The sequence below is a fragment of the Pseudorasbora parva genome, chromosome 15 (genome assembly GCF_024679245.1).
Source record: "Pseudorasbora parva isolate DD20220531a chromosome 15, ASM2467924v1, whole genome shotgun sequence".
In the NCBI taxonomy this organism is placed as follows: domain Eukaryota; kingdom Metazoa; phylum Chordata; class Actinopteri; order Cypriniformes; family Gobionidae; genus Pseudorasbora; species Pseudorasbora parva.
Window position 1 is genome coordinate 20,943,183 of NC_090186.1, and position 288,358 is coordinate 21,231,540.

Sequence of the window (288,358 nt, forward strand, 5' to 3'; positions counted from 1 at the left end):
TCACAACAGTATACAAACAATAACATAATATATAATAATATCAATTAGAAGCAACCAAGAATAAAAGACAAGAGATGTCCGTTCTTGCGTGTGTTTCAGATTAAACTTGCATGAGAACGTCATGAAAGCTTGAAGCGTCTCATGCATGCGCTGGTAACAGCTGATCGGTTATGAAACGATTACTAAAATTATAACAGCATTTCTTGCTGTACTACTTTTTCTTTTAATAAATAATAATAAAAAATGTCAAAAGATGTTGGATTCATCCTAACATCCATGATCCATCAATGGAAATGAAAATGAAGAAGAGGAACAAGAAAAGAAAAGAAAGAGAAAGGGACAGAACGTGTCTCTTTCTATCATTTGAAAAGAAAAGGTTTTTAAAAACAAAAAACAAATACGTGTTATAAATCTGTTTTGAATTAAATTGTTTTTCAAATAAATATTTATGAGTGTAGTAAAGTTCGTTGTGTTAGGAAGACAGGGGTCGGTTTTGACTGGGACTCGCTCTCTTTATTCAGTCTTTTCAAAACAAATAATAAACACACGTGTGTGTGTGATAACTCAGTTTCTCCACGATATGGATCGCTCCTTCTCAATCAGTCTCTCAGTTTCTCTACTGTGCACGCGAAGTCCCAGTCCAACTCTCTCTCCAATGTTTTTGACACTTTGAAGCTGCTTTGACACAATCGTGATTGTAAAAGCGCTATATAAATAAAGTTGATTGATTGATGGGGTGGGGGGTGGGGGGGTTGCTGGCCCAAAAAAGGTTGAGAACCACTGACTTAGGAGGTTGAGATTTGTTTGAGCACTAAAAAAAGTCCATGAGAGGTTGTGGAGATGTCAAGGCACTACTGACCCACTCTATTTTTTCTCTGTAGTGTTTTGTAGCTCCAATACGAAGAGTACTGTTTTCCTAGTCTTACAGTTTGTGAGGAAATTTAGTATCCATTTCGACACAATCGAATACTGACTTTTCCAGCTGACTATACTAAGAATTAGTAAAAAAAATCTTGCAATTCCTCTAAGCCACTGTAGCAATGTGTGAGAATTGAACCTAAATGTAAGTTGTTATTGACTAAAAAACTAAAAAACACTGCAGCTCTCAAATTACTCCAGAAAACGGAACATCACTGTTTGTCACAGTATGAAGGATGATGATTTATGACAGAATATCTTTCTAATTGTGTCCATTCTAATTAATTTTACTGACACACAATTGTGTACACTGTAAAAAGTGCTACACCCTCAAAGTAGGGTTTATATATTTAAAATAGTTATAATCTAGTTTATTTTATTTGTTTTATACTAAAGAGAATCAAAATACTTCCTCTTTACTTAAAATGTATCAGTTTTTATATAGGCCTAACACAATATTTTAAGTAAAGCCATTGCAATTTATTTGGGTAGTTATTTGTATGTGATTGTTGTGTACAAGAAATGTTATAAAAGTGAGTTGACATACACAATTTATTTGAGCTGCGCTGTCAAGGTGGCAGGTGTGTTCATCAAACGTAAATATTTTAAATTTTATAAGTTGGCATTAACCATTTTTCACTGGCGCGAGGGGACTTGCCCAGGCATATGCAGTATCTTCCTTGGCACTTCAACTGATCATTCGATGCAGCGGATCTGAAGTTCAGGAACTGATTAACACGGTAAGTTGAACAAATTTAGCCAAATGACTGGTAATGTAAAATCACGTGAAATCGCTTACTCCAGGGAGCTGAGGTTAGGTTTGCAAATTGTACTGTATAGCTAGCTGTCCTGCACACATGGCAAGCTAAGATAGCTGCACAGTGCGGTCGAGGGCAGACAACAGTTAACGTTAATAAACTTAATATGAAATGAGTAAGTGCTGTGAGTAAGTGTTTTATATCATCGTCTGTTATCATCGTCATTGTAACAACATTCAGGAGGGACGTGTTTAAAAATGCAGATAGGTAGGTAATAATTCATTGCACAAATGCCCTCAGTTATATTTTTATATTGCACAAATTCAATTTCGGGATCATATGCGATCGAAATAGTAGCAATTTCAAGACAATAGTTCAATAGCAAATAAGAGAAAGTAAAGTGCAGGACTCTGGAATCAGTGATTATGTTAGTATAATTTTGCATTACTAATTCAGATGCAAAGTTCAGTTTTTATAGATGTATGCTTAGACTGTCTGTTTTTAGAGATTTCATCCACTTTTTAATGCTGTATAGTCGATTATTGACAGATTTGTGGTTGAAAAACCCTACAACTTCTAATCCATAAATAAGTTGCATTTAATACATTTTTAACCTTATTCTAACATGCATTTCCTGGTCTTTAGATACCCAAGTGCTTTTGTTACATGGGGTCTTCAAGCTTCACGTCCAGGTAAGAAACACTTCAAAATAGATACACGGCTATAACTCATTACACGGCTAAAGAATAAAGTGCAGTATGCAACAACAGTATCTTTTTCGTGCTGTGCCACATTCAGTGGAATTTCACATTGCTCAATTTTGGTAAATATAGTTGTGAAGATGGGGCACATAAGGCAACAAACCTCACTAAAGATTACATTTCATTCTTGCTTTTTTTCATACTTAAAAATAACTATATAGTAAATATTTTTATTTACTGCTTGACACTAATTTGTATCCAAAACTCTCATGTTGTTTAAATCACAGACAAAAACATCACTTTTGGTGTGTAACTAAGATGGTTTTCTTCTCTTTACAGATCTGTTGAGAGTTCCTGAGAATCAGTTGCATATCACTCTTTAGACATAAAAGGTCCACTAAAACATGTTTAAGAAAGCATTTGAGGTGAGAAATAGCCAATGTACTATTGGAAGCTACTATTAGATGTATAGTAGGACCTTTTTAATCTATCATCAGGCTGTGAATTTAGATCAGATTTTACGTTTTGACAGGAACCATCTGCCTCTGTGGAGAAAAGGAGAGAAGTGGTCCTGAGATGCCTGAATGAGTACATGGGGGAGAGACAGGAAGACTTCATCAGTGTCCACCACGTATGTTTTAGCACTTTGAGATTTTGTTTAATATAAAGTGCATTATAAATAAAATGTATTATTATTATTATTATTATTATTATTATTATTATTATTATTATTATTATTATTATTATTATTATTATGTATTGGGCTGGATCATTTGAACCAGGAAAAGACAACACTCATGCTACAGTAGATCATGATAGTTTAGTACCCATACTCAATGGCATTGTCATGGTAGACTTCACTCTGGTCACATGCTCTAGTCACAGTATCCATCTAGTATCCACCACTTTTATAAAAAAAAATTCAATTTTGACTTTGTGTCTTATCTGTCTTCTACCTGTCTGCGATATGCATCTAATTTACAGTTTGTCTGACCAAAATCTTTATCTTTTTTTTGTCTCCACCAATAGAGTCGTGATGAAACTGAGGTGCATATTGAGCTTGGCAGTTTTAGCCCACAGAAAATGTACATGTGCCATCAACCCGACACTGGATTGTCATAGAAGGAGAGCCCGAGGTCAGAGGTGTGCCAAACCTGTCGAAAGCATGCTGCCTCCTGTTGGACTTACCTATGCCCTTGACCTTAAGTATCCCTAAAAACTGATGTATACATTTGAGATATATCAGAGGCTCTTTGTGGGACTGATACTTAATGTGGACTTTGGACTGTGTTCTGTGTAGCGACTCAGGGGAATCAAACACACAATCGCCAGTTACATTTAACAAATATGTTTTGAAAGTTGTGCTTGGTGGCAGACCTTCCCCCAACACAACAGAGAAAGATTCTTCGTTACCCTGGAAACCATCTGATAAGATGTTTTATGGCCCAAAAGAATTTGGCCACAGAAAAGTGCAGGAAGAGTGTCTTATTCACAAAGAGTTTACGGCACGAAGCTTGTAACAAACCCGCTTTTACCTCAAATTATAGACAAACCATCTATAAATGAACATGCACCCCCAGGACATTATATGTAAACACATAACTGTCTTGTAATATGTTTATTCTGTATGGTATTTTGCATCTTTTTGTCTTTGTCTTAACAAAGTACTAGTTCAGATAACCTCATATATGTCATGTCTCCTATCAAATTAATGCTCACTTCACGACTTACACTTCCATGTATATCACTTATTCAGAAAATGCAGTGTGTGTTTGTTGCATTAATTATAGTATGAAGACTCAGAGACCCACTGAGTCGAGCTTTGAAACAAAGGGCCATAAAATCTTCTGAGGAATTTCCCGCCTGGAAATCCCAACAATCTCATTGGTTAAGTCTAACCCTGGAGGGTGGGACTACGCCCAGACCATAAAAGGAGGACCTCGGATGCCCTCCCGCTCTCTTACCCTCGCTCTTCTTCTGAAAGTCTCTTCCGAAATGCTCTCGTCTTCTCTCCCTGGCTGAACCACCAGGTCCCCCCCCAAGCAGGGAGGGGCTCCAGACACAGAGCCATGTGCTGTGTGGGACCAGAAACCGAGGCCCACCACACTATGGGGCCAACAGGCCTCAGCTCTACCAAAATTCTTCTCTTCTACAATCCGATCTTCAACAATCCTGTTCTCCTCGCTTCCCTACTGAGTCATCAACTTACTAGCCACAAGGGCATTCTTCAGAAGGAGAACACGAAGCGCCGCTAGAGAAAAGCTGCTTCCCTCCCGACCTCGGAAAAAAACCACCGGATACGCAGAAATAAACGCACACAAGCGAGAAGCCAAAACGAAACCAAAAAGAATGCAAGTATTCTTATTCTTATAAATTCAAACTGCTGTAAAGAGGGTGTGTTATTTTCCCGTTGGGACAAGTTAACTCCGTGAAGGTCGTATTTGCTGCTTCTTACCCCCCCCCCCCACTCTCTTTGTCTCTCTCTCTCTCTCTCTCTCTCTCTCTCTCTCTCTCATCTCTCTCTCTCTCTCTTTTATCTCTCTCTAATTTCAGTCTATTCATTATTCTCTTTTATGTATTCTTTCGTTAATATCTATACTTCTACTCTCTTGATGCATATTTAGTATGTACTTTCTGTGTGAATTGTAGTGTTATTTTTAGTCTGTGTTTATTAAACCTCCCAAAAGACATTTAATGAGTTGAATCTGTTATTCTGCCACATACACAAAGTCAATGAAACTTGCAATCTAACGTTACCTAACTGCTTATGCTACTATGTTAGTAAAGTAAACTGTATGACCATTTGAAATATTGAACTTGTCCTGATCAGTAAAGTTAATGTTTCTTATGCGCTCGTAAAGCAGTAATCCCTTATTGAGAATTGATTTGAAAAGTCTATAACTAATTTGCAGGACAATCTTAGTAGGATAATTTCAAGCAATTCCGTAAAGGGTTACTTGTATTTAATTAAACAATTTTCCCTATCGGAAAATTTTAATACGTAATGAACAACTGGCAAATTATATTCATAAATTCATGAATATGGAATATTAAATCCCTTTTGAGTTAATTATTCCCCGAGACATTAAACTCATAAGTCATTGTTGTTACATCTGTTTTCTCGTTACCTCATGAGGTATATACTCAACAGCGTATATAATCTTATGGCTTACATTTACCTTTATCTAAACATTGCAGATTGGGCAGTTTGGATATTTTACTTTACTCTTCAGAACAGGTTAAAAATACACGTATACAGTGTTTGTTTTATATTATTGTGTACACGTGCAGCCACATTTATTGGCTGTTTTGTAGTCACTGTTAAAAGTGACACTGGTTTACATTAAATAAATATTATTGTCTTCAGTCTATCTTCCCATCTTTTTTTCTTCACTTGACTGTGTAATTGTTATTAAAAAAGTAATTAAAAAAGTCTGATTATGTAAAGTTAATCACTGTAGTGCTTAGAATATAGACATTTAGATGTATTTCTTGAGATTATAGCTAGGGCTCAATTAAAATGTTTATTCACTTGTGATTAAGTTAATTTTACTAAGAAAATACATTTTATAAAACCTAATTAAAATGAGTACAGGTTACTTGTAACAACCCACAAATAAGTTACCTGTACCAAGAAAAGTAGGTTTATCCAACTGATTAATACTAGTATTATTATTTAACTCAACTTGATTTTGTTGCGTTTGTATTAAGTAATATTACAGTGTTTATTTTACTTAAAAAATGCTGCAAGTTGACTCAAAACATCCAATGCAGCCACTTGCCTCACTTTTTATGAGTTATATATAGGTAGTACTTTTTACAGTGTATGCAAGGTGACTGGTTTTCTTCTTTCTGTGGTTTATCTATTTTTTAAGTACTGCATTTATTCCAACTCAGACAGGATGATACTGATACTGATGAGTGGATCATTTCAATCAAATGTTGTTCTGCTAATCAATTAAAGGTCCCGTTCTTCGCATGTTTTCGAAGCTTTGATTATGTTTACAGTGTGCAATATAACATTTCATGTTTCGCGTGTAAAAAAAACAGTATTTTTCACACAATTTACTTATCTGTACACTGCTGTAAGTCCCTCCTTCAGAAATACGTAACGAGTTCTGATTGGGCCAGCGCTTCCCGTGTTGTGATTGGACAGCAGCTTAGCGCACTTTGCCCGGAAAAGTCCCGCCTCTTACCATAATGGGGAGATGCAATCGCTGAATGCGCGCTCTTCTCCATGTCGGAGAGCAACAAGACCACGCCCCCTATTTTGCATGCTCTTGTGGGCGGAGGGTTAGTCAACAAACTGTTCTAGTGACGCCATTCCTGAAGGAAGTGCAAGGGTGTAGTCCAAAAGCAGCCATTCGCTGTCGGCTTTGAAAGGGAACTTCTTTTAAATAAAATATCTCGCTTGGCATTGAACTTTGAGCTTTATAATTTTACAGGTATTATTTATGCTCTAACCGCAACATTACAAACTATCTAAAGTTTGAAAGAAGGAATCGCGAAGAACGGGACCTTTAATGCATCTCAGTATAGCTTTTTATATCCATTTTAGAGCAATTTCATAGTGCTTAAAGAAATCTTGGAGTCGATTCGTAAGTATGTGAAAAGCAGCCTCTACATAATAGCTTTAGATCAACTCATCAGCATTGCCAGACACATCACTTTTAGCATTCCCAGTAAGGACCTTAAGTCATCCAATTTCCTTTGGAGAAAACAGCTTACAGGTATCAGGTGGAAACATCTTTAGAAGCCTGTCAAAATAAGCCTTGCGGCATGTCACTTCAGAGACAGCACAATGGTAAAGCGAGAGAGTGAAAGATGAGACAGTATTGCTCTTCAGAAGCATACAAGAGGTCAAAAGAAGATATGAATTTCTGGAATTCCTTCATCTACTTGTACATGTGATAGACTACTTTGCTGGAAAGGCCACCATTTTCATTAAAATATTTAGCTGTATGACCTTTGTGATTAAAACCTGTTAGGATCTGATATAAATCCTTTAAGTCCGCAGAAAATGTAACGCCTCTCGCAATACAAAAATGCTTACATCATAGTTACGCCAGTTATATTTTTCTGTAAGTTGAATACAGAAAGAAGTCTGCAGGAAGCTATATATTTTACTTTATAAAGTTCTAAATATGGCTATTTTTCTTTCCTTCTTTCCTTCCCACAGAACAGATCTGTCAACAGGTATGGTTGATGTTTAATCTGGGGTGGGGGTGGCAGTGGTTCAGTGGTTCATGCAGGTTGGCTGCAAACTGGAAGGTTTGTGGTTCAATACCTGGTTCTCCCTGACTAAGTGCAAAGGTGTCCAATGCTGCGTTCCATTCCATTATTGGATGCAAACTTCCCTAAGCACTTCCCCTCGGGGGAATCCCCGCAGCCATTTTGAAGTATGTTCCACTTCGTGAAGTGGACAAGGGAAGTTAATATGGACAGACCTTTGCTCCCTCAATTTTGACCGAGGGAGTGAGTCTTATTCACTAATGTACTAAATGTACACTTCAGGCAGTTTCATATACCACAATGCAACACGATTGTGACTTCACTGCATATCACGTTTAATTTACCCCACCACAAACAACTCAATGATATTTTAATTATTTCTTTTTTAATTATTTCTTTATTAAATCAGCATTCATTATTATTATATTATTGAAAAGTATTATTGGTGTTTGCCAAGGCAATCATCACCTTTTTCATTGTTACATCCAATCATATTTGCATTAATACTTTTAAGAATCACTTACTCTCACTCTTAATGTCTGACTGAAAAAAACAGTTGGACATTAAATGAACAACAACTAATATTGCTTACACTGAAACGTTTTTGGAGTGACATTTACTTAAAAAAAGCTAGCCCTGCGTCTCAATTCACATCCTAAATAGTATTCGAAAATAGAATTAGTATGTCCCAAATCGTAGTATGTTGAAAAGAGTATTCCAAAGATTCCCAGATGGTTTACTATTTCTGGTCCGAATGTGTAGTATGGATGGATGGGCACTCTAACGGCTGATATTGCCCACAACCCATTGCGAGTTGGACGAGGATTCGATTAGAACTACAAACGTGGATAAAAAGCGTTAAAAAACTACAAACATGATGGATGTGCGCGTTCGACTGTTAAGTAGAGAAGTTTAGATAAAGGGGTTTGAGTGAACAACTATCAATATTTAACCTGACAAATATATTTTTCAGAAATTTTCAGAACAGTAAATACATACATCAACTATATCCATTAACAGTTGCAATCACTACCTTGAAATCACTTTCAGAAAACAGACACAAAATGCAAACAAATTGTTTGTGCTGGACAAAGGCAAAAATAACACTGGCAAGTTTCTTGTGGAGAGACTGGACATTTGCAGACATTCTCAGAACAAACAGAGCTTATATAAAACTGACCAACACTTGAAATTACTGACAAAATCTAAAGAGACTGTTTGTGCTGGACAAAAGCACAAATAACAATGGCACACTCACGCTAAAAGTTTCTTGTGGAGAGACTGGACCTTTGGGGACATTTTAAGGATGTCAAGCTGAAGAAACACTTCAACAGAAGCTTTTGAAATACTTCAAACGTATATTTCAGTTTCAGTGGGTAACTTAAGTTGATGGCATACACTGTAAAACCTAACAGTGAAATTCACTAAATGAAATAAGTTCATTTTAATTAATGTTACCAAAAAAGTTAATTCAACTTAACAAATATGTGTGATGTTAACTCAAAAACGTATTATTGTAAGCAAACCTCAATCTAAATAAGTTACTAAAACTTTTTAACTGTAATGGTTTAAGTTACAGATATTTATTTAATCTAGTATTTTACATCTATGGCTAATTATATAACTAAAAGCTGATAAAATAAATAAATAAACAATAGTATATACATCAATCTACCTCATATTAAGCATACAGTCGTACATCAAGCTCTTTTAAAGTCATTACATTTAGTCATGTCAAAGTATCACCCCAGTGAGTTTCCGAGGCAACAAAAACGCCATTTCCCTCCTTCAGTCATAGCAGAACGGACGGCTTACGCTACAGTCAAGAAAAACAACAGGTAAGTGTTGCAAACTTATTTATTCATATTTCGCTCATGTTTGAACGTGCTCCGTGTTATTCTCGTACCTCTTTTATGTTTATCCGAAGATTAACAAGCTCAGTAATATTGTGTGTAAAGTTAGCCAGCAAACAATCTAACATTAGGAGCCAACGCGCTATTGCACCAGTGTTATCAACGGTAATGTAAACGTTTGGAGTTAAATATGTTGTTTTACACTGCAGTTTATCAGCGGGGAATTAAAAAATATATGTTTGTGCTTTCTCACAGTCGGACAGATAAACGCTGGCTTTTGAGACAGTTTGCCATCTTTCCATCACGCCACTAACATTAACTACGTTAAAGCAAAAGGTAACGTTAATGCAAACTCACGCATTCCTTATATTACAACCGTTTTAAATGTATTGTTAATCGAATTCGAGTTTCCTCTATCATATGTGATGCTAGTTAATTTGACTAAAGCAGCTGAAGCTCCGGGGTGAACAAAGTGACTCGAGGAGCATTTAGATCCTGTTTTGCTAATGTTAGATAACATTTTAAACTGTTATTTGTTCCTCATGACGTTTTCTCTTTTGAAACTCACACTAACACATTGTTGCCATGCTTTTAAATCTTTTCAGAGTAAAGACGAAGGTGCAATGGCAGCAACATGGCTACAAAACTATGTAAGTAAGTTAGAATTAACATTGAACAAATCAAATTTTGTAACGTTACTGTGCAAAATGCAAATGATAACATTATGAACAGTTACATAACGTTCATACAAATATAAGTTTGTTCTTCAATTTTAATTTTTGAATGAATTTTTGAAATTTTCAAACTTAATTATGACCATAAATGTCTTTTAGCACAACTTGTAAGTCTTCTGAAGCAATATGATTTTTTTTTTAAAAAATCATTCAAAAGTCTATCAATCAAAGTCATGTTGTATTGCTTCAGGAGAATACTGGTCAAGTCTTGAAAGTTGTGGTTATAGTCGGCTTTCCTAACATAAACAGAAACATTTCCTGTGTGTTATATTTTCACTGGCAGTTATCCTGAAGTTGCCTTGGGTTTGTAAAGGTGTCAGGCAATTGGCAATGCTAGATTTGCCGTGGTTGACAGAAGTCTTGTCATGAATCATAAAAAAAAGTCCATAAATGTTGCTTCATTGTGAGTTAAATTACCCTAATAATTTTATATTTTGTCTTCAAGGACAAAAATGTCATTGATGTCATTTGAACTACGTTCCTGGCAGGTCTATTACTATTTAAAAGGAAGAGTCAGCAGATGTTTTCAAGACACAAGGTAGGACACATGTCAAAACTACATTACATTTATTTATCAACATGTTAACCTTTCAGCTGCCATCAGCATAAATGCATGGTGTTGGTATTGTCTTAAATGGATAGTCCACTTGCCAATAAAAATTCAGTCATGATTCATAAATTACTAACCCTCATATTGTTCCAAACACATTAGAATTTTATTCATCTTCAGAATTATTATTTTTTTGTTTTTGAAATTCTTAAATTTTGTCTGTCCATTGAAAACGTCTCAGGTTACGTATGTAACCCTAGTTCCCTGAGGGAACGAGACGCTGCGTCGAAACGCTGTGAGAACGCCTCTGCGTTAATGCATCGTGAAGCGCCAGTAGAACCATTCCATCGGAAAAAAAATCGATCGTCGGCGTGATGACGTCATCGACCAGAAGCTATAAAACGTCCGTGAAAACAAACAGGAACTAACTTCTGATAAAGCCTGAAGTAAGTGATCACGGACACGCCGGGAGTATGGCAGAGCGACGCAGCGTCTCGTTCCCTCAGGGAACTAGGGTTACATACGTAACCTGAGACGTTCCCTTTCGGGGAACTCGAGCTGCGTTGAAACGCTGTGAGAACGCTTATACCCACATCGCCATAGGACCAAGTGTCTCGTATGTGTGAAGCTGAAGCGCACACGGTTACGAGAGTACCTGTGCCCCAACTGTAGATGCCAGGTCTAGTTCATAGAACCTGACGAAGGTTAAAGGAGACGACCATCCGGCCGCGTTACAAATATCGTGGAGGGAAGCCCCCGACAAAAGTGCTTTTGAAGTAGCCATACCCCTGGTTGAATGCGCCCGGACAGCCAGTGGAGACTGCTGCCCGGCCGCCTCATAAGCAAGTGAGATGGCCTCGACCACCCACTTGCTCATCCTCTGCTTAGATACTGGGGCCCCTTTCTTAGGGGGCCCGAAACAGACAAACAGCTGATCAGTTTTCCTCCACAGGGCAGCTCTGTGGACATAAGTATCTAACGCCCTGACAGGGCACAGCAGATTCAATCTTTCCTGGTCTGACGTCGTGAAAGGAGGAGGACAGAACGCCTGAAGAGTGATGGGGCCCCGTGGGCTCGTAGGAACCTTGGGGACATAACCCGGCCTGGGATGCAGAAATGCTTTCACCATCCCAGGCACAAACTTTAAACATGAGGGCCCTACAGACAGGGACTGAATATCTCATATTCTCTTTAGAGATGAAATAGCCAACAAAAATACCATCTTGAGGGTAAGGAACTTATCCGAAATCTCCTCCAAGGGTTCGAATGGAGGCTCGGACAAGCCCCGTAAAACAATGGCTAAGTCCCATGCTGGGACCCTCGAGTGCATCACCGGCCTCAACCTTAAAGTGCCACGGAGGAAACGTGTAATCAGAGGGTGTCTTCCCAAAGACACTCCACCGAAAGGGACGTGGAAGGCACCCAAGGCCGCCACGTACACCTTTATTGTGGAGGGGGTCAACCCTGCCGAGAACCTTGCCTGCAGAAACTCCAGCACTGTACCAACCGGGCAGTTAACTGGGTCCCACTGGCGTTCTCTGCACCATGCTGAGAAAAGTTTCCATTTCAGAGCGTACAGTTTCCTCGTGGACGGAGCTCTGGAGTGAAGGATGGTCTCTACGACCTCGGCCGAGAGACCTTCCTCTATGAGCCTAGCCCCCTCAGAGGCCAGGCCCACAGTTTCCACATCTCCGGGCGTGGGTGCAGGAATCTCCCGCCCGCCTGAGAGAGTAGATCCCTCCTGGTCGGAATCTCCATCGGAGAGCCTTCCAGGAGAGATATCAGGTCCGAGAACCATACTCGGGTCGGCCAGTACGGAGCCACTAGAAGTACCTGGGCCCCGTCCCGGCGTACCCTCTCCAGAACTCCTGGAAGCAGGACAATCGGGGGGAAGGCGTACAGAGGTAGCCTCGGCCACTCCTGTACCAGCGGGGCTGGATGGGTCAGAGAAAACCACTGCGGGCAGTGGGAATTCTCCGCCGAAGCAAATAGGTCTATTTCCGCTTTCCCATAAACCTTCCATAGGAGCTCCACCACCTCTGGGTGGAGTCTCCATTCCCCGGGCCTCGGCCCCTGTCTCGACAGGCTGTCTGCTTCCTGATTTAGGACCCCGGGGATATATACTGCCCTGATTGACAGCAATTTCCCCTGGGCCCACAGGAGGATCCGATGTGCCAATTTGTCCAAAGGACGGGACCTCAGACCCCCCTGGTGATTTATGTAGGCGACCACCGACGTGTTGTCTGTCCTGACTAACACATGGTGGCCCCTGAGGTCGGGCAGGAACTGTTTCAATGCAAGAAACACTGCGAGCATCTCTAGCCGATTTATGTGCCAGTGCCGCTGATGTTCCTGCCATAGACCCTGGGACGAGCGACCGCTCATGGTCGCCCCCCAGCCCGTGAGAGAGGCGTCTGTCGTTAGCGTTACGCGACGAACATGAGCCCCCAACACAGGACCCTGAGATAAAAACCCCGGGTTTTTCCACATGACCAGAGCACGTAGGCATCGCCGCGTGACTTTGATCGTGCGGAGCGGATTTCCCCTCGGGGAGAACCCTTTAGTTTTGAGCCACCACTGCAGTGGCCTCATGTACAGTAGGCCAAAAGGTATCACGTTGGACGCTGCTGCCATGAGACCTAACAGTTTCTGGAACTGTTTCACAGTGACGGCCCGGCCTAGCTTCTGTTCTTTGACGGCTGCCAGGACCGATGCTATGCGTGTTGGCGATAATTGCGCCCGCATAATTACCGAATCCCAGTTCACACCTAGAAAAGTGGTTCTCTGAGCCGGAGAAAGCACACTCTTCTTGGCGTTCAGCCTCAACCCCAACTTCGACATGTGGGCGAGAACAGCATCTCGATGCTGAACCGCCATCTGTTCTGTATTCGCTAGAATCAGCCAGTCGTCGATATAGTTCAGTATGCGGATGCCCTGTAGACGCAGCGGCGCCAGAGCTGCATCCACACACTTGGTGAACGTGCGGGGTGACAGTGCTAGACCGAAGGGAAGTACACGATATTGGTATGCCTCTCCCCCGAAGGCAAACCTCAGGAACTTCCTGTGATGTGGAAGGATGGAGACATGAAAATACGCATCTTTGAGGTCTATGGTGACAAACCAATCCTCCGATTTGACCTGCGCTACAATCTGTCTAAGTGTAAGCATCTTGAATTTGAGCTTGGCCACCGAGCGATTCAATAGCCGCAGATCTAATATCGGGCGTAAGCCCCCATCCTTCTTCGGCACGATGAAGTAACGGCTGTAAAAGCCAGACTCCCTGCTGGGAGGGGGAACCCTCTCTATAGCCCCTTTTTGCAGGAGTGTCTCTACTTCCTGTGCCATTACCAGAGCCTGCTCCGGGCCCACCTCTGTAGGTAGGACACCGCAGAAAGGAGGTGGCCGACTTCTGAACTGAATGGCGTACCCCTTTTCTATTATCTGCAGGACCCAATGAGATATATTTGATAGACGTTTCCACTCGTCTAGAAAATCTACTAAGGGAACCAGCCTCTCGAGGCTGGCCTCTGGTGTATTTTGAGCAACAAGCACAGTGCCCTGAAGCGGCGGACCGGCAGGGAACGACTGACTTGACTGCTCGGGGGCCCCCCGAAGGGGGTGCGGACCACCCTCGGGTGGCCCGCGGAGACCGACTGCGCCCCGGCATTGCGGCGGGGTTGGCAGCGCGGCCCCCCGAGGGTGCCGTAGGGAAGCGGGTACCGTTGGCAGGGGTAAACACCGCTTCCCTACGGGGGGAACCACCCTCAGCGTCCTGGCGCTTCTGGCGTCAGGAACGCTTCGACGAGGCCTTCTTGGCGATCAGGACTGTCCGCAGATCAGCCCTGCCCCTCGAAGGCCTCGCCTGAGAGCGCCGCCCCTCGTCCCCGCGCTGAGGGGGAGCTCGAGCGGCGACGCTCTGCTTTTGTTGTGCCCTGTGAGCGGAGCTCGTACTCGGCTTGGGCTGCCTGATGTCAGCGGCAGCCCCAGGGACCTGGACCCGGAGAGGGAGAAACTGCTTTAGCGCCGCAGCTTGCTTCTTTGACTCCTGGAACCTCTCGGTGACAGTGTGTACTGCGTCACCGAAGAGGCCACCAGGAGACAGCGGCGCGTCGAGCAGGAAGCTTTTCTCCCTCTCCTTGATTTCAGTGGGGTTGAGCCATAAATGCCTCTCCGTAGCCACCAAGGCTGCCATAGAGCGGCCAACACATCTGGCCGTCTCCTTGGTGGCCCGGAGAGCAAGATCAGCTGATGTTCTGAGCTCATTTATAATATCTCCCCCCACTTCATCACGTCCATCTAAGTCCCTGAGCAGGTCAGCCTGATAAGCCTGCATTATAGCCATAGTATGCAGGCATGCAGCAGCCTGACCTGCCGCCGAGTACGCTTTGCCCACCAGTGCCGACGTTGTTTTTAATGGTCTGGTGGGCAAAGTCGGGGCCTTCAGGGACGATGCCGAGGAAGGCGAGAGATGGCTCGCGAGCGTCTCTTCTACCTTTGGCTTCGCCCCATAACCGTAGTGCTTCAGCCCCATGATGTTGCTATAGACCGAAGTCTGAGGGCTGAACACACGGTATGATGCCGGTCTCCTCCATGACTTTGCCATCTCGGTGTGCAAATCATGGAAGAACGGCAGGCCCCGTCGCTGAGGTTCTGAAGCGCGAGCGGGCAGGAATCTTTCATCTAATTTACTAGATTTTCTTCTTCCTGCCTCAGATCTTTCTATGGGCCAGTCAATATTTAGTCTGGCCACAGCTCGCGTTAAAACCTCAACGAGCTCCTCACTCGCAGGGGACTGAAGTGGCGAATCTTCAGACGCGATGCTCTCAACGTCCACCTCCTCGGAGCTGGATAGTTGGAGCACCGGCGACTCTCTCGGGGGGGAAGAAACCGCCATGCGTGCTTCCATGCCTCGAGAAGAGCCGCTGGATGGTGCAGGTGAGGGCAGAGATAAGGCAGGGCCCGTCTCTAACCCCTCTGCAACATCCAATTGTGATCCCCACAACTGCAGCCTCCGCTCCGCCTCAGCGACAGCGGGACCAGAGCCGCGGGGAACACGAGCCGAGGCACCCTCCTCGAAGAGTGCCCGGCGGGAGCGCAGCGTTCTCAGTGGCATACGCTCACAGTGCTCACAAGCAGCCCCCTCGAGGGCTGCCTGGGCATGCTGCGCTCCCAAGCAGGCTACACAAAGAGAGTGTGTATCCCCGCTCGTGATGTAGCGTGGGCAGGGATGAACACACCTCTTAAAGCTGCTTTCACTCGCCATTTTACTCTATCTATTTTATTTTCTCTTTGTTTGTTAATATATACTGCAATATTTAACAAAAGGGTGGAAAATCTCTGGATATAGACAGACAAAAACACCAAATAGACAGACAGGTTCACACAGATCGCTTGCTGAAGGCTCAGAAGCTAGATCCTGTTTGTTTTCACGGACGTTTTATAGCTTCCGGTCGATGACGTCATCACGCCGACGATCGATCTTTTTTCCAATGGAATGGTTCTACAGGCGCTTCACGAGGCATTAACGCAGAGGCGTTCTCACAGCGTTTCGACGCAGCTCGAGTTCCCCGAAAGGGAATCTAGTCTTTATTTTCAAGCTTCAAAACGTTTAATTTAGGCTTTCATTCACATATACATTGAGCACAGCAAAAGCTTGTTTGACACATAATAAACCAATCTCAGCTCAAGCTTAAAGGAATTGTTCACCCTGATTTACTCCCCCCTCAAGTCCTCCTAGGTGTAAATGACATTCTTCTTTCAGACGAATACAATCAGAGTTATATTAATACATGTCCTGGCTCGTCCAAGCTTTATAATGGCAGTGAATGGCAGCCCAAAATTTGAAGCCCAAAAAAGTGCATCCATCCATTTTAAAAGTGCACCACACAGCTCCGGGGTAATAATAAAGGCCTTCTGAATTAAATTGAAGGGTTTGTGTAAGAAAAATATCCTCTCGTGATTCAAAACGCTTGTGCAATGCCCGACATCATCGTCGCATCATTTATGTTTTTTACGCTGCGTCCGCCGTCAACGCCGTGGCAGTTACGCTTTTTTACGCTATGTCCGACGTCATTGTTGCGCCGGAAACTAGTTATTTTCTTTATAACGCGTTAAATATGGATATTTTTCTTACACAAACCCATCGATTCACTTCGGAAATACTTTATTAACCCCCTAGAGCCATGTGGATTACTTTTATAATGAATAGATGCACTTTTTTGGCTTCAAATTTTGGGCAGCCATTTACTGCCATTATAATGCTTGGATTAACCAGGACATTAATTAATACAGCTCTGATTATATTCATCTGAAAGAAGAACGTAATTTACACCTAGGATGTCTTGCCATTATCTATTTAAAATTTGTCTTGTTTCACCTTGTCTACACCGGATGTGAGCAGCGCGACAGGACAAAAGAGCCCCCTATAATCCATTATGTTGTCTACACTGGATGCGGCGTGATGTGAGCGACAAATCTTCGACAGTAAACTGTTGCTTCTTTCTATTTATGACATACTGGCATGAAAAACAAATGTTTTGCAATGTGCGCATTATCGCTTGAATTCAATTCAATTCAATTCGTCATTCAATTCAAGGTCTAGAACATTCAGCTGATACGCCCCTGAAAATGTTTTTCCCCCAATTAAACCTTGCTGACAAAAAACTTAACTTCACAAAACTGAACGACAGGGTTTTAAATAAGCACACACCCAATTAAATCAACAATAATCCGTTCCTTATAACAACGTTATTTTTATTTATGAAAATTTAAATATGGTGTCTTCCCTGACAAGGGTTATTTTTATATTTGGTGACATAAACTAACATATTTTTTTCCAATGCATATAAAAAAAGAAGCTTGACCAGGCGCAGAAGGCAACAGTCACCATCCTTACTGTCGAGGAGGAAGAGGGAACGTTACCTTTAAACGACTGGATGCTTTGATTGTCTTTAAAGATAAGGTGGTGATGTCTGCCAAGTCTTCGGTCAGTGCAATACACCTAGAGTACATTAAAGAGCATACAGTGCTTTTGCTTTTTGAGGAAACGTACCTTTTTACATAAAAACATTTTTATTTTATATGTTTTGTTATTTAAATGTTATGACTTTTTTAAACATGTTTGTGCTGTTTTATTTGGTGAAAAAGTCTGAAAAGATCATTTTAAGTTATATTTTTGAACATACGGCATAATGTATTTATGATGTTAATGTTATATTTCAATAAATTACTTAAAAATATACCCTCCTGTTCTGTCATCATTTTGTACCAATGTTAGGTTGTGCTTAGTCTTATGTAACTTAATCACTTTGAGTTATTTGAACTTAAACCATTTGCCACAATCTGTTTCCTAAAACCATTTAAGTAACCATGTAGTTGTTAAGACTTAGTTAGATTTGTTACCTGAATTCAAACTGAATTAATAAAATTAACTTAAAATCAGAGGTGGTAAAAGTACTCAAAAGTTATACTCGAGTGAAAGTATATATACCTAAATAAAAAAATACTCCAGTAAAAGTAGAAAGTCCTCCATTCAAACATCACTTGAGTAAAAGTACAAAAGTATCAGATTTAAAACGTACTCAAGTACCGAAAGTAAAAAGTAAATATTCAAATTAACTGTAAATATCAATAATTAAGCAGATAAAATCTTTTGGGACTGATAGGCAATGCTTTAATGGAACAAATGATAAGATTAGATACTGCAATTAAGAATTTGTTAGATTTGCAATTAATAAGAGACAATGAAGCAACTTAACGCAGTATAGGGGTTAAACTTAAAATAGACATGTTCCATAACATTAGCTCCATAAAACAGATGAGGAGCAAGATACTATTAACTAATTCAAAATTAATTCAAAAGCCATAACCACAATGACATATTACGCAACAATTAGTTAATAGTCATGTGCCTCAACAAGCAAAGTCATACTATAATTTTGCCAATTGTTATGATTAATGATGAATTAAACAGACAACTGAGAGTCGGAATGCATGGCTTTGAATACATGAATTTACATTATTAGTTCATGTAATATGTTATTAGGGAATTAATGATGTCATATTTAATTAATTGCAATTCATATATTACTTAATCTATTAATCATAGAGAATGTTCATTAGTTGCTGATGCAGTAATCATTAATAAATGGTTTAGTTCTTCATTAGTAATACATTAACTCATAATTATCTGTGCATTAGTTAGGCATGAATTATAATAGTGCACCTGTATTGTAAAATGTTACTGATGTTTTCATAGTAAATTGTGTGCCGCAAAATAAAAAAGTTGGGGAAACACTGAGCTAACATTAGTGTGGCAAACCTGACTTGTCAGCTTTTCCAAGTCTATACCCGACTGGATCATCCATGAATGACCAGACCGGTTTGGAAATCAAGTGTAATAAATACTTCATACTTGGAGCGGGCATGGGGAAATGTATTGGAGTAAAAAGTAAACTTTGCCTTTAATATTGTAGTGGAGTAAGAGTAAAAGTAGATGCAAATAAAATATACTCAAGTAAAGTACAGATCCCTGAAAAAAATACTTAAGTAAAGTATCAAAGTATTTTTACTTGATTACTTACCACCCCTGCTTAAAATCTTTAAGTTCAGTTTACTCTTAATAATTGTACAACACAACACTAAAATATAAGTTTTAACACTAAAACAACACTAAAATATAAGTTAATTTAACTCAATGTATATGTTTTCAGTACTCATACTTAATGGTTTTAAAACTTAATTGGTTTAAAGCAATCGGTTTCCTCAAATTGTTTGAGTTACCGTAACTTGTTGGGTTTTACAGTATAGATGACACCCATGAGCAGGAGGCAAGCGTTTGTCACACGTTTACAGTCCTCCAGAACTTCTGTCCCCTCTATGATTACTGACACGTTCACGGGATCTTGGTTTTCCTGTGCCACACTGGGATGGATGACGATGATCTTCATTGTGTGATTACTGCAGTCCTCTTTCAATATGCTCTTTAAGTAGGTGAGCCAACAGGGGTACACAAGGTTTCCCCAGGTTTGATCACCCCAAATTTAAGACCTTTTTAAGACAACTTTAATGAAAATTAAGACCTACATCGAACCCATTATGCAGTCATAAAACACCAGATCAAATCCCAATAATGACTATTACTAACACATGTTTTAATTAAAAATACATTTAGATTTTTTACTAAAAAAACTCATTCAACAATAAACTGCAAAGTGATATTTTTGGTAAATATCAAACATTCATAACAATAAACAGATGTTAATCGATATAGAATGTGTAACTTACTCACTGTGTTGGGACAGTTATAGGTTAAAGTTTGACAAAAGCAAAATTTTGTTTTTTATGGCGAGTCACCTTGCAGTTTGAATGATGTCCTATGAACAAAATGACGAGTATATTTTTATGTTTTCACTTTTAGATTGCGCCCACGCCTGCGCCCGCCTCTGCCTCTCTCAACACACACACACACGCACACTCCAGCATTGCAAACTTACTTGACATTGCAGCCTGCTTATAGCCTGTCTCTATATGATATCTATGATTATAGCCACGGAGCTTCAGAGCTAAGGTGAAGCTACAGATTAGGTGTCTCTAAAGAACCCGCGTATCTAACAGTAGTTCCGCATAATTAATTTGCACGCGAGTTTTATTTATTTTTATACTGTGTATTCTCTGTGTGTATTCATGCCCCTACCGTGTCGGTTCAATACGAATAAATGTACCGTTCCACCCCTAATAACTATACAATGAAATTTAAGACCTTTGATAAAAAAAAAATAAGACTTGGACAACCAAATGTAAGACTTTTTAAGGCTTTAATTTAGGAACATGACATTTAAGACTTTTTTAAGATTTTTAAGCCCCAGCGGCTACCCTGGTACAAAGTTTGTTTCGCTTAAAACTTAACTTCATGGTTCCATATTCACTTCTTCCCGTCTCCATCAACAAGTCTGCCAACCGTCGAGATGTCGACCATGTCTGAGAAAGACCGCTCAAACGTGGGGAGGGGCTTTGACATCATGCTCCAAATGCAGAGAAGGTTGTCGGATTCACGGATGTCACTCCATTACAATTTATTGGAAATATCAACTAATTAAGGCAATGAACTGGTTTAGTGAATATTACTTGGATCTAATGATTCAATTTACATACAAAACGTCTCGGTTACGTCTTTAACCTTAGTTTCCAGAATTGGGAACGAGACGCTGCGTCTCCGCTCTGGGAACGCCTCTGCGTGATTGCGTTGTGAAGCACGTATGTCATCAGTCTAATAGACAGACGGAACGTCATAGGCGGGTGACGTCACTGACCCGGAAACTATAAAGCCCACCGGCAAACACACACCTTTAGCTTCTGTAAAAGACTGAAACAAGGCGCTTGCTGGCATACGGGGAGTATGGCCAGGTGACGCAGCGTCTCGTTCCCAATTCTGGGAACTAAGGTTACAGACGTAACCGAGACATTCCTGTTCATAGGGAACTCCCGCTGCGTCACCGCTCTGGGAACAAGAATACCCACGTGCCCATAGGAGCCGAATGCCCGTCTGTGTATGTTAAGAGGCGAGCACCCGAGCCCCCAGAGTAGCATTAATGTCCAGTTGATAGAACCAGACGAAAGTGTGCGGTGAGGACCAGCCTGCCACAGCGCAGACATCCTGCAGGGAGGCCTCTGCCAACAGTGCCTGAGAGGCGGCCATACTCCTAGTGGAGTGGGACCGCACAGCTAAAGGAGACGGCCGTCCGGCCGCCACATACGCAAGTGAGATAGCCTCGACCACCCACTTGCTCATCCTCTGCTTTGACACCAGGCCCCCCCTCGAGGGTGGCCCGTAACAGACGAACAGTTGTTCAGATTTTCTCCACAGTGCAGCTCTGTGGACATTAGCGTTGAGTGCACGATCGGGACAAAGCAGATTCAATTTTTCCTGGTCTGACATCACAAAAGGAGGAGGACGGAATGCCTGAAGCACCAAAGGTTTCACCGGATTGGTGGGAACCTTAGGAATATAGCCGGGCCTCGGGTACAGAAAGGCCTTGGCCATACCCGGAGCAAATTACAAGCACGAGGGTGCCACAGAGAGGGCTTGCAAATCTCCTATTCTTTTTTTTTAAGAAAGAAATAGCCAGCAAGAAAACAGTTTTTAGAGTGAGAAACTTCTCCGATAATTCCTTGAGCGGCTCAAAGGGCTTGAAGGACAATAAATAGGTCCCAGCCCGGCACCCTGGTGCGTGTCACAGACCTCAACCTCAGAGTTCCACGAAGGAAACGAGTTACTAAAGGGTGTCACCCCAAAGAAACACCACCCCAAGAAGTATGGTAGGCAGCTATGGCCGTCACATACACCTTTAATGTGGAGGGGGCTAACCCAGCGGAGAATCTGTCCTGCCGGAATTCCAGCACTGCGCTCGCAGGGCAGTTAACTGGATCCCACAGGCAAGCTCTACACCACAACGTGAAGAGCCTCTAATCTACTGAATTAATTCTGAGTCCACTCGAGTCCCATTCAAAATATTCATGATTATTACTCTATATTAATATTTCTTTAAATTGATGTTTGACACGTCCAGTGATGTGGGGTTTTCTTGAGCACATCTGTGCATAAATAATGCAAAGGTAGCAGGACTCAGGAAGATGTGGAGTGAGCCTCTAGCTCTTTACTATGTGTGGAAATGTCTGCTACATCATCTGTTATTCAGTTTGCATTTAAGAGCCACAAAGGCTGTTCCACAAAGGCCGATTTGGTGACTCTACAGACAGACAAAATGATTGCACAATGTTTTGCTGTCTGCACTGTTCCACACATCTTTAAAGCTACACTATGTAACTTTTTTAGTTTATTCTTAGCTAAAATCACTTAGTTCTTTCAAAAATATATGTGCTCATTAAGGTATATTTACTTTTTTCAAGTAACAATGTATTCTTGTAATTTTATAATATACCATTGAAAATACATACGGGTGAGGGTTCGGATGGCGGTCGCCATTTTGCTCCTACATCTTGAAAGTACATTTGCCAAAGAGGGACATACCCGTAAATTCAATCTTCGCTTTTCGCGTTTTTACACTCGATGGCATTGTGTCGTATGTGAAGAGGAGGATTGCTTGAGGCTGCTATATGATGATGGAGGATCACTCTTAAGCCCCTTTCACACTGCACGTCGGACCCGCAATATTCCCGGAACATTGCCGGGTCGCCTTCTGTGTGAAAGCAACCACGTCCCGGAATTGATTACCGGGTCAGGGACCTAGTAACATTGCGGGATATGTATCAGAGTCGCCAAGGAAGCGGAAAAGAGAATTAAGACGGCAACGCAACAGGCAAATCAACAAGACAAAATTAAATATTGGAGTGGCCTTTCCAAGATGGAAAGAGCTCATGAGGAGCAACGATTTTAAAAAGAACGCCGACGTTGCCTGCTTTCTTCTCGACAGGTAACATTAATTCAGCCTATTTGTGTATATTGGAAGTTTTATTGTTGCTTGGCTAATTATATCATGGTGTGCTGTGCATAACACTAGAACGACGTCTAGGATAGTTTTCCTCACGTCAATGATGAAAAAGTATTGTTGACCTTATAACATAAATCCGTGTTCTATGATGGATAACATGAGAGTAATATTTTAATTGCATTATAATTTGTTTGCCTTATGCTAGTGATGTCGTACAATATACAGAATAATGATAGCACTGATAAAAGTTACTTTACTAAGATTAGCTTGCATTCGTCTCGGAACCTGATAGCTGATTTTAGCAATGAAATGGCAAAAAATAACGAAAACATAAAACTATTATTCATTTTACATAGATTAATTTGATCATAGATCATTTGGCAAATTAAATAACTGCAAATTATAATAGTTTCCAAAAGTAACTTCATCACTTGAAGCAACACTCACCGAAGAGGTCGAACTGGAAGCCATGACTAAATCGGCCACCGTAGGAGTTGAAACGAAATCAAAATTGAGAGGAACAGAAACTATTATTCACTGGATGGTCATATACCTTTTCACCACTAGATGAGGGAAAAAATCACACAGTGTAGCTTTAAAGGTGGGCAAAACATTTCTCTCTTAAGGCGGAGAAAAAGAGGAGAGCCCTTGACGGGGGTTGCCAGGTTTTCACAACAAAACTCGCCCGATTGCAACTTAAAACTCCCTAGAAAATACCTTAAACACCATAACAACTGCCAAGCAAGCACATTAACTCCCTCATTATCACCTAGCATTGCCCTGGTAACCACGCAATTCCTACCATTGTGGCAGCCAGGTTTGCACTGTAAAATTGGATCATTTTATTTGAATGAACAACATGGTCTGATATGGTCTGTCATTCTCAGTGTGCAAAAACTAAGATGATGTTATGTTTGATGGAAGGACTTATTTTTTACACTTGCAATTGTGATAATGAATAAAATAATTTAGACGTTTTAAAGAATTTTTCTTATAGTATCTTCTTATAGATACTATAAGAACATACTATACTATGAGATACTTTCTTTAAGTCCTTTATATGCTCTTTATTTTACGGTGTATTGCTGCATGTTTGATACCAGCTGTAAAGCAGATTGAGTGCTTTTATTGCTGGAAGAGATATTCAGGTTCTCGGTTGTTTCCTGGCCTATTAAGCTGAATGGAGTCAGTTTCATTGTTTTCTAGTCTGACCTTTCTGTGTCTGCAGGCATCCCTGTTATGCTATGGACAGGAACCATCCAAAATAAACAGACATTTAAGCCCCATTCTGATCAAATTCAGAGTGGGGTTAATTCAGTATTAATTCCAAAAAGTTGGTGCTATTGCCACTAGTGCCAATATATGGAGTGCTTGTTTACACTAAGTGCAAATAGCTTGCTTTGTTGGCACAGGCTATTTACACTAACTCCAGCCACTGACATCTGGTTAGGTCAGACAAAATTACGGAAGACACTGCATTGTTAATAGTAACAATCATGGGCATCAGAAGTTGAAATGTAGAAAAAAAATGTAACCTCCCGTAGAAAAATTTCTTAAGTGTATAACATTTACATTAAAGCAGATTTACAGTGAAAGCAGATATCAGCTATTCATATGTCTCTTTTCACACAAAATGCCATGGATGAGCCAGTCAAGGAAGATAAGATAAAAATATATATGCAGCTTAAAACTTTATTTAACACAACATAACACAACACAACAGAAGTAATCCATAAGGTAGTGAATAACTTGACAACTTTACACATAACACATAGGCAATACCAGATCTTAAACTGAGAGCATAAGTAAGCTAAACAAGGGAGAGAAAAAGACATATGATCAAATGAGTAACCAAGGTAATTAACTTGCAATGGGAAAAAAAGAAACATGAAGGTTTTTATATTTTTATTTTTGACAAGTTTTGCGCACAGATGAAGATGTTGTCAAAACCAATCCTGTTCTTGTGGATCTGTGAAAATTTACTAAAAATGTTATATTATTCTAAGCCAGTAGTTGGCAAGGTCAGAATTAGAATTAGTTGGTGATTTTACAATTTGCCATGTGTAAATAATGTGTCTACGCTGCCCATAGTAGTGGTAGTGTACGTCTTTGCTTGAGAATCATGAATTAACTAAGTAGCCTATCTTGAGCAGCACTAACACAGTCCTGTAGTCTTCTGTTGTTACTATGGTTGTCAAGTACATGCATGCACCTGATGTTATTGTTTTTCGAAAATTCTTTTTTGTTGTTGTTGTTGTTTACACAACAATATTTTGAGACAGTATCTTCAAAAACTTGCACTTTCAATACCGTTTTCAACAGTTTGGTTTTTAGGCCCCTGAAACGCTGCTATCATATAAATAAACAGCCAAATGCATAACAATTTTTTACTGTTTTTTGTTGAAAATTGTGTTTTGTAAAATGGCTTCTAAAACGTGATGTAACAAAATGTATATATGGGACACAAATGGCACATATGTGATCACATTTGCACATCTGTATGTATCTATATATTTATTTATTCATGTATTTATTTATTTATTTATTTATTTATTTATTTATTTATTTATTTATTTATTTATTTATTTATTTATTTATTTATTTATTTATTTATTACCAAAACTAATTAAAAAATGCAATAAATAAATAAAACAAAATCCAATAAATAAATCTGCTGCTGCTGTAAATCATTTTAAAAAATGTGTGGTCAGTCCTATTATGTTAAGGGGGAGGTTTTAACATTATTTTTTGTTTTGATTAATTATGTGATTAGCAAGTAACAATAAGTATTTGATTATCTAATTCATCTATTTGGTTCTTATTTATCAGTGACACAGACAACAATTGCCGTTCTGTTTCTCCCTCTCTGTATCTTGTTAATTTAGGAATAACTAATCCGCTCTTCCGAGCTAATAACATTACCCATTCCTTATTAACATAGTGCAAAACAGGAGTTCGTCTGACCATAGCACAACCCGTTTCTCACAGTCAAATCTGACGAAGCCTTTTCTGCACAAACAGTGCAGTCTTAACTTGCATTGCTATTGTCAAAATGTATGCATTTGCCAGATATTACAGCTACAACATTAGCTAGTAGGAGCATTTTATCTGTGGTATTACTTAGAGTTTTAAAGGCAAATAAATTATAGAAAAGGTCTGTAAAAAAATAATGGTTAAAAATAATTATGATGGTTCTTTCCTTGAGGTCGCTCTGATCAACTGTCAAGTTAACTGTTCTTTTCAGGGTAATTAATTTATTTTAATTGCCAACATTTCAATCTGACCTTGTTTCATTTCAATTTAGTCTTTCAGCAGACTATTGCTTTTGTCCAAGTAATTGTTCTCTCTCTCTGAACTGAATTAGTGAGCCTTTAAAGGACAACAACAGCTAGCATGATTAAACTCTGCTGACCGAGGAGCAGATCTGAGGTGCTTTTTCATTTCCATGTGCAATTACATCCACACTGTCCATTTTGTGTTGGCTTCAAAAAAGTATTTTTTACAGACTAATTGTAGCGTAACTGCTCTGAGACAGAAGGTAGGATCCAAATGCAGCTTTATTAGAATGGTAATCCACACTCGTAGTCAACAAACAGGCAAGAGGTCATAACAGGTAGGCAGTCCAGTCAGGCAAACAAAACAATGGACAGAGGCAAAAGGTAAATCCACCTTTCATGGTAATCATGGGCACTCACACTGGTGAATCGTGACATAGCCCCCCCTCAAAGAGCGGCTTCCAGATGCTCCTGAAATTGTCCAGGAGGGAGGTGGAGTGTAGGCGGACCCGGGGGCGGGATGGAGAGCCAGGCCCCTGGAGCAGAAGAGGGCCTGGAGACTCAGGCAGAGCAGACAGTGCCGGGCTGATGACCAGGGCGAGGTAGGTTGGGCAGATGACCACAGTGAGGAAGACCGGACAGATGACCAGGGTGGCGTAGACCAGACAGATGACCAGGGTGGCGAAGACCGGACAGATGACCAGAGTGGTGCAGGTGACCAGGGCGAAGCCGGTGACCACCACAGTAGTGTAGACAGTCTTGAAGCCCCCCACAGTGGAGCAGACGACCACCACAGAAGTCCAGGCATGGTTGAAGACCCCTAAGGTGGAGCAGATGACCACCACAGTGGAGCAGATGAGGTTGAAGACCGCCATGGCATAGCAGACGGCCACCACAGTGGAGCAGACAAGGTTGAAGACCCCCACGGCAGAGCAGTTGAGGTTGAAGACCTCCATGGTGGAGCAGATGACCACGACAGTGGAGCAGATAAGGTTGAAGACCCCCACGGCAGAGCAGGCAACCACCACAGCATCACAGGTGAAGATGAAGACCCCCATGGGGGAGAAGATGACCACCACAGTGGAGCAGATGATGTTGAAGACCCCCACGGCGGAACAGATGACCACCACAGCATCGCAGGCGAGGTTGAAGACCCCCATTGCGGAGCAGGTGGTTGAGGCGAAGTCATCTTTGGACTTGAGGCGTAGTCCTCTTTGGACTCAGGGCAGGAGGCGGAGTTCTCTCTGGACTCAGGACATGGGCTGGAGCCCTCTCTGGACTCGGCATACCAGCCGGAGCCCCCTCTGGACTCAGGACATGGGCTGGAGCCCTCTCTGGACTCTGCATATGGGCCAGAGCCCCCTCTGGACTCTGGACACGGGCCAGAGCCCTCTCTGGACTGGGGACATGGACTTGATCCCTCTCTGGACCCGGCACACAGGCCAGAGGTTCTGGGAGATCTGCTGAGCGGACACAAGGCTCTGGAAGATCTGCTGAGAGGACACAAGGCTCTGGAAGGTCTGCTGAGATGACACAAGGCTCTGGAAGATCTGCCGAGATGGCATGAGGTTCTGGAAGGTCTGCTGAAATGACAAAAGGCTCTGGAAGATCTGCTAAAATGGCACAAGGTTCTGGAAGGTCTGCTGAGATGAAAAGGCTCTGGAAGATTTGCTGAGATTACACGAGGCTCTGGAAGTTATGCTGTGACGACACAAGGCTCTGGAATGTCTGCTGAGAAGACACAAGGCTCTGGAATGTCTGCTGAGAAGACACGAGGCTCTGGACTGGCAGCCATCTTGTCCAAAGACACAGGCTCGATGGCCATCTTGTCAGAGGACACCAGTGTCATGACAAATCCTGTCCGCCTGTGAAATCGTGTCCACTTATAGGACCTAACTTGGTAGCGGTTTTAAATGCCTGATCAAAAGCTGTTATACATGGTTCCGGACAAGCAATTGTTTAAAAATAAACCATTAATTCCTTGCCACACGCAAACACACACACACACACACACACACACACACACACACACACACACACACACACACACACACACACACACACACACACACACACACACACACACACACACACACAAATTATTTGAAATATGTAATTGATTGCTATAATGGGAGCAAAAACATGTTCTAAATTATTTCAACTGATAAACTAAGTAATACTACCAATACAATATCATTACATAGTAATGTACCTATAATGTAAATAATAAAGAATTAAAAACAGTAATATACAGAACAGGTGCACAAAATAAATAGATTGTATATGAGATATGCTTGTATATATCTTATATACTTATATAAGCATGTATAGCTTCAGTTATATACTACTAGTATATGAAACTTTTTTCAAAAAAAATTGTAAGACAAAGTAACAAAAACAATAAACAAATCTGGAAAATCTATAAGGTATGCGAGTGCCATAAAATCTCTGGTGTGTCTTCGAGTGGCCGATTACCTTGACAAAGTCAAATGAGGCTTACTGCTGGACGAAGTCAAATGAGGCTTACTGCCTTCATGAGGGGCGAAGTCTTCTTTAATGGAAATGCTCTAAGATAGAAGGTAGGATCCAAACGCAGCTTTATTAGAACGGTAACCCACACTCATAGTCAACAAACAGGCAAGAGGTCATAACAGGTAGGCAGTTTAATCAGGCAAACAAAACAAGGGACAGAGGCAAAAGGTTAATTCAGGACACGGGCAAGAATTCCAACAAAACCAAGAGACATGAAACCAGGGATAATGCTCAGAAATTCAGTGTGAGACAAGACAAGACTTCGCAATGAATAACTGAGTGAACAAGATATATAAAGCCAGAGGTAATGAGGTGCTGAGACACAGGTGTAAACAGTGAATGCTAATGAGTCCTGGGCAAAGGAAATGGGTAATGTAGTTATGACCTACACTGGTGAATCGTGACTGTAATTTGAAATGAGTTATGTTAATGAAAAAATACAGCCTACACCAAAACATTCGTGATACATAGCAATTTTAAATACAGGAACAAGAATAAATCAAATATGTATTAAACACAAAAAGTGTTCGCTTAGTAAAAGCCACTTTATATTTATATTTGCTTATAATGTGAGCATGTTGCTATTACTTACATATTTTTATAATATTTTTTTTAAAAGTTTTTATATACAAACGTGGCATCCATACCTCCATAATCCTGGGGAGTATTCAGGGGCGGATCTACTGGGGTGGCATGGGGTGGCAACCGCCTCCCTAAGAAAAACCATTGCCACCCACTGCATGAAAGTGGGATTTTCGTCAGTAAGCGGCACTGTAGATTGTCGTGGAAGATCAGGTTTACGACTGCACATGGCAGTTTGCAGGCGACACCAAAAACTGCCGTGAATTGTCAGAAATTGACGTGGGCCTTGCTTGGCAGTTGTCCCCCCCAAGACCCCCCTTCCCTTAACTCCAGGGGAGGCTTTAAAGGGGGGGGGGGGATGCTGTTTCATGCATACTGAGCTTTTTACACTGTTAAAGACTTGGATTCCCTAAACATAGTCAAAGTTTCAAAAACTAATGTTGGACGTTTGATAGAGTATTTCTGTGTCAAAAATACTCCTTCCAGTTTCTCACAAGTTTCGGAGAGTTTTTTTCGAGTATGGGTCTACTTGACGTTAATAGATCGGAAGGTCCTTGTATGGGCCGTACGGGCTCTTCTCCCGGTAGGGTGCGCCCGCGCGTCACTAGCGCGAGAGAGGAAATGCACGCTGTAAACGGTAAACTGCTCTCAGCTGCAGATCCAGTCGTCCGTGAACACTAATGTCGGTTGTAGTCCGCGCCGCGCTCCACTTCTTTCCTCCACTTTGACATTAAGCGACTTCAACGCTTCAGCACAGCATTCCAGGAAGGCAGCGCTGCATTTGAACCGATTTGAACGCAGAAATGCTTCAGTCGCATCGCAAAGTGGATCTCCACACTCCAAGAAGTGTGTTTTTGACGGAGCCTTCCCAGCGATAAAGGTTCGGTCCTGCTTTGGAAGCAGCCGGTAAGTAAAACTGCTTCAAATGTCTGTGCTGTGCTTATCGTCGCGTATGTAAACATCAGTAAACGACACGATCACGTGCTTCGTCATTCAAATGCACTAACGGACTTCATTGCTGTTCTATGTAACTTATAACGTTACACTACTCTGACGTGCAAAACCGTTTTGCTTGCTACTAAGGTTTGGTCGCATACAATAGTCCATAAACCGAATCATGTCATGTTGACAGGCCTCTAAATACAGTACATACCACAGAGACGGACATCCTGCTGTTGTTGTTTCTATTTCAGCCTCCGAATTAGATTCTGGATCGTATCTATTAGCTGAGATAGAGATGGATTTCATTCTTTAGCTCCGCCCACACGATACGCCTCCAGGCGCTCGTTTTTTTCCGGAAAGACTCGGTACAGCCCATATTTCTTTTACAAATATAATAAAACGAAAGACTTTTCGGAGATATGAAGGATGCAATACTACTCTATAGGTACTCAAGATTGACATGAGATTGACTGAAACTGAGTGTTTCACCCCCCCTTTAACATGTAAATAAACATGCTGTGAGCTATACAAATGCAAATCAGGGTAGCAGGAGTTTTAACCCATGTGACATTTTTCTAAAAGGTATTAACTTCCTTCTATGAAAATCCTTTAGATAGATCAGGCTCAGTATAGCCTAATTGTAAAATCTTAAACTTAAGCTTGAATTTATATATTTGATGAAAGTATTCTAGATTATTTATTGTGTGTCATTTGCAATCAGTCCCCGTGAATTCAGTGCGACTCGCAATTTTGACCAATCACCGCAACTTTTACCAATCATTGCGGTCTCCTGCTAATAAGCGGCATCATACATCAGCAAACTTTATATATCATATATCATTGCCTGTCAAAATTAACGTGTTACATATATGTATATACAGGGGTTGACATTAACTTTTTTGCTCACCAGCCACTGTGGCTAGTGGTTTTCCAAAGTTACTAGCCACTCAGCATTTTCACTGGCCACAATTTTGCTGTTTGGAAATTACATTGTATATGTTTAAAGTTGACTTTGGCATGCGTAAATTACTTGATTTTGAATAATTTTACTTTATTTAGAAGATTTAAAACCCTTTCAAACTTTCAAATGCAGAATGACCCCCCAAATCTTGTATATCAGCTGGGATGTGCAGGTGGGCAAGGGGTGGGCAATATAATAGATTATAATAGAATATAATAGGCTAATATGAGAAAGGTAATATGACAGGCTATGAGTTATTTTAGTTAGGATATATATATATATATATATATATATATATATATATATATATATATATATATATATATATATATATATATATATATATATATATATATATATATATATATATATAATTTAAAAAAATACCCTAAGCAAATTACAAAAACAATAGTTATTAAAAATAAAATAAAAATTCAGATACTAATACATATTTATTTTATATGTATACATTTATTTAACATCTGTAGTCGTTTGATTAATATTAATGACAGACAGGTATTTAATTGGGCTGCTGAATGCATGGATGTAATATTTGTGACACATATCCAGTTATGACCCACCTGTTTACGTACACTTAAGCCATAACCAACTGTGTTCATGCAATGGAAATTTTGATGAATATATATATATATATTGTTAGCATCTTAATTTAATCTTTGTTTTATTATTTTATAAGTTCATTAACTAATTGTTATTGCTTCACTCTGCTTCTTAGCAAGGCTTTCCTCCTCTTCAGTCACATACTCATCCTATGGAAATGTTAAGTACACATTTAAAACTCACGCAATGCCCATACTCATCACCTCAAACGGCCATACTTAGCGCATGAATATGTCCATTTGAGAGTGAAAAGACCATCATTATTATGGCTATTTGAGTATGAAAAGACCACCATTAATATGGCCATTTAAGTATGAAAAGATTTTAAAACTGTAGTTTTATAGGCACACTGTGCTTTATTTCATAAACATGCGAGCTCTGAGTTCTTCCATCATGCCCATAACCTCACATGTGATTGGAGGAGCCCGACGAGCCTTCTAGCCCCCGTCCAATCACGTGCGAGGGAATGGGCATGACGACTCATACAGCAGTACTTGCAAGACGAGCATAAACAGACGTTTTCACTCCTATACTCAGTCTCAAACCCTTTCAAGTTGCTTTATAAAAGTGTTTTCTTTTTCTGGTCATTTTACAGGAAGCAGTACGCCGTCTTCACAACTTCGTCATAACACTCATTTAAATGTTTTCCAGCTGCATGTAAGACATAGAGACAGTATGCAGAGCCTCAGGTACAAACATCCAGTTCTTGCATCGCAAGCAGAAGCTGTGAAGAGTTCAGCTCGGAGTCGATTGAGAAGAAAGAGGGTAAGATTTATTAGATTAGATCCGTTTTTGGTCAGTGTGACTATTGTTCAGGTGCATTTTACGCAGTACATCGCGCAATACTGATTGTCTTTATTGGTTGTTTTTACAGCTGCTACAAGCAAGAAAGAGTGTGTTAGCTGAGGATGAGGTGGGCCTTTGGAAGTGCGCTACCATAGACCTGATGTCTGATGAGCAGAAGCTGTGAAGAGTTCAGCTCGGAGTCGATTGAGAAGAAAGATGATCCTATTTGTGGACTTCAGTTCGGCCTTTAATACCATCATGCCTGATCTCCTCACAGCCAAACTGACCCAGCTCTCCATACCATCCTCAATCTGTCAATGGATCTCTAGCTTCCTGACAGACCGGCAGCAGCGAGTGAGACTGGGTAAACTCACATCCAGCACACTTACAATCAGCACTGGTGCCCCCCAGGGGTGCGTTCTCTCCCCACTGCTCTTCTCCCTGTACACCAATGACTGCACTTCTAAAGACTCCTCTGTCAAGCTTCTGAAATTTGCAGATGACACCACTGTCATCGGCCTTATCCAGAACGGTGACGAGTCTGCTTACAGACTGGAGGTTGAACAGCTGGCTGTCTGGTGCAGTCATAACAACCTTGAGCTGAATGCGCTCAAAACGGTGGAGATGATAGTGGACTTCAGGAGGAACAGCCCAGCACTCCCCCCACTCACCATCATGAACAGCACTGTGGACGCAGTGGAGTCATTCAGGTTCCTGGGAACTACCATCTCTCAGGACCTGAAGTGGGACAATCACATTGACTCCAATGTGAAAAAGGCTCAGCAGAGACTGTACTTCCTTTGTCAGCTGAGGAAGTTCAACCTGCCACAGGACCTGCTGATTCAGTTCTACTCAGCTGTCATTGAGTCTGTTATATGCACCTCCATCACTGTCTGGTTTGGTTCAGCTACCAAATCAGACATCAGGAGACTGCAACGTACCATCCGGACTGCAGAGAGGATTATTGGTGCCAAACTGCCAACCCTCCAGGACCTGTACTCTTCCAGAGTGAGGAAGAAAGCGGGTAAAATCATCACAGACTCCACTCACCCCGGACACCTCTTGTTTGAACTGTTACCGTCAGGACGGCGACTCCGATCACTGGCCACTAGAACATCTAGGCATAGGAACAGTTTCTTCCCACAGGCCATTTCCCTCTTGAACAGTTCAGGCAACCCCCCCCCCCCCCAAGGCAAATGCCTGTAAGTGCAATTAGAACCACTTTTTAGTGCAATATCTCCTAAACTCAGGTGATTACTTATATTACTTATATTATTTATTATTTATATTTATTCATACCACCCAAATACTGTAAATGCTCATAATCTATGTCTTCTGACTAAACGTAACTGTAACCTTATACTGTTCATATTTTTCTTCATATTTTTTATTCTTAGAATTTTTTTATTACCGTGTTGTATTGTATTGTTTATGTGCACTGGAAGCTTCAGCACCCAAAAAAATTCCTTGTGTGTGAAAGCACACTTGGCAATAAAGCTCTTTCTGATTCTGATTCTGATGAGGAAGACAGCATCGTTGGCGCGGTGTCTGGATGGACTGTTCGACCAGCCAGGAGCTCGCCGATCTCTGTGCCACGTTGCAATCGAGATTAGAGGCGATTCCAAAGTACAGGGCAACGCACCACAGACGTCTGAAAAATGGACTGAAATCAGACAGAATGGCGCTAGTTACCTATAGCTCTGAACAGTGTTAATTTCGTTGACGAAGACTATGACGAAAAATATTCGTCAACTAACCTTTTTCACGGACGAAAACTAAATAAAAACTAAATAAAAAGTCAGATATGATGACGAAGAACGTGACGAAATATAACTGACACTTTAGTCAACGAATAAAAATGAGACGAAAATATATGGGAGGGACGAATGGAGAAGAGATCCAATAAGTACTCTTTTTGTGGGCCGTGTTGGGTAGAAATCCAATCAGAGCGAATCTTTGAGGGTAGGTTGATCTATGCAGAAGCAGGCAGCAGAGCCATTTAAAAAAATCCGCGGCAAATGCAAGCGCAACAGCTAAAACAAACGCAGCAGCAGTTATACAGAAAAGACAGAACAGAAATGTCAGAGGCCGAAACGAAGAATTGACATCTGGTCACATTTCACATATGACAACAAGGACAATCATACGCCTGTAAACCGTGTGGAGCAAAAATCGCTGGGAAAAACACCACCAACATGAAGCGACATTTACAGATGACTCATCCAGAAATACATGCCAAAGCACGCACGCCAGTTTATTTTATCAGATAAACCACCGTGTTTCCGCTATCTCTAAACTTGGAATAAAATAGAAGCTAAAGAAAACCAGGTCTGACCTGTATTGATTAGACCAACAGGGGTGCCGTCTGACGTGAGCGGGGGTGCCGTGTAAAACGCACTTGCACCGCGGTTCATCTCACATCTGATGATGACGCATCTTTGATATGGGTTGTAACTTGAAAATAATGCTTTATGTATGTTTCTGTCGATGGATACACGTGCTGGCTCCTCAGTGATAGGATACACTACTTTGTAAACTGTGTTCAATGCATGAGTGCTGCCGTTTGTCCAGTCATTTCGCCGTCCTCACCCGCCAGAAGACGCGAATGAGAGCGCGCACGCGCTGTGTGAAGATCTGTCATCCGAGAGCGCGCACGCGTCCCACAGCGCGCAAATATTCAGTTATCTTTCAAGTCTTGCCCTTGAACGGACAAACTCATACAAAAAGTATGTCAACATGTCCATCTTGTTAAGTATCCAAGCAGACATAGTCTGAATATGCCTTAAGTGAACTTTATACAGTCGAGAAAGACGACGCATACCCCTGTCTTAAAGGGGCAGCAACCTTTAATGTCAAAGAAAATATGAGGACTCACTGCTCTTGATTGAATAGCTTGTGTAAGTTTAATAAGGATTAATCTTTCATTTAAACAGTTAAATATGTAATTATTTTACATTTGATTATTTATTTTATTTCTCTACCTAAAACTAACGTTAGACCTACCTGAAAAACAGGAAATGCATTGTTCATTTTATCAGTATCTTTGCTCAATAATGTATTTGTGCTACTGCTTGTATTTAAGTTATTTGTTCTTATTTTCTTTATTTTTAATAGTCCTTTATTCTGTGAACATAGCAAATACCGAACCGTACTGAAACCGTGAACCTAAAACGTTATTCAAACCGACCCGTGAGACTAAGACTAAAACTCTTATGATATTTAGTCGACTAAAACTAGACTAAGACTAAAAGATTTCAGATGACTAAAATGGGACTAAAACTAAATGGTGTGTTATTCAAAAGACTAAGACTAAGACTAAATCTGAATTTGCTGTCAAAATTAACACTGGCTCTGAAGCGGAAAACAGAGACTTCATGCTGCTGTGTGTGTGTGTGTGTGTGTGTGTGTGTAAAATTATTATAATTTTGGGGGTTTAAATTTATTAATTTATTACCCAGGTTGACCAATAGTAACAGATCTGCCAACCAATCACGAGTGATATTTCTTGTTTCATGTAGTAGTTTCAACCAATACTGAGTGAGGGAATTCAAGCCATTCCGGCAAGGCGCCGCCCAGAGCTGCTATTCATATGCTAATTAGAGCCATTAGCGCCAGCGCCAGCATGCCTCCGCAAGCTCCACATACGTCATGGTTCGTTTCCGTCAATATGTGGCACAGACGAACGCGATGTTCACAGGCTGTAAACTGACGTTAATTGTCGAAAATCAGGGAGATTTCCGGCCGTTTACGGGGACGAAAATCCCACTTTTCATGCAGTGACCCCGTCTGCCACCCCAGCAGTGTATGCCAAATTTCCAATGTATAACATATAAATAGTTTCCTCTACCGATTTACATCAGTGGCGCTTCAATGTGATGAGATAATAGCAAGAAAACATGTATTTCTATTATTGTGTAGTCCAAACAAATGTGCCATACCTGGGTATGTTTAAGGGTAAATAAGCGGATAACCTCAACTTTCTGTTCTGAAAACTGAGGTAACTTTCAAGGTATACTCTCTGAACTTAACCTGCTCCAAGGCAGGTTATGTTGCAGGTTTAGTTTGCTTAAGAGAATGGATGTTATATAGTTAATACATGTGTTTATATAGTTACAGTTATAATATACAATATTATATATAAAATATTTGTTTGATAAAGAGCATTTTCTTGATTATTTCCTGTGTGGTCAGATCATTAATTTCGTCTCTTATCTTTTTAATTTCTTGTACTAACTGATGATTTCTATTCGTTGCGTGATTGATCTCTAATTGTTTTAGTCTGTCCTGCAGATCGTTCAGTTTTTTCTGCCTGGTTGAGGTGATGGCTATAATTTTACCCCTCAAAATTGCCGTAGCAGCATCCCAAAGGATGGGTGGAGAATTTTCACCATTATCATTTTACTTTAAATAAATTTTGACGCCATCTGATAGCTTTTTCTTCATCTGAGATTAAACAGACTAGCATTAAACCGCCAGAAAGTATTTTTTACATATGTCCACCTCCATCATTTTTGATCCGTCCTTATTGAAAACGAACAAAATTGTCTATTCTAGTATAAACTATATGTGGATTAGAGAAGTGGGTGGTGATTAGGGTTCATCTCTCTCTCCAGATGTCTATTAGTTCTATTTTTGTATCAATTTGCAGAATTTGTTATTTATCGTCTTTCCTACGTTTTTTTTTTAACTTGACACATCTAGTGCAGCCTGGAGGTGAAGTTTCTAATCTCTGCCACAGATAAGGGTTCCCTCAGAGTGGTTTACAATCAAGTCTATAACATGAGTATAGCAAATGAAATCACTCATTGGTGGGGCATATACATTTAGGAAAGTAAACACCTCTCCATTAATAGCACCCTTAACGAGTAGCAATCTGCCTTTTTTATCTTTATATTCAAAGTTCTGTTCGAAAATTATTCGGCTTGAGATCAATATAACAACCACCCTCTTATGTTTACCCTTGAACTAGGAAAAGTACAGTTTATTATAACCGAGTTTAGTACGTTTTAGATGTTCTGAGTCATTCACCATTTGGCATTCACAGAACATATCAAAAATGATAAATCTGCCCTGAATTTGGCTCGTTCCAGTTTTGTATCTGCTACATAAATCAAGCAACAGGCCAAAAGCATTATTCAACACAATAAATAAACTTCCCAAACCTCCATCTCATGTTGCTCTAGCCTCTGATGAACTTTGCACTTCATTCTTGGCTCACATGCTAGAAAAGACAGATGCCGCAAACCAGTGCCTCTTTACTAATGCCACTAACATTAGTTCCCTTTCGGGGAGCTCGAGCTGCGTCGAAACGCTGTGAGAACGCCTCTGCGTTAATGCGTCGTGAAGCGCCTGTAGAACCATTCCATCGGAAAAAAGATCGATCGTCGGCGTGATGACGTCATCGACCGGAAGCTATAAAGCGTCCGTGAAAACAAACAGGAACTAGCTTCTGAGCCTTCAGCAAGCGATCTGTGTGAACCTGTCTGTCTATTTGGTGTTTTTGTCTGTCTATATCCAGAGATTTTCCACCCTTTTGTTAAATATTGCATATATATTAACAAAACAAAGCGAAAATAAAATAGATCGAATAAAATGGCGAGTGAAAGCAGTTTTAAGAGGTGTGTTCATCCCTGCCCTCGTTACATCACGAGCGGGGATACACACTCTCTTTGTGTAGCCTGCTTGGGAGCGCAGCATGCCCAGGCAGCCCTCGAGGGGGCTGCTTGCGAGCATTGTGAGCGATTACCACTGAGAACGCTGCGCTCCCGCCGGGCACTCTTCGAGGAGGGTGCCTCGGCTCGTGTTCCCCGCGGCTCTGGTCCCGCTGCCGCCGAGGCGGAGCGAAGGCTGCAGTCGTGGGGATCACAATTGGATGTTGCAGAGGGGTTAGAGACGGGCGCTGCCTTATCTCTGCCCTCACCTGCTCCATCCAGCGGCTCTTCTCGGGGCATGGAAGCACGCATGGCGGTTTCTTCCCCCCCGAGAGAGTCGCCGGTGCTTCATCTGTCCAGCTCTGAGGAGGTGGACGTTGAAAGCATCGAGACTGAAGACTCGCCACTTCAGTCCCCTGCTAGTGAGGAGCTAGTTGAGGTTCTGACGCGAGCAGTGGCCAGACTAAACATCGACTGGCCCACTGAGAGATCTGAGGCAGGAAGAAAGCGTCATAGCAAGCTGGACGAACGATTCCTGCCATCTCGCGCTTCAGAGCCTCAGCGGCGGGGCCTGCCGTTCTTCCATGACTTGCACACCGAGGTGGCAAGATCATGGAGGAGACCGGCATCATATAGAGTGTTCAGCCCGCAGACCTCGGTCTACAGTAACATCGCCGGGCTGAAACAATATGGTTATGGGGCGATGCCAAAGGTTGAAGAGACGCTTGCGAGCCATCTCTCGCCTTCCTCGCTCTCAGACGAGGCCTTCGAGGGGCAGGGCTGATCTGCGGACAGTCCTGATCGCCAAGAAGGCCTCGTCGAAGCGTTCCTGACGCCAGAAGCGTCAGGACGCTGAGGGTGGTTCCCCCCGTAGGGAAACGGTGTTTACCCCTGCCAACGGTACCCGTTTCCCTACGGCACCCTCGGGGGGCCGCGCTGCCAACCCCGCCGCAATGCCGGGGCGCAGTCGGTCTCCGCGGGCCACCCGAGGGTGGTCCGCACCCCCTTCGGGGGGCCCCCGAGCAGTCAAGTCAGTTGTTCCCTGCCGGTCCGCCGCTTCAGGGCACTGTGCTTGTTGCTCAAAGTACATTAGAGGCCAGCCTCGAGAGGCTGGTTCCCTTAGTAGATTTTCTAGACGAGTGGAAAAGTATATCAAATATATCTCATTGGGTCCTGCAGATAATAGAAAAGGGGTACGCCATTCAATTCAGAAGTCGGCCACCTCCTTTCTGCGGTGTCCTACCTACAGAGGTGGGCCCGGAGCAGGCTCTGGTAATGGCACAGGAAGTAGAGACACTCCTGCAAAAAGGGGCTATAGAGAGGGTTCCCCCTCCCAGCAGGGAGTCTGGCTTTTACAGCCGTTACTTCATCGTGCCGAAGAAGGATGGGGGCTTACGCCCGATATTAGATCTGCGGCTATTGAATCGCTCAGTGGCCAAGCTCAAATTCAAGATGCTTACACTCAGACAGATTGTATCGCAGATCAAGTCGGAGGATTGGTTTGTCACCATAGACCTCAAAGATGCGTATTTTCATGTCTCCATCCTTCCACATCACAGGAAGTTCCTGAGGTTTGCCTTCGGGGGAGAGGCATACCAATATCGTGTACTTCCCTTCGGTCTAGCACTGTCACCCCGCACGTTCACCAAGTGTGTGGATGCAGCTCTGGCGCCGCTGCGTCTGCAGGGCATCCGCATTCTGAACTATATCGACGACTGGCTGATTCTAGCGAATACAGAGCAGATGGCGGTTCAGCATCGAGATGCTGTTCTCGCCCATATGTCGAAGCTGGGGTTGAGGCTGAACGCCAAGAAGAGTGTGCTTTCTCCGGCTCAGAGAACCACTTTTCTAGGTGTGAACTGGGATTCGGTAATTATGCGGGCGCAATTATCGCCAACACGCATAGCATCGATCCTGGCAGCCGTCAAAGAGCAGAAGCTAGGCCGAGCCGTCACTGTGAAACAGTTCCAGAAACTGTTAGGTCTCATGGCAGCAGCGTCCAACGTGATACCTTTTGGCCTACTGTACATGAGGCCACTGCAGTGGTGGCTCAAAACAAAAGGGTTCTCCCCGAGGGGAAATCCGCTCCGCACGATCAAAGTCACGCGGCGATGCCTACGTGCTCTGGTCATGTGGAAAAACCCGGGGTTTTTATCTCAGGGTCCCGTGTTGGGGGCTCATGTTCGTCGCGTAACGCTAACGACAGATGCCTCTCTCACGGGCTGGGGGGCGACCATGAGTGGTCGCTCATCCCAGGGTCTATGGCAGGAACATCAGCGGCACTGGCACATAAATCGGCTAGAGATGCTCGCAGTGTTTCTTGCATTGAAACAGTTCCTGCCCGACCTCAGGGGCCACCACGTACTAGTCAGGACAGACAACACGTCGGTGGTCGCCTATATAAATCACCAGGGGGGTCTGAGGTCTCGTCCGTTGGACAAATTGGCACATCGGATCCTCCTGTGGGCCCAAGGGAAATTGCTGTCAATCAGGGCAGTATATATCCCGGGGGCCCTGAATCAGGAAGCAGACAGCCTGTCGAGACAGGGGCCGAGGCCCGGGGAATGGAGACTCCACACAGAGGTGGTGGAGCTCCTGTGGAAGGTTTATGGGAAAGCAGAAATAGACCTATTTGCTTCGGCAGAGAATTCCCATTGCCCGCAGTGGTTTTCTCTGACCCATCCGGCCCCGCTGGGGCTGGATGCCATGATACAGGAGTGGCCGAGGCTGCCTCTGTACGCCTTCCCCCCGATTGTCTTGCTTCCAGGAGTTCTGGAGAGGGTACGCCGGGACGGGGCCCAGGTACTTCTAGTGGCTCCGTACTGGCCGACCCGAGTATGGTTTTCGGACCTGATATCTCTCCTGGAAGGCTCTCCTATGGAGATTCCGACCTGGAGGGATCTACTCTCTCAGGCGGGTGGGAGATTCCTGCACCCACGCCCGGAGATGTGGAAACTATGGGCCTGGCCTCTGAGGGGCTAGGCTCATAGAGGAAGGTCTCTCGGCCGAGGTCGTAGAGACCATCCTGCACTCCAGAGCTCCGTCCACAAGGAAGCTGTACGCTTTGAAATGGAGACTTTTCTCAGCATGGTGCAGAGAACGCCAGTGGGACCCAGTTAACTGCCCGGTTGGTACAGTGCTGGAGTTCCTGCAGGCAAGGTTCTCGGCAGGGTTGACCCCCTCCACAATAAAGGTGTACGTGGCGGCCTTGGGTGCCTTCCACGTCCCTTTCGGTGGAGTGTCTTTGGGAAGACACCCTCTAATCACACGCTTCCTTCGTGGCACTTTAAGGTTGAGGCCGGCTATACACTCGAGGGTCCCAGCATGGGACTTGGCCATTGTTCTGAGGGGCTTGTCCGGACCACCGTTCGAACCTCTGGAGGAGGTTTCGGACAAGTTCCTCACCCTAAAAACCATCTTTCTTTTGGCCATATCGTCAGATATTCAGTCCCTGTCGGTAGGGCCCTCATGTTTAGAGTTTGCGCCGGGGATGGTGAAAGCATTTCTGCATCCCAGGCCGGGTTATGTCCCCAAGGTTCCTACGAGCCCACGGGGCCCCATCACTCTACAAGCCTTCTGTCCTCCTCCGTTCAAGACGTCAGACCAGGAAAGGTTAAATCTGCTGTGTCCTGTGAGGGCACTGGATACATACGTCCACAGAGCTGCCCTGTGGAGAAAATCTGAACAATTATTTGTCTGTTTCGGACCCCTAAGAAGGGGGCTCCAGTATCCAAGCAGAGGATGAGCAAGTGGGTGGTCGAGGCCATCTCACTTGCTTATGAAGCGGCCGGGCAGCCGTCTCCACTGGCTGTCCAGGCGCATTCAACCAGGGGTATGGCTGCTTCAAAAGCACTCTTGTCGGGGGCTTCCCTCCACGATATTTGTAACGCGGCCGGATGGTCGTCTCCGTTAACCTTCGTCAGGTTCTATGAACTAGACCTGGCATCTACTGTTGGGGCACAGGTTCTCTCGTAACCGTGTGCGCTTCGGCTTCACACATACGAGACACTTGGTCCTATGGCGATGTGGGTATAAGCGTTCTCACAGCGTTTCGACGCAGCTCGAGTTCCCCGAAAGGGAACGTCTCAGGTTACGTATGTAACCCTAGTTCCCTGAGGGAACGAGACGCTGCGTCGCTCTGCCATACTCCCGGCGTGTCCGTGATCACTTACTTCAGGCTTTATCAGAAGTTAGTTCCTGTTTGTTTTCACGGACGCTTTATAGCTTCCGGTCGATGACGTCATCACGCCGACGATCGATCTTTTTTCCGATGGAATGGTTCTACAGGCGCTTCACGATGCATTAACGCAGAGGCGTTCTCACAGCGTTTCGACGCAGCGTCTCATTTCCTCAGGGAACTAGGGACACATACGTAACCTGAGACGTTATCTGCCGAATCAACCTGGTCAATCCCTGCCTCTTTTTTCTCTGTCAACTCTGTCTTCTGTCTCTGAGTTAATCTTGAAATCCAACCCTTCATCTTGTCATCTTGACCCTGCTCCTACTACTCTACTGAAACGTTGACATTCAGTTATTTCTGCACCTATCTCTCACTTCATCAACGCATCTCTTACCTCTGCTTCATTTCCTCTGTCACTCAAAACTGCAGCTGTTACCCCTGTTCTCAAGAAACCCAACCTTGATCCCTCAGTTTTATTTAATTATCGTCCCATTTCAAATCTCCCTTTCATAGCTAAATTACTGGAAAGTACTGTTGCCTCCCAGCTACAGTCTTTTCTAGTTGAAAATAATCTCTTTGATCCTTTTCAATCTGGTTTTCGCCCTTTAGATAGTACTGAAACTGCACTAGTTAAGGTACTGAATGATCTGATTCTCTCTGGTGATTCTGGTTCTCTGTCTATGCTTTTGCTGCTCAACCTTAGCTCTGCCTTTGATACAGTCTCCCATGAACTACTTATTTTGCGCCTTTCGGATGTGGGTATTTCTGGTGCTGCTCTTTCCTGGTTCTCATCCTATCTCTCTGACAGACTGTTCTACATTTCACTTTTCGCTCACCCACTGTCCCCCTGAAGCAAGGTGTTCCTCAGGGATCCGTTCTTGGGCCATTATTATTTATAATCTATATCATACCTCTTGGTCAGATTCTCCACCATCATGGTTTTAACTATCATTTTTACGCTGACGACATTCAATTATATACTACCTGTATATCATCTTCATCTTTCACAACCGACAAAATTCTCTGCTTGTGTACATGAAATAAAAGATTGGTGTGGCATTCCGACGGGAGGGGTTACAGATTTATTTCAGCGACTACGCCACCCTGGAAATTCGCCAGGGACGATACCAAGTAAATTCTCTTTGGTTAAGACACCACAGGTTCGTTATCTATATGGGTGAAGAGACGCAGGTCGCATGTATGAAAAATTACTACTTTATTGTATCAATCTTGAATAAAAAACAACTTCAGAGCAGGAGTCGCCAATCTGCATCCGACACATACACACACACAAAACAAAATGACCAGAAGCGGAGGTATCTGGAGGGTTGGGCCCACTGTCCAATTTAGAACGTTCCCGTGATACAATACACGCCCATACCACACGTGAAGATTGGATACAAGAAAACACACAGCACTAAGTGTGAACACCACACTATAGCAGTAGGACGTCACCCTCCAGAAACTCTCAGCTCCTGTAACAAACCAAAAACACAAAGAAAGAATCTGAACAGACACCAAAAATAACAATACAAAATTAAACATTAACAATTGAAAGTATCCCTAAATTAAATTAAAGACAAATTCACACTTAACATTCACTCGGACTTCTGGCAGTCCAGTTACAATGTCAGAGTGAGGTGACACAGTACTGATATACAGCCACTAGAATCAAACAGGTGGCAGTCGGCAGAAACAGATCGGCCAGCAAGGCCGCTCAGACCTCAAAGGCGATAATCTCAGAAACAGTTACTATTAAGATGATGAAACTGAACAGCACAGAAATGAAACTGTGGTAACAGCAGACATTCAGGAAAACCGAGTGGCAATAAAACAGTCGGACTTGTAATAGCAACAAAACAGCAGCGCGAGCTCAAACGCGTTTCATGCAGGAGATCGTCACCCCAGCATCATCTATGCCGAGCGTCCGTGAAGGAACGGATTCTCCTGCTAAAACAACAATTGGTTAGCTCACTAAATTGAAACGTTAGTCAAAAAGGTTTAACCATACATACCGAGTGATTGTCACGGAAATGCATTGCTGTACAATTACTCACAGCACGAATCACCGCGGCTCATGTTTACATTAAAACCACTGGAATTGAATGAATGAAAGTTACCACAAACAACATATTAACATGGACAAACAATAGCATTTAGCTTCCCTACACATAACAAAAGCCTGCACGCACACGTCACCGCAGGGCTGCAGACCAAACATTCCCTCACTGAATGGTGGCACGCCCTCGCCCTGGGGGCGGAGCTTGAAATGACGCACCCTCAGGTAGGACCCAGGGTTTTAAATAGACAGGTCTCAAATGCTGATAGGCCATCACTAAATACAGGGGAGGGAACTTACTCACCCTGCTACATTGGCTTCATTCAAATTTTCTAAAACTTAACATGTACAAAACTGAGATTATTTTCACTGGACCTTCATCACTCACTAATAAAATTCCTACCAACTTCACCTGTGAGATCGCTGGCTCTCTTATCAAACCATCTAGTACTGTTAAAAATCTTGGTGTAATTTTTGAATCCTCTCTATCTTTCCACTCTCACATTAATTCCATCACTAAATTGGCATTCTTTCATCTACGTCGTATCGCTCAGCTCTGTCCCTTTATCAGTATCTCAGATGCTGAAACGGTCATCCATGCATTTGTCACCTCGCGTCTTGATTACTGCAATGCACTTTTCAGTGGTCTACCAGCTAGCTCCATTTCCAAATTCCAATATATTCAAAACTCTGCTGCCAGAATACTAACTCACACAAAGCGTTCTGCTCATATTTCCTCAATTCTGCGTGACCTTCACTGGCTTCCTGTGGCTTACCGCATTAAATTCAAAATTCTCCTTCTCACTTTTAAGTCTCTGCACGGCCTTGCTCCCCCCTACCTCTGTAACTTGCTTTTCCCCTTCACCCCTACTCGCTCTTTACGATCCGCTGATTCCAACCTTCTCGTTGTCCCTTGGCATCGCCTTGCTTCAATAGGGGGCAGATCATTCAGTGTTGTTGCACTCAAAATGTGGAACTCTCTTCCCCGATCACTTCGTTTTGTTAACACTATCTCTGAATTCAAATCCATGCTATATATATATATATATATATATATATATATATATATATATATATATATATATATATATATATATATATATATATATATATATATAATTTATTTATTTATTTATTTATTTATTTATTTATTTATTTATTTATTTATTTATTTAATTAATTTTTTTGCTGCCCCATCTAACCAATTTTTCAGTTATTGTACTTTCACTCTCAAATGCCTACTGTTGTTCTGTCTCTTTTTGTCTATTTCCTTTATTGTTGTTTGTTTATTGTAAAGTGTCCTTGAGCTCTGGAAAGGCGCTATATAAATAAAACGTATTATTATTATTATTATTATTATTATTATTATTATTATTATTATTATTATTATTATTATTATTTAAATGGGTTTCTTGCAAGTATTTGTCTATTATATACTTATTACGAAACCACCCCTTACGTAGTTTCCTTCTTCTGAATTCCTCACAGGCCTCCTGGCTTGCTGCTGGATCAATGATTTGAGGAAGCCCTCCACATCTGCTGGTCCCTCTCCCTCCGGAATTCCCAAAAGTCTGAGATTCTTTCTAATTTGGCGATTTAGGAGAAACTCTTATTAGCGTGACACGCTTAAAATTATTATAAATATATAATTATAAACATAAAATTGGATTTACTGTACCTTGCCCTAATATCTTATTTTTTCTGGTTTTCCAGATTGCTAATTTTGCATTACCGAATAAAAAGTTAAGCAAAACCAAAACATTCTTTTGCTCAACAGTATACTTTGGGCCAAAAATAAACACCTGAAAGGAGAAAACTCCCTCCAAAGATGTAACCCACTCTGTTAGCAAGGAAAAAAGATCCATCAACCTTGCACACTGCATAAACAAATGAAAAACAGATTCAATCTCTGCACAAAAAGGACAACCCACACTAACATTAGGATCAAGATGCACCACATGTCTGTTTGTAGCTATAGATCCGTGTACAATCCTCCACTCCCGTCCACTTGTCAACCGGATGTTTGTACAGGATACGCCAACTATCTCTAGGGGAAGAGTCAGGACCAAAAATGTCTGTCCATTTCGTTGACAGAACCCCAGTCAAAGAGCGTAAATTTGACACCTTAACACAGGTGACATAAAGGGCTTTCTTTCCCACAGACTCAAATTCATCCATTTGTGGAGTTTTAAAAGACAACAGGCCTTCCATCTCTTCCTGCCAGTCCCCCACAGCAGCTTTTACCTTCAGAGAGGGAAACAGATATTCACATCCACTTCTCCATTCATCCATTATAGCCGGGTTGTCCAAGAAAGAACGATAGATAAAGTCCAGTTCTCCAAACACCTCTGTGGTGAGTTGTTGTAATACTCGCGTTGACTTAATTCCACCTTTCCTACCCAGTGATTCCACACTGATGTGTAGTATATTACCCAACTTCGTGCACCCAGCAGACAGTAAACGTGTTCGCAAAAAGGCTGAGGATAACAGTCTCGAAGGCAGGAAAGGGTTAAGAAACAAAGGTTCCTCCAACAGCCACATCCCGGCAGGTACTACTGGTGATCTTGAAAAAGCAAAAACCCTCCAAGCTTCCAGAACAGATTTATAGAAAGGAGTAAGATCTGTAAGCTCAGTCTCTCCTAGCTTCATCAGAAACAAGTGCTTATCAAGTCCCAATCCACCAGCTCTTCTCAAAAGTATCGCTGCAGTGTCAACCCATGCACTCTCATTGTTGTACAACAGTCTCTGGGCCACTTGTAAACGAAACGTCATTAGCCTGGCCCTGATATCCACCAAGCTTTGGCCTCCCTCTTGTATCGGAAGAAACAGTACAGAGGCACGCACCCAATGTTGTCCGGACCAGAAAAAAAGTCACCAACTTTCTCTGTACTTCTTGCACGAGTCCAGCAGGTGGTTGTATCACATTAAATCTGTGCCACAATGTAGAAGAATCCAGGTTATTTACAATCAAGACTCTCCCCCTATAGGATAGTTTGGGTAGCAACCAGGTCCAGCGAGACAATCAGGTGCAAACTTTCTCCATAACACCCTCCCAATTTAACTTCTGAAACTCATCAGAACCAAAATAAACTCCCAAGATTTTTAACCCTTCTTTGCCCCACTTCAGCTTTCCTGGCAGTGATGGTAAGCCACATAATGCATCCTGACCTGCCCAAAAAGCCTCACTTTTGTCCCAATTTACACTTGCTGATGAAGCCTTCTCATATAACTGGAGGACTTCAGACAGAGCATTAATATCCTTCCCATTACCCACCAACACAGTCACATCATCAGCATAAGCAGTAAGTGAGACATTTACATTTGGAGTCATATTTGGTATTAAAAACCCACCCATAGTTTTTCTTAAAATAGAAAGTAACGGTTCGATAGCAATACTATACAGCAACCCAGACAATGGACAATCTTGCCGTATTCCCCTTTGGACAGAAATTGGTTTACTTAAATTTCCCCCAACTTTTACCATACATGAAATATCAGCATAAAGGAGTTTTATCCAACTTAAAAAACCCTCTCCAAAATCAAAAGCTTTAAGCAAATTGAATAAATAACTATGATCTACCCGATCAAAAGCTTTTTCCTGATCGAGGGCAACTAATCCAACTCCTAAATTAAAAACTTTACAAATATCTAGTATGTCTCGTACTAAAAACAAGTTGTCCATTATTGACCTATTAGGTATGCAATAAGTCTGATCTTTATAGACTATTGTATGTATATATTTCTTTAACCTATTAGCAATACATTTTGATACAATCTTATAATCTGTGGTCAATAAGGAAACAGGCCTCCAATTTTTTAACAAAGACAAATCTCCCTTTTTAGGAAGCAAAGAAAGAACAGCACGACGACATGTAACAGGCAAAAGTCCATCTTTGTAACAATCACAAAAAACCTCATAGAGATCGGGACCAATAATATTCCAAAAGTGTTTAAAAAACTCTGATGTCAACCCATCAACACCAGGGGAACGTCCCGAGCTGAACTGTGTTACAGCAGACGAAAGCTCCTCAAAGGAAAAAAAAAGAGTCCAAAGCAGTCTTTGAATCAGAGTCCAGTTTAGGAAGGCCTTGAAATAACTGTTCAGCACAGTCCGAGTCACAATGTTCTGCAGCATATAAACAGGAATAAAAATCCACTGCATGATGACGCATTTCCTCCACATTTGTGGTGACCCTTCCATCAGGCAGACGGAGGCAAGCCATTTGTTTTTGCTGTGCTACTGAACGTTCCAAGTTAAAGAAAAATGCGCTTGGTGCATCCATCTCATTTACTGAGACAAAGCGAGACCTCACTAAGGCTCCTTTCACCCTTTCATTTAAAAGGACCCCAACTCAACAAACCAGGATCATGTCTCTCCAAATCTTTTTCAATAGAATCTATAAATCTTTCAAGATTTTAAATTGCTTTTTTTGTCATATTGGTGGAACTAACAGTATATTGCTGGCAAAACATTTGTATTTGTATTTTTCCAACTTCCCACCATTGTCTTAAATTTTCAAAAGTATGTTGTTGTTTTTTTTCCAACATTCCCAAAACACCACAAAATGTTTACAGAAATCAACATCTTGTAATAACTTGCAATTAAAATGCCAGTATGAAGATTTCCTTGAAAACTGTGACAACCCTAATGACATAAAAACCATGTGATGGTCTGAAAACCCTACTGGTAAAATTGAGCACTCAATGACTCGATTACTAAGACATTTAGATATATATATCCTGTCCAACCGGGCAGCACTCACTCTAATCTCAGATACTTTTACCCAAGTGTATTGCCTAGCAGTACTATTTTTTACTCTCCACATATCTAAAAGTTCGGTTTCTTTTACTAATTTAAACAAGTAAACAGAAGATTGCATATGAGGTTACTCAGAAGTTCGATCCATAATAACATTTTCTGTGCAATTCCAATCTCCTCTGATTATCACATTATCATTATTATTGTGACACTGTTTCAATACTCCACCTAAAATCGTAAAAAACGTCATCCTCTCATGCCCTATATTTGGTACATAGACATTTATGAAACAAAACAGAAAACCTTCAATTTCCACCTTCACTAGAAAAAGACGACCTTTTATAATTTTTTCAGAGCTTAAAATATTAACTCTAGTTTCTGGGGAGAAAAGAATGGCCACACCTGCACTATAGTTTGTCCCATGACTAAGTATCTGTTGCCCCTTCCAACACATTTTCCAATCAATTTCATTTTCTGCATCACTGTGAGTTTCTTGAAGCAACACAACATTTAATTTTTTTAGCTGTATACTTTCTAATAACAAATCTCGTTTATGTCTATCCCTCCCACCATTAACATTAATGGAGCCCACCCTTAAAATATCCATATATATATTTAAGAAGAGGAGTGACAGACATACCAGAAAAGGAAAAAAAAGAAAGATAACCCATGTGATGCATTTCTGATCAGTTATTCAAAAACCTTTTGTCCCTCCTTTCTTAACCTTCCTTATCGCTGTAAGACGCTTCTTTAACCGAAAACACTTCTTTTCGCTAAAAATATCAAACCCAACTGCTTTCTGGAGATCTGTAACAGACCTAACAAACTTCTCAGTGTCCGGGAAAAAAATCTTTAACATTCACCTGTTTACCAAAAGTATCATCCAAAAAGAGATTTATTTCTTCAAGGGTATATAATGACAGTTCTCTTTGAAAATCTCCATGTACACTATCAATGTCAGTAGAATCTGTTTCATCATTCATGTCATCAATAATTGTTTATACAGTTTAGTGACCCACTCAGATTAATCTCATCAGATTCCTCAACACTAAAATCACTTTGCTCTACGCTGCTGTTATCTACATGAACAGTATGTACAGCTGTGGCTTTCTCCGCATCACCGCTGCGAGACACGTCAGTCACACTGCACTCAGCTGACTATACCGGCACCACAGGCTCTGATTCAGAGACACTCGCTGCCGTGTCAGTGTCTAATCGAACACCAGAAGAACCTGCGATTTGCTTATCAACAACATTTTCTGAGGTGATCATAGCATCAACCTCGCCCTCTGAAACATTCTTTACTGCTCCTGGCTCCTTATGTGGACAAGCAATGCGCTTATGCTCTATGTCATCACAATCAAAACATGGCAAACTACCAGTAGTCGCATAAACCATATATGACCGTCCTTCGTGCTTAACACGAAAAGAAACATCCAACGTATTTTCTGGAGAATCCAAAAACATATATACTTGTCTTCTAAAAGACATGTTTTAGAGATGGATGATTACAACCTAAAGAGATCATTCTGAACTCACTAGCAAACTTACCGAATCTCAATAATTCACGTTCCAACGCCTCATTAGAAATAAAAGGCGGAACATTTGAAATTATAATTTTGCTATATGGTGCATAAAGCGGAGTAACTTGCACAAGATTCTCACGTATGACAATGCCATTTTCAATCAACCTACTAGCTGTATTTTTTTCTTTAACAAATATAACACCCGCCTTATTCATCCGAGAAGCAGAAATAATACTTTCAAACCCTACCTCATCTCCCACTGCCACAAAAACAGAATAGAAAAATATAAGTATAGAAAAACAGAAAAAAGAAAGGGGAAAAAAAGAAAAAGAAAGAGAAAGAAGAAGAAAAAAGTTTTGCAGTTCAAAACCCACTCAACGCCACTCTCACCCAAAACACTCCCAACACGCAGAGAGAGAGAGAGAGAGAGAGAGAGAGAGAGAGAGAGAGAGAGAGAGAGAGAGAGAGAGAGAGAGAGAGAGAGAGAGAGAGAGAGAATAGCAGAATAAGAAAGGAATACTAAGAGATTCATCGGCCTGCCGGGCTTTGCGAGCTCTGCCCCATACGTGTCCATAAGAGTCCAGCATGCTAAAGGTATGTTCTGTTAGACACGTACACATAAACAAAATGATTTTTAAATCTTTCTTTGAATATGGCAACATTCTTTTTTTAAACATTTTATTTGAATATAGCAACATGAAACCTCGTTCAACAAAATATTTCTATAATTAAATCACTGAAAGAGATCCCTCCCCTATCAGCCAATCACTGTGGTCATAGTTAGTACGCATGATGACATCATCCATTGCAACGAGATCAACCCCCACCCTTACTCTTATCTTAAGACTTCTCTCTATTATATTATACACTATTATATAAAATTATATTTTTTATTTTATTTTATTGCTGACAGGTGGTGATAATTATGCACAGATTCATGCAGCATATGATTACCCACAGTTCTGTGACTCATAATTCATCTGCATGTCACACTGTCATGTCTGACAAGGTTTCCCCCTCTTCAACTCACTCTGTCGAACTAATTCAATGACTGGCGTCGTGACTGCATTAATCGGCTCAATCATTTTCCATGAAAACTTGCTTGCGTCAGCTGCCAGCATGCTGAATTTGTCTGTGGAGACTCTCACAGAGTCTCAGTATTGCTCATTGCGTACATATGGATTCAGTAATAATTATACAGAGAGAAATAATTTAGCCATCTTTCATCATTTTAATGAGATTTAGGTAAGTGCAATATATTTACTCTGCTCTCAGCGGGATCACTGGCAACATTTAGCATACCATCCTTTGAAATATGCTTCCCTCTTATGCAAAGGTCTCCAAAATGAATCCTACCAAATGTGAGAACAAGGGATTTCAGTCTGATTGCCCTGGCTGCCTATTAGTCGTGGGAAGTACTTTTTCTGAGCCTCTGTTCTTTGGCAACTTGCCTAGAGGGGAGCCCTTATGTCTCTGGCATCATGTAGTGACTTCTTTGAGGAGGAGGCGTAGGATGGTGAGATTTATTCTCAGCTCACTTTAGAAGAAAGGATATCTTCATGTGATTCTGAACTCTCTATTTCCACTGCTGTATGATGGAGTTCTGTTTAGCATTTTACAACATTGAAGTGATAATGATCTGTTAGAAAATTCCTACAGATTTAAATCAAGATAAAATTCTTCTGTAAATCTGACATATTTCGGAATGACAAGATATTCAGTGCGATAAATTGTATTTTGGAACCAAAGTTTAGCTTGATTGTTTTAGCGCTCTGCCCCAGTAAATAGTATAAATAAGTTAAAATTGTATCTTTTTTTAAGCATCATATAAATTACAAATATCTATATAATAGAACATATTTTACAAGTATCCAGTTTTTGGAGCGCTTCACCAGCGTCTTATCTTCATATCTGCAAGATCTCTTTGGCACAGTCACATTTAGCTTAGTAACTTGGAGATTTGATTGTCACTATTCTTTTTAAAGCTGGATTAGAACAATATTAATTTAAGTGCCACACAAATAAACTGAAATAAAAAACTAAGTTTAATCTGACATGGCAATTTTTATTTATTGATATTGATATTGCTGATTTTTTTTTTTTTTTTTTTTTAAAGATAAAACACTTTAGCAGACCTAGCATTTAAAACCTACAGTTTTTGTAATCTGGGAGAAAAGATTGTTGATGCCTTGTTTGAAAGCCACATTTCTAGCATCTGTAAAACCATTTTTTTTTCATCTTAAAAATATATCTAAATTACGACATATGCTCTCAATGACATATGATGAAAGGTTAGTTCATGCGTTCATGACCTCAAGGCTAGATTAATGTAATGCTCTACTGGGTGGCTGCTCTGCACACTTAATAAACAAACTCCAGCTGATCCAAATTTCAGCCAGAGTACTTACTAGAACCAGGAAGCATGACCGTATTCTGTCAACACTACACTGGCTCCCTATTACACAATGTATATATTTTAAAAGTGCCATGATTCATCTCGTGGTGTCATCTGATATTATATTTTTTATAAACAGCCACAATTTCATTGCAGATACGACACACCGCATTCACAAAACTAGGTAAGATTTTGTATGCCGTATTTACATTGTCAACTTTCCCCTTTAGCCTCTTTGATAGTGCTATCTTAAATGTTGACATCACTCTGCATGCGACATAATAATTCTATACCTAGAGTACGCAAACATTAATAATTAAAAATAAGTTTAGTACATCAGGATGCCAAGGAATAATTCTGAGTGTAAAAGTATGCTATGTTAAATAATTATTACAATAGCTTAGGCTCCATTGTGTAACAAGCAAATTAAAATACACATTTATTTTTCACAATATGGAAAGAGGAAATAAAACACAACTTGTTAAGTTGTGTTAAATTGACTCAAACATGCCATTTAATGGGCTTATTAAAGTCCTCTTTTATTTTTTTAGTCATTTTTATCCATCCCGTATCTCCCACATAATGTGTTTAAGCAAGGCGCTCTGTGTTGCAAGTTGGTGAAGGAAAATACTTGCCAGGTTACATGTCACTACTGCTTTATTAATTTATCCAATTTTGTAACAAAGTAACAGCTCACTACCAGTTAGAAAAGACACTGTAAAAGTATGTCCAAGACTAACCCCGACTCTAGTTGCATTTTTCATCAATTCATTTTTTAAATTATCTCTTGACTATATTCTGGCCTGCCATCAACTGCAGGTAGTAGACCCTTTTTCTATTTAGTACCCAAACTCTTCCTAGCCTCATTCAGGAAGCAGACACGCTCTGTCAGTTGAAATCTAGACTAAAAACGCATTTCTTTAACATGGCATACACATAACACATTATCACATTTTTATAATTCACATCCTTTAAAGGATTGCTAGGCAGCATAAATTAGTTCAACCGGAATCGGAACACTTCCCATAACACCCAATCTACTTGCTACACTGGCAACACATCAGCAAATGTGGGGGAGAGGAAGCTGGTGTTGTCTGTTCGCCACTTCTCCACCCCAAAAATCATGTTAACTGTACTGTTAGATTTAGATTTTATTTTATTTTATTTTCTTATGACTGACTAGTCTAACAGTCAGAGCTACAATTGGGACTGTTGCTGATTGCTGGAAGCCACTGAGAGGACCTTATTCGCTGTTTGCCGTTTTTCACCGCTTTCCTGCTGTTTTTGTTTGAATTGTTGCGGTTGCTTCTGTTTTGAAGGACATTTGATGTTGCTCACTGCGGCTGCTCTCTCTTCTGGGTGTCGGCTGCTCACTGGTGGTCTCCCTCAGACTTGAACTGCATGGTGGCTGAGGTTGCCGGTTGATTGCACAGCATTTGCACCGGGCTAGCTTCATCAGCGTCCGGAATTATGTTGAGATCTTCCGCTTCTCGGCTGCTGAGGCTCAGCTGCATTGCTGTTCCGTCTTGCATTGCGGCCGTGGAAGGGCTTGGATTTCTGCACCGATCACGGTGTGCCCCGGAGTGCCCGGAAAACGGCTCGGGTTATGTATATAACCCTTGTTCCCTGAGAGGGAACGAGCACTGCGTCGGAACGACGAAATGGGGATGCTCCCTAAGCATCAGCGGCTCTGAAGTCTGAATAGAAACTAGACCAATCCGATTGGCGTGCGTGATGACGTCATTGTGACGGCGTACCCGGAAGTATAAAAGGGGAGCCGGCGCATAATGGCGGCAGTTTTTTGCTCTGAAGCATGCGCTCCAGGCGTGCCGAGGTGTGGCGGCGCGACGCAGTGCTCGTTCCCTCTCAGGGAACAAGGGTTATATACATAACCCGAGCCGTTCCCTTTATCGAGGGAACTTCACACTGCGTCGGAACGACGAAATGGGGATGAGTACCCACTAGGCCACACCGAGGGTAGCGCCTGCCCTAGTGTGAAGCCGGAGACCGGGCACAACTAGGACTGGAGCACCCTAGCGCCACGTCGCAGGGAGATCTAGGCTGTAAAATCTGATAAAAGTGTGCGGGGTGGCCCACCCAGCCGCCTCACAGATATCCTGCAAGGGGACCCCAGAAAGGAGGGCCACTGAAGAGGCCATGCCTCTGGTGGAATGAGCCCTCACGGCCAAGGGTGAAGGCAAACTGCGCACCCGATAGGCCATGGTTATTGCCTGGACAATCCAATTACTGATTGTCTGAGTAGAAGCAGGCAACCCTTTCTTAGGTGAACCGAAGCACACTAACAGCTGCTGAGATCTCCTCCATTGTGCAGACTTCTCCAAATAAACTCTAAGTGCCCGAACCGGGCAGAGTAGGTGAAGTCTCCCTTCTTCCGCCGTCACATGAGGCGGAGGATGAAATGCCTGTAGAACCAGTGACCTGACCACCCTTGATGGGACCTTAGGTACGTAACCCGGCCTAGGATGTAAAATAGCCTTTACTCCACCCGGGGCAAACTCCAGGCAAGTTGGCGTTACCGCCAAGGCCTGGAGATCTCCCACTCTCCTAAGAGAGGTAATAGCGAGGAGAAAAGCTACTTTAAAGGTCAGGTGTTTTGGTTCCGCCAGCTCCAATGGCTCGAAGGGGGCCTCAGCCAAACCTCCGAGAACCACTGCCAAGTCCCATGTAGGAACTCTGGACTGAGCCACAGGCCTCATCCTCCGAGCCCCACGGAGGAACTGTACAACCAGCTGGTGCCTACCCAAAGGCCCATCACCCAGAGGTGTGTGGAAAGCCGCAATGGCAGCCACGTACACCTTGAGTGTGGACGGGGTCAGACCCGCAGAGAAACGATCTTGGAGGAACTCCAGCACTGAAGCCACCGGGCAGTTAACTGGGTCCACCTCATGTTCCCCGCACCAAGTGGAAAAGACATTCCACTTGAGGCTGTACAGTCTCCTGGTAGATGGAGCCCTGGAGCTGAGTAAGGTCTCTACCACCCCTGCCGACAGGCCAGCCTCTAGGTACCTGGCCCCATCAGGGGCCAGACCCAAAGGTTCCAAATCTCCGGTCGGGGGTGAAATATCGTGCCCGCCGCCTGAGACAGGAGATCCCTCCTCAGAGGAATCTACCATGGTTGACCTGCCAGCAGAGCTATGATATCTGAGAACTAAACTCGGGTCGGCCAACGGGGCGCCACTAGAAGTAGGCTGACCCCCTGTTGACGAACCCTCTCCAGGACTCCCGGGAGCAGAGCGATCGGGGGAAATGCGTACAGACGCAGCCTCGGCCACGTCTGCACCATGGCATCCAACCCCAGCGGGGCTGGATGCGTGAGGGAAAACCACAGTGGACAGTGGGACGTCTCTCGAGACGCAAACAGGTCCACTTCCACTGGGCCGAACCTCTCGCACATGGCCTCCACCACCTCGGGGTGGAGCCGCCACTCCCCGGGCCTCAGCCCCTGCCTTGACAGGATGTCTGCTCCCTGATTTAGGACCCCGGGACATACATCGCCCTAATGGACAACAGTTTCCCTTGGGACCACAGGAGAATTAGATGCGCCAATCTGCACAGAGGGCGCGATCTCAACTCTCCCTGGTGATTGAGGTACGCTACGACAGCCGTATTGTCTGTCCGTACCAGGACATGTTGGCCGCGGAGGTCCGGGAAAAAGCTCCTAGAGCTTTGTAGACCGCCATCATCTCCAGGCAGTTATGTGCCAGGAGGAATGACGGCCCTCCCACGGGCCCCTCGCAAGCGGCCGTCCATGACCGCGCCTCAACCAGTGAGGGAGGCGTCTGTTGAAACGGATTCCCGGCAACAGGACGCTCCAAACACTGGCCCCTGGGCAGAAACCAAGGTTTCCTCCATATGACTGGGGAACGAAGGCATCTGCGCGTTACCCTGATCATACGGAACGAATTCCCTCTGGGGGAATTCCCCTTGGTTTTCAGCCACCACTGGAGGGGTCTCATGTGTAGCAGGCCGAACGGTATCACGTTGGACGCTGCTGCCATGTGCCCCAGCACTCTCTGAAAGTGCTTAACAGTGAGGCCGAAGGGAAGAACCCGATATTGGTACGCCTCGCCCCCGAAAGCGAACCTCAGGCCTCCTGTGGGCAGGAAGGATGGAGATATGAAATATGCGTCTTTAGATACATCGTGACGAACCAGTTCCTCGAACTGGATCTGACTCACGATGGGATAGTGAGCATCTTGAACCTGAATCTCCTCAGAGAACGGTTCAAGTACCTCCGACGCACCCTTCCATCCTCTTTGGGAACCATGAAGTAGTGACCGTAAAGCCGGACTCCCTGTCTGGCGGAGGGATACACTATATAGCCTCCTTTACCATCAGGGAGCACACTTCCTGTTCCCTAACCTGCCACTGGGCTGGGCACACCACTATTCAGGCCACACCGATGAACCCCGGTGGTGGAACGCTGAACTGCAGTCTCTACCCTTTGCCCAAGGTACACAGGGCCCCAGCAGATATATTCGGGAGCATAACCATGCGCCGAGATATTCTACTAGGGGAACCAGCCTCTCAAGGCTGGTCCCTGGTACCCACCGAACCTCCTGCCCGACCCCCTGAAGCGGCCACCCGGCAGGGCTTAGTCGGGGAGGATTTTCGGTGTGCGAACGCGTTCGCTGCCCAGCCGAAGTCTCCCTAGAGGCGGCTAGAGTAGCATGCGTTCGCAGGAAGTCAATGTGGCCCGAGCGTCATAGACGGCGGATCGCAGCATCGACTTCCAGAAAACTCCACAGAGGAGGCGACCTCGATCGCTCCTCTGGAGAGGGGGCTGGCCAGCAGGCCACTGGGCTGGGCATACCACCATTCAGACCACACCGATGACTTCGGTATTGGAACACTGAACTGCAGTCTGCGCCCATTGCCCATGGTACATAGGGCCCAAGCAGATATATTAGGAGCATAATGACTATGCGCTGATATATCCTACTAGGGGAACCAGCCTCTCAAGGCTGGTCTCTGGTACCCACCGAGCCTCCTGCCCGACCCCCTGAAGCGGCCACCCGGCAGGGCTTAGTCGGGGAGGATTTTCGGTGTGCGAACGCGTTTGCTGCCCAGCTGCAGTCTTTCTAGAGGCGGCTAGAGCAGCATACGTTCGCTGGAAGCCAATGTGGCCCGAGCGTCGTAGACGGCGGATCGCAGCATCGACTTCCAGAAGACTCCACAGAGGAGGCGACCTCGATCGCTCCCCGGGAGCAATAAATATACCAGCGAACACAATTTGGATGATAGGTTGAAATACCTAACCCCTCAAAGTCAGATAAATCTCATTTAATTGCACAGAATTAAATGCCATCAAAACACCCAAATAGTGAACACAACTGGGATGATAGGCTGATAATCCAACTCCTCAAAGTTAGATAAATCCCATTTATTTCCTCAGAAATAAATGCCACCATAATCACCCATCACGTGAACATGCTGAATGATAGGCTGAATAGACATATCTAACTCCTCAAAGTCAGATAATGTTTAATTTAAATTCTTTCTCAGAATTAAATGCAGCCCTAATCACCAGACCATACTGTTTAAATATGTATTCAACTACTCGTCATCTACCCGCTGCCTCAGCAACGCGAGATTCAAAAATCTTCCCAACATATTTGGCTTTCATCCCTCGAGATGAAAGACCACAGGCGCGTGGCTGAAACACTCGAAACGCACGTTTCTGTACGCTACGAGCATTTCTCAATGACCAGCCAGCACCCTCAGGAGCTGACTGCAAGCCTCGCTAAACAGTATCACATGTACACATATAGCGTGTGTTCACTTTCTGTTGCAGACCCTTAATGCACGCGCTGCCTCGGCAACGCGAGATCGAGCCTGTATTATAAGGTGGCGAGCTCTCGTTTGCTTCACTCAGTCGACGCTGAGCACATCTAATTCCTCGGAATCAGTTTGCTCAAGCATCTGGTTCTCCCTCCCGGGGAAGAGCCGCATCGCGGGCTTCCGCACGGGAACGGAGAACACGGGGTTACTACAGGCAGCCCCCTCGGGGACTGCCTGAGCACCTTATTATGAATGAAGCAGTGTGTATGGTGTTTTAACGTCACCCGCCTCGATGCTGAGCACATCTAATTCCTCAGAATCAGATAGCTCAAGCATCAGACCCTCCAACCCGGGGGAAGATGCCGCCAAGCGGGCTTCCACACGGGGAGGAAGATCGTCGGAACTGTCAGAGGAGGATTGGGAAAGTGCCGCGGCAGTCCCGAAACCCTCTGACAAGTCCCGCTGTGAGCCCCATGATCTGCGACGCCGAGCCGCCTCAGCGACCGCGGGTCCAGAACCACGGGGCTCACGAGGCTGGCCGGTCTCATCGAACACGGCCAGCCGAGAGCGGAGCAGTCTGAGTGTCAGCCGCTCACAGTATTCACAGGCGGCTCCCTCGAGAGCCGCCCGAGCGTGCTGAAAACCCAGACAGTGCACACAAAGCATGTGTGTATCCGAGCCTGAGATGTAACGAGGGCAAGGATGCACACACTGCTTGAATTCTCTCTCCATTCTCACTTTTATTAAACTAGTCAAACACACTCTTTCAATCGCAACTGGACAAACAACAGTAAATAGACAGACAATGTAACACAGAGCGCCTGCTGAAGAGCAAAGACTGCCGCCATTATGCGCCGGCTCCCCTTTTATACTTCCGGGTACGCCGTCACAATGACGTCATCACGCACGCCAATCGGATTGGTCTAGTTTCTATTCAGACTTCAGAGCCGCTGATGCTTAGGGAGCATCCCCATTTCGTCGTTCCGACGCAGTGTGAAGTTCCCTCGATAAAGGGAACTTTCTTTGCCTCCTGCATGGTGCTGCAGCGATCCCCTCCATCTGGTCTTCAGCTGTCATGCCTTGATGACATCATCAGGACACTGCCAAATTGGGAATATGTGGCAATAGAGCCTCTCACAGTGTACTGTGGAACTTACAGAGACTTCCACCATCAGGTCTGTTTTCTGTTCAGAACAGCTTTTAACTGTTACGTGTTGGTCGATTGATTGTATTATTCTATATTTTTACTTGTTATTGTTTTTTTTTTTTGTTATATTTTACCTTTTCCATTGTTGCACTTTGAGATTCTTCACACTGAAAAGTGTTATAAATAAAATCTATTATTATTATTATTATTATTATTATTATTGTAAAAATAATCTACGCTATTATTAGTCTCTCTGTTTATCAGTAAAAAATGTTGTCCAAAGAAATACTGTCTAGAATGAGAATGTCCCTCCCCCAATGCCAACTGTGAAATAACCAAATGTCAATGGCAATTAAAAGCCCAATAAAATTGGGCTTAATAAACACAATTTATGCAGTTATGCCTGAAATAACATAATTTTCTCGGAAGAATTATTCCTAGGCTTAGGAATTAGCTGTTAGCTGGCTGAAACATTAACTGATATGTTCTTGTCAACAGCTATAATAACTGTGATTAAAGTAAAATAAATGCTACCTCCAATGCGCAATTCTTCTTCTTCAAGCAGCCTGCTAGCTTAGCCCACCACATGTCACGCTTTCATTTCTGCTATTTATAGAAGTCCTCATCATCGGCTTTTAGAGTGCTTTCATCTTTTTTTTCCTTTTCCCCCCTTTTTTTGTATTAACCGCACCAGTGGCTCTCTTTTCATAAAGTGCTTTCCTGCAGCTAGCTGTGTGTCCCCTGCTGTGTCCTTGAGGAGGTCAACCACCACATTGTTCTCGACTCTTTTTCCTTAGTGGTCAAACAAAATCTCTCTTTATGCCATTTCATGTTAAAGACATTTTGTGGATTTTTCTACATAGTGGGACAGGCACAGGGTGACAGGATATTCAGTAAGACAAATTGTATGTTGGGATCAAAGTTTGGTTTGTGTTAGCACTCTGGCCCAGTATTTTTTTTGTATTTTTTTTTTTAGAATTTACAGAATTTATATCTCATGACTGCCACTTTTTTTTTTTTTTTTATGTGACCCTGTCACGGAAACCAGGGACACAAGTCGGCAGCTCTACTTTCGAGCAAAATGAAAAAGAAGCATTTTTTTTCTAATTATGTGATTTTTGCTTTTTTGCAGAATCTGTTAGTTGAAATCACGAAGAAGCCTCTCCGTGTTTGAGATGGCATTAATGGTATATTTAAAAGCGTACATTTTGAGGTTGAAATTGCCTTGTTCTGTCTGTGTGTATTTCCATACTGGCTTTTGTTATTGTCCCGCCCTCCAAGAGACATGCTAATTATTTATTAGATAGAAGATGAAGAAGAGGAAGAATGTATCAGACTGGCATCAGACGAGTTGGAGAAATCAGAGGCTATATCGATTGTAACATTTGACGGGGATAAAGACAGAGAAATGGGTAAAATCTGTAACTGTGGCTATAGTGTAGAGGTAGGGCACATGTCATCAAGTTTTGACGCAAATTGATCAGAGGTTCGAATCTGCCTTTTGCCACACTCTCTCTACTCCCTTTTCCCATCACATATCAGATTGGAAAGGCATTTATTTTCAAAAAGAATCAAGAAAATATAATAAAATATGGAAATGTGGAATTATAATATAATTCGATAATTGCATGTTGCTTTTTCAAATGCATGTTATAAGCAACTCATACTTGCAGTGCTTTCAGATGGAACAGCATTTACTGCTGATCACAGAGCCGTCCTACACTGACAAATTGCGCATAAAAGATCATCGCAGCCTTTGCGATTTGATAATCACGATAAGTCAAATCGCGATAAGCATGTTTTCATGTAAATTGCAATATATCGTGCAGCCCTAGATTTTACCCATTTCTCTATCTTTATCCCCTTCAAACAGACGCACAGTACATCCACTAAGAAGACCCCGGCAAACAGAAAGTGTACCCGAAATGACTTATTTCATTGGAGGCAACGAGATTTGCAAGAATACTTTTCTGTTTCTTATTGGGTGTGTTTCCATAAACACCAAAGTTTGTCATTTTGTGTTCATTCTAAGAACATGTACACGTTATCTCATGTTTAGACCTTCCCATACCTACCTATTGTTCTTTACTGTCATTTTAATTGTAATCGTTAGCATCGTATCACTTGCCAAAAAAACCCCATTTCTATAATGGGCTTTTAGATCACTGGGAAAAATGACTCAGTGGGGTTGTAATTGTAACAAACATAAAATCTTTATGTTTGGTACTTTACTTAATATTTTGAATATGAAATTAATATAATACATGTCTTTTACAATTTAATATTGTGTGTATTATCTTGAGTAATCTTTATTAGGGCTTTTTAGATGTGTGCTTTTTCGAGATAATTTTTAAGTAAAAAATTTTTAAAAAACGAAACAAGTGGATTTGGCGGCTGCAAAACAACGATGACCGAGGCACCGAGTGACCGAGCTTGCCATTTTTATGGGTGACAGGACTGGATTTGCACTGCTGGCAACCCAAAGACACTAAAAAAGGTAAGAAGAATGACATTAAATATGAACTGTATACTGGTTGATGCTTTATATATAAACCTATATACAATAATAAGGCTAAATGTTAGTTTTAATAATAAATACCGCATTTGCCTCGAAATGCATGGCTTGACTAAAGAATTTGCGCCCGCGTTTTTCGTTGGCTATAAGTTAACTTACTTCTATTTTTATATTTTATTTTCAGGATTAAGCGTGTGATAAGGATTAATTTGGATTTTATATTTGTAATTTAGTTTGTTGAAATTTAATGTAAATGTAAAATGTAAAAACGGCTGTATTTGTTTGGAGTTGTGTAATGCTGTAAAATCGTTTTTTTTTTTTTTTTTGATTTTAAGTTTGACTTCAAAGTCGTGTTCTCATTTATGACCAAGGCACTATAACGTCAACTTCATTTGACAGGGACAGGGCTAAAATCTTCTCCGTAACCAACTGCACTGTAAGCAATCAGTTTACTGGTAGAATGCTTTAAAAATATGCAATCATAAAGCTAGGTAATTTTAAACAAATGAGCATTTAATGCATGAAGTAGGTATGTTCCATAAACTCTGTCGTATGTGGGAATTCTTTGATTAGCCGAATTCAGCTAACCAAGTAACGTTAACAGTGAAGTTACAATCGATTTCGCTTCCCGTCTCGTTTTCTGCATAGTTTTCTGTAACGTTAGTCACTATAAAGCATATCCTTTTACTTTTAATGAATGTATCCCATCGGGATTAAGCATGTGAGTTTCCATAGTTAGGAAAAATTGCGTTTATGTGTGTAGTTTGTAACTTGGATTGCGTGTTTTATATAACTAAGTTAAATATACTGGATTCTTCATTAGTGCCTGTTTGTGCCTGGGTCGAATGATCGCGCCGGGACTTTGACCTTACTCGGAGGAAGTAATGGCTTTGGGAATACTAAATGAGATTCATCTGATATAAGGCAAAAAAATAACATAAATACTGTTGTGTTTCTGGCAGAAAGCGATTGTTTCTTTCTGATGTCTCTTAAGACATCAATGTGCCTCAACGAGCCACAGGGTTTAATATGGATTCATGTGTCTGTGTTTTTTACTCTCATAGAAAACATCCCATTGACATGTATTATACGAGCAACAGTTGAGTTAAAAATCTTAATTTGTGTTCTCCTGAAGAAACAAACACACCTACATCTTGGATGCCCTGGGGGTCAGCAGACAAACATCAAATTTTCATTTTCGGGTGAACTATCATATTAAAGGGTTAGTTCACCAAAACATTTAAATTCTGTCATTATTTCCTTTCCCTCATGTCGTTCCAAAGCCGTCAGACCTTTGTTCATCTTCAGAGCACAAATAAGATATTTCTGATGAAATCCGAGAGCTTTCTGACCCCTCCATAGACAGCCATTTAATTAAAGGGACACTTCAGCGCCTTTTCATATTAAACTACGTTATTCCCTTAACTAAAACGAGTTGATACACACCTCTCCTCTGAGTGCATGCACTTAATCTCTGACGCGATATGACGATCTGATAGCATTTAGCTTAGCCCACTAAGCCCAGTTCATTCACTATGGTACCAAACAGAGATAAAGTTAGAAGTTAGAAAAAAGTCACTCCCTCACATCTCCCCCTCCCTCGCTCATTTCTGTCAATAGGGGGAGATGTGAGGTAGGATGTTTCAGCCGGGACTTTTTACTGCACTGAGTCAAAGTACTCTCAGAAGTGCTATTCCGCCATGCATTATAGTTCTCCTTTTAAAACACATGTAAATTAATAAATTAATCAATTATTAATAGCAAAAGCCTTATGCTGAAGAGAACTACCTTAACAAGCACACATCATAACATTCACAAAAACAGCAAAAAACTGTCTCTGTTTGCTGTATGTCCATCTAAAACTATTTGAATCTAATTCTGACAGGGTTTCATCATCTAATCTGTTGTTGTTTACTTTCTTTGTTTCTTTGTCCTTTCTGTGAACGCTTATGAGCTTATTTCGGCGTTGTCTGCATTTTCTCTCAGGCGGAGAATACACAATGAAGCGGTGGCACGTATGACGTATTGTGAAATTCACATCGGCCAATCAGATGTGATTTTTGGCTGCAAACTTTCGCGGTTGGTTAGTTCTACAAAGGAAATGCCCATATTTGGATTAGATAGTCTCATACCCAGCTGAGAACTTTACAATGATACCAGGCATGACATGTTTCTGTACATGGAGATGGCACGGGAGCTTGAAAGCTTACATGTTAAGGGAGCAAACTGGCCCAAAATCTCAAAATTGACACTGCATGAAAAAATGATGTTTTCACCTGCCGTGTCTCACCTTAATGAGTTACAAACATTAATAACCTGTGAAAGTGAACCTTAACGTAAAGAACACATGTGGTCCATTTATTAATGAGTTACAAACATTAATAACCTGTGAATTGCACCTTAATGCAAAGTGATCACCAGTGAATCATTTATTAATGAGTTACAAACATTAATAACCTGTGAAAGTGAACCTTAATGTTAAGTGATCACCAGTGAACCATTTATTTATGAGTTACAAACATTAATAACCTGTGAAAGTGAACCTTAATGTTAAAGGGGGGGTGAAATGCTGTTTCATGCATACTGATCTTTTTACACTGTTAAAGACTTGGAATCCCATAGTAAACATAGACAAAGTTTCAAAAGTTAAGGTGGACGTTTGATGGGAGTATTTCTTTGTCAAAAATACAACTTCCGGTTAGTCATAAGTTTCGGCAAGTTTTTTGAGATCATGCGTCCCCTTTGACGTTAACGGGGGCGGAATTTCCTTGTATGGGCCTTACGGACAATTCTACCGGAAGCGCGTGAGAGAGAGCGAGGGAGAGAGCGAAAGCAACAGGCTACGCCCATCAAAGCGCTGGCTTGTAGGATGCTGGACAGGTGATATAACCAGTAGCTACTGACTTACCCACTGATAGGCCGGCGGTCGATCTGTATTAGCACTTTCCTCACGCGACGGGCGAATCACTTTCCTCACAGAGCGACTCACTTTCCTCACGCGGCAGGCGAATCACTTTCCTCACTGAGCGAATCACTTTCCTCACAGAGCGACTCACTTTCCTCACGCGGCGGGCGAATCACTTTCCTCACAGAGCGAATCACTTTCCTCACAGAGCGAATCACTTTCCTCACAGAGCGACTCACTTTCCTCACGCGGCGGGCGAATCACTTTCCTCACTGAGCGAATCACTTTCCTCACAGAGCGAATCACTTTCCTCACACGGCGGGCGAATCACTTTCCTCACTGAGCGAATCAATTTCCTCACAGAGCGAATCACTTTCCTCACAGAGCGACTCACTTTCCTCACTGCAGCGCGCTGCTGCACACGTCATTATTTAGCTCCGGTCACACGACACGCCCCCACCCGCTCGGCTTTTTTCGGAAAGACTCGGAACAGCATCTTTCTTATATAATTATAAAAAAAATAAAGACTTTTCGGAGATATGCAGGATGCAATGCTACTCTATAGGTACTCAAGATTGACATGACACTGACTGAAACTGAGTGTTTCACCCCCCCTTTAAGTGATCACCAGTGAACCATTTATTTATGAGTTACAAACATTAATAACCTGTGAAAGTGAACCTTAATGTTAAGTGATCACCAGTGAACCATTTATTTATGAGTTACAAACATTAATAACCTGTGAAAGTGAACCTTAATGTAAAGAACACCTGGACCTAAATATAAAGTTAACACCTGTGAACCATTTATTAATAAATTACAAATATTAATAAACTTTGAAAGTGAACCTTAATGTGAAGTGATCACCTATGAACCATTTATTAATGAGTTAAAAACATTAATAACCTGTGAAAGTGAACCTTAATGTAAAGAACACCTGTGGACCATTTATTAATGAGTTACAAACATTAATAACCTGTGAAAGTGAACCTTAATGTAAAGTGATCACCAGTGAACCATTTATTAATAAATTAAAAACATTATAAAACTGTGAAAGTGAACCTCAATGTAAAGTGATCACATATAAACCATTTATTAATGAGTTGCAAACATTAATAACCTGTGAAAGTGAACCTTAATGTAAAGTGAACACATGTGAATTATGTACTTATTAATTGTGAATGCACACAGAATCGTTTTCTGATTAAATATTTTATTGTTGATGCATTCTATCAGTAAACACAACTTTAAACTTGAACATTAGACAATCCATAATTATTTTGATATCATGATAAAGACCACTGTAACCTAAACATCTAATCATCCAGACTTTAGTTACAGTAATGTTACCTGCGTGTGACAGAACTGTCTGAAGGAGCGCCAGAGCGGTTGAACACACACACACACACACACACACACACACACACACACACACACACACACACACACACATATATATATATATATATATATATATATATATATATATATATATATATATATATATATATATATATATATATATATATATATATATATATATATACAGTATTGTTCAAAATAATAGCAGTACAATGTGACTAACCAGAATAATCAAGGTTTTTAGTATATTTTTTATTGCTACGTGGCAAACAAGTTACCAGTAGGTTCAGTAGATTGTCAGAAAACAAACAAGACCCAGCATTCATGATATGCACGCTCTTAAGGCTGTGCAATTGGGCAATTAGTTGAAAGGGGTGTGTTCAAAAAAATAGCAGTGTCTACCTTTGACTGTACAAACTCAAAAATATTTTGTACAAACATTTTTTTCTGGGATTTAGCAATCCTGTGAATCACTAAACTAATATTTAGTTGTATGACCACAGTTTTTTAAAACTGCTTGACATCTGTGTGGCATGGAGTCAACCAACTTGTGGCACCTCTCAGCTGTTATTCCACTCCATGATTCTTTAACAACATTCCATTCACATTTCTTGGTTTTGCTTCAGAAACAGCATTTTTGATATCACCCCACAAGTTCTCAATTGGATTAAGGTCTGGAGATTGGGCTGGCCACTCCATAACATTAATTTTGTTGGTTTGGAACCAAGACTTTGCCCGTTTACTAGTGTGTTTTGGGACATTGTCTTGTTGAAACAACCATTTCAAGGGCATGTCCTCTTCAGCATAGGGCAACATGACCTCTTCAAGTATTTTAACATATGCAAACTGATCCATGATCCCTGGTATGCGATAAATAGGCCTAACACCATAGTAGGAGAAACATGCCCATATCATGATGCTTGCACCTCCATGCTTCACTGTCTTCACTGTGTACTGTGGCTTGAATTCAGAGTTTGGGGGTCGTCTCACAAACTGCCTGTGGCCCTTGGACCCAAAAAGAACAATTTTACTCTCATCAGTCCACAAAATGTTCCTCCATTTCTCTTTAGGCCAGTTGATGTGTTCTTTGGCAAATTGTAACCTCTTCTGCACATGCCCTTTTTTTTTAACAGAGGGACTTTCCGGGGGATTCTTGACAATAGATTAGCTTCACACAGACGTCTTCTAACTGTCACAGTACTTACAGGTAACTCCAGACTGTCTTTGATCATCCTGGAGGTGATCATTGGCTGAGCCTTTGCCATTCTGGTTATTCTTCTATCCATTTTGATGGTTGTCTTCCGTTTTCTTCCACGTCTCTCTGGTTTTGCTCTCCATTTTAAGGCATTGGAGATCATTTTAGCTGAACAGCCTATCATTTTTTGCACCTCTTTATAGGTTTTCCCCTCTCTAATCAACTTTTTAATCAAAGTACGCTGTTCTTCTGAACAATGTCTTGAACAACCCATTTTCCTCAGCTTTCAAATGCATGTTCAACAAGTGTTGGCTTCATCCTTAAATAGGGGCCACCTGATTCCCACCTGTTTCTTCACAAAATTGATGACCTCAGTGATTGAATGCCACACTGCTATTTTTTTGAACACACCCCTTTCAACTAATTCAACTAATTGCCCAATTGCACAGCCTTAAGCCTAGTTCAGACTGCACGATTTTCAAACTCGTCGGGTCACTGCTCTATTCACACTGCATGACTATCTGGGGTATCATTCAGTCACTGCTGTGTTCACACTGCACGATGGTTTGACGACAGAGGAGTTCACACTGCATGACTGAACAAGGAAGAATCGCCGACAACTCTCTCTCTCTCCCGTGCGCAAACTACGTTTCCCAAACACGTGCGATGTGACAAGTAAACAACGCGAGATAACACGTGCGTCAGACCATTTTTTACAGTCTATGCGTCAGACCGGAGTTCTCGCGCGAGACTTGGAATTGTTATTAAAAATGATAAACTGCACAAAGTTTGCTTCAAATTGTATGTGTGCTGATTTGTGGAGAAAAAGAAAAAAGATTATGGCGGAAGAAATTGTTGGAGAGACAGAGGGAGACAGGATTTTGTTCTGCAAAAACAGTTTGAGGTAAATAAATAATTTTGTAATGTGCTGCTGCTGTGGCTGGATGTGCAAATGTTTGGGCTTTGTTTCTGTTTGATAGAATTGTAAATATATCTATTAAAATACTGATATTCTGCTCTATAACTCCTCTCTGAACGTCCTGCTGCCCTGTATCTCACTCTTTCATTGGCTGTCGGTCATCACCGATGTAATTTTCAGTCAGAACGCAGTTCACACAGCAGGAGTTTGAATCGCCGACAGCTCCAGATATTTAGCATGCCAAATATCTCACCGGCGTCGGCGACTCGTCGGCGATTCTCTCTGATCGCGTCTTTGATTATTCACACTGCGTGATTGTCACTCGCGTGCACGAGCACCGATTTGCCTGTGATCCCGGGCATTTGTCGGCGATTTCGCAAAACCTGTCGGCGACTCAAAATCGGGGCAAAAATCGGGCAGTGTGAACTAGGCTTTAAGAGTGTGCATATCATGAATGCTGGGTCTCATTTGTTTTCTGAGAATCTACTGAACCTACTGGTAACTTGTTTGCCACGTATATTGCCATACTGGTAACTTGTTTGCCACATATATTGCCAAGTATATATATATATATATATATATATATATATATATATATATATATACTTGCCATTATTTGGAGAAAACTTTGAAGAAAACTCTTCTGAGCAGAATTAACCCTTAAAGACCTAGAACATTTTTGGGGCGCCTGATGTGCCTCTACTTTTCTTTGTTTTTCTCCCCCATTCTAGCAGTTAGCATCAAGTGCAATATATCATTTTAAACAGGAGAACCTGAAGATTCCATCTAGCTCATTTGATGTCCCAATTTTACATTTATTTATTCTGAGAATGGATTAAATTAATATAATTTCAAGAAAAATGGCAGAAAAAAATTGATGTTTTTACTGTGAACTCGAACAGAACTTCATGAAGTTTGGATTTTTTCCTTTAGATAGTTATACTTGGTTGTTTTACACTTCCAGATTAAATTTTGTCTACATGTAACAATCCCTCAGCAAGTTATAGCCAATTATTATGACATTATTCTAGGCATTTCTAGGTTTTTGAGTGAAAAGAGTGTATTTTATTTACTGATAATGTGTCCTAAAAAGTTCAAGTAATAAAGTAAATAGAAAGATTGCTATATAATAACAACACTGAAACAAACATTTTTCTTCAGAGAAATATATTATAATTTGAGCATGAAAAACAAACGCAAACATCAAGTTGTGACAAACCGTGAAATAAAATATACTGAGGCTACTTTTACATGTGGGCGGCTATTTTCATAAACGGACATTTCAACCTCTCTGCACATAATCTTCTCAAACACAAATTGAGGAAAATATAATAGTGAAAATTGTGTAAAACACAAACTACATACAAATAGAGAAATATACTGGCTGTGCTCTGAGAGAGAGAGAGCGCTTTGCACGTGTTTATTTCTGTTTGGTTTCATGATGCATGCAAATTCACACCCACGTTCATTTTTCAGAGAAATGTGATTTGTGGTTCAAAAGACCGAACACTGTGTTTATTGGTTGAGTTGATGAAAGTTTCAACGAATCTGGGCACAGGGGGGTGGGACTAATAAAAAAATAATAATTTCTCTTTGGCTCAGGGGAACAACCCACGTGTGTTTCCTGGACAAATCAATGCTGCATATTTTGGTGACGCATCCACGCTGACTATGGAGCCTCTGAATGATTAATCGCGAGACATATAATACATATGGAAAGCGGAGATTCTCCTCTTTATGGTGCAGTTTACAGCATACTGATTGAATTAGCGGTTTAAAAGTTACTAAACATTTTAGAACAATAGTTATTTTTAGCTGCGGACGGCTGTCTCGGTCTTTAAGGGTTAACCTACTACAAACAATGACGGAATTGCCGGTATGACATTTAATTTATTTACTGTGAAAATGTTGGAATATCTGCTGTTTACTACTTTGTTGTAATTTAAAATCAATTGTTTAAATCATGGTCGTGTGCTAAATACTGTTTTTATGTGACTGCCTCTGTTTGTGCTCTTAAAGGGATCATATAATAGTACATGTATTTTTACATTTAATATGATTGTATGGCAATGTGTGTTTGCAGTGCCTATACACAATCATCCTATAATAATAAAAATCCATTCAGAGTTTTTTATTTCTTTTTTATAATGTCCTTATACGTGTTTCCCTGTCTCAAATCGAGCCGTCCGACTACGATTGTTAACTGACAGCAGATTCTCAACACAGACCCACCCTCAGCAACCTTTCATCATATTCTACCATTGTTGATACGCTGGAGCAGAATGGGTTCTAAACGGTGGTGGTGTTCTGTTCTAGGGTGTAATAACAAATACAGCAGTCATTTCTGATGTTCCTAAATTCAAACTGCTGAAGACGCAGTGGCTGAGTTTTGTTTTCGAAGAGAATATTTCCCTGATGCTTTCATGTTTGCGCAAATCATTTCTCACCAGACTGCTTTAAAACTTCATAGATAATGTCACGCATCACTGACAAGCCTACATTTACCGAACAAATGTTTTTCATGACCATCATCAGTAACATAAATCAGTCAATGAACTATACATCATTAAACACAAAGCATTCATATCTCACTACTTGACCCTGCCAGTACATATAAAAATAGATCAAAGTGACATTACATTAACCAACCATTCAGAAACGTCCTGTTTGAACCTTAATTATCGAACTTCATTGGGGCATTCATCTTGTTCTGGGTCCGACTCCGGTTCAAATTTATATGGTTTGCAATGATGTGTCCTCAGAGATTCCCGATGACAATCTTTCTTCAAAATATACCCTCAACTGTTGTCAAGGCAACACTCCATGTGTAATGTGTCAAAACACTCGATAGAACAGAGGGGCGGGGTGAGCAAAGCTCATTATCATTTAAAGTCACAAAAGCAGGTAAAATTAGTGTTTTCTTACAATACAATACAATTATCTAATGATAATTTTTCATTAAAGTACATCTGTCACCCACCCCCCCAAGCGTCACGCTGGTCCTGTAACGACAATTAGTGACATACACTGGGGAACATAGGGGTGGGCGGGGGTGCGCCCTGACAGACCTACCTGAGCTGACCACAGCCTGGAGAGTCCGTCGGCGTTGGAGTTGGCCGTCCCGGCCCCATGTTCCACCTTGAAGTGGAAGGAACCACCACGTCACTCTGGCGTTGGTGTCCTTAGCACAGGCCATCCATTGTAGTGGGGCGTGATCCATCATTAGATTGAAGCGGCGTCCCACCAGGTAGTAGCGGAGCTCCAGGACTGCCCACTTGATGGCCAGGGCTTCCTTCTCCACCGCCGCATACCTGGTTTCTGCTGGGGTCAGCTTACGGATGTAGGTGACAGGGTATTCCTCACCCTCTTGGACTTGGGAGGACCACCCCAGGCCATGTTGGAGGCGTCCATTTGCAGCAGGAAGGGGCAGTTAAAGTCGGGCGCCCTCAGGACCGGTTCCATGGTCAGAGATGTCTTGATATCCCGGAAGGTCTTGTCCAGTGCGTCATCCCACTTCACCTTCTCCTGCTGCCCCTTCCTGGTTAGGTCTGTCAGGGGAGCTGCTAAGGTGAAGTTAGGGATAAAACAGCGATAATAGCCCGCCAACCCCAAAAAGGCTCATACCTGAGTTTTGGTCTCCTGGCGGGGCGCTGTCAGCATGGCATCTAAGAACCTTGCAAAATAGTGAGGAACCAGTTGACAGTAGGACCGGCACAGGATGGCATTGGTCCACCTGACCAGGGATGAGCAATTCCAGTCCTGGAATAGGACTTGCTTGGTGCTTGGCAGCTATCATTATGCTATGACTTTACTTTTCGAGGCACATGACTATTAATTAATTCAAAATTAGTTCAAAACCATAACCAAAATTACATATTACTTAATCAATCACCGTCGGAGACCTGGCTCCTCCCATGACTGGATACATCATGTGATCCCATGGGAATTCTCAACAGCCACCCCCAAATGTATATAAACATATTTTCATCTGGAGAATTCTGTACAATTATTAATTCAAGTATACTAAAAGGGCAGAAACAGACAATTCTGGTCGACCACAATGGGGGCTTAGAAAGGCAGGCTCTAGTGGACGGGAGTGTATTTTAAGAGTCCAAAACGATTGGATGGATAGCTTCTGGCTCCACGTTCCCGATCTGACGAAGGTGACTACCACTCTTATAAGACATATCACAGGATCGTACTCAGGTGACAATTCAACAAGTCTACTGCGTGCAGAAACATCTTGACCTAGTTGGATTAACTTGCACTCCTCAGGAAATACCTCTTCTAGTGCATGATGGAGTAACAGCTCTGCTTTATTCTGAGTGAGTCTGTTCTCTGGAGTTGAATCAGGGGGATTATCCAATGCCATGTCATCAGGAAAAATTATTGGATAGGCTGAATAGGTACATACAGCCATATTCCATAAGCTTTTGAATTTCCTGATCGTATCTTTGTCACGGCTGTAATGAGAGACAGAGAGGATCCAATAGCGAATCAAAAAACAAGTTTATTGTTCCACAGGACGGCAAGCGTCAACAATAAACCAAGCTCAGATAACAGGCAAAAGTAATAAAGAGACAGGCTCCAGGGCACAGGCAGGTGAACTGCGGCGAAGGTCAGGTGCAGGCGGTCAGGCAGACGATACGGCAGAGCAGGGAAGCAGCGGACAACCAGAGGCCGAATCCTGGACCAGGAACAGAGATAATCCCCCAGGGGAAAAAGAAGCCGAAGCCAGCCACGCCAGAAACGCCTGTAACAATCTGACAATGGGTGCCAGTGAGAGAGCAGTTTATATAGTGAGACTGATGAGTGCAGCAGGTGAAAGTGATGAGTCCCATAATCAGTGGCCACGCCTCCCACACAACCTCACAAGACACAAAGAAGGAGACAATGAATTCATAAACCGTGACAGTACCCCTCCCCCTAGGAGCGCCTCCTGGAGCTCCCAGGAGGACCTACCTGTCGATTGTAATCATCGATAAGGGAGTGATCCAGTATGTCCCTAGCAGGAACCCAACTTCTCTCCTCCGGACCATAACCTTCCCAGTCCACCAAGTACTGGAATCCGCGTCCCCTCCGTCTAGCGTCCAGAATACGATTGACCGTATAAGTTGGTTCCCCATCTACGAGTCGCGGCGGCGGGGGGGGGGGGGGGGGGGGGGGGGGGACCGGGGTAGGCGGATTAATAGGAGCATGAAAAACAGGCTTTAATTTGGAAACATGAAACACGGGGTGAATTCTCCCGTACGCGGGAGGTAGTTTGAGGCGGACTGTCACCGGGCTAAGAATCTTGGTGACAGTAAACGGGCCAATGAATTTAGGAGCTAGCTTATTACTCACGGAGCGGAGAGGAATGTTCTTAGAAGAAAGCCACACTTTTTGACCCACAACGTAGACGGGAGGCTTAGACCGGTGGCGATCGGCTTGGGCCTTGGTGCGTCTACCCACCCGGAGCAGAGTCTCACGGGCTCTACTCCAAGTGTCTCGACACCTCTGGACGAAGGCGTGCGCGGAGGGGACCGCGACCTCGGATTCCAGACTGGGAAAGATAGGTGGCTGGTACCCTAAACTACATTCAAAAGGCGAAAGGCCCGTACCTGACACTGGTAATGAATTATGTGCGTACTCAATCCATGAGATGAGTTGACTCCAGGAGGAAGGATTTCTGGAGGCCAAACATCGTAACCCTCTCTCAAGGTCCTGGTTGGCCCGCTCTGTCTGGCCATTGCTCTGAGGATGAAACCCCGAAGACAAACTAACCGTCGCCCCTAATAATTTACAAAATTCTCGCCAAAATTTGGACACGAACTGGGGTCCCCTGTCGGAAACCACGTCCATCGGAAGGCCATGTAAACGAAAGACGTGATCGACGACAGCTACCGCTGTCTCCTTGGCTGAAGGTAATTTGGGCAAGGGAACAAAATGTACCATCTTCGAGAATCGGTCCACGACGGTTAAAACAACCGACTTGCCCTGGGAGGGCGGGAGGGCGGTGATAAAATCTAGAGCGATATGGGACCAGGGTCTCGAAGGGACAGACAGCGGTTGTAGGAGCCCATCGGGAGGGCGGTTAGATGTCTTCCCCATGGCACAGACTGAACAGGCCAAAACAAAATCTCAGATGTCACGAGCCATACCGGGCCACCAGAATCGTTGCTTAACCAAAAATTTGGTTCTATTAACTCCAGGATGACAAGCGACATTGGAGCAGTGTCCCCATCGAACAACGTCGGACCGAACTCCCTCCGGAACGAATAATCGGTTCGGTGGTCCACCGTGCGGAGGCGTTACCCCTTCTAAGGCCGTCCTGACCTTCGATTCGACCTCCCATACGAGTGTGGAGACTCTAAGTCTCTCAGGTAAAATGCACTCGGGAGTAGACGGGCGTTCGGAGCGGTCAAAAACGCGCGACAAAGCATCGGGTTTGATGTTTTTGGAACCCGGGCGGTACGAAAGAGAAAAGTCAAAACGTCCGAAAAAAAGGGACCACCGAGCCTGCCTGGAGTTGAGTCTCTTAGCAGATCTGATGTATTCCAGATTCTTATGGTCGGTCCAAACGATAAAAGGAACCCCCGACCCCTCTAGCCAATGACGCCACTCCTCCAATGCCAGTTTGACTGCCAACAGCTCTCTATTACCAATGTCATAATTGCGTTCGGCTGGCGACAAGCGATGAGAAAAAAACGCGCAAGGGTGCATCTTATCATCCGAGGAAGAGCGCTGGGATAGAACCGCTCCTACCCCCACCTCTGACGCGTCAACCTCCACCACAAACTGGCGTGATGGATCAGGGGTCACTAAAATGGGAGCCGAAACAAAGCGGCTCTTCAGGTTGGTAAATGCAGTCTCGGCTGCAACCGACCACCTGAACGCCGTTCGGGTGGAGGTCAAGGCAGTCAGAGGCGCGGCTAGCTGGCTGAAGTTGCGAATAAAACGCCGATAAAAATTGGCGAACCCCAGAAACCTCTGTAGGGCCTTACGGGAATCTGGACTTGGCCAGTCTATCACAGCCCTAACCTTATCGGGATCCATGCGCATTCCCTCGGACGAGATGATGTAACCTAAAAATGGTACAGACTGTGCATGAAACGCACATTTCTCCGCCTTGACAAAAAGCCCATTCTCTAGCAACCTCTGTAACACTAGTCTGACGTGCTGGACATGTTCCTGGAGAGAAGAAGAAAAAATCAGTATGTCATCCAGGTAAACATAAAGAAACTGATCTACCATGTCTCCCAGCACGTCATTGACCAGTGTCTGGAAGACTGCGGGAGAGTTGGACAGCCCGAAGGGCATGACCAAATATTCAAAGTGCCCCCTGGGGGTGTTAAATGCAGTCTTCCATTCATCCCCCTTCCTGATGCGCACCAAATGATAGGCATTGCGTAAATCCAATTTCGTGAATATGGATGCTCCCTGTAACCTCTCGAAAGCTGAAGACATCAACGGCAAAGGATAGGTATTCTTTACCGTGATGTTATTCAGCCCCCGGTAGTCAATGCAAGGTCGCAGAGAACCATCCTTTTTACCCACGAAAAAGAACCCCGCCCCCGCTGGAGAAGAGGAAGGACGGATGAACTTGGAAGCTAGAGAATCAGAAATGTATTTCTCCATGGCCTCCCTTTCAGGAGTAGAAAGTGAATATAACTTGCCCTTAGGCGGAGACTTGCCTGGAAGTAGATCTATAGCACAGTCATAGGGACGATGAGGAGGAAGAGAAGCAGCCCGGGACTTACTGAACACCTCCTTCAGGTCGAGGTACTCCTTAGGCACGTTAGATAAATCCACCGTCTCCTCCTGCAACACAGAACTAGACATACACGAACGAGCAGACACAAGACAAGAGGCATAACACTGATTACTCCAGGATGTGATAGTATTATGTCCCCAGTCAACCCTGGGATTGTGTTTCTGTAACCAGGGATGACCGAGGACAACAGGTGCATGAGGAGTGTCAGTGAGGAGGAATGTGATAGTCTCTGTGTGGTTCCCAGAAATGGTGAGTGTAATGTTTTCAGTGATGTGGGTGATGGTGGGTAAAGTCTGGCCATTGAGGGCGTGAACAGAAATGGTACTGGAAAGGGGGGTGACGGGAATCCTGAGTCGTTGTGCCAGAGTCTGATCGATAAAATTACCCTCTGCTTCCGAATCCACGAGTGCTTGGCAGATGTGAAAACTGGCTGCCCACTGCAATCTTCCCGGAAGGAAAGTCGCGGACGAGGCTTTCTCCAACGCAGCTCCACCCGACAGTAACCTCCTTACTACTGCCGGGCTCGATCTTTTACTGGACACTGGTTGAGGAAATGCCCCGCCGCACCACAGTAGAGACAGAGACCCCCCGCTCTGCGACGCTCTCTCTCCTCCCGGGAAAGCCGAGCTCTACCCACCTGCATGGGCTCGGGATCGTTGGTGGGGCTGACCGTGTAGGCGCCACTGGGCTCACAAAACTCAGATGTCCTCCGCATATGAGAGCGGGATTCCAGGCGTGAGTCAACTCGAAGTGCTAACGTCATCAGTCCATCGAGATCCGTAGGTAAATCCAAGGCGTACACCTCTCGCTGTACACGGTCAGCCAGCCCATGCAGGAAACGGTCCCACTGCGCTTCCTTGTTCCAACCACACTCAGCGGCCAGGGTACGAAAGTCGATGATGTAATCAGAAACGGGTCTGCTGCCTTGTTGCAGATCGGAAAGCTTGCGGGCCGCCTCGCGTCCCACGGCGGCTCGGTCAAAGACCCGTTTCATCTCCTCCGTGAGTGCGAGGAACGAGGAACAACACGGATGGCGATTCTCCCAAACCGCCGTTCCCCAGTGTGCCGCATCATGGTTAGGCAAGGCAAGTTTATTTGTAGAGCACATTTCATACCCAATGGCAATTCAAAGTGCTTTACATAGAAATTAATTAAAATAGTGGTAACATATTCATGAGAAAAAAGAATACCATGTGGACGAATGAAAAATTAAAAACAAGCATAGTTAATATAGTTGTAAAGATAATAATAATAATAAAAAAATGATAATAAATCGGATCCACAATAATGGTCTGATATAAAAATAAATCATTCTTCAGTTTACAGCCTACATACATGTACCATTTTTATTAGAACACCTCTCCTTCATTTCTTTCTCAAACACGTTCATAAAGATCCATTTTAATCACTATCCCCTGATTTTTACTCAGGAACCTTCTTGTTAAACCCATTTTCACTCATCATACCCTCCACAGATTTACACATACTCAAACCTTATTGTCAAACTTACTATTTCCATTAAACCCAGTTTCACTCATCATATTTAACTCAAATGAACATATAAATTAACAATAACCAAAAATAAGAACAAAGGTAAACTAAAACAATTATTAAAAAAGTAAAGAGATAAGATAGGGTGCAATCAGTCGGACATACAGTGGATCAGATCTCATTCAGTAAATGCACAGCTAAACAGATGTGTTTTGAGTCTGGATTTGAATGTGGCTACTGTTGGAGCACATCTGATCTGTTCAGGAAGCTGGTTCCAACTACGGCTGGCATAATAGCTAAAAGCAGACTCTCCTTGCTTTGAGTGAACTCTTGGTATTTCTAACTGACTTGATCCTGCTGATCTGAGTGATCTGTTGAGTTTGTATTTAATCAGCACATCTGCAATGTATTGAGGTCCTAGCCCAGATAGCAAGCGGATGTGGGCCACTTCAGGCAATGATGCGGCACTGCAGGCCTTCTTATGGCCCGGATAAAATGTATGTGAGCCTCATGTGGCCCACAAGTAAAATGGCAAATATGGCCCAAATATTTTAAATCACATGTGGGCCTTTTTAGGCAAAGATGCGGCACTCATGGCAATGTGTAATCTGAATATGAGCCTAAAGTGGCCCATATGATAATTAATGAATATGGCCCAAATATCACAAACCAAATGTGGGCCACCTATGGGAAAAATCTGGCAAAACCGACAATGACTAATCTGGGTGTAAACCAAATATGGCCCGCATATGTTGCAGCAAATGTGGCCCAGTTATGTTATAACATATCTGGGCCAGTTTTGGCACATATGAGGGACAGTAATCACTGGCAAATCTGAATGTGAACCTAAAGTGGCCCACACTTGGAAAAGAAAATAAGGCCCGAATACTTTACATCAAATTTGGGCCACATTTGGCAAATATATGGCAAAGTCAGCACTGGCTAACCAGGGTGTGAGCCTAAACTGGCCCACACATAGTGCAGCAAATAAGGCCCAATTATGTTAAAACATATCTGGGCCATTTTTGGCAAAGGTGAGGGACAGTAATCACTGGCGAATCTGAATATGAACCTAAAGTGGGCCACACATGGAATTTGCAAATATGGCCTGGATACATTATACAAAATTTGGGCCACATTTGGCAAATGTATGGCAAAGTCAGCACTGGCTAACCAGGGTGTAAACCTAAACTGGCCCACATATAATGCAGCAAATGCGGCCCAATTAAGTAAAAAAACACCTGGCCCAGTTTTGGCAAAGATGAGGGACATTGATCACTGACGAATCTGAATGTGAACCTATTGTGGCCCACACATGGCAGAGCAAATATGGGCCGAATACATCACAGCAAATTTGGGCCACATTTGGAAAATATATGGCAAAGTCAGCACTGGCTAACCAGGGAGTGAACCTAAACTGGCCCACATTAAGTGCAGCAAATGAGGCCCAATTATGTTAAAACATATCTGGGCCAGTTTTGGCAAAGGTGAGGGACAGTAATCATGAACAAATCTGAATGTGAACCTAAGGTGGCCCACACATGGTATAGCAAATATGGCCCGAATACATTACATCAAATTTGGGCCACATTTGGCAAATATATGGCAAAGCCAGCACTGGCTAACCAGGGTGTACACCTAAACTGGCCCACATTGAGTGCAGCAGATGAGGCCCGATTATGGTAAAACCTATCTGGGCCAGTTTTGGCAAAGGTGAGGGATAGTAATCACTTTCAAATCTGAATGTGAACCTAAAGTGGGCCACATATGGCATAGCAAATATGGCTCGAACACATTACACCAAATTTGGGCCACATTTGGCAAATTTATGGCAAAGTCAGCACTGGCCAACCAGGGTGTGAACCTAAACTGGCCCACATATAATGCAACAAATGTGGACAAGTTTTCTTAAAAAATATCTGGGCCAGTTTTGGCAAAGATGAGGGACAGTAATCACTAACCAATCTGAATGTGAACCTACAGTGGCCCACACATGGCATAGCAAATATGGCCTGAATACATTACATCAAATTTGGGCCACATTTGGCAAATATATGGCAAAGTCAACACTGGCCAACCAGAATGTGAGCCTAAACTGGCCCACATATAATGCAGCAAATGTGGCCCAGTTTTCTTAAAAACATATCTGGGCCAGTTTTGGAGAAGGTGAGGGACAGTAATCACTTGCAAATCTGAATGTGAACCTATGGTGGCCCAGACATGGCAAAGCAAATATGGGCCGAATACATTACACCAAATTTGGGCCAGATTTGGAAAATATATGGCAAAGTCAACACTGGCTAACCAGGGTGTAAACCTAAACTGGCCCACATTAAGTGCTGCAAATGTGGCCCAATTATGTTAAAACATATCTGGGCCAATTTTGGCAAAGGTGAGGGACAGTAATTACTGGTGAATCTGAATTTGAACCTAAAGTGGCCCAGACATGGCATAGCAAATATGGCCCGAATACATTACACCAAATTTGGGCCACATTTGGAAAATATATGGCAAAGTCAACACTGGCCAACCAGGGCTTGAACCTAAACTGGCCCACATTAAGTGCTGCAAATGTGGCCCAATTATGTTAAAACATATCTGGGCCAGTTTTGGCAAAGGTGAGGGATAGAAATCACTCGCAAATCTGAATTTGAACCTAAAGTGGCCCAGACATGGCATAGCAAATATGGCCCGAATACATTACACCCAATTTGGGCCACATTTGGAAAATATATGGCAAAGTCAACACTGGCCAACCAGGGCTTGAACCTAAACTGGCCCACATTAAGTGCTGCAAATGTGGCCCAATTATGTTAAAACATATCTGGGCCAGTTTTGGCAAAGGTGAGGGATAGAAATCACTCGCAAATCTGAATTTGAACCTAAAGTGGCCCAGACATGGCATAGCAAATATGGCCTGAATACATTACACCCAATTTGGGCCACATTTGGAAAATATATGGCAAAGTCAACACTGGCCAACCAGGGCTTGAACCTAAACTGGCCCACATTAAGTGCTGCAAATGTGGCCCAATTATGTTAAAACATATCTGGGCCAGTTTTGGCAAAGGTGAGGGATAGTAATCACTTGCAAATCTGAATATGAACCTAAAGTGGGCCACACATGGCATAGCAAATATGGCCCGAATACATTACATCAAATTTGAGCCACATTTGGCAAAAGTACAGCAAAGTCAGCACTGGCAAACCAGGATGTGAGCCTAAACTGGCCCACATTAAGTGCTGCAAATGTGGCCCAATTATGTTAAAACATATCTGGGCCAGTTTTGGAGAAGGTGAGGGACAGTAATCACTAACAAATCTGAATGTGAACCTATGGTGGCCCAGACATGGCATAGCAAATATGGGCCGAATACATTACACCAAATTTGGGCCAGATTTGGAAAATATATGGCAAAGTCAACACTGGCTAACCAGGGTGTAAACCTAAACTGGCCCACATTAAGTGCTGCAAATGTGGCCCAATTATGTTAAAACATATCTGGGCCAATTTTGGCAAAGGTGAGGGACAGTAATTACTGGTGAATCTGAATTTGAACCTAAAGTGGCCCAGACATGGCATAGCAAATATGGCCCGAATACATTACACCAAATTTGGGCCACATTTGGAAAATATATGGCAAAGTCAACACTGGCCAACCAGGGCTTGAAACTAAACTGGCCCACATTAGGTGCTGCAAATGTGGCCCAATTATGTTAAAACATATCTGGGCCAGTTTTGGCAAAGGTGAGGGATAGAAATCACTCGCAAATCTGAATTTGAACCTAAAGTGGCCCAGACATGGCATAGCAAATATGGCCCGAATACATTACACCCAATTTGGGCCACATTTGGAAAATATATGGCAAAGTCAACACTGGCCAACCAGGGCTTGAACCTAAACTGGCCCACATTAAGTGCTGAAAATGTGGCCCAATTATGTTAAAACATATCTGGCCCAGTTTTGGCAAAGGTGAGGGATAGTAATCACTTGCAAATCTGAATATGAACCTAAAGTGGGCCACACATGGCATAGCAAATATGGCCCGAATACATTACATCAAATTTGGGCCACATTTGGCAAAAGTACAGCAAAGTCAGCACTGGCAAACCAGGTTGTGAGCCTAAACTGGCCCACATTAAGTGCTGCAAATGTGGCCCAATTATGTTAAAACATATCTGGGCCAGTTTTGGTAAAGGTGAGGGATAGAAATCCCTCGCAAATCTGAATATGAACCTAAAGTGGGCCACACATGGCATAGCAAATATGGCCTGAATACATTACACCAAATTTGGGCCACATTTGGCAAAAGTACAGCAAAGTCAGCACTGGCTAACCAGGATGTGAGCCTAAACTGGCCCACATATAATGCAGCAAATGTGGCCCAGTTTTCTTAAAAAAATATCTGGGCCAGTTTTGGCAAAGGTGAGGGATAGAAATCACTCGCAAATCTGAATATGAACCTAAAGTGGGCCACACATGGCATAGCAAATATGGCCTGAATACATTACACCAACTTTGGGCCACATTTGGCAAAAGTACAGCAAAGTCAGCACTGGCTAACCAGGATGTGAGCCTAAACTGGCCCACATATAATGCAGCAAATGTGGCCCAGTTTTCTTAAAAAAATATCTGGGCCAGTTTTGGCAAAGGTGAGGGATAGAAATCACTCGCAAATCTGAATATGAACCTAAAGTGGGCCACACATGGCATTGCAAATATGGCCTGAATACATTACACCAAATTTGGGCCACATTTGGCAAAAGTACAGCAATATCAGCACTGGCTAACCAGGATGTGAGCCTAAACTGGCCCACATATAATGCAGCAAATGTGGCCCAGTTTTCTTATAAACATATCTGGGCCAGTTTTGGAGAAGGTGAGGGACAGTAATCACTAACAAATCTGAATGTGAACCTATGGTGGCCCTGACATGGCATAGCAAATATGGGCCGAATACATTACACCAAATTTGGGCCAGATTTGGAAATATATATGGCAAAGTCAACACTGGCCAACCAGGGCTTGAACCTAAACTGGCCCACATTAAGTGCTGCAAATGTGGCCCAATTATGTTAAAACATAACTGGGCCAGTTTTGGCAAAGGTTAGGGACAGTAATTAATGGTGAATCTGAATTTGAACCTATGGTGGCCCAGACATGGCATAGCAAATATGGCCCGAATACATAACACCAAATTTGGGCCACATTTGGAAAATATATGGCAAAGTCAACACTGGCCAACCAGGGCTTGAACCTAAACTGGCCCACATTAAGTGCTGCAAATGTGGCCCAATTATGTTAAAACATATCTGGGCCAGTTTTGGCAAAGGTGAGGGATAGAAATCACTCGCAAATCTGAATATGAACCTAAAGCGGGCCACACATGGCATAGCAAATATGGCCCGAATACATTACACCAAATTTGGGCCACATTTGGCAAAAGTACAGCAAAGTCAGCACTGGCTAACCAGGATGTGAGCCTAAACTGGCCCACATATAATGCAGCAAATGTGGCCCAGTTTTCTTAAAAACATATCTGGGCCAGTTTAGGAGAAGATGAGGGACAGTAATCACTAACAAATCTGAATGTGAACCTATGGTGGCCCACACATAGCATAGCAAATATGGGCCGAATACATTACACCAAATTTGGGCCAGATTTGGAAAATATATGGCAAAGTCAACACTGGCTAACCAGGGTGTAAACCTAAACTGGCCCACATTAAGTGCTGCAAATGTGGCCCAATTATGTTAAAACATATCTGGGCCAGTTTTGGCAAAGGTGAGGGACAGTAATTACTGGTGAATCTGAATTTGAACCTAAAGTGGCCCAGACATGGCATAGCAAATATGGCCCGAATACATTACACCAAATTTGGGCCACATTTGGAAAATATATGGCAAAGTCAACACTGGCCAGTGGCTAACCAGGGCTTGAACCTAAACTGGCCCACATTAAGTGCTGCAAATGAGGCCCAATTATGTTAAAACATATCTGGGCCAGTTTTGGCAAAGGTGAGGGACAGAAATCACTTGCAAATCTGAATATGAACCTAAAGTGGGCCACACATGGCATAGCAAATATGGGCCGAATACATTACACCAAATTTGGGCCACATTTGGCAAAAGTACAGCAAAGTCAGCACTGGCTAACCAGGGTTTGAACCTAAACTGGCCCACATATAATGCAGCAAATATGGTCCAGTTTTCTTAAAAACATATCCAGGCCAGTTTTGGCAAAGATGAGGGACAGTAATCCCTCGTGAATCTGAATATGAACCTAAAGTGGCCCATACATGGCATAGCAAATATGGCCTGCACGTAATACACCAACTTTGGGCCACATTTGGCAAAAGTACGCCAAAGTCAGCACTGGCTAACCAGAGCGTGAGCCTAAACTGGCCCACATATTATGCAGCAAATGTGGCCCAGTTTTATTAAAAAATATCTGGGCCAGTTTTGGCCAATAGGGACAGTAAATCTGATTGTGACCCTAAAGTGGCCCAGACATGGCATAGCCAATATGGCCAGAATACATTACACCAAATTTAGCCCACATTTGGCAAATATATGGCAAAGTCAGCACTGGCTAACCAGGCTGTAAACCTAAACTGGCCCACATTAAGTGCTGCAAATGTGGCCCAATTATGTTAAAACATATCTGGGCCAGTTTTGGCAAAGGTGAGGGACAGTAATCACTGGCAAATCTGAATGTGAACCTAAAGTGGCCCAGACATGGCATAGCAAATATGGCCCGAATACATTACACCAAATTTGGGCCACATTTGGTAAATGTACAGCAAAGTCAGCACTGGCTAACCAGGGTGTAAGCCTGTTAATAGTTAATAACATTTACAGCCATGTTTGCCAAATATACAGTACAGTTGACATGTAGCCTGACAAGCCAGACCCACATCAAGATGTTTGGTCTGGAAACTCATCATTGACAGCTCAATCAGAGGGGCGGATAAACGGCTGTCTGTCAAACTCCCTCTGCACGCGTTAGGATAGCGCTACAACCAACCAGAGCAACGAAGGTGAAGCGGAGCTCGCTGACAGATTAAACATTCACCGTATCCGGTCGGCTAAGCTCTGAACACATCTTCCCTTCTTAAGAATGACTTCAGTGCTGTTCTTTGTTCTTTTCTCAGCGAAAAGCTTAACTCCAAGTCTTCCAGAGTCGCGGTCAAAGCTGATTCGAAAGACCGCCGTTCACCAGCTTCTGTGTTTACTAGAAGCACGCAAGCGCAACTCTGGCGTCATTATTTTAAGCCCCGCCCACCAACTCTATACACGATGTGATTGGCCTGACCAGAGTTTGGCGTTTACAGCTCAGAAGGGTATTGAGAGTTGCTAGACGACACTCGTGGCAGATTAGATTTGCTGCCGCTAGGGTGTGTCTAGATTTCTAGGCTAGCTGACATGGAAAATATGCCATAAATATAATTACAGTTAATTTAGATGTATAGCTAAAAATGCCCACATTTGAAAATATGGCATAATACTTTGTAACGAAATTGGGCTATGTTTGATAGGATGCAACTCTTAATTGTACAGTTTAATCTGGACAAAAAGACTATATCAGTTGTGGATTGGCCTGCCTTGTGATAAAAAAAGTACATAACTTTAATTGTGTGTGTGTGTCTGTGTGTGTGTGTGTGGGCATGTTTTTGTTAAATATCAGGACACTGATTAAATGTGTACTATGACATGGGTATGACACATGTGGGAGAGGGTGAAATATGAGGACATTACCCATGACCCCATTTTTCAAAATGCTTATAAATCATACAGGATGAGTTTTTTTTGTTGTTGAGAAAATAAAAATGCAGAATGTTTCCTGTGATGGGTAGGTTTAGGGGCAATGTGTGTGTGTGTGTGTGTGTGTGTGTGTGTGTGTGTGTGTGTGTGTGTGTGTGTGTGTGTACTTGTTTATATTATATTGTAGGGACCAAACAATGTCATATAAACCTGAGATCACCAGCCAGCGGTCCCCACAATGTAAACGGATTCATAAACATACTATGTTTTTTGAAAATGTAAAACTGCAGCATGTTTCCTGTGATTAGGAAGGGGCAGTGTAGGGGGATATAATGTACAGCGTAAAATCCATTACGCTTATGGAAAGTCCCCACAATTCACACAAAAAACAATGTGTGTGTGTGTGTGTGTGGTCTAGGTAAACCCTATGTTATGGGGACACAAAAATGGCAATATTTGAAATCCTTGTCTATGTGGGGATGTTTTTGGTCTCTATGAAGAAAACTAAATTAAAAATTATGCTTTTTGAAATTTAAAAAAAAAGTTTAGATTTCTCTGTGAAGGGTAGAAGTTTTAGGGGTAGGTTTAGTGTAGGGTGATACAATATACAGATTTTACAGTATAAAAATCATGTTTGTGTGTATACTGTGTACACACAGACAGCTACAGTAGGTTGAAAATATGTGTGTTGTGTGTGTGTGTGTGTGTGTGTGTGTGTGTGTGTGTGTGTGTGTGTGTGTGTGTGTGTGTGTGTGTGTGTGTGTGTGTGTGTGTGTGTGTGTGTGTGTGTGTGTGTGTGTGCGTGTGTGTGTGTGTGTGTCTGATTATGAATTGTTTGCAACAGGTCAAATTTGTGAACTGTTTTTAATGGTCCTGACTTGAATATTTGGCTGAGATACATTTTGAGTTGCTGTATGTGAAAATCTTTGTCATGATTTTAAGTAGGACATATTCCTGGGTCAACATATGTATATATTTATCCTGGAACACAATTCCTGCCATGAAACATAGTCCTAACCCCCTAACCCTAACCTAACCCTACCAAAGAGGGAAATGATAGGTAAATAACTAGCACCAAACCCTGCATTTAAACATAAACTTGACATAAACTTTAAGCTTGTCACTGAAATATGATTTGTTGATTGGAATGCAGGATTAACAATGTTATAAATATCCAGAAACAGTCTTGTTGAAATCACATTCACCTGTAAATGTATGGAACTGTAAGGCAGTGTCATCTTATAAACCGCTTCAAGTGACCCTGATATTCTAAATTATTTAAATAAAATACTCAATTTGTCTTTCATTTTTGCTAAATATTGACTTAAATATTGAATATTATCTGTATCATATATGTCCTGTCCTATAACCTGTCAGTATATTAATTGAGATATGCATTTAAGAGTAGGCTAAATGAATGACAAATCAGCAAAACCTGCTATGAGAACATTTTATTGTTATTTTGAAGCCAACTTTTTTCAACCCTTTTTTTTGTTATGCTTTCATTACAAAAACATTTTTTATCCCTTGCTAGAATATATATATATATATATATATATATATATATATATATATATATATATATATATATATATATATATATATATATATATATATATATATATATATATATATATATTTAAAATCAACTGGTTCGGGTTCCTATTTCCGGCCCTTTAAATTTAAAAAATAGCCGCGGAAAAGGCGCCCAAAAGACGGAGCTGCAGAGGGGAATTATTGTTTGGAGATTTGACGGTGGAAAACGGCAAAGAAAGTTAAGGTAAGATTTAATAAAAAAAATATTGCTTCGTTATATTCAGTTGGAGTAACTTACTGCATGTTATGTGATATTAAAACGTTAGCTAATGAAAGCTACAATTGTTAGCTATCAAACATTAGTTAATTTGTCAATTCAAAACTTTTGCCATTGCCTGAAGGATTTTGTAAGTGACATAACGTTAGCAATTCAAGTTGATTATCGTTAGTTCACCTCTCTTTCATACATTTGTCACGTGATTTTTGATAATTACTAACTGCTAAATAAATGGTGATAAAATATTAATATCTGTCTGTTTCATTGCTGTACTAACGTTAGTCTATGCGGCTCTCACGTGACAAAAGTATGAACAAGGCCTAACGTTACCAGAATAACCTAAATGAATCATCTGTTTCTCATAATTTGTTATTTTGCCTGCAATATGTATAGTTTTTATTATCATTATTTTATTATTTATTTTAAATATGAAGTTGTTATCAAAGTTTGCGCTACTTGACGTGATTGCTAAATGATTTAAAGATCCAAGTCAGTAAAATGATCTGATCTTCCCATCACTAACGTTACAAAGAAGTCCTTCGAACTGAAAATCACATTGTCTTCTGCTGAAAAAAAAAGCATAGACCAGCATGATTTCACTTTCACTCACTGTATACCAACCTGCAGTCAGTTCTGTATGGTCAACGTATTTTCCCAATTATAATGTTATAATTATGTATAATTTCATCTATGTATAAATTCTATGTATAAAGAAATTCATCTATGTATAAATTTGACATTAAACTGCACTAACTAGTTGTATTACTTGTATTACAGAAACTACAGGATCACAGAGCAAGCGAGTAAGCTGTAGATCCCACATCAACAGATGGCTTCAAATTGCAAGTGAGACAGAGGGAGAAGAGAAAAGGAGTAACGAAAATGGACACGCAAGTAATTTACACGGTCTATTTTACTAATTGTTTGTAATCATTTGGAGTAAATCCGGGACTACACTTCACTTCACTTGTTAGGTCTATCTCATCTATTTCATCTTTGTTAATAAAAATTTGAAGAAATATGCAATAAAAAACAGTAATAGAAACTGTATATATATATATATATTAGGGCCGGGACTCGATTAAAAAAATTAATCTAATTAATTAGAGGCTTTGTAATTAATTAATCTAAATTAATCGCATTTTAATCGCATATAAATATTTGACCTGTGAACAATGAGAAGTAATTTTTCACATGTATTTTTAGTATACCATTGAATAATGACTGAATACATAAGCTTAATCAACAAAATATTGTTTATTTATTTCAGTCCAGCAGACCAGCGCAATGTTTGCCATTAAGTTTAGCAAAAGCATATTTGTGATATCTGAGGCTCGATGTGCTGCGGTGATATGCAAACTCCTTGTTGTATAGCTTGCACACAACCGTGCTCTTGTCGACGCTTCCATTCTTTCGTTTTTTAAAACAAAATTTCCCATCCACGGGGCCGAGCAAAGCGGTCTCATCAGCTTCTTCGTTCATGTTCACTCATGCCCTGCGTCTCAATCAGCTCCATAGTTCCCTAGTCAGGGCACTGATCAAGACATAAGTCAATGGGCTGACTCCCTGATCAGTGCCCTGACTACTGAACTAGGGAGCTGATTGAGACGCACCGAAGGTTTGTTGTTGTCTTGACTCCGGAGCGCTAGTTGGTGTTCCAGTATAATCGGTCCGTCGAAACTGATTCATTGAAAAACGTTCCGCGGTGCAAAAATAAATGCGGTTAAATTTTTAATTTTTTTGCGTAATTAATTAACGCGTTAAAGTCACGTAATTAATTAATCTTAATAAACGCGTTAAAGTCCCGGCCCTAATATATATATATTTTAGGGATGCAACAATACAGTTAGTCCATGGTTCAATACATAACCTTACTTTGGTTTTTAACCAGGCCATCCTTAAAAATATTCTTGTTTGCCGTAACCCGACCGACTCTGTCAATTTAGGGGTGACTCAATTTTTAATTTTTTTTTCCTTTTAGTCCGACCGACTTGCCGGTTGTAAATTGGCTTTAAGACCGACCAATTTCTTTTTTTACTTTTCAAACAACTAATACAACAGTAATAAAATAATATGAATTATATTTTAGTAAGTATTATAAATGTATAAATTGCCTGGGCCATACAAACGAAGGCTACGTTCTTTCTTTTATAGAAAAACCCGTGACGTCATCTATGTTTACACTATGGTTAACGGATGTCACACTACGGCCTGTGCGTTCGTTTCGGCTCGGCTCATACTCTCATTCACTGTAACGTTAGACTGTTAAAGCCCTGACGGAGATTTCGCCGCATTGTGTGACAGGAGCATGGACAGGAGTCAGGACCATGGACACGTTACACACACCTGGCAAGTGCACTGCAGAAGGGAGGGCTTAGTTTGAGCCCCTGCCCTTTTTGAAAATGAATCAAAAGTGCCGCTCTCAACATTTATCATTACTATATTGTGGCGAATAAAACTGATTTTGAATTATAATTAATATAACAACGTGTACAAAACAGTAACAAATGGCGGAAAAGCCGTTTATCTTGTCTCTGTCAGTCTGAAATGTCGTTGTCATAACGCGTTGCTATGGGTAGCGTGTGTTCTGCTCGACCGCAGCGCGTGGTGGGAGCGGCGGCACTGGTTGTAACTTGAAAATAATGCTTTATGTATGGTTCTGTCGATAGATACACGTGCACTACAACAGCGATAATAAAAGAAAACGTGGGCAAAACGGTCTATATTTGTAAACTGTGTTCAATGCATGCGAGTGCTGCCGTATGACCAGTCATTTTCGCCATCATCACTCAGTATATTCGCCAGAAGACGCGAATGAGAACCCTCTGCAGTAAGAGAAGATCTGTCTCTGCGCAGCGCGCGCACGTCTCACAGCGCGCAAATATTGAGTTCTTTCAAGTCTTGCGTTTGAACGGATAAACTCACACAAAAAGTATGTCAACATGTCGATCTTGATGAGTATCCATCAGACAGTCTGTATATGCCTTAAGAGAACTTTATACAGTCGAGAAAGACGATGCATATCTCTGTATTAGGTCTTAAAGGGGCAGTAGCCTTTACTGCTGTCTGTCAAACAAAAGATAAGGACTCACTCACTGCTCTTGATTGAATAGCTGGTTATAGCTACTTAATTAATTGAATTCATAAAAACAACTTTTTGCTTTTTAATATTCAAATGCACTAGTCTATATCACCAGATGCGTTGGTCTGGCAAGAAGTGCAAGCCACTTCAGAGACACCGATAGTTGCGTGTGTTCTGAGTTAACACAATCGAGCGTAAAAATAAGAAACATATCACGGGAAAATACTAAAACGGGAAGACAGCGGGAAAAGAGCTAAAATACATGAGAAACCCGGAAAAAAAGGGAGGGTTGACAGCTTTGAGTCAATGACAGCTAGCTGGTGGTTGGACCCTTTTCTTAAAGAATGCACCTGAAATTTATGCAATAAACATGTTTTTGACAAATATTTCAATTTGTTTGTGGTCTACATAGGCTGCAATTAGCCTACACGCCCGAAGGCACGGCTTTAAGACCCAGTCAGTGATGTCACGATATGCCAATTTGTTTAAATTCATACCTATGTAATCACCATCACCAAAAATGTACATTTTTTTTGTATTAAAATTTGAAAAAAAAAATATAGACCTACCTACCGACCCTTTTTTTAAAATTTTTTACTGTTACTGCAAACCAAAATATTTTTAAGGATGGCCCCACGGTTTTCCGGTTCGGTTCGGGTTTTTTTTTGTGCTCTTCTATTCTTAGGTGACAGGAACAGAAAAAGGTAATAAAGGAGAGTAAAGGAGAAAATGGTTTTTATTGCAATACTCTTTCTTTATTTTACTTAAAAGACTTGAAAACCCTTACTTAAACTTAAAACTTTACATAAAAAAATTTATACACATTCCCAGTGTATTGTATTAAATAAAATAAATATATATAAAGATTTACAGTGGCAGCTCAGAGATGTACAGTAGCATTTAAGTATGAAATTGAATGAATAAATGTAGAGTATAAACGTAAATGCGGGTAAACACTAGGGGTGTGCATTGGCACTGCCTTCACGATTCGATTCGATTACGATTCACCAGGTAACGATTCGATTCAATTCGATTCTACGATGCATTGTGATGCATCAAAATTCTACTGCACACAAAGCAAATTTTTCATCAGTCATGAGGCAATACAAGCAGATATTAAACAACCGATTGTATTGGCTGCTATGTGTCTCCTGTATCTTTGACATAAAAGTTATTAAATAAAATAAAATGTAATTAAATAAAATTAAAAAAAAATGCAATTACCCCTTAAATGCATGACTGTTTCACCAAACATTCTTTCATATTCAGGTCATTAGCGACCCAGATCTGTATTTAACATGGATAGACCTCTACCTGTCGTGATAATATATAAAACTCCTGATTTTAGAGTAACAGCTACAGAAGAATAAAATAAAACCTATTTCGTTACCTTTTGGAGCTTGGAAGGATTCAGTTTGAGCAGATGTTTAATACCATCCTCATCTGTCCTCGTCAGATCTCGTTTACCAGTATATTCAGCATCTGCCTCATATTCGCGATCTCCAGCATATTCTCCAAACTCATTTTCAATGTTTTCAAAATCAATATTTTGATCACTGACAGCTTCTTGACCACATCCATCATCAAGAGACAGTGACACTAACATATGATTGTGTTTAGTACTTGCTCTCTGAAGTAAATCACTAACCCATTTCAAGTTTTGCAGATTATAATTATTGTTTCGTTTTCTGTCAGAGGTAACTATGAGTGAAACGTCACTTCATCATTGGGTATCAGACATTGCCACCTTGTGGAATAAAGGGGAATTGCACATAATCGATTATGGCACTTTGCCGCATCGATGCTGAATCGTTCATGCCCCGCATCGCGATGCATCGCCAAATCAATTATTGTTGACACCCCTAGTAAACACCCTTAACTTTAGTGCATATGATTGGATATTTGCTCAAATCAGCGCATAGACTCAGGCAAACCATTAAAAAAAGAGCAGAATAAATAAAGAGGAATATTCAAGGGGGTAATCTAACGCTCGGAAAGCGTTCCACCCATAGGGTGTTTAAATATTTTCTCCCGTTGCTTTTGGCTCACTATGGGCTTCTCCCCATTCTTCTCCCTTGACTTGATCAGACCATTGCTAACCAAGCCATCACCTGCTGTTAGCATCCCATTGACTCCCATTCATTTTTGCGTCTTTGACAGTGAATAACTTTACATCAGAGGCGTTTAAAGACTCAATTTGTCCATTGTTTATTTCTAAAGAAACTCGACAATGTATAAAAGGCTCCATTACCTTGTATCTTACACTATCGCCCCGCAGAAGCTGTTTTTGTAAAAATAGGCTAACTATTGCGTCATAACCAACGCGACTCTGTCGCACAGTTGAGAAATTACTGTATAGACCTGAGGAGACGCTCGGAGGCAATCTTTTACTGTCTATGAGGCCGTCGGGAGGACGTGGAGACATAAAGTCTGATAAAGTCAAGGGAGAAGAATGGGGAGAAGCCCATAGAGAACCAAAAGCAATGGGAGAAAATATTTAAACAATGTGATTCAGCTTTCACTTTCCACAACTACTAGAAGACCTACAGCTGTCAGACAGGAGGCTCACGTCACATCTACGTCCTCAAGCTCAGTCTGACCCTGTGCAGTTCGCTCAGCCATCAGGAAGTGAGTGCCTCTGATTGGCCTAATTTTTCCGCCGTTGAAGTCAATGGGATAGCTCTGTCCATTTCTTTTACTGTCTATGGGAATATTTCAAACGGGGGGAAATGGAAATAAATAATTAAATGCAAAACCGAAAAAAAAACACAATTCACCAGCCCATATTGAACCATGAATGCGTACCTAACGGTTCAATATTATATTGAGTATTGTGGCATCCCTAATATATATATATATATATATATATATATATATATATATATATATATATATATATATATATATATATATATATATACAGCTCTGAAAAAAATTAAGAGACCACTGCAAAAAAACTAGTCCTCAGAGTTGGGGAACATTGTCAGAGCAGAAGGAAGCATGTTTTCTTCTACACTCTAAACACGCTGGGTTAATAACAACCCAAGTTGGGTTGAAAATGGACAAACCCAGAAATTGGGTTGTTTGAACCCAGTGAATGGACCTTTTCAAACAACTCAATGTGTGGGTTTGTCCATTTTCAACCCAACTTGGGTTGTTATTAACCCAGCATTTTTTAGACTGTAGGACAACCTTGTACGTGGTTTAATTCATGCGTCCTTCACAAAGACAAGTCTGCCCAATTCAAGCATTGCTGAAGCACTCCCAGATCATCACCGATCCTCCACCAAGTTTCACAGTGGGTGTGAGACACTGTGGCTTGTAGGCCTCTCCAGGTCTCCGTCTAACCATCAGAAGACCATGTGTTGGACAAAGCTGAAAATTGGACTCATCAGAGAAGATGACCATACTCCAGTCCTCTACAGTCCAATCCTTATGGTCTCTTGCAAACCTCAGCCTGGCTCTTCTTTGCTTCTCATTGATGAAGGGCTTTTTTCTAGCTTTCCACAACTTCAGCCCTGCCCCTAGGAGCCTGTTTCGAACTGTCCTCGCCGTGAACTTCACCCCAGCTGCCTTTTGCCATTCTTTTTGTAGGTCACCTGAGGTCATCCTATGGTTGTTGAGTGACATTCGAATGAGTTGGTGGTCATTCCAGTCAGTGTAGAGTTATTTTCGCCCTCTGCCAGTCTGTAACTTTGTTGTCCCCAATGTCTGCTGCTTGACCTTGTTCTTATGAACCGCTGTCTTTAAAATTTTAAGGATGGAAGCAACCCAACGCTCACTGTATCCCTATGCCAGTAAAGCCAGAATATACTTGTAGGCTTCCATACTTGTAGAGATGCTGATTTAAGAAAAAAATTGCAGTGGTCTCTTAATTTTTTTTTCTCCCAGAGCTGTATAGATATTGTAGTGTTTTACTTATCTAAACTTTTTAGGGAAGAAAAACAAATAATCAAATAAAATAAAAATCAATGTATAGTCTTTAGTGTGTTTGTTACAATTGAATTGATCATTATTAAAGCTACAAATGTAGTTCAGTTAAGAACAGTGAGTGATTACCTTTTTTCTTTTATTGTTTCATTAACATAAATATAAAGACCTAATTCACAGATCTAATAATGTTAGACATCATTTCCCCAACTGCTCCCCAAATGTTCACTTAAAACTGCATTAAGTTAGCCTGACAAGCCAGAGCCACATCAGGAAGTTAGCTCTGGGAACTCACCATTGACAGGGCTCAGTCCGAGGGGCGGGATAAACGGTTGTCTTTCAAACTACCTCTGCACGCGATAGGATAGCGCTACAACCAACCTTCTCGGAACCTTCTCTGCCGTCATTATGTTAAGCCCCGCCCACTGGCTCTACACACAATGGCCCTCATTTATCAAAAGTGCGTACACCAAATTTCCAGCGTACACCTTGCGTACACCCAAACCCAAGGTGACTTTGAGATTTATCAATATGGACGTTGGCGTACGGCACGCTCAAATCCTACGCCAGCTCAGGAGGTGGTGTACGCACGTTTGAGTTAGTGGGAAAATGCGCAGAAAAGCAATTCCTAACACCACAAAACGCACTGACAAGATATGCTATATGACCCACTGTTAAAAACCACAACAACAACATTCAGTGTTTATTTTTGTGTGACATGAACGTCAATGTTTAATTTGTGTGACTGTACCAAAGCGTTTGATTTGTAGGCATATGTATTCCTCCAGTCGCGAGCCTGTGCGCTGTATCTGACGTTTCAGGCCCGCCTGGCCCAGCAGCTGCGCACGGACTGGGACTAAAATAATTCAGACTGACAAAATAATAAAAATGACCTTCTTCTTTTAATTAATAATAAAATCAATAAAAACGACACTCTTCTTCTGAATAACAAGCGTCATTAAGAATAATAATCATAATAATAATAATCTTACAAATCGTCATGTAATTATTAATGTGAATGAATCTTACTCCACATCACATCATCATCACTATTGTACACCCCAATACATGTGCCGTGATACGAAATTAAATGCTAATTTTTTCAAAACGTGTTGTAAAATAATGCAGTGATGGTAATTTATCATCCAAACAGCTTTAAACTGCTGGAGTGCGCTTCTCAACCTCCACACTATAACAGTACTCGTTATTTGTGTCCATATTTTGTTTTTGTAGGTGCCTTTAATTCCACTCTTTAAACTCCCAAATAAAACAATTTCGGTTTTTTTCACTTCCCTGGTGATGGTCTCGATGGGCGCTTCTCAATCATCTCACTAGTTCAGTAGTCAGGGCACTGATCAGGGAGTCAGCCCATTGACTTATGTTCTAATCAGTGCCCTGACTAGTGAGATGATTGAGCGCGCCCGATCTCCACGTCGGAGAAGTTTCGCTTCTTTGCCGTCTTCTGTTTGTCCATGGCGTAAAATGAGGGCGTGGGGGAGGCGGAGACTTGAATATATAGGGGCGTATTATTCTAATGACGATCGTTTTCAGCCGCCGCATTTATCAAGGGCAGGTATTGCGTACACCTGGATTGCAGAGGTGCGCACAGCTTCATAAATCAGGCGATGAGAGGAGTGTAAGCATAATCTTACGCCAACATATACACCAGTTTCTACGCAAGATTGATAAATGAGGGCCAATGTGTTTGGCCTGACCAGAGTTTGGTTTTTACAGCTCAGAAGTGTATTTAGAGTTGCTAGACTAAACTCATGGCAAATTAGATTTGCTGCCGTTAGGGTGCGTCTAGATTTGTAAAATAGCATTATGTAACATTTGCAGTAAGATATCCCAAAACCACTAGGCCAATACTACATATTTTGTTCAGTTGAGAACCTTCAATATCCCAAATGTTTCCAACTATTTGTAAATCGTGAGAAAATTGCTATTTTAACCAAGGAACCGGGACGTGTGAGGGCGTCGCCTAACGATGTCATCATATCTCTTAACCCTCGGTTTCTGGTTTTATTCTGCTGATGCGCTTTACTCCGACTGTAGTGTTAACAAGTGTCATAGCAGCCGCTGAGTGAACGCACAGAGTAACGTCATAACATAATTTAAAACTCACTCAAATGTGTTATATGATAAACAGAGCTGCGTTACCTCATACTCATTACCAGAAAAGCAGAAATAGTGCCGGCGACTATGGCATAATCAAAGTTTTTCGCGCTGCTCGTGAGGCTTGTGTTGTTCATCTCATTAACAATCACTCCAGCAGCCTTGCTCAGCTCCACAACACTCGCTACTGCTCTGCTTCACACTGCAGTAACGTTAATAGGGATGTAATGATAAATTGTTATATCGCATTAATAAAATGTGACTATATGTATCGTTGATGGAAACGATATGATTTGCAATATAGTTGTTTTATCCAAGGCTCAACTTGCTGTAGTAAGCCTATTTATAAGGTACAATTTACCCAGACACAAATTTACAAATGTACCTCAAATGTAAATTCTGTCATAATTCTCACCATAATGTCGTTTTTCGTTTAACTTCCAAACACAAATGAAGATATTCTTTATGAAACCCATTTTAAAGTCCATTACTCTCAAACTTAAACGATGCAAAAAATAAAGTAATCAAGTGGTCTAATCCAAATCTTCTGAAATCTTCAAGTCTTCTGAATAGACACAATGGCTTTATGTGGTGAAAATATATAAAGCTACACTGTGTGATAATTTCCCCCATCTAGTGGTGAAAAGGTATTTGACCAACCAGTGATTATTAGTTTCTGTTCCTCTCAAGTCCGATTTTGTTTTAACTCCTACAGTGGCCAATTTAGTCCAAGATTAACATGGCATCCAGTTCAACCTCGTCCATGAGTGCCATCGAGCTTTAAAAGGCGAAGCTTGAATTTACGGGTATGTCCCTCTTTGGCTAATGTACTTTCAAGATGGAGGGGCAACATGGCGACCGGCATTCGAACCCCTCACCCGTATGTATTTTCAATGGCATATTATAAACTTACAAGAATACTTTATTACTTGAAAGAAGTGCATTACATCACATTACATACATTAATTAGCACATATTTTTGAAAGAACTAAGTGTTTTTAGCTAAGAATAAACTAAAAAAGTTACACAGTGTAGCTTTAACACAGTGAACATTCTGTAGTAAACACAGACGTTCAAATGATTGCGTGACGTGCGAAAACAACATGAGAGTGAGGTAAAATTCTTGGATGAGCTAAACATTTACAGTTTGAGAGCGGCCATTTTGACACACTTTCTTGCGATTAGAACTGTGATTGATTGCATTGATCATCTGAAATGCATGCACTGCTGGAATGACCCTCTTCAAAGTGAGAGCGCAAACATTATTTAAAGTGGCACTCCTCCAAAGTCAAAGCGCAAACACCATTTAAAGCGGCAATCCTTAGTGAAAGCGCAAACATAATTTAAATCACCAGATCACATTTAGTTTTAGTAGTATGATTATTCAAAGCAGTTTTGATGGTTCATTCTTATACTGCATTAATAGCAGGAACAGCAGGACATAGCGAGCATGAGCAATGCTGCCTGCATTGAAAGTGCGAGTAATTCGTGAGGGATTTTTGTTTTTTAATTTACAGAGTTTCAGTGACACTATTACATTAATAATCTCATTACATAGAATCATACAATGACAAAACATAATGTTAAATATAATTAATAATAATGCAATGGGGGAATATTTGTGGGTCCTGATAATAATACACAAATAATAATATAATAACAATAAAAAAGTACAAAATAAAAATAAAAACTTTATTTCGGCTTATCGGGATACATATCGTATCGGGATACATATCGTATCGGGATACATATCGTGTCGGGAGTTCAGTATCGAGATACATATTTAATCGTGACACGAGTGTATTGTTACACCCCTAAACGTTAATAATCACTTTCAGGAACATGATTTCTGAGTCCTATCCCGATTTTTTTCTTACCGGCTGTGAGGTGAAGACCACATGTCCCAAGATCTTTCCCAAAACTGACCTGATTGTCGCTTGTGCAGATTAATATTAAGATCTGTTTGATCTTTCTGAATTGTAGAAATGAACCAAATGATACAAGGATCAGCAGTTGTTTCTGCACTGAAAGTAAATCCAGACACGATTAAAATCAACGTTTGGGAAGCCAAATTTTCAGTATTTTTTGCACAAAATAATAAATCATGTCAATAAAACCCTAATTTTAGTGTTTAGGATGTTATAATCTATATACATAAAAGTGACATACACATTTTTATATAAATATGGCAGCGATAAGGTACAGTAATGGTTTTATTTGGTGTATTCTTTCCTAACAATCTTTCATTCTTATCCCGAGGTTACCATTGTCAGCTGGATCTGCTCCAAATCCAGATCAGATGGTGGACCTGCACCTAGACATCAACGCAGCCCTAAATGTCAACAGATAACATGTCAACTAGATAACTCCTAGAGACGGATCCCCTGTGAGGAACTTGCTAACAGCCATCAACACAGATCCTCTGTCCTCTGCACAGACCCCTAAGGCCAGCTTCAACTCCATGTCGGCATGTTGTATCCTGATCTTCAAGCTGGTGGATCTAGATGAAATATTCTGGATTATTGCAATCCCTAGTCTGACTTGTAATGCAGCCTGAATCATATTCACACCATGTTCGTTGGCCAGAGACAACTGGTCCCCCAACTCAGCCTGGTTTCTACCAAGGGTTTTTTCTTCTCCATTTCTGTCACCTGATGGATTTTGGGTTCCTTGCCACTGTCGCCTTAGGCTTGCTTAGTTTGGGACGCTTAATATTCTACAATAGGGGTGTACTGGTAGATATGATTAACTGGTAGAAATGTATCAACTGCTACTGATTTTGGACCATCATCTCTATCGTAGTTATGTTGCTGTTCTGCTTGTGTGGTAATGAAATCTTATCATCTGCCTGCATTTTTAAGCATTATGGTTAAAAAACAAGGGATTTTAAACTGCTAAAGTGCAGTAAGCAGTGAAAGACACCTCGTTTGACGACATGTGCACGCTGTCAGAGAGACTGTTTCTAAGCACAATTTTTTTGTATCATTGGCAGCAAGAATTACAAAATGTCTATGGTATTTCTAATGTCTATATAATATTGATTTAATTGCACTGATGCTATTGGAGGAGAACTGAACTGCGCTGGATCATGTTTTCTGCAAAGCTGCTTTATAGCAAATTGAACTGATTTCATAATTGATGAACCTTACACAGTTATTGAACAGAACTGAATCAACACTGACCTGACTTCAGCTGTGACACTATTTTCTTTTTAGGGCTGCTTTACTGCAGAATTTAACTCTGTTTGAATAATTAAATAATTGTTTTCATGTTTATTCCTGTAAATCTGCTTTGAAACTTTATAAAGCATTAACAAAGAAAGGTAACTTGAATTGTGCAATGGCCTGATTGTGGACCACATTTGGCAAACAGCATGTGGGCCACATGAGGATTGTGTAAAAGACCAACTGGGGCCCACATTAGGGTCAGTTCTGGTTTATATCGGCCAAAGCAAGGTATTAGATCTGGGCCTGACCTGGGCCAGAATTAAATTTAACTGTGAGCCATATGTGGGCCATTTCTGCTTCATGTGTTTTGTTCATGGCTGACATGTGGCATTGCTATTGCTTGATTGTGGCCCAAATCTGGGAAACAAAAGTGGACCACTCAAGTGCCATCATTTCACACGGTATGTGGGCCAGAGCAAGGTATTAGATATGGGCCAGACCTGGGCCAGAATTAAATTTAACTGTTAGCCAGATGTGGGCCATTTCTGCTTCATGTGTTTTGTTCATGGTTGACATGTGGCATTGCTATGGCTTGATTGTGGCCCAAATCTGGCAAACAAGAGCGGACCGCCCAAGTGCTATTATTCCATGTGGTATGTGGGCCAGAGCAAGGTATTAGATCTGGGCCGGATCTAATACCTACACATGAAGCAGAACTGGCCCACATCTGGGCAACTGTTGTGGGCCAGAATTAAAATAAACTTTTGCCCAGATGTGGGCCATTTCTGCTTCATGCGTTTTGTTCATGGCTGACATGTGGCGTTGCTATGGCTTGATTGTGGCCTAGATCTGGCAAACAGGAGTGGACCACCCAAGTGCCATCATTCCACGTGGTATGTGGGCCAAAGCAAGGTATTAAATCTGGGCCGGATCTGGGCCAGAATTCAAATGAACTGTTGCCCAGATGTGGGCCAGTTCTGCTTCATGCGTTTTGTTCATGGCTGACATGCGGCGTTGCTATGGCTTGATTGTGGCCTAAATCTGACAAAAGGGAGTGGACCGCCCAAGTGCCATCATTCCACGCGGGTAGTGGGCCAGATGAAAGTGTCAAGTGTGGGCCGGATCTGGGCCAGAGCAATTTTGCTATCTGGGCCAGATGTGGGCCAGTTCTGCTTCATGCGTTTTGTTCATGGCTGACATGGGGCGTTGCTATGGCTTTATTGTGGCCTAAATCTGACAAACGGGAGTGGACCGCCCAAGTGCCATCATTTCACGCGGGTAGTGGGCCAGATGAAAGTGTCAAGTATGGGTCGGATCTGGGCCAGAGCAATTTTGCTATCTGGGCCAGATGTGGGCCAGTTCTGCTTCATGCGTTTTGTTCATGGCTGACATGCGGCGTTGCTATGGCTTGATTGCGGCCTAAATCTGGCAAATGGGAGCGGACCGCCCAAGTGCCATCATTCCACGCGGGTAGTGGGCCAGATGAAAGTGTAAAGTGTGGGCCGGATCTGGGCCAGAGCAATTTTGCTATCTGGGCCAGATGTGGGCCAGTTCTGCTTCATTCGTTTTGTTCATGGCTGACATGCGGCGTTGTTATGGCTTGATTGTGGCCTAAATCTGACAAACGGGAGCGGACCGCCCAAGTGCCATCATTCCACGCGGGTAGTGGGCCAGATGAAAGTGTAAAGTGTGGGCCGGATCTGGGCCAGAGCAATTTTGCTATCTGGGCCAGATGTGGGCCAGTTCTGCTTCATGCGTTTTGTTCATGGCTGACATGCGGCGTTGCTATGACTTGATTGCGGCCTAAATCTGACAAACGGGAGCGGACCGCCCAAGTGCCATCATTCCACGCGGGTAGTGGGCCAGATGAAAGTGTAAAGTGTGGGCCGGATCTGGGCCAGAGCAATTTTGCTATCTGGGCCAGATGTGGGCCAGTTCTGCTTCATGCGTTTTGTTCATGGCTGACATGCGGCGTTGCTATGGCTTGATTGCGGCCTAAATCTGGCAAACAGGAGCGGACCGCCCAAGTGCCATCATTCCACGCGGGTAGTGGGCCAGATGAAAGTGTAAAGTGTGGGCCGGATCTGGGCCAGAGCAATTTTGCTATCTGGGCCAGATGTGGACCAGTTCTGCTTCATGCGTTTTGTTCATGGCTGACATGCGGCGTTGCTATGACTTGATTGCGGCCTAAATCTGACAAACGGGAGCGGACCGCCCAAGTGCCATCATTCCACGCGGGTAGTGGGCCAGATGAAAGTGTAAAGTGTGGGCCGGATCTGGGCCAGAGCAATTTTGCTATCGGGCCAGATGTGGGCCAGTTCTGCTTCATGCGTTTTGTTCATGGCTGACATGCGGCGTTGCTATGGCTTGATTGCGGCCTAAATCTGGCAAACGGGAGCGGACCGCCCAAGTGCCATCATTCCACGCGGGTAGTGGGCCAAATGAAAGTGTAAAGTGTGGGCCGGATCTGGGCCAGAGCAATTTTGCTATCTGGGCCAGATGTGGGCCAGTTCTGCTTCATGCGTTTTGTTCATGGCTGACATGCGGCGTTGCTATGGCTTGATTGCGGCCTAAATCTGGCAAACAGGAGCGGACCGCCCAAGTGCCATCATTCCACGCGGGTAGTGGGCCAGATGAAAGTGTAAAGTGTGGGCCGGATCTGGGCCAGAGCAATTTTGCTATCTGGGAGGTCATTGAGTGATTTATAAACAAGTAGTAGTACTCTAAAATCGATCCTAGATGTAACTGGAAGCAAATGTAAAGACCTGAGAACTGGTGTGATATGGTCATATTTTTTGGTTCTGATCACAATCCTGGCAGCAGCATTCTGTATGAGCTGCAGCTGTCTAATGGTCTTTTTAGGAAGGCCGGTGAGAAGGCCATTACAATTGTCCACCCTTCTGGTTATGAAAGCATGAAGGAGTTTCTACTCGCCTGGAGACAAAACATCTAATTCTTGCAATATTTTTCAGATGATAGTATGCTGATTTAGTTATTGCTTTGACATGACTACCTAAACTTAGGTCTGACTCCAAAATCACTCCAAGATTCCTGACTTGATTTTTTGTTATCAGGCCTGTAGCCTCAAGATATGCGTTCACCTTGAGAATTTCCTCTTTGTTTCCAAATGTAGTGATTTCGGTTTTGTCTTTGTTTAACTGATGATAGTTTTAGCACATCCAGTTGTTAACTTCATCAATGCATTTGCACAGGGAGTCAATGGGACTATAGTCATTAGGTGATAGTGCTAGGTAGATCTGGGTATCGTCAGCATAGCTGTGGTAAGCAATATTGTTATTTTTCATTATTATGGCTCAGTGGCAGCATATACAGGATAAACAGGAGTGGTGCAAGAACTGACCCTTGTTGGACTCCGCATGTCATGGATGTCCACTCAGACTTATGGTCTCCTATACTCACATAATAACCTCTCCCTTCTAAGTATGACTTGAACCATTTGAGGACTTTCCCAAAAAGCCCAACCCAGTTTTCCAACCTGTCTATGAAGTATAAAATATTGTGGTCAACAGTATCGAATGCATCACTGAGGTCCAGTTGTACCAGAATTTATGTTTTGCCTTTATCAGTATTTAAGTGAATATCATTTATAATCTTTATGAGCGCTGTCTCTGTGCTGTGATGCAGACTGAAACCAGATTGAAAATTGTCAAAGTATCCGTTCGAGCTTAAGAATTTGTTCAGCTGATTGAAAACAACTTTTTCAATGATTTTGCCTATGAAGGGGAGATTTGAGATTGGTCTGTAGTTGCTCAGTATGGAGTCATCCAGTTTTCTCTTTTTCAGAAAATGCTTAACTATTGCAGTTTTAAGGGAGTTTGGAAAAGTCCCATAGAGTTCACCACTTCTAGGAGATCTGATTTCAAACAGATTAAACACTCTTTTGAATAAAGAAGTGGGGAGTGTGTCAAGGGCACAGGTTGATGTTTTAAGATGCTGTACCATGTCTTCTAAAATTTTGCTGTCAATTGCTTCGAAATCTGACATCGAAATTTTCCGAGGGTTTGGTCTGATTTGACTAACCCCAGAGCAATTAGAGGATGTGCTGATCGCCTTTCTGATATTATTGATTTTCTTGGAGAGAAATAGGAAGCAAACTCACTGCATATACTGTCTGAGAGCATTTCACTAGGAGTGTGACTCGGGGTGGTTTGTTAGTCTCTCAACAGTGGCAAAAAAGTGTGCATGTTGTTTATGTTTCTGTTTATAATATTTGAGAAAAAGGTCTGTCTAGCTTGGCCTAGTTCAACATTAAAAGCATGAAGGGTGTCTTTATAGATGTTATAATGGACTACAAGTTTTGTCTTCCGCCACATGCGTTCAGATTTTCTGCTTTTTGTTTGTTACTCTTTTTCCTGACTTTCAGAGGAGCAATGTCATCAATTACACTCTTTACTTTTGAGTTAAAGGCGAGGTTTCCTTTTGCGAGGTTCGTTCTGCGTTCAGTAAATATCAGTCTTGCTCTCTGTCTGATGGCGCGTTCGTCTCAGCCATCTCACGTTCAATGTCCGTAATAGCTGATAATAATATACATTGTCATTTTAAATCTAGCTTTACAAGCTTTCTGAATATGCTAGTGTTCTTTTCTGTCGTTGTTAATTACCTCTTTAGTAAACCTATACATAACCAGCAAAAGCAGTACAGCTTGAATATCTTCCATACTCGATATTATTTTTTTTTTCAGTCCATTTTCACCATGTAAACGACCTGACTGATTACTTTTAAGTGTGCGTCCTTACATGACGTGACACCGCGCGCAGTGCTCATGTTGAGAGGAAAGTTTTTCTGAGGGGTAAACTTTTTATTTCGTAAGTTATGAAGATAATGTTGGAATAATAACACAGCATATATTGCCCCAGGCAGTTTTTACTTTAACTGCGCCTGACAGAAGAATTGATTTTTTTTTTCTGAGATGATTATTACACTTTACAACAAATAAATAGCTTATATAATACCATATTAGTCCTGGTGGCCATTAAGAGTTGCTATGGCTACAGTTAACACATTCCAGCTGGTGGAGAAAACAACGTTGACATTTTTGATGCCGCAGACAAACTGCATATCACAAAATGATTGCGATTGAAAGTCATCACATGTAAACACCCGATCGGTTTAGATAACGTCTCATGTAAACAGTCCACTAAATCTTTCAATCTGAATGACAAAAAAAGTGTGCTTGTAAACGTGGATAAAATCGCGCAAAAATGATTACTTTCCATCACTGACTTGGAGAAGCAGTCGCGCGCAGTCCTACATCACCGGACTAGTTTGCCTAATCTTTACGGAACTTTAGATCGCGTTGAAACACAGACAATTGCAGGTCTGGGGGGAGAAAAGTTTCATGTAAAAAAAGTTCTTGGTACAAATTGTTCCGAGTAATTTTGGTGGAAACGGGGCTTTATAACACCAATGATTTCTAGACATTCTGTACTTTGCTTCAGGCACTCAAGAGCCTCTTGGTTTTGCTTTGACCGAAAGGCAGCCTTTGGTGTATGGGAATAGGGAAGGACAACTTTCACCACCTTCAAAAGCAAAAAAATTAAGACCACTAGGTCTACTCAAGTAGAATATCCTGGAGTCAGGTTTTTGAAACATTGACTTCATGCAGGATACCTAGATTGCGCTCTTTGCTGGAGGGACAATGTATTTTCAAATCAAATTTTAATGAATGATATATCCAACCACATCTGCAACAACGACCATTATTCAGGATTCATTTTCTCATAGCATCTGCTTCAAACTGTTTAAACTTCGCACACTGATTTAGGTGATGGGCTTGATGACCACAGAAGGATCTATGGTAAACTTTTTGCTATACAAACTGTTAAGCTGAATAATTCTATATTGGGGCAGGAGGCGGAGCCCTCTCTGGACTCGGGGCACGGGCCGGAGCCCTCTCTGGACTCGGGGCATGGGCCGGAGCCCTCTCTGCACTCGGGGCACGGGCCGGAGCCCTCTCTGGACTCGCCGCACGAGCCGGAGCCCTCTCTGGACTTTGGTCAGTGGCTGGAGGTTCTGGAAGATCCGCTGAGACGACACCAGGCTCTGGAAGGTCCGCTGAGACGACACCAGGCTCTGGAAGGTCCGCTGAGACGACACCAGGCTCTGGAAGGTCCGCTGAGACGACACAAGGCTCTGGAAGGTCCGCTGAGACGACACAAGGCTCTGGAAGGTCCGCTGAGACGACACAAGGCTCTGGAAGGTCCGCTGAAACGACACAAGGCTCTGGAAGGTCCGCTGAAACGACACAAGGCTCTGCAAGGTCCGCTGAGACGACACCAGGCTCTGGAAGGTCCGCTGAGATGACACCAGGCTCTGGAAGGTCCGCTGAGACGACACCAGGCTCTGGAAGGTCCGCTGAGACGACACCAGGCTCTGGAAGGTCCGCTGAGACGACACCAGGCTCTGGAAGGTCCGCTGAGATGACACCAGGCTCTGGAAGGTCCGCTGAGATGACACCAGGCTCTGGAAGGTCCGCTGAGACGACACCAGGCTCTGGAAGGTCCGCTGAGACGACATGAGGCTCTGGAAGGTCTGCTGAAAAGACGCGAGGCTCTGAAAGGTCTGCTGAGACGACACGAGGCACTGGAAGGTCTGCTGAGAAGATACCAGGCTCTGGAAGGTCTGCTGAGAAGACACCAGGCTCTGGAAGGTCTGAGAGCACAGAGGCCTGTGGGTTGGATGGCGCTGATCTAGGGATGCCACTTGCACGCACTGACATCAGCGATGAGTCCTCCATGCTGGATGCCAGTCTCACTTGCATTGGGACCACCTTACAGGTTTCATGTGTGCCATTTATGATAACCCGGAACTCTGCATTGATGTCCATGATGGCTGAAGGTTCTGGAGTGGTGTCCATCTTGTCCAAAGACACAGCTTCGGCTGCCATTTTGTTAGAGGACACTGGCTCGGTGGCCATCTTGTCAGAGGACACAGGCTCAGCAGCCATCTTGTCCAAAGACACATGTTCGGTGGCCATTTTGTCAGAGGACACTGGCTCGGCGGCCATCTTGCCCGAGGACACAGGCACGGCAGGTGCAGTGGAAATGTCACAACCCTCCTCCATGACACCCACTGTGAAAGCAGAGCCGCTTACCTGAAGGGCATAATCAAGGAACTCACTCAGGGACCCTCGAGGACCATCACGGACGAGTTTGCTTTGTAACTGTTTATTAAGTCCATGGCAAAAAAAATCAATCAACATAAAGTCCGGGAGGCTGGTGAAGTTTGCAATGTTCAGAAAGTCTATGATGTGGTCCCCGAGTGAGTGAGTTCCCTGGCATAGACGGACAAGACATACTGCTGGATCCATGGTGGCGAAGTCTTCTGTGACTAACTGCTCTGAGACAGAAGGTTGGTTGAAGATCCAAACGCAGTATTTATTGAAGGGTAATACAAAGTCGTAGTCAATAGAACAGGCAAAAGGTCATAACAGGAAAGGGAAATCAGTCCGAAAAGGCAAACAAAACAGAAGGAACAAGCAAAAGGGTAATCCACGGAGAAGGCAAGAAATCAAAGACCAAGATACATGAAACCAGAGAAATGCTCAGAAATGCAGTTGACACTAAACAAGACTTCGCAATGAATGACAGAGTGAACGAGGTATATATAGGCAGAGGTAATGAGGTGATGAGACACAGGTGTAAACAGTGAGTGCTAATGAGTCCAAGGATATGGGTAATGTAGTTTGTGATGGAGTGACAGTCCGGGGTGGAGTGCCCTCTGATGGTGATCATGGGCACTCACACTGGTGAATTGTGACAATTGACTAGTTTGACTAGTCACTGGACGACTGCTTCCTTCTCCAGCCATTTTGCAAAATGCACCAAATTATAAGAAACATCCGGATTGACAGCTCTCGCATTTTAAGCAAAACAGGAAACACAATGTGCTGGACGTTTACTTAAAAGCTGGTGAATATGAGAGGCACATGCCAATTCCTTTGTCCCTTCATTTTGGACTCATAGTGCAAACTGACTGAACCCAAGGGAATCCGCATAACAAATAGCTGGAAGGCTCTGAATTAAAGCCATCTCCCGCAATACTAAGTGATGTCAAACTGCCAAACTGCTAAAATCATGTGACATTGAAGATCTGAATCATGAATCGTTACACTGATTCATAACGGTTCATAATCGGATAAAAATATCTTAATTTTTGTTCCGAAGATGAACAGAGGTCTTATGGATGCGAAAGATATTAGGGTAAATAACTATTGACAGGAATTTTGGGTGAACTAACCCTTTAATTATAAATATCAGCATGTGAATCAGGCCATACTCATGTGAATCAGACAAAGTGGAATGGGAATCAGATATAGAGTTGCACAGTTTCTAAACAAAAGACAATAAAGAACAAACATTATCTTAAATACAATTAACACTTGTGATGTTACGTTCTGTGCAGAAGCTTTGGAGCATGTGTTGAGAAACTGAGAAAGTCAAGCCTAAATCTTTGATGCCGTGGTGGTAATTTAGTATAGGCACACAGCAAAAAACATGTTGGGAGATTTATCACCACGGGTGTTAAAATTATCACTTTCCGGGTGAACATACAGGTCCGTCTTTGCTAGTGTTAAAACAACACTGACGAAAGTGTTCGTTATACAAACACTGTGTTAGTGTTTCTTTTTAGTCACTCAAGGTGTTGAGAAATGTATTACTCATAAGTGTACATTTAACACTTTATGGTGATTAATCTCACACACCCAGTGTATTTAATGTAAATACTAAAATAGCACTGTGAATGAAATTTAAAACAATTTATATATATTATTTTATTTTTCCCCCAAAAAAATCAAGTGACTACAAATTTATTTGAATATTTATTGAAATTGTAATATATCAATTCCATTACATTTATGTATTTGGCAGACACTTTTATCCAATGCGACTTACACTGCATTCAATACCATTTTTAATTAAAAAAAAAAAACATTTTTGTCAGTTCTTGCTTTCGCCGGGAATCGCTACAGTAAAGCCATTGTTGTCACACATACAATTGAATAAAACAATTTCTTGTTATACTCCAATGCTATAATATCTTAAAAGTAATGTTTTAATTGAAAATACAAAAATTCAACATTGTATATATTAAATCAACCTTAATGTTAAAAAACTGTCTGGTTTGTAATTCATTCTGATAAAAAATACTATTCCTTTATAAATTAATACATTTACATTTGGCAAATAATTTTATCCAAAGCGACTTACATTGCATTCAATGTACGCATTTTTACATTTTATCAGTTCTTGCTTTCCCAATTCATCGATCCCACGATCTTGGCGTTGATATCGCTCCTCAAAATGATCCAAACACATAGTATCGTTCCTGTTAAAGAGACAAATTTGGTTAAAACAAGCACATTAAAAAAAATCTAAGATAAAAAGTTTCAAACATCTTCAATCAACAAGCAGAGATACTTACATAGCCTGTCTTCCTTTCAGGATCGTTTAGGTTTGTAGAGTAAAAATGCCAAGGGCATACATAGATTGTGGCCTTAAGTGGTTTCCTTCTGCAATAATAAACAATATTCCATGAAACAAAAATCCTCCAAAGCAGAAAGCAAAAAAAAAAAAAGACTCAAAATTATCAGGTCACTTTGTGATTTACTTCAGGTTATTTTTATACCAACACATAGCAAGAAAACGTTATATTCAAAACATAAGCACTACTGTTACAGATTTACAATGCTACAACTAGAAAAGGCTAGTACAGAAAAAATCGCGCATGGAAGGGCACTAATGCATGTCTGCTCAACTAATACAAAATAAGACGAAAAATGTCAAATAGTACGAGTGTGCAATGTCGTGGAATGTATACGCCAAAACTCATTTCGGCGTGCATATGATACGCTCTCTTGGGTAGGTTTAGGGTAGTGGGGTGGGGGGTTCGTATGTATAATACGCCATAAATTGCGTCTCATATGCACGCAAAAAACAGCGTATCATACATTCCACGACATTGCACACTCGTACTCGATCTTGAGTTTCTATATATTGACTGAAGCAGTTCATGAAGAAAAGCGTGTCCTGCGACATGTTTTCGACATTTTGGAGCGCTGTACAGAATGGTCGGCGTATGTTATCAAAGTACCACGAGAAGATTGCTAGAACACACAGAGCATTTCACTCGCAAAATGTTGCAGGCCGATCAGTATGCGCAGCGCCGACAATGATGGACCGTGCTATCCGTGGGTGCTCGGCAAGGGATCGAGCCCCGGCGTCACACAAGAAACAAAAAATTAAGAGCAATTAATTCATTCGATTAACGTCTGCTTTCTCATTTGAATGACATTTCAAAACACCAGAATTAACTCGTAGTTACGGGGTGAAAGATATAAACGGTCTTATAAAGGTTGGAAGCCCTAAAGATACTTAACGTTATGCCAAATGAGAAGAAATAACTATCCAAGTCCAGTGAGTTAAAAAATGACACATAATGTTAATGCTGCTACATTATTACAAAATTAGTACAACGAAATTAAGTCACTTACGTAAATCTCGTCCTCCATTAACGAATTTAGTGTGCTAGTGGGGGTTATTCAGTTATGTTAAACTGAATGGCGGATCAAAAGCGCGCTAAATTTAAACTGAGGTAAAAAAAAAAAAACGCTAACAGAGTTAAGTCAACCACATCGGCTACGTTACTCATTACTCATTATACAAGCTCATTAATAAATCACAAGTTGATAAGATAATAATACTATACTATACCTTGTCCTTGTAACCGTTGTGTGTGCAGGGAAATCCATAAAGATGGAGAGACCGAAGGATGAGCTGGGAAATTTACTGCTCTGCACATGCGCAGATGTTGATTGTTAACACCCAAAGGAAACACTGTGCTTTAACACCCAAAGGAAACACTGTGCTTTATCACTAAACAAGTGATAAAGCATATAATATTTGTAAATTAACACCAGATTTTATCACTAGATGCCCAACACCAGGTTTTTATCCCTCAGTAATTTGCTGTGCACAGAACAGAAAATGTCTGGCCTCACCACTACTATCGTGAATTCAGATATCCCCTGCTGACTATCTGGCCCCATCTGTGGGTTTATTATAAAGGGAATGTCCAGATTATATCACAGAGAAACTGCTATGCTCCTTTGGTGACCCTCATGCTTTGATATGATTAATCCCTTAGGACCCAATTTAATTTGATGCCTTATGTGGCCAGACCTGTCATCAACCTGTGCTTTATAATTTCAACCACATTAAGAGACAAAAGGCCTACACTGTATTTGCGTGTGCTAGTTTGATTGCTGATGCCACTCTAGCCATCTGGACATAGTAATAATGTACCTCATTGTAACACTGTGAATAGCAGTCTGTATAAGGTTTTGTGTGTGTGTAATTGTGAGTAAAACTGTACATTTATTTTTTGGCAATTTTTAAAATCATTCTCCTGTATCAGTTAAATGGTCTGACTCATTGACAGTAAGTCATATGAAGGTTGATTTCTAAAGAATGTATACACCATGGCACAATCAAACCAGTGCTCTTCTTTGTTTGGCTCAACATGTCAATATCTGACTCAACAAATGGTGTCAGTTTCGGGCGGAACCACCCTTTGTCAAACAAAATGGCATTTTGCTTCCAGTAGCGGTAGAGAAATTCCAAACACTTTAGGGTTCATTTTCAGATCTGGTCCTATCCTTAGCTCTTCACTAAAAACGCAGAATATTCTATGAGAGCATACCTTAAAAAATAAAACTAAGACTAAACCATTCTCCCTCAGGCACTGTGGTTTTTATCAGTAGTCAAAACATTTCTGAGAAAAAATGTTGATCAGTGCAGGGGTTTGCATTATCCTCTGCATACTCATCAACCTCTTAGTCTCAAATAAATTATTTGAAACAGATGTAATGGGACAAATGTGGTGCTTTTTAATTTCTCTTGACCACACACACACACACACACACACACACACACACACACACACACACACACACACACATGTCTGGTGCGCTATCTTTGTGGGGACTTGCCATAGACGTAATGGTTTTTATAACATACAAACCATATATTCTATCCCCCTACACTGCCCCTGCCCCTAAACCTACCCATCACAGGAAACTTTCTACATTTTTACATTTTCAATAGAACTCATTATGTATGATTTATAAGCTTTTGTACCCATGGGGACCTCAATTTAGGTCCCCACGGTGACACGAGTCCCCATGAGTCCCCAAGTCCTCACCAGGCTAGAAAAACATGTACACACATACACACACACACACTTGACTAGTCATGGGCCGGCCAATAAACAAACAAACAAGCAAACAAAAAACAAAACAAAATATGAACAACAATAATCACAAAACAAACCATTTGATAAACATATAAAGGTGGGGAAATCAGTGATCAATTGCAGGATTGAACTCTAAAAAGATAGTAAATTAAAAAAAAAACACTCAAGAAAAAGTAGTAAAAAACACACACACACAAAAAATAGAAAGCCAAAACTGGTATCAGGATTGTTCAAATAACATCAGAGATTGAAAAAAAAAAAAAAAAAAAAGATATCAGAGGAACTACATTTTATGAAGGTTAAGCACCTCATTTCAGTTTAAGACCCTATTTCTAGCATATTAACAGAAAGGGGAATATGACCTCTTTAAAAGATTCCACTAATATTTTAAAATGGGACACCACAACCACTTCAACACAATGTTTTCCCAATATCACACTGATGTCCTAATTTAGAGCCAAGCTGTTCATTTTCATCTGCTTATTAGAGCCAAACAGATGTGTTTGAAGTCATTTATCAAAGAATCAATACTGCAATGAAGTTTCTAATCTAATTGCTGTCACGCTGCTAAAAGCTGTAGCAGCACTTTGCATTGGACAGACACAGCAGGGTCCCTGCAAGAAATGATGGTTTCTTTCTCTTCTACTCATTGTTAACTCATTGTTGTTTGCTATTTTTTTAGAGAGCATACATCGGGAAAAAGATTGACTTGACATGGTTCTTTTAAATACTAATAATTTTTTTGCTACAATGAACATTTTACTGTCGACATGATGTCCCTTCAAAATAATTTTCTCCTAAAAAAAAAATCTTTGTTGGTCACGCTGTGTGGGGTTGTCCATCAATCATGAAGCCAATCCCAAGGTACATTAGCAGCCGATCAAACATCACTGTATATAGCCTCAAAGCACTCTGGGAGCTGGTTTTGACGTCTGACCACGTTAAGATGTATGGTAGAAAGTGGCATTAGGGACCTGTCCTACATATAACCCATTCATACATGCCACATTTGTGCTAGATTTGTTTGCAAGGTTTTTATTATAAATTAGCCACAATCTTAAATAAGTATCCAAATTAATTATACATGCTCTATAATATCCACCAATGTCTATACTAATGCTATTTTATGCATTCTGACTTATTTACACTGTTAAAAAGTTAATTTTTAACTTATGCTAAAATTTTATGCTAAACAAGGCCAAAATTTCCAAGGCCAAAATGTAAAAAAATTGGTTTGACTTATGACGGAAAGTTTTTTTTTAATATATAATGCAATAAAGGGCAGAAATCCTTGTATGGGCACTTCTCCCAGATGATTGAGCTTCGTTCAGGTTATAGAAGCCATCAGCAATGCTGTAATTTTGTTTTTAGACCACAAAATCAACAGTGTCACTATATAAGTGTGTTTTTGGTTGTGAGGGAAAGATAACTTTATTCAGATTCCCAAATAACCCAGTGATAAGGAAACAGCACAAATGTATAGTGAATCGAAAGCTATCCAGGGGTAATGTCATGAAGTATTGTGTGTGTGTTCGTGACTCTTTAGCTCCGCCCACTGAATGACTCCACGAATTTGACTGTTTTCGTAAAGAATCGGTACAGCGTATCTGTCTTTTATAAATATGATAAAACTAGAGACTCTTCAGAGATATGTATGAATGATGCAACACTACTCTGTAGGTATTCAGGATTAACATGAGATTGGCAGATACTTTGTTTGTGTTGCTAGACTATTCAGTGAAACTAAAATAAAACACTTATCAAGATTTAATGAATTAAATTCAAAAGATTGGGTGACACTAGATATTATCATACACATATTGCCGATTCAGACCCTTTTAAATGACTATGACTATTTTTATACAGTGGTGTTTTGTCTGTAAAGAGGGGCAGCATATGAGTTGCTTGTTGAGTAGAATGTGTTGCTGCAGGATGTTTTGCTATTCATGGAGTTCTGTCCCTTCCTGTCTCTCCTACCATCGGTGATGCAATACATATGTGGGAACCAATGCTTCCATGCTGATGTGTCGCAAATTAAGTGTGTTCTGTCTGCCTCTCAGCTTCTCACCTGCCTTTGGGGTCAACAGCTCCCTGCTTGATCTTGTGCCAGTACTATGGCACACATCTACTCACTCAACTTCAGAGGACACACTCTAATCCATCGAAAACCACATATTTCTGCTATATCAAATCCATTTCCATGATAGTTTGGAACATTGGCTCTCAACTGGTGGGTTCCCAGACCGCATGGTAACATTGATACAATGTTGAGTTTTGATCCAAACCATCATTTTAGTTGAGATTGACATTTCAACGTTTAAAGTATATTGGATCAGCATTGAAACTTTGATGAAAGTCATCAGCACAAATCGATGGAGACAGTGACATTGAACTAATGAACCCGATCTCACGAGAATGCGTATAAATAGTATGAGTGTGCAATCTCGTGGAATGTATACGCTAAAATGAGTTTTGCCGTTCATGTGGTACGCAGTTTTTCGCGTGCATATGATACTTTATGGTATATTATAACCCCACCAAATCCCACCACCATAATCCTACCCAAGAGTGTGTCATATGCACACGAAAAACTGCGTAGCATTTACACGGCAAAACTCATTTTGGCATATCCATTCCACAAGATTTCACACTTGTACTATTGATATGCATTACCATGAGATTGTGTTGAACTAATAGTGATTTGTAGTTAATGAGCACAAGATCATGCAGGTGTGTGTGTCTGCAGAACACTAGTGGGTGTTTTCCAATCAGTGGGGCGTTTTCAAACTACAAGCGGCATTTTTATTGGTTTCCCTGATTTACTCTAATCCACTGGGGGCTTGGTTTAGGGATGGGCCCTTAGGGACAGGGACTCATGAGTTTAGCAAGTCTTTTGAAAAATGGTTGAAAACATCTATTAAAGTTTGAAATTGTCCACTGATTGGTAAATGGCCATTTTGGTTTAGCATGCGCACTTCTGAGTAGTTTAACTGATGCTTTTTCATTAGAGAAAACACAGGTGTATACCATACAGTCTTGTGTGTTGAACCACCTGACATACATGACTTCTGTTGTACAATTTCAAACAATGCTCCATCTACTTTATTTTTTATGTTCCTTTATTTTGTGTGCTTGTTATTTGTGTTTGATTTGTATTGTTACTGACTGCAATTAGAAATATTTGACTACATTCTTAAAAAATTCTAGCCTGGATGCCAGCCGAACCTAGCCCCGCCCACAATTTTTTTTAGGTCGGGCAGTTCGGTCTGGCCTTGCTCCATAGAGCAGTAATTATCCCCGAACAGAAACTGTTCAGACCAATGAATTCATCAGGGCGGGCTTTAGACGATGATGGACAGATGATCAACAGAAACGTAATCATGCACATCAAAGGGGCTGGGATTATATTTTTTTCGAATCCTAAACAGAGAGCTTGTTTGTATATGCATTCACCTTCACAATTTCTCTCAGAAATGATGATCATTGTCAGAACCAGGAATCGAACTCAGGTCTCTGGCATGAAAGTCTTAGTTTCCACCACTGAGCCACAGGAGAGGTTTGAACCCAATAGTCAGACGCTTGCTTAGATGAATCAACAACAACAACAACAACAAAAAAAGAGTTTATAAACAACAAAAAGGAAAAGGGCAAAAAAGCCCTTTCTTCCAGGCAATCACAAAAAACAGGAGAATGTCCAGTCCAAAAAGGACAAAAATCAAGAACGAGTCAAAAAAAAAAAAAAAACAGTAACTCAGGGAAAAAGGTTCCAATATCAGCAAAAAGTAACTGAGGAAACAATCAAAAAAAAAAAAAAAAACCCACCACAGAGGACTTCTTGGAACAAGCGAAAACTTACATCAGTCACAGACTTCAGAACCACAATAACCAAGCGAGGATGCAGAGAAACAGGCCAGCTTAAATACACAGTACAGACTAAGACACAGGTGAAAACAATCACACAAATTACAAAAGGCACATGTTTAGTCATGTGAGTCCTATGGGGACCTCGAGTGGCCAAAATAAAACATTACAGATCAATAACTATGACAGATCATGTTGGGTAAGTACTCTGTGTATCATTAAATTATTATTTTTTTTTTTTTACAGCACCGGCAAAGATCGTGTATTCCAGCCGGATTTCAGCACGCGTGCAGACAGGGTTGCCAAGTTTTTACAACAAAACTCGCCAACTACTAGCCCTAAACAATATAGCTTCTCGGGGGGTTCTCCGGGGGAAAAATGGGATTTGGGGGGTAAAATGTGTGTTATTTTGGCAAGGTTGCCTGCTAAAATTTGCACTCATGGGTCTATATATCACATAACAGTTGCTTCAACACGCTGACATAGAAAACAACCCGCGGGGAAAAAAATGCAGACTTGGCAACACAGTGCAGTTAAAGCCTAGTTCACACTGCCCGATTTTTGCCCCGACTTTGAGTCGCCGACAGGTTTTGCAAAATCGCCGACAAATGCCCGAGATCACAGGCAAATCTGTGCTCGTGCACGCGAGTGACAATCACGCAGTGTGAATGATCAAAGACGCGATCAGAGAGAATCGCCGACGCCGGTGAGATATTTGGCATGCACAGACTCCTGCTGTGTGAACAGGGTTCTGACTGAAAATTACATCGGCGATGACCGACAGCCAATGAAAGTGTGAGATACAGGGCAGCAGGACGTTCAGGGAGGAGTTATAGAGCAGAATATCAGTATTTTAATAGATATTTTTACAATTCTATCAAACAAAAACAAAGGCCAAACATCTGCACATACAGCCACAGCAGCAGCACATTACAAAATTGTTTATTTACCTCAAACTGTCTTTGCAGAACAAAATCCTGGCTCCCTCTGTCTCTCCAACAATTTCTTCCGCCATAATCTTTTTTCTTTTTCTCTACAAATCAGCGCACATACAGTTTGAATCTCGCGTTGTTTACGTGTCACATCGCAAGTGTGTTTGGGAAATGTTTGCGCACCGGAGAAAGAGAGAGTTGTCGGCGATTCTTCCTCTTGTTCAGTCATGCAGTGTGAACTCCTCTGTCGTCAAACCATCGGTCAGTGTGAACACAGCAGTGACTGAATGATACCCCAGATAGTCATGCAGTATGAATAGAGCAGTGACCCGACGAGTTTGAAAATCGTGCAGTCTGAACTAGGCTTAAGCTCTGTTGACATTTGACAATGCGTCGCTTTGTTGCTCTGATTGGTTGTAGTCTATCCAATTGATGTCTTTCCTGGTTCGGTTGAAACACGCCCCATAATCACAGCCCAGTGGAGCAGTTTCAGACTCATATTCTGACTAGAATTGAGTATGGCCATGTCAGGCTAAAAAAATGCATCTTGCTTTAGAAATGTTTATTGGGGAATTCCTGAATAAAGTTCTAACATCATTTAACAGATTTCTTGAAGTGCAAGAGACATGAACTTGAGCAGGAATGTCACACGTTCAGCCCATGTCATTGCTCGCAGAGCACATTTCTCTTTTAGTAGAAGTGAAGGAAGATGAAAATGGACAATAAAAAAATGAGAATCACCCTCCTGATAATGCCGACATTGATTATACATTGAGTTACTGTTGACAGCCTCATCTGACCTGTGTCTTATCTCCCCCTTAATTACTAATCAGGTAATTATTCTTATTCCTGAATCACTATTAAATTTAGGGAATGTTACTTATCTCTATTCAGTTTCCACTGAAACACAAATGATAAAAAACATCTTGTGTTTATTGAGAAAGTGACTGACATATCAACTGTCTGGTTACTTTAATACATTCATTAAAATACAGTATATGGGAAAACTTGAGGGTAAGTAAATATGACGTTTTTAGTTCACCCTGAAAACAAGTTAATCTTGAAGAATATAAGAGCTTAGGTTTTCAACAAAACATTCTTTAGTTGAAAACCTAAGCTCTTTTATTCTTCAAGATTACCTTGTTATTTAAATTCTATGTAGTTTCACAGAAAATTACCTGAGATTTAAGTAATGGTTTATAATCTTAGCTCAGAGGTGTTTACTCTTCTGCATGTTTAGCTCAACATACCTGCCTGAAGATTTCATTGACTGTAATGATCGTGATCAGCTGCTTGATCCCTAATTATTAAATGTGTGTTTAATTAGGGCAAGAGATAAACTCGGAGGGAAAAAGCTCACACTTTCTTTTGATATTGAGCATTAATTGATTTTAGAAAACTTAAATAAATATATTAACAGTACTACAATAAAAGTTAGAATATTTTGTGTTGAGCAACATTTTTTTTTAAGCAAATCATATTGGCCCTCATTTATCAAAAGTGCGTACACCAAATTTCCAGCGTACACCTTGCGTACACCCAAACCCACGGTGACTTTGAGATTTATCAATATGGACGTTGGCGTACGGCACGCTCAAATCCTACGCCAGCTCAGGAGGTGGTGTACGCACGTTTGAGTTAGTGGGAAAATGCGCAGAAAAGCAATTCCTAACGCCACAAAACGCACTGACAAGATATGCTATATGACCCACTGTTAAAAACCACAACAACATTCAGTGTTTATTTTTGTGCAAAATGAACGTCAATGTTTAATTTGTGTGACTTTCCCAAAGTGTTTGATCTGTAGGCATATGTATTCCTCCAGTCGCGAGCCTGTGCGCTTCATCTGACGTTTCAGGCCCGCCTGGCCCGGCAGCTGCGCACGGACTGGGACTAAAATAATTCAGACTGACAAAATAATAAAAATTACATTCTTCTTTTAAATAATAATAGTAATAAAATCAATAAAAACGACACTCTTCTTCTAAATAACAAGCGTCATTAAGAATAATAATCATAATAATAAGAATAAGAATCTTACAAATTGTCATGTAATTATTAATGTGAATGAATCTTACTCCACATCACATCATCATCACTATTGTACACCCCAATACATGTGCCGTGATACGAAATTAAATGCTAATTGTTTCAAAACGTGCTGTAAAATAATGCATTGTGATGGTAATTTATCATCCAAACAGCTTTAAACTGCTGGAGTGCGCTTCTCAACCTCCTAAGAGTACTCGTAATTTAGGTCCATATTTTGTTTTTGTAGGTGCCTTTAATCCCACTCTTTAAACTCCCAAATAAAACAATTTCGTTTTTTTTTCACTTCCCTGGTGATGGTCTCGATGGGCGCGTCTCAATCATCTCACTAGTTCAGTAGTCAGGGCACTGATCAGGGAGTCAGCCCATTGACTTATTTCCTAATCAGTGCCCTGACTAGTGGACTAGTGAGATGATTGAGCGCGCCCGATCTCCACGTCGGAGAAGTTTCGCTTCTTTGCCGTCTTCTGTTTGTCCATGACGTAAAATGAGGGCGTGGGAGAGGCGGAGACTTGAATATATAGGGGCGTGTTATTCTAATGACGATCGTTTTCAGCCGCCGCATTTATCAAGGGCAAGTATTGCGTACACCTGGATTGCAGAGGTACGCACAGCTTCATAAATCAGGCGGTGAGAGGAGTGTAAGCATAATCTTGCTTATGAAGCTGTGCGCACCTCTGCAATCCAGGTGTACGCAATACCTGCCCTTGATAAATCCCGCGGCTGAAACCGATCGTCATTAGAATAACACGCCCCTATATAGTCAAGTCTCCGCCTCCCCCACGCCCTCATTTTACGCCATGGACACACAGAAGACGGCAAAGAAGCGAAACTTCTCCGACGCGGAGATCGGGCGCGTCTCAATCATCTCACTAGTCCACTAGTCAGGGCACTGATTAGGACATAAGTCAATGGGCTGACTCCCTGATCAGTGCTCTGACTACTGAACTATTGAGATGATTGAGACGCCCATCGAGATCACCAGGGAAGTGGAAAAAAACCCCGAAATTGTTTTATTTGGGAGTTTAAAGAGTGTAATTAAAGGCACCTACAAAAACAAAATATGGACCCAAATAACGAGTACTCTTAATAGTGTGGAGGTTGAGAAGCGCACTCCAGCAGTTTAAAGCTGTTTGGATGATAAATTAGGCTACCATCACTGCATTATTTTACAGCACGTTTTGAAAAAAATTGCATTTAATTTCGTATCACGGCATGTATTGGAGTGTACAATAGTGATGATGATGTGATGTGGAGTACTACCATTCATTCACATTAATAATTACATGACAATTTGTAAGATTCTTATTATTATTATGATTATTATTCTTAATGACGCTTGTTATTCAGAAGAAGAATGTCGTTTTTATTGATTTTATTATTATTTAAAAGAAGAAGGTCATTTTTATTATTTTGTCAGTCTGAATTATTTTAGTCCCAGTGCGTGCGCAGCTGTCGGGCCAGGCGGGCCTGAAACGTCAGGTAAAGCGCACAGGCTCGCGACTGGAGGAATACATATGCCTACAAATCAAACGCTTTGGTAAAGTAACAAAAAGTTGCACAAAAATAAGCACTGAATGTTGTTGTTGTGGTTTTTAACAGTGGGTCATATAGCATATCTTGTCAGTGCGTTTTGTGGTGTTAGAAATTGCTTTTCTGCGCATTTTCCCACTAACTCAAACGTGCGTACACCACCTCCTGAGCTGGCGTAGGATTTGAGCGTGCCGTACGCCAACGTCCATATTGATAAATCTCAAAGTCACCGGGGGTTTGGGTGTACGCAAGGTGTACGCTGGAAATTTGGTGTACGCACTTTTGATAAATGAGGGCCATTGTGATTAGTATATTATGTAAATCTGAATTGACTTGTTCTTCAGTAATACCTTACTTTCATTTTCAGATTTCAGAGAACCCAAAGGAAAAGAGGCAGTCGTATGATGCAAGTCAGATTTTTAAAACCTGAACTGTTGGACCACCTGTAGTTATTATGACATTAGACTTCTTAAACAAATTTTATTTTTAAAGGTTGTAATGCCCCCCCCCCCTCCCCCACAATTTTTTTTAAAGAAGGATATTTTATATCTTTTATTCTAATTTTGGTAAACTGTTAAATAAAACAAATTAACTCAACTGCAGAGGTGATGTCATTTATATTTTAAAGGGGTACTTCAGCGCTGGGAAAATGAATCTGTATTTAAACTTTAAAAGACTGTATTCATCAATGTAGTAGAAATGTGAAATTATTTTTGAATTTGGTGCTTTCTATTCTGAGAAAAGACAGAAAATGTATTTTTGTCTCATGGGGATGAAAGATTACAATTCCCAGAATGCTTCGCTGCCCTGTGAGGCCATTCCCAAAGCCACCAACTTGATTACTGTGACTGAGTTGGAGAAGACACTACAATTAAAAACTGAACAATATAATGAGTGAGTCACCGCGCGAGTCTGACTGCACTGAGCACTAACTGCAGGAAGGAGATAAACAGTGTGTGACGACACTCTGGGAACGCCCCCAGCGTTATGCTACTGAAGCATGAATGAAATCTATCCATCTGTGATTGGTGCTGCGTCATGACGTAGTAGATGACGGCATAACTGGAAGATACAAAGCGACGCTGACACATACACACACATTAGCATTTTGCTCTTCAGCGATGTGCTCTGTGTTTGAATTGTTTGTCTATTTGGTGTTGTTTGTCCAAAAATATATATATATTTTGTGAAGCTGGCAGGCTCGCGAGCCCCGCGGTTCTGTCCCGCGTCTGTTGAGGCAGCGCGGCGGCGATCAGTGGGCTCGCAAATTAACTTATCAGCGGGTCTTGGGACTGCTGAGGCACCTTCTCAGCATCGCTGACAGTTCAGATGTTCTCCTTCCTCTCGTGGAAGCCCAAGTTGCGGCCTCTTCCCCGGGGTGGAGAACCCGATGCTTGAGCAGTCTGATTCTGAAGAATTAGACGTGCACAGTATCAAAAAAGTTGACGTTAAAGCACCCAACACCCCACTTCATTCATAAAGTAAGGGCGCTCGGGCAGTTCTCGAGGGGGCTGCTTGTATAGTGACCCAGTGTTTCTGTTCCCGTGCAGAAGCCCGCGTTGCGGCTTTTTCCCCCGGGTGAAGAACCAGATGCTTGAGTAGTTTGATTCCGAGGAATCTGACTTGCACAGCATCGAGGGAATGAAGTAGTAATGAGAGCTCACCACTTCATAATTCATACGTTCTCGCATTGCCGAGGCAGCGCGTAGACTAAATGCAATGAAATAAGAGTGAACACATGCGATCGGTGTACATGTGATACTGTTGGTGCGAGGCATGCAGTCAGCTCCTGAGGGTGCTGACTGTGTTCATTGAGAAATTATCAAGGAGCTTACAGCCTTGCTTTTTTCGAATGTTTCAGCCTCGCGCCTGTGGTCTTTCGTCTCGAGGGATGAAAGCCAAATATGTTTTAAACGAATCAAATCTCTTACGTTTGCTGAGGCAGCATGTAGATGACGATTCGGTTAAATACATATTTAAACAGTACCGTCTGGTGATTATGGCTGCATTTAATTTTGAGGAATTAAAATGAAACATTATCTGACTTAGAGGAGTTAGATATGTTTATTCAGCCTATCATTCAGTCCATGTTCACTTGAGGGGTGATTATGGTGGCATTTAATTCTGAGGAATTAAGTGAGATTTGTCTGACTTTGAGAAGGGTTAGATTATCAGCCTATCATCTAAATTGTGTTCACTTGGTTTATTCATCTAAGAATTCACAGTGGCCGCCCTAAGCTGTTACGGCCTTGTCGAGTCAGATAAAGCCGCCTCTCCCAGAGAGCGATTGAGGACGTCTCTTCTGTGGAGTTTTCTGGAAGTCGATGCTGCGATCCGCCGTCTACGACACTCGGGCCACATTGACTTCCAGCAAACGCATGCTGCTCCAGCCGCCTCTAAGAAGACTTGCAGCTGGGCAGATGCACCGAAAAATCCTCCCCGACTAAGCTCTGCCGGGTGGCCGCTTCAGGGGGTTGGGCAGGAGGCTCGGTGGGTACCAGAGACCAGCATCAAGAGGCTGGTTTCCATAGTAGAGTGTTTCGGTGTATGGTTATGCCTCCTGAATATATCTACTTTGGCCCTGTGTACCGTGGGCAAAGGGTACAGACTGCAGTTCAGTGTACCAATACCGAAGTCATCTGTGTGGTCTGAACAGTGGTGTGCCCAGCCCAGGGGCCTGCTGGCCAGCCCCCTCTCCCAGGGGGCGATCAAGGTTGCCTCCTCTGTGGAGTTTTCTGGATGTCGATGCTGTGTTCCGCCGTCTACGTAGCTCGGGCCACATTGACACATCCAGCGAATGCATGCTGCTCCAGCCGCCTCTAGGAAGACTTGCAGCTGGGCAGCGACCACGTTCGCACACCGAAAATCTTCCCTGACTAAGCTCTGATGGGTAGCCGCTTCAGGGGGTCTGGCAGGAGACTCGGTGGGTACCAGAGACCAGCCTTGAGAGGCTGGTTCCCCTAGTAGAATATCTCGGTGCAGGGTTATGCTTCCCGAATATATCTGCTTAGGCCCTGTGTACCATGGGCAAAGGGTACAGACTGCAGTTCAGCATTCCACAACCGAGGTTTATTCACAGTAACTTGCTAAAGATAACAAACAACAACTTCACAAGGTAAATAAAGTCTCTAATTGTAAAGAACCGCTCTGAGACAGAATGTAGGAGATCCTACAATATTTATTAAGAGGGTAATCCACAAACATAGTCAAAAACAGGCAAAAGGTCATACACAAGCAAACAGTCTAAAAAGGCAAACAAGACAGGAGAGATGGGTAATCTGGGAAAAAGGCAAGAAATCCAACAAACCAAGTGACATGAAACCGGGGAAAATGCTCAGAAATGCAGTTTACACAAAACAAGACATTGCAGTTAGTGATGTTACGTCTGACACCGATGCTCCGAAGCTTGCTTCAAACTCGAACGGTCCTTGCAGTGAACCACTGCTTCGGAGCTTGTATCATTACGTCACTAGTCACGTAAAAATGCCTTCTGAAGCAAACAAACTGCTTCACTCCTGTAGTGAACCACCTGAGGTTCACAGCCCAATCAGTGTTGACAGGTTTGAAACCTGCCGGTGTATTTCTTATGTGCTTTCACACATGATACTGCCATGCTAAAAAATATATATGAAAAAAAAAAACACTTTTACTGAAATTCTATTGCATTTAATGGTTTTCATGGGAATTTTTTTGGTTGTAATGGGAATTATTGTGGTCTCTGTGGGTCTCTTCTGATATGTGTTGGGTTCTATTGGTGGGGGCATCACATCCTAATGGAATATGTCCCACACACAAAGAAAAAAAATTGTAAAAGCCAACGGTTCCTATTGGTATTTTAATAGAAACCAATAGAATTTCTGTGATGGTTTCCAGCTTTTTAAAGCTGGTCTGATCTTCTGTCCTTGTCTAAAGAAATAATTGCACACGCACACATCATTAATGTTTTATTATCAAGGTGAACACATGAAATTCCTCAGTATCTGTAAAATGTACCTACATAAATGAGTTTCACAGCACTAACACTGTTTCAGCTTCGATCGCCTCGGTAATCACGTAATAAACAGGGCGTGAACATAAGCCTACTTGCATTTTATGGTTGTCAGCTTTGTTGCATTACATTTACTTCACCAGGAGATGGTGCTATCCTATTCTATCTGAATGAAGCTTCGAGTAATGAACCATTTTTGACACAATTGTATCAGAAAGCAATAATGCTTTGAAACGCTTCATTTGGCCATCACTAATTGCAGTGAATGACAGAGATAACCAGGCAGAAAACAGGAAAATGAGACACAGGTGTAAACAGTGAGTGCTAATGAGTCCAAAGGTTAATGGGTAATGTAGTTTATGATAGAATGACAGTCCGGATTGGAGTGCCCTCTGGTGGTGAGCACGGGCACTCACACTGGTGAATTGTGACACTAATCAGTGTTGGAAGTGTGTTGCTGGGACTGGCGTTGATTCAACCAACTGCACCTGCAATAAAAAGTTACATTTAAATAATGCTAACAGCAATACAACCTGGAAGCTAGGTCTGCATAATTATGATTAAAATAAATCTTAAACTAAAGGGATAGTTTAACCAAAAATACAATCCGGTCATCATTTATTGTCACTTTTTTTTTTTTAAATCAATGTAATGCATCACTAGTCAGGTTAAGATTTAAATTTATTGATTTATTAATTAATTTTTTTTTCTCCAAAAAACAAAACAAAAATACAAATATATATAACACACATTCAATAAATTCTTATGAACAACATGAGGGCGAGTAAATAACAGAATATACATTTTTGGGTTAACCATCGGTTTAAGCTCATAGATGTGAACACAACACACCCGCGTTTCCAAAAGTTACTATATGCCGAGGCTGCAACAAAACTAAACCCGGGTGCACACTGTCAGATTTATTATAGTCATTCTATAAAGTCATTCACGCGTTAAAAACGGACACACGCAAGAAAACTAGTCCAGAGTTTTAAATCCTCAATCAATGACTATAGTGACTGGTGACTATAGTGTGCTGCATTACACATGGGGTCGAAATGGTAAATACACTCAACTGAGGCTAATTAAACACCCTCCTCAAAAAAATACATAATGCTGCACAAAATAAGCTTAAAAAGACTTTGAAATGCAAAAACTTCACTTACCTGAAGATATGCGTGACCGAAAACTCATGAGAGCAGATGAGAAAATGGTGCTGTAGTATCAGTCAGAATTCCACTAATGAGATGCAACCACCTGAAACCTTGGATGTCAGCTGCGCTTGATTTCCGGTGTCCTGTGTTTTTCCATATATAATCCAAAGGTTTACCACAAGTCAGTCTTTCTCACTTTGTGCCATAGCTCAAACACATATGGCCCGTATGTGTAAATTGTAATCTGGGCCATATACCTCCAAATGAGTTCCCAGATAGCAGACAAACAGTGAATCAGCGTTGAATCAATGTTAATGCATCAACTAAAATATCATTGAATCAATGTTGAGATGTCAATGTTGAGAATGTTGATTTTTCATCAGGATTGCACCCTGAAATAATGTTATTTCAACGATGAAAAATAGATCAAGATGGGCTTAAAATCAATAGTTTTCCAACTAAAATTAAACCACTTATTTAAGTGAATCAATGTTGAATCAATGTTAATGCATCAATCAAAATATCATTGAATCAATATTGAAATATAACATTGATTTCTCATCAGGTTTGCACCCTGAAATAATGTTATTTCAACAATGAAAAATAGATCAATCTTGCTTTATGTACAGCAGGATTCTATGCCAGTTAATTTGTCTCTTTATTTTATTCATTTTAATCAGAGACCATGTGTGGCTGCAGTCGATATGATTTTGCATCAAAAAGTCACTCAAAATAAACAACATCCTTCAGTTTACATGCATATGTATTTATTTATGCCCCCACAGTTACAACAGGAAATCTCACATTGACTTAAAACAATTACATCTGATTTTATGACACAAATGAGAAGAGCCTGGAAAAACATGACAACATGCATCTGCAAAATGGAAGTAAATACAAATGTAAACTTGCCAATAAATACAGAAATTACACAGTACTACTGAAAGAAAGAAGGTAGAAGAAAGAAAGAAATACTCCAAACTCAGGGGGTTCCACCATGAGCAATGTCCCGAAGCCTTTCAGGTTGTAATGGAGCCAGTTCTGCATCGTCCCAGCAAAGATAAACTCTGATGCCTCTTTTTATCAGCATTCACAGCATCTAAAACAACAAGAAGTTAGTAAATATTTGGAAATGTGATTAATTATACATTACAAATATAGCGTACTACAAAATGAAGTGAAACTTGAAATTGTATCAAAATCTTGATATCCCAGTTAAAACGGTAACATTAAATTCAGGACTATTTAATGCATTTTAAAATAGACTTTAGAGGACCTGCAGACACACAATGAATGAAAAAGCAAAGTGAATATATCCGGTGTTTTATCTAATAATATTATTGTATTTAATAGTACATAAATAAAGTGTGAAAATGAAACAAGTAAATGAATGACTAAATAGCTAAAATAAGAAAATAAAAGAGGAGCTGTATAGGCTACATGGTGGTTTGGAAGATAATTTTTTTTCCCATTTACAACACAAACTGGAGGCACAACTGTTTACTAAATTTCTGTAGTTTGATATAGCTGCCTAAAGAACTTAAAGATCTCACTCTTTTCTTGCTGCATTAAAGATTAAACTGTAATGATGTAATTGTGATCTGCTCTCGTGATGATATCTCACAGCTGAAGCAGAGTTATGAGCTGATTGTATTTCCCCTCACCGCGCTAACAGGTCAATCAGTTCTAGTTCTGCTTCAGCTGTGAGATACTCTCACGAGTGGCGAACACAATTACTGACAAGCCAGACATTCATCTAACCTTCCGATAGCCTCTTGTTTATACACTGGACGAATATAGGATGATTCTAAATGATTAATCTGTGTGTGCAACGAGTAAGATACGTTTGTGGATCCGCGCCGCACATTCATTGACCTGTGAGTCGATCCTATATGGCCTCAAAATCCAAATGAATCAAATAGGATCGACTCACAAGTCAATGAATGCATGTGTTGCACGAGTCAGAATTCGGACGCAATTCACAGTATATATGCCAATCTTAAGAAAGAAAAAAAATGAATACAAATATGATATGGTTTGGTGAAAAACAAACTGAAACTCAATGTATTAAGATTACCCTGGCCGTTGTGTAACTTATGAGGGCGCTCATGTGACTATTATTAACATTGCAGTTCACTCTGACTCGCTGAGGAGAAGCACACAAGTTGTAAAACATAAAGATGAATAAAAACACTAAATTAAAATTGAGATGAATTTTATAATTATATTTTTGTAGGCCACTTACCTCTAAAAAACATGGTCGTTGTCCTGTGTCTCTTTTTCGCGATTGAAGTCTGTTCAGCTGCGCTTGCTTTGGTTGATTGGTGGATGTCTTTAAGGTGCATTACCGCCACCTGCTGGATTGGATTGTGGCGCATTCGATAGGGACACATATTCTAAATACTTTATTAACTCTGTATTCTTTAGATAAATAATGAAATACATGTACATTCTACATGATTTAAATAATAATAATAGGCTACATTTTTATTTATTTAAAACTGATAGACTAAATTTATGGTAGAAGTTTTTTTTTTTTTTACATTTTTTATTATAATAACATGAAACACAGAATGACAACATTACATGCCAGTAAGCAGGAAAATAATATACCTTTTAAAAAGATTCATAGTTTTTACAGCTTTCTTATTGGAAGAGTCAGAAATCACACACAAATACAATTTTAACTCTTCCAGAAAAATTTAAAGAAAGGCTTACAGTTACAAAATTTACATTTATGTATTCTTTGTGAATCCACATACTCGTTGGTGTACTCATCGTATCCTTTGAGGATAATACATGTGCTAACATTCACACAAATGCACCCAATTGATTTGGACTTGCCTTAACATGTTGAATAATGTGACAGATAGATTGACCGTAAGCCTCACCGGTGGAGAAATAAGCTGACCAAACATCAGCATTGATTCAATGTTTGTCTTTTCAACACTGAAAAGCATGGAATTATCAACATTGATCCAATATTATTTAGCAGTGAATTTTCAACATTGGCCCAGTATGGTGTTAGCATTGAAATTTCAACCTCAACCAAAATGATGATTCTGATGGAATTTCAACATTGAATCAATGTCACCATGCTATCTGGGTTGTGAAACAAGAGAACATTTCCCGCTGATTTTAAAGTTATGGCAAAACAAATATGGTCACATTCTGGCCCATATCTGTTCAGCCATGCCATATCTGGGCCATATGTGCCAGAAAATACCCACATGTGGCCCAAACATGCTTGCTATCTGGGAGGTGTCGTTGAGACCTTGCTCAGCCCCAGAGCTCCTTCCTCCAGGAGACTGTACAACCTAAAGTGGAATGTGTTACTCCACTTGGTGTAGAGGGCGTGATGTGAACCCAGTTAACTGCCCAGTGGCTTCAGTGCTGGAGTTTCTCCAAGATCGCTTCTCCGCCGGGCTTTCCCCATCCACACTTAAGGTGTACGTGGCTGTCATTGGGGCTTTCCACTCACCTATAGGTGATGGACCGTTGGGGAGGCATTATCTGGTTGTACGGCTCCTCCGTGGGGCTTGGAAGATGAGGCTCATTCCAGAGTCCCAACCTGGGACCTGGCAGTGGTACTCGAAGGGCTGGCTGAGGCCCCCTTTGAGCCGCTGGAGTCAGCCGAGGCAAGGAACCTGACCCGCAAGGTGGCTTTTCTCCTTGCTATCCCCTCTCTGAGGAGAGTGGGGGATCTCAAGGCCTTGGCTATCACCCCAACCTGCCTGGGGTTTCCCCCTGGCGGAGTGAAGGCCGTCTTACATCCTAGGAAAGGAATCGGGCTATGTGCCTAAGATGCCATCTAATGTGGCACAGTCAGTGGTTCTTAGGGCCTTCCATCCTCCACCTCACGTGACGGCGGAAGAGGGAAGACTTCATCTACTCTGCTAGCAGAGCTCTAAGAGTTTATTGGAGAGGTCTCTCCAGTGGAGGAAATCAGAAGTTTCAACAGTCTGCAACTCCCAGCGACGCATGGCAGCTGAGTGCTCGCGTCCTAAGTTTGCCTGGTCCCCCAGCTTCACACTGGGACGATCGTGATCACGGTGTGGCATTGTGGGTAGTTTGTTCCCAGAGTGTCGTCACTCGACGACGCAGTGCGAGTTCCCTCGATAAAGGGAACATCTCGGGTTATGACTATAACCCTTGTTCCCTGAGAGGGAACGAGACACTGCGTATCTATCATGGGCAGAGCGCTTGCTTCATCGCAAATAAGCTAGTGTGTGTGTGTGTGTGTGTGTGTGTGTGTTAGCGTCACTTTGTATCTTCCGGTTATGCCGTCATCTACTACATCATGACGCAGCACCAATCACAGTTGGATAGATTTCATTCATGCTTCAGTAGCATAATGCTGGGGGCGTTCCCAGAGTGTCATCACTCGACGACGCAGTGTCTCGTTCCCTCTCAGGGAACAAGGGTTATAGTCATAGCCCAATCATAATTGTAAATATGTCGTTAGTTGGACTGTCATGCTCATGCATTGAGCTGTTCATGATAACTGTTTGTGTTTTGTGATCGCTATAACTCTCTAATCTTGTCATAATTGTAATATGTTCATTAGTTAGACTGTTGTGCTTGTGTACTATTGAGTTGTCATGTGAGCGTGTGGCAAGGGGGGCGTGGTTCAGCGAGGTCTGCAGCGGGAGAGAGAGCCGCGGGACAAGCGGTACGTGAGTGGGTTGGAAGCAGATTAATAACACCTGTCTCTTGTTCTAGTAATGAGCGCGGAGAGGGGATAAAACAGCAGTGGAACCGGAGATCGAGGAGAGAGAGAACCCGGACGGTTGATGCGAAACCCCCCTTTCAGAGACTGAGTAACCGGAAGCCGGAAGTGCCGACCCCGAAGTGATCGAGAGATCGTGTTTATGAGATTTCACACATTACTGTGTGTGTTGACAAGTTATTGAGAAAATAAAGAGACAAGCATCAACCGTCCAGCCGACCCCGTGTCCTCTTCCTTCCTCCTTATATCGAACTTTACTACAGTGGTGCCGAAAACCCGGGAGGAAGTAGGACCGCGCCGCCGCCATGACTACACCAACGCCCTCCGCAACGCCGTTTGCGGACATTATCACCTCTCTCGCGGCCCTCCACCAGGAACAACATCAGTCCATGCTGGAGCTGCGGGCGGACCAGGAGCGCCGATTCGAGGCCATCGTCCGCGGCCAGCAAGAGGACCGCGAGAGGTTCCGGAGCTGGATAGACCGGGAGGTTCGCACCGAAGCCGCCGGGCTCGCCAGCGCACCGGTCCACGTGCCCCTACACAAGATGGGGCCACAAGACGATCCCGAGGCCTTCATTGATCTGTTTCAAAAAGCAGCGGAGGCCTGCGGGTGGCCCCGGGCACAGTGGCCGGTGCGCCTTATTCCACTGCTCACCGGAGAAGCCCAGGCGGCCGCCCAACAACTGCCGGTGGCGAACCTCCTGGATTACGAAGATCTGAAGAGGGCCATCATCCAGCGGGTCGGTCGGACCCCCGAACAGCACCGTCAGCGGTTCCGCTCGCTGGAGTGGGGGGAGACCGGCCGGCCCTTCGCGATGGCCCACCAGCTCCGGGACGCCTGCCGCAAATGGCTATTGGCCGGTGGAAGCGACGTGGACCACATCGTCGATCTGGTGGTACTGGAGCAGTTCATCACTCGGCTACCGAAGAAGACCGCCGAGTGGGTCCAGTGCCACCGGCCCACGTCGCTGACGACGGCCATCAACCTGGCGGAGGACCATCTGGTGGCGTGCCCGGGGGTCGGCGAACCCCGACTAACCTCTCCCTCTCTCTCTCCCCCCTCTGTCTCTCCTTCTCACCCTGTCCCTCTCCCTAGGTCCCGCCCTCCAGGGCCCCCTCGCATTCCCCCCAGAGGTCGGGGTGGAATGGGCCCAGGGCAGTACGGGAGTTCGAGGGCCCCGCCCAGGGGGGCGGGGCTGCTGGGGTCGGGCGGGGATAACGGTTCCGGTTCCACCCCCCCTCCGCGCTCATATTCCAACCCACTCCCCGCCGCAGGGGCGGCGGGCAGGCCTGGGCTGGCCTGCTGGCGGTGCGGCGACCCGGACCATTTTGTGGACCGATGTCCAATGATGGACATCGGGACAATGATCCGGGTCCCGGACGTTCAGCGGACCACCCCTGATCAAGCAGGAGAGTAACAAGTTCCTGTGAGTATCAAGGGGGGTACATATCAGGCCTTGGTGGATTCAGGCTGTAACCAAACCTCGATCCATCAAAGCCTGATGCAGCCTGGGGCATTGGATACAAGCCGCATGGTTAAGGTGCGGTGTGTGCACGGGGATGTGGTGGAATATCCGGTTGTCCCAGTCACGATACAGTTTAGGGGAGAAAATCATAGTGTTGAGGTGGCGGTTAGTCCCCACCTCCGGCATCCGCTAATTCTGGGGACGAATTGGCCCGCCTTTCCGGCGTTATTGGGGTCGATATGCGCGGATGCCGCTTGGGGGAACAAGGCTAGGAACGGGGCGGTGCGAGTGCAGGTTGGCGAGACTGATACGGGACCCTCGGGAACTGCTTCAGAGGAACCGAGCGGGGTCGAGAGACTGATTCTCTCGGACCGCGATGACTTCCCTCTGGAGCAGTCTCAAGACGATACCCTAAAACATGCTTTCCAACAGGTCCGCACGATCGACGGTCAGTCCCTTCAACCCGCCTTGCCCGTCACGTATCCTTATTTTGCCATAATTAAGGATAGGTTGTATCGAGTGACCCAAGACGCTCAGACAAAAGTGGATACAACCCAGTTGTTAGTACCAAAGAGCCGCCGGGAAATGCTTTTCCAGGCGGCTCACTCTAACCCAATGGCGGGCCACCTGGGACAGGCGGCCACGCTGAATCGTTTAATGACCCGATTTTTTTGGCCAGGCATTCATGACAATGTGCGCAGGTGGTGCGCGTCTTGTCCTGAATGTCAGTTGGTGAATCCCCTGGCCTCCCCAAAAGCGCCATTGCGCCCCCTTCCATTAATGCAGGTCCCCTTCGAGAGAATTGCGATGGACCTCATCGGGCCATTAGAGCGATCCGCACGCGGACATCGTTTTGCGTTAGTTATCGTGGACTACGCAACACGATATCCGGAAGCAGTGGCTCTCCGCAACATCTCGGCGAAGAGTGTTGCGGACGCACTGTTTCGTTTAATCTCCCGAGTGGGGATTCCGAAGGAAATCCTCACTGATCAAGGCACGGCGTTTATGTCACGCACGTTAAGCGAATTATACGGGTTATTGGGCATCAAATCGATTCGGACAAGCGTCTATCACCCACAAACAGACGGCTTGGTCGAACGATTTAATCGCACTCTTAAATCCATGATCCGTAAATTCGTACAGGAAGACGCCAAAAATTGGGATCGGTGGTTAGAACCCCTCTTATTCGCTGTGCGGGAGGTCCCGCAAGCCTCCACGGGGTTTTCCCCCTTCGAGCTTCTCTACGGACGACAGCCCCGGGGGGTGCTGGACGTCCTACGAGAAACTTGGGAGGAGGGGCCTTCTTTGGCCAAAAACGAAATTCAATATGTGCTGGACTTGCGAACAAAACTCCACACCTTGGGGCGGCTATCTAGGGAGAATTTGTTGCAAGCCCAGGACCGCCAAAGCCGGTCGTATAACAGGGGTACGAGACTACGCAAATTCACACCGGGAGAGAAAGTGCTCGTATTACTCCCTACATCGAGCTCTAAATTAATGTCGAAGTGGCAGGGGCCGTTTGAGGTCGCACGACAGGTTGGAGACCTCGATTATGAAGTGATACGGTCCGATAGGAACGGGGCACGGCAAATATATCACCTCAATCTCCTGAAGAAATGGAATGAGGTCGAATCAGTGTTGTTGGCGACGGTGATCGGGGGAGAGGATGATCTCGGGCCAGAGGCGAGCATCAAAGCACAATCGGTCGCACTGGCCCCTGGGGGAGATCACCTCTCACCGTCCCAACTCACTGATCTCTCAAAACTACAGGCGGAATTCGCCGACGTGTTCTCGCCCCTACCGGGACGTACCGACTTAATTCAGCACCATATCGAGACCGAGCCGGGCGTGGTAGTTCGCAGCCGGCCGTATCGTTTACCTGAACACAAAAAAAAAGTAGTTCAGGAAGAATTAGGGGCAATGCTCGATATGGGAGTAATAGAGGAGTCCAACAGTGACTGGGCGAGCCCGATCGTTTTGGTCCCTAAAACCGACGGCTCGGTCAGGTTCTGTGTGGACTACCGCAAGGTGAACGCAGTGTCGAAATTCGACGCGTATCCAATGCCGCGGGTTGACGAGTTGCTTGATCGGCTGGGTACGGCTCGATTTTATTCGACATTGGACTTAACGAAGGGCTATTGGCAGATCCCCTTGTCTCCATTGTCCAAAGAAAAAACAGCCTTCACCACGCCGTTCGGATTGCACCAATTCGTCACGCTTCCCTTCGGCTTGTTCGGGGCACCCGCTACCTTTCAGCGCCTCATGGACAGGATTTTGCGTCCCCATGCCGCATATGCTGCTGCCTACCTGGACGACATCGTGATTTACAGTCACGATTGGCAGCGGCATATGCAGCATGTCCGGGCGGTCTTGAGGTCGTTGAGGGGAGCGGGGCTCACGGCCAACCCGAAGAAGTGTGCAATTGGGCGGGTGGAGGTAAGGTATCTGGGCTTCCACTTGGGTCATGGGCAGGTGCGTCCCCAAATTGATAAGACCGCCGCAATTGCGACCTGCCTGAGGCCCAAGACCAAAAAGGAGGTAAGGCAGTTCTTGGGGCTGGCGGGATATTATAGACGGTTTATACCAAATTATTCGGACCTCACCAGCCCTCTGACTGACCTTACTAAAAAGGGGCTACCAGATACGGTCCAATGGACGGAGCCGTGCCAGCAGGCCTTCACCCGAGTTAAGGCTGCTCTATGTGGCGGGCCGCTTTTACACTCCCCTGACTTTTCTCTCCCTTTTCTGTTGCAGACTGACGCGTCGGACAGGGGGCTGGGCGCAGTCCTGGCCCAGGAGGTGGAGGGGGGAGAGCGGCCGGTGCTGTACATTAGCCGTAAGCTCTCGAAGAGAGAGGCTAAGTATAGCACCATCGAAAAAGAGTGCCTTGCCATCAGGTGGGCCGTTCTCACCCTCCGCTATTACCTTCTGGGGTGGGAGTTCACCCTCTGTTCGGACCACGCTCCTCTCCAGTGGCTCCACCGCATGAAGGATACCAACGCGCGGATCACCCGTTGGTATCTAGCTCTTCAGCCTTTTAAGTTCCAGGTGGTCCACAGGCCGGGTGCTCAGATGGCTGTGGCCGACTTCCTCTCCAGAAATGGGGGGGGGGGGGGGGGGGGGGGGCTGCAGGCCGGACGGCTCCCCGGCCTGAGTCGGGCGGTGGGGGTATGTGGCAAGGGGGGCGTGGTTCAGCGAGGTCTGCAGCGGGAGAGAGAGCCGCGGGACAAGCGGTACGTGAGTGGGTTGGAAGCAGATTAATAACACCTGTCTCTTGTTCTAGTAATGAGCGCGGAGAGGGGATAAAACAGCAGTGGAACCGGAGATCGAGGAGAGAGAGAACCCGGACGGTTGATGCGAAACCCCCCTTTCAGAGACTGACCCTGCGTCCCAATTTGCATACTATCCATCCTAAATAGTATTCGAAAATAGAATTAGTATGTCCCAAATCGTAGTATGTTGAAAAGAGTATTCCAAAGATTCCCGGATGGTTTACTATTTCCGGTCCGAATTCACAGTATGGATCGATGTGCACTCTAACGGCTGATATTTCCCACAACCCATTGCGAGTTGGACGAGGATTCGATTAGAACTACAAACGCGGATAAAAAGCGTTAAAAAACTACAAACATGACGGATGTGCGAGTTCGACGGTTAAGTAGAGAAGTTTAGATAAAGGGGTTTGAGTGACCAACTATCAATATTTAACCCGACAAAAATATATTTATTCAGTGTTTTCACATTATATTTCACCCGCAGCAGCATTGAGAACTTTTGTAATGACACGTTTGGCCATTAACTTTTAAATGCATCATTATATTTCAACTGTAAATACATGAGGAGAGTCTCTGCATTAAAGACACACAAATGGCAGATCAACGAGCGGCTACATTTCTCTCCGATACGGCAGGAGATTAAACTGAATGTGGAGGATTTGAACTGTGACGAATCTGACGATGATTGACAGGGCAGATAAACGGTGACGGGATGCACGTAACTAAAGCGACAGAGTCCGTTAAAGATGGTGAAGTAGTATGTCCCGAAGCGTGCATACTTTTCTGCTACACACTCAAAAGTATATACTTTTTCTTCACAAAAAAAGTACATACTTTTAGGACGTAGTATAAGTAGGCGAATTGGGACGCAGCATGAGTAACCGGAAGCCGGAAGTGCCGACCCGGAAGTGATCGAGAGATCGTGTTTATGAGATTTCACACATTACTGTGTGTGTTGACAAGTTATTGAGAAAATAAAGAGACAAGCATCAACCGTCCAGCCGACCCCGTGTCCTCTTCCTTCCTCCTTATATCGAACTTTACTACAGAGCGGTTTGTGTTTTTGTGATGGAAGGGGTGACTTTTTCATTGAATATTCAACCTGGATTAGTAACACACAGATTCTGCCACAGTCATTGCCTGGGTTACGTATGTGTGGGGTGAAGCTATCAAAATAGGGAAGAGACCCTTTTGGAAGGGTAGGGGCGTGTTTGTTTTGGTGATTTTAAAATATCAACAATGGTTACCAGAAAGGATTTAACTCACCTTTAAACCCTAACCATGAATGCAATATGAAAAATATTATTTATTGGGTATATTCACTTACCTAAAGGCAGTGTTCGAACTATACCGTGGCCTTTGGGGGAGCCCACTTTTCGGGGTGTGTGTGTGGGGGGGGGGGATGCGCGTGGAAGAGAGGACGTGTATATTCCTTCACACACAGACAAACGGGTCAATCTATTGCTTAATGCATTGCGGAGACTCTTAATATACAATTTACAATTATTGAAGAACATCTTTGATTTTAATGAAGGAAGAAAAAAACCAAGAATTGATAGGTCAAAAAGCCCACAAATAGTCTATAAACAAAGCATCCGGCTGTCTTTGAGTTCACATGAACGGTTGAAGTTACTCGTCAGGCTACAGAAGAAAACCATAATTCCTCCATTTAACTAACGCTAGTCTTACTAGGACATTGATAGTCGCGCAGACCTATATCAACCCAGCCGCTACACATAATTGGGGATAACATGCCTTATCGCAGAATCGACCACAGAGGCTTGGGGTCAGCTTCATTTGCTGTTCTTCCAGAAATCCAAGATCAAGAAGTGGATGTTCGTTTTTGTTTTTTCTACGAATCTTTGCGTTGACATGTACTAAACATGAGTGGAATTAGCACCGCAGTGCCACCACACCTTGATGGTCATGACAAGAACAGCATGCATAGTTATCTTTATTGAAGTCAATTAGATTTAAATTGCCGTCATGCATGAATTAATTATATATTTTTAGAAATTTTACATATAATAATCCACGATGATCACATTACAGAAAACTGAAATTGCACCTCAAAATAACACAGTGTCAATATTTTTGAGACCCCCCAAAATTTCACAAATCACGTTTTCAGGGGAGCCCATGTCTTATTTAGGGGAGCCGAGCTCCCCCTAGCTCCCCCGTAGTTCGCACCCTGCCTAAAGGATTATTAGGAACACCATACTAATACTGTGTTTGACCCCCTTTCATCTTCAGAACTGCCTTAATCCTACGTGGCATTGATTCAACAAGGTGCTGAAAGCATTCTTTAGAAATGTTGGTCCATATTGATAGGATAGCATCTTGCAGTTGATAGATATTTGTGGGAAGCACATCCAGGGCACGAAGCTCCCGTTCCACCACATCCCAAAGATACTCTATTGGGTTGAGATCTGGTGACTGTGGGGGCCATTTAAGAACAGTGAATTCATTGTCATGTTCAAGCAACCAATTTGAAATTATTCGAGCTTTGTGACATGGTGCATTATCCTGCTATAAGTAACCATCAGAGGATAGGTACATGGTGGTCATAAAGGGATGGACATGGTCAAAAACAATGCTCAGGTTGGCCGTGGCATTTAACCGATGTCCAGTTGGCACTAAGGGGCCTAAGGTGTGCCAAGAAAACATCCCCCACATCATTACACCAACACCACCAGCCTGCACAGTGGTAACAAGGATCCATGTTCTCATTTTGTCACACCAAATTCTGACTCTAACATCTGAATGTCACAACAGAAATTGAGACTAATCAGACAAGGCAAAATTTTTCCAGTCTTCAACTGTCTAATTTTGGTGAGCTTGTGCAAATTGTAGCCTCTTTTTATTATTTGTAGTGGAGATGAGTGGTATATGGTGGGGTCTTCTGCTGTTGTAGCCCATCTGCCGGTTGTGTGTGTTGTGGCTTCACAAATGCTTTGCTGCATACCTTGGTCATAATGAGTGGTTATTCCAGTCAAACTTCTATCAGCTTGAATCATTCGGCCCATTCTCCCCTGACCTCTAGCATCAACAAGGCATTTTCGCCCACAGAACTGCCACATACTGGATGTTTTTCCCTTTTCATACTACTCTTTGTAAACCCTAGAAATGGTTGTTGTGAAAATCCCAGTAACTGAGCAGATTATGAAATACCAACCATGCCATGCTCAAAATTGCTTAAATCACCTTTCCCATTCTGACAATCAGTTTGGAGTTCTGTTTTTTGACCAGGAAGATTGTCTTGACCAGGATCACACCAATAAATGCATCGAAGCAACTGCCATGGGATTGGTTGATTAGATTGAATTTTTGAAAAAAATAAAATAAAAAATCTAAAGGATTATTAAGAACGCCTGTTCAATTTTTTCATTAATTGCATTAATGAAAAAATTGAACAGGCGTTCTTAATAATCCTTTAGATTTTTTTTTATTTTTTATTTTTTTATTGCTGCAACACACTCCAAAAAGTTGGGACAGAGAAAGTGAAAGATTATAGAATGTCCAAGCATGGAAAAAGGTTGATGAAATTATTGTATAAAATGCAGTCATAAATGTCAAAAGTTATTTCTAAATGAGAACAGGAGGAATAGTATGTGTATATCTTATAGTTCAGATTATGTTAAGTATGTCCAAAATCTATGGAGCAGTGTTACGTCACGGACACGAGGAAACAGGAAATTGGTGCGAGGACTCAAGTGCAGTGAGAAAATTATAATTTATTATAAAATAAAACATAAACTCAACACAAAAACCCACGAGGGGGAAAAACACATAATCAGGACTGTAACATAACTCAAAAACATACCAACAGAGAAATCACGGGGAACCGGAAGACGCAGACATAACATACACAAGGATCCAACACAGACTGACAAACACAAGGAGATTATAAAGGGAACAAACAAGGCAGATAATGAGGGAGAACAGGTGGGGCAAATAAACCAATAATCAGATAACAAGAAGGGCGGGGTTGACAGTAGACCGGAGACATGACAAAACCCACATGTGCACACAAGACAGGACAGGCATGTGACATTACCCCCTCCTTAAGGAGCGGCTACCAGACGCTCCACTAGGGACGGGCGGGACAGACCAGGGCGGGACGGGAGGGACAGACCAGGGCGGGACGGGAGGGACAGACCAGGGGGGCACGGGAGGGACAGACCAGGGGGGCACGGGAGGGACAGACCAGGGGGGCACGGGAGGGACAGACCAGGGGGGCACGGGAGGGACAGACCAGGGGGGCACGGGAGGGACAGACCAGGGGGGCACGGGAGGGACAGACCAGGGCGGCACGGGAGGGACAGACCAGGGCGGGACAGGGGAAACAAACAAGGAAGGAACAGACAAGGGAGGGGTCAACAAGGGAAACATGGGGAAAACAAAAAGTTCAGGAGGCCATGGTGGCACACAAAGTTCGAATGACCAGGGCGGCCCGCCGAAGTCGGGAGGCCCACCGAGTTCAGGTGGCCGGGGCGGCCCGCAGAGTTCAGGCGGCCAGGGCGGCATGGGTAGAGCAGGGCGCCAGGGAGGCGCGGTGAGAGCAGGACTCCTGGGTGGTGCGGTCAGTGCAGGGAGCGCCAGGGAGGTGCGGTGAGAGCAGGACGCCTCAGCGGCGCGGTGAGAGCAGGACGCCTCAGCGGCGCGGTGAGAGCAGGACGCCTCAGCGGCGCGGTGAGAGCAGGACGCCTCAGCGGCGCGGTGAGAGCAGGACGCCTCAGCGGCGCGGTGAGAGCAGGACGCCTCAGCGGCGCGGTGAGAGCAGGACGCCTCAGCGGCGCGGTGAGAGCAGGACGCCTCAGCGGCGCGGTGAGAGCAGGACGCCTCAGCGGCGCGGTGAGAGCAGGACGCCTCAGCGGCGCGGTGAGAGCAGGACGCCTCAGCGGCGCGGTGAGAGCAGGACGCCTCAGGGGCGCGCGGAGAGCAGGACGCCTCAGCGGCGCGCGGAGAGCAGGACGCCTCAGCGGCGCGGTGAGAGCAGGACGCCTCAGGGGCGCGCGGAGAGCAGGACGCCTCAGCGGCGCGCGGAGAGCAGGACGCCTCAGCGGCGCGCGGAGAGCAGGACGCCTCAGCGGCGCGCGGAGAGCAGGACGCCTCAGCGGCGCGCGGAGAGCAGGACGCCTCAGCGGCGCGCGGAGAGCAGGACGCCTCAGCGGCGCGCGGAGAGCAGGACGCCTCAGCGGCGCGCGGAGAGCAGGACTGCTCAGGGGCGCAGGGAGAGCAGGACTGCTCAGGGGCGCAGGGAGAGCAGGGCGCCTCAGCGGCGCAGGGAGAGCAGGGCGCCTCAGCGGCGCAGGCAGGGCGTTGGGGAAACTTCTCCAGTCCAGCAGTATCCACCGGCACTGGGACCACCGGAATACGATCTGCTGGCATTGGGACCACCGGAACATGATCTGCCGGAACTGGGACCACCGGAACACGATCCACCGGCACAGGGACCACCGGAACACGATCCACCGGAACTGAGACCACCGGCACATGATCCACCGGCACAGGGACCACCGGAGCACGATCCACCAGCACAGGGACCACCGGAACACGATCCGCCGGCACTGGGACCACCGGAATACGATCCGCCGGCACTGGGACCACTGGAACATGATCCGCCGGCACTGGGACCACCGGAATAATATCCGCCAGCATTGGGACCACCGGAACACGATCCGCCGGCACTGGGACCACCGGCACAGGGACCACCGGCACAGGGACCACTGAAACTTGGACCACCGGAAAAGGCACGGAGGGAGACTTCCTTCTCCTCCTCCGTTTCAGGACCACTGGAACACGATCCGCCGGTACTGGGACCACCGGAATACGATCCGCCGGAATCGGGACCACCGGAACACGATCCGCCGGTACTGGGACCACCAGCATATGATCCGCCGGCACTGGGACCATGGAAGGACTGGGGCCCAGGCGGTTGATGAATTCCCAGAATCCCAGACTCCCCATACTATCCATTACCTCCGGAGAGAGGGGCATGTCGAGGCAGAGATTAAAAGCTTCCTTCCACTCTGCCTCATTGAGTCTAAAATGGTCCACCTCCCTGAGGAACCTGCCTGCGAACTGTTGCACATCCGTCCCCTGTTGACGGATGTACCGGGAGTTCAGGTAACGCATTACCCGCAGGTTCTTCTCCCACTCCATAGGAGGATACCGGGAGAAAAAACAAAAACAAAAACAACAAAAAAAAACAAGTCCTGCTGAGTCCTCAAGTGGTTGGATCCTTCTGTTACGTCACGGACACGAGGAAACAGGAAATTGGTGCGAGGACTCAAGTGCAGTGAGAAAATTATAATTTATTATAAAATAAAACATAAACTCAACACAAAAACCCACGAGGGGGAAAAACACATAATCAGGACTGTAACATAACTCAAAAACATACCAACAGAGAAATCACGGGGAACCGGAAGACGCAGACATAACATACACAAGGATCCAACACAGACTGACAAACACAAGGAGATTATAAAGGGAACAAACAAGGCAGATAATGAGGGAGAACAGGTGGGGCAAATAAACCAATAATCAGATAACAAGAAGGGCGGGGTTGACAGTAGACCGGAGACATGACAAAACCCACATGTGCACACAAGACAGGACAGGCATGTGACAAGCAGTTAATTTTTTAATTTTTATTATTATTATATTTTTTAAGAATATTGAATTCAATTGAAAAATGAACTTGCTTATTGATCTAGCTTATATGACCATATTTATGATGACTACATCATTACAACCAGTATTTTGAATTCTCTAATGTCTAAACACAATTTAAAAGATTCTACCGAAGCTGTGGCTTTGGTATCTTTCTCATGTAGCCAATGTTGAGTTTTGTCTCATAAAGTATCTGCTGCATGCTCTGCTCTGCTCTGCTCTGCTCTATGTTGTGTGACCCAGGGGCATGAAATGATTAGACATGAGGTCTAAAGTTTCTCTGCTCTCAGACAGGTGCAGTTCCTATCAGGCAAACCCTAGCAGCAAAAAGAAAATGTCTAGACAATGTTCTTTTCATTTCTCTTTGAAGTTTAATTTAACTAAACCAAAAGCTTACATCAGTAATTGTATATTACTGTACTGTAATTTAGCACTGTAAAAGAAAGCAAGTGCACTTATTGTGCACATCAGACCCGTTTCAGAAAGGTTGTTAAGTGAAAACTCTGAGTATGTTAACCCTGAAATTAGGGAAACTGCCATTTAAAACTGGTACCGCTCAAATATGCATGTGAGTATAATATGAATGTAACTACCTACAAATTAATGCAGCCTCCTCATCTACATGATGCATGCTATTTTTTGTCGTTTTGATGGTGTCTGCATGAGGAAAATATGCACAATGTATGAACCTGCACTGCAAAAAAAAAAATTCTTAATTAGTATTTTTGTCTTCCAGTCAAAATATCTAAAGATTTTTTTAAATTAAGATGCATTTTCTACATAAGAAAAAATACATAAGTATTAAGTGTTGTTTCCTGGGAGACAGAAAGTGATTTTTTTTCTTTTGCAAATGATCTGCCAATGGGATAAGACAAATACTCAGAATGAAAAGCCTTTGTGCAGCATGAATGAAACAAAAAGGTATTTAAACACAGCTGAGGCTGTAAAAAGGGGGGAGGAGACTGAAAGAAACTCTGGGTTTAACGAAGGAAGCCTGGGCTGCATTTCCCGAAACCTTCTTAACACTATGTCATTCTTAAGTTATACCTTAATGTATCCCTTAACGTTAATATGTGTTTCCCAAAACAAACTTAGTTAAGAATACCTTCTGTAAGTCATACTTTCGTAAGTTTGGTCTGGACCTTATCACTATTAAAAGTTCATTCCACTAGTGGCCACCACTGTGTAAAAACTTCTTTATATGTCAGTCTATACGAATATAATTCCGAAGTTGTAATATGAGCCCGATCTCACGAAAATGCGTATACATATATACATATACAATATACATATATGTCTTGCCACTATTGGGCAAACAGGTCTGGGCTGCATTTCCCGATAACGTTGTCTCTTAGCGCGCTACGAAGACTCTAAAGGTATAACTTAACTGAAGGTATACCATTTCTAGGTGTGTTCCCCGAACTATACCTTAGGAGGTCGCTTAAGGTAAACCTTCTTAAGTTCGACGTTAGCGGGTGCTGTCCGTGGCGGCGGTGCTGAATTGGCTTATATCGATGGCTCAAGAATCGATTATTTACTCTATCCAGGGGCTGTTTCACTGCGTTATGCAGAAAAAAAAAGTTCTTCATAAAATAAGCACTCCAGAAATAGTTCAACTTGAATTTATCAGACAAAATTGCTAACTACATTTTATCTCATTTTGAAATGAGTGCTCGAACCAGCAATCTCATGCTCAACCGCACCATGCGTCAAACCCACTACACTACACCCACATCTGGCAGTATGCCTTCACTGGCATTTGAAAGAGTCATTTATATTATTACAGTATATTTTCCATAGTGTCTTGATTTACTCCACAACCAGGGATGATTGCCCAGCAGCTGCATCACATTATTGGGTAAATAACTAATTTCTGTTATTGGATGGCCTACTCAATAAAAACGCAACACGCGAAACATATAATCAGCTGCTACTATGGCGGAGAAAAAAGAAAGAAAGAGGAGAGCCCCCAGCTTTACTCAAACTGAAATGGCCATCCTTTTAGATGAGGTTATGCAGAACAAAGATATACTTTTTTCAAGTTTTCGGACAACAGTGTCCAACAAAACAAAAAAGGATATCTGGGAAAACATAGGCATTAAAATGGCAGCATCAAGTTCTAGCCCACAGAGAAACTGGGAAGTTGTCCGTAAAAAGTGGCACGATTTTGCTAGTGCAGCCAAAGCAAGAGGTGCTGCAGTCTGGAGAGACCGGGCAAGAACAGGTGGTGGGCCCAGCTCAGTGCCTGCACTCAGCCCTGATGAAGAAAAGGCCCTGGCAATCATTGGGGAAGCTGCCTCACAGGGTATCTCGGGTGGTATAGATCTGAGAGCAGGTATAGATACCACTCCAGGCTCTCAGAACAGCCCATCCTTGCCCCCACGCACCGTCATGCCCTCTTCCTCCGCCAGCAGTGGGAGGGCTTCTCCGGCACCGGCGTCACCACGCCTGCAGTCTGCACCTTCATCAGCCTCGACTGAGGTCGCCCAGCACCAGCAATCCGGGAGTGGCTCCAGAAGGCGTTCTATCCGATGCGACTGCAGTGAAGAGCTGGTGAAGCTCGAAAAGGAGAAGCTGGAAGTGTTGCGGGGGATCGAGCAGGGGTTACAAGAGGCCAATAACCTTGCCCGGGCCACACTGGAGGTGAAAAAGGCGAAACTTCAGATTCTGGAGAAGCAGTATGCTTTGTCTGAGGCAAAATTTCAAAGACCTAGCATTTCTGTTCCAATCATAATCCCAAGTCAAGGTAAACGTGATTATGATGCTCAGAGTTCAGTGTTGTGTATTATCTTTTTTTATTCAAACTATTTCATTACATTACAGATGAACTATCAACAACCCAGTGACTGACAGCTTCCAGGAAAGCACGCCTTTTATGAATATATGATCAATGATGTGGATTTTCTTTGTTTTTGTTTCATTAAACACCAATTTGATTAACCACAAATTTCATCAATGTTGGGTCTGTGAGCATATTTATTGCAATTAATTCATTGCGCAATGATCAATGCCACATAATGGTGAATAAACTCGGTTGTGCACAATTGCAAACAAAAAAATAACAGGGTATGTCCGCAAAAAAAAGAAAAAAAGAAAAAATTAAGGACTGTTGTGTGGTGGCGTTGGGAAAAAAAATGCTCTTCTGGCAAGGCTGCACCTGCACTCACTGCAATGTTGTGTAGCATGGCTGTAACTACTGCTACTGCACAGCATCTTTGTGGCTTCAGACGCAACCCTCCAGCAGATTTATGCAGGCACCGAAAAAGCTGTCGTGTGTGCTACCAGGCCACTTTGCCACCACGTCCGCAAACCTCCCTGTGTGGTCCACCACCACCTGGACATTGATGGCCGCGAAGCCCTTACAACAAATGAAGGCCCTGTCTAGTGCAGAAGGGTTGGTGATGGGTATAAGTGTCCCGTCGACAAAGCCTATTGTTTGCGGAATACCAGCAATGGCATGGAAGCCTTGATGCACCTCCATCACTTCGTGTCTGGAGGAAGGCATGCGGATATAATCTGTGGCATGACAAAGCAGGATGTTCGTTACTGAATGAACGCACCGCCACACCGAGGTGTTACTCAGCCCATATCCATCCCCAACCACCTCCAGATAACTCCCCACTGCATAAAAACGGAGAGCCGCCAGCAGTTGGATTTCAGGACTGAGGGGGTAGCTCTGTCCAGTTTGTCTCGACAAAGTTGGACCAACAAGATCTAAAAGCCGCTGAATTTGCTGTCGTGGAAGGCGAAATTTCTTTTGAATAGCAGCTTCTGACATGGTAGCCAGGGGACTAAAGTTTTCACATGTGAAATAGTGCACATACACTAAATGGCTCCGTGGACGGCGCCGTCTTTGATTTAGCACAACTATTCTCTGTCTTGCTTCCATAGTTTGACCAAACTCCTCCACAATCATTCCCTTTAAATAGACTCCTAAGCCTTTCCTGTCCAATGGTTTGCCAGCTGATGTAACTTTGGATAATATAATTAAAAAGCTAACAACCGCTAGTGTAATGACAATTTTAATCATTGCATTAAAACAACAATTAAAATAGCTTAAAAGGTGTATATTACAACTTCAGGGTTATATTCGTATAGACTGACATATAAAGAAGCTTTTTGCACAGTGGTGGCCACTAGTGGAATGAACTTTTAATAGTGATAAGGTATAGCTAAGAGTGGTCCAGACCAACCTTACGAAAGTATGACTTAAAGAAGGTATTCTTAACTAAGGGTGCATTCACACTTGTCATGTTTGGTTCGATTAAAACGAACCCTGGTGCGGTTGCTCGGCTAGTGCGGTTCATTTGAACATATGTGAACGCTGCCATCCGAACCCTGGTGCGCACCAAGCAAGTGGACCGAGACCGCTAAAAAGATGGGTCTCGGTCCGCTTCCAAACGAACTCTGGTGCGGTTCGATTGATATATGAATGCAACACGGACCAAAGACATGTAAACCGACCAAAAACCAGACGTAATGTCACAAGATTAGGTTAGAGGGCAAACGTAGAGCAATGAGGAAGAGCCTCATCAATATTTGGTCTGACGAGCATGCTTCGAAAATGCTAGAAAAAACACACAAAAAGCATACCTGGCTCTTCTCATCAAAGTTCCTGTGTTGTCCATTATTAGCAGGTACAGACGACAGAACGGCCGTCTCTTTTGCATAAGAGACGCCCAACTCTTTTCTGCACAACGAAGGAAATCCTGCTGCTGTTTTGAATGTTTTGAACATTTTATGAGCTCTTCATGAGTTCTCAGCAGGTAAAAATAATGCCATATGTGTTACACGCATAAAATGATCGCATTTAATCCAGCACACAGCGTTGTTTTGAACATTTCATGAGCTCTTCATGAGTTCTCTGGTAAAAAATAATGCCATATGTGTTACACGCATAAAATGACCACGTTTAATCCAGCACACACCGTTGTTTTGAATGTTGTGAACATTTCATGAGCTCTTCATGAGTTCTCTGGTAAAAAATAATGCCATATGTACACGCATAAAATGCCCGCGCGTGTAATCCGCACACAGCATTGTTTTGAATGTTCGGTAAACGAGCTCCTACGTCATATAAGCTGACCAATCAGGTTGTGAGCGTCTCCCTGTGCCTTTGGTTCGGTAACTTTAGGTTCGCTGTTAAAAATGCCCGTGTGAACACTAAGCGGACCAGGACTATTATGTTTGTTTTTGTTTTTTGGTCCGGACCAAACAAACCAAACGAACCGAACTACAAGTGTGAACGCACCCTTAGTTCGTTTCGGGAAACACATATTAACGTTAAGGGATACCTTAAGGCATAACTTAAGAATGACGTAGAGTTAAGAAGGTTTCGGGAAATGCAGCCCTGATCCTTAATTACTACAATTAGCCTGAATAATTTGTAAGCTAGATTTATGCCTATTTTTTCACATCTTCGTGGCACATCACAATGATTTCCGTCATCTCATGTATTAATATTTTTTTAGTGTAACAATTTATGATTTGCAAAAATAACTGTTGCATCTGTGTAGATTACATGAGCAAAGTGTATGCGCGTTGTGCATGCTATACATCATGGTCAAGCATGCGCCCTTAAAATAGCATAATGAATAACGCGCAACGCGCCACTGACTTTAGACTAGGTTTTTTCTGGTCAATGGTGGAATTGTTTAATGGAACAGCAAAATAGCACCAGGGATTGTTTGCGCCGGAACACGGCTCCTTTTTTGCGCTGAACCGCCCAGGGAGCGCATGTTCATTCACTAGTTTAGCGACGTGCTTCTGTGGAGGGAAAAGCATGCTTTGCGCACTTGCATCGGTGCATCGGTGTACAAAGTCAATTGTGCTGGGTGCAAGATATGGCCCTACATGTCATACAAACAAGAAACTGCTTTTAACCACATGTCGAGAGCTGTCGTTCCAACCAAACAACTTTGCAATGCTGTTTGCAATGCTGTTCATTGGATAAATGGTTTCAGGAAACACAGACTTGTTTCAGAAAGCAGGAGACAAAGTGATGGTAAAAGAAAGAATAATAATAGTTACGTATGTTTTGATGCTCTGTCAGATTTTGTCTGCTTTGTCCAAGATCACCTCAGTCCATTTAAGCTTTTTCTTCAAGCAGTATATTATACCCAGGCACAAACAATGCAAAATACTACTTCACAATACTATCATACCATGACATTAATTCTTGAAATAGAGACATTTCCTTATCTCTAACTATATCTCTTTGAACCACACAATCATAAGATTAAACGACAACAAGCACTACAAGAGTAAGGAAAATAAATAAGCCTTAAAAAAATAAAATAAAATAAAATAGTTACATGATACACAGTATATTATTATATCATAAATTGAATCATTGTATGGTTACATGATACAAAGTAAATGATTATATGATTCAATTAAATAATTGTATGATTAAAAAATGAATTATATTATTATAAATTAATAAACACAACACATATATTTGGTTTCTCTCTTGAGCTATACACACAGGTAACTATTAACAATACTTAGATCCTTTAGTTCTATAAAGATACATAAAGGCTCAGTATTGTCAGCACTAACATAAATGGAAACATTATTGTATTGCTCTTAATGAGGGGTAAGAGTGTGGAAAATTGTCTATATTTGTCACTTTCCCAAAAAATAAGCTAAATAAGGTGAGGTAGAAAAAGCTAAAGTTAGCCAAGAAAGTGAAGGTGTCACTGAAGATCCCTTAAGGAATACTTCTGTAACTCATAAATTATTATTAAAAGCACCTCGTCTACAATGGGAATGAGAGTACAGAAACAGAACAGCACTCCATTCTTTCCTGTCACTATGAGAGAATGTGGAAAACCCAAGAGACAGGTCCATTTTCTATTTTCAGTTTCCAGTTGCCACTTTTGCACTTTGGTTTGACTGAGTTTTATGTGACTGAAGATATATTGGGAGCAATGCAAAAACTGGACGTATTTTTGTCTTCCAATAAAATATCCAAACATCTTTGAAACAAGATAAATGTACTTTCAAACCAAGAAAACCAGGACAGAGACCAACGAAATAACATATACCAAAGGAAAACACCAGAAAACAAACACAGGAACACAAAGACTTTTAATACACACAGGGTAATTAGCAAGACACATGTGGACCAGGAAACCAGTGCGAAGCTGTTGAGTCAGGAAGCCAGGGTGGAGCAAGCAGAGCATGTGGGCGAGAAGACCACCACAGCAGAGAAAATTTCAGGGTTGTGTCAGAGCAGGCAGAAGGTATCACGGTTAATGAATTCATCGTCTACTTTTTCTGTATCATGTGAGGTTGTGTTGGAGGTGTCGTCACTGATTATGGGGCTCATCACCTTCACCTGCTGCACTCATCAAACACACTATATAACCTGAACTGCATCCCAATTCGCATTTTATCCATACTAAATAGTATTTGAAAATAGAATTAGTATGTCCCAAATCGTAGTATGTTGAAAAGATACCCAGATGGTTTACTATTTCCGGTTTGAATTTGAAGTACGGATCGATGTGCATTCTAACGGCTGATATTGCCCACAACCCACTGCGAGTTGGATGAGGATTCGATCAGAACTACAATCGCAGATAAAAAGCGTTAAAAAACTACAAACATGACAGATGTGCGAGTCCGACAGTTAAGTAGAGAAGTTTAAATAAAGGGGTTTGAGAGACCAACTATCAATATTTAACCTGACAAAAATATATTTATTCAGTGCTGTCCACATTATATTTCACCTGCTGCAGCATTGTGAACTTTTGTAATGACACGTTTGGCCACTAACTTTTAAATGCATCATTATATTTAAACTGCAAACACATGAGAGGAGTCTCTGCAATAAATTGTCAAAGACTTCATGGACATCTCATTGCCCATCAAACCACCCTTGGACTCTGCTGTTATCAGCCTTTCTGATCTATTACCTGATGTCTTGAGAGAATCTTATTCGTAATTAGATCCTCTGTTCTTTCTCCTAGCGCACACCGCACACGACATAAATACCCACAAATGGCATATCAATGTGCGGCTACATTTCTCTGTGATAAGGCAGGAGATTAAACTGAATGTGGAGGATCTAATAATAATAATAATAATAATAATAATAATAATAATAATAATAATAATAATAATAATAATAATATATTTTATTTGTAAAGCCCTTTTCATAGTTAAAAACAAACCCAAAGTGCTAAAGTACAGGGATTTGAACTGTGACGAATATGACGATGCCTTACAGGGCAGTTAAACGGTGACGGAATGCACGTAAATAAGCATCAGAGTCCGTTAAAGATGGCAACGTAGAATGTCCCTACATAAAGTGCATACTTTTCTGCTACACAATCAAAAGTATATACTTTTTCTTCACAAAAAGAGTACAAACTTTTAGGATGTATTATAAGTAGGTGAATTGGGACACAGCACTTGTCTCTCACTGGCACCCATTGTCAGATCGTTCCAGGCGCTCCTGGTGGGGCTTGCCTTCAGCTTCCGCTCTCCTGGGGATTTCTCTGTTCCGGGTCCAGGATTTCGGCGTCTGGTTTGTCCGCTGCATCCCTGCTTTGCTGTTCTGCCTGCCTTCGCTACCTGCACCTGCTGTTTGCTGTGGTTCACCCACCTGTGCCTTTGTAGCCTTGTCTCTCAGATATCTTTTCTGCCTGAACTCTGAGTCTTGTTTATTGTTGACGTTCTGTCATCCCCTGTACAATAAACCTGTTTTTATTTCGCTATTGGATCCTCCTCTGTCTTCTTACAGCCCTGACAAAAGGTTCAAGAGCACAATAGTCCAGAAGGGGTATTTGCCCCTGCCCAAGAAACAAAATATCCTCTGCCAGATCCATCTTGTTGAACAGAACAAAAATGCAAACTAAAAGATCTCATAATGAGTGAGTTGTAAACATATGGCCAATTTTTTTTTCTGTTACATTTCTGCCATTTGTCTACTATAGTAACTTTTTTTTCTTTCTGCTCTTTTTTCAGTTCATATTTAATTTTATGGTTGAACTATTCCTTTAATTTATTCCTTTAATAATGTTCATGTAAACAATAGTTCCCATCTTAGTATAAAGAAATATTATTTTGCTATAAAATCATAATGATCAAGATCATAATGGTCAAGACAGGATAACTTTATCCTTTGAACTTTGCATTAAAACTTTGTATTGTACAGACGATAGTGAAGCTAATACAATCAGCAGTGGCAAGCAAGTTTCTGAAGTATTGAAATTAGCCTAATAAGCATCGTCACTTTCTTTGTCCCCAAGGTTGTTTTCCTGCACTGATACCATCAGCATGCTGGGCCAGACTCAAGACAGATTAATGTGTCATTGGACAGGAGTAGTCTTTTATCAGACGTCTACAATACCTGTCTGGACCAACACAAATATTGTCAATGAACACCCACACTGCACACAACAAATCTCAAATTCGCTTAGTCTTTCTCTTTTTCTTTCTTGGGCAGACTAGTTCTGTAGTGATTCTAAATGTAAGGCTATTTACACCGTATATCCTTGAGACATAATGTGCGTGCAAAAAACACTGCAGGAATAAAGTGACTCTGGCTGCTTAAGAACTATCTTGTGTAATGGAACTAAAGCATATGAGGAAAAATATCAGGATTTGCCATTTAGTCAGAATGAAAATCTGGTGCCTGGTGATGATCCTATTGTGAGATAATACATAACAGTACTATGTTTGTTTTCCATTGGACTGACTAGGTTTCCAGAATCATACTTTGATAGCAATTACTATTGAGATGAAGGATAAGGCTAACAGATTGAAGCTCTCTTCAGGTGCATTAGAAATCTTTGAGTCAGTGCAAAAACAATCTCACATAAAATATTCTTTGGTTGCTATATATGACTTTTTAGATTGTATTATTTAGATTATCGTTTTCAATTTTGCTACAAATTTCAGTTTTGTTTTAGTTAGTTTTACAAATGGTTTTGCTAGTTTTAATGTAGTTTTTATTTTGCAAATACATTTCTATTTAGTTTTTATTTATTTAGTTTTAGTTTTAGTAATATTATAGTTTAGCAGAGTTACCAGAATGAAGTGCAGAGACCAAATCAAGGTTTTTAATTTCAGCAAAGTTTAATTGCGGTCTCAAAACTCTGGCCAGTTGATAATACCTAGAATATCTAAATCAACTGCAGGCGGTCGATCATTTTCCTATTTAGCTCCTAAACTGTGGAATAGTCTTCCTAGCATTGTTCGGGAAGCAGACATACTTTGTCAGTTTAAATCTAGACTAAAAACACATCTCTTTACTATGGCATACACATTTTTAACTTTCATTATTCAATTCAATTGACTGATTGTTAGGCTGCATTAACCTGTCATCCTAGGTCAGCCGGAACCGGGAACACTTCCCATAACACCTGATGTACTCGTTACATCATAAAAAGAGTGGCATCTACGCTAATGTTGTCTCTCTGTTTATCCCGAGGTTTATCCCGGATCTGGGCCCTGTCCGGATCGGATGGTGGACCTGCCTGGACATGACCAGCTCATCCTGGAGTGTCTGCTGAGCCGTGTCAATTGGTGTCTCCTCTGAATTTGCCTCACTGGCACGACATGCTCAAAACCCGTCTTCGGCGCAATAATTCCGATCTTTCATGTATTCATACTCTTGTGTAATCGACGCCCCATCCCATCATTTATTTCCAAATAAATCTGTCTCTTCCATGATCCCCTGAAATTTTGAATATTCCAATCTAATATGATTTCTGACCTGTAAGGTTGCCAGAATAATAATCTTACACGGTGTGTTAATAGGCCAGAGGAGAACTGGCACCCCGACTGAGTCTGGTTTCTCCCAAGGTTTATTTTTCTCCATCACGCCCTGATGGAGTTTTGGTTCCTTGCCACTGTCGCCTTTGGCTTGGCTTGCTCAGTTGGGGACACTAAAATATGATTAAAGTTATTCAACTTATTATACAAATAAAATGTATGAATTAGTTCTTATTTAATTCTATAAACTTAAATACTGATCTGCCAACATTGTTGCTATATGATAAATTAAAATAAGCTGATAACATCACTGTTTTCTCCAGTACGACTGTACAGCCAAATCTAATTTTGTCGCAATATTATCCTGTTTGACACTGTGAAGCTGCTTTGACACAATCGTGATTGTAAAAGCGCTATATAAATAAAGTTGATTGATTGATTGATTGATTGATTGATTTAATGTTTGCACAGATTAGAGTTTAAGGGGGGGGGGGGTGAAATGCTGTTTCATGCATACAGAGCTTTTTACACTGTTAAAGACTTGGATTCCCATCCTAAACATAGACAAGTTTCAAAAACTAATGTTGGACGTTTGATGGAGTATTTCTGTGTCAAAAATACTCCTTCCGGTTTCTCACAAGTTTCGAAGAGTTTTTTTCGAGTATGGGTCGGCTTGATGTCGATAGAGCGGAAGGTCCTTGCATGGGCCGTACGGGCTCTTCTCCCGGTAGGGTGCGCGCGCGTGACTAGAGCAAGAGAGGAAATGCACGCCCCATCAACAATACTCTCAGCTGCAGATCCACTCGCCCGTGAACACTTATGCCGTTATAGACCGCACCGCGCTCCACTTTATTCCTATGGGTGACATTAAGCGACTTCAACCCTTTAGCACAGCATTCCGGGAAGGCAGCGCTGCATTTGAACTGATTTGAACACAGAAATGACGGGAAGCTTCACAACATTGTGGATCTCCACGGTCACTGCTGTTACAAGACTTCACCAAATCATACCAAAGAAGTGTGTTTTTGACAGAGCGGTCCCAGCGATAAAGGTTCGGTCCTGGTTTGGAAGCAGTCGGTGAGTAAAACTGCTTCAAATGTCTGTGCTATTGGCTATCGTTGTGTAAGTAAACATAAGTAAATGACACGATCGCGTGCTTCGTCATTCAAATGTGCTAACGGTTACTCCATTGTTGTTCTATATATAACGTTACACTAGTCTGACGTACAAAACCGTTTTGCTTGCTACTGCTAATGTTTAGTCGCATACAATAGTCCATAAACCGAATCATGTCCTCATAAACTACAAGTAAACACACAAAAATGTTGACAGGCCACTAAATACAGTACATATCACAGAGACGGACGTCCTGCTGTTGCTATTTCTCCACGCTTGAGGACGTCACCGCTTTGTGCGCACTGGTCATTCTTTACTCCGCCCACACGATACGCCTCCAGGCGCTTGTTTTTTTCCGGAAAGACTCGGTACAGCCTATATTTCTTTTATAAATATAATAAAACTAAAGACTTTTCAGAGATATGAAGGATGCAGTACTACTCTATAGGTACTCAAGATTGACATGAGATTGACTGAAACTGAGTGTTCCACCCCCCCCCCCTTAATCGGTAACAATTTACAATAAGGGTGCACTAATATGCATTAATTCATGCTTAACTAATGCACAGATAATCATGAGTTAATGTATTACTAATGGTGAACTAACCCATTTATTAATGATGACTGCATCAGCAACTAATGAAGATTCTACATGATTGATAGATTAAGTAATCATCAAATTGTTATTAGTTAAATGTCATAATGTATTAATTCCTTAATAACATATTATATTAACTAATAATATAAATTAACATGTTACTTACCGCAAGGGGTCAAATCCATGTATTTCAACTTCCAGTTGTCTGCTTTAATTAATCATTAGCTCATGATTTATAAAGGAATCATTATATTATGACTTTTCTTGTTGGGGCACATGACTATTAACTAAATGATTAAGTAATATGTAATTGAGGTTATGGGTTTTGAATTAATTTTGAATAAGTTAATAGTCATGTGCCCCAACAAGTAAAGTCATAACATAATGATACCTTTATAAAACATTAGCTAATGAGCAAAAACATAGGTTTTGGCCGTTCCAAATGACAGTGTTTCGTTTTTTGCCATGATTGTTATAATTTTTTGCACACAGTTGTAAGACAGTATATAGTCCCTGGGTCCCAATTCGTATACTATACATACTAAATACTATTAAAAAAAAAAAAAAAAAACTTTCTCCACTGCCGCAGCAGTGCTGTTTACTCTGCTTCCGCTGGAGCTCAGCCTCTCTGGCTAATTTCTCCACTGCCGCAGCAGTGCCGTTTCCTCTGCTCCTGCTGAAGCTCAGCCTCTCTGGGTAATTTCTCCACTGCTGCAGCAGTGCTGTTTCCTCTGCTCCTGCTGGAGCTCAGCCTCTCCGGCTAATTTCCCTACTACCGCAGCAGTGCTGTTCCCTCCCAGAACCATCCAATCCTACGCAACCACTTGGAAATGTTCAAAGCATTCCACTTTCTCTTATGCTGTGCATATTTTCCCTCCTTTTAATCACCTCACTTGATTCCTACCTTAATACTGTTAAGGGCCTCCAAGTTGGTTCTATCAAAGGCTACTTGAGCAGTGTACAATTTTAGTGTAAAAAAACTTATTTACCGCTCTCCCTCCCCAGATAATTCACAAACCTTCCTCCTGATCAGAAGGTTTCAGCGATCACAGCCCATCCACCCTGACAGCAGATAACCCATAACACTACATATACTCACAAATGCATGCATACCTTTCGTTACAGGCTATCAGCCCCTTTACACAGCCCATACACTCGATACGATGTCTATCTTAGATTTTTTTCGGCTTCCTTAGATGCTCAGTAATAATGATCACCTTCAAATTAGACCATAAAGTCCACCCCACCATCTCAGACCTATCAGTATTCGATGATGAAACCATATCATACTTAACAAAAAACAAAACACCCTATCTCTTCTCTTTTTTTTTCCATCTAGCGAGGCTCACCCATCCAATACAGCGATCTCCTGTCGAGTCTTGATCTCCTGTCGGATGCTGCAAGAGCTCTCCTGGACAGTGGCTATTGTTTCTTTCAGTGGCTATTGAGTGAGCGAGGCTCACTCATCCGGCGCCTTAAGCTTAATGTCCTGTCGGATGCTGTGAAACCCTCTAGGCCAGCACCCTTCCTTCTCACTGCATGAAAAGTGGGATTTTCGTCCCCGTAAACGGCCGGAAATCTCCCTGATTTTCGACAATTAACGTCAGTTTACAGCCTGTGAACGTCGCGTTCGTCTGTGCCACATATTGACGGAAACGAACCATGACGTATGTGGAGCTTGCGGAGGCATGCTGGCGCCGGCGCTAATTGCTCTAATTAGCATATGAATAGCAGCTCTGGGCAGCGCCTTGCCGGAATGGCTTGAATTTCCTCACTCAGTATTGGTTGAAACTACTACATTGAAACAAGAAATATCACTCGTGATTGGTTGGCAGATCTGTTACTATTGGTCAACCTGGGTAATAAATTAATAAATTTAAACCCCCAAATTATAATAATTTTACACACATATATAAAATTATGATTTGCATATTTTTTAATTGTATATATTCATATTCATGTGATATGCGATTATGTTTTATATTCATGTCATTGTTATCCTATGGACTACGCTATTATAATCATCAAGGACATTCATTTATTGAGGAAAGGAAAATATGCCAGGGACGTGCAGTTTATTCAAAGAAAGAGCTTTATTAGAACAAACACAAACACACAACCAAATGCAAAACGTGTGAGATCTGCCCACACAACAATAGGAAGCTCACGAGAAGCCCAAAATCCTACAGCACCATGAAGTCTCTGTTTTCCGCTTCAGAGCTGTAGGTAACTAGCGCCATTCTGTCTGTTTTAAGTCCATTTTTCAGACGTCTGTCGTGCGTTGCCCTGTTCTTTGGAATCGCCTCTAATCTCGATTGCAGCGTGGCACAGAGCTCGGCGAGCTCCTGGCTGGTCAAACAGTCCATCCAGACACCGCGCGAACGATGCCGTCTTCCTCATCAGGTCTATGGCAGCGCACTTCCAAAGGCCCACCTCATCCTCAGCTCTCTTTCTTGCTTCTAGCAGCTGTAAAAACAAACAATAAAGACAATCAGTATTGTGCGATGTACTGCGTAAAATGCACCTGAAAAATAGTCACACTGACCAAAAACGGATCTAATCTAATAAATCTTACCCTCTTTCTTCTCAATCGACTCCGAGCTGAACTCTTCACAGCTTCTGCTTGCGACGCAAGAACTGGATGTTTGTAGCTCCTGCGTACTGTCTCTCTGTCTTACATGCAGCTGGAAAACAATTAAATGAGTGTTATGACGAAGTTGTGAAGACGGCGTACTGCTTCCTGTATAATGACCAGAGAAAGAAAACACTTTTATAAAGCAACTTACATTTGTTCTTTTACAAGGCTAATTTCAGCTTGTGCTACTTAAAAAGCTTTGCTTTAGGTTACTTTAGCTTAGATAACAGTCTTACCGCAATCTTAGGACTGGTCTTCTCTTAGGCACTCGTCTTCTCTTCTTAAAGTTAGTATCTTCCACACAGTTTTTCGACTCCAAAGCAAGCAACCTATCATCTATGGACAGCAACCTGGAGATTACTAAAGTTAACTGCTCGTTAAAATCGGCAGCAAACTGAGCAAGCTGACGAGATCGCCCACTGATTGCATTCAGCTGCTTCGTCCCGCCGGTGTTACGGATCAACTGGGGATCATGTTATCTGGGGACGGGCGCGTGCACGCAGCTAGTTTTACCTGGATTTACAGCAGATGTTAGACGAGGACAGATTCGTCACAGCGGATTTTCCACTGAACAGATTTAAAACGCTTTCCACATTATTGGTAAATGTTTGCATAATATCAGGCTCTGTGTTTTCCTCTGTCGCTGCTTTGCTGTATGTTTCAAACGCAGTTTAAGGGAATTTTTAATGTGGTTTCATTTCACAACACAGACCACACCCACATTTTGTTACATTCTTTTCGATGAAAGTCGTATCCAATGACAATTACATTCAATAAATTGCATTGTGTCGTATTAGTATCGGAATTTTTATTTTATTTTTAATAACTATTGTTTTTGTAATTTGCTTAGGGTATTTTTTAAATTATATATATATCCTAACTAAAATAACTCATAGCCTGTCATATTACCTTTCTCATATTAGCCTATTATATTCTATTATAATCTATTATATTGCCCACCCCTTGCCCACCTGCACATCCCAGCTGATATACAAGATTTGGGGGGTCATTCTGCATTTGAAAGTTTGAAAGGGTTTTAAATCTTCTAAATAAAGTAAAATGATTCAAAATCAAGTAATTTATATATGCCAAAGTCCTACCTTTAAACATATACAATGTAATTTCAAACAGCAAAATTGTGGCCAGTGAAAATGCTGAGTGGCCAGTAACTTTGGAAAACCACTAGCCACGGTGGCCGGTGAGCAAAAAAGTTAATGTCAACCCCTGTATGTATATATGTATATATGTATATATATATATATATATATATATATATATATATATATATATATATATATATATATATATATATATATATATACATACACACACACACACACATATATATATATATATATATATATATATATATATATATATATATATATATATATATATATATATATATATACACACACACATATACATATATATATATATATATATATATATATATATATATATATATATATATATATATATATATATATATATATATATATGTAGTGCCGTTAAAATTAATTTGCGTTAACACTTTAATTTTGACAGGCAATGATATATGATATATAAAGTTTGCTGATGTATGACGCCGCTTATTAGCAGGAGACCGCAATGATTGGTAAAAGTTGCGGTGATTGGTCAAAATTGCGAGTCGCACTGAATTCACGGGGACTGATTGCAAATGACACACAATAAATAATCTAGAATACTTTCATCAAATATATAAATTCAAGCTTAAGTTTAAGATTTTACAATTAGGCTATACTGAGCCTGATCTATCTAAGAGATTTTCTTAGAAGGAAGTTAATACCTTTTAAATGTCACATGGGTTAAAACTCCTGCTACCCTGATTTGCATTTGTATAGCTCACAGCATGTTCATTTACATGTTAAAGCCTCCCCTGGAGTTAAGGGAAGGGGGGTCTTGGGGGGGACAACTGCCAAGCAAGGCCCACGTCAATTTCTGACAATTCACGGCAGTTTTCGGTGACGCCTGCAAACTGCCGTGTACAGACGTAAACCTGATCTTCCACGACAATCTACAGTGCCGCTTACTGACGAAAATCCCACTTTTCATGCAGTGTCTCTTTCTCTGACCGGTGAAGGATTCCCTTTCCGATGCCTTGAGAATTGTTCTCCCATCAGATGCCGCAAGGGCCCTCTAGGTTGCTATCAATCTTTTTCTTTTTCCATCCAGCGAGGCTCGCTCGTCTGATACAGTGAGTCTTGATCTCCTTTCGGACACCACAGAGCTCTCCAGATCTATGCCTATCCCTTCTCTTTTCGCCGTCCAGCGAGGCTTACCCGATACTGTGAGTATTGATCTCCTTTCGGATATTGCAAGACCTCTCCTGGACGATCATTTATGCTTTACCTTCCACCCATCTGCCAGCGAAGCTTACCCATCAGATACAGCGAGTATTGACCTCCAATCAGATGTCGGCCGGGTGTTCCACATCTCCTCCACCATACCGTTGGCCGATAGGACCCACTCACCCAACTCCTCTCTTCCTGGCAGAGGCTGGGTGGGCCCCCTCGGTCAGTCCTGTTCTAAACCATCCTGCTTTTCAGTTATCGGCTGGTAGTTTTTCCATCTGATACAGTGAGCATTGGCCTCCCATCGGATGTTGAAAGAGCCCTCCCGGCCAGGTGTTCTAAACTAAGGCTGCTTCCAATTTTTCAGCCAGTAGGGCTCATCCGCCGGATGCCGTGAGCTGCTCCCATCAAAGGCAACACGGAATTTATTGTTTTGCACGTTTCTGGGATGGGTAGGTTTAGGGATAGGGATTGGGTTACGGGATATACAATATCATTTCCCTGATATAAAATCAATGGAGGTCCATGCAATGTGTGTGTGTCACTGCATGAAAAGTGGGATTTTCGTCCCCGTAAACGGCCGGAAATCTCCCTGATTTTCGACAATTAACGTCAGTTTACAGCCTGTGAACGTCGCGTTCGTCTGTGCCACATATTGACGGAAACGAACCATGACGTATGTGGAGCTTGCGGAGGCATGCTGGCGCCGGCGCTAATGGCTCTAATTAGTATATGAATAGCAGCTCTGGGCGGCGCCTTGCCGGAATGGCTTGAATTTCCTCACTCAGTATTGTTTGAAACTACTACATTGAAACAAGAAATATCACTCGTGATTGGTTGGCAGATCTGTTACTATTGGTCAACCTGGGTAATAAATTAATAAATTTAAACCCCCAAATTATAATAATTTTACACATATATATATATACAATTATGATTTGCATATTATTTTTTAATTGTATATATTCATATGATATGCTATTATGTTTTATATTCATGTCATTGTTATCCTATGGATTACGCTATTATAACCATCAAGGACATTCATTTATTGAGGAAAGGAAAATATGCCAGGGACATGCAGTTTATTCAAAGAAAGAGCTTTATTAGAACAAACACAAACACACAACCAAATGCAAAACGTTTGAGATCTGCCTACACAACAATAGGAAGCTCACGAGAAGCCCAAAATCCTACAGCACCATGAAGTCTCTGTTTTCCGCTTCAGAGCTGTAGGTAACTAGCGCCATTCTGTCTGTTTTAAGTCCATTTTTCAGACGTCTGTCGTGCGTTGCCCTGTACTTTGGAATTGCCTCTAATCTCGATTGCAGCGTGGCACAGAGCTCGGCGAGCTCCTGGCTAGTCAAACAGTCCATCCAAACACCGCGCGAACGATGCCGTCTTCCTCATCAGACATCAGGTCTATGGTAGCGCACTTCCAAAGGCCCACCTCATCCTCAGCTAACACACGCTTTCTTGCTTGTAGCAGCTGTAAAAACAAACAATAAAGACAATCAGTATTGCGCGATGTACTGCGTAAAATGCACCTGAAAAATAGTCACACTGACCAAAAACGGATCTAATCTAATAAATCTTACCCTCTTTCTTCTCAATCGACTCCGAGCTGAACTCTTCACAGCTTCTGCGTGCGATGCAAGAACTGGATGTTTGTACCTCCTGCGTACTGTCTCTGTCTTACATGCAGCTGGAAAACAATTAAATGAGTGTTATGACGAAGTTGTGAAGACGGCATACTGCTTCCTGTAAAATGACCAGAAAAAGAAAACACTTTTATAAAGCAACTTACATTTGTTCTTTTACAAGGCTAATTTCAGCTTGTGCTACTTAAAAAGCTTTGCTTTAGGTTACTTTAGCTTAGATAACAGTCTTACCGCAATCTTAGGACTGGTCTTCTCTTAGGCACTCGTCTTCTCTTCTTAAAGTTAGTATCTTCCACAGAGTTTTTCGACTCCAAAGCAAGCAACCTATCATCTATGGACAGCAACCTGGAGATTACTAAAGTGAACTGCTCGTTAAAATCGGCAGCAAACTGAGCAAGCTGACGAGATAGCCCAATGATTGCATTTAGCTGTTTCTTCCCGCCGGTGTTACGGATCAACTGGGGATCATGTTATCTGGGGACGGGCGCGTGCACGCAGCTAGTTTTACCTGGATTTACAGCAGATGTTAGACGAGGACAGATTCGTCACAGCGGATTTTCCACTGAACAGATTTAAAACGCTTTCCACATTATTGGTAAATGTTTGCATAATATCAGGCTCTGTGTTTTCCTCTGTCGCTGCTTTGCTGTATGTTTCAAACGCAGTTTAAGGGAATTTTTAATGTGGTTTCATTTCACAACACAGACCACGCCCACATTTTGTTACATTCTTTTCGATGAAAGTCGTATCCAATGACAATTACATTCAATAAATTACATTGTGTCGTATTAGTATCGGAATTTTTATTTTATTTTTAATAACTATTGTTTTTGTAATTTGCTTAGGGTATTTTTTAAATTATATTTTTTATATTATATATATATATATATATATATATATATATATATATATATATATATATATATATATATATATATATATATATATATATATATCCTAACTAAAATAACTCATAGCCTGTCATATTACCTTTCTCATATTAGCCTATTATATTCTATTATAATCTATTATATTGCCCACCCCTTGCCCACCTGCACATCCCAGCTGATATACAAGATTTGGGGGGACATTCTGCATTTGAAAGTTTGAAAGGGTTTTAAATCTTCTAAATAAAGTAAAATGATTCAAAATCAAGTAATTTATATATGCCAAAGTCAACTTTAAACATATACAATGTAATTTCCAAACATCAAAATTGTGGCCAGTGAAAATGCTGAGTGGCAAGTAACTTTGGAAAACCACTAGCCACGGTGGCCGGTGAGCAAAAAAGTTAATGTCAACCCCTGTATATATATATATATATATGTATATATGTATATATATATATATATATATATATATATATATATATATATATATATATATATATATATATACATATATACATATATATATATATATATACACACACACACACACACACACACACACACACATATATATATACATATATATATATGTAGTGCCATTAAAATTAATTTGCGTTAACACGTTAATTTTGACAGGCAATGATATATGATATATAAAGTTTGCTGATGTATGACGCCGCTTATTAGCAGGAGACCGCAATGATTGGTAAAAGTTGCGGTGATTGGTCAAAATTGCGAGTCGCACTGAATTCACGGGGACTGATTGGAAATGACACACAATAAATAATCTAGAATACTTTCATCAAATATATAAATTCAAGCTTAAGTTTAAGATTTTACAATTAGGCTATACTGAGCCTGATCTATCTAAGAGATTTTTTTAGAAGGAAGTTAATACCTTTTAGAAAAATGTCACATGGGTTAAAACTCCTGCTACCCTGATTTGCATTTGTATAGCTCACAGCATGTTCATTTACATGTTAAAGCCTCCCCTGGAGTTAAGGGAAGGGGGGTCTTGGGGGGGACAACTGCCAAGCAAGGCCCACGTCAATTTCTGACAATTCACGGCAGTTTTCGGTGTCGCCTGCAAACTGCCGTGTACAGTCGTAAACCTGATCTTCCACGACAATCTACAGTGCCGCTTACTGACGAAAATCCCACTTTTCATGCAGTGTGTGTGTGTGTGTGTGTGTGTGTGTGTGTGTGTGTGTGTGTGTGTGTGTGTGTGTGTGTGTGTGTGTGTGTGTGTGTGTGTGTGAGAGAGAGAGAGTGTGTGTGTCTCCTGGTATTCCCTACTTTGTGGGGAAATGTCTCCACACGGATAATAATATTACTAGTAGTTAATAAGTATGATAACACCTTTGAGCCTGTCAATATTTTGCAAACATGAAATCTCAAAGAGAGGCTAGTAGCTACTTGCTACTATAGTTGCTGACTTCTGCACCTGCGTTTCTTTTCGCGTATGAAACAGCATTCTAAAACAGTGAGTTTAAGTTAAAAAAGTGCAATGTTCGTCTCATTACCTTGTGTCATTTCCCATTTCACTGCCACGAACGCATTGATTCTTTGTGAACTGCCGTTTAGGACTAAACGCATCGATTCTAATCAGAAGGCTCTATTAACTCATCGGAGTCGTGTGGAGCACGTTATTTGACGGACAGCTGCATTTTTTATGGACTTCAAACACAACTACAACAACTGCTTAACGTTAGCCTGGACTTTTTAAATATAACTCCAGTTGTATTTGTCTGAAAGAAGAATGTCATATACACCTATGATAAATTGAGGGTGAGTAAATCATAGGCTTGGTTTCATTTTTGGGTGAACTAACCCTTTCAGCATTCATTTTCAACATTTAGCAAGGGCATGGCAAATCTTCAGCAATAGATAAAGGCTTAAAGCAGGTTGGACCTGTTTTTCTTCGTGGAAGCTTTGCGTAAGAGCTAATAAAATATTTAATCTCAAGACAATATTTTGTGTCTAAAAATTATTTATTTGAGACTAGTAGCCGTGTAATATGCGGGATAATGTAAACCCAGCCGGTTGTTATCGCAGAATAAACCCCGACAGAGTGATCAGGACCCCGTCGCGAAGCGGAGGATACATTATCCCTTACATATATAATGTTAACCTTACTTCATAGGAAGCATAGAACAATTTTTCTTGAGTTGTAACTGTGGAATAAGTCATGATCTGCTTACATCAGGAATGTCTGATCATCCCAGCATGTGGCCTCCAGCTGCCTTTAGGGGAAATAATGGATAGTGTTTTGATCAGATCCTGAAAACTCTACTTTGACACTTAACCTGGAAGCACAACAGATCAATGGGCCTCCTGACAGTGCTTCTTAAAGAACATAGACCCAATTTTCACCCTGAATTTTCCGTTTTTTTTCCAGCACTGTGCTGTTCCAGTAATACCAAAGGGTTTGTTCCCTGTCAGGTGAATGAGAGTATTATACATCAAATTAAAGCTCTCATAGGGATATCATCCAGGACAAAAAGAAACGACTGAAATTATTGTCCAAACTATAATATGTCCATAAAATAGCCACAAGACGAAAAAGTAAAACATTGTTGCAAAATTATGTAAGTGCACTTTGAATGCATCAAACAATTTAGCACACCCAACAACTGTCTTAAGATACATGATTAAATAATGAACAATCAACAAAGTGCATGACTGATATGCATATAGCTTTACAATCAAACAGGATTAATAAAGTAAATTGTGTCTTTCTATAGGGTTTTTAAAGGGAAAATCTTCTGAAAAATGTCATTTTCTTTTCAAGAAAATATATTGTACTTAGTTCCTTTGTCTTTTTGTTCATTTCTTAGCAAAAACTGATACTGAAACTGAACAGCAAATTAGCATATTCAAATGATTTCTGAATTTGACACTTAAGACTGGAGTAATGATGCTGAAAATTCAGGTTTGTTATCACAGGAATAAATGACAATTTAAAATGTATTTAAATTAGTGAACAATTCTTTTATATAACATATTTCACAATATTATTTTTTTTACTGTATTTGTTGAAATAATTGCAGCCTTGGTGAGCATAAAACTTATATTTAAAAAAACATAAAATAATTGTAATGTTCCCAAACTTTTTGGAAAATATATGCATCAGCAGTATCTGCATCAACTTTGTTGGATAATAACCCTGGATAAATGTATGAGCACTTCTTGGAGCCCTACCATGAGACCATATTTCCTTGCAAATAATCCAAATGCCAGGAATGTTGTTTGTAGAAAATGTTTTTTTCAACAGTGTGAACATCTCAGTTGAGCTTTGTTTATTCAGTCACAATCAGTCACAATTTCAGTGCAGGCTTTGCAAACAGACTTTTACGATATGGACAACAGTATTGCCACAACATGCAAGGCTAACACTTTAGTATGGGGAACACATATTCACTATTAACTATGACTTATGCCTCTATCTACTTCTAATTTACTGCTTATTAGTAGTAAGGTAGTTTTTGTAGAATTTAAATATAGGTATTGGGTAGGATTAAGAGATGAAGAATAAGGTCATTAAGAATAAGCCATTAATATGTCCTCTATAATTACTAATAAACAATCAGTATCCTAGTAATATGCATGCTAATAAGCAACTAGCTAATAGTTAATAATGAAACCTTAAAATAAAGTGTTACTATTATTTTTAATCTAGTGATACACTGATTGATATTTTCTCCTTGTCATCTCATTAACATGCCAGTGGACAGGGCCAAAGTTGCAATGATGAGAGGCATTGATTCTCTGCTGCAGATAAAGACTTTCACCTGTTTATGACATGAATATTCCACAACATTTTCAATTCTGAAACTTACAGGATATTCTTATAATATGGTGACCTCTTATATGCCAAAAGCTCAAGGTCAAAATCCCAATTCATGACCCATTTAATATAGTATCTGAGAAACATGTACCATATCTTTATGTTAATATTTTTTTGTTTCATTAAAATTGAAACAAATTGAAACTCCTTTTTTGATATGTTCATACACTTAGTATGTGTATGAAGGTATACGTCAAAGCAAAGCAAAAGTTATTCAAAAACATATTTACACACAGCTGACCATAAACCCCACCTTTCAGACAGTTTTATTTTATTTTTTTAGCTCAACTCTCAATAGAACATCCAGAATATCAGAATATAGTGGAATATTATAGGCATCAAAGAAAAGCTGCTTTCTAAAACCAATCAGATGAAGGTGTCTCAGGAGACAGGATGTGATTCAAATGTGCCTTGTTGCCTTCCTGCTTCCATATGCTGCGAGGGGAGGCTGAACTTTTCAGCTTCCGGACGCAGCCTTATGTTAAATGGGTCATGAACAGAGAATTTTCCTTGAGCTTTTGACATATAATAGGTCATCATACTATAAAAATATCCTGTAAGTTTCAGAACTGAAAACTTCATTGCTAGTCCAAAAACAGCTTTTATGGATTCTGTAATGGACTGCTCCAAGGCTTGAATGATTGAGGATCCAAATGGAGTTTAGTGGGGGAATCCAAAAACATTCACAAAAGCCAGGCAAAAGATTGAAACACAGATGAGCCGTCCAAACAAAGAGAATATGCAAGTGAAGGCAAAACAGGGAAATACAGAGAACAAAGAAATAACAATAATAAAGGAAACAAGCAACAATACTCAGAAATGCAGTGATACAGGCTACAATACATCACAAGGAATGAATGAGTAGGCAAGGTTTATATAAGCAGGGTTAACAAGGCTAATCAGTAACAGTTCAATGCAAACAGGCTGAGCAGGTGGCATACACACATTCACACAAGTTACAGAAATAAAATAAAACAAGTGAGGAAAGAATGAGTTTTAAGAATGAAATTATGAAATCCCAAGTTTCTAGCAACATATGCACTTTGTAAAACCTGACCTGAATGAAACATCAATCATTAATTTAACCCTTCTATCGTTTCTGAGGCTGGGTTATTAAATTTTATATCATTGCACTAGTTAAGGTAGAATCTGGAGGCTACATGTGGTTCACTTTCATCATCTCGTTTCGAGATCCACCTATGGGAAGGGCATCCATACCTGACCTCTGCAGAAGCATCCAATTGCACCAAGTCTGACAAGACAGGCAGGAGCGCGCAACCAATGCCCAGTAAGGCCCCACCCCTTACCTGCGGGCATATATAGGCTACATACACTTCCTGCAATCTCTGCACTGACACAGTTCGGTTAGATTTGCGCTGCTCACTTATTGTCTGCAGGAGGAAATATCGCCAGATCAGCCTTCAGCAGGCGTGACAGTTCGATTCTGACCATTTTCTGTTTCTGCATTAGGAGCCGCTCGCACTCTCTTCCGTCTTCCTTTTCCATGGCTGCCGCCACGGACCTTACTGAGTTTTCCGCAGGTATGTGGCTCTCTCACTCTGCTTCTTCTGTCTCTAGCCTATTACGGGCCTGCCCGGCCACGTGTGGGTCTCTAATTGGCACTAAGGATTTTCACCCTTTCTGTGTGGTCTGCTTGGGCCTCAAGCATGCAGAAGAGGCAATAGAGAACCCGGAGAACTGCAGTTACAGCCTGGTACTGCCTAAGAAACTCCTGCGATGCCGCCTTAAAGTTGCCACTACTCAGTGTGGCGAGCTCGACTTGTCACACTCGGATATGGAACATGTTGACGACAGCGCGCTACCGGGGACCTCCTGGGGGCACGACGGCTCTTGTTTTGGATGACCAGCCCAACCCTGAATTCCCCGAAGAGGACATGTTCATGGGTAACCTCCCGTTTGCCGACGATCAGGGCGGATCCGGTGATAATGACGACGCGGGCCTTCTTGAAATTTCGGAGGACGAGGAGTCCATCCCGCCCTCTGTTATTCCCCAGGCTAGCGCCCCCACGGCCTTGCCTCAATCCATCCTCTTGGATGTATGTGAGCGAGCGGCCGCTCGTCTCAACATTAAATTGCCGGCTCCACAGAGCACCACCGACCGGGAGAGGGATATTTATGACTGTAAAGGGCTGGGAGCCCCAGATAGCGAAAAGAAACGGATCACAGGCGCCCCGGCAGAGCCCGGCTGGGCCCTCTTTGGCCCTGAAGTTGCTATGATGCAACAACGATGCAACGACAAGAAGAAGGAGTACGAGGCCTTCATATTGTGTTTTCCCAGGAAGACGGTCCCACGCCAGGTGCCCTCTGTGCGTTTGCCTAACCCCCCAGTCCCGGGACGTAATTTTAATCAGGTCAAGGAACAGCCTTAAAAATAAGCTTTCTGGGCCCTCTTCCTGCCCCAGAACCCCTGTCCAAAGGACGGAAGGTTCCTGCTGTAGGGTGCCCCCCATTATGCGATTGGCCGTCATAGCCGATTCGAGGGAAAAGGTGTTGCAGGATTCCTCCTGTGTTCTCACACACATCCCATCTATGGACTTCAGGGTGAATGTGAACAAGAGCAACTTTACACCCAGCCAGAGGGTGATCTTCCAGGGCATGGAGCTGAACTCAGTCTCCATGCGAGCGCATCTCTCTCAAGAGCACGTTCTCTCTCTGACGAACTGTCTGTCACAGTTCAGAGAGTGGGCAAGGATGTCTCAGGATACAGGGTCTTATGGCTTTAGCTATCCAGTTTTTGACACTAGGACCCCTGAGGATGAAATGGGTTTTGTCACTACATTTCAGCCCGTTACAGGATCATTGCCGCTCTGTAACAGTGACGTGCACCTGCGCTGCAGCTCTGCGCCACTGGAAGAGCACAGACCTTTACACACAGGGTACCCCTCTGCGGACTGTCATGTTGTGGAAAGTCTTGACGACGGACGCGTCCCTAACAGGCTGGGGTGCCACCCAGGAAGGCAGAACTGTGAACGGTTTGCGGCCGAGCAAACTACGTTCAGAGCACATCAATTATTTAGAGCTTTTAACCAATTGGAAGGCTTTGAATCATTTTCTGCCTCATCTTCAGGGACATCATGTGCTCATATGCTGCGACAATACCATGGCAGTGGGTTATATCGATCGTCAAGGTGGCGCATGCTCGGCGAATCTTCATGCCCTAGCTTACAAGCTTTTGGTATGGAGCGAGTTTTCCTGTTGTTACGCATGACTCATGTTCCAGGGATTCTGAACCGAGGCGCGGATCTTCTTTCGAGGGGGAACCCGCTCTTTGGAGATTGGTGCCTCCACCCTCAGATAGTAGACATGATATGGAAACAGACATTATCCTATGTTCTTCTCGCTAAAGGACTTGGTCGCGCCCCTCGAGGTGGACCCACTGGCCCACCCGTGGCCCAGAGTGCTGCTGTAAGCCTTTCCTCCACTGTGCCTGATAATTCCCACACTGACCAGGGCGAGAGAGGGGGGCTCATCCTGATAGCAAACAGGTGGCCCAAAGCGCCATGGCTGGCAGAGATAATCCCTCAAGCCCAGCCGTGGTGCCTCCCCCTCCGCACAGACCTATTGTCTTAAGCGAACGGGGAGTTTTATCACCCACACCCGGACAGGGTAGCTCTCTGGGCTTGGCCCGTGAGAGAATGAATCTAAGTGCATCAGGGTTTCGCCCGCGCATGGTGGCTACTATACAGAATGCCAGGGCCGTTCCTACATGGCCCTTATATGGCTGTAAGTGGCAGATGCATAGACAGTAAAAGAAATGGACACAGCGACCCCATTGACGTCAACGGCGAAATAATGAAGTCAACCTAGGGGCACTCACTTCCTGATGGCTGAGCGAACTGCGCAGGCTCTGCCTGAGCTTGACGACGTAGATGTGACGTGAGCCTCCTGTCTGACAGCTGTAGGTCTTCTAGTACTTGTGGAAAGTGAAAGCTGAATCAAGTTGTTTAAATATTTTCTCCCGTTGCTTTTGGCTCACTATGGGCTTCTCCCCATTCTTCCCCCTTGACTTTATCAGACTTTATGTCTCCACGTCCCCCCGACTGTCTCATAGACAGTAAAAGATTGCCTGCGAGCGTCTTTTCAGGTCTATACGTCTTGGTGTTAGTGAGGCCAGCAGGGGGCGCTCACCCTGAGGTCTGTGTGGGTCCTAACACCCCAGTATAGTGATGGGGACACTATACTGACAAAGAGCACCGTCTTTCGGATGAGACGTTAAACCGAGGTCCTGACTCTCTGTGGTCATTAAAAATCCCAGGATGTCCTTCGATAAATAGTAGGGGTGTAACCCCGGCATCCTGGCCAAATTTGCCCATTGGCCCCTCTCCATCATGGCCTCCTAATAATCCCCATATCCTGATTGGCTTAATCACTCTGTGTCCTCTCCACCAATCAGCTGGTGTGTGGTGAGCGTTCTGGCGCAATATGGCTGCCGTCGCATCATCCAGGTGGGTGCTGCACATTGGTGGTGGTTGAGGAGATTCCCCCTTCAATGTAAAGAGCTTTGAGTGCCTTGAAAAGCGCTATATAAATCAAACACATTATTATTATTATTATTATTATTATACGGTAATTTCTCAACTGTGCGACAGAGTCGCGTTGGTTATGACGCAATCGTTAGACTATTTTTACAAAAACAGCTTCTGCGGGGCGATAGTGTAAGATACAAGGTAACGGAGCCTTTTATGCATTGTCGTGTTTCTTTAGAAATAAACAATGGACAAATGGAGTCTTTAAACGTCTCAGATGTAAAGTTATTCACTGTCAAAGTGACTCAAAAATGAATGGGAGTCAATGGGATGCTAACAGCAGGTGATGGCTTGGTTAGCAATGGCAGCCCCTAGGGGTGGAACGCTTTCCGAGCGCTAGATTACCCCCTTGGGCAGATGTTCGTGAGTGGTGTGATGGGCAGGATCTCACTTCATATCAGTGCTCATTCGCTGATATCTTGTGTTTCTTCCAAGACCTTATGGATAAGGGCAGGTCTTCTACCACTATTAAGGTCTATCTGGCAGCTGTCCCTGCTGTCATGTGGGTTTTGAGGACTCAACGATTGGGCAGCATTCTCTAATCTGCAGATTTATGAAGTTGCTCGATGCCAGTCATTAGGAGAACAATCCCTAAATGGGATCTCTCAATGGTGCTGGAAGGTCTGTCTCAATTCGATTTTGAGCCTCTGGGGAATATTCCCCTTAAATTGCTGTCCTTCAAAACAGCCTTGCTCTTGGCCTTGCCGTCAGCCAAACGTGTCAGTGAGTTACATGCACTCTTGGTCCACCCCTCGTGCATCAATTTCTCTCTAGGTGGAGATAAGGTTTTCCTCAAGCCTAATCCAGCCTTCATGCCAAAATGTTTCCCTGCGTTCACATCGGAGTTGTTGGAGCTATCCGCTTTTCACCCTCCGCCCTTTTCCTCCACGGAGGATCAGAGGCTAAATGCCATGTGGCCAGTCCGTGCGCTACAAACGTATGTGTCTAGGACCAGCGCGTTCCGAAAGAGTGACCAACTCTTTGTTTCATGGGCTCCTCCCCGCTATAATCTTGGCATATGAGTCAAAGGGAATGCAACCCTCAGGGAACATCAGAGCTCATTCCATGAGGGGCTTGGGCTCTGTTCAGGGAAGTATCACTGTTCTACTGTCAGTTGGGCTTCTCCCTATAATTTTGTGCGTTACTACAGGCTGGATGTCACCAGAACCTCAGTAGCACATTTGGTCTTGGGGGTGGGGTCTTCCTAACCCTGCCTTCTTTATGTGTGCCACACATAGCCTATGTTTCATGTCCATCTTCACGCCGCAGTTTCGCGGTTGCGTCGGTGTGGCGAGTTCATGATTATGAGATGTGTCGTGCACCACCCCTTCGGGGTGACCGTCTTTTTCTAGCTAACAGGATCTCACTGTGAGTGTATTCGGCAATCAGGGAGCTGTCCATGTCTCTCCCATAGGTGGATCTCGAAACGAGATGATGAAAGAGAACAATAGGTTACTGTCATAACCCCGGTTCTCTGAAACATCGAGTGGAGATATCCACCAGCTTTGCCCCGCTTGCCGCACGAGAAGTGAATATACTTACTGATGTACAGTTGCGTATGCAGCCTATATATGCCCACAGGTAAGGGCTGGGGCCTTACTGGGCATTGGCTGCGTGCTCCTGCCTGTCTTGTCAGACTTGGTGCAATTGGATGCTTCTGCAGAGGTCAGGTACAGATGCCCTTCCCATAGATGGATCTCTCCACTCGATGTTTCAGAGAACCGGGGTTACGACAGCAAACTATTGTTATTCCTTGCATTTCTTTGGGCATTCCCTTTGTCATGTCCTTTTCCCAAAATTGAAGTTTCCTGGATTTGTTGGTTGGTTGCAAGGTTATTTTCGTAAACGAAAACTGAAACGAAGCCTAAAACTATTGGTCAAAAAACATTTTCGTAAACTGAAATAAAATTTAAAAATCTGAATAAATAAAAAACTTAAACTAAACGAAACTAACTACTCTTACTAAAAAACTAACTGAAATAAAATGATAATTAGCAAAAATAAATATTCGTTTTCGTTGTTAATAAGCTCTCTTTAATGTGGTGGAAAATCTGACTGCGGCGGTTGAGGGTGTCTGTTGCGCTACTGCGCGTCAAGTGAGCTGAGGAGATTAACCGCTGTCCTGTGACGGACGCGTGCAGACAGGCAACACATCGCCAGTCCTAAACGGCAGTTCACAAAGAATCAATGCGTCCGTGGCAGTGAAAGGGATAAATAACACAAGGTAATGAGATGCACGTTGAACTTCTTTTAAGCTCACTGCTTTAGAATGCCGTTTCTTACGTGACGAGAGACGCAGGCGCAAAAGTCAGCAACTATATTAGCAAATAACGTTACTAGCCTACTGTGCGTTTGAGATTTCATATTTGCATAATATTGACAGGCTCAAAGGTGTTATCATAATCATTTACTACTAATAATATTATTATCTGTGTGGAGACATTTCCCCACAAAGTAGGGAATGCCAGGACACACACACACACACACACACACACACACACACACACACACACACACACACACACACACAGGTTTGTTTCACTATATAAGTGAGGACATTGCATGGACTTCCATTGATTTTATATCAGGTTAATGATATTTTATATCTCCTAACTCAATTCCTATCCCTAAACCTACCCATCTCAAGAACGTGCAAAACAATAGATTTAAATAAAAACGATTTATAAGCCTTTTTAACTAGTGAGGACCAGCCAAATGTCCTTACTAGTAAGTTATCATAATATTTTACTAGATAAGTGAGGACATTGGTCCCCTTTACAATTATTGCACAACAAACACACACACACACACACACACACACGCACACACACATGTCTGGTGCGCTATCTTTGTGGGGACTTGCCATATAGACGGTTTTTATACCATACAAACCATATATTCTATCCCCCTACACTGCCCCTGCCCTTAAACCTACCCATCACAGGAAACGTTCTACATTTTTACATTTTCAAAAGAACTCATTATGTATGATTTATAAGCTTTTGTACCCATGGGGACCTCAATTTAGGTCCCCACGGTGACACGAGTCTGTGTGCATTCAGTTTGAAGTCCTCACCAGGCTAGAAAAACATGTACACACACACACACACACACACACACACACACACACACACACACACACACACACACACACACACACACACACACACACACACACACATACACACACAGAGCAAAACAGTGTGTAGACACTGCTAGCCTACATTGTACTACTGAAGAAATTAAAATAAGCTTTTAATTGTTTAACAATATTTCATCTGTTATGAGTGAGTTTGTCTGGAATTTATAATTTTTACTTTTATATTTTACGTTGCATCTATTTTGTTCTTTAAGATAGATCCTGTATAGGTCATAGTTTGACTCAAGCTTTTTTGCTCAAAGGTGAAGACCCAACTTTACTGCATGTTTTGTAAGACTGTCCTGGGTTTAAACAATAATGCTCGTTTATCAAGTGATTTCACTTAAGGATGTTTAGTAAGATTAAACTCCAATCTGTTAATTAAACTTTGCTGAAATTAAAAACCTTGATTTGGTCTCTACACTTCATTATGGTAACTCTGCTAAACTATAATTACTAAAACTAAAACTGAAACTAAATAAATAAAAACTAAATAGAAATGTATTTGCAAAATAAAAACTAAACTAAAACTAGCAAAACCATTTGTAAAACTAACTAAAACTAAACTGAAATTTGTAGCAAAATTGAAAACGATAATAAAATAAAAACTAATTTAAAAAAGCAAAACTATAATAACCTTGGTTGGTTGGTGTTCTCGTCATGTCTGGAATGATGATCCTGATGATCTTTAGAGGCCAATAACATGATGTGTTGGCAGATGGATGAGAAATCTTGTGAAGTTTGAAGCTTGGGACTTTAAAAGGCTGTAAAATCGTTGGCTAAACATTGTGGCAAAACGTAACTTATAACACAAGACTCAACAGAAAAGAAGATAATCTAAATTAAAGGAAGAAAATGTCATGTGCGTCATGCGTGTATGAAGCGAGTATACTCGAAATGTTAAAGCGTCCAAATATGTGCGAATAGCATGATTTATTTGGCAAGTCCCATCTCGTGTGAATGCATTTACAAAGAGTACAGAAAGAACAATTTAGACAGGATTTCTATAAAAAGAAAAGGGGTATCCCTGACTAAGGATTGAAACATTCAAATCAGAATTCTTGATTCTTTCTATGGTCGACTGATAGTCGAATCATAGAAACATTCAAATCAGAATTCTTGATTCTTTCTATGGTCGACTGATAGTCGAATCATTGGTGTACATATAAATGGATTGGGAGAGGCACGGCACTAGTCAGCAGGAGAGTAAAACTATTTTTATTTTATTTTACACACTGCACACAGCAACAACTTTTAATAAAGCAACCAAAACTGCCTGCTAAGTGACTGACAAACTCACAATGGCTTTCTTATTTAGATTTAAATAAAAGGTAATGTGGTGGATAAACATTCGTAAAACATTTTCTAATAACATTTTAAAGCCATGATCGAAATACAGAACATCACACAAATATATAAAAGAACATTTTGATAAATAAACCTAAAAAGAATACCTGCCTAGAGAAGAAAAGAACACTTTGAGTGCGTTTACATGTACGGTCTTAAGCCGATTATGCCTAAAGGGGGTCGCACACCGCTCAGCGACGCGTCAGGTATCTCACACTGGAGCTCAATTTTGAATCGACATCTGACAGAAGAGCTATTCGATGGGTGTATCTTGTAGCAGAGGGTGAAATATAATATAAATTGAATATAAAAGCTTGAAATGGCGCTCTGTGGCGTGGCAGGATTTTAAACAACTTCCTGAGCTGCCGAGGGTGTGTGTACAGTCATTGAAAACGTGTTTGAATTTTAAAGGCGTGCACTTTCCGTCAAACCTTCAATAATTACAACAATTGCATGAATTATGGGTGATATAAGGATAATAGTCACATATATAGGTTGTAGGCATGATATTTTAAATCATGTGAATCAGTTAAACTATGTTTGATTGAACAGTTTGTCTGTCTAGCATCATACAGTATTAGGAATAATTGGTGCATTTTAATATAAAAAACAGACTTTTTTCTGTGGTAAGAGAATTCAGGTCTTTAAGAAGAAGACATTCTGTTTTGTATCTATGTCATGGGGTCAAACAATCTTAGGTGTTTTCCTCAAAGGGCTCAAGCTGTGCCCTTTCCAAACCAATCATCTCCAAACTTAAAAAATAAATAAAAATAAACAATGCATCTTTTAAAATACATTTATGGTAGTAGTAGTTATGGTAGAAATGTGGTTCCCTTTCAGTCAGACCACTACAAGTTACGTCAGTACTGACAAAATGGGGGAATCTCAATCAAAACGATCCAATCAATGGGTCTGCGGAAATTTCCTTATGCAACCCCGCCCCACTGCGTGGGTATAAACGGCATTGCATTGCAGTCATGCATTTATGTTTCTGCTTCGGAGCTGAGTATTACTTGCCTTCCTAAGCGTTGTCTAGTGGAATCTTCCGCAGGGTCCCGAGCGCTCGAGGCTGGATGATTGGTGTCTGGCGGTGGCCCACGCCAAGCGGGCTCGCCGGCCGGCAGTGCCTTTTTTCCCGGAGGTGCATGAGGAGGTCTTGAGGTCGTGGAAATCCCCGTTGTCTTTCCCTGATCATTCGGCGGCCGCTTCCGCCTTCACGGCGCTCGATAGCGGCGCGGTTACAGGGTACACTGGGGTCCCCCCCGTGGAGGCTTCTGTTGTGATGCAACTGCGTCCTCAGAGCGCCCTCGTGTGGTGCGGCGACTCAAAGCACCCATCCGAGGCCTGTAGGTTCTCGTCCTCATTAGTGGGCGGGGCTTATAGCGCTGCGGGCCGGGCCGCGTCTGCCCTGCATGCTTTGGCTTTCTTCAGTTTTATAAGGCAGGGATGCTCAAAGACATGCACGAGCGTAGTGCTGACCCCGCTTTTGTGCATGAGCTGCGCACGGCCGCTGACCTCGTCCTACGGGCAACGAAAGTGACCACGCAGGCTCTTGGTCAGGTGATGTCCACTTGTGTGGTCCAGGAGCGCCACCTATGGCTTAGCCTGGCTGAGGTGTGCGAGTCTGATAGGACACGCTTCCTAAACGCTCCCATCTCCCATGCTGGGCTATTCGGCAGGGTGGCTGGGGACTGCGCCCAACAGTTCTCAGCCGCAGTGAGACGGACTGAGGCTATTAAACACATCCTGCCCAGGCGCCTCATTCCGCTCCCCGTCGAGGCCGCCCTCCTGCCCCTCCCGTTCAGCCACAGCAGCAGCCTTCACGTGAGCCAAAGAGCAGAGGGGCCCGCAGGAGGGCCGCCCAGCCTGTCTCCGCCCATAAACCAGCTAAGCAGCAAGCTAAGCAGCGGCCCGGAGACAGGCCGCTCGGAGGTGGACTCGGTTCTCTCCAAGGAGATGGTGACAGGACTGCTCCTTCCCCTGGAGGAGGGCCGGGGGAGAATCTTTTGTTTACAATCACCCAACCCGCTGCTGGCCCCCAAAAAGGAGCTGGCAGCACACTTTTGTTGGTTAAAGAAAGAACCGAATCATTCACCTCCGGGCCCCAAGAGGGCACGACTGGCAGTGTGTGCTGCCTCAGTTCCTCGCCTCTCTCGGCCCTCTCTGCGCCAGCCCCCTCCCAGTCAAGACCCATGCGGGATGGTCCGCCTCCCCTGGTCTCTACTGTCAGGACACGGAACTCAACCCCGCCCCCCATCCGGGCCGCTTCCATGCCTCCTGGGTCTGGGCCGGGCATTCCGCTTCGCTGCCCCACGCCGGGTACACCTGTGGCTCGCATGATCCCCTTGGTTCAGTTTTTGGGGGCCTGGCTAGAGCTCCCCAAGCTGTCCAACTGGCTCGCCCGCACCATCAGGCTCGGCTATATGATTCAGTTCACACATTCTCCTCCCCGCTTTCGGGGAGTCCGCTATACGCTGGTGGGTGGCAATGCCCCTGTCCTGCGTGCGGAGATCGACACCCTACTGGCGAAGGGTGCCGTCGAGATCGTCCCTCCGGCCGAGATGAAGTCCGGCTTTTACAGCCCTTACTTCATTGTACCCAAGAAAGGCAGTGGGTTATGGCCAATCCTAGACCTGCGGATCTTGAACCGAACCCTACACAGGCTTCCCTTCAGGATGTTGACACCCAAACGCATTATCGAAACGCGTTTGTCCACGCGATTGGTTTGCAGCGATCGACCTGAAGGACGCGTACTTTCATGACTCCATACTTCCTCGACACAGACCGTTTCTTCGGTTTGCTTCCGAGGGGAGAGCATACCAGTATGCTCTACTCCCATTCAGGCTGGCCCTGTCACCTCGCGTCTTTACGAAGGTCGTCGAGGTAGCCCTAGTGCCACTCAGGCAACTCGGGGTTGGCATTCTGAATTATCTCGACGACTGGCTGATCCTCAGCCACTCGGGACAGCAGGTTTGCGAACATAGGGACTTGGTTCTCCACTATCTTGCCCGTCTGGGCCTTCTGGTCAACTGGGAAAAGAGCAAACTCTGACCAGTGCAGAGGATCTCTTTTCTCGGTATGGAGATAGACTCGGTCGCCATGTCCGCGCAGCTTACAAGCGAGCGTGTGCAGTCTCTGCTGGCCTGCCTTCATCAAATCGAACGCAGGAACTTGGTCCCACTGAAACTTTTTCAGAGGCTCCTGGGGCATATGGTATCCGCAGCCACAGTAACGCCGCTCGGGTTGCTCCATATGAGACCGCTTCAGCATTGGCTTCGTGATTGAGTCCCGAGGTGGGCATAGCAACGCCCCCGGGGAATTTATGTCCCCTGGGAACTGAACCCAGCGGCCGAAGAGCTGTCGCAGTTTCAGTCTCTACCGGGGGAATGGCGGCTTCATCCCCAAATGGTTCAGCTGATATGGGACCAGTTTGGCGACGCACAGATAGATCTGTTTGCCTCCCACGACTCCTTCCATTGCCGCTGGTACTATTCCCTGACCGAGGGGACCCTCGGCACGGATGTACTAGCGCACAGCTGGCCGCAGGGCCTGCGCAAGTTTGCGTTTCCCCCAGTGAGCCTTCTCGCACAGCTCCTGTGCAAGATCATGGAGGACAAGGAGCAGGTCCTCATTGTCACCCCGTATTGGCCCAGCCGGACCTGGTTCTCCGAACTCATACTCCTTGCGACAGCACCTCCCTGGCCTATTACTCTGAGGAAGGACCTCCTTTCCTGGCGAGGGGGCACCGTGTGGCACACGCGTCCCGACCTCTGGAACCTCCACGTGTGGCTCCTGGATGGGACGCGGCAGGTTTGAGTGGCCACCGGTGGTCGCCACTATCACCTCAGCTAGGGCCTCGTCCACAAGACGCTTACGTCCCCATGCCACATCTGCTGTGCCGCTGGGATGGCCGGGGCGGTCGGACTGCAATGCAACACCGTTTATACCCACGCAGTGGGGTGGGGTTGCATCAGGCAAATTCCGCAGACCCACGTCATTTTCATGTCATTGGATCGTTTTGATTGAGATTGAAGGCAGCTGGCTTTCTAAGCGAAATCAATCAATCAATCAATCAACTTTATTTATATAGCGCTTTTACAATCACGATTGTGTCAAAGCAGCTTCACAGTGTCAAACAGGATAATATTGCGACAAAATTAGATTTGGCTGTACAGTCGTACTGGAGAAAACAGTGATGTTATCAGCTTAGTTTAATTTATCATATAGCAACAATGTTGGCAGATCAGTATTTAAGTTTATAGAATTAAATAAGACCTAATTCATACATTTTATTTGTATAATAAGTTGAATAACTTTAATCATATTTTTATTGTCCCCAACTGAGCAAGCCAAGCCAAAGGCGACAGTGGCAAGGAACCAAAACTCCATCAGGGCATGATGGAGAAAAATAAACCTTGGGAGAAACCAGACTCAGTCGGGGTGCCAGTTCTCCTCTGGCCTATTAACGCACCGTGTAAGATTATTATTCTGGCAACCTTACAGGTCAGAAATCATATTAGATTGGAATATTCAAAATTTCAGGGTATAACGGAAGAGACAGATTTATTTGGAAATAAATGATGGGATGGTGCGTCGATTACACAAGAGTATGAATACATGAAAGATCGGAATTATTGCGCCGAAGACGGGTTTTGAGCATGTCGTGCCAGTGAGGCAAATTCGGAGGAGACACCATTTGACACGGCTAAGCAGACACTCCAGGATGAGCTGGTCATGTCCAGGCAGGTCCACCATCCGATCCGGACAGGGCCCAGATCCGGGATAAACCTCGGGATAAACAGAGAGACAACATTAGCGTAGATGCCACTCTTTTTATGATGTAACGAGTACATCAGGTGTTATGGGAAGTGTTCCCGGTTCCGGCTGACCTAGTTAATGCAGCCTAACAATCAGTCAATTGAATTGAATAATAAAAAGTTAAAAATGTTCTATGTGTATGCCATAGTAAAGAGATGTGTTTTTAGTCTAGATTTAAACTGACAGAGTGTGTCTGCTTCCCGAACAATGCTAGGAAGACTATTCCACAGTTTAGGAGCTAAATAGGAAAAGGATCGACCGCCTGCAGATGATTTAGATATTCTAGGTATTATCAACTGGCCAGAGTTTTGAGACCGCAATAGACGTGATGGAGTATAATGCGTTAAGAGCTTGCTTAAGTACCGGGGAGCTAAACTATTTAGTGCTTTGTAAGTAATAAGCAAGATTTTAAAATGTATGCGATGTTTAATAGGGAGCCAGTGCAATGTTGACAGAACTGGACAAATATGATCATACTTCCTGGTTCTAGTAAGAACTCTAGCTGCTGCATTTTGGACTAGCTGGAGTTTGTTTATTAAGCGAGCAGGGCAACCACCCAGTAGAGCATTACAATAATCTAGCCTTGAGCTCATGAACGCATGTACTAACTGTTCAGCATTTTGCATTGAAAGCATGTGCCGTAATTTAGATATATTTTTAAGATGATAAAATGCGGTTTTACAGATGCTAGAAACGTGGCTTTCAAATGAAAGATTGGTATCAAAGAGCACACCCAGGTTCCTCACTGACGACGAGGGCTTGACAGAGCAGTCATCAAGTGTTAGACAGTATTCTCGGTTACTACTTGTGGAACTTTTCTGTCCAATAATTAAAAATTCTGTTTTATCTGAATTAAGTTGCAGGAAATTACTATTCATCCAATTTTTTATATCAGCTATGCATTCCGTTAATCTTGTGAATTGGTAGGTTTCGTCAGGGCGTGAGGAAATATAGAGCTGAGTATCGTCAGCATAACAATGAAACCCATGTTTCCTAATGATATCTCCCAGTGGTAGCGTATACAGGGTGAAAAGCAACGGTCCTAACATTGAGCCTTGCGGTACTCCATACTGAACTTGTGATTGGTGTGACATCTCTTCATTTACTGCTACAAACTGATAACGGTCAGATAAGTATGATTTAAACCATTTCGTCAGTACTGACGTAACGTCTCTGTTCCCTTCCTTCAGGGAACGAGGGTTACATACGTAACCGAGACGTTATTTATTTCTAACAATGTAAATGTCTCACAGGAGCATTATTTATTTGTATTATGAAGATTTCACTGTGGACTCTTTAGTAAATTAGTCGCAATTTCAGTGCAGGATTTGCAAAAAGACTTTTACATTATGGACTCGACATTAATGCGACAGCATGTAGGTAGCTGTGTCAATTTGTCTGTGTCTTGACTGTGTGATTTCTGATTCATGTACAGTCAGATGATATTTGACTGCGTGTCAGGAAATCAAAACCAGTGACTAAACTATCAACTTCACAAAGTTTCTTCATATACAGTAGTTTCACACCAAAACTCCTGTAATAATGAGCAATCCTTTTATTTACATTGTGTTTCCACTGATAGTGATGAAATAATTCATTAGTCGCATAGTGTAATCATAGTGTCATCCCTATGAAACATTGCATACATTTTAAAATCGTACCCATTTCTTACAAAGCACTAAATGGTTTAGCTCCCCAGTACTAGTCAGTTTTAATCTAGACTAAAAACGTATCTCTTTTCTATGGCATACACATAAAACATTTTCTAACTTTTTTATTATTTAAATCAATTGACTGATTGTCAGGCTGCATTAACTAGGTCAGCCAGAACCGGTAACACTTCCCATAACACCTGATGTACTCGTTACATCATAAAAAGAGTGGCATCTATGCTAATGTTAGTCTCTCTGTTTATCCCGAGGTTTACTACAGTTGGCCGGATCTAGGCCGTGTCCGGATCAGATGGTGGACCCGAGCCCAGACATGATCAGCACATCCTGGAGTGTCTGCTGAGACTGTCAATTGGTGTCTCCTCCGAATTTGCCTCACCAGCACATAATCCTCAATAAACCCATCTCCGAAGCGACAACTCTAATCTTTCAAATACTCATATTTGTGCCGTCTTTTGCGTGATACCCAGAAATTTTGAATATTCCGATCTAATATGATTTGTGACCTGTAAGGTTGCCAGAATAATTATCAGACACTGTTTCATAATAGGCCAGAGGAGAACTGGTACCCCGACTGAGTCTGGTTTCTCCCAAGGTTTATTTTTCTTCATCATGCCCTGATGGAGTTTTGGTTTCTTGCCACTGTCACCTTTGGCTTGGCTTACTCAGCTGGGGACATTACAATTATGATCTAAGTTATTCAACTAAATATACAAATAAAATTAATTTATTAGATTTTATTTAATTCTATAAACTATAATACTGATCTGCCAACATCGTTGCTATATGGCAGAGATGAGGCCAAGTCACACATGTGCAAGTCTCAAGTAAGTCTCAAAATTCTTAACCTTCAGTCAAGTAATTAGTATTTTACTATATAAAATACTATTTTTTATAAGTATTTTTTCCCTAGGCAAGTCAAGTCACAGGGTATGTCAAGTCAAGTCAAGTCAAGTCCTGTAGTAGGTCAAGTCAAGTCCAAGTCAAGTCACCTTATTTTTGTAATTTTGACTGGCTCTTCAAATGACGGATGATATTGTCGTCTGGCTGTCCATCCGTGATTTTAATGTTGCATGTCTTGCAACGCGCAACATTCGTGTGTGTAAAGATGGTGTCTTTTGCCATCTTGCGAATAACTGTTGAAGACGAAAGCGATGACCCTCGGTATCCCTCCGGCTGACATGTTGATGTGATATCTGATCTAAGTGGGCGTGGTGTGCATAAGGTACGAGAGGGCATGACTGATGATAGTATTGTGATCCAGTCATGACAGCACTATTCTCAGCATGCGCTCCAGCTGGGCCAACTTTATGTTTATTAAATAATTTATATATTTTATATTCAAACTGAAAACATGGTGTGATTAACACTCAAGTCATTCAAGTCATCGTGTCTCAAGTCAAGTCAAGTCCCGAGTCTTTAACTTCCAAGTCCGAGTCATGTCTCAAGTATTTTCTATTTTGTCAAGTCAAGTCACAAGTCATAAAAATAGCGACTCGAGTCGACTCGAGTCCAAGTCACCAAGTCACAAGTTCCCATGTCTGCTATATGGTACATTAAAATAAGCTGATAACATCACTGTTTTCTCCACAACGACTGTACAGCCGAATCAAATGTTGTTGCAATATAGTCCTGTTAAACACTGTGAAGCTACTTTGAGACAACCGTCATTGTAAAAGCGTTATATAAATAAAGTTGATTGATTGATTGATTGATAGTGTCAAGTCAACTTCAAATCATGTCAACTTTATTTATATAGCCCTTTTTACAATGCTGATTGTTTCAAAGCAGCTTCAAAGTGTTAATAGGAAAATAATGCAACAGAATTTGATTCAGCTGTACAGCTGCTCTGGAGAAAATGGTGAAGTCATCTAGCTCATTTCAATTATCATATGGTAACAATGTGGGCAGATCAGTAATTCAATTTATTTGGATATTTATTTGAAAGTCGATTGTTCCTAACTGAGCAAGCCAAGCCAAAGGCGACAGTGGCAAGGAACCAAAACTCCATCAGGAGGCATAATAGCAAAAAATGAACCAATGTACAAAACTTCTCAGTTACGTATGTAACCCTAGTTCCCTGAGGGAACGAGACGCTGCGTCGAAACGCTGTGAGAACGCCTCTGTGTTAATGCGTCGTGAAGCACCTGTAGAACCATTCCATCGGAAAATCGATCGATCGTTGGCGTGATGACGTCATCGACTGGAAGCTATAAAGCATCTGCGAAAACAAACAGGAACTAGCTTCTGATAAAGCCTGAAGTAAGTGATCACGGACACGCCGGGAGTATGGCAGAGCGACGCAGCGTCTCGTTCCCTCAGGGAACTAGGGTTACATACGTAACCGAGATGTTCCCTTTCGGGGAATTCGAGCTGCATCGAAACGCTGTGAGAACGCTTGTACCCACATCGCCATAGGACCAAGTGTCTCGTATGTGTGAAGCCGAAGCGCACACGACTACGAGAGAACCTGCGCCCCAACAGTAGATGCCAGATCTAGTTCATAGAACCTGACGAAGGTGAGCGGCGACGACCAGCCTGCCGCATTACATATATCTTGGAGGGAAGCCCCCGACAGAAGTGCTTTAGATGCAGCCATACCCCTGGTAGAGTGCGCCCGGACAGCCAGTGGAGACGGCTGCCCGACCGCCTCATAAGCAAGTGAGATGGCCTCGACCACCCACTTGCTCATTCTCTGCTTAGATACTGGGGCCCCTTTCTTAGGGGCTCCGAAACAGACGAACAACTGAATGGTCTTTCTCCACTGGGCAGCTCTGTGGACGTACGTATCTAACGCCCTAACAGGGCACAGCAGATTTAATCTTTCCTGGTCTGACGTCAAAAAAGGCGGAGGACAAAAGGCTTGGAGAGTGATGGGGCCCCGTGGGCTCATAGGAACCTTGGGGACGTAACCCGGCCTGGGATGTAGAAAAGCTTTTACCATCCCCGGCGCAAACTCTAGGCATGAGGGCCCTACAGACAGGGACTGAATATCTCATATTCTTTTGAGAGATGAGATGGCCAACAGGAAGATAGTTTTGAGGGTGAGGAACTTGTCCGAAACCTCCTCTAAGGGTTCAAACGGAGGCTCAGACAAGCCCCGCAAGACAATGGCCAAGTCCCATGCTGGGACCCTCGAGTGCATAACCGGCCTCAACCTTAATGTACCACGGAGGAAACGTGTAATCAAAGGGTGTCTTCCCAAAGACACTCCACCCAAAGGGACGTGGAAGGCACCCAAGGCCTCCACGTACACCTTTATTGTGGAGGGGGTCAACCCTGCCGAGAACCTTGCCTGCGAGACTCCAGCACTGTACCATCCGGGCAGTTAACTGGGTCCCACTGGCGTTCTCTGCACCATGCTGAGAAAAGTTTCCATTTCAAAGCGTACAGCTTCCTCGTGGACGGAGCTCTGGAGTGAAGCATGGTCTCAACAACCTCGGCCGAGAGACCTTCCTCTATGAGCCTGGCCCCCTCAGAGGCCAAGCCCATAGTTTCCACATCTCCGGGCGTGGGTGCAGGAATCTCCCGCCCGCCTGAGAGAGTAGATCCCTCCTGGTCGGAATCTCCATTGGAGAGCCTTCCAGGAGAGATACCAGGTCCGAAAACCATATTCTGGTCGGCCAGTACGGAGCCACCAGAAGTACTTGGGCCCCGTCCCGGCATACCCTCTCCAGAACTCCTGGAAGCAAGACAATTGGGGGGAAGGCGTACAGGGGTAGCCTCGGCCACTCCTGTACCATGGCATCCAACCCTAGCGGGGCTGGATGGGACAGAGAAAACCACTGCGGGCAGTGGGAATTCTCCGCCGAAGCAAAAAGATCTATCTCTGCCTTCCCATATACCTTCCATAGGAGCTCCACCACCTCTGGGTGGAGTCTCCAATCCCCGGGCCTCGGCGCCTGCCTCGACAGGCTGTCTGCTTCCTGATTCAGGACCCCCGGGATATATACTGCCCTGATTGACAGCAGTTTCTCTTGGGCCCACAGGAGGATCCGATGCGCCAATTTGTCCAGCGGACGGGACCTCAGACCCCCCTGATGATTTATATAGGCGACCACCGATGTGTTGTCTGTCCTGACTAACACATGGTGGCCCCTGAGGTCGGGCAGAAACTGTTTCAATGCAAGAAACACTGCGAGCATCTCTAGCCGATTTATGTGCTAGTGCCGCTGATGTTCCTGCCATAGACCCAGGGATGAGCGACCACTCCTGGTAGCCCCCCAGCCTGTGAGAGAGGCATCTGTCGTTAGCGTTACGCGACGAACATGAGCCCCTAACACGGGACCCTGAGATAGAAACCCGGGGTTTTCCACATGACCAGAGCACATAGGCATCGCCCCGTGACTTTGATCGTGCGGAGCGGATTTCCCCTCGGGGAGAATCCCTTTGTTTTGAGCCACCACTGCAGTGGCCTCATTTACAGTAGGCCAAGAGGTATTACGTTGGACGCTGCTGCCATGAGACCTAACAGTTTCTGGAACTGTTTCACAGTGACGGCCCGGTCTAGCTTCTGTTCTTTGACTGCTGCCAGGATCGATGCTATGCGTGTTGGCGATAATTGCGCCCGCTTAATTACCGAATCCCAGTTCACACCTAGAAAAGTGGTTCTCTGAGCCGGAGAAAGCACATTCTTCTTGGCGTTCAGCCTCAACCCCAACTTCGACATGTGCACGAGAACAGCATCTCGATGCTGAACCGCCATCTGTTCTGTAGTCGCTAGAATCAGCCAGTCGTCGATATAATTCAGTATGCGGATGCCCTGCAGACGCAACGGCGCCAGAGCTGCATCCACACACTTGGTGACTGTGCGGGGTGACAGTGCTAGACCGAAAGGAAGTACTCGATATTGGTATGCCTCTCCCCCGAAGGCAAACCTCAGGAACTTCCTGTGATGTGGAAGGATGGAGACATGAAAATACGCATCTTTGAGGTCTATGGTGACAAACCAATCCTCCAGTTTGATCTGCGACACAATCTGTCTGAGTGTGAGCATCTTGAACTTGAGCTTGGCCACTGAGTGATTTAAAAGACGCAGATCTAATAATGGGCGTAAGCCCCCATCCTTCTTTGGCACGATGAAGTAACGGCTGTAAAACCCAGACTCCCTGCCGGGAGGAGGAACCCTTTCTATAGCCCCCTTTTGCAGGAGTGTCTCTACTTCCTGTGCCATTACCAGAGCCTGCTCCGGGCCCACCTCTGTAGGTAGGACACCGCTGAAAGGAGGTGGCCGCCTTTTGAATTGAATGGCGTACCCCCTTTCGATAATCTGCAGGACCCAACGAGATATGTTCGATAGAAGTTTCCATTCGTCTAGAAAATCTACTAAGGGAACCAGCCTCTCGAGGCTGGCCTCTGGTGTATTTTGAGCAACAAGCACAGTGCCCTGAAGCGGCGGACCGGCAGGGAACAACTGACTTGACTGCTCGGGGGCCCCCCGAGGGGGGCGCGGACCACCTTCGGGTGGCCCGCGGAGACCGACTGCGCCCCGGCATTGCGGCGGGGTTGGCAGCACGGCCCCCAGAGGGTGCCGCAGGGAAACGGGTACCGTTGGCAGGGGTAAACACCGTTTCCCTACGGGGGGAACCACCCTCAGCATCCTGACGCTTCTGGCGTCAGGAACGCTTAGACGAGGCCTTGTTGGCGATCAGGACTGTCCTCAGATCAGCCCTGCCCCTAGAAGGCCTCGCCTGAGAGCGCCGCCCCTCGTCCCCACGCTGAGGGGGAGTTCGGGTGGCGACGCTCTGCTTCTGTTGAGCCCTGTGTGAGGAGCTCGTACTCGGTTTGGGCTGCTTGGTGTCAGCAGCAGCCCCAGGGACCTGGACCCGGAGAGGAAGAAACTGCTTCAGCGCCGCAGCTTGCTTTTTCGACTCCTGGAACCTCTCGGTGACAGTATGGACTGTGTCACCGAAGAGGCCACCAGGAGAAAGCGGCGCGTCAAGCAGAAAGCTTTTCTCCCTCTCCTTGCTGGCCGTCTCCTTGGTGGCCCGGAGAGCTAAATCAGTCGATGTTCTAAGCTCAGTGACAATATCTCCCCCCACAACATCACTACTATCCAGATCCCTCAGCAGGTCAGCCTGATACGCCTGTACGATAGCCATAGTGTGCAGGCATGCGGCGGCCTGACCCGCTGCCGAGTACGCTTTGCCCACCAATGCCGACGTGGTCTTTAATGGTCTGGTGGGCAAAGTCGGGGCCTTAAGGGACGATGCCAAGGAAGGCGAGAGATGGCTCGCGAGCGTCTCTTCTACCTTTGACATCGCCCCATAACCATATTGTTTCAGCCCGGCAATGTTGCTATAGACCGAAGTCTGCGGGCTGAAAACTCTATATGATGCCAGTCTCCTCCATGATCTTGCCACCTCGGTGTGCAAGTCATGGAAGAACGGCAGGCCCCGTCGCTGAGGCTCTGAGGCACGAGACGGCAGGAATCTTTCGTCTAATTTACTGAAATGCTTTCTTCCTGCCTCAGATCTTTCAGTGGGCCAGTCGATGTTCAATCTGGCCACTGCTCGCGTCAGAACCTCAACGAGCTCCTCACTAGCAGGGGACTGAAGTGGCGAGTCTTCAGTGTCGATGCTTTCAACGTCCACCTCCTCAGAGCTGGACAGTTGAAGCACCGGCGACTCTCTCGGGGGGGGGAAGAAACCACCATGCGTGCTTCCATGCCCCGAGAAGAGCCGCTGGATGGTGCAGGTGAGGGCAGAGATAAGGCAGCGCCCGTCTCTAACCCCTCTGCAACATCCAATTGTGATCCCCACGACTGCAGCCTCCGCTCCGCCTCGGCGGCAGCGGGACCAGAGCCGCGGGGAACACGGGCCGAGGCACCCTCCTCGAAGAGTGCCCGGCGGGAGCGCAGCGTTCTCAGCGGTAACTTCTCGCAATGCTCACAAGCAGCCCCCTCGAGGGCTGCCTGGGCATGCTGCGCTCCCAGGCAGGCAACACAAAGAGAGTGTGTATCCCCACCCGTGATGTAGCGTGGGCAGGGATGAACACACTTCTTAAAACTGCCTTCACTCGCCATAATCTCTATCTATTCTTTTTTCTCTTTATTTTGTTAATATATAGGGATATTTAACAAAAAGGGTGGAAAAACTTTTCAAATAGACAGACAAAAAACACCAAATAGACAGACAGGTTCACACAGATCGCTTGCTGAAGGCTCAGAAGCTAGTTCCTGTTTGTTTTCGCGGACGCTTTATAGCTTACGGTCGATGACGTCATCACGCCGACGATTGATCGATTTTCCGATGGAATGGTTCTACAGGCGCTTCACGACGCATTAACACAGAGGCGTTCTCACAGTGTTTCGACGCAGCTCGAGTTCCCCGAAAGGGAACCAACGGTTAAGCAGAGAGGTTTAGACAAGGGGGTTTGATTGATTATTAATCAATATCTAACCTAATGAAAAATAACATCAACAACACTGAGTTGTAAATTAGTTAGTTAGTAGAATTAAAAAATTCACGACTGTGAGTGTGTATTGAAACTGTTATAAAACATTTATTCTATGTGTGGAGCTTTTGCACTAATAAAGAGTGGCTCTGGGCAGATTTAATACTTTTAAACTTCAATCAATAAATCAATCAATCAACAAAGCATTCCAGAGACCCCCTTTCCGAAACCTGAACTGATCTGAACTGATAAAACTAATCAAGGATGCCCCAACTGGCCCAAAGACAACATCTCTCCCCCTTCAATTGCGTTATCTCAAAACCAGCACAATGACATGATGAGTCGCATGACGTGTTTCCTCTTTGTTCTACAAGCATAACAGCGAGTAGAACCTCATGAAGAAGGAACTCATTTATTACCGACAGGCATAAATTCAAATCATTATCGGGACACAAAGCCGCTAAGAGCTTTTCGGAGGCTTGAAGTCAACCCTGACACCATCAAGGACACCTCGTCATTCCCCTCCTTTCTTGACCCGTGCATTCCAAAGGCTCTTTGAACATCACACAAAGACCTCACACCAATGCAGACATGAGGAGTTGTCTCAAACCATAGATTCAATAACATGAATTAATCCCAAGGAGGGACCGGGCAACAAGATATCTTTGCTTTTTGTTTTGCTTCACGCTTTACTAACTGCCATGGTTTTGCGGTGACTTCTGCTTTGATCGTGCGGGCCTTTCCTGCCTGTACGTAGCATCCTCCGAGCTACCCAGAGCTCTTCATCATCACCACACTCCAAAACTCCGTCTGAACCTTGCCGTAGAAAACTTCCTGGAGTCCGCGCAGTGGCGCCACAGAGATGCCCGTCTCGTAGCAACCAGCTAACACCATCCAGGATCCGGCTTTTCACCCTGCAAAACCAACTATTTGTCCCTCCGACCACAACAACTGACCACCAGCCGAGCAACGCCATGCTAAGAGGAACCCATGCTCAAAGGAGCATTCAAACGCAAGTACATGACTCTTCATTCTGGCTGAACTGGTAAAAATCATATCTAAGCGAACAAACGAAGGTCGACCTGCTAGTATATTGATTCTCAGGTTGTGGCTAAGAAATCATTGGGACTTCACTCCTTTCCATTAACAAACATCCCTTTCCTAGTAACTGTATGAATGTGTGTTTTTGTTAGTTTCTGTGTTCTGTGTTTAGAATAGTCCAATAAACATTTGTTTACCTTTTTCATATATACAAGTCTTTGGCTATGTGTTTATAAGTTACTGCCTCAAACTGATCGATTGTGTTACCTAAGCTCACAAACAGTGAACATAAAATGGATATTATTGCCGTTGTAACGGGTAATATCCCGATTCAGGATTAATAATGTAATCTAATTTTAACGTATCGCTGGATGAATAGTTGATAAAGTGTTGTATCATGGTTCCTTTCACTGTAATTCAATACCCCTTTGAGTTATTTGAACCGAATCAATTTCCTACAAGCCCTTTTACAATGACAAATTGTTTCAAAGCAGCTTCACAATGTTAAACAGGACAATATTGCAACAAATTTGATTTGGATAGTTTATAGAATTAAATATGACCTAATTAATAAATTTTATTTGTATATTTAGTTGAATAACTTTGATAATAATTTTAGTGTCCCCAACTGAGCAAGCCAAGCCAAAGGCAACAGTGGCAAGGAACCAAAACTCCATCAACACCATTCAACAGAGTACCTGCTTTCAAGAGAGTTAACGCTTGTCAATGGAGAGTGGCCAGACTCTCTGTAAATGAAATGTATGAGAGTCTGGAGGGACCAGGCTACTAATGGAGAGCTGTGGGTGCAAATCATGAGAGAAAACATCCTGCACAACTTCCTGCCCAGTAAAACCCACAGATGTCAGCAGCAGTCTTTCTCACTTGCCGTGAACCTCCTTCAATTTATTTTCTGCTGTAAGGGTGGGTGTTCCAACAGTTGAAATAGAACATGGTTATTTTCTGAGAAGATTGAGGTGTGTGTGAGGTGGTCAGGTCAGGGTTTGTGTAGTGAGAGAATTGTAACACATACTTGTGTAGGCTGGTCTAGTTTTTAAACAGGTGGGACTTCATGAATGGTTGAGTATATCTGACATAAGGCTCTGTTCTCAAAATACACTTACAATCTACCAGTTATTCTAAGAACAAAAAGGACTTCTATATTTTGACCTAGACTGAAATTTTGTTTACAAAGAAATAAATCAAAATTACATTTAAAGGGAGGAAATAATGGAGTACATGATTTTTCTTCTCTTTTGAAATAAAAGAGTTGCATGTACTGTGTAGACATACTCTCTTGTGTTCATAATCATTTACTTAAACCAAGCTGCAAAAAAATGGGTCAGTCAAACATTTGCATGTTTGAGGGCAGCATCCAAAATAAACTTGAATTCAAGTAAAATATTGTCCATTACTGGCCAAAAAAACTGCATTTTGGGGTTTTGCATTATTTTATGTTATTATTGTTATTTTAGTTTCTAATACATGAATTAAAACAAATTAATTACTTGCTACTAATTCAGTCTTCAACAGTGTAATTAGATTTCTGTATTAATTAGTCTCTCTAAAATGTATTACAGTATTTAATTCCATATCAGCCTTGACCAGTTGAACAATACAAGGATAGACATGAAACTGCTGTTTTAATTCTTTCAAATAAAATATAGAAAATTGCATAAATTAATCTTGAAATTATTATTCTCCCTATTTAAAGGCATATGGCTGCATTAACACTGAGGCAACAGCGATAATAAATGTAGGCCTATCTTTAATTAGAATAAAATAAAAATATAGATAAAAAATAATGTCAGAATACCTGTGGCATAAAAAATAATTTTCACTTAAATTCTGCAAACTCACAAGATGAAAATTCTGAAAACTAGCTGATCATATACTAGATTAATTTGTGACACTTGGCCTAAATTTTAAAATCATTATTTGAATATGGCAACATTCAAATTTGAAACATTTTATTTGAATAATGGTAAGATGAAACAAAATATTTCAATATTTAAATCGCTGACAGAGATCTCTCCGATATCAGCCTATCACTGGGGTCATAGTTAGTAAGCATGATGACATCATCCATATTAATGAGGTCAACCCGCACTTACTTTTAGCTAAAAGGTGTGCTCAACATCGCCTGTGGCTGGATACATTTGGTCGGCAAGAGTAGCCGCGTGCAGGCGGGAAGCAGCTGCAAACAGAGACGTGAAGTCAGACAGTTTCTGCTTCCTGTACTGACGCTAGCACTAAATGGACTGCATTTATATAGCGCTTTTATCCAAACTATATTTGCATGCTTTATCACAGTTAAAGTTAAATAAATGCATTATTTCTCAAATACACAGATGTTTCAGAAGACATTTTCATTCAATACTTTATGTACTGCATAATACAGCGTCTGTTTGTATACGAATTGTAAGGCCGCCCAAATCGTCCCAATGGAGGCTAACATTCGGCGGGTAAAAGTCGCTGCGTGTTCGGTCTTTTCAGCGGGGCATAAAGGGATTTTATTCCAATTTCTCTTTATCTGACTCCATTTAATCATAATTTAGAATTTAGGTTAGAATGCCAATTGGTTATTTGGTTATCTATATTTAATAGTTTAAGTAGCCTACACATTTAATTATTCCATTTAACTCTTTGTTGAAATTATGTCCGTTCATAACCTGAATAATTCCAGAGCAAGTCAGAATCAATCAAAGTGTAACAATTTATTAACAGTCAGGTAAATGTATAAAGCCAATTACATAATCAATTCAAAGGTAATCCATATAACAACAAATACTCTGAAGTAAAGAATAAAATATATACCTGACTTCTGAAAATTGCATAATGCTGGCTATCTTGAAACATCCAGCATTACGGGCTGACCTGTTTAAAGTGTCAAGCCCTGAGCTCTTTGCAACATTCCCTTAAATACCCATAAACAAATGCACAAACTCTTTCAAGTGTAAACACGAGTTCACAATGGAAATTTACATTGATCAAGAATTGTATTGATGGAAAGGCCAAATGGCTGAAAGCCACACCCACCAAACTAAGACAAGATATCTCTAAACTCTTAAAACATTGATTATCTTTTGGTTAACTTCTGTGAGGATGAGATCTTTGTACCAGTCGCACTGAGACATTTCAAACGATATCAAACACATATAATACTGTATCGTGTGGATTGACATTGTAATATAGAGATTCTGGGTGTATTTTCAGTGATCTCAGCATGAGAGAGGGAAGGAATTGGGGGAGAGGGAGTCAACAGGTAAAGATGTAGATTAGCTGATAGTGAGGTGAGACTTGCGTCACCAGTGGTGTGTGAGGGACAGTTCAGATGTTAATTTCCTTTATTTTCTCAGAGAGTCCTTGTTCCTCATTCAGACATTTTGGCATATACTAGTTTTTTCAGTCTTACAGAATAAAGTTTAACACATAAACCTACACTATCATTGAAGTGGGGTCTATGTTTTTTATGTTTTTTTAAAATCAGTTTTAGTTGGATACACATGACAATATAACATCGTGACTGCATGAAAAGAGATTTTACTGTTATAAAAAAATTATCTGTGAGCATTAGTGGAATAGAAGGTTTTAGAATAAACACGAAACAACTGTCCTGTGGTGAATCCAGCCAATCGGGGATCAGGTTTGTCATCAGAGCTTGTACAGCCTGGTGCAACCACACTTGAGAATCTGCACCAGCTGCATCAACCGGCTGCACTCGAATCGCTCTCACGGTACTTTGGTGACATACGTCACAGTCAAATGCCGTTGGCGGGGCCTCAAGTCGGACAACATTTCTAAACGGCATCTACTGCTTCAAGTAATCAAGTCATCACACATGGCAATCGGATTGGACTAGTGTCTTTTCGGACATCAGATTCGCTGATGCTTAGGGAACATCCCCATTTCGTCGTTCCGACGCAGTGGGAAGTTCCCTCGATAAGGGAACTCTTAGTGGTACGATAAAATGTTTTGTGAATATGGCCCCTGTTCTAAAGTCTATACAGTCTATACAGTGGGTACGGAAAGTATTCAGCCCCCCTTAAATTTTCCACTCTTTGTTTTTCTCATTAATGTACACACAGCACCCCATATTGACAGAAAAACACAGAATTGTCGACATTTTTGCAGATTTATTAAAAAAGAAAAACTGTAATATCACATTGTCCTAAGTATTCAGACCCATTGCTCAGTATTTAGTAGAAGAGTCTTTTAGGGAAAGATGCAACAAGTTTTTCACACCTGGATTTGGGGATCCTCTGCCATTCCTCCTTGCAGATCCTCTCCAGTTCTGTCAGGTTGGCTGGTAAACGTGGGTGGACAGCCATTTTCAGGTCTCTCCAGAGATGCTCGATTGAGTTTAAGGCTCTACCTGGGCCATTCACGAACAGTCACAGAGTTGTTGTGAAGCCACTCCTTCATTATTTTAGCTGTGTGCTTAGGGTAATTGTCTTGTTGGAAGGTGAACCTTTGGCCCAGTCTGGTCTTGAGCCTTCTGGAGAAGGTTTTTTGTCCAGGATATCCCTGTACTTGGCCACATTCATCTTTCCCTCGATTGCAATTAGTCGTCCTGTCCCTGCAGCTGAAAAAACACCCCCACAGCATGATGCAGCCAACACCATGCTTCACTGTTGGGACTTTCTTGGACAGGTGATATTTTTCTCCACACATACCACTTAGAATTAAGGCCAAAAGTTCTTGATCTCATCAGACCAGAGAATCTTATTTCGGCCAGAAAGACTCGGGAGAATAAATAATGTGACAATTATCCATTTATTAACAACCCAGCAAGCAATAAATTACTTTGGCATAGTCTCCGTCCATAGCTCACATTTAGAGGGTACGGACTCTGCATATCCTGCCTGAAGACGAAGGCAGAGGCGCAGCCGACCCCCCGTGAGGTATAGAAGGGACCATCCTGGTGGTGGTGGGGTGGAGTAGGAAAGGATTTGACTTGGAGATGGTGGGGAGGATGGCGGTGAATTGGGCCGTCAGCATCTGCGAACTCAAACATGAGTAAGTACCGATCTTTTATACCCAAGTATTGTGATTGGATAGATAGAAGTTGAAGTGACGTAACAATTAAGTCTTCCTGGCAGAACTTATGCTAAATCTTTCATTTCTGCCAGAAAGACTTGGGAGAATAAATACTGTGACAATTATCCATTTATTAACAACCCAGCAAGCAATAAAGTACTTTGGCAAAGGCCTGTCTGTAGCTCGCATTTAAATGGTACGGACTCTGCATATCCTGCCTGAAGACCAAGGCAGAGGCGCAGCTGACCCCCAAAAATGAGGTGGAAGAATGCTTCCACCCGGACGGAGACTATCCCCCAAAAGAGTAAATAAAGTAGACCCACCGGTCTTGTGTCCAGGGCCAAACAGTCTGCTACACCACAGACACAAGGCCGTAGGGCCACACGGTCTGTTAGACCACAGAGACAAGGCCGCAGGCCACACGGAGAAGAGGCCACAGGGCCACGCGGTCTGCTGGACCATGGAGACAAGGCAGCAGGGTCTGCTAAACCACATACACAATTTTTTTTTTTTTAAACAACCACCACCAGTAGTAGCATAGGGATTTACCTGAACCATAACTAGAGCTTGCTGAGCTTCGAGGATGATTTTGGCTGTCTTAAAATCACATTTAGGTCTTATATAATTCTCCAATGCAGAAGAGAATCAGCTGCCCAAGAACTTGATGGCTGCAGTAGAAATGCCATGTTCTGCAGATGTGGGGGCTGCCCCGATCCTAAAGAAATGTCTGGTATAGAGGGAGGTGGAAAGACTGCATCTTATAAGACTGCAGGCAGACAAGAGGTGTGGGTCTGAACCCGCCTTAGAGAGAGGAGCGCCATTGTGAAAATAAATATAAGACTTAGCCGAACATTTAGATAATTAATCACAGAAGTGAAGGTAGGATACATACCGTATAAGATTAAATTAAAAGGAGTTCATTGATAAAGTGTAACTTACCTGACGCTTATTAAGACACATGAGAATTGTTAGTATTACCTGAAGATTTGGGCATACTATAGGATTAGAGTGCTGAAGATGATCATCTTGACCATCATTAAAAACTTGTTTAGTAGTTGTTGTGGCTGAACATAATCCTGATGAGGAAGTGTTATACAGATGAGATGGCCAGAAGTACTGTAGGTCTTTAATAAGGTAAGTTTAAAATCGCCTTCTTGATATGGGAGACCCGTTGGAGAGTAGGAAAAGTGCTGAATGATAAGGGATACTGTGCTTAGAGATATTTCCTTTAACGGAAACAAAGCCCCACAGCTAACAGCAGTAGGCCTCATGGTGAAAAAGGCAAAAATAGAGATGGCGCACAATAGTCCACATTAGGCCGTGGACAAGTTCATGAAAGCTATAGATACTAATGAAAACAGGATCAATGAGCATTAGTAAACACAAGAAGCATACCGCCACCTGTGATTGCATGAAAATTATGTTACGACTGTAACCTTGGTTCCCTGAGAACAGGGAACGAGATGCTGCATCAGCTGACACTACATCCAGAGGAGAAACTGCCTACCAAAGACCACAGTGCTGCACTAGCAAAACATACAGCCTAACATAAACACACAGTGTTTTATCACAAACATCGTTCTAGCCACCCCACTTGGGAACTACAGGCGCAATCTTCTCTGTAGAAACTTGTTTTACACATCCATCATCCCACAAAACCCCTTTAGGGAAGCATAGAGTCCAAACATACGGGAAAGAAAGAATGTTTGCCCTATAAAAGGGACTTCCCCGCTGTCTTCCGGTGCCTCATCGCTTCCATGTAACATGCATGCTTCGGCGCACCAAACCTGAGGGGGGCCCTCTCACAGACCAGGCCTGTCAGGCCGTCAGAGTCTCAAATCCGCTCATCATGGTACCCGCCTGGCCTGATGTAAGTGCGCCCGGGGATTAAAGGGGGAAGAGGAAGGGAAACTTACTTACGTTCTTCGTGCCCTAGAGGGCGAGGACTCGCGCCGCTACCTGTGCTGAAACCGGTTCTTGTCACCGGGATCCTTCCCCCTGTTGCGGGTGTACCACCTCTTCTGTGCCCTGCTCCTCCATGGAGGGGGGTGCACAAGAGGCAATGCTGCTGGGCTGGCCCTGTCGCCGATCCTCGGATCGCGATTGGCCCTGAACACCCTCCTGCCTGGGCGCCGCCCCGGACCTCAGTGGAATACATGTTTTAAAAGCTGCCGAGCGTGCCCTCGGCTCTCTGAATTTTCCCACCACCGCCTCAATGGAGGTGCCGTAAAGCTTAGAGGGCCAGACCGGTGCATCGAGGAGAAAGGCCTTCTCTTTCGCCCCAATGTCCACCAGGTTCAACCACAGATGCCTCTCCGTGGCCACCATAGCCGCCATCGACTGTCCGATGGTGACTGCTGTCTGTTTGGCGGCCCAGAGAGAGAGATCCGTGGTGCGGCAGAACTCGTCCCATTGCATCAGGGGGTAGGCCCTCCTTATAGGCTTGCAACACCGCCATTGTGTGCAAAGCCCGCCGACATGTACGCCCTGCCATTAAGACGCGAAGTTGTCTTTAATGGTCTCAATGGCAGGGCAGGAGCTCTTAGTATCGATGGCTGCCCTGACGCAATCTATGGGTGGCATCGACACATTCTCTGCATCGGACATCGCTGATGTCGATGAATCCCTGCAGAGTAGGGCTTCTTCCATGCCCCCATGACCTGTTCATGAAGGTCGGGGAGGAATAGAAGGCTCCCGGAAGCTGGGTGGCTATCGTCGGGGAGGAACCGATCGCCCGACCCATCCAGGCGAGCGGCCCCTGCCCTAGCACGCTGCCACGGCAACTGAAGCCTCAGTGACGCACGCCCCATCACCTCTAGCAGCTCCCCATACACAAGGCAGGATGGCTGAGAGGATTTAGCTGCAGCCTCATCATCCTCCTCATCCACAGTCATCCTTTGTTCAGGTGGAAGAGCAGCGGCTGGCGAAGAGGAGGAGTCTTCATCCAACTCCTCCTCCGCCTGCCTATCTGTGCGATCTGGCTGATTTTCTGTGAGCACCACGCAAGTTCCCTTTTGAAAGGGAACTTAAGTGTAGCAGACTTTTTTTTAACCTAACATTGGCCAGATCTGTGCCTGGCCATAATTCTGTCTCTGAGCTCTTCAAGGCAGTTTCTCTGACCTCATGAATCTAATTTGCTCTGACATGCACTGTGAGCTGTAAGGTCTTATATAGACAGGTGTGTGCCCTTCCTAATCAAGTCTAATCAGTATAATCAAACACAGCTAGACACAAATGAAGCTGTAGAGCCATCTCAAGGATGATCACAAGAAATGGACAGAACCTGAGTAAAATAGTGTTTTACTGTGACACTGAACTGAGCGTCACAGCACAAGGTCTGAATACTTAGGACCATGTGATATTTCATTTTTTTTTTTTTTTATAAATCTCCAAAATGTCAACAAATATGTATGTTTCTGTCAATATGCTGTGTGTACATTAATGAGAAAAATTGGCAAATGGCTGCAATACTCATTGCCTCATTAGACAATGTCTTGTAAGGCAACGTTTGTGCATGAAGGCACCTCACAAAACTGATTTCGGACAGATTTCTAAGGCAGTGTAAAAATGTATTGATCTATTGCAAAATAGAGACATCTTTGGTAAGAACTAGACACATATTTAATAACTACATTAGTCATTTCATGCTAGAAATGACATCAGAAGTGGAAAATGTTAGTAAAAACTTACATTTACACACAAACTGACCAGCAAACACAACTTTTGGACTCATCTTATTTTCCCAGCTCAACTGTCACAGAATGGAAAGCATAGGATTGTGGAATATTAAAAGTAGCGAAGGATACATGTATGCTGCCTTCAAAAATCGATCCAATGAAGTCTTCTTTGGAGACAGGAAGTGAATTGCCTTGATGCCTTCCTGCTTTGAAATGTGTCCTCCAAAGGCAGCATTTTCCGGGTTTCAGACAGAACCTCAGTCATTGTCCGGTCTCGTTTACAAATAGCCACACTAATGCTTACCTCAAGGACTCCCCTGTGATACGTAGCTGCCTTCCCCGTGACCCTTATTTTATTGTTCCTCCCTTCTTCATCTTGTGGGATTACAAATTTATAAATTGTTATATCAAGGTTCCAATGTAATAGTATACTAACAGTTTGTTATGTACATAATGCTTTACAGTTTGGAGGCACAGACTAACTACATTCTAAGGAGATTAAGCTAATCAGTCTTTTGTCTTTATGCACTTCCTGATCTATAAGCAACATTGTCAGTGATCGCATTTGCATCTATTCATCTGATTGGTACTGTTATGCTGATAGGATTTGGATTGGTGTTCTGATCGGCACTGTTATGCTGATAGGATTAGGACTGGTGACATGGAAATGTATGGGGTGTGTCCATTTTACCTGGGTGGCATGTGCATTCCTTTGTTTAGATTGTCTCCTCCTCTACTGTGTAAATCCCTCCCCCTGAAATGTGGATAAATTACAATGTATACTGTTTAAAATTAGACTTGGACGACTGCAGCCACAGATGGCACGTGTGTTTCTCAATAAAGAGGAACGCCTGCCCGAAAGATATACCCAAGCTCTCCTGGTCTTCACTTCTGAGTTTCCAACAGTCTACATAGTCAGTATCTGTAAATGTAGTAATGGGTGAGAACATAACTTATATACTGCAGATGAAGAATAATGATTGGGTAGATTGAGAAGTCACGAATGACGTGACATTTGAGTCTTCCATGTAGAACTTACACAAGAGCTCCAATTTCTAGTGAATTCTAGAAAGTTCTCAACAGTCCTAGAAAGTTCCAGAAAGTTCTAAACAGTTATAGAAAGCTCTAGTAAGTTTTACTTATAAGCAGAAAAGTATCATTTCCATGGAGCTTGTCTTTTCTATCTTCCTACATCAGGCCAAATGTGAAATACATTTCAGAAACCTAAAAAATATTAACAGAGAAAACCTAAGCTTAAGCCTTCAACATCTCCATTCTCCATCAGTTACTGAGTCTGAAATTCTACAATAAGACACTGAGCAGCGTTTTGGATTTCCATGCACCCATTCAAGTCAGAACAGTCACGTTTTCCTGCTCATAATAACTCTGAACTAACTGTTCACAAGCTGGCCTACTGGGATCACCAAAAAGCTTACTTTGAAGTCCATCAAAGAAGCACGTTCACAGTATTATTCAAATATTATTCAAGATAGTCCTGGCAATTCCAAACGGCTGTTCTCCACCCTAAATCATTTCCTTAAACCTTAAATTGATCCATTCATTGGGGCTACAGAAGAACAATGTAACAATTTAATGACCTTCTTTAGAACTAAAATTTGTCAAATCCCTCTCTGTTTTTTCCTCAATGTGTTCCAACTGCAGTTTGGTATCTTGAGGCTATTCTACTGCTTCCCAGAAGTTACTCTATTTGAGACTGACACAACCATCAGACAGTTGAGGTCCTCCACCTGTGTCCTTGACCCCTTCCCTACAGCTCTGGTGAAAGAAAATATTACTGCCATCAGTCCCCTCATCACTATGATAATAAAACAATCCCTTCAGTCTGGTCAGGTACCATCTGCCCTAAAAATGGCTATAATTAGACCATTACTCAAGAAACCCTCCGTCGATCCTCAAACTCTTGCTAATCATGGGCCTATATTCAACTTGCCATTTATTTAGATGGTTTTGGAGAAAGTAGTTGCCAGGCACCTCGAGGACCACCTCGACTACAACAACATTTTTGAAAAGTTCCAATCTGGCTTCCATTCTTGCCACAGCATGGAAACAGCCTTAGTGAGGGTTACAAATAAACTGCTAATGACAGCTGGGTCACCATCACTCCTTGTCCTCCTTGAACGTTCTACAGTGTTCTTTCTGCAGTGTTCGACATGGTTGACCATGGTATACTTATCAAACGATTATTGGATTTGAAAACACTTTTTTGCAATGGTTTGAGTCATACCTCACAGACATCTGAATTTGAGTCCATGGGTAGCACAAGGTCACTATTCACATGCGATTGGTTGCAGGGTACCTTAGGGCTCAGTTCATATTCAGTCGTTCACTCTCGACGCCATGTCGGAGTATCGACAAATAGGAATTTCGCTAGCGAGACCCAATCAACTTCGAGTGAAACTAAACGAGCCAATGCACATTGGCATGCAATGATTGCACCAGCTGAAGAGGAGAGGTCTACTTCGATGAAATAGCTAGGATGACCTGAGGTGGGTGGGGCTTCTTCGGGGAACCAACCCCCTAGGGCTCCTCCCCCTCTAGCACACTGCACGCTGTTGAATTGGTGGTCCTTCTTATGGGGGAACCTAGCATTTCATCCAGGTCAATCACTGCATTGGAGAGAGGGCTGTTGTGCTCTGGGAATGAAGATGATGCTGAGCCCACTGTAATGGTGTGTGCTTTGCTGATTCAGATTCAGTGTTAAAAGCCATGCTTTCCTGGGATCAATCCCAGATATGCATGTAAAACTTTTCAGTATGGAACTACTTTGGGAATGGAATGCCAAAGGGGCCAGAACTGCAAGTCTGTTTTTCCTCCATCACTAGGTTTTTCCTTCCTCACTACCCTCAACCGTGGGGTGGCTGTATGCAGACCACCTCCGCCCTGCACTCTTAATGCATGAGGGTAGTTCTGAGTTGGTGGTTGAGCTGCGCATGTTGACTAACCGTGATCAATTCAGAGCTCAGGCCCTCTGCCAGATGATGTCCACCTCTGTGGTCCAGAAACGCCCCCTGGCTTGCCTTGCTGAGGTGTGAGTGGTCGTCAAAGTATGCTTCGTGATGCTCCCATCTCAAAAGGTTGCCATTTCTGCAACACTGTAGAGAACTGAGCCCAGCAGTTCTTAGCAGTCGGTAGTGGGCTAAGGGAAATCAAGAGCTTCCCCTGACATACCATCAGAGTGCCTCGTGGGCCGCTCCTCAATCTGCTTGTCGCCAAGGGCATCTCCCCCTGCAAAAACAAAAACAAAGAAAACCTTGGCACAGTCTGCTCTGCAGTGTCCGCTGCAGGAAGTCAACGCCACCTCTACTGCTGTTTACCTGGACAGTGAATCTTCAACTCTGAGACGGGTGACCTGGAGATGGGCGGATCTGCTTTTTCCCTGGAAGAGGGCCAGGTGGAGAATGTTTTGAGTCTAAATTCTGGTCTGCTGCTGGTCACAACCAGTGGTACCCCCCCCCCCCCCCCCCCCAATAAAGAAAAGCTGTTTCTATATCTCAGGGTCCTCAGGGGGCTCGGAGAGTTGTGGACGGTCAAACACCGGACCACACTCATCCTCCTCCTCATTCGCCAACAGGCAGCAGTGGACAACACACTCAACACACTATGTTCTTTGCTCCACAAAAACTCATAGGCTCCACATCCCCTTAGGATTAAGACCTGCACCATTGGGGACAGAGCCTTCTGTGCCGCTGCTCCACACCTGTGGAATGCCCTCCTTGGATATCTGAGGGCTCCACAAATTACTGATGGTTTTAAAAAAGGGACTAAAAAATTACCTGTTTAGAAAGTCTTTCAGTGTTTAAATTGCTTTGTGTTTAAAATGTTTTGTGCTGATTTTAACTTAATACTTAATTAAATATTGCTCTAAATGCTTTATTTTATTGTTCCTCCCTTTGTACCACTTTGAGATTTTCTTTCAAATGTAAAGTGCCTTATAAATAAAATGTATTATTATTATTATTAATATTATTATTATTATTATTATTATTAAAGTTTACTATACACTCCTAAACAAAATCTTAAGACCAGGGGATGCACTGCAAGTTTTACACATTTCGCACTTGTGGATCATAACCGGGTTGTATGTGCTGCTTCAAAATGCCAAAAGAAGAAACAGAAGCAAGAGACAAAAAATAGAGAGAAGGCAATTTATTGAAAACTGCATTTAAACTCAAACAGGCCGTTCATCAGCTGATCAAAAGTTTAAGACAATATCGATAAAAAGGTCAAATCTGCACACAAATATGGCTTTCATGTCATTGTCCTTCAAGCAGTCATATTGTCAAGATCTCCTGATGGCAAATGCAAAGAGGCTTTCTCTCTTTGAACATGGCAGGATTGTTGAGCTGCACAAGCAAGGCCTTTCGCAACGCACCATCGCTGCTGAGGTTGGACGCAGTAAGACAGTCATTTTAGAGTTCTTAAAAAATCCTGAGAGTTATGGGACAAAAAAAGTCAAGTGGTAAACCCAAAAAGATTTCACCTGCACTGAGCTGCAGGATCCGACGCGTTGTCCGTGGAAACACAGGTCGATCCTCAACCCAAATTAAGGCCCTTACTGATGCTGACTGCAGCCCAATAACCATAAGACGTCATCTGCTAGAGAAGGGCTTCAAAAACAAAAACGTCTTCAAAGACCACGACTCCTTCCACAACACAAACTTGCCCGTTTAGAATTTGCAAGGGAGCACCACACATGGGACATTGAAAAGTGGAAGAAAGTTTTATTCTCTGACGAGAAAAAATATAACCTGGATGGTCCTGATGGCTTCCAACGTTACTGGCATGACAAGGAGATCCCCTCTGAGATGTTTTCTATGTGGCACAGTGGAGGAGGCTCCATCATGATCTCGGGTGCTTTTTCCTTCAATGGGAAAATGGAGCTTCAGGTTATGCAGGGGCGTCAAACGGCGACTGGCTATGTGGATCTGCTGCAGCGGGCATCCCTCTTGACAGAGGGCCCCCGTCTGTGCGGTAATGACTGGGTCTTTCAACAGGACAGCACTGCAATTCACAAAGCCCGCCTGACAAAGGACTTCTTCTAGGAGAATAACGTTGCTCTTTTAACCCATCCTGCATGTTCCCCTGATCTAAATCCCATTGAGAACATTTGGGGATGGATGGCAAGGGAAGTTTACAAAAATGGACATCAGTTCCAGACCGTGGATGCCCTATGTGAAGCCATCTTCACCACATGGAGCAACGTTCCCACCAGCCTCCTGGAAACAGTCGCATCAAGCATGCCGAAACAAGTTTTTGAAGTGATCAACAAAACGGTGGGGCTACTCACTACTGAGTCCTTTTTTGACACTTTTAGTACTGTTGTGCGTTTATTTTTTAGCTATGGTCTTAAATTTTTGATCAGCTGATGAACGGCCTGTTTGAGTTTAAATGCAGTTTTCAATAAATTGCCTACTCTCTATTTTTTGTCTCTTGCTCCTGTATTTTCTTTTGGCATTTTGAAGCAGCACTTACAACCCGGTTATGATCCACAAGTGCAAAATGTGTAAAACTTGCAATGCATCCCCTGGTCTTAAGATTTTGTTCAGGAGTGTACTTGATAGTTTATTATAGGTTGTTCTTTTTTTTATCTGGGGAGACCTTTTTAACAGAGGAATTAGGCATTTTATTTCATTTTTTATAGTTTTTAAGCAAAAGTTTATTTATTTATGATACAGGCAATCTTTTTTTAGATTAGTCAAACAGTTAAAGACTGCACGACATATCAATGGGTAACACATTATTTTGCTGGTCCTCTTTAGACATTCTACTAATCAAAGTAACTTTGCAACTACACGTTACCTAACTCTCATTCGAGTATTAGTAGACTAGTCTTCTTAATATCTGCTTTGGTGCTTCCCCAAAAGACCTTCTACTGTAACTTTTCAATTACATGCTAACATATTCTTCTTACTCGAACCCTAACAACTAACCCTAACCAAAAAATCTACTAACAGTTAGTTAGTTAGTTAGTTAGTTAGTTGGTTAGTTAGTTAGTTAGTTAGTTATTAGAATATTTAAAGTGGACCATCTAAAAATAAATTGTAACTGATCCATGCAGTCCCTGAACCTCTGAAAGTGTCCATGTCCAACAAGACTGGCAAGCTAAACAATACAAACTGGCTGTGTTCTAAAATTAATGTGTTTATATCCATACAAACATATATAAAGCATTTCAGGGGCTCATTTATAGCTGGGGGTTAAATACAGTTGTTTGACAGTTCGACTCTCTGGCTTTTGGCTGCTGTTGATAGGAGATGCTGGCAGAGTAAAGGCAAACAAATTATTACAGGAATAAAAAGATAAATAGCATCTTCACTAAATATCCCCCTCAAGACACTCATTATAGTAATCCAAATATTTCTCTGCCAAATCAGAAATTGTGGACAAAAAGACAACATTAGCTTTACTGGCTGCGGCCAGCACTTGCAGCTATTTGGGATTTGCTTAAAGCAGAGAAAATAGTGATTTACTATATTTTAATTACAATCACAGTGTACTTATAGCAGTATTTAGATGTGTTAACATTTAAATGAGGAATCTTTTTTGGTCAGTACATCTGCAACACGTGCATTTTATCAATCTATTTCAAACTCTGTTATTAGTGAATTTATAGTATTTGAAAATATACTCTGTGGAAATTATTTAAATCTCAAGAAGAAATTGAAAGGCATGTAGAACACCAAAGAAAAAGGCTTAAACACCAAAACACTTGATATGTTCCCATCCACCTATTCTTATTGCAAATTTTGAGATATTGCACAAAAACAAAACAAAAAGAAAACACTTGATGGCAACACCAAAGGCCTGTTGCATGAAGCTAGCTGAACAAACTCTGAGATTCACAGTAGGTTTAGAGTTGACAAATCCAGATAAATCCAACCTGGTTTAGATCTGTAAGTTCAACCATTTCTCAAAGCTCGGTATAAACTTTCTCTGTCAAATCAGGTTTAATCCAGAGTTAGCGATCAACTCTGAAGCGTGTGCACCTGAAAGTGTGACACGTGCGGCAAACAGCCAATCACAGTGTCCATTTGATTCAGATTGAGAGATCGTTTTGTAAATTACTATGCAATTAAATGTGTTTACAAGGCAGGAATAAACAATGCTGCTGCAGCAAGAGTTTGAGAAGGCAGCTAAAAGAATATCTGATTCTGACTATATCAATGCATGATGTGAATCAAAGAAATATGCCTAATAATTATAGGTTCACAAAGAGCTCAAATGAATACACGTCGTTTAAAAGAATTATGAATGCATGTATTATATTTATATTACTATATGGCTACTTGTCAATTAAAATAATATTTATATGAACATATTACATAAACTCAAAGTGATTATAATTAATATAATATAAATATAATAAATAATTAGCACCAAAAGATGCACAGTTTTATTTCAAAAGTTTTTTTGGTAACGCTTTAGATTACGGCCCGGAAAGTACTGCATAATTAAAGTGAATTTAAAGCATAACTTTCTGTAATTATAGTGTAACTATAAATAAGTATATGGGAACAATATGTAATATTGGGGGAATAAAGGGGTAACTATCAGGAAAATTTACAAATTATTTATACTGTAAGTATTTTTTAATTAAGGGGTAATTATACTGTAAGTATTCTTTAATTAAGGGGTAATTATACTGTAAGTATTTTTTAATTAAGGGGTAATTATACTGTAAGTATTTTTTAATTAAGGGGTAATTATCTGTGTAGTTACGGGGTAAGTATGAATGTGCGAGCTGTAAATTAAAGTGGCTCTTGTTCCCCTCTTGTTTCATGTAATTACAGGGTAAGTACAATAAAAACACAAATACAATCTGATATCACTCAGAAACCTTTATTTAAAAATGAAAAATAAAAACTTTTTTAAAAAACAGATTTAGAACACATTCGTTTCTCTTGCTTGGCTTCATCCTCCTCATGTTCCTCTTCTTTTTCTTCCTTGCCACAGATGAATCTTAAGAAGGATCCCACATGTCTCTAGCTAGTATTCTGTAACTGTTACCCTGAAAATACAGTGCGCGCAGAAATATTCTCACCGTTTACTCGTATTTTACCCTCATGCAATCCGAGATGTATAGCCTACGACTTTATTTCCTCAGATGAACACAGATAAATAAATAATCTCTGCTAATTAAAACTCATTTAGGTTTCTAAGAGTTAAGGCATCAAACAGCACATACAGCAATAACTACAGTAATCCATACGATCCCAATGGATGAATCAATGTCAACCCAGAATAAAACCTGCTCCAGAGCAGGTTAGCTGTGTAGTGTCAGATACCTTGGTGATAAACACAGATAAAAAACAACCTTCTTGATCCCGAAAAACCAGAGTTTGCTCAAACTAAACTTGAATTTACCTGGGTAACAACTGAAACCAGCTTTGTGCAACAGGCCACAATAAATCACCATTTTAAACAGAGGCTTAACTGTTATGCCACAGAAACACTGTCAGTGTGAAAGCACAATGCAAACCTGCTTTGTGTATGTACTGCTTTCAATTATTATTATACAGTACTTATTAGACATATCCTTATATTTATTTATTTATTTGTTTATTTATATATTTATTTATTTATAGTAACTAGGGTAGACAAAATTAGAACACCATTTGCTTTTTATATTACTGTTAATATGTTATATTACTGTTACGTGTCCTTTTAATAACTGTTAGCGAACACTTAAGGTGCTAGAGTGCACAGTGAGAACACAGGTGGTTATTATGTGGAGAGTAGGGAAGCATAGTTAGATAGTCTGTAGCTCTTATTAAGTCTCATTTCACTTAATATCCAAGGCTCCGAAGGGCACATCCTGTGACGGATGCGGTATACAAATATTCCTCAATCAGAATTAATCGAGACATACATTGTAGGACACATAGGCAGGATTGTTGCGCTCTCATGCCAGTTATATGGACGGAAAACTACTTACAAACTACTTACATTTAAACACCATATCTACGCTTGCATGTATTTCAGGTGATGGTGCCATTTTTTCAAATAATATAAAAAAAAGACAGTTGCTAATGGCGATACAAATAATTGTGGGTTATCTGCAGCAGTGAAGGATACACCCACCTAATGCACACTCCGAATTCCTGTGAAAAAAGGGTGCATTTGAAGGTCGTATTTGGAGTGTCCTTCTCACTTTTTTCAAATGAGACTGCCTTATGACTCATGCAGCCTTCAATTGCGACCTCCAGAGGACGCAGCCTTCTGAAATTAGACACAGCTTATGATACATGTATCTCTTCTCGTTCCATATATATCTTTACAAGATATCACATTTTGTTCACAAGGATGGCTATTAATGTGCCTTCACCTACACTGTCATGCCTTGCCCAGGTGAACCTGCAATTCCCTTCCCTACATGGCTTAAAATGGCCGAGAACTACATACAGGTATATGTTAGTAATTGATGCTAACGGGGAGAAGTGGTCCGAGGCAAGAAAGCTTCCTGTTCTTCTTCATGCATTTGGCACAGAGGGACTAAGATTGTTTTACACACTACCCGATACAGGTACTACATATGATACTGTGGTGGATGCACTTAAAAATCACTTTGTTCTTAAAATAAACATGATCGCGCAACGTCACAAATTTTGGCAGAGGGTACAGTGACCAGATGAGTCGATAAACCAGTATCTAGCTTCATTGCATGAGCTAGCTGCACTGTGTGAGTTTGGTGCTAAGGAGGAGCAAATGGTTTGAGATCAGCTGATAGAGCGTGGGACGCATCCCAGATAGCAAGCGGATGTGGGCCACTTCAGGCAATGATGCGGCACTGCAGGCCTTCTTATGGCCCGGATAAAATGTATGTGAGCCTGATGTGGCCCACAAGTAAAATGGCAAATATGGCCCAAATATTTTAAATCACATGTGGGCCTTTTTAGGCAAAGATGCGGCACTCATGGCAATGTGTAATCTGAATATGAGCCTAAAGTGGCCCATATGATAATTAATGAATATGGCCCAAATATCACAAACCAAATGTGGGCCACCTATGGGAAAAATCTGGCAAAACCGACAATGACTAATCTGGGTGTAAACCAAATATGGCCCGCATATGTTGCAGCAAATGTGTTTTGGCACATATGAGGGACAGTAATCACTGGCAAATCTGAATGTGAACCTAAAGTGGCCCACACATGGCAAAGAAAATAAGGCCCGAATACTTTACATCAAATTTGGGCCACATTTGGCAAATATATGGCAAAGTCAGCACTGGCTAACCAGGGTGTGAGCCTAAACTGGCCCACACATAGTGCAGCAAATAAGGCCCAATTATGTTAAAACATATCTGGGCCATTTTTGGCAAAGGTGAGGGACAGTAATCACTGGCGAATCTGAATATGAACCTAAAGTGGGCCACACATGGAATTTGCAAATATGGCCCGAATACATTATACAAAATTTGGGCCACATTTGGCAAATATATGGCAAAGTCAGCACTGGCTAACCAGGGTGTGAGCCTAAACTGGCCCACACACAGTGCAGCAAATAAGGCCCAATTATGTTAAAACATATCTGGGCCATTTTTGGCAAAGGTGAGGGACATTGATCACTGACGAATCTGAATGTGAACCTATTGTGGCCCACACATGGCAGAGCAAATATGGGCCGAATACATCACAGCAAATTTGGGCCACATTTGGAAAATATATGGCAAAGTCAGCACTGGCTAACCAGGGAGTGAACCTAAACTGGCCCACATTAAGTGCAGCAAATGAGGCCCAATTATGTTAAAACATATCTGGGCCAGTTTTGGCAAAGGTGAGGGACAGTAATCACGAACAAAGCTGAATGTGAACCTAAGGTGGCCCACACATGGTATAGCAAATATGCCCCGAATACATTACATCAAATTTGGGCCACATTTGGCAAATATATGGCAAAGCCAGCACTGGCTAACCAGGGTGTACACCTAAACTGGCCCACATTGAGTGCAGCAGATGAGGCCCGATTATGGTAAAACCTATCTGGGCCTGTTTTGGCAAAGGTGAGGGATAGTAATCACTTTCAAATCTGAATGTGAACCTAAAGTGGGCCACATATGGCATAGCAAATATGGCTCGAACACATTACACCAAATTTGGGCCACATTTGGCAAATGTATGGCAAAGTCAGCACTGGCCAACCAGGGTGTGAACCTAAACTGGCCCACATATAATGCAACAAATGTGGACCAGTTTTCTTAAAAAATATCTGGGCCAGTTTTGGCAAAGATGAGGGACAGTAATCACTAACCAATCTGAATGTGAACCTAAAGTGGCCCACACATGGCATAGCAAATATGGCCTGAATACATTACATCAAATTTGGGCCACATTTGGCAAATATATGGCAAAGTCAACACTGGCTAACCAGAATGTGAGCCTAAACTGGCCCACATATAATGCAGCAAATGTGGCCCAGTTTTCTTAAAAACATATCTAGGCCAGTTTTGGCAAAGGTGAGGGATAGAAATCACTCGCAAATCTGAATATGAACCTAAAGTGGGCCACACATGGCATAGCAAATATGGGCCGAATACATTACACCAAATTTGGGCCACATTTGGCAAAAGTACAGCAAAGTCAGCACTGGCTAACCAGGATGTGAGCCTAAACTGGCCCACATATAATGCAGCAAATGTGGCCAAGTTTTCTTAAAAACATATCTGGGCCAGTTTTGGAGAAGGTGAGGGACAGTAATCACTAACAAATCTGAATGTGAACCTATGGTGGCCCAGACATGGCATAGCAAATATGGGCCGAATACATTACACCAAATTTGGGCCAGATTTGGAAAATATATGACAAAGTCAACACTGGCTAACCAGGGTGTAAACCTAAACTGGCCCACATTAAGTGCTGCAAATGTGGCCCAATTATGTTTAAACATATCTGGGCCAATTTTGGCAAAGGTGAGGGACAGTAATTACTGGTGAATCTGAATTTGAACCTAAAGTGGCCCAGACATGGCATAGCAAATATGGCCCGAATACATTACACCAAATTTGGGCCACATTTGGAAAATATATGGCAAAGTCAACACTGGCTTACCAGGGCTTGAACCTAAACTGGCCCACATTAAGTGCTGCAAATGTGGCCCAATTATGTTAAAACATATCTGGGCCAGTTTTGGCAAAGGTGAGGGATAGAAATCACTCGCAAATCTGAATTTGAACCTAAAGTGGCCCAGACATGGCATAGCAAATATGGCCCGAATACATTACACCCAATTTGGGCCACATTTGGAAAATATATGGCAAAGTCAACACTGGCCAACCAGGGCTTGAACCTAAACTGGCCCACATTAAGTGCTGCAAATGTGGCCCAATTATGTTAAAACATATCTGGGCCAGTTTTGGCAAAGGTGAGGGATAGTAATCACTCGCAAATCTGAATATGAACCTAAAGTGGGCCACACATGGCATAGCAAATATGGCCCGAATACATTACATCAAATGTGGGCCACATTTGGCAAAAGTACAGCAAAGTCAGCACTGGCTAACCAGGATGTGAGCCTAAACTGGCCCACATTAAGTGTTGCAAATGTGGCCCAATTATGTTAAAACATATCTGGGCCAGTTTTGGTAAAGGTGAGGGATAGAAATCCCTCGCAAATCTGAATATGAACCTAAAGTGGGCCACACATGGCATAGCAAATATGGCCCGAATACATTACACCAAATTTGGGCCACATTTGGCAAAAGTTCAGCAAAGTCAGCACTGGCTAACCAGGATGTGAGCCTAAACTGGCCCACATATAATGCAGCAAATGTGGCCCAGTTTTCTTAAAAAAATATCTGGGCCAGTTTTGGCAAAGGTGAGGGATAGAAATCACTCGCAAATCTGAATATGAACCTAAAGTGGGCCACACATGGCATAGCAAATATGGCCCGAATACATTACACCAAATTTAGGCCACATTTGGCAAAAGTACAGCAAAGTCAGCACTGGCTAACCAGGATGTGAGCCTAAACTGGCCCACATTAAGTGCTGCAAATGTGGCCCAATTATGTTAAAACATATCTGGGCCAGTTTTGGTAAAGGTGAGGGATAGAAATCCCTCGCAAATCTGAATATGAACCTAAAGTGGGCCACACATGGCATAGCAAATATGGCCCGAATACATTACACCAAATTTGGGCCACATTTGGCAAAAGTACAGCAAAGTCAGCACTGGCTAACCAGGATGTGAGCCTAAACTGGCCCACATATAATGCAGCAAATGTGGCCCAGTTTTCTTAAAAAAATATCTGGGCCAGTTTTGGCAAAGGTGAGGGATAGAAATCACTCGCAAATCTGAATATGAACCTAAAGTGGGACACACATGGCATAGCAAATATGGCCCGAATACATTACACCAAATTTGGGCCACATTTGGCAAAAGTACAGCAAAGTCAGCACTGGCTAACCAGGATGTGAGCCTAAACTGGCCCACATATAATGCAGCAAATGTGGCCCAGTTTTCTTAAAAAAATATCTGGGCCAGTTTTGGCAAAGGTGAGGGATAGAAATCCCTCGCAAATCTGAATATGAACCTAAAGTGGGCCACACATGGCATAGCAAATATGGCCTGAATACATTACACCAAATTTGGGCCACATTTGGCAAAAGTACAGCAATATCAGCACTGGCTAACCAGGATGTGAGCCTAAACTGGCCCACATATAATGCAGCAAATGTGGCCCAGTTTTCTTATAAACATATCTGGGCCAGTTTTGGAGAAGGTGAGGGACAGTAATCACTAACAAATCTGAATGTGAACCTATGGTGGCCCAGACATGGCATAGCAAATATGGCCCGAATACATAACACCAAATTTGGGCCACATTTGGAAAATATATGGCAAAGTCAACACTGGCCAACCAGGGCTTGAACCTAAACTGGCCCACATTAAGTGCTGCAAATGTGGCCCAATTATGTTAAAACATATCTGGGCCAGTTTTGGCAAAGGTGAGGGATAGAAATCACTCACAAATCTGAATATGAACCTAAAGCGGGCCACACATGGCATAGCAAATATGGCCCGAATACATTACACCAAATTTGGGCCACATTTGGCAAAAGTACAGCAAAGTCAGCACTGGCTAACCAGGATGTGAGCCTAAACTGGCCCACATATAATGCAGCATTAAAGTTTTCTTAAAAACATATCTGGGCCAGTTTTGGAGAAGATGAGGGACAGTAATCACTAACAAATCTGAATGTGAACCTATGGTGGCCCACACATGGCATAGCAAATATGGGCCGAATACATTACACCAAATTTGGGCCAGATTTGGAAAATATATGGCAAAGTCAACACTGGCTAACCAGGGTGTAAACCTAAACTGGCCCACATTAAGTGCTGCAAATGAGGCCCAATTATGTTAAAACATATCTGGGCCAGTTTTGGCAAAGGTGAGGGACAGAAATCACTTGCAAATCTGAATATGAACCTAAAGTGGGCCACACATGGCATAGCAAATATGGCCCGAATACATTACACCAAATTTGGGCCACATTTGGCAAAAGTACAGCAAAGTCAGCACTGGCTAACCAGGATGTGAGCCTAAACTGGCCCACATATAATGCAGCAAATGTGGCCCAGTTTTCTTAAAAAAATATCTGGGCCAGTTTTGGCAAAGGTGAGGGATAGAAATCCCTCGCAAATCTGAATATGAACCTAAAGTGGGCCACACATGGCATAGCAAATATGGCCTGAATACATTACACCAAATTTGGGCCACATTTGGCAAAAGTACAGCAATATCAGCACTGGCTAACCAGGATGTGAGCCTAAACTGGCCCACATATAATGCAGCAAATGTGGCCCAGTTTTCTTAAAAACATATCTGGGCCAGTTTTGGAGAAGATGAGGGACAGTAATCACTAACAAATCTGAATGTGAACCTATGGTGGCCCACACATGGCATAGCAAATATGGGCCGAATACATTACACCAAATTTGGGCCAGATTTGGAAAATATATGGCAAAGTCAACACTGGCTAACCAGGGTGTAAACCTAAACTGGCCCACATTAAGTGCTGCAAATGAGGCCCAATTATGTTAAAACATATCTGGGCCAGTTTTGGCAAAGGTGAGGGACAGAAATCACTTGCAAATCTGAATATGAACCTAAAGTGGGCCACACATGGCATAGCAAATATGGCCCGAATACATTACACCAAATTTGGGCCACATTTGGCAAAAGTACAGCAAAGTCAGCACTGGCTAACCAGGATGTGAGCCTAAACTGGCCCACATATAATGCAGCAAATGTGGCCCAGTTTTCTTAAAAAAATATCTGGGCCAGTTTTGGCAAAGGTGAGGGATAGAAATCCCTCGCAAATCTGAATATGAACCTAAAGTGGGCCACACATGGCATAGCAAATATGGCCTGAATACATTACACCAAATTTGGGCCACATTTGGCAAAAGTACAGCAATATCAGCACTGGCTAACCAGGATGTGAGCCTAAACTGGCCCACATATAATGCAGCAAATGTGGCCCAGTTTTCTTATAAACACATCTGGGCCAGTTTTGGAGAAGGTGAGGGACAGTAATCACTAACAAATCTGAATGTGAACCTATGGTGGCCCAGACATGGCATAGCAAATATGGCCCGAATACATAACACCAAATTTGGGCCACATTTGGAAAATATATGGCAAAGTCAACACTGGCCAACCAGGGCTTGAACCTAAACTGGCCCACATTAAGTGCTGCAAATGTGGCCCAATTATGTTAAAACATATCTGGGCCAGTTTTGGCAAAGGTGAGGGATAGAAATCACTCACAAATCTGAATATGAACCTAAAGCGGGCCACACGTGGCATAGCAAATATGGCCCGAATACATTACACCAAATTTGGGCCACATTTGGCAAAAGTACAGCAAAGTCAGCACTGGCTAACCAGGATGTGAGCCTAAACTGGCCCACATATAATGCAGCATTAAAGTTTTCTTAAAAACATATCTGGGCCAGTTTTGGAGAAGATGAGGGACAGTAATCACTAACAAATCTGAATGTGAACCTATGGTGGCCCACACATGGCATAGCAAATATGGGCCGAATACATTACACCAAATTTGGGCCAGATTTGGAAAATATATGGCAAAGTCAACACTGGCTAACCAGGGTGTAAACCTAAACTGGCCCACATTAAGTGCTGCAAATGAGGCCCAATTATGTTAAAACATATCTGGGCCAGTTTTGGCAAAGGTGAGGGACAGAAATCACTTGCAAATCTGAATATGAACCTAAAGTGGGCCACACATGGCATAGCAAATATGGCCCGAATACATTACACCAAATTTGGGCCACATTTGGCAAAAGTACAGCAAAGTCAGCACTGGCTAACCAGGGTGTGAACCTAAACTGGCCCACATATAATGCAGCAAATATGGTCCAGTTTTCTTAAAAACATATCCAGGCCAGTTTTGGCAAAGGTGAGGGACAGTAATCCCTCGTGAATCTGAATATGAACCTAAAGTGGGACACACATGGCATAGCAAATATGGCCCGAATACATTACACCAAATTTGGGCCACATTTGGCAAAAGTACAGCAAAGTCAGCACTGGCTAACCAGGATGTGAGCCTAAACTGGCCCACATATAATGCAGCAAATGTGGCCCAGTTTTCTTAAAAAAATATCTGGGCCAGTTTTGGCAAAGGTGAGGGATAGAAATCCCTCGCAAATCTGAATATGAACCTAAAGTGGGCCACACATGGCATAGCAAATATGGCCTGAATACATTACACCAAATTTGGGCCACATTTGGCAAAAGTACAGCAATATCAGCACTGGCTAACCAGGATGTGAGCCTAAACTGGCCCACATATAATGCAGCAAATGTGGCCCAGTTTTCTTATAAACATATCTGGGCCAGTTTTGGAGAAGGTGAGGGACAGTAATCACTAACAAATCTGAATGTGAACCTATGGTGGCCCAGACATGGCATAGCAAATATGGCCCGAATACATAACACCAAATTTGGGCCACATTTGGAAAATATATGGCAAAGTCAACACTGGCCAACCAGGGCTTGAACCTAAACTGGCCCACATTAAGTGCTGCAAATGTGGCCCAATTATGTTAAAACATATCTGGGCCAGTTTTGGCAAAGGTGAGGGATAGAAATCACTCACAAATCTGAATATGAACCTAAAGCGGGCCACACATGGCATAGCAAATATGGCCCGAATACATTACACCAAATTTGGGCCACATTTGGCAAAAGTACAGCAAAGTCAGCACTGGCTAACCAGGATGTGAGCCTAAACTGGCCCACATATAATGCAGCATTAAAGTTTTCTTAAAAACATATCTGGGCCAGTTTTGGAGAAGATGAGGGACAGTAATCACTAACAAATCTGAATGTGAACCTATGGTGGCCCACACATGGCATAGCAAATATGGGCCGAATACATTACACCAAATTTGGGCCAGATTTGGAAAATATATGGCAAAGTCAACACTGGCTAACCAGGGTGTAAACCTAAACTGGCCCACATTAAGTGCTGCAAATGAGGCCCAATTATGTTAAAACATATCTGGGCCAGTTTTGGCAAAGGTGAGGGACAGAAATCACTTGCAAATCTGAATATGAACCTAAAGTGGGCCACACATGGCATAGCAAATATGGCCCGAATACATTACACCAAATTTGGGCCACATTTGGCAAAAGTACAGCAAAGTCAGCACTGGCTAACCAGGATGTGAGCCTAAACTGGCCCACATATAATGCAGCAAATGTGGCCCAGTTTTCTTAAAAAAATATCTGGGCCAGTTTTGGCAAAGGTGAGGGATAGAAATCCCTCGCAAATCTGAATATGAACCTAAAGTGGGCCACACATGGCATAGCAAATATGGCCTGAATACATTACACCAAATTTGGGCCACATTTGGCAAAAGTACAGCAATATCAGCACTGGCTAACCAGGATGTGAGCCTAAACTGGCCCACATATAATGCAGCAAATGTGGCCCAGTTTTCTTATAAACATATCTGGGCCAGTTTTGGAGAAGGTGAGGGACAGTAATCACTAACAAATCTGAATGTGAACCTATGGTGGCCCAGACATGGCATAGCAAATATGGCCCGAATACATAACACCAAATTTGGGCCACATTTGGAAAATATATGGCAAAGTCAACACTGGCCAACCAGGGCTTGAACCTAAACTGGCCCACATTAAGTGCTGCAAATGTGGCCCAATTATGTTAAAACATATCTGGGCCAGTTTTGGCAAAGGTGAGGGATAGAAATCACTCACAAATCTGAATATGAACCTAAAGCGGGCCACACGTGGCATAGCAAATATGGCCCGAATACATTACACCAAATTTGGGCCACATTTGGCAAAAGTACAGCAAAGTCAGCACTGGCTAACCAGGATGTGAGCCTAAACTGGCCCACATATAATGCAGCATTAAAGTTTTCTTAAAAACATATCTGGGCCAGTTTTGGAGAAGATGAGGGACAGTAATCACTAACAAATCTGAATGTGAACCTATGGTGGCCCACACATGGCATAGCAAATATGGGCCGAATACATTACACCAAATTTGGGCCAGATTTGGAAAATATATGGCAAAGTCAACACTGGCTAACCAGGGTGTAAACCTAAACTGGCCCACATTAAGTGCTGCAAATGAGGCCCAATTATGTTAAAACATATCTGGGCCAGTTTTGGCAAAGGTGAGGGACAGTAATCCCTCGTGAATCTGAATATGAACCTAAAGTGGGACACACATGGCATAGCAAATATGGCCCGAATACATTACACCAAATTTGGGCCACATTTGGCAAAAGTACAGCAAAGTCAGCACTGGCTAACCAGGATGTGAGCCTAAACTGGCCCACATATAATGCAGCAAATGTGGCCCAGTTTTCTTAAAAAAATATCTGGGCCAGTTTTGGCAAAGGTGAGGGATAGAAATCCCTCGCAAATCTGAATATGAACCTAAAGTGGGCCACACATGGCATAGCAAATATGGCCTGAATACATTACACCAAATTTGGGCCACATTTGGCAAAAGTACAGCAATATCAGCACTGGCTAACCAGGATGTGAGCCTAAACTGGCCCACATATAATGCAGCAAATGTGGCCCAGTTTTCTTATAAACATATCTGGGCCAGTTTTGGAGAAGGTGAGGGACAGTAATCACTAACAAATCTGAATGTGAACCTATGGTGGCCCAGACATGGCATAGCAAATATGGCCCGAATACATAACACCAAATTTGGGCCACATTTGGAAAATATATGGCAAAGTCAACACTGGCCAACCAGGGCTTGAACCTAAACTGGCCCACATTAAGTGCTGCAAATGTGGCCCAATTATGTTAAAACATATCTGGGCCAGTTTTGGCAAAGGTGAGGGATAGAAATCACTCACAAATCTGAATATGAACCTAAAGCGGGCCACACATGGCATAGCAAATATGGCCCGAATACATTACACCAAATTTGGGCCACATTTGGCAAAAGTACAGCAAAGTCAGCACTGGCTAACCAGGATGTGAGCCTAAACTGGCCCACATATAATGCAGCATTAAAGTTTTCTTAAAAACATATCTGGGCCAGTTTTGGAGAAGATGAGGGACAGTAATCACTAACAAATCTGAATGTGAACCTATGGTGGCCCACACATGGCATAGCAAATATGGGCCGAATACATTACACCAAATTTGGGCCAGATTTGGAAAATATATGGCAAAGTCAACACTGGCTAACCAGGGTGTAAACCTAAACTGGCCCACATTAAGTGCTGCAAATGAGGCCCAATTATGTTAAAACATATCTGGGCCAGTTTTGGCAAAGGTGAGGGACAGAAATCACTTGCAAATCTGAATATGAACCTAAAGTGGGCCACACATGGCATAGCAAATATGGCCCGAATACATTACACCAAATTTGGGCCACATTTGGCAAAAGTACAGCAAAGTCAGCACTGGCTAACCAGGATGTGAGCCTAAACTGGCCCACATATAATGCAGCAAATGTGGCCCAGTTTTCTTAAAAAAATATCTGGGCCAGTTTTGGCAAAGGTGAGGGATAGAAATCCCTCGCAAATCTGAATATGAACCTAAAGTGGGCCACACATGGCATAGCAAATATGGCCTGAATACATTACACCAAATTTGGGCCACATTTGGCAAAAGTACAGCAATATCAGCACTGGCTAACCAGGATGTGAGCCTAAACTGGCCCACATATAATGCAGCAAATGTGGCCCAGTTTTCTTATAAACATATCTGGGCCAGTTTTGGAGAAGGTGAGGGACAGTAATCACTAACAAATCTGAATGTGAACCTATGGTGGCCCAGACATGGCATAGCAAATATGGCCCGAATACATAACACCAAATTTGGGCCACATTTGGAAAATATATGGCAAAGTCAACACTGGCCAACCAGGGCTTGAACCTAAACTGGCCCACATTAAGTGCTGCAAATGTGGCCCAATTATGTTAAAACATATCTGGGCCAGTTTTGGCAAAGGTGAGGGATAGAAATCACTCACAAATCTGAATATGAACCTAAAGCGGGCCACACGTGGCATAGCAAATATGGCCCGAATACATTACACCAAATTTGGGCCACATTTGGCAAAAGTACAGCAAAGTCAGCACTGGCTAACCAGGATGTGAGCCTAAACTGGCCCACATATAATGCAGCATTAAAGTTTTCTTAAAAACATATCTGGGCCAGTTTTGGAGAAGATGAGGGACAGTAATCACTAACAAATCTGAATGTGAACCTATGGTGGCCCACACATGGCATAGCAAATATGGGCCGAATACATTACACCAAATTTGGGCCAGATTTGGAAAATATATGGCAAAGTCAACACTGGCTAACCAGGGTGTAAACCTAAACTGGCCCACATTAAGTGCTGCAAATGAGGCCCAATTATGTTAAAACATATCTGGGCCAGTTTTGGCAAAGGTGAGGGACAGAAATCACTTGCAAATCTGAATATGAACCTAAAGTGGGCCACACATGGCATAGCAAATATGGCCCGAATACATTACACCAAATTTGGGCCACATTTGGCAAAAGTACAGCAAAGTCAGCACTGGCTAACCAGGGTGTGAACCTAAACTGGCCCACATATAATGCAGCAAATATGGTCCAGTTTTCTTAAAAACATATCCAGGCCAGTTTTGGCAAAGGTGAGGGACAGTAATCCCTCGTGAATCTGAATATGAACCTAAAGTGGCCCATACATGGCATAGCAAATATTGCTTGCACATAATACACCAACTTTGGGCAACATTTGGCAAAAGTACGCCAAAGTCAGCACTGGCTAACCAGAGCGTGAGCCTAAACTGGCCCACATATTATGCAGCAAATAAAAAAAAGTTTTATTAAAAAATATCTGGGCCAGTTTTGGCCAATAGGGACAGTAAATCTGATTGTGACCCTAAAGTGGCCCAGACATGGCATAGCCAATATGGCCAGAATACATTACACCAAATTTAGGCCACATTTGGCAAATATATGGCAAAGTCAGCACTGGCTAACCAGGCTGTAAACCTAAACTGGCCCATAAATAGTGCAGCAAATGAGGCCCAATTATGTTAAAACATATCTGGGGCAGTTTTAGCAAAGGTGAGGGACAGTAATCACTCGCAAATCTGAATGTGAACCTAAAGTGGCCCAGACATGGCATAGCAAATATGGCCCGAATACATTACACCAAATTTGGGCCACATTTGGTAAATGTACAGCAAAGTCAGCACTGGCTAACCAGGGTGTAAGCCTGTTAATAGTTAATAACATTTACAGCCATGTTTGCCAAATATACAGTACAGTTGACATGTAGCCTGACAAGCCAGACCCACATCAAGATGTTTGGTCTGGAAACTCATCATTGACGGCTCAATCAGAGGGGCGGATAAATGGCTGTCTTTTAAACTCCCTCTGCACGCGATAGGACAGCGCTACAACCAACCAGAGCAACGAAGGTGAAGCAGAGCTCGTTGATAGATTAAACACTCACCATATCCGATCAGCTAAACTCCGAACTCATCATCCCTTCTTAAGAATGACTTCAGTGCTGTTCTTTGTTCTTTTCTCAGAGAAAAGCTTAACTCCAAGTCTTCCAGAGTCGCGGTCAAAGCTGATTCGAAAGACCGCCGTTCGCCAGCTTCTGTGTTTACTAGAAGCATGCAAGCGCAACTCTGGCGTCATTATTTTAAGCCCCGCCCACCAACTCTATACACGATGTGATTGGCCTGACCAGAGTTTGGCGTTTACAGCTCAGAAGGGTATTGAGAGTTGCTAGACGACACTCACGGCAGATTAGATTTGCTGCCGCTAGGGTGTGTCTAGATTTCTAGGCTAGTTGACATGGAAAATATGCCATAAATATAATTACAGTTAATTTAGATGTATAGCTAAAAATGCCCACATTTGAAAATATGGCATAATACTTTGTAACGAAATTGGGCTATGTTTGATAGTATGCAACTCTTAATTGTACAGTTTAATCTGGACAAAAAGACTATATCAGTTGTGGATTGGCCTGCCTTGTGATAAAAAAAAAGTACATAACTTTAATTGTGTGTGTGTGTCTGTGTGTCTGTGTGTGTGTGTGTGTGTGTGTGTGTGTGTGTGTGTGTGTGTGTGTGTGTGTGTGTGTGTGTGTGTGTGAGGTGTGAGGTGTGTGTGTGTGTGGGCATGTTTTTGTTAAATATCAGGACACTGATTAAATGTGTATTATGACATGGGTATGACACATGTGGGAGAGGGTGAAATATGAGGACATTACCCATGACCCCATTTTTCAAAATGCTTATAAATCATACAGGATGAGGTTTTTTTTTGTTGAGAAAATAAAAATGCAGAATGTTTCCTGTGATGGGTAGGTTTAGGGGCAATGTGTGTGTGTGTGTGTGTGTGTGTGTGTGTGTGTGTGTGTGTGTGTACTTGTTTATATTATATTGTAGGGACCAAACAATGTCATATAAACCTGAGATCACCAGCCAGCGGTCCCCACAATGTAAACGGATTCATAAACATACTATGTTTTTTGAAAATGTAAAACTGCAGCATGTTTCCTGTGATTAGTGGTAGGGGCAGTGTAGGGGGATATAATGTACAGTGTAAAATCCATTACGCTTATGGAAAGTCCCCACAATTCACACAAAAAACAATGTGTGTGTGTGTGTGTGTGTGTGGTCTAGGTAAACCCTATGTTATGGGGACACAAAAATGGCAATATTTGAAATCCTTGTCCATGTGGGGATGTTTTTGGTCTCTATGAAAAAAACTGAATTAAAAATTATGCTTTTTGAAATTTAAAAAAAAAGTTTAGATTTCTCTGTGAAGGGTAGAAGTTTTAGGGGTAGGTTTAGTGTAGGGTGATACAATATTCAGTTTTTACAGTATAAAAATCATGTTTGTGTGTATACTGTGTACACACAGACAGCTACAGTAGGTTGAAAATATGTGTGTGTGTGTGTGTGTGTGTGTGTGTGCATGTGTGTGTGTGTGTGTGTGTGTGTGTGTGTGTGTGTGTGTGTGTGTCTGATTATGAATTGTTTGCAACAGGTCAAATTTGTGAACTGTTTTTAATGGTCCTGACTTGAATATTTGGCTGAGATACATTTTGAGTTGCTGTATGTGAAAATCTTTGTCATGATTTTAAGTAGGACATATTCCTGGGTCAACATATGTATATATTTATCCTGGAACACAATTCCTGTCATGAAACATAGTCCTAACCCCCTAACCCTAACCTAACCCAGAGGGAAATGATAGGTAAATAACTAGCACCAAACCCTGCATTTAAACATAAACTTGACATAAACTTTAAGCTTGTCACTGAAATATGATTTGTTGATTGGAATGCAGGATTAACAATGTTATAAATATCCAGAAACAGTCTTGTTGAAATCACATTCACCTGTAAATGTATGGAACTGTAAGGCAGTGTCATCTTATAAACCGCTTCAAGTGACCCTGATATTCTAAATTATTATAAATAAAATACTCAATTTGTCTTTCATTTTTGCTAAATATTGACTTAAATATTGAATATTATCTGTATCATATATGTCCTGTCCTATAACCTGTCAGTATATTAATTGAGATATGCATTTAAGAGTAGACTAAATGAATGACAAATCAGCAAAACCTGCTATGAGAACATTTTATTGTTATTTTGAAGCCAACTTTTTTCAACCCTTTTTTTTGTTATGCTTTCATTACAAAAACATTTTTTATCCCTTGCTAGAATATATATATATATATATATATATATATATATATATATATATATATATATATATATATATATATATATATATATATATATATATATATATATTTAAAATCAACTGGTTCGAGTTCCTATTTCCGGCCCTTTAAATTTAAAAAATAGCCGCGGAAAAGGCGCCCAAAAGACGGAGCTGCAGGAGGATTATTGTTTGGAGATTTGACGGTTGAAAACGGCAAAGAAAGTTAAGGTAAGATTTAATAAAAAAAATATTGCTTCGTTTTGGGGATTGCTTCGTTATATTCAGTTGGAGTAACTTACTGCATGTTATGTGATATTAAAACGTTAGCTAATGAAAGCTACAATTGTTAGCTATCAAACATTAGTTATTTTGTCAATTCAAAACTTTTGCCATTGCCTGAAGGATTTTGTAAGTGACATAACGTTAGCAATTCAAGTTGATTATCGTTAGTTCACCTCTCTTTCATACATTTGTCACGTGATTTTTGATAATTACTAACTGCTAAATAAATGGTAAACAAGGCCTAACGTTACCAGAATAACCTAAATGAATCATCTGTTTCTCATAATTTGTTATTTTGCCTGCAATATGTATAGTTTTTATTATCATTATTTTATTATTTATTTTAAATATGAAGTTGTTATCAAAGTTTTGACGTGATTGCTAAATGATTTAAAGATCCAAGTCAGTAAAATGATCTGATCTTCCCATCACTAACGTTACAAAGAAGTCCTTCGAACTGAAAATCACATTGTCTTCTGCTGAAAACAAAGCATAGACCAGGATGATTTCACTTTCACTCACTGTATACCAACCTGCAGTCAGTTCTGTATGGTCAACGTATTTTCCCAATTATAATGTTATAATTATAATGTATAATTTGAAATTCATCTATGTATAAATTTGACATTAAACTGCACTAACTAGTTGTATTACTTGTATTACAGAAACAACAGGATCACAGAGCAAGCGAGTAAGCTGTAGAATCCCACTTCAACAGATGGCTTCAAATTGCAAGTGAGAGAGGGAGAAGAGAAAAGGAGTAACGAAAATGGACACTCAAGTAATTTACACGGTCTATTTTACTAATTGTTTGTAATCATTTGGAGTAAATCCGGGACTACACTTCACTTCACTTGTTAGGTCTATCTCATCTATTTCATCTTTGTTAATAAAAATTAGAAGAAATATGCAATAAAAAACAGTAATAGAAACTGTATATATATATATATATATTAGGGATGCAACAATACAGTTAGTCCATGGTTCAATACATAACCTTACTTTGGTTTTTAACCACGGTTTTCCGGTTCGGTTCGGGTTTTTTTTTTGCTCTTCTATTCTTAGGTGACAGGAACAGAAAAAGGTTAAGGAGAAAATGGTTTTTATTGCAATACTCTTTCTTTATTTTACTTAAAAGACTTGAAAACCCTTACTTAAACTTAAAACTTTACATAAAAAAATGTATACACATTCCCAGTGTATTGTATTAAATAAAATAAATATATATAAAGATTTACAGTGGCAGCTCAGAGATGTACAGTAGCATTTAAGTATGAAATTGAATGAATAAATGTAGAGTATAAACGTAAATGCGGGTAAACACCCTTAACTTTAGTGCATATGATTGGATATTTGCTCAAATCAGCGCATAGACTCAGGCAAACCATTAAAAAAAGAGCAGAATAAATAAAGAGGAATATTCAAGGGGGTAATCTAGCGCTCGGAAAGCGTTCCACCCATAGGGTGTTTAAATATTTTCTCCCGTTGCTTTTGGCTCACTATGGGCTTCTCCCCATTCTTCTCCCTTGACTTGATCAGACCATTGCTAACCAAGCCATCACCTGCTGTTAGCATCCCATTGACTCACATTCATTTTTGCGTCTTTGACAGTGAATAACTTTACATCAGAGGCGTTTAAAGACTCCATTTGTCCATTGTTTATTTCTAAAGAAACACAACAATGCATAAAAGGCTCCATTACCTTGTATCTTACACTATCGCCCCGCAGAAGCTGTTTTTGTAAAAATAGGCTAACGATTGCGTCATAACCAACGCGACTCTGTCGCACAGTTGAGAAATTACCGTATAGACCTGAGGAGACGCTCGCAGGCAATCTTTACTGTATATGAGGCAGTCGGGGGGACGTGGAGACATAAAGTCTGATAAAGTCAAGGGGGAAGAATGGGGAGAAGCCCATAGAGAACCAAAAGCAATGGGAGAAAATATTTAAACAATGTGATTCAGATTTCACTTTCCACAACTACTAGAAGACCTACAGCTGTCAGACAGGAGGCTCACGTCACATCTACGTCCTCAAGCTCAGTCTGAGCCTGCGCAGTTCGCTCAGCCATCAGGAAGTGAGTGCCTCTGATTGGCCTCATTTTTCCGCCGTTGAAGTCAATGGGATAGCTCTGTCCATTTCTTTTACTGTCTATGGGAATATTTCAAACGGGGGGAAATGGAACTAAATAATTAAATGCAAAACCGAAAAAAACCACAATTCACCAGCGCATATTGAACCATGAATGCGTACCTAACGGTTCAATATTATATTGAGTATTGTGGCATCCCTAATATATATATATATATATATATATATATATATATATATATATATATATATATATATATATATATATATACAGCTCTGAAAAAAATTAAGAGACCACTGCAAAAAAACTAGTCCTCAGAGTTGGGGAACATTGTCAGAGCAGAAGGAAGCATGTTTTCTTCTACACTCTAAACACGCTGGGTTAATAACAACCCAAGTTGGGTTGAAAATGGACACACCCAGAAATTGGGTTGTTTGAACCCAGTGAATGGACCTTTTCAAACAACTCAATGTGTGGGTTTGTCCATTTTCAACCCAACTTGGGTTGTTATTAACCCAGCATTTTTTAGACTGTAGGACAACCTTGTACGTGGTTTAATTCATGCGTCCTTCACAAAGACAAGTCTGCCCAATTCAAGCATTGCTGAAGCACTCCCAGATCATCACCGATCCTCCACCAAGTTTCACAGTGGGTGTGAGACACTGTGGCTTGTAGGCCTCTCCAGGTCTCCGTCTAACCATCAGAAGACCATGTGTTGGACAAAGCTGAAAATTGGACTCATCAGAGAAGATGACCATACTCCAGTCCTCTACAGTCCAATCCTTATGGTCTCTTGCAAACCTCAGCCTGGCTCTTCTTTGCTTCTCATTGATGAAGGGCTTTTTTCTAGCTTTCCACAACTTCAGCCCTGTCCACTGGGAGCCTGTTTCGAACTGTCCTCGCTGTGAACTTCACCCCAGCTGCCTTTTGCCATTCTTTTTGTAGGTCACCTGAGGTCATCCTATGGTTGTTGAGTGACATTCGAATGAGTTGGTGGTCATTCCAGTCAGTGTAGAGTTATTTTCGCCCTCTGCCAGTCTGTAACTTTGTTGTCCCCAATGTCTGCTGCTTGACCTTGTTCTTATGAACCGCCGTCTTTAAAATGTTAAGGATGGAAGCAACCCGACGCTCACTGTATCCCTATGCCAGTAAAGCCAGAATATACTTGTAGGCTTCCATACTTGTAGAGATGCTGATTTAAGAAAAAAATTGCAGTGGTCTCTTAATTTTTTTTTTTCCCAGAGCTGTATATATATTGTAGTGTTTTACTTATCTAAACTTTTTAGGGAAGAAAAACAAATAATCAAATAAAATAAAAATCAATGTTTAGTCTTTAGTGTGTTTGTTACAAATGAATTGATCATTATTAAAGCTACAAATGTAGTTCAGTTAAGAACAGTGAGTGATTACCTTTTTTCTTTTATTGTTTCATTAACATAAATATAAAGACCTAATTCACAGATCTAATATAATGTTAGACATCATTTCCCCAACTGCTCCCCAAATGTTCACTTAAAACTGCATTAAGTTAGCCTGACAAGCCAGAGCCACATCAGGAAGTTAGCTCTGGGAACTCACCATTGACAGGGCTCAGTCCGAGGGGCGGGATAAACGGTTGTCTTTCAAACTACCTCTGCACGCGATAGGATAGCGCTACAACCAACCTTCTCGGAACCTTCTCTGCCGTCATTATGTTAAGCCCCGCCCACTGGCTCTACACACAATGCGTTTGGCCTGACCAGAGTTTGGTTTTTACAGCTCAGAAGTGTATTTAGAGTTGCTAGACTAAACTCATGGCAAATTAGATTTGCTGCCGCTAGGGTGCGTCTAGATTTGTAATATAGCATTATGTAACATTTGCAGTAAGATATCCCAAAACCACTAGGCCAATACTACATATTTTCTTCAGTTGAGAACCTTCAATATCCCAAATGTTTCCAACTATTTGTAAATCGTGAGAAAATTGCTATTTTAACCAAGGAACCGGGACGTGTGAGGGCGTCGCCTAACGATGTCATCATATCTCTTAACCCTCGGTTTCTGGTTTTATTCTGCTGATGCGCTTTACTCCGACTGTAGTGTTAACAAGTGTCACAGCAGCCGCTGAGTGAATGCACAGAGTAACGTCATAACATAATTTAAAGTTCACTCAAATGTGTTATATGATAAACAGAGCTGCGTTACCTCATACTCATTACCAGAAAAGCAGAAATAGTGCCGGCGACTATGGCATAATCAAAGTTTTTCGCGCTGCTCGTGAGGCTTGTGTTGTTCATCTCATTAGCAATCACTCCAGCAGCCTTGCTCAGCTCCACAACACTCGCTCCTGCTCTGCTTCACACTGCAGTAACGTTAATAGGGATGTAATGATAAATTGTTATATCGCATTAATAAAATGTGACGATATGTATCGTTGATGGAAACGATATGATTTGCAATATAGTTGTTTTATCCAAGGCTCAACTTGCTGTAGTAAGTCTATTTATAAGGTACAATTTACCCAGACACAAATTTACAAATGTACCTCAAATGTAAATTCTGTCATAATTCTCACCATCATGTCGTTTTTCGTTTAACTTCCAAACACAAATGAAGATATTCTTTATGAAACCCATTTTAAAGTCCATTACTCTCAAACTTAAACGATGCAAAAAATAAAGTAATCACTCCCATGAACATGATTTCTGAGTCCTATCCCGGTTTTTTTCCTACCGGCTGTGAGGTGAAGACCAAATGTCCCAAGATCTTTCCCAAAACTGACCTGATTGTCGCTTGTGCAGATTAATATTAAGATCTGTTTGATCTTTCTGAATTGTAGAAATTAACCAAATGATACAAGGATCAGTAGTTGTTTCTGCACTGAAAGTAAATCCAGACACGATTAAAATCAACGTTTGGGAAGCCAAATTTTGGCAAATATGGCAGCGATAAGGTACAGTAATGGTTTTATTTGGTGTATTCTTTGCTAACAATCTTTCATTCTTATCCCGAGGTTACCATTGTCAGCTGGATCTGCTCCAAATCCAGATCAGATGGTGGACCTGCACCTAGACATCAACGCAGCCCTAAATGTCAACAGATAACATGTCAACTAGACAACTCCTAGAGACGGATCCCCTGTGAGGAACTTGCTAACAGCCATCAACACAGATCCTCTGTCCTCTGCACAGACCCCTAAGGCCAGCTTCAACTCCATGTCGGCATGTTGTATCCTGATCTTCAAGCTGGTGGATCTAGATGAAATATTCTGAATTATTGCAATCCATAGTCTGACTTGTAATGCAGCCTGAATCATATTCACACCATGTTCGTTGGCCAGAGACAACTGGTCCCCCAACTCAGCCTGGTTTCTACCAAGGGTTTTTTCTTCTCCATTTCTGTCACCTGATGGATTTTGGGTTCCTTGCCACTGTCGCCTTAGGCTTGCTTAGTTTGGGACGCTTAATATTCTACAATAGGGGTGGGCTATATACTGGTAGATATGATTAACTGGTAGAAATGTATCAACTGCTACTGATTTTGGACCATCATCTCTATCGTAGTTACGTTGCTGTTCTGCTTGTGTGGTAATGAAATCTTATCATCTGCCTGCATTTTTAAGCATTATGGTTAAAAAATAAGGGATTTTAAACTGCTAAAGTGCAGTAAGCAGTGAAAGACACCTCATTTGACGACATGTGCACGCTGTACAGAGAGACTGTTTCTAAGCACAATTTTTTTGTATCATTGGCAGCAAGAATTACAAAATGTCTATGGTATTTCTAATGTCTATATAATATTGATTTAATTGCACTGATGCTATTGGAGGAGAACTGAACTGCGCTGGATCATGTTTTCTGCAAAGCTGCTTTATAGCAAATTGAACTGATTTCATAATTGATGAACCTTACACAGTTATTGAACAGAACTGAATCAACACTGACCTGACTTCAGCTGTGACACTATTTTCTTTTTAGGGCTGCATTACTGCAGAATTTAACTCTGTTTGAATAATTAAATAATTATTTTCATGTTTATTCCTGTAAATCTGCTTTGAAACTTTATAAAGCATTAACAAAGAAAGGTAACTTGAATTGTGCAATGGCCTGATTGTGGACCAGATTTGGCAAACAGCATGTGGGCCACATGAGGATTGTGTAAAAGACCAACTGTGGCCCACATTAGGGTCAGTTCTGGTTTATATCGGCCAAAGCAAGGTATTAGATCTGGGCCTGACCCGGGCCAGAATTAAATTTAACTGTGAGCCATATGTGGGCCATTTCTGCTTCATGTGTTTTGTTCATGGCTGACATGTGGCATTGCTATTGCTTGATTGTGGCCCAAATCTGGGAAACAAAAGTGGACCACTCAAGTGCCATCATTTCACACGGTATGTGGGCCAGAGCAAGGTATTAGATATGGGCCAGACCTGGGCCAGAATTAAATTTAACTGTTAGCCAGATGTGGGCCATTTCTGCTTCATGTGCTTTGTTCATGTTTGACATGTGGCATTGCTATGGCTTGATTGTGGCCCAAATCTGGCAAACAAGAGCGGACCGCCCAAGTGCTATTATTCCATGTGGTATGTGGGCCAGAGCAAGGTATTAGATCTGGGCCGGATCTAATACCTACACATGAAGCAGAACTGGCCCACATCTGGGCAACAGTTGTGGGCCAGTTCTGCTTCATGCGTTTTGTTCATAGCTGACATGTGGCATTGCTATGGCTTGATTGTGGCCCAAATCTGGCAAACAGGAGCGGACCGCCCAAGTGCCATCATTTCACACAGTATGTGGGCCAAAGCAAGTTATTACATCTGGGCCGGATCTGGGCCAGAATTAAAATAAACTGGTGCCCAGATGTGGGCCATTTCTGCTTCATGCGTTTTGTTCATGGCTGACATGTGGCATTGCTATGGCTTGATTGTGTCCTAGATCTGGCAAACAGGAGTGGACCACCCAAGTGCCATCATTCCACGTGGTATGTGGGCCAAAGCAAGGTATTAAATCTGGGCCGCATCTGGGCCAGAATTCAAATGAACTGTTGCCCAGATGTGGGCCAGTTCTGCTTCATGCGTTTTGTTCATGGCTGACATGCGGCGCTGCTATGGCTTGATTGTGGCCTAAATCTGACAAACGGGAGTGGACCGCCCAAGTGCCATCATTCCACGCGGGTAGTGGGCCAGATGAAAGTGTCAAGTGTGGGCCGGATCTGGGCCAGAGCAATTTTGCTATCTGGGCCAGATGTGGGCCAGTTCTGCTTCATGCGTTTTGTTCATGGCTGACATGTGGCATTGCTATGGCTTGATTGTGGCCTGGATCTGGCAAACAGGAGTGGACCACCCAAGTGCCATCATTCCACGTGGTATGTGGGCCAAAGCAAGGTATTAAATCTGGGCCGCATCTGGGCCAGAATTCAAATGAACTGTTGCCCAGATGTGGGCCAGTTCTGCTTCATGCGTTTTGTTCATGGCTGACATGCGGCGTTGCTATGGCTTGATTGTGGCCTAAATCTGACAAACGGGAGTGGACCGCCCAAGTGCCATCATTCCACGCGGGTAGTGGGCCAGATGAAAGTGTCAAGTGTGGGCCGGATCTGGGCCAGAGCAATTTTGCTATCTGGGCTAGATGTGGGCCAGTTCTGCTTCATGCGTTTTGTTCATGGCTGACATGCGGCGTTGCTATGGCTTGATTGTGGCCTAAATCTGGCAAACGGGAGCGGACCGCCCAAGTGCCATCATTCCACGCGGGTAGTGGGCCAGATGAAAGTGTAAAGTGTGGGCCAGATCTGGGCCAGAGCAATTTTGCTATCTGGGCCAGATGTGGGCCAGTTCTGCTTCATGCGTTTTGCTCATGGCTCACATGTGGCGTTGTTATGGCTTGATTGTGGCCTAAATCTGACAAACGGGAGTGGACCGCCCAAGTGCCATCATTCCACGCGGGTAGTGGGCCAGATGAAAGTGTAAAGTGTGGGCCGGATCTGGGCCAGAGCAATTTTGCTATCTGGGCCAGAGCAATTTTGCTATCTGGGCCAGATGTGGTCCAGTTCTGCTTCATGCGTTTTGTTCATGGCTGACATGCGGCGTTGTTATGGCTTGATTGTGGCCTAAATCTGACAAACGGGAGTGGACCGCCCAAGTGCCATCATTCCACGCGGGTAGTGGGCCAGATGAAAGTGTCAAGTGTGGGCCAGATCTGGGCCAGAGCAATTTTGCTATCTGGGCCAGATGTGGGCCAGTTCTGCTTCATGAGTTTTGTTCATGGCTGACATGCGGCGTTGCTATGGCTTGATTGTGGCCTAAATCTGACAAACGGGAGTGGACCGCCCAAGTGCCATCATTCCACGCGGGTAGTGGGCCAGATGAAAGAGTCAAGTGTGGGCCGGATCTGGGCCAGAGCAATTTTGCTATCTGGGCCAGATGTGGGCCAGTTCTGCTTCATGCGTTTTGTTCATGGCTGACATGTGGTGTTGCTATGGTTGTATTGCGGCCTAAATCTGGCAAACGGGAGCGGACCGCCCAAGTGCCATCATTCCACGCGGGTAGTGGGCCAGATGAAAGTGTAAAGTGTGGGCCGGATCTGGGCCAGAGCAATTTTGCTATCTGGGATTGATGCATCTCCATGGGTTTTTCCCATAGTGTTGACGTGGAGAAAAAAGGAGGAAAACTGTGCATGTGTGTTGACCTCAGGGAACCTAACACAGCCATTTTCAGTGACTGTAACCCACTACCACATATAGATGAGCTATTCTCTGAACTGAGAGGAGCTACTGTCACATGCCTGTCCTGTCTTGTGTGCACATGTGGGTTTTGTAATGTCTTGCATGTGCTCCTGTCATTGTCTGATCCCTTGTTATCTGATTAGTGTTGATTTCTCCCACCTGTTCCCTCTTGATTTCTTCCCCTTATAAGCTCCTTGTGTTTGTCAGTCTGTGTTGGATCCTTGTTTCATCTATACGTCTTCCGTTGCCCCAGTGACTTCTGTTGGTATGTTTTGAGTTTTAGTTTATGTTCTATTATGTGTTTTGCCCCCTCGTGGGTGTTTGTTTTGTATTTATGTTTTATTTTGGTAATAAATTATCACTTCTTTTGCAAATGAGTCCTCGCACCATTTTCCCTTGTCTGTGACATGACAGAAGGATCCAACCATACTAGGAGGACTCAGCAGGAGGTGTTTTGTTTATTTATTTATTTTTGTTCTATGTGGACATGGAATTAGACAGACATTTACAGGTAATGTGGCAGGTAAACTCCAAGTACATCCGTCAACAGGGGGCGGGTGTAAAGGAGTTTGCCTGCCAATTGCTCAAGGAGGTGCATCACCTTAACGAGACAGAGAAGGCAGAGGTGTTTAACCTCTGCCTGGACATGCCTCTCAGTCCCACGGAGGTGGAGAAAATGGGGACACCGGACTTTTGGGAGTTTGTGGACCGGCTGGACTCCAGTCCCTCTCGGACCAGGGTCCGGATAGCTCCGGTGGTCCCTGTTCCGGTGGTCCCTGTTCCGGTGGTCTCCAGACGGAAGAGGAGAAGGAAGGCTCCCTACGTGCCTGCTCTGGTGGTCCCGATTCCGGTGGATCGTATTCCGGTGGTCCCGATGCCGGTGGATCGTGTTCCGGTGGTCCCGATGCCGGTGGATCGTGTTCCGGTGGTCCCGATCCCAGTGGATCGTGTTCCGGTGGTCCCGTTGCCGGCGGATCATGTTCCGGTGGTCCCGTTGCCGGCGGATCATGTTCCGGTGGTCCCAGTCCTGCTCTGCCTGCGCCACTGAGGCGTCCTGCTCTGCCTGCGCCGCTGAGGCGCCCTGCTCTGTCTGCGCCGCTGAGGCTTCCTGCTCTCCGTGCGCCGCTGAGGCGTCCTGCTCTCCCTGCGCCACTGAGGCGTCCTGCTCTCCCTGCGCCACTGAGGCGTCCTGCTCTGCCTGCGCCGCTGAAGCGCCCTGCTCTGCCTGCGCCAATGAGGCGTCCCATCTCTCACCGCGCCTCCCAGGCATCCCGCTCTCACCGCGCCTCCCTGGCACCCTGCTCTGCCCACGCCTCCCTGGCACCCTGCTCTACCTCTCTCACTTGAAGCAGTTAAAAGTCTTGGCTGAAACATTCTCCCTCACATCTCCCCTCATCTCAGGGAGATAAGCTAAATAAGCTAAATGCTATCAGATGGTCACCACGCGTCAGAGAGATTACGTGCAGACACTCAGATGAGAGAGGTATGTATCAACTCGTTTTAGTTCAGGGAATAACACAGTTTAATATGAAACTTTTTCATATTAAACTATGTTAGTCCCTTAAAGGTGAAGTATGCCTTCGAGAAAACAGGAAATGTTGTGTCCTGTTAAAAACTGTTAATGAACACTGAGGGCGCTAGAGTGCACAGCAAGGACACAGGTTGTTTATATGTGGAGAGTAGGGAAAAAGAATAAAGTTAGATAAATGCTGCGTTCCACTCCACTATTGCAAACTTCCCTAAGCACTTCCCCTCGGGGGAATCCCCAGCACCATTTTGAAGTGTGTTCCACTTCATGAAGTGGACAAGGGAAGTTCCCTATCTGGGAACTCGAGCTGCGTCGAAACGCTGTGAGAACGCCTCTGCGTGATTGCGTCGTGAAGCGCATGCAGAACCAGTCCATTCGGGAGATCGATCGTCATCGACGTGGTGACGTCATCGACCGGAAACTGTAAAGCGTCCGCGAACACAAACAGGAACTAGCTTCTGTGCCTTCCTCAAGTGATCTGTGTGAACCTGTCTGTCTATTTGGTGTTTTTGTCTGTCTATTGAGAGAATGTTCCACCCTTTTGTTAAATATTTCCAGATATATTAACAAAAAAAGAGAAAATAAGAGATCATGGCGAGTGAACATTTTAAGAGGTGTGTTCATCCCTGCCCATGCTACATCACGGGTGGGGATACACACGCTCTTTGTGTGATCTGTTTGGGAGCGCAGCATGCCTGGGGAGCCCTCGAGGGGGCTGCTTGTGAGCACTGCGAGCAGCTTCCAGCAGCTTCCGGCTCGGGTCCCGCTGCTGCGAGGCAGAGCGGAGGCTTCAGTCGTGGGATTCACAAATGGACCTTGCAGAGGGGTTTGAGACGGGCCTAGCCTTATCTCAGCCCTCACCTGCACCGTCCAGCGCCTCGTCTCGGGGTTTGGAAGCCCGCCCTGCGGTTTCTTCCCCCCCGGGTGGGGCGACGGTGCTCCAACTATCCAGCTTTGAGGAGGTGGACGTTGAGAGCATTGCAACTGAAGATTCGTCACTTCAGTCCCCTGCAAGCGAGGAGCTCATCGAGGTGCTCACGAGAGCAGTGGCCAGGTTAAATATCAACTGGCCCACCGAAAGAGCAGAGGCTCATAGAAAGAGGCAGAGCAAGTTAGATGAAAGATTTCTGCCCTCTCGTGCAGCGGAGCCTCAACGTCAGGGCCTGCCGTTCTTTCATGATCTGTACACCGAGGTGTCTAGATCGTGGAGGAAACCGGCATCATATCGTGTGTTCAGCCCACAGACATCGACGTACAGTAACATCGTCGGGCTGAAACAATATGGTTATGGGGCGATGCCGAAGGTCAAAGGGACGATGCTGACGAAGGCGAGAGGTGGCTCGCAAGTGTCTCTTTGACCTAAAGGCCCTGTCTTTACCCACCAAGCCACTTAAAACAACATCGGCGCTGGTGGGTAAAGTGTACTCGGCGGCAGGTCAGGCTGCGGCATGCCTGCACACTATGGCCATTATGCAGGCATACCAGGCCGACCTGCTAAGGGATTTGGACTCATTTGTTATTAATGAGTTAAGGCAGTCTGCCGATCTCGCTCTCCGGGCAGCCAAGGAGACGGACAGATGTGTGGGCCGCTCTATGCCAGCATTGGTGGCCACGGAGAGGCATTTGTGGCTGAACCCCACCGAAATCAAGGAGAGGGAGAATAGATTTCTGCTCGACGCGCCGCTGTCCCCTGCGGGCCTCTTCGGTGACGCAATTCAATCTGTCACCGAGAGGTTCCAGGAATCTAAAAAACAGGCAGCGGCGCTGAAGCAATTCCTCTCTCTCCACATCCAAGTCCCTGGGGCTGCGGCTGAGAAACAGCAGCCCAAGCCGAGTATGAGCTCCTCGTACAGGGCGCAACAGCGGCAGAGCGTTGCTACCTGTACTCCCCCGCAAAGAGACCGGGAGGAGGGGCGGCGCTCTCAGTCGAGGATTTCGAGGGGTAGGGCTGATCTGAGGACAGTCCTTATCACCAAGAAGGCCTCGTCGAAGCGTTCCTGACGCCAGAAGCGTCAGGACGCTGAGGGTAGTCCCCTCCGCAGGAAGGCGGTGCTCACCTCAGTACACGGTACCCGTCTTCCTGCGGCGCCCTCTGGGGGCCGTGCTGCCAACCCCGCCGCAATGCCGGGCGCAGACGGTCCCCGGGTGGTCCGCTCCCCCTCGGGGGGCTCCCGAGCAGTCAAGTCAGTCGTTCCCTGCCGGTCCGCTGCTTCAGGGCACTGTGCTTGCTGCTCAAAATACACCAGAGGCCAGCCTCGAGAGGCTGGTTCCCTTAGTAGATTTTCTAGACGAGTGGAAAACTCTATCGAATATATCTCGTTGGGTCCTGCAGATAATAGAAAGGGGGTACGCGATTCAATTCAAAAGGCGGCCACCTCCGTTCAGCTGTGTCCTACCCACAGAGGTGGGCCCGGAGCAGGCTCTGGTAATGGCACAAGAAGTAGAGACACTCCTGCGAAAGGGGGCTATAGAAAGGGTTTCTCCTCCCGGCAGGGAGTCAGGGTTTTACAGCCGTTACTTCATCGTGCCAAAGACGGATGGAGGGTTGCGCCCGATATTAGACCTACGTTTACTAAATCGCTCTGTGGCAAAGCTCAAATTCAAGATGCTTACAGATTGTGTCTCAGATCAAGTCAGAGGATTGGTTTGTGACCATAGACCTCAAAGACGCATATTTCCATGTCTCCATTCTCTTACATCACAGGAAGTTTCTGAGGTTTGCCTTTGGGGGAGAGGCATACCAATATCGAGTACTTCCCTTCGGTCTAGCACTGTCACCCCGCACATTCACCAAGTGTGTGGATGCAGCTCTGGCGCCGCTGCATCTGCAGGGCATCCGCATACTCAATTACGATTGGTTCAGCATCGAGATGCTGTTCTCGCGCACATGTCGAAGTTGGGGTTGAGACTGAACGCCAAGAAGAGTGTGCTTTCTCCGGCTCACTGAACCACTTTTCTAGGCGTGAACTGGGATTCGGTAATTATGCGGGCGCAATTATCGCAGACACGATCCTGGTAACAGTCAAAGAACCAAAGCTAGACCATGCTGTCATTGTTTAGCAGTTCCAGAAACTGTTAGGCCTCATGGCGGCTGCATCCAACGTGATACCTTTTGGCCTGCTGAACATGATGCCGTTACAGTGGTGGCTCAGAACGAAAGGGTTCTCCCCGAGGGGAAATCAAAATCACGCGGTGATGCCTTCGTGCTCTGGTCATGTGGAAAGATCCCGGGTTTCTGTCCCAGGGACCTGTGCTGGGAGCTTATGTTCGTCGCGTAACGCTAACGACAGATGCTTCCCTCACAGGGTGGGGTGCGACCACGAGTGGTCGTGCGTCCCAGGGTCTATGGCAGGAACATCGGCGGCTATGGCACATAAATCGGCTAGAGATGCTTGCTGTGTTTCTGGCATTGAAACAGTTCCTGCCCGACCTCAGGGGCCATCATGTATTAGTCAGGACAGACAACACATCGGTGGTCGCCTACATAAATCATCAGGGGGGTCTGAGGTCCCGTCCCTTATACAAACTGGCATGTCAGATCCTCCTGTGGGCCCAAGGGAAACTGCTTTCCATCAGGGCAGTTTACATCCCAGGGGTCCTAAATCAGGAAGCGGACATCCTGTTGAGGCAGGGGCCGAGGTCCGGGGAATGGAGACTCCACCCCAAGGCGGTGGAGCTCCTGTGGCAAAGATTCGGGAAAGCAGAAATAGACCTGTTTGCTTCGGAGGAGAATTCCCACTGTCCTCAGTGGTTTTCTCTGTCACACCCAGCCCCACTGGGGCTGGACGCCATGGTACAGGAGTGGCCGAGGCTGCCCCTGTACGCATTTCCCCCGATTGCTCTGCTTCCGGGAGTTCTGGAGAGGGTACGCCGGGACGGAGTGCGTGTACTTCTAGTGGCTCCATACAGGCCGACCAGAATTTGCTTTTCGGACCTAATATCTCTCCTGGAAGGCTCTCCCATGGAGATTCCGACCAGGAGGGATCTCCTCTCTCAAGCGGGCAGGAGATTCCTTCATCCCCACCCAGAGTTATGGAAACTGTGGGACTGGCCTCTGAGGGGGCCAGGCTCCTAGAGGAGGGTCTCTCGACTGAGGTCGTAGAGACCATCCTGCACTCCAGAGCTCCATCCACGAGGAAACTATACGCTCTGAAATGGAGATTGTTCTCGGCATGGTGCAGAAAACGCCAGTTGGACCCAGTTAACTGCCCGGTTGGTACAGTGCTGGAGTTCCTGCAGGCGAGATTCTCGGCAGGGTTGACCCCCTCCACATTAAAAGGTGTACGTGGCGGCCTTAGCTGCTTTCCACACTCCTTTGGGTGGAGTGTCTTTGGGAAGACACCCTCTAGTTACACGTTTCCTCCGTGGCACTTTAAGGTTGAGGCCGGTTGTACATTCGAGGGTCCCGACCTGGGATTTGGCCATTGTTTTATGGGGCTTGTCTGAGCCTCCGTTTGAACCGATAGAGGAAGTCTCAGAGAAGTTCCTCACCCTGAAAACTATCTTTCTTCTGGCCATCTCGTCCTTTAAGAGAATTGAGGATATTCAGTCCCTGTCGGTAGGGCCCTCCTGCTTAGAGAACGAGACGCTGCGTCGCCCGGCCATACTCCCGGCATGCCCGTGATCACTTACTTCAGGCTGTTTCAGAAGCTAGTTCCTGTTTGTGTTCGCGGACGTCGAAACGTCGAAATTGTGAGAACTGTGAGAACGCCTCTGTGTGATTGCATCATGAAGCGCACGTTGAATCAGTCCAATCGGAAGACGAAACGTCATAGGCGGGTGATGTCATAGACCGGAAACTATAAAGCACCCGCGAACACAAACAGAGACTAGCTTCTGTGCCTTCAGTAAGCGATCTGTGTGAATCTGTCTGTCTAGTTGGTGTTTTTGTCTGTCCTTAGTGAGAAAACTAAGAGCCTATTGAAGAAGTATCAGACAAGTTCCTGACACTTAAAACTATCTTTTTGCTGGCCATTTCGTCTCTTAAGAGAATTGGAGAGATTCAGTCCCTCTCGGTAGGGCCCTCATGTTTAGAGTGTGCACCTGGGATGGTGAAGGCCTTTCTTCACACACCCAGACCGGGTAACATCTGTAAGGTCCCGACCGGCCCTAGGGGTCCTATCACTCTTCAGGCCTTCTGTCCTCCGCCCTTCGTGACATCAGACCAGGAAAAACTGAATCTGCTTTGCCCAGTTAGGGCAGTAGATGCTTATGTCCACAGAGCTGCCCTGTGGAGAAAGACTGACCAGTTGTTTGTCTGTTTCGGAGCCCCGAAGAAGGGTGCTCCAGTATTTAAGCAGAGAATGAGCAAGTGGGTGGTCGAGGCCATCTCGCTTGCTTATGAGGCGTCCGGACAGCCGTCTCCCTTGGCTGTCCGGGCTCATTCTACCAGGGGTATGGCTGCTTCTAAAGCACTATTGTCGGGGGCTTCCCTCCAAGATGTCTGTAATGTGGCAGGGTGGTCCTCACCGCTTACCTTCGTTAGATTCTACGAACTTGACGTAGAATCTACAGTTGGGGCGCAGGTGTTTTCGTAGTCGTGTGCGCTGAGGTTTCACACATACGATCACTTGGTCCTATGGCAATGTGGGTATAAGCATCCTCACAGCGTTTCCACGCAGCTGGAGTTCCCTGATAGGGAACTTCTCAGTTACGTATGTAACCTTAGTTCCCTGAAGGGGAACAAAATGCTGCGTCACCCTGCCATACTCCCGGCATGCCCGTGATCACTTAGTTCAGGCTTTCCGAAGCTAGTTTCTGTTTGTGTTCGTGGGTGCTTTATAGTTTCCGGTCTATGACGTCACCCGCCTATGACTTCCGATTGGACTGATTCTACACGCGATTCATGATGCAATCATGCAGAGGCGTTCTCACAGCGTTTCGACGCAGCGTCTCGTTCCCCTTCAGGGAACTAAGGTTACATACGTAACCAAGACGTTATTTTCTAAAGCTGGGGCCCAACTAAATGATCTTTAAAATATTATAAGATTTTTAAAATTAGTTTCAAATATATTGTGTGCCCACCAGCTGCTTTGGCTACTGCAGTGCATCTCATTCTCATAAACTACAGCAGATATCCCATTTTTCCACCAAGGCACTTGCAAATTCCTGGACATTTCTGGGGGTTATTTGTGGTTTGTCACTGCGAGGGCGATCAGCTATTCTTCCTTTCTCTCTGTAGCAATTTCTTAGGCTACTTGCAATACATACATTGCAGTTTATTGCTCAAGTCACATGCATGTAGTCAGAGATCCTGGGAATCTTTATGGTGGTCGTTTTTCAGAGTCAGTAGAAATGTATCTTTATAATTTATCGTAACTGTGACCTTATTCAAATAAAATGTATTTATATAGTGCTTAATGCAGATTGTTTCAAATCAGCTTCACAGTATAAAACAGGAAAATAATGCAACAGAATTTAATTAAGCTGTACAGCTGCCTGAGAAAACGGTGATGTCATCCAGCTCCGTTCAGTTATCATATAGTGACAATGCGGGCAGATCAGTAATTTAGTTGAAAATTAAATTTTAATATTTGCTTGAATATTTAGTGTCCCCAACTGAGCAAGCCAAAAAAAAGGCAACAGTGGCCAGGAACCAAAACTCCATCAGGTGGCATAATGGGGAAAAAAAACCTTGGGAGAAACCAGACTAACCTTGAGAAACCAGACTAAGTCGAGTTGCCAGTTATCCTAATTACATTATATTATATTACAGGTCAGAAGTCATATTAAATTAGAATATTAAAAATTGGAGTCATCATGCCAGAGACAGGTTTATTGAGGATGTTGTGTAGATGAGGCAATTATTAGATAGGAATATTCAAAAGATCTGGGTCATCACGCCAGATTTTTATTGAGGATGCAGTGTCAATGAGGCAATTATTATATAGGAATATTCTAAAGATCAAAGTCATCACAACAAAGACAGATTTTTTGCGGATGTCGTGGGGACAGGTTGTTTTTTTGCCTCTTACCCTGATTTCGCGCTGCATGTAAACGCAAACCTGCTTTCTGATGGCTTATTGAAGTACGTATATGTGATAGGAGACAAAAATGAAAACTTAGAGCAGATTTAAATGCATCCAGATAGAGCGAGCTAGCGTTTTGCATGCAATAAGGACATATTTCACAAATGCAGACTCTTTTAAGACCCAGAATATTGATGAGATGTGTTCTCTCTTCTCATGCAACAGAATGAGAAGAGGTTCAGTCAAAACGCTGCAACAGCATAGGGATAACATGACCCGCAAATCTCCCGGTGACACGGCCCTAGTGAAAAAAAAGTATACTAAGTATACTTGCGGCCAGACTCATTTTCAGTATACTTGAAGTGTGTTAATGACTAGTTAACTTGAAGTGTGCTATTTTGACACAAATAATTTTGTACTAAGTATATTTAAGTTGTAATTAAATTGTGTTAAAGCACAACTTTAAGTGTATTTAGTATACTTTTGTGTGCTAAATTGGAACAACTTTAAGTATACTTAGTACACTTTAAGTATAGTGACTAATTATGTGCTTAGTGCTATTAAATGTGCTTTATTTGTATTATAAGTATATTTTATTTGTGTTAAGTATATTTTATTTGTATTATAAGTACACTTTGTGTTATAGCATACTTTATTTGTGTTTTAATAAATTACAAATTAATTACCAGTATATTCAGAACACACAAGCAATATACTATGAATATAATATGTATTTTATTTACCTTGACTCATTCAAATGACTAAAAATATAAACTTTGTAGTCAATAACAATACAATGTTATTACTTAGCTATACATTGTACAATATGAATTACATAATGTCACACAATACAGTATTTTAAATGTGCTACATTACATTTTAATGAATTACTTACTGACTTACTTTCCCAATGTTGAATGCATTTGTTTTCAAGGCCATTACAATAGAAGAGACATTTCAAGCCCAACGATTTTTATAAATGGTTTCACATGGTTTCAGCAAAGGTAAACAAAATGAACTTACTATGTTTTTCATTAATTTAACACTGGAAGATGTTGGAAAACATATAATTGAACTAATTCCACTGACCATCTCTATACATAAATATAAATTACACATTAGCCTATATTCAATTTGCTGGTGAGCTGCTCATTACACTTGCGTCTGATGGCCGCTTACACATCATCAGGGAGTTGACAACAAACACTCGTGAAGAACGCAATCTGTTAACAGAATATACAAGAGATAAAGTCAGGTGCATGTTCATTCAACTTTTTATTCCACGTTTAGTGACATTACATATTAAAGGGGGGGTGAAACACTCAGTTTCAGTCAATCTCATGTCAATCTTGAGTACCTATAGAGTAGTATTGCATCCTTCATATCTCTGAAAAGTCTTTAGTTTTATCATATTTATAAAAGAAATATGGGCTGTACCGAGTCTTTCCGGAAAAAACCGAGCGGCTGAAGGCGTATCGTGTGGGCGGAGCTAAAGAATGACAAGCGCGCAAAGCGGTGACGTCCTCAAGCATGGAGAAACCCATCTATCTCAGCTAATACAGATAATGATCCACAATCAAATCTGAGGCTGAAATAAATTGAACAGGAGAAACGGCAACATCAGGATGTCCGTCTCTGTGGTATGTACTGTATTTAGGGGCCTTTGTGTGCAGTTTATGAGAACATGATTCGGTTTATGGACTATTGTATGTGACTAGACCTTAGAGGTAGCAAGCAAAACGGTTTTGCACGTCAGAGTCAGAATAGTGTAACGTTATACAGAACAACAATGGAGTAACCGTTAGCGCATTTGAATGACGAAGCACGCGATCGTATCGTTTACTGATGTTTACTCATGCGACGGTAGCCAATAGCAGAGACATTTGAAGTTGATTTACTCACCGGCATCTTCCAAAGCAGGACCGCGCTGTCAAAAACACACTTCTTTGGTATGATTTGGTGAAGTCCTGTGACAGCAGTGACAGTGGAAATCCACTTTGCGACGCGACTGAAGCGATGCCTTGAAGCTTCTCGTCATTTCTGCGTTCAAATCGGTTCAAATGCAGCGCTGCCTTCCCGGAATGCTGTGCTGAAGCGTTGAAGTCGCTCGACGTCACCCATAGGAATAAAGTGGAGCGCGGCGCGACATAAGTGTTCACGGACGACTGGATCTGCACCTGAGAGACTGTTTACAGCGTGCATTTCCTCTCTCTCCCTCTAGTCACGCGCGCGCGCACCCTTCCGGGAGAAGAGCCCGTACAGCCCATACAAGGACCTCTATTTAACGCCAAGTAGACCCATACTCGAAAAAAACTCGCCGAAACTTGTGAGAAACCGGAAGGAGTATTTTTAACACAGAAATACTCCATCAAACGTCCAACATTAGTTTTTGAAACTTTGTCTATGTTTAGGATGGGAATCCAAGTTTTTAAAGGTGTAAAAAGCTCAGTATGCATGAAACAGCATTTCACCCCCCCTTTAACTTACCTCCAAACAGAAGGACTTTTTCCGGTGCTTTTCGGGATCGCGTAGGTTAACGTTTGGCCATTTTATTCCAAAACATCAAGGTCAGGCAGCGATGTGACGTAATTGAACTGGTCCGAAGAATGAGCAATGTACTTTCCGCCAGGGCCGTGCACAGACATTTTGAGGGGCAGTGGCCCAAACCAAAAAAGGGGCATTAAGGGGATTGAGTATCATCTTAATGTAGAGAATGAATAACAAACCTTTTACAATCATACTGTAAATACATTTGTTAGGCTTTACAACTAATTAAATTTATGTTGTTCTAATTATTCTTCCAAAAAGTTGATTCTAGGCTAATTTGATCTCTTTTCTATTTTACATTTTTGTTGGAGATTTAAGTAACAAATGAGAATCACTAAAATTATTGAATATATTTTGAGACAAAGGTATTGTTTATGGTATTTGGCGTCAGGGGCGTAGCACCAAATTTTGGGCCCTGGGTACAAACCATCTTGCTGGGCCCCCGTACCATGTATGTGTATGTATAGAAAACGGACTTCCCTGCCTTGGGCCCTGGTTACTCAGTACCCTTTATCCCCCCAGTCCCACGCCCCTGTTTGGCGTAAAAGGCATATTTAACATGATGATAAACAGCTGACTAACTTCCATTTGTTGACATGACCTGGTTAAGATTCAGCTGGTAAATATCTTAAGTTGGGTGTCCATCTTAGAGGTAACATCATATTTATAATAAAAATATGATAATAATCATATAATACAAATATATTTAGTTGTTACAACGATAAAACTTTATTAAATTATTATGAGATCTCAGTGTTTTCAGATTATTTACTTAAAAATTAGTTTCTGTATTTTAAAAATATTTTTTATATTAACATTTTAATATTTACTGAACAATGGTTGATTATTTTATTAATCAAAATAAACAGAAAATACTGCAAACGTTGCTAGAGATTTTTTGAAAGCATGGACGTTTTTGAAAAATGAGCACTTTTTCTTGTAGCCTACCCTGATACAACTTATTTATATTTATAATAGCCTTTATTACCTTTTTTTAAATTGTGTAGGCTATATGATTAATATGGTCTAAATAAAATATCATAAATATGACATAGGTTATAGATAGTAGTATTAACTCGTAAAATTGATTATAATCGGAAATCTATTTTACAGGAGTTAAAGAGTGACAAACTGTCAGCAATATTCAGTATAGCCAACAGTATGGCGATTTGCCCGCTGGCATGCTGGAGCTTTGAATCCATGTTTGCACTGTTGAAACAAACAAACTAACGTTACTAATACTGTCTGTATGGGGATTGTAGTTTGTAGCTAATATTCTTCGACATTCTTTAACTGCAGTCTCCACAGAACCGAATGCTTTTATGGGAATCCTCTGAGGGTGAGGGAGGGAAGAGGCCAAGAGGGGCACCTTAGCCGATGAGGGCAAAGAGGCAGTGGCTCTAGCCACCGGGCCACCCCCCTGTGCACGGCCCTGCTTTCCGCTCGCAGTGTTTTATTAAATAAATAACGTAACGCAACATTGTACTTCACCTGCAAAGCTGCAAACCTCCCGCGAGTGAGCGTCATACAGACGAGTAGTGTCAGCAGCTCTACCTCTGATTGGCTGCAGGCATTGAGCAACACAATCTGATTGGTCACAGACCAATGAAGAGACATTTGAATTCCGATAAGACTCAACTATTTAACCCATATTTTCTTGCGTAGTATTTTAAGTGTGCTGTTGGATTCTACTTTGCCAGTGTAAACTTATTAAACATATTTACACTTAAATCACAACTAAAGTAGGGCTTATAGCATACACTGCATTTATTTAAAAATGGGGCATTTAGTCCATTTAATAATTTACTTATAATTTATTATCACTTATTTATTCATGCTTAAGCATGAACAGTTAAGCATGAATAAATAACCTTAAACAGTATTTATAACTTTTTATAAAGCTTAATGATATTAATTATGTATTTTTAAAATATGCTTTTAGTGCATTGTTAACAATGACAATTTAAAGTATAAGTTTAAAATATATAAAAAAATATATTTTAAAGTAATGTTCAAATAAGTAAAAAAGTACACTGAACTTTCATTTAAAGTATATTTTTCTACAATATATTTTTAGAAAATATACTAAAATACAATTATTTTAAAGTGTGTTAAAAGTTGTATTGTGAAATATGATGCTAATATATTTTTTATATATTTAGAAATGGTACATTTTTTGTAAGTATATTTCTAATATACTATCGGAAAAGAGAATATATTTGAAATACAATAAACGTCTCAGGTTACGTATGTAACCCTAGTTCCCTGAGGGAACGAGACGCTGCGTCGAAACGCTGTGAGAACGCCTCTGTGTTAATGCGTCGTGAAGCGCCTGTAGAACCATTCCATCGTAAAAAAGATCGATCGTCGGCGTGATGATGTCATCGACCGGAAGCTATAAAGCGTCCGTGAAAACAAACAGGAACTAACTTCTGATAAAGCCTGAAGTAAGTGATCACGGACACGCCGGGAGTATGGCAGAGCGACGCAGCGTCTCGTTCCCTCAGGGAACTAGGGTTACATACGTAACCTGAGACGTTCCCTTTCGGGGAACTCGAGCTGCGTCGAAACGCTGTGAGAACGCTTATACCCACATCGCCATAGGACCAAGTGTCTCGTATGTGTGAAGCCGAAGCGCACACGGTTACGAGAGTACCTGTGCCCCAACAGTAGATGCCAGGTCTAGTTCGTAGAACCTGACGAAGGTTAATGGAGACGACCATCCGGCCGCGTTACAAATATCGTGGAGGGACGCCCCCGACAAGAGTGCTTTCGAAGCAGCCATACCCCTGGTAGAATGCGCCCGGACAGCCAATGGAGACGGCTGCCCAGCCGCCTCATAAGCAAGTGAAATGGCCTCGACCACCCACTTGCTCATCCTCTGCTTAGATACCGGGGCCCCTTTCTTAGGGGGCCCGAAACAGACAAATAACTGATCAGTCTTTCTCCACAGGGCAGCTCTGTGGACATAGGTATCCAGCGCCCTAACAGGGCACAGCAGATTTAATCTTTCCTGGTCTGACGTCGAGAACGGAGGAGGACAGAAGGCTTGGAGAGTGATGGGGCCCCGTGGGCTCGTAGGAACCTTGGGGACATAACCCGGCCTGGGATGCAGAAAGGCTTTCACCATCCCAGGCGCAAACTCTAAACATGAGGCTGCTACAGACAGGGACTGGATATCTCCTATTCTTTTGAGAGATGAGATGGCCAAAAGAAAGATGGTTTTTAGGGTGAGGAACTTGTCCGAAACCTCCTCCAAAGGTTTTCGAACGGTGGCCCAGACAAGCCCCTCAAGACAATGGCCAAGTCCCATGCTGGGACCCTCGAGTGCATAGCCGGGCTCAACCTTAAAGTGCCACGAAGGAAGCGTGTAATTAGAGGGTGTCTTCCCAAAGACACTCCACCGAAAGGGACGTGGAAGGCACCCAAGGCCGCCACGTACACCTTTATTGTGGAGGGGGTCAACCCTGCCGAGAACCTTGCCTGCAGGAACTCCAGCACTGTACCAACCGGGCAGTTAACTGGGTCCCACTGGCGTTCTCTGCACCATGCTGAAAAAAGTCTCCATTTCAAAGCGTACAGCTTCCTTGAGGACGGAGCTCTGGAGTGTAGGATGGTCTCTACGACCTCGGCCGAGAGACCTTCCTCTATGAGCCTAGCCCCCTCAGAGGCCAGGCCCACAGTTTCCACATCTCCGGGCGTGGGTGCAGGAATCTCCCGCCCGCCTGAGAGAGTAGATCCCTCCTGGTCGGAATCTCCATCGGAGAGCCTTCCAGGAGAGATATCAGGTCCGAAAACCATACTCGGGTCGGCCAGTACGGAGCCACTAGAAGTACCTGGGCCCCGTCCCGGCGTACCCTCTCCAGAACTCCTGGAAGCAAGACAATCGGGGGGAAGGCGTACAGAGGTAGCCTCGGCCACTCCTGTACCATGGCATCCAACCCCAGCGGGGCTGGATGGGTCAGAGAAGACCACTGCGGACAGTGGGAATTCTCCGCCGAAGCAAATAGGTCTATTTCTGCTCTCCCATATACCTTCCATAGGAGCTCCACCACCTCTGGGTGGAGTCTCCATTCCCCGGGCCTCGGCCCCTGCCTCGACAGGCTGTCTGCTTCCTGATTCAGGACCCCCGGGATATATACTGCCCTGATTGACAGCAATTTCCCTTGGGCCCACAGGAGGATCCGATGTGCCAATTTGTCCAATGGACGAGACCTCAGACCCCCCTGGTGATTTATATAGGCGACCACCGACGTGTTGTCTGTCCTGACTAGCACATGGTGGCCCCTGAGGTCGGGCAGGAACTGTTTCAATGCAAGAAACACTGCGAGCATCTCTAGCCGATTTATGTGCCAGTGCCGCTGATGTTCCTGCCATAGACCCTGGGATGAGCGACCACTCATGGTCGCCCCCCAGCCCGTGAGAGAGGCATCTGTCGTTAGCGTTACGCGACGAACATGAGCCCCTAACACGGGACCCTGAGATAGAAACCCCGGGTTTTTCCACATGACCAGAGCACGTAGGCATCGCCGCGTGACTGTGATCGTGCGGAGCGGATTTCCCCTCGGGGAAAATCCCTTTGTTTTGAGCCACCACTGCAGTGGCCTCATGTACAGTAGGCCAAGAGGTATTACATTGGACGCTGCTGCCATGAGACCTAACAGTTTCTGGAACTGTTTCACAGTGACGGCCCGGCCTAGCTTCTGTTCTTTGACTGCTGCCAGGATCGATGCTATGCGTGTTGGCGATAATTGCGCCCGCATTATTACCGAGTCCCAGCTCACACCTAGAAAAGTGGTTCTCTGAGCCGGAGAAAGCACACTCTTCTTGGCGTTCAGCCTCAACCCCAACTTCGACATATGTGCGAGAACAGCATCTCGATGCTGAACCGCCATCTGCTCTGTATTCGCTAGAATCAGCCAGTCGTCGATATAATTCAGTATGCGGATGCCCTGCAGACGCATCGGCGCCAGAGCTGCATCCACACACTTGGTGAATGTGCGGGGTGATAGTGCTAGACCGAAAGGAAGTACCCGATATTGGTATGCCTCTCCCCCGAAGGCAAACCTGAGAAACTTCCTATGATGTGGAAGGATGGAGACATGAAAATACGCATCTTTGAGGTCTATGGTGACAAACCAATCCTCTAGTTTGATCTGCGACACAATCTGTCTGAGTGTGAGCATCTTGAACTTGAGCTTGGCCACCGAGCGATTTAGTAGACGCAGATCTAATATCGGGCGTAAGCCCCCATCCTTCTTCGGCACGATGAAGTAACGGCTGTAAAACCCAGACTCCCTGCTGGGAGGGGGAACCCTCTCTATAGCCCCTTTTTGCAGGAGTGTCTGTACTTCCTGTGCCATAACCAGAGCCTGCTCCGGGCCCACCTCTGTAGGTAGGACACCGCTGAAAGGAGGTGGCCGACTTTTGAATTGAATGGCGTACCCCTTTTCTATTATCTGCGGGACCCATTGAGATATATTTGATAGACGTTTCCACTCGTCTAGAAAATCTACTAAGGGAACCAGCCTCTCGAGGCTGGCCTCTGGTGTACTTTGAGCAACAAGCACAGTGCCCTGAAGCGGCGGACCGGCAGGGAACGACTGACTTGACTGCTCGGGGGCCCCCCGAGGGGGGCGCGGACCACCCTCGGGTGGCCCGCGGAGACCGACTGCGCCCCGGCATTGCGGCGGGGTTGGCAGCGCGGCCCCCAGAGGGTGCCGCAGGGAAACGGGTACCGTTGGCAGGGGTGAACACCGTTTCCCTACGGGGGGAACCACCCTCAGCGTCCCGACGCTTCTGGCGTCAGGAACGCTTCGACGAGGCCTTCTTGGCGATCAGGACTGTCCTCAGATCAGCCATGCCCCCCTCAGATGTTCGCAACTCAGCTACTATATCTCCCCCCACGACATCACTACTGTCCAAATCCCTCAGCAGGTCAGCCTGATATGCCTGCACGATGGCCATAGTGTGCAGGCATGCAGCAGCTTGACCCGCTGCCGAGTACGCTTTACCCACCAGCGCCGATGTTGTTTTAAGAGGTCTGGTGGGCAAAGTCGGGGCCTTAAGGGACGATGCCGAGGAAGGCGAGAGATGGCTCGCGAGCGTCTCTTCAACCTTTGGCATCGCCCCATAACCATACTGTTTCAGCCCGGCGATGTTACTGTAGACCGAAGTCTGCGGGCTGAAAACACGATATGATGCCGGTCTCCTCCACGATCTTGCCACCTCAGTGTGCAGATCATGGAAGAACGGCAGGCCCCGTCGCTGAGGTTCTGAAGCTCGAGAAGGCAGGAATCTTTCGTCTAGCTTGCTTACACGCTTTCTTCCTGCCTCAAATCTCTCAGCTGGCCAGTCGATATTAAGCCTGGCCACAGCTCGCGTCAGAACCTCAACGAGCTCCTCGCATGCAGGGGACTGAAGTGGCGAGTCTTCAGTCTCGATGCTTTCAATGTCCACCTCCTCAGAGCTGGACAATTGAAGCACCGGCGACTCTCTCGGGGGGGAAGAAACCACCATGCGTGCTTCCATGCCCCGAGAAGAGCCGCTGGATGGTGCAGGTGAGGGCAGAGATAAGGCATTGCCCGTCTCTAACCCCTCTGCAACATCCAATTGTGATCCCCACGACTGCAGCCTCCGCTCCGCCTCAGCGACAGCGGGACCAGAGCCGCGGGGAACACGAGCCGAGGCACCCTCCTCGAAGAGTGCCCGGCGGGAGCGCAGCGTTCTCAGCGGTAACTTTTCACAATGCTCGCAGGCAGCCCCCTCGAGGGCTGCCTGGGCATGCTGCGCTCCCAAGCAGGCTACACAAAGAGAGTGTGTATCCCCGCTCGTGATGTAGCGTGGGCAGGGATGAACACACCTCTTGAAACTGCTTTCACTCGCCATAGTATCTATCTATTTTATTTTCGCTTTGTTTTGTTAATATATATGCAATATTTAACAAAAAGGGTGGAAAAACTCTTCAATAGACAGACAAAAACACCAAATAGACAGACAGGTTCACACAGATCGCTTGCTGAAGGCTCAGAAGCTAGTTCCTGTTTGTTTTCACGGACGCTTTATAGCTTCCGGTCGATGACGTCATCACGCCGACGAACGATCTTTTTTCCGATGGAATGGTTCTACAGGCGCTTCACGACGCATTAACACAGAGGCGTTCTCACAGCGTTTCGACGCAGCTCGAGTTCCCCGAAAGGGAAGTATACTTTTTTTTCACTAGGGGGTGCACGCTTTATTTAACATCACACCTGACGTAATATTTGAAAAACTCAAAGTCAGATATATGGACATTATTATTTTTGATGTTACTAAAAGGAAATTAATAAAGTAATGTAAACACGGTTGACTTGTGTTATCAACTTACTGGTTTGCATGTAAATGGGGAAAACTGATAATTTCTATAAGCTGATTTTTTGGAGTTATCAGATTACTGGTCTGCATGTAAACGCAACCATCATCTTATGAAGGGTTTGGTAATACTCTTTATTAGGTTATTATGTTACAACAGGATCTTCACTTTATACATAACACATTTTGTATATCTCCCTAATCTATCACACTTTATTGAACTCTTGAGCTCATTAGTAGAGACTGCAAAACCTGAAATGGGTGTGTCAGATATAGGAAGACATACAAAAGCTGCAGGGCTGGTGGTACTCCAAAACAGGTTTGAAACCATAACCATGTATTTTACAACACATCTGCCTGTGATTCTTATTAAGTGGGGTAATTTTTTTAGGATTCTTTAGCTAACTGAAGTCTCTGAGATCCTGACACCTTGCACTTCTGGAGACTCGAGGTAGGTTGCAGTTCTGAAAAATGGTGGTGCTGGAGACTAAAGGGTTTCAGATGGTTTCACACTTGATTCTTCACTTCATTTTTCATTATTTTCCAGTTAGCATGTGTTGTTTCTTCATCATCTGTTTTTGTTTTACCCTGCTGAGCAATTTCATCAAGATCAACTAAATGTGGAGTAAAAAAAGTGACACAATGTTTGATTAATTTGGTCTTTTTCAAAGGGCCATTGCGTGAGGACTGACTGAATGACCGACCGACTGAACGACCTGCTTTTGTCTTTGTTTCGTTTGTGAAATGCATAAACTTTGAGTGTACAGATATGCATATAAAAACAATACAAGTTTTGTCCAATTACATTTGTCAATTGTAATTGGATATTTGTCCAATTACAGTTTGCTTTACTTTAACTTCACCTTTTTTGTTGTTGTTTATACTCTTGTATTATCAATGTAATATGTAGTATTACATTTGTAAATGTTGTAAATGTAATCTAGTCATTTTCAAATAATTCTAAATAATCTTTGTATGATAAAGTAAAGCATGAACTACTGGTTTCTGTTGAATATGTTTTAGCATTTTAGTGGATTACATGTAATGTTTGTATTCCAGGATTTACTGTAAAATAAGGTAACCCAAACAGAAACGGCTAGCCTCTCTCTCTCTCTCTCTCTCTCTCTCTCTCTCTCTCTCTCTCTCTCTCTCTCTCTCTATATATATATATATATATATATATATATATATATATATATATATATATATACAGTCTTGTTCAAAATAATAGCAGTACAATGTGACTAACCAGAATAATCAAGGTTTTTCGTATATTTTTTTTATTGCTACGTGGCAAACAAGTTACCAGTAGGTTCAGTAGATTCTCAGAAAACAAATGAGACCCAGCATTCATGATATGCACGCTCTTAAGGCTGTGCAATTGGGCAATTAGTTGAATTAGTTGAAAGGGGTGTGTTCAAAAAAATAGCAGTGTGGCATTCAATCACTGAGGTCATCAATTTTGTGAAGAAACAGGTGTGAATCAGGTGGCCACTATTTAAGGATGAAGCCAGCACTTGTTGAACATGCATTTGAAAGCTGAGGAAAATGGGTCGTTCAAGACATTGTTCAGAAGAACAGCGTACTTTGATTAAAAAGTTGATTAGAGAGGGGAAAACCTATAAAGAGGTGCAAAAAATGATAGGCTGTTCAGCTAAAATGATCTCCAATGCCTTAAAATGGAGAGCAAAACCAGAGAGACGTGGAAGAAAACGGAAGACAACCATCAAAATGGATAGAAGAATAACCAGAATGGCAAAGGCTCAGCCAATGATCACCTCCAGGATGATCAAAGACAGTCTGGAGTTACCTGTAAGTACTGTGACAGTTAGAAGACATCTGTGTGAAGCTAATCTATTTTCAAGAATCCCCCGCAAAGTCCCTCTGTTAAAAAAAGGCATGTGCAGAAGAGGTTACAATTTGCCAAAGAACACATCAACTGGCCTAAAGAGAAATGGAGGAACATTTTGTGGACTAATGAGAGTAAAATTGTTCTTTTTGGGTCCAAGGGCCACAGGCAGTTTGTGAGACGACCCCCAAACTCTGAATTCAAGCCACAGTACACAGTGAAGACAGTGAAGCATGGAGGTGCAAGCATCATGATATGGGCATGTTTCTCCTACTATGGTGTTGGGCCTATTTATCGCATACCAGGGATCATGGATCAGTTTGCATTTGTTAAAATACTTGAAGAGGTCATGTTGCCCTATGCTGAAGAGGACATGCCCTTGAAACGGTTGTTTCAACAAGACAATGACCCAAAACACACTAGTAAACGGGCAAAGTCTTGGTTCCAAACCAACAAAATTAATGTTATGGAGTGGCCAGCCCAATCTCCAGACCTTAATCCAATTGAGAACTTGTGGGGTGATATCAAAAATGCTGTTTCTGAAGCAAAACCAAGAAATATGAATGAATTGTGGAATGTTGTTAAAGAATCATGGAGTGGAATAACAGCTGAGAGGTGCCACAAGTTGGTTGACTCCATGCCACACAGATGTCAAGCAGTTTTAAAAAACTGTGGTCATACAACTAAATATTAGTTTAGTGATTCACAAGATTGCTAAATCCCAGAAGAAAAAAAAATGTTTGTACAAAATAGTTTTGAGTTTGTACAGTCAAAGGTAGACACTGCTATTTTTTTGAACACACCCCTTTCAACTAATTGCCCAAATGCACAGCCTTAAGAGCGTGCATATCATGAATGCTGGGTCTTGTTTGTTTTCTGACAATCTACTGAACCTACTGGTAACTTGTTTGCCACGTAGCAATAAAAAATATACTAAAAACCTTGATTATTCTGGTTAGTCACATTGTACTGCTATTATTTTGAACAAGAGGTTGGTTTTTCATGCATAAGGTGTAAAGACTTCATAAAGTGTCAACTTTTTAAAACATTTGCATGAGTTGTCTGGCATTCTGGCTCAGACAGTGGCAAGCGTTTTGGGCAAGACTGCATGTTTGTCCAAACCAATTTAGGACAAAATTGTTATCCACCTGCTTAAAAATATCATTATTTGTGCAACTCTGTTTAGTGCCACAAACAATGTAGACATTACACACATTTTATTAGTATTTTTTATTTTAAATTACTAATAAATTCAGAGCACCATGCAGGGAATGAATATCAGCATCCGCTCAAAGTACAGTAATACTGATATAATGTGCTTTATTTAATAGCCTTGAGAAATCTAATGACACTACATCTCTTCATCTGGAAGAGTGCACTTATGAAGAGTGCACTTAGTCGTGGAAAGAACACTGTTTTTCTAGAAGTGGAAATGGACAGTTTATATCACCCTAACAGCACTCTAGGTCTTACTTTGGCCCTGGTCATGTGACTCAAAGTGGACCATGGGGACACTGCTGTCATTCATAGGTCCCCTATAGCTACAGCAAAACAGCAACGTATCAGAGATAATGGTACTTTAGCATAGTATAATAGTAGGTACTTTAAAGAATACTATGGTATTACCATGTCTAAATCAACATGGTTATTCTGTACCAAGATCCGTTTTTTTTTTTTTATGTCCCTGTTAACAGTGAGTTCATATGTACATTTTGACAGTGCAGTAGGATCAAGACAGCACATCTTGTCATATGAAAGTCAGGGGCTTCCAGCTGAAAGGTGTGCAGTTTCCACACATTTGAAATAATCCACTGCAGATGTGAAATTGCCAGATGAGATGGCTTAAATATGTCTAAATATAAAGATAATACAATCTCAAAATATAAAGATTCTCTATATTTTGGGACATATAATAACTCACTGTGTTAGTGTATTGCATGTTTATAAAGCTACAAATAGTCAAAACTGCAAAAATATACAAAAATTGCTTAATGCAAAAACATATTTTCAAATTTGAATATCAACGCAAGTGGAGGGTTTCAAGCTCAGTTATTTTAGTCAAGCTCCTAAATAATTATCAGATTTGTGGGCTTCAAACTATATTTTTCTCCCCTTTTTTGTCGACACCACATTCTAATTAATGGATTTGGCAATACTAGTAAGTCCAAGAAAAAATAAATCTCTAGCATAGAAAAAAAAACTACAGCATAGAATTACATTCTAGCAAACTATGTGCTACCTGTTCCCTTTCTGGGAACTCGAGCTGCGTCGAAACGCTGTGAGAACGGCTCTGCATTAATGCGTCGTGAAGCGCGTGTAGAACCATTCCATCAGAAGATCGATAGATCGTCGGCGTGATGACGTCATCGACCGGAAGCTATAAAGCGTCCGTGAAAACAAACAGGAACTAGCTTCTGTGCCTTCAGTAAGTGATCTGTGTGAACCTGTCTGTCTATTTGGTGTTTTTGTCTGTCTATTTAGAAGATTGTTCCACCCTTTTGTTAAATATATCATTATATTAACAAAAAAAAGAGAAAAGATCAAAAATGGCGAGTGAAAGCAGTCAGTTTAAGAGGTGTGTTCATCCCACGCTACATCACGGGTGGGGATACACACGCTCTTTGTGTTGCCTGCTTGGGAGCGCTGCTTGGGAGCATCGAGGGGGCTGCTTGTGAGCACTGTGAAAGACTACCGCTAAGAACGCTGTGCTCCCGCCGGGCACTCTTCGAGGAGGGTGCCTCGGCTCGTGTTCCCCGCGGCTCTGGTCCCGCTGCTGCCGAGGCAGAGTGGAGACTGCAGTCGTAGGGTTCACAATTGGACGTTGCAGAGGGGTTAGAGACGGGCGCTGCCTTATCTCTGCCCTCACCTGCACCGTCCAGCGGCTCTTCTCGGGGCTTGGAAGCACGCATTGCGGTTTCTTCCCCCCCGAGAGAGTCGCCGGTGCTCCAACTATCCAGCTCCGAGGAGGAGGACGTTGAGAGCATTGCGACTGAAGATTCGACACTTCAGTCCCCTGCGAGTGAGGAGCTCGTTGAGGTTCTGACGCGAGCATTGGCCAGGTTAAGCATCGACTGGCCCACTGAAAGATCTGAGGCAGGAAGAAAAAGAACTAGCAAGCTAGATGAAAGATTCCTGCCTTCTCGCGCTTCAGAGCCTCAGCGCCGGGGCCTGCCGTTCTTCCATGATTTGCACACCGAGGTGGCAAGATCATGGAAGAGACCGACATCATGTAGAGTTTTCAGCCCGCAGACTTCGGTCTACAGTAACATCTCTGGGCTGAAAAAATATGGTTATGGGGCGATGCCAAAGGTGGAAGAGATGCTCGTGAGCCATCTCTCGCCTTCCTCAGCATCGTCCCTGAAGGCCCCGACTTTTCCCACCAGACCCCTAAAGACAACGTCGGCACTGGTGGGCAAAGCGTTCTCGGCAGCAGGTCAGGCTGCTGCATGCCTGCACACGATGGCGATTATGCAGGCATATCAGGCTGACCTGCTCAGGGACCTTGATGGATGGGATGAAGTGGGGGGAGATATAATTAATGAGCTAAGAACATCAGCTGATCTCACTCTCCGGGCCACCAAGGAGACGGCCAGATGGCCACGGAGAGGCATTTGTGGCTCAACCCCACAGAAATAAAGGAGAGGGAGGAAAGCTTTCTGCTGGACGCGCCGCTGTCTCCTGGTGGCCTCTTCGGTGACGCAGTACACACTGTCACCGAGAGGTTCCAGGAGTCAAAGAAGCAAGCTGTGGCGCTAAAGCAGTTTCTCCCTCTCCGGGTCCAGGTCCCTGGGGCTGCTGCTGAGAAGCAGCCCAAGCCGAGTATGAGCTCCGCTCACAGGGCTCAACAGAAGCAGAGTGTCGCCACCCGAACTCCCCCTCAGCACGGGGACGAGGGGCGGCTCTCTCAGGCGAGGCCTTCGAGGGGCCGGGCTGATCTGAGGACAGTCCTGATCGCTAAGAAGGCCTCATCTAAGCGTTCCTGACGCCAGAAGCGTCAGGACGCTGAGGGTGGTTCCCCCCATAGGGAAACGGTGTTTACCCCTGCCAACGGTACCTGTTTCCCTTCGGCGCCCTCTGGGGGCCACGCTGCCAACCCCGCCGCAATGCCGGGGCGCAGTCATTCTCCGCTCCCGAGCAGTCAAGTCAGTTGTTCCCTGCCGGTCCGCCGCTTCAGGGCGCTGTGATTGCTGTTCAAAGTACACCAGAGGCCAGCCTCGAGAGGCTGGTTCCCTTAGTAGATTTTCTAGACGAGTGGAAACGTCTGTCAAATATATCTCGTTAGGTCCTGCAGATAGTCGAAAGGGGGTACACCATTCAATTCAAGAGACGGCCACCTCCTTTCAGCAGGCCCGAAACAGGCTCTGGTAATGGCACAGGAAGTAGAGACACTCCTGCGAAAGGGAGCTCTAGAGAGTGTTCCTCCTCCCGGCAGGGAGTCTGGGTTTTACAGCCGTTACTTCATCGTGCCGAAGAAGGATGGGGGCTTACACCCGATATTAGATCTGCGCCTATTAAATCACTCAGTGGCCAAGCTCAAGTTCAAGATGCTCACACTCAGACAGATTGTATCGCAGATCAAATCGGAGGATTGGTTTGTCACCATAGTCCTCAAAGATGCGTATTTTCATGTCTCCATCCTTCCACATCACAGGAAGTTTCTGAGGTTTGCCTTCGGGTAGAGGCATACCAATATCGAGTACTTCCCTTTGGTCTAGCACTGTCACCCCGCACATTCACCAAGTGTGTGGATGCAGCTCTGGCGCCGTTGCGTCTGCAGGGCATCCACATACTGAATTACATCGACGACTGGCTGATTCTAGTGCATACAGAACAGATGGTGGTTCAGCATCGAGATGCTGTTCTCGCACACATGACGAAATTGGGGTTGAGGCTGAACGCCAAGAAAAGTGTGCTTTCTCTGGCACAGAGAACCACTTTGCTAGGTGTGAACTGGGATTCGGTAATTATTCGGGCGCAATTATCACCAACACGCATAACATCGATCCTGGCAGCAGTCAAAGAACCGAAGCTAGACCGGGCCGTCACTGTAAAGCAGTTCCAGAAACTGTTCGGTCTCATGGCAGCAGCGTCCAACGTGATACCTTTTGGCCAACTGAACATGAGGCCGCTACAGTGGTGGCTCAGAACAAAAGGGTTCTCCCCGAGGGGAAATCTGCTCCGCACGATCAAAGTCACGCGGCGATGCCTACGTGCTCTGGTCATGTGGAAAAACCCGGGGTTTTTATCCCAGGGTCCCATTTTGGGGGCTCATGTTCATCGCGTAACGCTAACGACAGACGCCTCCCTCACGGGTTGGGGTGCGACCATGAGTGGCCGTTCATCCCAGGGTCTATGGCAGGAACACCAGCGGCACTGGCACATAAATCGGCTAGAGATGCTCGCTGTGTTTCTTGCATTGAAACAGTTTCTGCCCGACCTCAGGGGCCATCATGTTGTAGTCACGACAGACAACACATAGGTGGTCGCCTATATAAATCATCAGGGTGGTCTGAGGTCCCGTCCTTTGTACAAATTGGCACGTCAGATCCTCCTGCTGTCCATCAGAGCAGTTTATATCCCAGAGGTCCTAAATCAGGAAGCGGACATCCTGTCAAGGCAGGGGCCGAGGCCCGTGGAATGGAGACTCCACCCCGAGGTGGTGGAGCTCCTATGGTAAAAGTATGGGAAAGCAGAGATAGACCTATTTGCTTCGGCAGAGAATGCCATGGGGTTGGATGCCATGGTACAGGAGTGGTCGAGGCTACCCCTGTACGCCTTTCCCCCGATTGTCTTGCTTCCAGGAGTTCTGGAGAGGGTACGCCGGGACGGGGCCCAGGTACTTCTAGTGGCTCCGTACTGGCCGACCAGAGTATGGTTTTCGGACCTGATATCTCTCCTGGAAGGCTCTCCGATGGAGATTCCGACCAGGAGGGATCTGCTCTCTCAGGCGGGCGGGAGATTCCTGCACCCACGCCCAGAGTTGTGGAAACTGTGGGCCTGGCCTCTGAGGGGGCCAGGCTCATAGAGGAGGGTCTCTCGGCCGAGGTCATGGAGACCATCCTTCACTCCAGAGCTCCGTCTACGAGGAAGCTGTACGCTTTGAAACGGAAACTTTTCTCAGCATGGTGCAGAGAATGCCAGTGGGACCCAGTTAACTACCCGGTTGGTACAGTGCTGGAGTTCCTGCAGGCAAGGTTCTCGGCAGGGTTGACCCCCTCCACAATAAAGGTGTACGTGGCGGCCCTGGCTGCCTTCCACGTCCCTTTGGGTGGAGTGTCTTTGGGAAGACTTCCTTTAATTACACGTTTCCTCCATGGTACCTTAAGGTTGAGGCCGGTTATGCACTCGAGGGTCCCGGCATGGGACATGGCCATTGTTTTACGGGGCTTATCTGAGCCTCCGTTTGAACCTTTAAAGGAGGTTTCAGAGAAGTTCCTCAGCCTAAAGACCATCTTCCTTTTGGCCATTTCATCTCTTTAAGAGAATAGGAGATATTCAGTCCCTGTCAGTAGGGCCCTCATGCCTAGAGTTTGCGCCTGGTATGGTAAAGGCTTTTCTGCATCCCAGACCAGGTTACATCCCCAAGGTTCCTACTAGCCCACAGGCCCCATCACTCTACAAACCTTCTGTCCTCCTCCTTTTTTGACGTCAGACCAGGAAAGATTACAGTTTTTTTCAATCGCTAACAAGCACGTTCCCATACTTCAGATACTTTTTCTAAACTCTTAACACAGACTAACACCTACAAAACACTGTAAGGGTGGATCGCCTACGGTGGTTCTGACTGCAGGGTTGCCGAACGACTAAAGAAACGTTATCAGCGTGATGGTAGAAAACTGTACATTTCTTGTCTATAACCACCCACTGCAACTTATACCAACGACGGAAATAAGCGCAGTTACAATAGCAAAATATGTGGGAGAGCGTTGCTTTAATGTGACTATATTGTATTGCAATAGGGAGCACTTCAAAGTCAATACCAAACCAAAACTAGTTAGCAAATCATTTTTAATTGAAAGAATTTAATGACAAAATCCGGTTATGGTTACACTTAAAATAGTTACAAAATAGATGAATGAGATGATAAAACTTATACCATTAATCATACCCAGCATGTATAGAATGTTACCTGAGAGATAGAGAGAGATAAATAGAGAAAGACAGAAAGAGAGAGAGCAAAGAGAAGAGCCAAAGAAGGCCCTAGAAGAGACAGCCAGAGAAAAAGACAGCGTCAGAGGAAAGAGACCTCCAGAGAAAAAGAGAGAACCTCAGAGGAAGAAGACCCAGAGAAAAGACCTCGAGCAACAGTTGTAATCTTCTTTTATACATCCCTTGACCATGTGACTGAAACCCTGAGACATTCAAACTGACCAGTCAGACCAGACTTCCCCCACTGTACTACAGGTGTGGCACCATTTGGCCTACAGGCCCTCAACATCTCTTTGTCTTTAGGAATCCCAAACAGCCCCACTGATAAGAGAGAGGGGGGTGAAACACAGTAAAACAAATGTCTTTGTTCAAAGAAAAATATCAAAATATCTTTGGCCACGCTCATAAAGTGTCCAGAGGTGACACAGAACACAAAGACATTCTTCCAGTTGTGTGTAGATGTCATCTTCAGACTTGTCGTCCAGAAATGTTCCAAAAGCAGTTTGCCAGTTCGGTCTTTGTTCTCATTGCAGTCCTGCAAAGGGAAGGCTCCATCAAATGGTGTTGCATCCTTCTTTGATATGCAAAACGTCCATTGAATACCTCACACCTCGAGAGAACAGTCACTGAAGGTTAGAGCAAACGCTTGTCCCTCTTTCTGAGGACACAGGATGTGAACTTGTCCAGCAGGGATCCTGTGATTAAAAGAACATATAGCACCACAAAGAGCAAAAGCATACATGGCATTTGTCATTGGTGAGAAGTTTGATATGGTCAGATTCAAATGGTCTCTGGCAATAAGCCATTAAATCGATATACTTAATAAAGTGGTCAAGGTGGAGAATAAAAGAAGATCTCACAAGCTCTTACATTGTTTCTGGAAACATTAAAAATAAATTGCATTATAACAAAACAACAATCATTGCTGGTTTTAAACCCTTTTTTCATGAAGAGTATCAACAAAGTATTCAGTGTAACCAAATACAGAGATTCAATTGAATGGATGTCCAAAAACATTGTTCCAAATCAAATGGACAAAATTCAAATAATCAAATAAGTTCAAAATCAAAAACATTGTTGCAAGTCAAATGGACGAAATACAAATAATCAAATACGTTTCAGAAATGTTTCAAATCAAATTCATTGTTACAATACAATGATAAAATAAATGTTTGCACTTAGGTAAGAATGAGAAATACTAACGTAAATTTTGATATTTAACTTGGTGAGACAAATAACGAACTGAATTAGTAAATCTAAAGAAAAACAAAACAAACAATAACTGGAAGAAATTCAGTTATAATACAGTCTAGATGTAAATAATTTTTGTGAGGCAGATATAGATTTGATTTTGTGTGTGAAGATCAAATCTATGTGAATGCATTTAGCTGTGGCTATGTGTGAATCATGCCCCAAACATGGTGAGGAGGGTTTACAATTGTGATGTAAATTTGGTCCTGTTGAACAGGCAGCCAGCTGAGAATGTGAGTGAGGTGTGGTTGGCTCAACATCTCCCCCCACCAATGTTTGTGTTAAGGAGCATGATAAAGTGCAGAGTGACTGAATCCTGCTGTGATGAAAGCATTTTCATGGTTAATGCAATTGTAAATTACACTGTAGCCAAAATGGCAATTCTATGCTCCTGTACATGGTTTCACTTCAGCTATATGAAAAATAGCAGAGTTTTCCACTTAGGAGACAAACAAATTCAACATAGAAACACATGAAACTTAAAATTGCTTTACAATTCAAGTACTAAAGTTATTCCAACTTTCACAAGATACATGGTCTAGAATGCATAGCATCTACAACCTTTATCCTAAGTGTATCATACAACACTTACAGTAAAGCAATCATGTGTTTTAAAGAATAAACTTAACCAGTCTATGTGTATTTATTAACACAAACAACTATAATGTGTGTTTAATGCGCACAATGCGTTGGTACAATTACAAATTTGAAAATACAAACAGGATCATTGCAATTTGGATGTTTAACTATTAAACTCACTGCTATTAGGCTGCTAGCCCACTAGCAAGTGAGGTTAATAGTTGAAGGCCTTGCATGAACAATGCAGTTAACTCACTGAGAGTTTTACCTGCAAATGAGCGATAATCTTTGCCCTTAGAAAGGAATTTCCTATCTTTCTGAAAGTAAGGTGGAGGTCGACCTCGGCCCAGTGACCAGCATTTTACCTCTGAATGGCCTATTTTCTGACAGGAACTGCAAAACCTGTTCTCTTTGCCATAGGTTTGTCTGCTATGTTCTCCTGGAGTTGGAGGATTTTCATGACTCTCTAATGCTTGAACACGAAGCGTACTGGTACATGACTCTGCGCTATTGCGGTGCTGCATCACCTTAAGAACTGAAATAGGCACACTTCCTTGAGTTGCACATGCATTTTCTGAACTAAACGTTTCAGATTCATTAGATTGAACATGCGTTTTAGTCCCATCGCTGTTAAGCGTTTTGGGATGCATGGACTTTTTAGCTATTAGCTTAGCCTTGAGATCTGCAATGGTCTCCTTGTGATTTTTACACTTCTCAGTCAGGGCTAACTGATCAGCTAGTAATTTATCTAGCTGTGCTTGAAGATATTGAATCTTTGCCTCAGACTTTTCTGCTTCAGCATTTTTAGAATCAATTGCTTTACATTTAGCCTCTAGACTTGATAATAGAAATGGTGTCACAACATTATGTAGCCTTTTACAACTTATGAAGTTTAAAGCCTCAATTATTTCACCATGTTTTGATTTCTTTTGGTGTTTGCCAATTATGTCCCACCATTTAAGCATTTTATCATCTGAACTGTTGATTCCAATATCCTCTTTCTTAAGTTTGGACAAGATAGGCTCAACTTTTTCACTCCATAAAGCAAACAATATCTCACTTTTATCAAAAATGTTCCCTTCCATCCCGAGGTGATATTCTGAATATTCTCGTATTGTACAGTAATGGGACTATTGAAGCTGTTTAAAACCTTCTTCTTGGATGAAGTTCTGTTTCATGCAATTCATAAACAATGAAAACAGACTTACCCAATCCTTAGTTAGAAGGCCAGCTTTAATCCAAACACAAGATCAATTGTGGAAAAATGTCCTCATTCTGATGAATTTCAGAATGAGGACATTTTTGGGTTGCTGGTTTTAAACCCTTTTTTCATGAAGAGTATCAACAAAGTATTCAGTGTAACCAAATACAGAGATTCAATTGAATGGATGTCCAAAAACATTGTTCCAAATCAAATGGACAAAATTCAAATAATCAAATAAGTTCAAAATCAAAAACATTGTTGCAAGTCAAATGGACGAAATACAAATTATCAAATACGTTTCAGAAATGTTTCAAATCAAATTCATTGTTACAATACAATGATAAAATAAATGTTTGCACTTAGGTAAGAATGAGAAATACTAACGTAAATTTTGATATTTAACTTGGTGAGACCAATAACGAACTGAATTAGTAAATCTAAAGAAAAACAAAACAAACAATAACTGGAAGAAATTCAGTTATAATACAGTCTAGATGTAAATAATTTTTGTGAGGCAGATATAGATTTGACTTTGTGTGTGAAGATCAAATCTATGTGAATGCATTTAGCTGTGGCTATGTGTGAATCATGCCCCAAACATGGTGAGGAGGGTTTACAATTGTGATGTAAATTTGGTCCTGTTGAACAGGCAGCCAAAGGTTAATCACATATTTTTTTAGGGGGGGCTGATGCATAAGTTCATAAAAAAGAGCCTAGTGAGGCCCATGGTTATGACAGTATTAGCCTACTTGATCAATTTACACTAAACAGCTATCTCTGATGTAAAAAAATATGATTCAAATGAACTGCTATAATGTTCTGCACCTGAAATGAGCATGGCGTGTGGCCCGTCCAGTACTAATATTCAGTGTAATGTTTTGCTCAACCTTATGATAGAGCGACCAGCTTAGTAGAGAACAAGTCCTACAAGTAACCAATAAGTAGGCTAACATACCTGTATATTTCACTTTCTTTTTTTATATTTCCTCTTTTTTCTTTTTACGATACTGAGCCCCTGATGGCTTTGACCTTTTCATGATGATGAAACTAAAGCACGCTGTAACGAGTAGAAATATAGTGTGGCCCCTTTAAGAGTTGCGCGCGCTCCCTGCAAACGGAGTCTTGAGCTCCCATGTGTGGGGATTATTATGAGAGTTCAGCGGGGAATAAAGTGTTGTTAATCGCCTCCGTGTTTACATCCACTCCAGTTACATTAAGTGAGCTATCCGCATTTTTCACTCGGACACAAGCGTTAAGTTACAACGCCACGGATGACGACGTTCCCTGCCGCCCTCTACATGATCTTTTTTCATTACAGCAGCGCCACTATCACCATGGCGACTTCACTCCAAATAATCGCAACTAATCATAATGCCTTGAAATAGCAAAAGTACGAAATATTAATAATAAAATATATATGAAATAACTAAAAAATCTTGTTGGGGCGGGGGCTCATTGGCGCCCCCCAGCTGTTGGCGCCCTAGGCGACCGCCTAGTTTGCCTATGCCTAGAAACGGCACTGACTACAGGTGTGGCACCATTTGGCCTACAGGCCCTCAACATCTCTTTGTCTTTAGGAATCCCAAACAGCCCCACTGATAAGAGAGAGGGGGGTGAAACACAGTAAAACAAATGTCTTTGTTCAAAGAAAAATATCAAAATATCTTTGATTATTTTGGATTCTTTCAACACAATTAGCCAAATGGATCATTTTCTTATCACAAACATATTTTGTTAAATATATACTAACTCTTCATTTCAAAACAGAACACATCTTTATCTGCACACACTAACTTTACCAAAACACTGGAAAACTGACTCAAAATTGAATTATTCTATCAAAGAATAACACTTGTTTTCACTTCACAAGGTACATGCAGTCAATCAAAGTACAGCAGGATTCAAAATACTGGCTATTGTTAACATTACGAAAACTGCACAGACTTTTGTTTCAGTTTTACCAGTATTTGCATGCAAAACATGCAATCCGCCGTTTTCACACTAAATTTCTTGGTTGGGAACTGTATGTCCACATGTACAGTGTTCACATGTTCATATTCAAAAGCATTACAATAAAAAGCAATTCATTTTTTCTTTACTCTTTACTGCAGGAGGTACAGTAGATACACTGTATGATAGAACAGAAAAAGATTTACAGTATTGTTTACAGTGAACAAAATATCCATGAAACACAGAAGAGCATTAGAAAAAAAAAAAAAAGAACAGAAAAATCCCAGATTTGAAAAAAATTTGAGGGGGTGAGAGACACTAAAAAAGGCACAAAATTACTGTATCTAATCTCTGCGATCTTCAGGGTTAGGCCACATGTTTTCATACATCACTTCTGATATTATCCAAGTCGATGCACCTGGGATAAGACCACTTGGTATGTCGGATCCACCCTTAGCAATTACGAACTGTGATGTCCCTGCAGCCAGCATCCATGGCTTCAAGGAGGGACATCTGGTCATGTGGCTGATGGTCATAAACCTTCCATCTCCATGCACAGAAGAACTCCTCTGTTGGGTTGAGGAAAGGTGAATAGGGCTCCTTGACTCTCTCACTGTTCCTCTCAAAGGGAACAGTGTAGAGCTGCTTCATCCGCACTCTGTGTTTGGACAATGCCCACGTAATGGTTGTGAGGCTAATGCTATTGATATTGTCAAAAATCTCATGGTCCGCCACAATTCTAGTTTGAATATCTTGCGGTTTTATTGCATTATTTTCAAGAACAATGTCTACAATGGCAAGCTCTTGTTCATTATTGAGGAGCTTCTCCCAGAGGGTGGAAGACGTTGTATTCTTTAGAGGGACAAAACATTCTACATATGGATTACTGTATGACCTTATTGACATATTGACATGTCAAGTGAGAATAGAATTATTATCAGCTGAGATAAATATATATATATATATATTTTTAACTGATATCATTGCTGAAGCAGGGGTTTTATACTGTATCTAAAGTTTGGAATATTGTTTTTGCTATTGTGGGATGTTGTGTGTTAGCATTCGTAAATACAACAAAAACAATCCATCATTTTGTTGGGAGGTATAGCTTGTCTGTTAAGAAAATGTAAGCACTGTGGAAATGTGTTCAGTGACTGCATATTGTGTGAAAACGACATGAAATGTGTGAATGGTATGGCCACAAAAAAACAATTCTGTGCTAATTGTGTTTAGAGTTTTGAAAATGTGACAGCTGATTGGACAAACGCTTGTTAGCGACTGAAAAAAACTGTAAATCTGCTGTGCCCGGTCAGGGCGTTAGACGCATACGTCCACAGAGCTGCCCTGTGGAGAAAGACTGATCAACTGTTTGTCTGTTTCGGAGCCCAGAAAAAGGGGGCTCCAGTGTCTAAGAAGAGAATGAGCAAGTGGGTGGTCGAGGCCATCTCACTTGCTTATGAGGCCGTCGGGCAGCCGTCTCCACTGGCTGTCCAGGCGCACTCTACCAGGGGTATGGCTGCTTCTAAAGCACTTTTGTCGGGGGCTTCCCTCCAAGACATTTGTAATGCGGCAGGCTGGTCGTCGCCGCTGACTTTCGTCAGATTCTACAAGTTAGATTTGGCATCTACTGTTGGGACTCAGGTGCTTTCGTAGTCGTGTCCGCTACGGCTTCACACATACGAGGCACTTGGTCCCATGGCGATGTGGGTATAAGCATTCTCACAGCGTTTCGACGCAGCTCGAGTTCCCCAAAAGGGAACGTCTCGGTTACGTATGTAACCCTAGTTCCCTGAGGGAACGAGATGCTGCGTCACCCGGCCATAGTCCCGGCGTGCCCGTGATCACTTACTTCAGGCTTTATCAGAAGCTAGTTCCTGTTTGTTTTCACGGACGCTTTATAGCTTCCGATCGATGACGTCATCACGCCGACGATCGATCGATCTTCCGATGGAATGGTTCTACACGCGCTTCACAACGCATTAACGCAGAGGCGTTCTCACAGCGTTTCGACGCAGCGTCTCGTTCCCTCAGGGAACTAGGGTTACATACGTAACCGAGATGTTTCGTTGCAATAGTTTGGGGAGAGCTTTTTTTTTGTTTTGTTCTAAAATTACAGTTTTTGCAGTCGCTAACAAGCATTTGTCCAATCAGTTGTCACATTTTCAAAACTCTAAACACAATTAGCACAGCATCGGTCTTTTGTGGCCACACCATTCACACATTTCATGTCGTTTTCACACAATATTCATTTAATGAACACATTTCCACAATGCTTACATTTTCTTAACAGACAAGCTATACCTCCCAACAAAATTATGGATTGTTTTTGTTGTATTAACAAATACTTACACACAACATCCCACAATAGAAAAAAAAAACAATATTCCAAACCTTAGATACAGTATAAAAACCCTGCTTCAGCAATGCTATCAGTTCAAAAATAATATATCTCAGCTGATAATAATTCTATTCTCACTTGACATGTCAATATGTCAATAAGGTCATACAGTAATGCATGTGTAGAATGTTTTGTCCCTCTAAAGAATACAACGTCTTCCACCCTCTGGGAGAAGAGGAAAGCTCCTCAATAATGATCAAGAGCTTGCCATTGTAGACATGGTTCTTGAACATAATGCAATAAAACCGCAAGATATTCAAACTACAATTGTGGAGGACCAGGAGATTTTTGACAATATCGATAGCATTAGCCTCACAACCATTACGCGGGCATTGTCCAAACACAGAGTGCGGATGAAGCAGCTCTACACTGTTCCCTTTGAGAGGAACACTGAGAGAGTCAAGGAGCCCTATTCACCTTTCCTCAAACCCAGAGAGGAGTTATTTTCTGCATGGAGGTGGAAGGTTTATGACCATCAGCCACATGAACAGATGTCCCTCCTTGAAGCCATAGATGGTGGCTGCAGGGACATCACAGTTCGTAATTGCCCAGGGTGAATCTGACATACCAACTGGTCTTATCCCAGGTGCATCGACTTGGATAATATCAGAAGTGATGTTGATGAAAACATGTGGCCTAACCCTGAAGATCGCAGAGATTAAACACAGTTATTTTGTGCTTATTTGTGGCCTTTTTTTATATCTGGGCTTTTTTGCTGTTGTTTTTTTAGTTTTTTTTTCCAAATGTTCTTGTGTGTTTAATGGATATTTTGTTCACTGTAAGCAATACTGTAAAACTTTTTTTCTGTTCTATCATACCGTGTATCGTGTTATTCTTTGACAGAGTCATTTCATTTTGAGTCAGAATTCCAGTGTTTTGGTAAAATTAGTGTGTGAAAAGAAAGAGATGTGTTCTATTTTGAAATGAAGAGTTAGTGTACATTTAACAAAATGTGCTTTTGAAAAGAAAATTATACATTTGGCCAACTGTGTTTTGTAGGTGTGAGTCTGTGTTAAGAGTTTAGAAAAAATATCTGTAGTATAGCTAAGAGCTTGTTAGTGATTGAAAAAAACTGTAATACTCTTTTGCACAAAGCAAAATTCACATCAGAAATAGTAGAACTTTAAAAAAAACCAAAAAAAAACCCATCTCCCAGCATCAGTGCTTAACCTGTCTGATGCTTGTGTATCTTGTTGAACATTTAATTTCAAATGCATGGCAACAAGTATTAATCCCTCCTTTTGCTGCTACAGCAGCTTACACTCTTCTTGGAAAGCTTTTTACTAGATGTTGGAACATGGATGCAGGGATTTGCTCAAGACAAAAGATCCTCAGTGAGGTCAGGCACTGCTCAATCACTGCTCCAATTTATCCTAAATGTGTTCATGGTGTTAGGGGTCAACAGCTTATGACCCAAGACCAGTAGTGAAAAATTAAGACCAAGAGTCAGGAGTGTAATTAATTAAAAGAACAATGTACTTAAGATTAGTTTAACAGCAAAAGCCAGCTTCAAGTCTCACAAGGAGTTTGTGGGCTGCCCCGGCCTATCAAACATACAATTTTGCCAACAGTTATACTGTTTTCAAGGTCTTATCCATGTCATTACTGCAATGTGGATGGTTCTGATTGGCTCAGAGACAATGCAGAGTCATGGTAAATTGCCACACGTCAGTTAATCTTTCTGCACGTTTACAAAGACGTGTCACTTGTTGACACTTTCTCCCTGGAATTAGGCCCGTAGTGAACTTCCAGGTCTGGAGCAGGCGCCAGCTTGCCCAGAACAAGAAGTCCACTAATCTCTTAGGGTTCCAATTGTACACCATTCTCAACACTGATCTGTAACATAGAATATTGCGCACATACACAGACACACAGTCTCTCCAAGTTCTAACAAAAACATACTGATAAGGTGCTTTCTCTCAGTGAGAGGTACAGACAATAGTACAGGCACTATGCATCTTGACTCTTTAGTGTTTCAGTAAAGGGAAATATAAAAGGAATAACATATTATAAATTAAATGAAAAACAAATCCATATTTCATATCTATAAGCTGGGCTAAGTGAGCAAACACTGTTTCTGCACTCCTGACATGGTAGGGGTGTGTGATGCCTCAAAAATCCAAACACACGACACCTTGTTGCAAGTGTTTAGTGACACACTAAAGAGATATTTAGTCACTCCTCAGAGACCAAATATACACATTAGAAAATAAGAAACAAAGCAAAATCATAACGGGAAAGAATCATCATAATAAAATAGGAAGATAAATATAGATTAAGGTTTTGATTATGAAATTAATTAGGATATACAGGTATATTGAAGCGGCGGTGGATTTCAGAATCACCCTTTCACCAATTCATTGGAGTTAATGTCTGGGCTTACATGCTAATCAAGTTCTTCCACACCAGATTGAGTAAATAATTTGTGTGTTGTGTTGTGTTGTGTTGTGTTGTGTTGTGTTGTGTTGTGTTGTGTTGTGTGTGTTTGTGTAATTAAAGAGGACCCTCCCCAAATTGCAAGATAAATTGAAAGCAGACAGTTATCAGTATTAAACATGATTCTTCACTGAAATTACAGAGTGCCAAGACAAACATGTTAAATTGAATGTCCAATGGGATGAAAAGAGGAAGTAACATGCCAAAGATGAGGAATAGGGAAAAACAAATCTATATTTATAAGGTTATGAAAAAAACAAAAACACAAAAGAACACCTAATCCTAGCCCTAGCACTTAGGCTCAATCCCAATTCTATTTTATACCCCTTCGCCTACCCCTTGCCCCTTGAAACAGAGTGGCAAGGTGTAGCGATGAAAATATTCCCCTAAGAAAGGGGACACAACTACTACACCATTAAATGTCATTGTACCCAATTTCTTTTGCTAGTGTTCTGTAACATTTTAACCAGAACAGCAGTGAAATGTGTAGGCTATATCTAACCGAAATCAGACACAAGAACGTATAACAAATTATTCACTCGTAGCGTTGACAACTTGACAGCTCAACAATGAACCATAAGAAAACATGAGATAAAGTATGTGAACTTGCAACAGAACACATTTTATATTAGTTTACATTTGATGATTTTATTTGTTGCTTATTTATGTTGCTTATTACATTATACAAAGCACTAAATGGTTTATCTCCCCAGTACTTAAGCGAGCTCTTAACACATTATACTCCATCATGTCTATTGCAGTCTCAAAACTCTGGCCAGTTGATAACACCTAGAATATCTAAATCATCTGCAGGCGATTGATCCTTTTCCTATTTAGCACCTAAACTCTGGAACAGTCTTCCTAGCATTTTTCGGGAGGCAGACACACTCTGTCAGTTTAAATCAAGACTAAAATCTTACCTCTTTACTATGGCATACACATAAAACATTTTTAACTTTCATTATTCAAATCAATTGACTGATTGTCAGGCTGCATTAACTAGGTCAGCCGGAACCAGAAACACTTCCCATAACACCTGATGTACTTGTTACATCATAAAAAGAGTGGCATCCACGCTGATGTTAGTTTCTCTGTTTATCCCGAGGTTTACTGCAGTCGGCAGATGGTGGACCTGCGTCTGGACATGACCAACACATCCTGAAGTGTCTGCTGAGTCCGTGTCAATTGGTGTCTCCTCTGAATTTGCCTCTCCGGCACGTCATCCTCAATAAACCTGTCTCCGCCGTATTAACTCTGATCTTTCAAGTATTCAAATTCTTGTGTAATCGACGCGCCATCCTAAATGAACCCATCTCTTGCGTTATACCCAAAATCTTGAATATTCCTACCTAATATGATTCATGACCTGTAGGGTTGCCAGAATAATAATTATACACTGCTTAATAATAGGCCAGAGGAGAAATGGCACCCTGACTGAGTTTCTCCCAAGGTTTATTTTTCTCCATCATGCCCTGATGGAGTTGTGGTTCCTTGCCACTGTCGCCTTTGGCTTGGCTTGCTCAGTTGGGGACACTAAAATTATGATCCAAGTTATTCAACTAAATATACAAATAAAATGTATTAATTAGGTCATATTTAATTCTATAAACTATCCAACTCAAACTAGCCAAATAAAATTTTGTTGCAATATTGTCCTGTTTAACACTGTGAAGCTGCCAGCATTCTGCCTTCTTTGAATCAGACACAGATATAAAGTAGTGTATAAAGTAATACATTTATTTGAATTAATGGATTATAGCATTTATTTGAAGAAACAATTAGAGAGAGAGAGAGAGAGAGAGTGAGAGAAAGAGAGACAAAGATATTCGTTCATGCGTGACTGCGTCTGTTCAGCGTCTCCCCTAACAATGAAGATGTGAGTGTATTACTTAAAAATAGCGACGTTACCCCATCATTGCTAAGAAATATAATGTAGTAGTCCAGTAGCTTCCCAGCTAGCAAAAAGCTGTCTATTAGACATTGAATAGACATAAACCTTTACGTCTAAATATGGTCCACTGAAGGTTGAAAATGAAAATTGAAAAGACGTCAAATTTGTCCAACTTTTTTACATTGAAAACGGGTCGATCTTTAACATTTACTAAATGCCATTGTCAATTCTCAAGTCCACATTAACATGCCAAATAACATTTTATATTAACATATGAATGAAACAAAGCTTTAAAGGCTTAGCTTATAATGACTTTATTACAGTTTTTCTCGATTGCTTAAACACTATAACCAGGCTTTTGAACTAAAATTTCAAAACCATAACGCCATTTATCAAAAAGCACACCCATTTCACTAAACTATAAACACTATTCCCTGTTTTGACACATGAGTCAGATTTGTTGAACTGTCACTGCAATACTCTACACACAAATCCCTTAATTTCTCATTGCCTAGACCATGTGGTCATTTAGAAAGCACTAGCATTCAATATAGTTCACTCAAATCAGCATAGTTTCAGCTCAATTAGCACACAATTACCCAGGTGAAAACACTAAGAGTCAAAATTGAACACACATCAATCAGAACTTTCAAGATACATAAAAGTGCCAGAGTCAGTTCATTTGAGATTTGGAACAATGGATCCACAAAGAAATGAAGGAAGAGGTCGAGGAGGGAGAGGAAGAGGACGTGGGTGGTGAAGGAGGAGGAAGAGGACATGGTGAAGGAGGAGGGAGAGGAAGAGGATGTGGTGAAGGAGGAGGAGGAGGAGGAGGAGGAGGAGGAGGAGGAAGACAAGCAGTCTCGGATGAAATTAGAGCCAGTTTAGTTGATCATACGAGAGAAGTGCCAATCATATGTGTATTCCACATTTTATCATAAGTGTGGGGACATGCACTGGTCTTGGTCTTGACTCGGTCTCGGCCTGTCTTGGTCTTGGTCTTGACTCGGTCTCGGCCCTTCAAAGTCTTGGTCTTGTCTTGGTCTCGGCCCTTCAAAGTCTTGGTCTTGTCTTGGTCTCGGTTTAGGTGGTCTTGACTACAACACTAGTGGAAAGTGTATGATCGAGAACCTTATATGCTTGTTCACCTCGTCCAGGCCATGTGTCAGTAGATGCGTGCCAGGGGTGGATCAGGCATGCAAGAGGATTTTACCCCCGCTGCCAGGCTAGGGCTAATATAACCTGTGATGTGGATGAGATTCTCTGGCCTGACCCAGACCAAAGATGGGAGGCGGAATACATTTTTTTGTTTTAGTTTTTTTGTACCGTGTAGTATGAATGAATAAAAATGTGCCAATGTATCCATTGGTTGTGTCTTTTGTTCATCATGTGAAAAGGTTTGTGAGGAGGGGAACCACAAGTAACATAACTTACCAGTTTTGGAAATGTTGTTTTGAATTTATTGCACCAGTGTGTTAGACTATGTTGTAGTGTGTGTGATTTTGAGGGCTTGTGTGTCTTGTCTGAGGGCAAAGTTTGGTTTTTCAGCAAGAGTGAATGGTTTTGAGTGTAGAGCTTAATTTTGACCTGAAAATAGGTTGTTTGGGAAACTGGGTGAGACGTTATGGATTTGTGTTTATAGTTTTGAGAATATGAGGCATAGTTTCAAGAAATGTGTTTAAGCAATCGAGAAAAACTGTAAAACAGCACATTTTAAATAGTGCAAACTTTGTCAGTGCAATAAACATAGGTCGGTCTAGTAACCAAATACAGTTCACTTTCCAAGAGTCAACAAAACACAACTTTAAGAAAGAAAATGTACACTAAATGTTCACACTTTATGACCTCCACCTCCAGCTCTCCCTGGAGCATATTTAAGTGTCTCAGCCATGGCAGCCCTGATTTCCACTTCTGTGGCTGTTTTACTCCACTTCATTTCTGCGGCTGCAAAAGAAACAGCATTGAAGCTCATTGAAATAGTTTTTTAAAGACATTTGCTCCAGCAATAATTTCAATAAGTCAGGTAGGAGAATTGACAAGTATGAAAACTATCTTTCTGCTCCTGGACTGTGATGGCTTTTGAACTCCATGCTGAGGTGTGCAAGAACCCATAGATCCTTAAAAAATGTATTAAATAAAAAACAACATTGAAGCTCATTGAAATTGTTTTTAAAGACAGCTGACCTTTTTAAAGACTCACTGGATGAGGACGCTCAACTTTTTCTGCTCCCGGGTGGTGTGTGAGAATGCCTAGATCCTTAACAAAAAAAAAAAAATTAAAATGCGTTGAAGCTCAATGAAATCTTTTTTTTTTGTGTTGCTCCTGCATGTCAGGAACAAATCATGTAAACGAGTGATGCAATGCTGGGTACACACCAAAAGATTTTTTACATCTTATACGATTTTCAAAATGTGATAGACCACAAACATAAGGAAAAATAATCCTAGATTTAACTGTTTTGCTCCTATAGTGTGTGGTGTGCCATGATGTGACAAAGACAGCACAGCACACACACAAACAGATATTTAACTAGAGTCCCGACCATTAACACAGGAAATCTCGCAAAATCTCGCGAGACATCAGGCCGGCGACACACTGCCTGCGTGAGACGCGGATCGAGCCGCGCTGAAAACGCGCTTTGAATGCTAGAAATAGAACAGATGCCTATTTTTCACGCAACATGCAAGCATGTTGGAAGCGTTCCAGGCAAAATAGAATACACTGCAAAAAATGCTCTTTATAGTCTAAATATCTAAAAAAAAAAAAAATTAAATCAAGATGCATTTACCAAATAAGTAAACCGACATAAGATATTTTTTCTTATTTGTTGAAAATAAAATAAAAATGAAGTGAGTTTTTGCTCTAAAAAGGCTCAATTATCTGCCAATGGTGTGAGACAAATAGTCTAGTTTCTGACTGAAATCTTGTTTCCGTCCAAACCAGAAATAAGATTTTTTTTCTCACCCCACTGGAAGATCATTTTGCTTGTTTTAAGCAAAACCATCTCTGGTTACGACTGTAACCTTAGTTCCCTGAGAACAGGAAACGAGACGCTGCATCACCTTTACGCTACGGGGAACGCCTCCAGCGTGACAGGTGTCTGAACTACTTTCGATTCACAGCAATCCTATTGACCGGCGACAGCCTATGTCATCAAGGTGCGACCAGGAAGTAGATAAGGGCGCCTTGCAAACATGACACCAGCTTCTTCGTCTGAAGGGACTGTTCGCAGGCAGGCCCCGAGGCATGGCAAAGTGACGCAGCGTCTTGTTCCCTCTTCTCAGGGAACTAAGGTTACAGTCGTAACCAGAGACGTTCCCTTTCGCACTGTGTCAGCTTGACGCTACGGGGAACGATATACCCATGCCACCATGCCGAGGGGAGTGCATGCCTACTGGCAGTGACAACTGTCAGGACAAGCAAATTCAACTGAAATGCCTGAACCACTCCCCCTCTGGTCACACTAGGCTGTCAGTGACAGCATTCCCTACGGTCATAGTCTGGGCTATGGCCTTGGGGCACCTTCGTGTACCACATTAAGTCCTACCATGGCCGCTCAAAGGGAGGCCTGACCTGGCGTCACTATCCGGGACGCTTCCGTCGGCCAGCCCTGTCTGTTGAAAAACAGAGCCTCTGGAAACTCGCCTCTGGATAAGCATCCAGCTGAGGGACTGCAAAAACTGGCAGTGTCCGCCTCAGGCCGGACCACAGAGACGGGAAATCCTGGAGAGCAGCGCTCAGCGTAGTGCTTTCAGACCCTTGCTAGCGAGTGGAGACAGCTGCTGTAATAATAATTATCGATTTTTTAAATATTGCACATCAATACAGAACGAAATACTCTGCAGCCTATTTTGCCATCAATACCATGGATATGTATGGTCAATACTGCCGAGTGCCGACATTTTGTATTTGCTGTATCAGTAGGTTATATATTTATGTTTAACATGAAGTAGCCTAAACATGAAGTAGGCTATAGGCCAATTCCCTGTATGTTAATAGCAGCAGCACCGCGTCAGACACGCTTCTGTGTGCAAAGGCAAAACAGCACGCAGTTGACACGCAACAGAAACGGCGCACTTGCAGTGTGTCTCTGGCCTCAGAATAAGCGCGGCGGATGAGGAAGAAATCGCGATGATAGTCTTTGGAATGATTCTCACAGAAAATTCACGCAAAAGAAAAAAGGGGTTTGGGTGAAGTCGTGGAGACGGCGGGGATGGTCTATACATGTTGCAGAGTGAGCTAGTAGGCTACTGGTAAAAAATAATCCACACTGCAAAGCTTTTTTAATAATTGTTGTTTTCGGGTGTCTCTTGAAAAATAGATATTATTCTCTATGAAATTGCCTTATTAAATAAACTTTAAATAATTGTTTTTATAGTCAGAGTTTCTTACAGTCCATGACTATTTGATGTTATTAAAGAATGATTGAAGATATGTTAGAATTAAATAGAACTGTTGACACCATAGCCTGGTTTCTGATTGGATGTATTTTAGTTTCACGTTAGAGTGCGCACGTTTGTCCTCGGGGTTCCCCCCACACATCAGGATTTCTGATCGTAAATATTCAACATGTTGAATATTTACGATTCGCGATCGGGATGGCTCCGACGTTCTTCTGAGCAGGTTCTGAGCAGACACTCTTAACTAGGGTTGGGGATTGAAAACCGGTTCCAACTTGGAACCGTTTAAAACATAACAATTCCATTGGAATCGTTTAGCAAATTTGTTTTCGGTTCCGATCATCGGTTCCAAACGCGCAAGTTTTGGTTTCCATGGCCACCTGATGAAGCCCGGTAAACGGCGCTCTGAAGTGTGGATTTATTTCACTTTTAAAAAGCCTGGGTTGGCACAGTGCAACTAGTGTTGTCAAAAATATCGATACTGAAATATCTGAAAAGATACGATAGCCTGCTCAGTTTCTACAGTATCGATCCCAGATGCGCCCTCCTCTCCTCTCCTCTCCTCTCCTCTCCTCTCCTCTCCTCTCTGACCGACAGCGAGTTGACGCGCAGCCGCATATTCTCACTCAGCCCGGTTAACCCTCTGAACACGACGGACGCTCGTTCTGCTGGACTTTTCCTCATGACAGCGTGTTAGTGTTAGTGTGTGTGATGGGTCTGAATTTCGCGCGGGATTGCACATAATTCTACGAATCCCTCAGATTTCAAGCTCACATCTGAAGCGCACACACACATACTGTAATAAAGCCCCCTCTGACATACAAGTGCAAATATTTGCTTCTTTTTCCAGCTTATTATTGGTCAAATACAATCAAACAAATTCTCAGTGCACATTTTGAAGAGTATTAATGTAAACAGTCGTAAACAATTCAGGAAGAAATGAAGAATGAGTAACATGAACAGTGTTCAGGATCCATAAGTGCGGCAGTTCTTAAAGGGACAGCAGGTATTCAAAGTCAAACTACAAAAAGACAAACGATCACACTGCTCTTGACTGATCAACGTGTGTAACTTTAATGGTTTTATATAAAACGATTTATTTTTTTGCAAAAAACATTATCCAATGTTATTTTAAATTTACAGTTTTTTTCAGTCGCTAACAAGCGTTTGTCCAATCAGTTGTCACATTTTCAAAACTCTAAACACAATTAGCACAGCATTGTTTTTTTGTGGCCATACCATTCACACATTTCATGTCGTTTTCACACAATATGCAGTCACTGAACACATTTCCACAGTGCTTACATTTTCTTAACAGACAAGCTATACCTCCCAACAAAATGATGGATTGTTTTTGTTGTATTTACGAATGCTAACACACAACATCCCACAATAGCAAAAACAATATTCCAAACTTTAGATACAGTATAAAACCCCTGCTTCAGCAATGATATCAGTTAAAAAAATATATATATCCTAACCCTGAAGATCGCAGAGATTAGATACAGTAATTTGTAACGCTTTTGAATGTGAACACTGTGCATGTGGACATACAGTTCCCAACCAATAAATTTAGTGTAAAAACGGCGGATTGCATGTTTTGCATGCAAATACTGGTAAAACTGAAACAAAAGTCTGTGCAGTTTTAGTAATGTTAACAATAGCCAGTATTTTGTATCCTGCTGTACTTTGATTGACTGCATGTACCTTGTGAAGTGAAAACAAGTGTTATTCTTTGATAGAATAATTAAATTTTGAGTCAGTTTTCCAGTGTTTTGGTAAAGTTAGTGTGTGCAGATAAAGATGTGTTCTGTTTTGAAATGAAGAGTTAGTATATATTTAACAAAAGATGTCTGTGATAAGAAAATGATCCATTTGGCTAATTGTGTTTTGTAGGTGTTAGTCTGTGTTAAGAGTTTAGAAAAAGTATCTGAAGTATGGGAATGTGCTTGTTAGCGATTGAAAAAAACTGTAATTAGCCACTTTGCGTTTGTTAATTTAGTTTCTTACCTGAATGTTAGACCTACCTGAACAAATAAAGCAGTCTATTTCATTTTATTCTATTGTATTTATTTGTGCTTTTTTTGTAATATGTTTATTTGTTCTTATTTAGTTACTGTTTAGTCGTCTTTTTAAATTCAATTTACCATTCGAAATCAAGCTTACTTGTCCTGTGTGTAAGCTATTGCAACACAATTACCCCGTTGTAAAAAATACATTGAGTTAGCAAATATTTGTGAGAGAATTTTAATAGCAATTGATCAATGTTTATATAGGAGAAAAAGCTTAAAAACTTTATCATATAAAGTGATCTCTTCAGAAGAACTTTTTGATTGCCTAGACTTTCAAAAGACAGACAAAAAAAAATAATTATATAAAAAATATCTAATTGACAGTATATGCAGCGTTTTTCCCCCCATGGTATTGAAAATAGCATTGAATATCGATGTGACACGTTTTGACTCCACCCCTCAAAGAATCGGAATCGAGAATCGAAAAGAACCGGAATCGAAAGTAAGAATCGGAATCGGAATCAGAATCGTTCAAATCAAAACGATGCCCAACCCTACTCTTAACACACTTCACACCACAGGAAAATCTGATAAAATAATCTCTAGAACCATCAAGATAATCTGGACCGAGCTAGGATTGTCGGAAGGGGGGAAATCGGCGCAAAATCAGTCCCATTATCTTTTGGTGTGTACCCAGCATAAGAGAATTGACAAATATGAAGAATGAAATTGATCATGGACATGAAAAAAATCTAAAATTTACTAGCCAATTTAAAAAAAAATTGTTACTGATTTACTGGCTGACTCTGGACTAAATGCTTCTGATAATTCAGACCTTGTGGGTGAATGGTGATGCGTTGGACAAGAACATCCAGAAACTGAAAAAGGAACAGGAATGGTTGAAATACTTTGTTTTGAACACAGACGTAAAAATACTTTAAATTTAATTTGCATTGTGAGCAAGTAGAATAAATAAAAACATGAATTACTGTCTGAAGATGCAGGACTCTCTGGTTGTCTAATGGTGGTGTTAGCCAGTTCTGGGGGTGCAGGTAACTCGAGCAGCATTGCATTTTGTCCTGTGGTTGTTACAGGTTTTTTTTTTAATTGCTTACATACTAAAATTAAAACAAGTACACTATTAGCAAAACCTTACACTCAAGAAGCAAAACATCATCCCATATTTGCACAACTACAGTATAAGCACATTGTCAACCTCACACTTGTTGCAAAACTCTACACACAGTGATTTGCAAAACACTAAACACACTTAACATACATTACACACAAAAATCTATCATGAAGCCACTTTCTTGCAATACCAAAGCGCTGACTGTCAAATTACCAAACCGTCCAACCAATTGGTTCAACAAGTCATCAGGTGATTGTTGCAAACACTTGATTGCTTAATTGTAGACACACCAAACAGTTGTATAAGCACTATAAATTTGTCTTTTTACAGTATCAGACTTCAAGCACAATGGAAAGAGTCAGGGGAAGAGTAAGACAGGGAGGAGGACAAGAAGGAGGCCTGTGTTGAGATGGAGGTCAAGACGTTTCTTTCCAAGGTGTCTTGCTAATGACAACATTGCCTGCACTGTTGATGAAAATCTCTGGCCAGATCCAGCTAGGTGGAGAGACAATGTCTAGGTGTTTTTAAAAAATAAATAAAATAAATAAATAAATATATATTATGTTTTTTTTTTTTTTTTTTTTTTTTTTTTACAGTAAGCTTACAGTACAATATGTAAAGTGACATTTTGTTACAGTATTATGAATGTCCATGTCAACATTTTGGACGTGTTGAGAAATAAATGGGTTTCTTCAGTCTGCAACATTGGTCTTGTGTAGTGTTTGTTGGAGTTACATTATATTTGTACTTTGTTGATGGTAGCCTACTCTAAACACAGGAAAGTAGAAGTGCTAAAAGTGTTTTAGGTTTATCACAGCAGAGTGTAACTTGTGCAAAGCGAGTATAGTAATGTGAAACGTGTGTGTTTCATATGGTAACAAAGTGTGGTTTTTAAAACAAAATTTTATAGTTTTTACAAGAGTGTTTAATTATGCAAAATCACAGTAAGATAACGATGAATACTATTACAGTTTACACAAACAACTTAAACTGTACTCACCCTTTTTCTTGTCTGGCAAGGACTCATCCTCCTCAGGAGACATATCTGACCCTGCCAATATTATATTTGTCACTTATGATATGTGATGGTTTACATTTTACACTCATTGTTTAATGCATGTCCATAAATAGGACCAAATAAATTACCTTGAACAGAATCAAATTTTCCTTTTTTCTTCATTCTCTTTTGACTGACTGTATCCTTCGGTTTGAGCTGAGGTGTAATTATATTTTTCACACTCCTGTCGGCTTACTAACAATCAAGAATGAAAACAAACACTACTAACGATAATAATACGTATTCGAGTATGATAATAATACGTATTCGAGTATTATAATATTGTAAAAAAAAAAAAAAAATTAAAAAAAAAAAAGAAGCCAGAAATAACATTCAATATATATATATATATATATATATATATATATATATATATATATATATATATATATATATATATATATATATATATATATATATATATATATATATATATATATATTTTTTTTTTTTTTTCACCTGATGTCACTTTGACTTTAACAAATTCAAAGCTTAATCAGTCCTCTTGTGATTGTAAAAGGCGCTTATGTGCCACAGACACGTTTTTTAGTGGCCATCGCACCACTTTGGTCTCTGTGTCAATCCAGTTTAATGGCAAAATTCCTTCCATCTGCTTCCCATTCTCCCAACAGCCTGTGCATATACCATTAAATGAAACACAATTAGATTATTTAATTCAGAGCTTCACATTTCCTTTTCTACATGATGCTAACATTGCACTACTATTTTAAATAATAGTAAATATAGGTAGGTTAGGTGTGTTCATTTCCTGTGCTCCATTCCATGGAGGAGAGGAAAAAGGACATGCCCTTGTTCACAAGGGAGACAAGCAACCTTCCAGTAAAGGTCTTTGGTTTGCAATAATTTTGTCTTTGTCCGTTTTTGAATATAGACTATATTCAATAGCCTTGACTCACATGGCTTCTTAAAAAAGTATCTTGTGTCCTTTTGGCTCAGCACATCACATACCAAAGTTCCATCTTGCCTTTTTTCCTTCACAAATGCAAAATTTCCATTGTGAAGCATAAAGCAGTGGTCTTTATCTTTGGCTGATATATAAAAACATGACCTTGGCTGCATTTGGAACTGCATATGTCCCTACTAAATAGCATGGAAGAAGAAGTAGGCGAAAACTACCAGGCGTTTGGACTATTTCTTGCGAGATTCGGACATGTGTTAAGTTGCGTCCGAATATGCCTACTAACCTGCTATATCGTAGGCGAAAACAGTACATGAAAGGAGTAGTATTCTCGAAACCTCAGTAATCATAAAAGAGTGGGCGAGAAATCCCCAGATGGCCTACTGCGTTCTGCCCTGATTGTGAAGCACTCATTGTCGGATACTTTTCTATCCCTGCCTTCCCATAAGGTCACAGGGAAGGCAATCAGGTGGAGGAAAGCGATGCAGCTGTTTTCAAATGTGAGTATTACAAACCACAATCACGATTCCCTTGTGTTCAAATCACTTGTTGAGCTTCTGTAGAGTAAACTTTTGAATTGTTGAAGGTGTAAAGTTGTGTAAATAGTTGTGATTGTGCTGTAAAAACATGTTTCATTATGTATAGCTAACAGGGTATCGAGCTCCAGTAACATACGTCTCAAAGGTGGACTTACATAAACCATATACATCTTAAAGATACTTACTAAATGTTTATTTAATATCTGACAGGAATTTTCAAAAAGTATTGCAGGTGAGCACATCACAACATGAAATAGACATCTGATACATCTGAATAGATCCAAATGTGAGTGTGAACACAGCTTTGATGGAATATGTAAAACTCTTTACCTTTATTTAAGATAATAATGAACATGGTTTTGTAATTTGTTTTCTCTGTTGTTTTAGCTTGTATAACATATTATAAGCTGTTTTTAGATTATCAGTTGAAAACATGATCAGTTGAAAACACACAGTCAAACAGTCCAGCCTGTAATGGAGCATTACACGAAAATGCGCAAAGCTAATAATATTTTTTTTTTCCAAATCATTATGATAATTATCTTAATTAATTATCTGAACGAAAATTAAAAAAAAATGAGGAAGAAAGGGTGGTCCACTAACGGAGAAAAATAATGGGCATGCGTGAAGGGAAGGGAAGTGAAGTGAAGACGAGTCGCGGAAGTGAGAGCCTGGTGGAAATGGTGGAATGAGGCTGCTGAGCGGATGCTGAGAATAATAAGTTGTTGTTTTTGAATAATTAGTCATTTTTTTGACAGTAATTTAAACTGTCTGATGCCCAAACAAAACCTTTAAATTACGTGGCCATGCTACAGAGTGGTGCCCTAACAGGGACTTGAACTTAAAATGAAATTGGACTTTTTTTTTTCCTCAGGACTTGAACTTAAAATGAAATTGGACATTTTTTTTTCCTCAGGACATGAACTTAAAATAAAACTTGACATGAATTTTGGTTGATGATTTATGTTATAAAAAAACTTGCCTGAATTTATAAGCGTCATATAAAAAATGTATTTTGAGAACAACCCTGTTTTACATGTTTGTATCCTTGCCTACATGCTGATTGACAAAAATTGTATCAATTTATTTTTTTTTTTCATTGCCATGGCTACTCCTAGACGTTCCTCAGCCCTGGCTTTCTCTGCCTCCTTAGACTTGGAACATTTTTCCCCTGACATTTCTACACCTGTGTTCTATCCACCTTGGTTCCATCCCGTACTAGAAGTCAATTGCCCAAATACACATGATCAGTCCCAAGCTTCTTCCTTGTCACAGTCTCTGGACATGGATCTGGTGTCACCTGTATTGGAAAAATCAAGTAAGTCAAGTATAATGACCTCTTGAGGTGCTCTCCACACGAGAAGGTGTTTCTACTGATGCTGTTTAGTGTGAACTCCCATTTGTGCTTCCTACCCCTGGAAGGGAATTGGGTCGGCTTACTGACCAAGCCAATGACCATCTGTACAAATTTCAACAGAAACAGGATAAAGTTCTAAATGAGTTGGCCAAACAAGTTCAACGTAGTCGATTTCATCTGGAATCAAAATTGAACAAACTCACTGGACAAACCGAGGAAAGTCTTCGGAAACTCACCCCCTTTTGTATCAGACAGTAAAGACAAGTTTGACAATGAAATGGACACCATCATGAAAGCCAATAAAACAGTGATTTGTGGATGAAGCCATAGCTGCAATTGTGTCTGATCTTGGATTTATGATTAAGCAGATGCAAATTGAATTTCAAGATGAGCTACAAGTTACACAGAAAATGTTTGACAAAAAGAATGTTGAATTGATCAAATGCGTAGGTGACTGTACCTCAATGTTAAAAATCCTGTCAACAAAAGTGGATGATGTAAGTGAGAAAGTAAATTCAATTGCTGCAACTCACAAGAGGGAAACAGAAGGATACACATGACAAAGTTAAGCAAATAACTCAACCAGCATTATCTTTTCAACAAAGCAGTACAACAGTAATACCTGCTGTTTCTGGTTTTACACCAGTTTCCAAAACTGATCACATCAGACTAACCTTTTCTACCTATGGCAGGCCAGGATATGATCCTGATCCATTACTTTATTTATCCAAGTGTGATGATTTCCTTGCATTGCATCCCTTATCAGGGGTATATCCTTATTCTTGGTATGGAAAGGCTATTCTTGATACAGGAGCCAGCTATACATTACTACATAAAGATCTCTGGGCTGAAATAAATAGTTCAAAAGAAGGTCTTAGGCCTTGGACCCATGGACTTTTGTATTTAGCCGATGGTTAATCAGAGTCACCTCTTGGTTGAACTGCTTTAGAGATTGAGCTACATGGCAATATTATCAACATCTCTGCAGCTGTGCTTTGTAATGGCAAAATTATTCTCCGTCACTTCACCGAATAAGAGACAAACATTAGCCAATTATAATTATTAAGGTTTATTTAATAAAAAAAGTTTCTTGCAAGAAAGAGGCATGGTTGATACACACACCAAGCGTACACTGAAGTCATAACAGAAGTCACAATCTCTTATACTGTTGGCAGCATCTTCCCCCCTCAGTACGTTTCCATACAGGCCGTTGTTTAAGTCAGGATGTCACGTAGCCCATGTATAGCTCATAGTACACGTATGTCATGTACTGCATATCTTACACCATGGGAAGTTAAACATATGGCTATACCAAGAGTTGCATTTTGCCACAACAGCTTCCAGCAAAAGCTCTTGCATATGGAATTGTCCTAGGTCTCGACTTCATCTCATGTAGCCAACTTCAGATAAATGTAGCAGATCAAGTATATGATTTTAAAAATAACCCCTCTGTAGTTCATCCCTTCCAATATGGTAATGCATCTGTGGCTGGATGGAAAGGATTTGGAAAGAAGAACAACAAAAGATGTAATGAACAAAAACATCAGCTCTGCTTCATTAGCTCCATTCCACCGCCTATGTGTGCTTTAGAAGAAGTCCAAATCAATATGCAAGATTATATAGAGCAGGCTGTTTCCTCCGCCCAACTACCTGAGTTTGTAAAGCTACATCTATGGGAACTTCTGCAATCAACCCCTGAGGATTGTACCCATACAACTGGCAAAACTTAGGTACTAGGACCCAGGTACTACAGCATCAAATATATTCCACAGTTAATGTTCCCATAAAACAGACACCCTGCCGGATGTCTCCAAAAAAACAGGCCATAGTAAAAGAACAGCTTAAGGAAATGTTGTCCTCTGGTATTATTGAACCATCACATTCAGACTGGTCTTCGCCTGTAGTGTTGGTCCCTAAAAAGGATGGTGGTCATAGATTTTGCGTGGACAGGGCCGGCGCTCCGCACACACACATCACGCACTGCGCGTAGGGCACCAAGTGCTTGAGGGGGCACCAAAAAATCTGGGTCGTGAAAAAATCATCACAATAGGCTACTAGTATAAATAACACATAAAATATTTCTAAAAGCATGTTAATATACAAAAGCAATACAAAAGTAATATAGGTAGGGTGACCACCCGTCCCGCGTAGCGCGTGCACGCACAGCATTTGAAGCAAAACTCATGCGTCCCGCAAATTGAGACCGTGTCACGCATAATTAATGGTTGCTCAAAAAGAAGTTGGTCGCTCTATATCCTCGTGCCTCAGGCAGCCAAACCAACATTACTTGACAGTTCAGCGTGCTACTGTTGCCCCACCCACCCCTCAGTTGAACTGCTGTTGTCAACTTTTTCATTGTTGTCATGACAGCGCACGCACGTACACCAGACACACTTAGAACTTTTTAGATGCGCACTTTCCTATTCGAAAAATGGATTCTTTAGGCTCCGCAATCATCAATTAAAAAGAGAAGGAGTGGGTACAAGAAAGAATGGAAAAATTAATATTTGTGACTTTTTTGTGACCTTTGCAAAACGTCTTTCTCAATCGGACATGGAGAGTAAAATACGATGTCAAACGACACAGACTCACACTGCAAAAAATGCTTTTTCTTCTTTCTTAGTATGTTTGTCTTGTTTCTTGCCAAAATATAAATAAAAAAAATATCAAGCAAAAGTAATTGTCTTGTTTTGGGAACAAATAACATAATAATGTACTATGATTGTTTAAAATCATAGTTTACCGCGAACTGAAAGTATTAGCATAGATAGATCCTTCCCAGATAGCAAATGACATCTGGCCCAGTTGTGGCCCACACGTTCCACATTCTTCTGGCCCACATACCGCATGGAATGACGGCGATGACTCAACCTGAGTGTGGCTGCTAGGAGTCAGCCACAACTGGACCAGATGTGGGCCACATCTCAGAAATGGTATGGGCCACAACTGGACCAGATGTGGGCCACATCTCAGAAATGGTATGGGCCACAACCGGACCATATGTGGGCCATATCTCAAAAATGCAATGGGCCACAATCGGACCAGATGTGGGCCATATCTCAAAAATGCAATGGGCCACAACCGGACCAGATGTGAGCTACATCTGGGCCTGATGTGGCCCACATCTAATTATCCTAAAATAAAGAAAATACTCATATAGTCTTAATTGATTTATTAAATATCAAACATAGATACATATACATATTTATAAATATAAAAACAAAATTAATGGAAAACAAAGATAAATACTTTTAAGATACATACTGAATTCCATAGATGCATATAAATATTTATAAATATAAAAACAAAATTAAGGGGAAAAAATATAAATACTTTTAAGATACATACTGAATTCCATAGATGCATATAAATATTTATAAATATGAAAACAAAATAAAGGGGAAAAAAGATAGATACTGAATTCCATAGATACATACAAATATTTATAAATATAAAAACAAAATTAAGGGGAAAAAAGATACATACTGAATTCTGCACGCACACACACACACTTAACTATTGTCACTACATTGAAATCATTGTTGAACTTGAAGTGATCCAGTTTGATTGCTAACTAACTGGGCAAATGGGGAGTCGTTGAACAGGCAGGGGTCAAAGGGAACAGGGACAGTCCGAAAAAAAAACATTAGACTAAGGTCTATATAGGGACAAAGTCACGGGCAAGAGTCTGTCAGAACCAGTAAGAGATAATCTCATTTTTTTTCCCTTGCCCGACGGCCTCCATCCCTGTCTGTGGCAAGCTGCAGCCATCTTTTAACCCATTGTTCAATTTCCTGGTCAGTGGCAGTAGCAGTCAGGCGGTTTCTTCTCACGGCGGCTACAATGAGACACATATGACCAACAGTAAGTATTATTGAATTATTATAGTATTTAGGTGGCCTTAACTACTATGTACTAACATTGTAATTAAGCATTTGGTATAATGCACTTAGTGTACATGTTTTTACGTTGTACTTACATTTTTTTAAATAACTGCATGTAATTACATCTGTAATTAATTTCTGTAGTTACATTTGTAATTACACTTTCGACACTTCCCTTACCCTTAACCTGACCCACACCACCACACCTGTGCCTAACTTTACCCTTATCCCACCTCAATATCAGCAAAAGTGTTTTGCAATACAACATGAACACAATAAGTACATTGTACTTATTTTTTAATGTAAGTACATGGTATTTAAAGCCACCTAATATAAAGTGGGGCCATTGTTACTTATTATAAATCTAAAATGTTTAGAACAAACATGAATAAATAATGGTTGCAGTACAGTAGTTATTTTCAGAAAGCCTTACCATTGATTACAGTTTTTAAAGAGGCGTCTCTGAATGCTGCCTTTCCATTAATCCCCCTCCAATTCATTTGACGGGCCATGTCATTTGTAAGAAGAAAACTTAGGATCCGCCAAACGCTTTCTTTTACGGTTGTGCCTCCCCTCAAGGCTAAGGTGTTTATCTGTAAAAATGAATTCATGCACACACACACAAAAAAAAGAAACAGAAACAAGTGTCAAATCAGAGTGGAACATAAAACAACTTATTTGCCTTTTTTCTCTAAAAATAATTACGTTAGTTGGGAATTATTTAGCCTTTAAAGGGGGAGTGAAACACTCCGTTTCAGTTAACCTCATATCAAACTTGAGTACCTATAGAGTAGTATTGCATCCTTCATATCTCCAAAAAGTCTTTAGATTTATTATATTTATAAAAGAAAGATACGCTGTACCAAGTCTTTCCGAATAAAACCGAGCGGCTGGAGGCGTGACGTGGGCGGAGCTAAAGAATTACGAGCGAGTGTGGCGATTCAGTGGCAAAGCTATTTTATCACAAAGTCATGGGGCATGGTTGCTAAAGAGTTTCTGTGCATGCAGCGCAATCTCCGCTCTCTGTGTGCCGAATGAGTGCGTGCGCTAGTGTTAATTTCGTCAGACGAGCCCGAGACAAAATATGTTCGTCAACGACATTTTTTTCCATGACTAAGACGAGAGATTGACAAGACTGCACCAATGTCCAAAAACGCTGAATAAGACTAAATTAACATGCATTATTGTTGACGAATAAAGACAAGACTAAAATGTTTTGCATAAAATAAAAACCAAGATAAAATATCTCTTTATTTTCGTCTATAATCGTCTCTTTCATCACAAGATAGAATATTCAGCTCTTATGCCTTCAAAATATTCCGAACGAGTTTGCGCTGCTGGCGACTGCCTTGAACACCCTGGATGACTTCCATCCATCCATCCAGGCAGGTGACCCATCCATCCACCTTGTCTGACCGACCAGTGAAGCCTCTGCTGGGCTTGGGCGACTGCCTTGAACACCCTGGATGACTTCCATCCATCCATTCAGGCAGGTAACCCATCCATCCACCTTGTCTGACCGACCAGTGAAGCCTCTGCTGGGCTTGGGCAACTGCCTTGAAAACCCTGGATGACTTCCATCCATCCAGGCAGGTGACCCATCCATCCACCTTGTCTGACCGACCAGTGAAGCTTCTGCTGGGCTTGGGCGACTGCCTTGAACACCCTGGATGACTTCCATCCATCCATCCAGGCAGGTGACCCATCCATCCACCTTGTCTGACCGACCAGTGAAGCCTCTGCTGGGCTTGGGCGACTGCCTTGAACACCCTGGATGACTTCCATCCATCCATTCAGGCAGGT

At 42.5% G+C, this 288,358-nt stretch overlaps 1 protein-coding gene and 2 long non-coding RNA genes across 4 annotated transcripts in view; 1 reads left to right on the top strand and 2 right to left on the bottom strand.

Annotated features, from left to right (window-relative positions):
• The first annotated feature begins 88,040 nt into the window (after positions 1-88,040).
• Positions 88,041-229,073, top strand: LOC137041886 (uncharacterized). The gene is made up of 3 exons (XR_010898170.1): positions 88,041-88,099; positions 224,028-224,143; positions 228,448-229,073. It is a non-coding gene; the product is annotated as an uncharacterized lncRNA (long non-coding RNA).
• Positions 156,850-158,393, bottom strand: LOC137041884 (uncharacterized). 2 transcript variants are annotated; one of them, XR_010898168.1, is made up of 3 exons: positions 157,678-158,393; positions 157,382-157,490; positions 156,850-157,272 (listed from the first exon to the last, which is right to left on the bottom strand). It is a non-coding gene; the product is annotated as an uncharacterized lncRNA (long non-coding RNA). The 2 variants fall into 2 exon arrangements; XR_010898169.1 differs by having other exon boundaries at positions 157,382-157,546.
• Positions 229,074-285,995: 56,922 nt separating the features above from the next.
• Positions 285,996-288,358, bottom strand: part of LOC137041887 (uncharacterized) — a 25,270-nt gene continuing 22,907 nt past the window's right edge. The window contains exons 11-12 of the mRNA XM_067418561.1: positions 286,989-287,148; positions 285,996-286,509 (exon numbers count right to left, since the gene is read on the bottom strand). Coding sequence (XP_067274662.1) covers positions 286,385-286,509; positions 286,989-287,148 — 285 coding nt within the window. The 3' untranslated portion in view covers positions 285,996-286,384. The remainder of the gene's footprint in view (positions 286,510-286,988; positions 287,149-288,358) is intronic.